The sequence below is a fragment of the Muntiacus reevesi genome, chromosome 2 (assembly GCF_963930625.1).
Source record: "Muntiacus reevesi chromosome 2, mMunRee1.1, whole genome shotgun sequence".
Classification (NCBI taxonomy): domain Eukaryota; kingdom Metazoa; phylum Chordata; class Mammalia; order Artiodactyla; family Cervidae; genus Muntiacus; species Muntiacus reevesi.
Genome location: NC_089250.1, coordinates 5163045 through 5451402, shown reverse-complemented (window position 1 = coordinate 5451402; position 288358 = coordinate 5163045). Strand labels below are relative to the sequence as shown.

General features: G+C 41.0%; 2 pseudogenes; both read right to left on the bottom strand.

The window, feature by feature from the left end:
- Window positions 1-84830: 84830 nt before the first annotated feature.
- LOC136161694 (large ribosomal subunit protein eL33 pseudogene) lies at window positions 84831-85483 on the bottom strand (annotated as a pseudogene).
- Window positions 85484-238173: 152690 nt separating this feature from the next.
- LOC136162229 (small nucleolar RNA SNORA70) lies at window positions 238174-238324 on the bottom strand (annotated as a pseudogene).
- Between the last annotated feature and the right edge of the window lie 50034 nt (window positions 238325-288358).

Sequence of the window (288358 nt, the reverse complement as noted above, 5' to 3'; positions counted from 1 at the left end):
CTAGTTTATATTTTTCTAAAATGTTGTTGATTTCCTCTAGGTTATCTAATTTATTGGCATACAATTTTCATAGTGTTCCCTTATAATCCTTTTTATTTTTGTAAAGTCAGTAATGTCATATCTTTCAGTCATGATTTTAGTCTAGAACCAGTAAATCTCATCTTCGTTACAGAGCTCTGTGTGTGCATGAGGAAACACTTTCAGTACTCAACAGGTATTTGACAATTCTGCCTTACCCTTCATTTCCTGCTTGCAAAAAAATCTCAGGTCAGCCACAGGTTAGGTCTTTCCCAAGCATACAGACACCGCTGTGCTTACACATAGCCTTTTAGATCCTTGTAAGTGTGCAAACTTTTCAAAACCCATGTGGATGTCTCATTTCCCTTTTCAAGATGTTTTGTTATCCTACTGTTTTCTCAAACTGTTATCCACTACTTCAGAGTCACAAAAGTGGGTAGTCACTTCTAATTGTTTTGACAAACACTCCAGATTAAAGGCTAGGTGAGGGTCAAGACAAATAAAGATAATCTTATGAGTTGGGCCTTCTGAAAAGCCCCTAGACAGGTGAATAATTGCCATCTATGGGAATGAGGTTTGAAGGAGCTTCAGCCCTGTTCCTCTCTAGTTGCTGTTTGGCTGCTGTGTTTAACTCTGAGACTAGACTCCAGGTTTCCAAAGCTACCAGAGAGATGAAGGGTGAGGTAATGAGAATGGAACAAGTCAATACACTAAGAATAATGCTCATTGATTTTACTGACATTCATCCACTGTTATTGAGTAAACACTTCCTCTATGATAGTAAGTCTTTGGTTAATTTCTGGAGGTATGAAAATATTGATTCTGTATTTCTGCCAATTTTCTTGCAAATTTTATAAGGAAGAGCGTTTTCAAAGAGCTGCAGATGCTTACTTTGCCATTTTACTGACATCCACTGTATTAATTATTTTAAAGTAAAGATATAAAAGATATAAAATATTGGTCTGAGGGAAAATTAGTAATTTCCTCTTGTTTTACTGTTCAGTCCTCACTGTGAGGAAACAATATGCTATGTGTGTGATATTCTAGCTTTATAAACATTGTGCATATTCACTTTACTGAGAATATTGTAAAGGTATTAAAACAGTCTGTATTGCCCTAAACACAAATAAAGAGGAGGGTATTTTTTGAAGATATATATTTCTCAGGATAGTAGCTAGACCTTGATGACATAGACTACATTTCTAGGAGAAATAAGTTAAGTCTGGACTTAGAATTCAAGAAGTAGTAAAAGAATCCTTGATTTAGGTGTTTTGTGTTCAAGACAGGGCCTCTAACTCAAAGCACCGAAGGAACTAAGGACAAAATTAAGGAATGGTAATCCATAGATGGGGAAACAATGGAAACAGTGAGAGATTTTATTTTGGGGGGCTCCAAAATCACTGCAGATGATGACTGAAGCCATGAAATACCTTGGAAGAAAAACTATGACCAACCCAGAGAGCATATTAAAAAGCAGAGATACTACTTTGTCAACAAAGGTCTGTCTAGTCAAAGCTATGGCTTTTTCAGTGGTCGTGTATGGATGTGAGAATTGGGCCATAAAGAAAGCTGAGCACCGAAGAATTGATGCTTTTGAACTGTGGTGTTGGAGAAGACTCTTGAGAGTTCCCTGGAATGCAAGGAGATCCAACCAATCAATTCTAAAGGAAATCAGTCCTGAATATTCACTGGAAGGACTGATGCTGAAACTGAAACTCTAATACTTTGGCCACCTGATTGGAAGAACCAACTCATTGGAAAAGCCCCTGATGATGGGAAGAAGGCAGGAGGAGAAGGGAACAACAGAGGACGAGATAGTTGGTTGACATCACCAATGCAACGGACTTGAGTTTGAGTAGGCTCCAGGAGTAGGTGATGGACAGGGAAGCCTGTTCATGCTGCAGTCCATGGGGTTGCAAGGAGTCGTACATGACTGAGTGACTGAACTGAACTGAACCCAAAGAGGAAGGAAGCTAGGGTGCAATCAATCTATTTTTTGTAATAAACCAGACTTCTTATGATCCTGGTATTGACTCTGTTTATTTTCTTCCTGCTACCATTTAAGATGATATACCCTTCTACAAACTAGATAAGGATATTTATTCAGGAGAAGTGTAGCCTTAGTCTGTTCCTATAGAAAATTAATTTATCAACAGTCAGCATTTCTCCTATTTCAGATCATGTCCAACATCATTGCATATCCTTAGAGTCAGAGCTTATCATCTGGGGCAAAGAGGATAATTCAGCTTAGACTGTATAGTCATGAAGGGCCTTAGTGTTAGACTTTCAATCTTACCTTTAGAGTATATCATCTCTATGGCTACAAAGAGGCAAAAAGCACTGTACCCCTGAAAGAAAATGCAAGACCTTGCTTCTGTACTTAAATTATAGTCTATGGACAATTCATGTTACAATCTTATGAGAGATGTTCATATACAGAAAATCTAAAGCATCACCCTAGACCTACTGAACCAGAATATACATTTAAACAAGAGCTCCTGGTGATTCGTGTGCACATTAAAGTTTGAGAAGCTCTGCCATAGACAATCTGGTCATGGGTTGTTGAAATTTGATTGTATACACTCCATTAAACAAAGCCTTGGGGAATTTCAGAGGTTGTTTTAGGTTTTTCTGGGTATTCTCCTGCCTTCAATTGCAAAAGCAATAGGGCAGCAAAAATATTCTAACCTCAAAGTGGCCTCTTATAAATTATTAGCTGAGCTATATTAAATATCTTTCTATATAATGTTGCAGTAAAAAATTTTATGGCAAGAAACAGAAAAGTCATGCTTTTTCCCCCAAGAAAGTTGATTTATGCTTTGTAGAGAAATTCCATAGTGACATCAGTCGGTGTGCTAAACAGAGTCCACACCTTCTAAAGCTGCTTCTTGAAAGAGATGCCATTCTTAGATTTTTAATAGGGAGAAGGAAACATGAAAATAATGACTTCAGGTGCAGATATCACCTTATTTCATAAGTAAAATTTCTAAAATGTATCACATATATGAATTGGCACATTATGTGAGAAATGCAGTAATAAGCAGTCTAGGGGTCTTGGGAGAAAAGACCCTGGAAGAAAAGAAAGATCAGTGGATGGGGACTTCCCCAGTGGTCAAGTGGTTAAGAATTCACCTTCCAATGCAGGGGATGTGGGTTCAAGCCCTGGCTGGGAAACTAAGATTCCACATGCCATGGAGCAGCTAAGCCTGCGCATCACAGCTAGAGAGCCCACGGGCCCCAAATCCTAAGCTCCTGCTGCAATGAAAGATCTCACATGACACCACAAAGACCCCACTTGCTGCAACTAAGACCTAACATGGCCAAGTAAATAATCGTTTTTTTAAAAAGAAAGATCAGTGTATATAGAGTTGTCTTAAACTCAGTTTGCTAAAAGCAGAGCCTGAAATAGGGATTCAGATGCGTGATATACTGCAGAGGGGGGGCTCTCAGACAGTGGGGGGTAAGGGAAGCAGGATGGGGCAGGGAGAGCAGACAAGCAGCATGGTGTGAGCTCACATCACATCTAGCTTCAGCCTGAGCCCCCAAGGAACTCCAGGGTAGGAATGCCACCACAAAGCCTGCTTGGAGGCAAGAAGACCAGCTCACTGTGGGCCCAAGTCAGTCAGTTATTGACCATCTCTGGAGGGTAGACATGCCCTCCCTGGTGAGACAGCTCCCCTTGGCAGAGGGCAGTTCTCCAGGAAGGGGTCTCTGTGACAGTCAACAGAATGTGTGTGGGGCAGGGGAGATCCATCAGCTAGGAAAGGAAGTCCAGGTGGGGCCCCAACAGATCTGCAACAGACCTATATCAGGGGTGAACAGTGACTCTGACTCATCCATATTATTAATTACAAATACAAAGCTTAGTAAAGCCTGACAGCCTCAGGGGAGACAAAAGCAGACCCTGATATAGGGTATATTTTCCATTGATCTATATTTATATGAAGTGTATAACTTTAGTCTTGTGATGTGCATAGCTCTAAGCTGGACACTGTATTGGTTTTTAGGTATTTCAGTATAAGGTGTCTTGCTTTGTGCATGTGTGCATGCTCAGCCATGCCCAACTCTTTGTGACCTCCTGGACTGTAATCCTGCTAAGCTCCTCTAGCCATGAAATTTTCCAGGCAGGAATACTGGAGTGGATGGCCATGTCCAAGGGATCTTCCCAACCCAGGGATCAAACCAACATCTCTTGTGTCTCCTGCATTGGGAGGCAGATTCTTATCCACTGCAGTATCAGGGAAGTCTCACTTTGGGTTCTCTTAAATGCAAATCCTGAAATAAGGACTTGGATGCAGGCCACATATCTGGGAGGTAACTCCAGGAAGGACAAGGCAGGGTAGGAGAAGGGAGAGTGAGACAGGGAAAGGAGAAAAGGTTTACTCCAAAAGACATTGCAAACTGTCCATGGTAATAGCCAGTAGAGTAGGTCACCATTTTGGGCAAGGAGGGCTCAGTCCCACACATGAATTTTTTGAGAATGCCCCCATAACTGTGTCACAGATCCCCATGACTTGTATAAGTCTCACTCCCTGGGTCAGGAAGATCCCCTGGAGAAAGGAATGGCTACCCACTCCAATATTCTTGCCTGGAGAATTCCATGGACAGAGGAGCCTGGCTAGCTACAGTAGTAAGGGTTGCAAAGAATGACTTTGCTATGACTGAGCGACTAACACTTACACACACTGGGGATATTAAAGCTATGGCTTTTCCTGTGGTCATGTATGGATGTGAGAGTTGGACCATAAAGAAGGATGAGCACCAAAGAATTGACGCCTTCGGATCATGCTGCTGGAGAAGACTCTTGAGAGTCTCTTGGACTACAAGGAGATCAAACCAGTCCATCCTAAAGGAAATCAACCCTGAATATTCATTGGAAGGACTGATGCTGAAGCTGAAACTCCAATATTTTGGCTACCTGATGCAAAGAGCCGCCTCGTTGGAAAGTCCCTGATGCTCGGAAAGATGGAAGGCAAAAGGAAAAGGAGAGTGCAGAGGATGAGATGATTAGATAACATCACTAACTTAATGGACATGAATTTGAGCAAACTGTGGGAGAAAGTGAAGGACAGGAAAGCCTGGTGTGCTACAGTCCATGGGGTTGCAAAGAGTTAGACATGACTTAGCAACTGAACAACAGAAATTAATTTTGTAGCACATCCTGGCTACTCTGGTTGTGAGCTTCATCAGAGAAAAGAGATAAGTTTAGGTTAATTAAAGAAGATTTCATATAGAATATTAGAATACAGGGCTTGAAAGATTGTTCCATCAATGATAATTGATGGGTTAAGAGATGTGACACTACACCAAGGTGAAGGAAGGGAGTTTGAACTTGACCCTGGAAGAAATGAGATGCTATGAAGATTATGTGTTTACAGGTGTGTTATATAATAAAATCAATGATTTATTAAAATCAATATGGCAGAAGAGAGGCTTCCCTGGTAGGTCAGACAGTAAAGAATCTGCCTGCAATGCAGGAGACCCAGGTTCAATCCCTGGGTCAGGAAGATCCCCTGGAGAAGGAAATGGCAACCCATTCCAGTATTCTTGCCTGGATAATTCCATGGAGAGAGGCTACAGTCCATGGGGTTCCAAAGAGACGGATGTGACTGAAAAGAATGAGCAAGCACGCAGTCATTCAACAAATATTAACTAAATACCAACAGTACACCCAATGCCTGCAGCATCAGGACCAGAGAAAGAGACTTTCAGAACCTATCAATTGCAGTCCCCTAGCCTGTGTTACAGAGAAGGCGATGGCACCCCCTCTCCAGTACTCTTGCCTGGAAAATTCCATGGACAGAGGAGCCTGGTAGGCTGCAGTCCATGGGGTCGTGAAGAGTCGGACATGACTGAGTGACTTCACTTTCACTTTTCACTTTTATGCATTGGAGAAGGAAATGGCAACCCACCCCAGTGTTCTTGCCTGGAGAATCCCAGGGATGGGGTCACACAGTGTCAGACACGACTGAAGTGACTGAGCAGCAGCAGCCTGAGTTAAGTCAGAACTGAGCTAATATTCCCCTGGCAGCAAGTACTAGCCCTTCCCCATGGTTCACATGTCGTCTACTCTACAGAGTCAGGGAACTTCCCCTCCTCACCCCCCACACCCACCAAGCTGATTTGAGTTGAGCCTGTTGGATTCCTGGACACATCTGAGGGAATTATCAAACATGAGGCGGCTGGGGGGCTACGAATTCAAAAGCCAGGTGGGTCTTCTAGTTCACGCTCTTCCAATAAGGCATTCCACAAGCTTTCTCTTCTCTGAAACTCCATTCTTTTCCCCCTAAATGTAAGGAGACTGGACTTGTCTACAGCCTTACTCTCTGGATTCTGTTCTGACAAAACTCCAAACCATGTTGGATGGAACTAGTCCCTGGTGAATTTCTCACTTCCCCAATAATGTCACTCATTCAACATGTTCTTCCAGAAAAGTCTGGGAATGCTTTGCATGCATGCATGCTAAGTCATTCAGTTGTGACTGGCTCTTTGTGACCCCACAGGCTGAAGTTCTCCAGGCTCCTCTGTCCATGGGATTCTCCAGGCAAGAATACTGGAGTGGGTTGGCGTTTCCTCCTCCAGGGGATTTTCCCAACCCAAGATCAAACCTGTGTCTCCTGCATTGCAGGTGGATTCTTTACCACTGAGCCACCTGGGAAGGCCAGGAATGCTTTGATCCTGCCTTAAATCAGGGTAGCAAAGTCGTTCCCCACATTAAAGATCATTTATCCATTTGCAAGGTCCATAAGTCAACCACATTCTTTTTTATTTGTTTCAAATTAGCCATCTTGTATTTCAGTTAAATAAAAATCTAATGGAAATTCTTCACCTCATCAATTTTCATGACTCACACCCAATTCAGATACATCTACCCTCTGTGCAAAAAGTTCTTCTACACTGTGTCTTGGCTTTCAATCTACATGAACAAATATCTTTAAATAAATTTACCAAAAAAAGTATTATTTCCCATTGTGTAATATTTTAAAAGAAAAATATCATACTTATGAGAAAGTGAGCCAATGGGTAACAGAATAGACCATGCCTGTGGAAAGCCTTTTCATTCAGCATACAGACCCACCACAAGGCCAGGGAGCTGGGTGCTTCCGGAAACCTTTCTCATATAATCCAGGAATAAATAAAATACCATTCCAAATCTATAAAATGACACTAAATGTCAGTGCATATAAGCATTCCCAGAAACACACAGTCAACAGTAGAAATCTAAAGAGGTTTCCCAGTCTGGACAGAGATTCAACCTCCCAGTCTAGACAGAGATCTGATCTCTGCTTCTCTGAATAAATCCATCCGAGAGAATCGATAACACATGTTATCCTTGAGTTTGGAGTCAGCTGGCAAATGCAAGTTCAATCAAAGGCGATAATGTAACAAGTGTTCCACGTGTAATAATAATAAATTTCAATAGCCACATTAAAAGGACATGCAAGACCCAAAACCTAGGTGGCAATTAAAGCTGATCTTTTAAATGGGAAAAATCAAGCTGTGTGGAAAAGAGGCATATAATTGGTCACACGTGCTGAAAGGTCTAGATTCCCAAGGACAGGGGCATGTTTTAACTCCACTTAAAATAAGCATTCATGGCTAATGTTGCAGCACTAAATTGCACTAAGTGAAAGTTTTGGTTGCTATTTTTTATAAACTATTTCTCAATGTTCAGTGAGAGCTGGATTCCAGGGGATCAAATCATAACTGTCATGTGTTTAAAAGAATTTGAGGGAAAGAAACAGTATATCTGTCAGCCTTAGACATGGAGTAATGATGCCTCAAATTTTATGCATATAACAACTTTGGAAAACATTTTTGTTTTGCTCTTTGCAATTAGAAAGCATAGGTAAAAAAAATACATATTTGCATTCTCTAGTTGTTCAAAATCTGAAGTTTCATTTAAAAGATGAACTTGGAAAGGACTTTAAAAGCCATTTAGTCCAACTTTCTATCCATACAAGAATTCCAGACAGGTATTCATTCTTGGCTTGCATACTCGCTGGGGAAAGGGTAGACAGGTCACTTGTCAAAAGCTCACCCTCTTCCAAGCCAGGATTGTATTTCCTCCATCCCTCTCTCTCTCCATCCCTCCCTCCTTCCCACAACTTCTCCCTTATCTCATGTTCTTCCCCCTTCTCTCCTTTTCATCACCTGTCCTCACCATCTTCCCTCCTTCCCTTCATTCTCTCTCTCTCCTTCTCTCCATCATCACTGTCTATAATTCCTTCCCTCTTTCTATCCCTACCTTCCTTTCTTAAAAAAATATCTTTGTTGGAACTTCCCTGGTGGTCCAGTGATTAAGACTCTATGCTTCCAAAGTAGGGAACGTGGGCTCAATCCCTGGTTGGGGGACTAAAATCATATATGCTGCCTGGCAGAGCCAATATTTTTTTAATTAGAAAGAATCTTTGTCAATGAAAAATTTAATCAACTATAGAGCTAAAGCTCCATTCCCTCCAAACCTCCCCATTTGTGTGCAGTTCTCAGCCTCAGGGCCCATCAAGATGAGTCTCTGGTTTCTGGCTTACCTTCCTTCTAAATCCCACCAAAGCCTCACACCTCTCCTTTCTCAGCTTCCAAATCTCTCCCCACACTCACACACATGGTTTACAAACTGGAAATCAGCGTCCAAAATTAGAAAAGGAGAATTGTTCTGGATGTTTGTATATTAGTCACATTTTACTGACTTTGTTGGAGGAGGAGCTGGCCAGTAATAACACAGTAGAACAATCTACAAATATGTATCATGTGCCAGATAAGGTACAAGTACTTACAGGGACTATCTCACTGAGTTCTGAGTACCTGCATGAAAGCTACTTGTAGCCTTTTTGTGCTGAGTGTTTAAGAAACATGCCCAGAGAAAGCCAACTTAGAAAAGACCCTGTCGGGTGTTGAGCCTTTATTAATCTCTGGATCTAGAGCTCTCATCCACTACCCAGACTTCCCTTTACCTGTGTGCAGAGTTTAATGTCCCAAAATGGCCCTGGACCTAAACTCTCATTCCAGCCAGTTTCGTAGCTAGAATCCCCAGGAGCACCAGAAGCTGTATTCATGTTTCTGAGCTCCCCACCACCACAGGAATGGTGGGCTATCTCGCACCTGTTGTCATGTGACATCTGCACCCATGCTTTCGGACCTATGTGTGTCCAGCTCGCCCCATCACAGTACCTAGAGATCACCTCCTGCCCCCAACCAGACCTCTCATTCCACACTTACCTCTCATTCCACACTTACCTCTTATTCCACGCTTACCAAGAAACATGCCGGTCTCTGAAGTTCTGCTGCGGGAGCCTCTTCATATCCATTAGATTATGAGAGCTTGAAAGGCAGAATTCAGACCCTACACAGCGGTTTGCAAACAGGCCCTCAACTCACGTATTATTATTATTTTAATATTGAAGTATAATTGATTTACAATGTTCTGTTAGATTTAGGCGTGCAGTGGTTCAATTATACTGAATGGTAGCTGGTGATTTAGTTGTTAAATCATGTCTGACTCACCATGCTCCTTTGTCTATGGGGTTTCCCAAGCAAGATTACTGGAATGAGTTGCCATTTCCTTCTCTAGGGGATCTTCCTGACCCGATGATCAAACCTGGGGCCCCTGTAGGCAGTCTCTTGCATTGCAGGCAGATGCTTTACCAACTGAGCCACCAGGGAAGCCCATATATATCTACTCATATTCAGATTCAACTCTTGTATTTTGGAAATGTTGATCAGCATTTCTTTTCTAGCAGCTCCACTGAAGGCTCAAGATGCTTTCCTTTCTCTGATCTTCACTCACAGCTCTGATTTCTTCAAAAAGCATGAGCATACCTCAGTTCCCAAATCCTTTTTAAGCTTGCTCCTTCTTGTTTATAGGGCCACCCAAACCTGGAGTTTCTCCCAGCAGCCTGCAGAAACAGAGGGGATTTAGAAAGCAGTCAACAGTATATTTCTCATTCACAAGCCACCAAAAAAGAAAATGATACTCTAGGCACCCTTAGAGTCTCAGCTTCCAAAGGAAATGTTAGAAGGAGATTTCCTCTGACCCTGGAGAGGAGCCTGGGCTTCCCACAGCTCGTGTAATGGTAAGCAAAAGTTTCCCAAAGTGTTTGGGCATAAGTTTGCCTCTTAATGAAAGATTAATTCCAAAGTAAAAGGCTGTATGGGGATCATCGTTACTAGGGAGGGGGGCCGTTCCATCTCCCAGTGCCACTCTGACTTGCTCTGGGAAGCTTTATAATGTTCTGAGGGAGTCCTTCCAGAGATGGAGGGATGCAGATGAAACCAAGAAGGACGCTGCACAGACCTGGGTGAAGATGCCAAAGTTCTGATCTTGGGTCTAACATTCCTGTTTTCATCAGCTGATATTCCATTCCCATGTGTCAAACCATCTTACAGAAGCTTTCTCCCTCGGCCTCTGTGTGGCCTCATCTGCACACATATAAACTCACAACCACATGCTCTTCCTTCTGCCTGGGAGCACACTGCCTTACTTTTGTTGTTGTTTAGTCGCTCAGTCGTGTCCTACTCTTTGCAACCCCATGGACTGTGTCATAGCAGGCTTCCCTGTCCTTCACTTTCTCCCACAGTTTGCTCAAACTCATGTCCATTGAGTCGGCAATGCCATCCAACATCTCATCCTCTGTTGTCCCCTTCTCCTCCCGCCTTCAATCTTTCCCACCATCAGGGTCTTATCTAATGAATCGATGCTTCACATCAGGTGGCCAAATTATTGGAGCTTCAGCTTCAGCATCTGTCCTTCCAATGAATATTCAGGGTTGACTTCCTTTAGGATTGACAGGTTTGATCTCCTTTCAGTCCAAGGGACTTGAAAGAGTCTTCTCCAACACTACACTGTAAGGGCATCAATTCTTGGCACTCAGCCTTTTTTATTGTCCAGCTCTCACATCCGTGCATGAGTACTAGAAAAACCATAGCTTTTACCTTACTTTAGGGTCTGGTGAACTCGGGGTGGTGGGAGCAGCTGCTTTCTACTTCTTGAACGCTTCCTAGTACTCAGGCCCTCTGTTTGGCATATTGGTTCGAGTTATGTCTTTTAATGCTCATAAATCCTGAGGTAAGATGCTTATATTATTATTGTAAATCTATAATTAATAATACTATATGTTACAAATCTGTGTAATTAGGCATGTGAAATTAAATAATGATAATCCCCATTTTGCAACTTCATTTAGAAAGATCATCCTGTGACCCTCAGCTGATAAGAAATGAACGTTGCATTCAAATCTAGGCTTTTCTGACTCAAGTTCTTACATTTAACTACTCTGGCATGCCACCTGTCTGTTCCTCTTTCAAGGCCAAGGTCAAATGTTAGCCCCTACACAGAGAGCCTTCCTTGGTGACAGGAAAGCTAATTGGGTGACTTTTTACAGCTCCCTATAACACTTGGACATATATAACTGAGTAAATCTGTGTTTTATCAAGGTTGATCTCAACATACTGCCAAAATCAGAAGAAATATCAGTCCCAGATCCAGAAACTGTAGAAAAGTAGCTAAAACCTTTTTTTCAGGTTCTTAAAAGGTAGATAAGTAGATTGTATTCATTAAGTTTAATGCATAATATTTTAACACAAGTAGATTTTTACATAAAGCAGTAAGCGAAACAGTTGCTCGGTCATGTCCAGCTCTTTGGGAGTCTAAAACCACATGTGTGTGTGTGTGTGTGTGTGTGTGTGTGTGTGTGTGTGTGTACATATACACAAAAGGGTTCCCTGGGGGCTCATATAGTAAGGAATCTGTCTGCAAAGCAGGAGACCCACGTTCGATCCCTGGATTGGAAAGCTCCCCTGGAGAAGGAAATGGCAATCCACTCCAGTATTCTTGCCTGGGAAATTTCATGGACAGAGGAGCCTGGCGGGCTATAGTCCCTGGGGTCCCAAAGAGTTGGTCATGACTGAGCAGCTAACACACACGCACACACACATATATACACACACACACACACACACACACACACACATATATATATATATATATACATATATGAAGAAAGAGATCTATTTAGGTATGGATACACACATTTGTATATATATGCAAACAAATAACAAACATTAAATGAAAAGCATAACTCATAGCAAGAGTGGGTTAATCATAAAAGGAAATTTATTTTCTCTTCTATTTTCTTTTATGATCTATTCAGTGTTGGTTCTTCCCTTGCCCATGGATGAAAAACCTTAGCCAGCACCATGACATATCTGGTCACAATTATATAATAAAATGTCCCATGACTTTAAATCAAAATGCAAATTAAAATGACCAGTCCCATAACTGTCAGAGGCTGTTGCCAGGGCCTACTGCAGGTAGAGGTCTGTGTGAGGAAGCAGGAGTGAGGGAGTGGAGGAGGGGGATATATTTTATACTTTCAGTCAATTTTATACCTGATTAAAACTCTTGTAAGCTGCTTTTGTACCTTCTGATAACAAACCAATGCACACTATAGCATTATACCATAAAAGCGTAGCAAATATTTTTTAAAAGCCAAAACAGAACAAGGGACAAAATAGAAGCCATCCATAACACCATCAACCCCCAAATGACTTGGTCAACATTTGGGTGAATCCCGCTGATATTTCATCCTCATTTGTAGATTACATGCTGCATATGCATATTTATGGGAGTTTTTTTCTTCTCCATTGTCTTTTTCAAACCTTAGCAATGAAGCTTCACTGTCATATATGTCTTGAGTGCAATAAATAAAAAGAAATCATATATCATCTGTTGAAAATAGCTACAACTTCTTCACCTTTTACAAATGTGCCCCCAAAATGGCATAGTGTACAGATCAAGACTCTAGACTCTCAGCTAGACTCTTGGGGTCATTACAATATTCCCCTACTTATTAACTAAGTACCCTGTGGTAAATAAAATCAATCAATGCTCTATGTCTCAGGTTTCTAATCTGTAAAATGGGGATAATCATAGTTACTTTCCTTGTGGGGTTATCATAAAATATAAAACACGTAAGTGAATACCTATGTTTAACATTCTTAGAGGAGTACCCAGCAGATGGTAAATTCTACATAAGGGTGAGCTACAGAGATGAGGATGATGACCTTGATGATGATAGAATCACACAGTTGGAAGCACAATTCTCAAGAAGCTTGTAATTTACTTTGTGAGAGACATGAATGTAAACCAAACAATTAGAGAAGCTTTCAGAACTAACCTAATCCTTTTCATTCTTAAAAACAAGGTCATAATAGATTTTAATAAGCAAGGTAGAGCTTGGGAGAATTTAAGTTCTTTTGAGTATGATGTTTGGGAAATATATACCTATGTGTTTTTTAGTTTCAACATTAGTCTGGATCTTTTTCATACATCCTAAGATCCAAGTAGTTTTCTGGGGTGAAGTGAGGAGAGTAAGCTTCCCTATCTTCATAAATAAACAAAGTACATCCTCCCCCTGTGAGCAAAGGCACATGGGAACCCCACTGGTGCTGTCAGCTGTCAGGACTGAAGCCCCCTGCTTCCTCACTAGGTTTGTCTGATCAGAGCAGATGAGAACAAAATGATGAAGTTGAAGAACTGGCATTATTCCCTCTTCCTCAGTCACCCACCAGTGGATTCCCAGAAACTGGTGTGATTGTAGCATCTCTTCTAAAAGTAAGAGGCCCAAAAAGGATTGCAGTGAATGGGGCCCAACCTAAGACTTAAGCAGCTGGGTTTTTCAGGTATAGGCTATCAGGATGTGGGGGCAGCTAGTGATCATAAGTCCAGGTATTTTGATAATGTCAGGCTAAATGTTTGCAGACTTTTTCTTTCCCTTGATTATTTCCTTTTGTTTACTGGGCCTGGGTTTTGAACCCTGAATAAGAGCTTTTCAAAGAGAAAACAAGTGAGAGCATTCCATGCAGAAGTATTTTCTCTGCAACGAAATGAAATAGGCAGGGCCTTACAAGTGGTTCTTGGAGGCCACATGTGGCTCCTCTAAGTCAGTGATTCTCACTCCATGCTGCTGAGTTAGAACTATTTGGGAAGTTTTTAAGAAACCCAATGCCTAGGCTGCACCAAGACCACTTTCAATCAGGAATGGAGAAGGCAGGATCAAGCATCAGCATTTGATAAAAGTTCCCTGGGTTATTTCACTGGGCAGTCAAGCTGGAGAACCATGCTGTAGACAATAAAGAGTCCAGCTTGTGGCTCAGCTGGTAAAGAATCTGCCTGCAATGCGGGAGACCTGAGTTCAATTCCTGGGTTGGGAAAAGACCCTGGAGAAGTGAAAGGCTACCCACTCCATTATCTTGGCCTGGAGAATTTCATGGACTGTATAGTCCATGGGGTCTCAAAGAGTCATACACAACTGAGCAACTTTCACTTTTCACTTTATCCAGACAGGTGTGTTCCTTCTCTTAGTACTGAACCCTCATATCTCAGCATAACTCTTTGATCACAAGAGCTCAGTGAGGTCTGCAGGACCACAGCATGGTGGAGGAGAAGAGGTCTGGTTTATGGCCTGAAAGTTCTGGATTCATGTCCCAGCTCTGTCACCAACTTCTTAGCTTCATGGATTTGCTTTTTGTTTGCTTTGTGTTTTATATTTATGTATTTGGCTGAGCTGAGTCTTCATTGCTGTGTGCAGGCTTTCTCTAGTTGCAGTCCATGGGCTCCTCATTGAGGTGGCTTCTCTCATCATGGAGCATGGGCTCTAGGGTGCATGGGCTTCAGTAATAATGGTGCATGGGCTTAGTTGCTCCACGGCATATGGGACCTTCCTGGGCTAGGGACTGAACTCACCCCCTGCACTGGCAGACAGATTCTTAACCACTGGATCACAAGGGCTGCATGGATTTGGATCTGTTTTTAAGCCTCATCTTCCTTGTTCACTCCATGGAGATAATAATATCAACTTGGCAAGAGTTGTGTAAAATTAGAGGGATGAAATGAAAAGTGCTTTGCACAGTACCTAAAACATGATCAGGGTTTGAGAACTGGTAGGTGTTGTGGTTATTATTTGTTAAAACCTATAATGTTAGAAATAATCAAGTGTGTGCTATTAACAGGGACAAAATAATACTATAGTCACATACACAGGAGAGGTCATTTTAAGTGAATATATGTTCACACTACTGATTTCTTTAATGTTAACACGTGTCTCTAAATTCATAAGTGTTCATAATTATGGATATTAACTTTCTAAATGGAGGAGGTATTTCCCATGCAGGATGTGATGCAGAAAGCAGATTGAAATTCAATAGATGCATTCAGTGTCTCTGTTGAAGACCTCTACGTGACATGGAGACATTATTGCACCAATCTTGGCAGGAAACCAGTGGAATAGATAAGAATAGGTGCTATCATCCAAGGACAGATCAACTAAGTGGCCTGAGAACTCCCAGAGTCACAAAATCATAAAATGTTTAACTTGAAAGAGATCATCTAGCTTAATGATTGTAAAATATATATATTCTCTTGGCAATAGAACACTTCTCTCAATAGAAATCTTGACTGTTAATGCTCAGTATTTACATGTGAAATTCTTGTAGCTGAAGTGAGGCTTCACCATGTTCCCTGAAGGGTTGTTTAGAGTTCCAGAGATTCAAAAGAACACACTTTGAAAATCAATGATTGGGACTTCCCTGCTGGTCCAGTGGTTAAGAATCTCCTTTTCAAGGTAGGGGACTTGGGTTCAATTCCTGGTCTGGGAACTACATACCACCAGACAACTAAGCCTGCATGCTGAAACTACTGGGCCCACAGACTCTAGAGACCAACCCCAAATAGAGAGAAGTCTGTGCCTCAATGAATGGTCTTACGTGATGAAACTCAGACCCAATGCAGGTAAATAAATAAATAAAATCAATGGTTGAGTTAGAACCACTTGGAATAGAATAACCACTTCGATTATATTCAGTGATACTCATGTCCTGCTATTCCCACTATTGTGTATTTTCATCAGCATGGATTGCCTTGACCATGTGATTTGCCATCACCAATGGGACATTAATAAACACAGTACAAGTAGGTATGGTCTTGTTTCTGGATATCACTCTTTTAACCAGTTCCCATGCTGTAATAAAGCCTGGGCTAGGCTGCTGGATGATGAGACCAGGTGAAAAAGAACATCGAGAAGAGTGGCACGGAAGGACCAGATTTCTGAGTGAAGTCCTTCTGCATCGTCCAGACCCAGTTTAGCCTCCAAACCACTGTACCCTTATGGAGATTTCAAGGGAGGCCAGGAGGAGTACATCCCAGCAACGCCCAGCCCAGATTCCAGAATTATGAGGAAATAAAACTAAAATGGACTGCAATGGGTGAATTTAACTCAGATAACTATTATACATATTACTGTGGGCAAGAATCCCTAAGAAGAAATGGAGTAGCCATCATAGTCAACAAAAGATTGTTGTACTTGAATTGCAGTACTTGAATGCAATCTCAAAAATGATAGAATGATCTCTGTTCATTTCCAAAGCAAACCATTCAATATGACAGTAATCCAAGTCTATGCCCCGACCAGCAATATTGAAGAAGCTGAAGTTGAATGGTTCTATGAAGACCTACAAGACCTTCCAGAACCAATATACAAAAAAGATATCCTTTTCATTATAGGGGACTGGAATACAAAAGTAGGAAGTCAAGAAATACCTGGAGTAACAGGGGAACTTGGCTTTGGAGTACAGAATGAAGCAAGGCAAAAAGCTAAGAAAGTTTTGCCAGGAGAAAGCACTGGTCATAAAAAACACCCGCTTCCAGCAACACAAGACAAGACTGCACACATGGACATCACCAGATAGTCAATACCGAATTCAGATTGGCTATATCATTTGCAGCCAGAGATAAAGAAGCTCTATACAGTCAGCAAAAACAAGACCAGGAGCTGACTGTGGCTCAGATCATGAACTCCTTATTACCAAGTTCAGACTTAAATTGAAGAAAGTAGGGAAAACCACTAGATCATTCAGGTATGACCTAAATCAAATCTCTTATGATTACACAGTGGAAGTGACAAATAGTTTCAAGGAGTTAGATCTGATAGACAGAGTGCCTGAATAACTATGGACAGAAGTTCATGACATTGTACAGGAGGCAGGGATCAAGACCATCCCCAAGAAAAAGAAATGCAAAAAGGCAAATTAGTTGCCGCAGAATGCCTTACAAATAGCTGTGAAAAGAAGAGAAGCAAAGGGCAAAGGAGAAAAGGAAAGATATACCCATTTGAATGCAGAGTTCCAGAGAATAGCAAGGAGAGATAAGAAAGCCTTCCTCAGGGATCAGTGCAAAGAAATAGAAGAAAGCAATAGAATGGGAAAGACTAGAGATCTCTTCAAGAAAATTAGAGATACCAAGGAAATATTTCATGCAAAGATGGGCACAATAAAGGACAGAAATGGTATGGACCTAACAGAAGTGGAAGATATTAGGAAGAGGTGGCAAGAATACACAGAAGAACTATAGAAAAAAGGTCTTCATGACTCAGATAATCACGATGGTATTATTACTCCCCTAGAGCCAGACATCCTGGAATGTGAAGTCAGGTGGGCCTTAGGAAGCATCACTACTAACAAAGCTAGTAGAGGTGATGGAATTCCATTTGAGCTATTTCAAATTCTAAAAGATGAGACTGTGAAAGTGTTGCACTCAATATGCCAGCAAATTTAGAAAACTCAGCAGTGGCCACAGGACTGGAAAAGGTCAGTTTTCATTCCAATCCTAAAGAAAGGCAATGCCAAAGAATGCTTAAAGAATGCACAATTGCACTCATCTCACACACTAGTAAAATAATGCTGAAAGTTCTCCAAGCCAGGCTTGAACAGTATGTGAACTGTGAACTTCCAGATGTTCAAGCTGGATTTAAAAAAGGCAGAGGAAACAGACCAAACTGCCAACATCTGTTGGATAATCAAAAAAGCAAGAGTTCCAGAAAAACATCTACATCCAATTTACTGACTATGCCAAAGCCTTTGACTGTGTGGATCACAACAAAGTGTGGAAAATTCTTAAAGAGATCAGAATACCAGACTACCTGACCTGCCTCTTGAGAAATCTGTATGCAGGTGAGGAAGCAACAGTTAGAACTGGACATGGAACAACAGATTGGTTCCAAATCGGGAAAGGAGTACGTCAAGGCTGTATAATGTCATCCTGTTTATTGAATTTCTATGCAGAGTACATCATGAGAAACACTGGGGTGGATGAAGCATAAGCTGAAATCAAGATTGCCGGGAGAAATATCAATAATCTCAGCTATGCAGATGACATCACCCTTATGGCAGAAAGTGAAGAAGTACTAAAGAGCCTCTTGATGAAAGTGAAAGAGGAGATTGAAATGGTTGGCTTAAAACTCAACCCTCAGAAGACTAAGATCATGGCATCTGGTCCCATCACTTAATGGCAAATAGTTGGGGAAACAGTGAAAACAGTGACAGATTTTATTTTGGGGGGCTCCAAAGTCACTGCATATGGTGACTGCAGCCATAAAATTAAAAGATGCTTGCTCCTTGAAAGAAAACATAGACAACATATTAAAAAGCAGAGACATTACTTTGCCAACAAAGATCTGACTAGTCAAGGCTATGGTTTTTCCAGTAGTCATGTATGGATGTGAGACTTAGACTATAAAGAAAGCTGAGTGCTACAAAGGAAACTATAAATAAGGTGAAAAGACAGCCCTCAGATTGGGAGAAAATAATAGCAAATGAGGAAACAGACAAAGGATTAATCTCAAAAATATACAAGCAACTCCTGAAGCTCAATCCCAGAAAAATAAATGACCCAATCAAAAAATGGGCCAAAGAACTAAACAGACATTTCTCCAAAGACATACAGATGGCTAACAAACACATGAAAAGATGCTTCACATCACTCATTATTAGAGAAATGCAAATCAAAACCACAATGAGGTACCATTACACGCCAGTCAGGATGGCTGCTATCCAAAAGTCTACAAGCAATAAATGCTGGACAGGGTGTGGAGAAAAGGGAACCCTTTTACACTGTTGGTAGGAATGCAAACTAGTACAGCCACTATGGAAAACAGTGTGGAGATTTCTTAAAAAACTGGAAACAGAACTACCATATGATCCAGCAATACCACTTCTGGGCATACACACTGAGGAATCCAGATCTGAAAGAGACACGTGCACCCCAATGTTCATCGCAGCACTGTTTATAATAGCCAGGACATGGAAGCAACCTAGATGCCCATCAGCAGATGAATGGATAAGGAAGCTGTGGTACATATACACCATGGAATATTACTCAGCCGTTAAAAAGAATTCATTTGAATCAGTTCTAATGAGATGGATGAAACTGGAGACCATTATACAGAGTGAAGTAAGCCAGAAAGATAAAGAACATCACAGTATACTAACACATATATACGGAATTTAGAAAGATGGTAATGATGGCCCTATATGCAGGGCAGAAGAAGAGACGCAGAAGTACAGAACAGACTTTTGAACTCTGTGGGAGAAGGTGAGGGTGGGATGTTTCAAAAGAACAGCATGTATATTATCTGTGGTGAAACAGACCACCAGCCCAGGTGGGAAGCATGAGTCAAGTGTTCGGGCCTGGTGGGCTGGGAAGACCCAGAGGAATCGGGTGGAGAGGGAGGTGGGATGGGGGACCAGGATGGGGAATTCGTGTAACTCTATGGCTGATTTATATCAGTGTATGACAAAACCCACTGAAAAATAAAAATATATATATATAAATTAAAAAATAAATAAATAAAAAAAAGAAAAGAAAGCTGAGTGCTGAATAATTGATGCTTTTGAACTGTGGGGTTGGAGAATACTCTTGACAATCTCTTGGACTACAAGGAGATCAAACCAGCCAATCCTAAAAGAAATCAGTCCTGAATATTCACTGGGAGGACTGATGCTGAAGCTGAAACTCCAGTACTTTGGCCACATGATGTGAAGAACTGACTCATTGAAAAAGACACTGATGTTGGGAGAGATTGAAGGCAGGAGGAGAAGGGGACGACAGAGGATGAGATGGTTGTATGGCATCACTGACTCAATGGACACAAGTTTGAGTAAACTGCAAGTGTTGGTGATGGACAGGGAGGCCTGGTGTGTTGCAGTCCATGGGGTCGCAAAGACTTGAACATGACTGAGCAACTGAACTGAGCTGAGGACAGTCATTGCTTTAAGCCACCAAGTTTTGGGATGAATGGATATATGACAGATAACTGAAAATTCATTTTCTAACCCATCTTATATCTCTAGCATATCATTGTAGCTTGCATTTTAAAAATTCATTAATAATAAGCTTTGAACTAACCTGATTAATCAATAAGTAGATGAACTAAAAATATAACCAAAGTCTTCTTGTTCTGAATTCAGCTTCTGTGCTATAATTCATATGATTCCGTATTAATGGGTAAAAAAATCCTTTAAATTCTAGATATTCCATCTAGATTTCTTAACATTAGATATATTTTAAGATAGAACTATTTTGTTCCTTAAATCCTTAAGTCTTAGCTAAGAAAACAATTAAGAACAAGAGGCTTTTAAGCAATGAAATAAGATGTTACAACATTCAAGGACTTCTGTTAGAAAATAGAATCTCTCTCAAAATCTACATGCCCTTATTCTAGACAAAATTCTACTTTAACACCATTTTCTGGATTCTGCATATGTGGGAACCACATACATATCTTTGAATCTATATGTGTGTATACAAGGGATAATGGATAGATTAAGTATAATAAAGGACACATACATTTATACATAAATTTACTAGACAGATTTATATTTCATCAGATTATATTGCATATGTCAAGAACCAGGTCAAGTCACACTTGAATGCCATGCAAGGATTCTGTTAGAATTCTACCATATCAGTGAGCACTCAGTCTGAGACATTTCTCAGGGAAGCATTTTGACATGGGCTCTGACCTGTGTGCTTTGCTCACACAATGAATGACTCTAGTCTCACCGTTTCACCACTGCTACCATCCGTGCCAAACCTGGTAGTTAAGTATCATTCTTTCAATCCTACAGACTATAGATCAAGCTGTTATAAGTGCACAAAAAGAAGTTGGAAGGCTACTGGTAGATTTGTATCCTTTCTTCTCCATCAAAAGAACATAGCAAGGAAATTTATTTCCTCTCAGAATTTGAGAGGATCATGGAGGCTGTGAATTATACCCCAAAATATTGGGTAAAAAATTCACTTTGCTTTATTTCTCAGAATCAAATACTAAGCTCAATTCTCCTGCTTGGTTGATGAAAAATTCCATGCTATTGTTAAAGTGTAGCTTTCAAAAGATAATAATGCACAGGCAAATATAAAATGAACACATGTCAGAGATTTGTTCAACTCATTAATTACTGAGAGAAACAGTGAGGTGTTAAAAACAACCCAAAGAATATTTGAGAAGATAAGTATTTATAGGTAAGTTAATAAAGGCAGATGAGGATAGGATTTCAATGATACATGTAACACTGCTTAATGTCAAAGAAAGTGACAATTGCTCAGTTGTGTCTGACTCTTTGCAACCTCATAGATTATATGGAATTCTCCAAGCCAGAATACTGGAGTGGATAACCTTTCTCTTCTCCAGGGTATCTTTGCAACCGAGGGATTGAACCCAGGTCTACCACATTGCAGACAAGTTCTTTACCAGCTGAGCCACAAGGATTCTTTACCAGTTGAGCCATAAAGGAAACTACCGAACAAATGCACTCATCTCGCATGATAGCAAAGAATTGCTCAAAATTCTCCAAGTCAGGCTTCAACAGTATATGAACAGGGAAATTCCAGATGTTCAAGCTGGATTTAGAAAAGGCAGAGGAACCAGAGATCAAATTGCCAACATTCATTGGATCATAGAAAAAGCAAGAGAGTTCCAGAAAAGCATCTACTTCTGCTTTATTGATTACGCCAAAGCCTTTAGTTGTGTGGATCACAACAAACTATGAAAAGTTCTTCAAGAGATGGGAATCCCAGAGCACCTTACTTGCCTCCTGAGAAATCTGTATGCAGGTCGAGAAGCAGCAGTTAGAACTGGACATGGAACAACAGACTGGTTCCAAATTGGGAAAGGAGTATTTCAAGGCTGCACATTGTCACCCTATTTATTTAACTTATATGCAGAGTACATCATGCAAAATGCCAGGCTGGATGAAGCACAAGCAGGAATCAGGATTGCCAGGAGAAATATCAATAACCTCAGATATGCAAATGACACCACCCTTATGGCAGAAAGTGAAGAGGAACTAAAGAACTACTTGAAAAGGGTGAAAAATGACAATGAAAAAGCTGGCTTAAAACTCAACATTCAAAAAACTAAAAACATGGCATCCACTCCCATCACTTCATGGCAAATAGATGGAAAATAATGGAAACAGTGACAGACTTTATTTTCTTGGGCTCCAAAGTCACTGCACATGGTGACTGCAGCCATGAAACTAAAAGCACTTTCTCCTTGGAAGAAAAGCTATGGCCAACATAGACAGCATATTAAAAAGCAGAGACATTACTTTACCAGCAAATGTCTGTCTAGTCAAAGCTATGTTTTTCTCCAGTAGTCATGTATGGCAGGGAGTGCTGGACTTATAAAGAAAGCTGGGCATCAAAGAGTTGATGCTTTTGAACTGTGGTGTTAGAGGAGACTCTTGAGAGTTCCCTGGACTGCAAGGAGATCAAACCAGTCCATCCTAAAGGAAATCATTCCTGAATATTCACTGCAAGGACTGATGCTGAAGCTGCAACTCTAATACTTTGGCCACGTGATGTGGCCACGTGATGTGAACTGACTCATTGGAAAAGACCCTGATACCGAGAAAGATTGAAGGCAGGAAGAGAAGGTGATGACAGAGGATGAGGTGGTTAGATGGCATAACTGATTTAATGGACATGAGTTTGAGCAATCTTCAGGAGCTGGTGATGAGCAGGGAATCCTGGCGTGCTGCAGTCCATGAGGTCACAAAGAGTCGAACACAGTTTAGTGACTCAACTGAATTGAATGTCTAAGAGGGTGATAAACCATAACTTTTGAGGTGACCTGTTAAAGTTATCAGAAAGAATTTCCATCTCAACTGAATACAATTCTGCAAGATAGTACGTAGCTTAAGTCTGGGACCTCTAATCAATAGCAAGATGTTGCAGTTTCATCAAGTAAGTTGTGTCCGACTCTTTGCAACCCTATGGACTATTGCCCCCTGAAGCTCCTCTGTCCAACCATGAGTTAAAAACAAGCAGTTGCACAATCCCTGGGTGGGCATGCATCTCCATATAGCACTGAAGAATCAAGCCACTCCCAACCTTTTGCTTTTGTCCAAATTTTGAGTAATTTTTATTAATACTCATAATTACTGCATCTCTCTCTGCTTGTCAGTGGGTTCATGAAAGAATAATGGGCCTTTTCAAAGCTAAAAAACAGGAAAAGAGCCGGACTTTTTGCCCACTATGCCATCATCTTGATGACATTCAAACCTCTACCACAATCCCTTCAGTTTGGGGGGACAGACCCAGAAACAACCTCCAATAACCATCACCTTCTGATATCCTGGCCTCTGTATAACTCCCTCTCCTCGTTTGTGGATGGGATCGGTCTCTTGCCTCTAGCTAATGAATATTGCAAAGGTGAAGTGGTCTTACAGATATAATTTAAATCCTAAATCAATCGATTCTGTAAAAGATTTTTCCAGAGTGTACCTAAATTAATCATGTAGGTTTAGATTAATCAAAGCCCTTAAAAGGGAGGCTGAGCCAGCCCTGAGCCAAGATATTATTATTCTGCTGGCCTTGAAGAAGTAATCTGCTAAGTTCAGAAAGTCAAATGGCAAAGAGCAGTAGGTGATACCTAGGATGAAAGTGAACCCAAGTGATGTAGCAAGGCTACCTCAGTCCTACAACCACAAGTGTACTAAAAAGCAGAGATCCATATTGTCAAAGTAATGGTTTTTACAGTAGTCACATATGGATGTGAAAGTTGGACCATGAAGAAGGCTGAACACTAAAGGACTGATGCTTTTAAACTGTGGTGTTAGAGAAGACTTTTGAGAGTCACTTGGACTTCAAGGAGATCAAACCAATCAACCCTAAAGGAAATCAGTTCTGAATATTCACAAGAAGGACTGATGCTGAAGCTGAAACTTTGGCCACCTGATTCGAGGAGCTGACTCAATGGAAAAAAACCTTGAGGTTAGGAAAGACTGAGGGCAGGAGGAGAAAAGGGAAACAGAGGATGAGATGGTTGGAAAGTATCACTGACTCAATGGACATGAGTTTGAGCAAACTTTAGGAGTGAACAACAAGGAAAACCTGGCATGCTGCACTCCATAAGGTCCCAAAGAGTCAGATATGATCAACAACAACTGATCAACAACAAGAGAAAACCCACAAGAAACAGAATTCTGCCAACAACCATGTATGTTTGGAAGAAGACCACAAGCTCCAATATTGAACAAGCCAAAATGACACCTTGATTACAGCATTGTGAGACCCTAAGCAGAAAGTCCAGCTAAGCTCTAACTGGATTCCTGAGCCAAACAAACTGTGTGTTGCTTTAAGCCACTAAGCTTGTGGCAATTTGTTATGCATCAATATGTAACTAATACACTCAGGGCACACCACACAGAGCTTAACTCCCCTGATGTGCTCTCTGAATCCCCTACCAATGCCCTCAAGGCCTCAGTGCCTGCTTTCAGTCAGCTTTAGACCCAGTGGCAATTCCTCTGTCTAGGGCATGGAGTAAAGCCAGCCTAGTCACAGTAACCTGTCAAGATTCCATTTTTATCTTAGACCTTGAGATGTACTCTCGCCTTATCCCTTTTCCAAAATTATCTCTTGTTTTTAAGTTAGTCTCCTAAAAGCTTATAGATCTGAATTATTACTCTGTATGGGTTCCTCTTTGGAATCCCCAAGTGAATGATTCTGCTTGAGCCTGAAATTCCAATCTCTATGCTTCCTGATTTTTGTAAGAGAGAAAGAGAGAGAGAAAATATTACAAGGAAAGCTTCAGCCTTTAGAAAATCCGGTGTTGACCTCTTTTAATTGGAATGAAAATGGGGAAAGGAGACTCTAACACCATTTCAGTGCTGTGTGTGGGGGGGGGGTTGTTGTTAGTAACTTGTCTTTTTAAGCAGACTTACTGCAATGTACACTATGTGACCGAGCTGCAATAAAGTCGTTTAGGGGCAGAATTACAAAATGAATGTGGGTTCTTAGTACTTTCTTGATAATCCACTTTGCCTTTCTTAAGATCATAAAAAAGAAAATGAACCAGAGGCAAACACATGTGCTCAGTAGTAATGAGTCAGAGGACATGGGCGCAGGAGAGAATGGGCCCATTTCAGCTCAGGAGAAACTGCTGAGAGGACTTTGCAGAGGTGAGTTTGGGGATCAGTCCATTGGTGAGGCTCTGGAGCTTTCTGGTTACTATATTTGCACCTGCACTTCTCAAACTTGCCTGCACAGTCAACACACTTGAGGAGCATAGTATTCTGACTTCTAAGCCCTAGGGCTTTCTTGGACTCCATTATCCTTCTCTGCCTACACAGGGTACACTGTATCAGAGAAGTAATGCTCATATGTCCCTGGGAGAAGCCCTCAACAAAAGTAACTGGTAGGAATCTGTGTGTAAACTCCCTGGCTCTCCCGCCTATCCAGCGGGATAATTTTCAGATGCGTTCTATACCATTCTAAGAGTTCCCTAGTGGGACTGAGCTCCAGTTGTCCGTAATGGTAACTCATTTGTTTCATATCCTTTATTCCTTGCTTTCCTTTCCCTGGCTTCCTCCCCTAAACCACTACCTGTGTTACCTCACATAAACTGCCAAATAAACGACTTACTCTTATAACCTGGTCTCAGGATCTGCTTCTAGAAGGGTTCAAATCAAAGCAGTCTCTGTCTAGAGTAAGGTTAGCGATGGAGGGGATTGTGCCAGGCGGTAGAGTGGGAAACCGAGGGATGCCAAGAAAGGCACAGAGCAGATTTGTCACTGGCCAAAGGGACTGGTGCATATTCAAACAATATAACATTTGGGACTGTCAAGGAGCTTTCCATGTATCATTTTGGATCCCCTCTGTCATGGACTGGGCTCTCAGGCCACTAAACTATTTCCTAAAAACACACAAATCAATCAAAACCTGTTTTCTTTTCTCATATTCACATACATAATTGATCTTACCCTGGGTTCATCAGATGGCAGAGGGTGAGATGAAGGCTTATATTATTTTATTCGGGTATATAATGCCAGGGAAGAGGAACGAGAAACAGGAAGAGTCTAGAAGGGAAGGAAGGAGCCTGAGGAGGCTGCATTATGCAAGTGGCTGCCCCTAGGGAACTTGGCTACTCAATAATGGACCACTGAGCCTTTGAGGATCCATACACGCTATATCCCAAGACTGAAGGATTCTGGGTGTAGTGAGGGAGGAGAAATCAAGTAACCACTGGTTCCCAGTGTAACAAGGAAGAGCAAAAACTGACTCCTTATTGGACTTGTTTCTTTAACTTTTGCTTTTCATTGCCGTTATTATAATCATACATAATAACCCGCCTCAAGGAACCCTGACCCTCTGCCTGAATGTTAAAGTGCCTTTGTTCAGCTCACAGGGAGACAATCAAATCATACCCACCTATGAACAGCTGCAGAAAAGAAGAAATTAAGGCATCCCCTTCCTGATGCTGGCCGAGTCAGACAGAATAATGTTCTTTCTACTTTACTTCCTCTTCTGTTCTCTCTCTCTCTGTTCTATAAAAGAAATTGGCATCCAGAATTAAAGGTTTTTTGGAGACACTAGTCTACTGGCCTTCCAAATAAGGTTATTATTCCTTGCCTTAGCACCTTATCTCCAGATTTATTGACCTTCATGCAGCAAACAGAGTGAGCTTGGGCTCAGTAACACCAACACCAGTGGCCCAAGACAAGTTTCCAGGGGATGGTTGGTGGAAAGGAGCTCAGAATCCATGCTTCCCATGGTTGATCCTCCTCCCAACCTCTACAATGGAGACACAGAAGAAGAATGTGTGGCCTTCACTCTCTCCTTCCTTTTTTGAGATGTTGGGTGTCCCATCTTTCCAGAGACTGACTGTGAGATATTTCCTATCTAGCCCAATTCTCTGTAAAAATTTAGTAGCTCTCTTATCTTAGAAACAAAGAAAAGGAATAGGAAAGTCAGCACTTTTCCTGACTTTTCAAAATAACAGAGCTGAGCTGAGACTCTCTGACCCTATTCTCCCAAGACACTGGAGCCTCCATGAAACTCTATAACAGGATCTAGGGTGATCAATGAGCTCTGATCTGCCCCAAAGAGGGTGTAAGGAAAAGCACAATCTTCCTTCCAGAAAGAAATTCGATACAGACTAGGAATACAAGGCAGTTCAATTACATTATAATCGACTCTAATTGGCCTTCCCACGGGCTGTTAAATTCTTTATCTGCAGCCTGGTAGCCCATTAGAAAGTTGTAACACCTCTATCCTCCCCTGAAGAACACAATAGAAAATGTTTTTAAAAAAAAAATCCAGCAAGCCACTGAGCTTGGAAAAAGAGAGCTCTGCCGAGGTCAATAAATTGGAGGCATTTTTAGGAAGAGTGTGAGGGATGTTGCCAAAACCAGTACTCAGGAAACCAAGCACCACACTGGGAGAGTTGGAGAGCTCAGGTTTATTACACGGGCGAGCCCAGAGGAGTTAACACTGCAAGCTCTGAGCCCGAACAAAGGGGTTACAGAGTTTTCATAGACAGACTGTAGTGGGCAACACTACCTGCTAATAGGCTGGTTTAAACTAAGGGGTTTCGAGTGCATGGGAACCGTGGTCAAGATGGGGAGGGGGAACATCTGATCTTTACATGGACAGGCGTGATTAAGCAGGTTTGCAGAGGCTGGGCGATTGCAAAGAGCAGGACAAGGGTGAGTGAGATCATCTCCAGTTCCTAGTATTGCAAGTCCCCACTTTCTGAGACTACGTGACCTATGTGACCCAGACATTGCAAGGAGCAAGCTGAGTTACAGAGGCAGAAGGAGCAGGAGGCTATGTAAAATTTTAACTTTTCCTCTTCATTCCCCCCTCTTGATGTTCCTATCACTCATTGTAGAAAGCATCATCTCATGTTTTGGTAGCACATTCAGAGAGGCCCCATCGTTTAGTGGCTATATTGCGCTATTACCATTCATATATTATGGATTCAATCTGAGAGGTTATGAATTGGGTAACTGCATTGAGAATACAAGAGCCAGACAAGAGCGCCACAAAGAGCGTGAAGAGAGGCCCTGCTAAAAGGAGAAGCCATGACACCCATCTCCAGATATGGCTCCAGTTACCCCAGAAATAAGCTAATTCCTCTCTCCTTCTTAGGACTTGTTCCCTTAGCTGTTGGGCCGTGTAGTTGGCTATTCCTGATTGGCTTACATGAAAGCAGCATTCTTCATTTAAGAAGAGGCAGAACCCTCCCCTTTCAGCTGTCATAGGTCTAGCCCTCTCCTAGTCTGTAAAACCACCTCAGCCGGGGAGTCTAGTTGGCCCTGTAATGAAGAACTCAGTAATAACACTGATTAGGGAAAGAGGCCAGGGTTGACAATGAAAATTCATTGGTATTCTGGTAGCCAGATCCTTAAGCTTCCACCGTGTGTTGACCAGCCAGCTGCCGGGGTGTGGCTGGAGCCAGGCTGAAGAATCCTCAAGCTTCTGCTGTGCATTGAATAGTTAGCTTCTGGAGTGACTGGAGCAGGACTCAGTGTCCTTCGTGGGTGAGGGCTGTTGTCTTTGTAACCAGACCTTGAGGAGGTTTTGGGGTCCTCAACTGCTCTCCAGGTGTCCTCATCACAGGAAGTCCCTGCCTTCTTGACTCTGGTGTGGTGGATCCTAGGGATGACGCCTGTAACTTTAACAGCAGTAGGGGTTGCCAGAATGACCATGTGAGGGCCTGCCCAGACTGGCTGAAGTGACTCCTTTTTCCAGTCTATAACCCATATCTCATCTCCTAGGTGATAGGGATGATCCAATTGCCCAAAAGAATGGGTGTCCTTTCCAAGGTTCCTCAGGCAACATGGCAGAAGACTTTCCCAGGGCCTGGAGGTGTCAGGACAGCTCCAGGTCAGCTAGTTGTTGGTGGTCTCCCTTGAGCTTTTTTGTCACTGGGGGTGGTCTCCCATATAAGATCTCAAAGGGAGAATAGCCTGAGGACCCCGGGATGCATTTACAGAGGGAGATGAGAGTCCACAGAATGATAAGGCAGCTTGTTCCAGCACTATCTCGGTGTTGCCCGGGGGATACTCTTGTTGTACTACTACTTGGAGAAAAGAACTTAACAAGAAAGTTAAAGATAAATGGCCCAAAGATTAATAGACGTAGGAAAGCTACTGAGGGGCCAGCCAGGAGAGCCAGATCCAGACATTGACTCGTGACATTAGTGTTTCTCTAGGTGCGAGTGGATGCAAGACTTTGGACTCATAAAAATCTTTACCTGAAAACATCTGACTATCTGAAGGACTGTTTGTTTTTTGTTTGTTTCCCCCAGAGCACAGAGTGCCTTATTTTTTGTCTCCACCCTGAACTCCTTTCAAGGGAGTGTTGAAGATCAGAATCTTGTAGTGGTCATGATTTAATCTTTGTAGAGACAGCTGGGAAGGGACAACTTTCAGTCAGCAGGGCCCCTTCATAGCCACATATCTGACCAAGTTCTGGGGCCATTTCAAGGTCTCTGTATCCCATGGTGCTGGGAAGGCTCATTCCCAGGTCTAACAAAGATTCCATTGACAGGCCACTCAATGTGTGTTGTCACTAGACCAGGCCTTGTAAGTAGCAAAAGTCTCTGGACTATATCTGTCTTACTAGCCTCTTGGTCCAGGAAAATATTTCCTCTTGTTGCTTCTTCCCATATCTAGAGTTACACTATTACAATAATTGATCTCATATCAACATTTTATCACAAGCTCAGTCACACATTTGGTAACATAAGAAAAAATCTTCTGAAACAAGCTACATAGAAAATAATATAGTTAGCAGTTATTAGCAAGGTCACAAGCAAAAATTTAAGTCAAGAACTTTCATTGGGTATAGCCTGGTATACCCCAGGTCATCTGTCTCAGTTAAATAATTATAGCCAAGTGTTCATCTCCTGGTTGTACATCATGGAGCATCTGACCTTTATCCAAAGAATGGTTACTGAGATAAGCTTTAGAAACAATCTTAGAGTGTACTTTTAATAACTTGATTAAAATATTTAGCAATATAACATAACAAGGAACTATCTCAGAAGTGAGTCTTAGTAAGCACAGACCTTAACAAACAAAACCAGCACTTAATATTCAGTGAAACATTTTTTTTTTTTTTTTTTTTTGAGAACTCATTGTGAGGAAATTAACACTGTAGACAGGGAAGGCTTTAACCCATCAAATAAAAATGAGGTCTGTCAGGGAGTTGGGAAAAGTCACACAACTGTCTTGGATTTCCCATAGCCCTGGATCTTTGATTCTCAGCTGTTATTTATCCATTTTTAATTTCCTGAATTAGGAGCAGACTATTGCCATGTTTTAAGGACATCAGGATAGCAAAAGTCTTACTGTGAGGGGTTATTTTTTGGAGAAACAGAATGAGCTTTGTCTATATGTACCATAATCTTAAATAATGCTTATTTACTTTATCCAAGTAACAAAAAGATTTTAAAAACAAACATAAATCATTTAAAGGCAAAGAAATTTAATCTGTTATCAAAAGCTGCATTTTAAGAAAACTTTGTTCTCTAAACACAGAGAAGACCAAATTCCAGTCTGGTACCAGCTTACTGTTAATAACAAAATTTGTTTACCTGCTTAATCTTAGAAAGTCTTTTCCATAAACCTTGAAGAACTAGCAGTATTTTTCTAAAGGCATGAGAGTAGAACCATAGAAGACATGTTTAAAACCTGATTCTCTTGCAATTGACAAAGAAACCTGGTCATAACACTTTAATATGACAACTAGAATTATAATTGACCATATTTTATCAGGGTGTATCAGATCTATATGAATTTTACACAATTTTAGAATATCTATATTAGTAAAATCAACCATACAGTATAACCTGAAAAGATTTGTCACCCCTTCAACAGTACTTCCCATGTAACTTAACATGTCCAGTGAACCCAGGTAGTTAATAGCTCTTTGGGATGTCTCATGGACCCTCTGAGCATCTCAAAGTTAACTAGAAGTCAAGTTATTTAGGAAGTTTTGTCAATAAATATCAAAAGGGTTTATAACACTCAGTCACAGAGGATCATATAAGTCACTGTGAAATAATAGTTATTTACTTAGCCAAAGTTAACAAAAGATTTCAAAGGTAAATATAGAACAGATCAATTAAGAGGTAAAGAAACTTAAATATATTATTAAAAGCAGTTCAACATCTGAAGAAAGTATGTCTCTTAAAGGGGTAAAAGGCAGAATGTAAGTTTTTGCACTAGCTTACTTTAAACTCACTTGGGTAAACTTAATTAAATTCATTTTAAGCTTATTCAGGCTTCAGTTCAATTCAGTTGCTCAGTTGTGTCCAACTCTTTGCAACTCCATAAATTGCAGCACACTAGGCCTCCCTGTCCATCACCAACTCCCGGAGTTCACTCAAACTCATGTCCATTGAGTCAGTGATACCATCCAGCCATCTCATCCTCTGTTATCCCCTTCTCCTCCTGCCCCCAATCCCTCCCAGCATCAGGGTCTTTTCCAATGAGTCAGCTCTTTGCATCAGGTGGCCAAAGTATTGGAGTTTCAGCTTCAGCATCAGTCCTTCCAATGAACACCCAGGACTGATCTCCTGTAGGATGGACTGGTTGGATCTCCTTGCAGTCCAAGGGACTCTCAAGAGTCTTCTCCAACACCACAGTTCAAAAGCATCAGTTGTTCGGCACTCAGCTTTCTTCATAGTCCAATTCTCACATCCATACATGACCACTGGAAAAACCATAGCCTTGATTAGATGGACCTTTGTTGGCAAAGTAATGTCTCTGCTTTTTAATATGCTATCTAGGTTGGTCATAACTTTCCTTCCAAGGAGTAAGCATCTTTTAATTTCACGGCTGCAGTCACCATCTGCTTAACCATGTACAAAACTTTTCTCAGGTTCTACTTTCCACAAACCTTTTAATCACTCTCTGTAACAGCCACCTGTAAGTCAGACCTACTTTCTTTTTCCTTCATAAAATGTAATTTCATTCCTTATATCTTCTTTATTGAAAACATACATCCTACTTTCCCTAAGCAACTAGGAACTAGCCTTTATATTAGCATTTTATAGATTGGTGAACATAAATACCAGTGATAATTTAAAAAACATTTGTTTAATGTTAATGACTCTTAGAAATGCCTATATTAGATTAGCAAACAAACATTAATACTAGATATTTAATATTTCCCAATTCACATGAATCTGAAATTCATTTAGGTTAATTTTTCTTATATTTAGAATTGTTTGATGTGTAGTGCTTACTTTTTTAGGCCAATTAAATTAGAGCTCATTTGTAACTTTAAAAATATTATCAGAAAAAAAACAAAAGACATACATAAATACAGACAGACAGAGATCTTATAGTTTTCTGTTTGAGATTTAGAATATCTCTTTGATCCCCCCCCCCTTTTTTTTTCTTTGCTTGAATTTCTAATTTGCCCAAGGCTGAGGTCTTGGGCAAAGTTGGCTGTGTATTTCAAGGACATGGAAAGGGTTAACTTCAAGCTTTTCCCTAGGCAGGCCTTTTAACAAGCTAGTTGTTTCTAATTGCAATGCAAAAAAGAATTGGTTTTGCAGTTTCCAAAAAAAATTTCTCTCACCTTGTTCAATCAGCAATAACACACTCACAATCATTTAGAGGCTATCACAGTGCCTCCCTTCTCCTGAGTCTCCAGGTTTCCGTAACTGTTGCTCCCTTCCTGGGAGTTCCAAGGAGGTGATCATTCTCCTCTTCTCTCTTTTGGGGTAGGGCCTGACTGGGGACTGGACCTGGGACCTTACCTTATCCTGTGGCCTTTCCTGGTGAGTTGGCCTGTCCTTCCAATGAGTCCGGTAGGGGTTTGGCTGTCTGGAGAGTCAGAACACCAGTCGGAAAGAGAACCCAAAATATCCTCAGGTGGCATGCCTCCTCATTCCTCTTGGGGTTCCTTCACTCCAACCCGGCCGAGCCACTAGTCTGGCGGCTCAAGGGGCCAGAGTGGTTGAAATCTGCAACAGAAATGTTGCAGAAACCAGCACTCGGGAAACCAAGGACCACACTCAGAGAGTTGGAGAACTCAGGTTTATTACACAGGCGGGCCCAGAGGGGTTAACATTTCAAGCTCTGAGCCCTAAACAAAGGGGTTACAGAGCTTTTATAGACAGATTGTAGTGGGCAACACCAGCTGCTAATAGGCTGGTTTAAGCTAAGGGGTTTCTCATGCATGGGAACAGTAGTGAAGATGAGCAGAGGATGCCTGACCTGGACAGGTATGATTAAGCAGGTTGACAGGGACTGGGCAATTGCAAAGAGCATAACGAGGATGAGTGAGATAATCTCCAGTTCCTAGTACTGTAAGTCCCCACTTTCCGAGACTATGTGACCTATGTGATCCAGACTTTGCAAGAAGCAAGCTGAGTTACAGAGGCAGAAGGAGCAGGAGGCTATGTAAAATTTTTACTTTTTCTCTTCAAGGATATCTCAGGGGGAATGTGATACTTCTGACTTGCAACTGTAGACAGAGAAGAAAAAAGTTCCTGGTGAGTTATCATTAATACACTAAGATAGTTTCTTAAATGGATATATCTTCCAAGAAGCATTTCTGCTTTCCTTCATTTGTTCAGTCTGTATAGATTCCATCATGTCAGGGCTGGAGATAAGAGTGAAGATCATTGTGAACGGGGCCCTGTGGGGCTCCTGGGCACAAGGTCTTTCTGTGTTCTCCATGTCTTCAATTACAGGAAACAACCTTCATTCAGCCTCCATGACCTTCCCTGAGTTCCAATAGGCAAATTCAAATGGTGGTTAATTGGGAAAGGGAAGGGATGCGAGATCATGGAGAAACAGTCAAGAGCAGCCTTGGGGCAAGGTCTTATTTCCCCATCAATGGATACACAGAACAATGTCTTAGAGCTATTTTTCAGATGGGAACAGTTAATGGTTAATGATGGAATGCTGCCCACAAGCATGATAGATTTTCTTATCCTACCATACTCCCCTTCATCCCACCCCCTCACTCCAGGTTCTATGGAGCTGTGTTCACTGATCTCTACACTGGCAAGCCTCGGAGATATTTCTAGACCACCTAAATACAGCAGATATTGCAATAAACAGTCACATGCTTTATATGCACTGGCTTCCCATATGGCATATAAAATCTATGTTCACACTATACTGTAGTCTATTAAGTGTGCAATAGCACATGTCTCAAAAAAAAAAAAAAAAACACATTGTATAGCGTAGCCCTTAATTTAAAAAATGCTCTTGGAAAAATGGTGCAGATAGACTTGCCACAAACTTTCAATTTGTAAAAAATGTTCTATCTGTGAAGCCCAATAAAGAAAAGTGCAGTAAAACTAAGTGTGCTTGTAAAAGAAAAGATCTTTTTGCTTAACCCTTGAGCTGCTCACAGATCTATGGACAGAGCATTCTTCCTATTACAATGGTCCTTCTCCCTCTAATAATCCTTTAGAAAAAAGTCTCCTCTTACTAAGTCCTGATTTGTTTTTTATTTAACATAACCAAGCATGTGTACCAGCTATTTGTAAAATTGAGAGTAGTTTCTTTCTTTCTTTATTTTTGAGGTGTGTGTGTTTGTGTGTGTGCATATTCAGTCACTTAGTTGTGTCCAACTCTTTGTGACCTCATGGACTAGAGCTTGCCGGGCTCCTCTGTCCATGGTATTTCCCAGGCAAGAATACTGGAGTGGGTTGCCATTTCCTCTTCCAGGGATTTTCCCAACCCAGGTCAAATCCACATCTCCTGAGTCTACTGCGTTGGCAGATGGATTCTTTACCACTGTGCCACCTTTGAAGCCCCAACACAGTCTTAGGATTCCCCTCTTTCTCTGACAATTACAGGAGACTTAACTTCCTCTCCCCTGTTATATGACAACATGGAGAACACTGTTATTTCTTAGTAATTTTTGCCAGTTTTTCATAAGGAATATGATACCAATTCTAATGTCCATGTGTGTGTGTTGGGGGAAGCTGGAGCAAGGGTGGTTCTCTAAGCCACCAGGAAATTCTCAGACACTAGCTGGGTATCCTACAATTCAACTTAATTCTGACACTATCTACCTGCAGATGGCATCAGATTCCATAGGCTAAGGACTCAGTCCAAGCCTGTCCCCAACCCCCTGCAAATTTAGACTCTAATCACAAATCAGGTTGTTACCTATGGTGTTGAGCAACCAACTGAAAATCAGAGGGTCCCACCACCCCCTCCTTAAATGCAATTACTTTGCTGGAAAGACTCACAGAACTCAGGAAACCTGTTTGCTCAGTAGATTACTGGTTTATATTAAAAGGTATGTTCAACAGCCAGTTGAAGAGATACACAAAGTGAAGTCCCAAACAAAGGAGCCTCTGATCTGAAATTTAGGACCCATTATAGTAGCACTTGGAGGTGTCCTGGCCTCCAGCCTGAAATCTCTCCAAACCTCTCGTTTTGGGGGTTTTTAATGGGGCCTTTATTACAAAAACATGAATGATGAACTAATTGGTCATTAGCTACTGATTCAACTTCCAGCCTCTCCATCTTCTCTAGAGGTCTAGCAATGAAATGGAAAGTTCCAACCCTATCGTCACCTGGTTGACTCTATTGGCAACCAGTCTCCACCCTTAAATTTGGCTCAGAAGTCACCTTCACTAATATAACAAAAAAACATCTTATCACTCTCATCACTCAGGAAGTTGTAGCGGTTTTAATAGCTCATACATATATATACAAAAATGGAGAAGGCAATGGCACCCCACTCCAGTACTCTTGCCTGGAAAATCCCATGGATGGAGGAGTCTGATATGCTGCAGTCCATGGGATCGCTAAGAGTCGGACACAATTGAGCGACTTCAATTTCCCTTTTCACTTTCCTGCATTGGAGAAGGAAATAGCAACCCACTCCAGTGTTCTTGCCTGGAGAATCCCAGGGACGGGGGAGCCTGGTGGGCTGCCGTCTATGGGGTCGCACAGAGTCGGACACGACTGAAGCAACATAGCAGCGTATACATAAATACATTATATATACACAAATATAAATATATGTGTATATATATATATATATAAATTCAACTCAGATTATCAATATATAAATATATATATATATAATTTTACTTTTTTTATTTATTGGCCATATCACATGTGGGATCTTAGTTTCCTAACCAAGGACCCAACCTGCCTGCCTGCATTGGAAGCACAGAATCTTAACAACAAGACCACGACGGAAGTCCCAGATATATTTCTTACTACAAATCATAATATCACATCCTATCTAATGCTTATTTTTATGGGAAAAGCATTGGACAAAATCAACAATATCAATATTAATTTGTCAGTGTTTGTTTCTAAGATATAGAAAGTAAGTAGATGACAAACATTAGGAATGTCTTTGCACTTTGCTCCTTTCTACCACCATCATTGAACAAACAGAAAAGTGAGAGATGATGGGTTGGCCCAAGGATAAGACACTGGTCAACCAGCCTGAGCCCAGCACAGAAAGGAGGGAGCCACGCTTCCCAACAGTGCTCTGTTGACTGTATTGACATTTTTAGAGGAAATGAAATGTAGTGCTGTGTCCCAGGAATCATGTGTCATATGGTTGTGCATATTTATATAGAGACTGCTTTATTTTAAGTTGGTGGAAGATGGGTTTTTCTCTGTTTCTATGGTAAATGACTTATGCAGTCTGCATTTGTATGCTTAAAGTATTAACACCGAATTGACCAATTTGCCCAAGTAGGAAATGGCACCCCATTGCTCAATTTTAAAATACATGTATCCTTGTAAAACAGAACCATGCTAATGGAAAAAATGAAATATATATATTTTTAGTTTGCCATCCTTGAAACGTAGAAGGACCCTGTGGGTCCCTCCCAGGTACAAATCCTTCATTTCCTGTTTGCAGGAAATGTGCTTCATTCAGCCTCCGCGACCTTCCAAACATTGAATCTGTTCCTAAGGGCAGATTCAAAGAGTTGCTAATCAGAGAAGGGAGGCTTACGGAAACAAAGGGAGGAGCAGTCAAGAAATAATAGTGCAGCCCTCAGGCAAGGGCCTGGTTCCTCCTCAAGGAATATGCAGAACAAAATGTTGATACCTTTGAGTTCTTCTGCAGGAACTAAGGCCCAAGATTTCTGGAGCCACCAGCCATTTACCGTCAGCCCCCTACATCTGAAGGAATCCCATTTCAAGAGTGCATCCCTGAGTCCAATTTGTTCTTTAAGTCTAACAAAGTTAGCATAGATACTCAACTCACACAATCAGCTATAGAGCACTGTACTGTGATAGGTTTGTAATACTTTTCACACAAGAATATATAACAAAGAAAAAAATTTAAAAAAATGTTTTTAATCTTACAGAACAGTACCTTGAAAAGCTGTCATACAGGGGCTGATAACAAGTGAACAGGCAAGAAGGGCTGCTGACTGGAGGAGGGAGAGAAGGCGGGAGATGGTAAAGCTAAAGATCATCAGCAGTAGGAGGCCGAGGGCGAGCTGCAGCTTCACTCAAGTCTGAGGCTGATGGTGTTATAGCCATGCTTACCAGGAAACAAACTCACTCAGAAGGACAATGCAGATAGTGGAGTGCAGTTTATTACACTGGCGGGCACAAGGCAGAGTCTCCTCTTAGCCAAGGACCCCGACCAGCATTTGTGAAAATCTTTTATACCCCATGTGTACGTGTCCAAACCCATCACTCCAATTTCCTTGAGACTTACATAAACAAAGGAAGGGTAAATATAACTACATTAACCCCATCATTCACGTGTTATGTGTTCAAATAGTTAATAATCAATAAGCCCGCAGTTACATTCCAAACAGTTAATAATCAATAAACCTGTGATTACATCCCGATAGATATGGAAAAAAATTTATGACCTGTCCGGAGGCAGGGATGATTATGGTATGTTACCTCTTAGGCAATGAGTAACCTGAATGTGAATGTCAAGATTCCCCTGCCCAGAGGGGGTCTTAACCTTCCATTGTCATTCCCATAGGTGCTAAGCACAGAGTTCAGAGTCCACTGGAGAGGCAAAGGAGCATGATCAGCACAGATAGGCCTGAGATGAAGTCCTGGCCCTATGAATTCCTTCTTCAATGGCATGGGTTCTGGTTCCTTTCTGGATTCAATTCTGCCCACCCTCTTGAGAAAATGATCCAGTGATGTCTGGGTACGAGCTCTGGTTTTTTTTTTTTTTCCCCTCCTTGTCATAGATGCCATGGTAGCACTGGATTGCCTTCTGAATGGCTACTCCAAACTTCATGTACCATGTACTCTGTTTGGGTCTTATGCTTCAAAAACGAACAGTGCCTCCTCGAATAAAGAAAATCCTCTTGCCTCTTCCTGTGCTGTGAATCTCTTCAGTTCTTCAGTTACTTCTTCTTCCTCTTGTCTCTTTTTGTCCTTTCTCTGGATTTCTAGTTCCACCAGGTCTTAACTAGTAAGCATCTCATGTTGCTCACCAAGATCATCATTATCACTTGGCACTTTTTAGAAGTACCAGCTACATCAATACAGCTTTCAGACACCCTGGGCTTGAAATAAAGAAACTGTTCTACTGTTCTCTACATAGTAAAGTACACAAAAGCAAAACCACTTGTAGAGAATGCATGCACATGACAATGTACTCCAGACACGTGAACTAATTCATGTGATTGTACATCTGAATGCACATTCATATCTTTGAAACGTCAAAACTTGCAAATTGAAGGTTCATATGTAGGGAACTTACAGCAGAAGACAGCCTGCACACAGTGGAAGATAGCAAAGACTCTGACCCCACCCCCAAATGATGCACTCTTTAAGATTTTTCATGGTTGAGCAGAATCTTCAGAGTTGGTTTTGAACATGAGTCTGTATTCTCCCCAGGTTTCAGGCCCCTCTGTTCCTACTGGCATTCATCTCTTGAGTACTAGTATTCAAGCAGTGAGCAGTCAAAGCTGAGTTTGGTAGCATCTTCAGACATGAAGTTAAAGTCCCTGATTCTACTTGTCTCCAAAGACAGCATTGTGGAGTGGCGGTCTGCTCCCACTCAGCTTAGGGGGATGGGGCAGAGGACTCTCCCTTACCACCAGGCTTAGCTTACTGTGTACTGTGGGACCCATGAGTCACATGTGGTTCCTGGGCACTTGAAATGGGTAAATCCAAATGGAGATGTGTTGTGTCAGATGCGTACTAGATTTGGAAGAATGTAAAATGTCTTTATGTTAATTACAAGTGGAATGATAATAATACTTTGTCATATGGTATGTATGTGCTTAATCACAGAGTCATGTCCAACTTTTTGCAACACTTTGGACTGTAACCTTCCAGGCTCCTCCATCCATGGGATTTTTCAGGCAAGAATACTGGAGTGGGTTGCCATTTCTTCCTCCAGAGGATCTTCCTAACCTAGGGATCGAAACTGTGTCTCCTGCATTGCAGGAGGATTCTTTACCCACTGAGACATCAGGGAAGACTTTGATTTATGCAGTGGAATAAAATATGTTACTAAGCAAATGTTTCCACTGCATGTGAGTTTGCTAGAGTTGTCATTTACAAAGGACCACAGACTGAGCAGTTTTGACCACAGAGCTAGATTACCTTACAACTCTAGAGGCTAGAAGTCCAAGATCAAGGTGTCAGCATAACTGGTTCCTTTGGAGGCTGTGAAGGAAAGGGCTGTCCAGGCCTTTCTGCTTGACTTGCAGACAACTGTCTTCTCCCTAAGGTTCCTCACATCCTCTTCCTACTACGCATGTCTATCTGTTGGCGACATGGCCTTTTTCATGATACGGCTGACAGTAATGCTGGATTGTGCTCAGTCACTCAGCCATGTCTAGAGCCCACCTCAGTGACCTCATTTTAACCCGATCACCTCTGTAAAGGCCCCATCTCCAAATCATGTCACATTCTGAGGTACTAGGTGTTAAGTACCTCCAACATATTTTTTTTCAGACTGGACACTATTCAACCTTCAATACACTATTAATTGTTTCTTGGTTTAAAAGTGGCCACTAGAAGTGTAAACTTATATATGTTCACATTAGTCTTCTATTGAGTCACACTGGTCTAGAATTAACTTCTATCCCATAGTCAGGTGGTGGGTGGAGACTCTGGAGGAAGGAGACCTATATTTTCCTAGGAATCCAATAATCTGAAAATTTGCCAGCCTAATGAATGGCATGGTCCTGGTTCCCATCATTCTTAGAGAAGCCTGGAACTAAATCAAGCTGAGAAGACCACCACACTGAGGGTAAATGGAATTTCCTTAATTACTTTTATTTGGTGGGAGTTGGCTGCAGAGAGAGTGGAGCCTGTCAACTTAAAATGTAGTCACAACCTAGAAGTTGAGAGTTATGTCTTATTTGGTGGGAATTTTTAGGACTTCAGGTCCAAGTGACAGCATCTCAAATACCCTGAGAGAATTGTTCTGAGGAGGCAGGAGGGAGTCAAGTTATACAGACACTTGCAAAAGGGGACAAGTAGTCTGAACATCAAAAGATGATTGCTAATTAAGGAAAAGAAGATATCTCAAGATAAGGAATTCAGCGATTTTCTGTGTATGTGAAGATGCAAGAGTCTGGGCTCACTGAAATCATTGCTTTCATGTGTATCTGAGATTTGACTTTTCGCATCCTCAGTTCCTTGTCCACCATGGGGAGCAGCAGCAGCTCAATGGATGCCAGAGAGCAAGCACTGTTCTTCCTGGGCTCAGAAATTCACACCTGGAGGGTTGGTATCCTTGATGGCTGTGGCATCCTTGTTTATCGATATGGCAGGAGATACACCATTTCACAAGCCCATGTTATTCATTTACTCATTCATCCATTCATTCATTCAGTCATTCACTCTTTATATTCTATCTCATTGTTTTGGAAACCTACTGAAGCAGAGAGCATGGTGATGCTGTAAACCAAAAAACTGGGCTCACCTCCTTGTGGGTGTCAAGATAAAAGACACAACCAAGTCAAAGATCAGGAGAAGGAAGGATTTATTTCTTGCAGCAAGTAAGGAGAACACTGGGGAACTTTCACAAGCAGTGTCTCCCTGAATAGCAAAATTGGGGAACATGGGGTACATTTTAAGCTAAAGGTACATGCATACACATAAAGAAGTTTGGGTAGCCTAACTTTAATTGATTGAAGTCAGGGGAGTCAGAAAAGGTCAACATCAGCATCCCTGAGGTTCCAGCTGATCTGGTGGTTGAGTGCTTCATGCTAATCCTTACCATGGAAAGGGAACTGGGACTGGTAATTACTTTTGCTATTGTTACTTCACTTGCCTGATAACATTGTTCCCTGAAGATCATTAATTATTGGGATCTGTTCGAGGGCAAACATGTGCCCAGCCTTAGATCACAAAATGGCTTAAGCTAAAACTGGCTTCTCTTATGTCAAGAAAGCCATGCCTAGTTCTCTTTTGTGGTGGTGATTTACTCGCTAAGTCATCTCCAACTCTTGCAGCCCCCTGGAATGTAGCCTGCCAGGATCCTCTGAACATGGGATTGTCCAGGCAAGAATGCTGGAGTAGGTTGCCATTTCCAGAAGGCCCTGGAGAACCAGGGAATCTTCACAACCCAGGGATAGAACCTGGGTCTCCTGCATTGCACACAGACTCTTTACCAAATGAACTACAAGGGAGCACCTCTCTTTTGTGGGGTAACACTAAATTATCAGCTTACAGTGGGAGCTGAGGAAGATAGGCTTTAATAGGTCAGACAATATTCTAAACAATGCAGAGAAATACAGAAAAGAGATCAGAGAAGATAGAGGAGAGATGTAGAAGAGCCAAGAGATCAGACTGTCAGTTCAGTCACTCAGTCCTGTCCAACCCTTTCTGACTCCATGGACTGCAGCACCCCAGGCTACCCTGTCCATCACAACTCTCAGAGTCTACTCAAACTCATGTCCATTGATTCCATGATGCCATCCAACCATCTCATACTCTGTCATCCCCTTCTCCTCCTCCCTTCAATCTTTTCCAGAATTTGGGTCTTTTCCAGTGAGTCAATTCTTCATATCAGTGGCCAAAGTATTGGTGTTTCAGTTTCAGCATCAGTCATTCACATGAATATTCATGACTGATTTCCTTTAGGATTGGGTGGTTAGATACCCTTGCAGTCCAAGGGACTCTCAAGAGTCTTCTCCAAAAACAAAACTTTTCAAGAGCATATTCTTCTGCACGCAGCTTCTTTTATAGTCCAGTCCTCACATCCATAGATGACTACTGAAAAAACCATAGCTTTGACTAGATGGAACTTTGTTGGCAAAGTAATGTTTCTGCTTTTTTAAAAGGCTGTGTAGGTTGGTCATAGCTTTCCCTCCAGGAGCAAGCATCTTTTAATTTCATGGATGCAGTCACCATCTGCAATGATTTTGGAGCCTAAAAAAATTAACTCTGTCACTGTATCCACTGTTTCCCAATCTATTTGCCATGAAGTGATGGGACCGGAAGCCATGATCTTAGTTTTCTGAATGTTGATTTAAGCCAACTTTTTTAATCTCCACTTTCACTTTAATCAAGATGCTCTTCTTCCTTTAATTTCTACCCTAAGGGTGGTGTCATCTGCATATCTGAGGTTATTGCTATTTCTTCAGGCAATCTTGATTCCAGCTAGTGTTTCATCAAGCCCAGCATTTCTCATGATGTACTCTGTATATAAGTTAAATAAGCAGGGTGACAATATACAATCTTGATGCGCTCCCTTCCCTATTTAGAACCAGTCTGTTGTTCCATGTCCAGTTCTAACTGTAGCTTCTTGACCTGCATACAGATTTCTCAGGAAGCAGGTCAGGTGGTCTGGCATTCCCATCTCTTTAAGAATTTTCCACAATTTGTTGTGATCCGCACAGTCAAATGTTTTGGTGTAGTCAATAAAGCAGAAGTAGATGTTATTCTGGAACTATCTTGCTTTTTTGATAATCCAATAGATGTTTCTAATTTGATCTCTGGTTCCTCTGGCTTTTTAAAATCCAGCTTGAACACGTGGAAGTTCACAGAGCACATACTGTTGAAGCCTTGCTTGAAGAATTTTGAGCATTACTTTCCTAGTGTGTGAGATGAGTGCAATTGTGCAGTAGTCTGAACATTCTTAGGCATTGCCTTTCTTTGGGATTGGAATGAAAACAGACATTTTCCAGTCATGTGGCCACTGCTGAGTTTTCCAAATTTGATGGCATATTGAGTGTAGCACTTTCATAGCATCATCTTCTGGGATTTGAAATAGGTCAACTGGAATTCCATCACCTCCACTAGCTTTGTTCATAGTGATGGTTCCTAATGCCTACTTGACTTTGTATTCCAGGATGTCTGGCTCTAGGTGAGTGATCACACCATTATGGTTATCTGGGTCATGAAAAATTTTTTGTACAGTTCTTCTGTGTATTCTTGTCACCTTTTCTTAATATCTTCTGCTTCTCTTAGGTTCATACCATTTCTGTCCTTTATTGTGCCAATCTTTGCATGAAGTATTCCTTTGGTATCACTAATTTTCTTGAAGGGATCTCTGTCTTTCCCACTCTATTGTTTTCCTCTATTTCTTTGCATTGATCACTGAGGAACTCTTTCTTATCCCTCCTTTCTATTCTTTGGAACTCTGCATTCAAATGGGTGTATCTTTCCTTTTCTCCTTTGCATTTCACTTCTCTTCTATTCTCAACTATTTGTGAGGCTTCCTTAGGCAGTTGTTTGCCTTTTTGCATTTTTTTTCCTTGGGGATGGTCTTGATCACTGCATCCTGTACAATGTCATGAACAATGTCCATACAATGTACATAATTCTTCAGGCTCTCTGTCTATCAGATCTAATCCCTTGAATTGATTTGTCACTTCCACTGTATAATTGTAAGGGATTTGATTTAGGTCATACCTAAATGGTCTAGGGGTTTTCCCTATTTTTTTCAACTTAAGTCTGAAATTTGCAATAAAGAGTTTATGGTCTGAGCCCACACAGTCAGCTCCTGGTCTTGTTTCTGCTGACTGTATAGAGCTTCTCCATCTTTGGCTGCAACATGATCTTGGTTTTGGCCATCTGGTGATGTCCATGTGTAGTCTTCTCTTGTGTTGTTGGAAGAGGGTGCTTGCTATGACCAGTGCATTCTCTTGGCAAAACTCTGTTAGATTTTGCCCTACTTCATTCTGTACTCCAAAGCCAAATTTGCCTGTACTCCAGGTATCTCTTGATTTTCTTCTTTTCATTCCAGTCCCTTATAATGAAAAGCACATCTTATTCAGTGCTGGTTCCAAAAGGTCTTGTAGGTCTTCATAGAACTGTTCAACTTCAGCTTCTTCAGCACTACTGGTTGGGGCATAGGGTTGGATTACTGTGATATTGAATGGTTTGCCTTGGAAACAAACAGAGATCATTCTGTCAGTTTTGAGATTGCACCCAAGTACTGCATTTCAGACTCTGTTTTGACTATGAGGGCTACTCCATTTCTTCTTAGGGATTCTTGTGCACAGTAGTAGATATAATGGTCATCTGTGTTAAATTCACCCATTCCAGTCCATTTTAGCTCACTGATTCCTCAATGCTCAATATTACCCTCTCCTGTTTGACCTCTTCTAATTTACCTTGATTCATGGACCTAATATTCTATTTTCATATGAAATATTTTTCTTTACACCATAGGAATTTACTTCTATCAAAAGTCACATCCACAATTGGGTGTTGTGTTTGCTTTGGCTCCATTTCTGCATTCTTTCTGGTGTTATTTCTCCACTCTTCTCCAGTAGCATATTGGGCACCTTCTGACCTGAGAATTTCATTTTCCAGTGTCATATCTTTTTCCTTTTCATAGTGTCCATGGGGTTTCAAGGCAAAAATACTGAAGTGGTTTGCCATTGCCTTCTCCAGTGGATTATGTTTTGTCAGAACTATCCACCATGACCAGTCTGTCTTGGGTGGCCCTACTAGTTTCACTGAGTTAGACAAGGCTGTGGTCCATGTGATCAGTTTGATTAGCTTCCTGTGATTGTGGTTTCCATTCTTTCTGGCCTCTGATGGAGAAGGATAAGAGGCTTATGAAAGCTTCCTGAAGGGAGAGACTGACTGAAGGGGAAACTGGGTCTTGTTCTGTTGGGCAGGGCCATGCTCAGTAAATTTGTAATCCAATTTTCTCTTAATGGGTGAGGTTGTGTTCCCTCCCTGTTGCTTTATCTGAGACCAAACTATGGTGGAGGTAATGAAGATAATAGTGACCTCCTTGAAAAGGTCCCATGCACTGCCACACTCGGTGCCCCGACCCTGCAGTAGGCCACCACCAACCCATGACCAACATTCAGGTTCTAACCACGAGCTCCCTCCTCCTTCTTATGCAAGTAGCACAGGAAGGTTTTTTGTTTTTCTGCTTTTTTAAGGAAAGTTTTCCCAGAAGCTAGATGTGAATTCTTCTCACTGCACACTGTTCCTGCCACACTTCTTGGCACATCATGAGCATTCAAGGCCTGTGGGAATTATTCCTTTGCTACTGACTGCAAATGCTCAGCCTCTGAGCAAATGTGCCAAATCACACCAGTTAGAGACAGAGTTTTGGGTGAAATGGAAAAGAACAGCTTTATTGTTTTGCTTGGCTAATGTGGATACAGTGGGCTCTTGCCCCACAAAATTGTTATGTGTCAAAATTCAGGAGGATTTGACTAGGAATTTTATAGCAATGGTTCAAGGGTGAGGTTGTTGATAAGATTAGGGTGTGTGCAGGGCCTCCACACCTCTAATCTGGTCTCAGGTATACTTCTTGATGAGCTTCTTGGATTCTTTAATGTAGCCTCATGTGGTCTTTCACTGGTATGAAGAATGCTGACATCTTACAGAATTTGAAGACATTGTAATATGTATCCCTTGAGCAGGGACCAAGGATCTGCCCTAAGGTGGTACTATTGCTTCCTGATTGCTCCTCCATTGTCTCTACATCACTTCTAAGTTCAGTCTCTCAGTTGTGTCCAACTCCTTGTGACCTCATGGACTGCAGCACCCCAGGATTCCCTGTCGAACACCAACTCCCAGAGCCTACTCAAACTTGTGTCCATCTAGTCAGTGATGCCATCAAATGATCTCATTCTCTGTCATCCCCTTCTCCTCCTGCTTTCAATCTTCCCAGCATCAGGGTCTTCTCCAGTGTGTCACTTCTTTGCATCACGTGGCCAAAGTATTGGAGTTTCAGTTTCAGCATCAGTTCTTCCAGTGAATATTCAGGTCTAATTTGCTTTAGGATTGACTGGTTTGATCCCCTTGCTGAAGAGACAGTCAAGAGTTTTCTCCAACACCACAGTTCAAAAGCATCACTTCTTCAACACTTAGCTTTCTTTATGGTCCAACCCTCATATCCATACACGAGTACTGGAAAAACCATAGCTTTGACTAGACACACCTTTGTTGGTAAAGTAATGTCTCTGCTTTTTAATATGCCATCTAGGTTGGCCATAGTTTTTCTTCCAAGGAGCAAGTGTCTTTTAATTTCATGGCTGCAGTCACCATCTGCAGTGATTATGGAACTCAAGAAAATAAAGTCTGTCACTGTTTCCATTGTTTTCCAATCTATTTTCCATGAAGTGATGGGACCAGTGATCAGTTGTCTGAGGAGGCCTTACAAATAGCTGTAAAAAGAAGAGAAGCAAAAAGCAAAGGAGAAAAAGAAAGATATACACATTTGAATGCAGAGTTCCAAAGAATAGCAAGAAAAGATAAGAAAGTCTTCCTCAGGGATCAGTACAAACAAATAGAGTAAAACAATAGAATGGGAAAGACTAGAGATCTCTTCAAGAAAATTAGAGATACCAAGGGAACATTGCATGTAAAGATGGGCTCAATAAAGGACAGAAATGGTATAAACCTAAAAGAAGCAGAAGATATTAAGAAGAGGTGGCAAGAATACACAGAAGAACTGTACAAAAAAGATCTTCATGACCCAGATAATCACAATGGTAAATCACTCACCTAGAGCCAGACATCCTGGAATGTGAAGTCAAGTGGGCCTTTGGAAGCATCGCTATGAACAAAACTAGTGGAGGTGATGGAATTCCAGTTGAGCTATTTCAAATCCTAAAAACGGTGCTGAGAAAGTGCTCCAGTCAATATGCCAGCAAATTTCAAAAGCTCAGCAGTGGTCACAGGACTGGAAAACGTCAGTTTTCATTCCAATCCCAAAGAAAAGCAATGCCAAAGAATGCTCAAACTACCACACAATTGCACTTATCTCACACACTAGAAAAGTAATGCTCAAAATTCTGTAAGCCAGGTTTAGCAATACATGAACCATGAACTTCCATGTGTTCAACCTGGATTTTGAAAAGGCAGAGGAACCAGAGGTCAAATTGCCAACATCTGCTGGATGAGCAAAAAAGCAAGAGAGTTACAGAATAACATCTACTTCTGCTTTATTGACTATGCCAAAGCCTTTAACTGTGTGGATCACAAGTAACTGTGGAAAATTCTGAAAGAGATGGGAATACCAGACTGCCTGACCTGCCTCTTGAGAAATCTGTATGAAGGTCAAGAAACAACAGTTAGAACTGGACGTGGAACAACAGACTGGTTCCATATTGGGAAAGGAGTACATCAAGGTTGTATATTGTCACCTTGCTTATTTAACTTATATGCAGAGTGCATAATGAGAAACACTGTGCTAGATGAAGCACAGGCTGGAATTAAGATTGCTGGGAGAAATATCAGTAACCTCAGATATGCAGACAATACCACCCTTATGGCAGAAAGTGAAGAACTAAAGAGCTTCTTGATGAAAGTGAAAGAGGAGAGTGAAAAAGTTGGCTTAAAACCCAACATTCAGAAGACTAAGACCATGGCATTTGGTCCCATCACTTCATGGCAAATAGATGGGGAAAGAGTGGAAACAGTGTCAGACTTTATTTTTCCAGGTTCCAAAATCAGTGCAGATGGTGACTGCATTCATGAGATTAAAAGATGCTTGCTCCTTGGGGGAAAAGCTATGACCCAACCTAGACAACATATTAAAAAAAAACAGAGACATTACTTTGCTGACAAAGGTCGGTCTAGTCAATGCTGTTTTTTCCAGTAGTCATGTATGGATGTGAGAGTTGAACTGTAAAGAAAGCTGAGTGCTGAAGAATTGCTGCTTTTGAACTGTGGTGTTGGGGAAGACTCTGAGAGTCCCTTGGACTGCAAGGAGGTCAAACCAGTTCATCTTAAAGGAAATCAGTCCTGATTATTCATTGGAATAAATAATGCTGAAGCTGAAACTCAAATACTTTAGCTACCTGATGTGAAGAACTGACTCTTTGGAAAAGACCCTGATGCTGGGAAAGGTTGAAGGTGAAGGAAAAGGGGATGGCAGAGGATGAGGTGGTTTGATGGCATCACTGACTCGATGGACATGAGTTTGAGTAAGCTCCAGGAGTTGGTGATGGACAGGGAGGCTTGGTGTGCTGTAGGTCATAGGATCTCAAAGAGCAGGACACAACTGAGTGACTGAACTGAACTGAACAGATGGGACCAGATGCCATGATCATAATTTTTTGAATGTTGAGTTTTAAGCTGGCTTTTTCACTCTCCTCTTTCTCTTTCATCAAGGGGCTTTTTAGTTCTTTGTTTTCTGCCATAAGAGTGTTGTATTCTGCATATCTGATCGTATTGGTATTTCTCCAGGCAACCTGGTCCCAGCTTGTACTTCATCCAGCTTAGGATTTTGCATGATACACTCTGCATATAAGTCAAATAAGCAAGGTGACAATATACAGCCTTGATGTACTCCTTTCCAAATTTGGAACCAGTCTGTTGTTCCATGTTTGGTTCTAACTGTTGTTTCTTGACCTGCAAACAGATTTTTCTGGAGGTACGTTAGGTATTCCCATCTCTTCAAGAATTATCCAGTTTGTTGTGAAACATCCCTTCTAACAACTTTTGAATCTGCCTTTTGGAACTTAGGGAAGGTCATGGAGGCTGGACAAGAAACAAGAGACAGAAAGGCTTCCTTGCCTGGAATGCCATAGAGGCCTGCTTGGTTTCAGCACCAAAAAAATAATAATAATAATAAAATTAAATGCTAGGAAGTAATTGTTACCATTTTCCTGTTCCTTTTTTACTAACTTATGGAGCAAAATTATTCTTTGGCATGGAAGATGAGCTAGTGATGGGACCCAGGCTGTGTTACCTCAAACTATGGCACTTTAGCACATGGCATATTTGTAGCTGAAGGTGTTTTTAAAAAAACAACAAAAGCAGGAATTTCTGACCTTCCCTCTCCCCTTCACTTCTAAAATAGGTCATAAAACCTTCCTATATAGGTGCCCTTGCTATACCTGGAGGCAAGAAGCATCTTTGTCTCTAACGACAAAGAGATACTGTGAAGACTGAATACACACAGTCCTTGCCAAGTCCCCCCACTTTACTTTGCTTACCTCACACTCTTTGACCCATCATACTTCTCCTGACTGTCCACATTGCATCAGACTTAGCATTAAAATATACAGGTTCAACTGTTTCCCTTGGTCTTCATTTCCTTATGAAGCCTCTCAGGTCATAGAAAACTTATATTACATGAACTCATATGCTTTCTCCTGCTAATCTGTTCTCGTCAGTTAAATTTACAGACCCAGCCAGAGACCCTGAGAGAGTCAAAGGAAACATTTTCTTTCCCGATGATAGTTTTTCAAAAAATAGAGAAATTTGATTTTCTTTTGGGTCCAACTGGGACTAAGTTCCCTCCTGTGTAAAAATCACGTGCATATCCTGTCCCTTGACATGCATGATGAAGTCTTTTTAACAAGGTTCTTTAGATTTGCTTGCATCTATCAGAAGAACCCCTTAGAGGCTGAGTTGCTCAGAACTAAAATTAACTGCAGCCTCTCACTTCCCAGATTCATCATAACCCAGAGCAGCACAGGGAGATGTCAGTAGGCATCCTAATCTCCCTCAATTGACCTCTTTACCATCTCCTTATCACTACAGCAAAGAACACTTCCTTCCCAGGGAGGAGATTTAAAACCATTCCAAGTGGGCAGAATTGCCCAGAGGAGATAAGAGGGCACTGCATTAACCTTCTCACCCAATATGCTCCTGGTTCCAAGAGGAGAAAAAAACCAGACTGAAGTTAATTGGGGTTATTACTGACACACTTCAGGCAGGTGACAGATCTGACTCTTTCTCCCAGGTCTGGACATCCCCAGAAAAGCTTTCTCTGGGATACAGGAGCAGGTGAGTCATGTAGCCTATTTATGACTAGCTCAAAGGGTTCCCTGGTGGCTCAGAGGTTAAAGCACTTGACTGCAATGCAGGAGACCTGGGTTTGATCCCTGGGTCAGGAAGATTCCCTGGAGAAGGAAATGGCAATCCACTCCAGTATTCTTACCTGGAAAATCCCATGGATGGAGGAGCCTGGTGGTCTGCAGTCCATGGGGTCCCAAAGAGTCAGACAGGACTGAGCAACTTAACTTTCACTTTCACTTTCAGACGGTAAAGCGTCTGCCTACAATGCAGGAGACCTGGGTTCAATCCCTGGATCGGGAAGATCTCCTGGAGAAGGGAATGGCAACCCACTCAAGTATTCTTGCCCCCCACCCCAAAAAGGGGCTCAAAGAAATATGGGCTTCCCTGGTGGCTCAGATGGTAAAGCGTCTGCCTGGAATGCGGGAGACCTGGGTTCGATCCCTGGGTTGGGAAGATCCCCTGAAGAAGGAAATGGCAGCCCACTCCAGTACTCTGGCCTGGAAAATTCCATGGACTGAGGAGCTTGGTAGGCTGCAGTCCATGGGGTCGCGAAGAGTCAGACACGACTGAGCAACTTTACTATTTATTTATAAGATTTAAGAGACAAATGCATCTTGCAGTATCTGCCAGCTACACAGCTTTCTCGAATGCTGTCTCAAAAGCACTTAAAAGGCAAGTAGGATGGGAGGTCTGAAGTACACTGTGGACAAAGGACTTGGCAGAGATAATTGGTCAATATGCCACACTGGTACCCAGTAAAGTTGAACTGGCCATAAATCAGCCGGGCAATCATAAATTTAGCTTTTGTTAAGTGTGTTAACAATGTTGCAGGGAAAGGTCAATTCTGACTCCAAGACATATCTATTTCTTTGACTTTAACCTTCATTCTTTTGTTATTATAATCATATAAAATGATTTGCCTCAGGGAAACCTGCCCCTCTGTTTGAAGAGATTAACACATCCCCTTCTTGAGACTGGCCATTCCAGGAGACGTCTGCAAGATAATTATCTTTATTTCCTCAACTCCTCCCCATCTCTGTCCTAGAACCTGGCATCCAGACCCTGAAGAGATGGTTATTTTGAGACATTAGTCTGCCATCTTCTCACTCAGCCAATTTTCCAAATAAAATCTCATTCCTTGCCTCGACACCGCCTCTCTCAGTTAATTGCCCTGTCATATGGCAAGCAAACAGAGCTTGGACTTGGTAGCAGTAGGAGAGAAGACATGTTATTTCCCAAACCAGACATGAGAAAATACAATGTGTGCCTTATGCCTTTCCCTACATTATCATAATCTGACCAGCGTATTAGAAAGCCATGAACTTATCCACTTTATACTAGTGCTTATCATCTGTCACTGCAGTTCACTGAGATCCATCTCTTTGAGCTATCCCTGTTCCAAGATTTCAATTTTCAATGAGGATTGTATTTCTTCAGTTTAATTTCCTGTCAATTCCTGTTTAAAATCAGTGTGGTTGCTTGATATTTAATTTAATTAGCTGAAATGCAATTTAACTGATAAATGCTGTCTTTGCATTCATAGTCTGTTCTGGAACTTTTGAGCCCCTCACATTCTGAGCTCAGCCATGTGACTTAGGCCAATATGAAGTTAGCAAAGGGGGAAAAGCAAAGGCAGGGAAAGCGCTTGCATATTTCTGCTTCCTCTATTGGTTCTCTTGAATCCACTGGGATAAGAGTCACACATGAGCTAACTTAGTGGAGCAATAGGAGAGATGCCTCAATAGAGGCCAGTTCAAACTGGTCAGTTCCAGTCTCAGAAAATGAGCTGGCCCAGACCAGACCAGAAAGTCTCCCAGTCAACCCACAGTTCTGTGAGGAATTATTTAAAATAATAATAATGTTTTAAGACACTGATTTTGGAGTGATTGCTATGTAACATTATTGTGACAATTGCTAAGAAAAAGGAAAGGTGATGTGAATAATTTAATTTATGGCTGTTGAATAAGAACTATAATAAGTCTTGCCAAATGAGTGAGAATACATCTTATCATTGATGAAATAATTTGCTATTTGGCCATCTTATGCCTTATGACAAAATCTGACTGTCCCTAAAAATTGACTTGGGGGCCAGGGATATTGCAGAAGCTGCCCTGCTCCTCCCCTGAGCTCTGGGATTGTCCAACAGTGAGCCTGTCTGCTGGGGTGGAACAGCATATTTTCTTCCCACCTGAAGAAAGCAGTGTGCTCTCTCCTGGATTTCTGGCAGTCCTGCCTCAAGCTAATCCCACATGGGCTCTAAGACATCAAGTTTGTATGCTTGATATGATAGTAATTGTTTTTCTTTTAGCTATAATAAATTTGCCTTTCTCTTTCTTGGAGAGAAAGTGTATTTGTGAAACTTTTAAGCTGAATGAATGCTGAGAATCACCTAGTCAAACAATTTTCTTATTTGCATAAGGACCTTTCTTTCTCAAGAGGAAATATCTGGACACTGCTAATTAATTTTTTTTTTAAGTTAAAAACCAGAATTTCCTATTGGACACAGGTCAAAGGAAACACAGTGAAGAGAACCCCTCTTCTCTGGACCTTCTCTTTCCCTCTCCCACAGAGCCCCCAGAGCCCTGGATCAGTGCTTCTCAAACTTTACCAACTGTAGGAATCACATAAAATCTTGTTAAAATCCAGAGTCAGAATCCTTGGATGGGGACCTGAGATTCTGTATTTCTCACAAGCTCTAGGGTGATATAACACAACTGGTGCAGGAGCATACTTTGAGTGAGAAGGCTCCAGAACATTTCAGAACAACCCAAACAACACTGACTTTTCCCAGTCTCTCCTTTTAATAAACAAGGGGCCTGACTTCTGGAAGGTGACATTCAAGTTCAGGCAGAGACTCCCCACACACCTCAGTGTCCTCTCTTCTCATCACTTTCTCTGACCCAAATCCTTGGAGATTCATATCCAATAATAAAAATACTACTTAATAAAAATGCTGACCTAGGTTTATACACAATTTTTCTTTCAATCTATCTTTCTAAGATATTTTCACTCACCAAAAGAATCTATGGTTTTAAAATCAACTAGTTCCAAGAAGTTTTGCAGGATAAAAATACATGCAAAGACATCAAGAGTTTTAAATAGCATCTCTTAAAATACCCTATATGCCAATAAAACACACATAAATACACAGAAGGCAAAATAAACAAAATGATCACATGACCACAAAATGAAGGGTGCCAAGTAACCTAACTCCAGAATTTAGAAGGAATGTCCTCTCTCTGTAATGTCAATGAGAGGGAGTTGTTTGTGTTTTGCTTTCTGATACAAAGCAGTTTTAGTTGCTAGGAAAAAAGAAGAGAAAAATGTTTCTCACTAGTTTCTGATCCTGATTACTAGAATCTTGGCATCTAACCCCCCAGCAAAGCCACATTTAAGTGACAGACCACATGGGGGGAGACACAGCCAGGTCAGCAACTTCACAGTGGATGAAATCCACACATCTAGACTGGTAGCTGCACACAGCATTAGGTTTCAGCCTGGACCTGAGGAAGACCTTCCCCATCACCTTCCCCATCACTCAACAGCATGCCGAGCTTAGGCCAATCTGTAGGCTCTGTGCCCTACTCCAGTTCCAGAGAAAAACACCCCTCAAAGATAAACACAAAGCTCCTTCATGTGATCTCCTTAAAAATCCTGCAGACTGAAAGAAAGAGTATTTGGGGCTTCTCTGTTGGCTCAGCAGTAAAGAATCTGCCTGCCAATGAGGGAGACACTGGTTCATTCCCTTGTCCGAAACGATCCGACATGCCATGGAGCAACTAAGCCTGTGCCCCACAAATACTGAGCCTATGCTCGGAGCCCCAGAGCCCCAACTACTGCGGCCAGAGCACCCTAGAGCCTGCGCTCAGCAGCAAGCCCAGCCACCACGATGAGAAGCCCCTGCCCACTGCAACTAGAGGAAAGCTCATGCAGCGACAAAGGCCCGGCACAGCCAAAAATAAAAATAAATGAAATTATTTTAAAAATAGAGAAAGAGGATTTTATCCTAAATATTCAGATGATGAGTAACTGGAAGGAGCTGAATCTTGCACCTCCTGTATACACTTTGCCTATCAGACTCTCAGCCCACTCCTCCATCACTAGTTTATTCTTGCTCCTCATTCAGGTTTTAGTTTCAATGCTACCTTTCCAAGGAGTCTGTTTCTTACTCTAGATTGCATACTCTCAAGGGACCCTGTGATTTTGTCAGGATACAATTATTTGTGTGATTATTTTGTTTAACGTCTGATGAAGATGCTACTGAGCATGATAGCTGTTTGGGAAATAATTGTTGAATGAATGACTGAATACCTATTGAAACAAAACTTGTATTTTTTCTGTTTATTTATTTATTTTTGACTGTACAATGCAGCTTTCAGGATCTTAGTTCCTTAACCAAGGATGAAACCTGGGCCCTGGCAGTGAAAATGCCAAGTCCTAACCACTGACCACCAGGAAATTCCCAAAAGCCATGTCTTAATCAGTATAAAATGGAAAGAGAAAATCAAAACAACAGCAGCAAACAAGATGAAATATAGAACCTCAGACTAGAGTACCAAATATGAGTGAGGAGATAGAAAAGGCTTTTAAGGACACTGGTTCTGGAAAATCCAATTCAAATCCTTACTCAATAGAAGAGAACAGATCCAACATCATTGAGAATTTAATCCATGATGAAGCAGAGACTGCAAAGGATAGAATTGAGATTTTTTTTCTCTCAGAATTTAAAGAAAAAAGATAAAGAAATGAAAACAATATGGTAGAAAATCTTATGCAAGGACTTAAAAAATAAAAATCTAGTTTTAGAGTTATAAACATATCTGGTGGCGTGAAACAAAAGAAAATCAGAAATAAATGCTGTAAAGACTAAGTTTAAATGAGAAGAGGTCAATAAATCACTGAAGGATGATGATTTAAAACTTCAATTCCAAGAAAAACAGTAAAAAAAAAAAAAGAAAGAAAGAAAAGAAAACCCACAAATAGACACATGCTAGTTGCATTTTTGAATGAATAGAACATAAAAATTAAAAACAAAAAATCCAACAAAACAATGTGAGACACAGAAATTACCTCAAATGAAAGGAAAATGAGTGCCGGTAAATAATGATGGAGACTCTAGAAAGACAAGGTTGGTAAACCAGTAATTGCATGCACAGATTAAATCACTACTTGTAGGAAGGAACAAAAATAAGATAGTAAGCCTGCAAGACTTCAGAAATTATATCAATCCTGTATCCTTTCTGAATAATATTAATAATAAACTACCAAAAGCTTACATTACTGCTGAATGAAAGATGATTCAAATTAAAGTGTCATGTTTTATTGTTCAAATATACACTTGCTATATAAATTTAGCAGTCATAAAAGGGTATGCATAAAGTAACAGTTCACCCAATGTATAAATTAAAAACTCTAAAATGAAATGGGCAGAATTACAACTAATGGAGAAGACTTTAAACAAGGTGCTTTAGATTTTGTTAAATGAAGAACACAGAAGCAGATGAAGAGGTAAATAACTGCATGAAGAATTTAAATAATATAAAATAAAATGTGCAAGGAAGGACTGAAAGATATAATCTGTAAACAACCAAAAAAATGCACCTCTTTCCCAACTTGCTTTGAAACAGTTACAAAAATTGATCATGTATTAAACAACATCAACAACACTTTGCAACTTGTAATTAACAAAAATTATGTTTGTCACATTTTCTAGCACAGATGTTTTACAACTAGAAATTGCCAGTAAAATTTTAAACAGGATAAAAATAAATCAGCCTTTTGAAAAGTGGGAATTTTGTCATAACTTTGGTTGAGCCTTATATAGGAGTGTGAGTTTTCACCTTAAATTGTGTGGCCTGAAGCTTAAGATACTTGAGTACAAATAGAGAATAGATAGCGAAGGGAAAGTTGCTCAGTCGTGCCTGACTCTTTGTGACCCCATGGACTGCACAGTCCCTGGAATTCTCCAGGCAAGAATACTGGAGTGGGTAGCCTTCCCTTCTCCAGGGGATCTTCCCAACCCAGGGATCCAACCCAGGATTCCCGCATTGCAGGTGGATTTTTTACCCGCTGAGCCACAAGGGAAGTCCAAAGAATAGATACATGTATGCATAATACTCCCAGGGGTCGCGCGCTGGCTGCGACGGACCGCGCAGAAGCGTGGCTGTGAGTAGCTACCCCTCGCCCAAGGTCAGGGGTAGCAACAAAGGGCGCCAGGCTGAGACAGCGCGGGAGCTGCGGCCGAGAGGAGCTTCCCCACATCCGAGGTAAGGGGCGGCGGCCAAGAGGAACTACCCCACCCCGGAGGTCAGGGGCCCCTCCCGAGAGGAGCTACCCCACCGCCAAGGAGTGGCTGCTTCGGGGGCGCAGGAGGGCAGAGAGGAGCTACTCCACGCTGGAGGTCAGGAGGGACGGCCATGAGAAGATACCCCTCCTCCAAGGTAAGGAGCAGGGGCTGCGAGCTTTAAGGTAAGGAGCACGGCTGGAGCAGCTGTGAAGAGATAGCCCACGTCCAAGGTAAGAGAAACCCAAGTAAGCCGGTAGGTGTTGCGAGAGGGCATCAGAGGGCAGACACAATGAAACCATAATCACAGAAAACTAGCCAATCTGATCACAGGACCATAGCTGTGTCTAACTCAGTGAAACTAAGCCATGCCGTGTAGGGCCACCCAAGATGGTCGGGTCATGGTGGAGAGGTCTGACAGCATCTGGTCCAATGGAGAAGGGAATGGCAAACCACTTCAGTATTCTTGCCTTGAGAACCTCATGAACAGTATGAGAAAGCAAAATAACAGGATACTGAAAGAGGAACTCCCCAGAGTCGGTAGGTGCACAATATGCTACTGGAGATCAGTGGAGAAATAACTCCAGAAAGAATGAAGGGATGAGCCAAAGCAAAAACAATACCAGTTGTGGATGGGACTGGTGATGGAAGCAAGGTCCAATGCTGTAAAGGGCAATATTGCATATGAACTTGGAATGTTAGGTCCATGAATCAAGGCAAATTGGAAGTGGTCAAACAGGAGATGGCAAGAGTGAATGTCGGCATTCTAGGAATCAGCGAACTAAAATGGACTGGAATGGGTAAATTTAACTCAGATGACCATTATATCTACTACTGTGGGCAGGAATCCCTTAGAAGAAATGGAGTAGCCATCATGATTAACAAGAGAGACTGAAATGCAGTACTTGGATGCAATCTCAAAAATGACAGAATGACCTCTGTTCGTTTCCAAGGCAAACCATTCAATATCACAGTAATCCAAGCCTATGCCCCAACCAATAACACTGAAGAAGCTGACGTTGAACAGTTCTATGAAGACCTACAAGGCCTTTTAGAATTAACACCCAAAAGAGATGTCCTTTTCATTATAGGGGACTGGAATGCAAAAGTAGGAAGTCAAGAAACACCTGGAGTAACAGGCAAATTTGGCCGTGGAGTATAGAATGAACCAGGGCAAAGGCTAATAGAATTTTGCCAAGAGAATGCACTGATTATAGCAAACACCCTCTTCCAACAACACAAGAGAAGACTCTACACATGGACATCACCAGATGGTCAACACTGAAATCAGATTGGTTATATTCTTTGCAGCCAAAGATGGAGAAGCTCTATACAGTCAGCAAACACAACACCAGCTGACTGTGGCTCAGATCATGAACTCTTTATTGCCAAATTCAGACTTAAACTGAAGAAAGTAGGGAAAATCACTAGACCATTCAGGTATGACCTAAGTCAAATTCCTTATGATTACACAGTGGAAGTGAGAAATATTTTAGGGGATTAGATCTGATAGACAGAGTGGGATTTTCCAAGGCAAGAATTCTGAAGTGGATTGCCATTCCTTCTCCTGGGGATCTTCATGACCTGGATAAAGAACCTACAGGCAGAGATTTGTGACATTGTACAGGAGGCAGTGGTCAAGATCATTCTCCAGGAAAAAGAAATGCAAAAGGGCAAAATGGTTGTCTGAGGAGGCCTTACAAATTAGCTCAGAAAAGAAGAGAAGCTAAAGGCAAAGGAGAAAAGGAAATATACCCATCTGAATGCAGAGTTCCAAAGAATAGCAAGGAGAGGTAAGAAAGCCTTTCTTAGTGATCAGTGCAAAGAAATAGCAGAAAACAATAGAATCGGAAAGACTAGACATCTCCTCTAGAGAATTAGACATACCAAGGGAACATTGCAGGCAAAGACAGGCACAATAAAGGACAGAAATAGTATGGACCTAACAGAAGCAGAAGATATTAAGAAGAGGTGGCAAGTGTACACAGAAGAACTATACATAAAAGACCTTCATGACCCAGGTAACCACGATGGTGTGATCACTCACCTAGAGCCAGACATCCTGGAATGCAAAGCCAGGTGGTTCGTAGGAAGCATCACTATGAACAAAGCTAGTGGAGGTGATGGAATTCCAGTTGAGCTATTTCAAATCCTAAAAGATGATGCTGTTCAAGTGCTGCACTCAATATGCCAGCAAATTTGGAAGACTCAGCAGTGACCAGAGGACTAGCAAAGGTCTGATTTCATGCCAATCCCAAAGAAAGGCAATGCTGAAAAATGTTCAGATTACCACAAAATGCACTCATCTCACATGCTAGCAAAGTAATGCTTAAAATTCTCCAAGTCAGGCTTCAACAGTACATGAACTATGAACTTCTAGATGTTCAAGCTGGATTTAGAAAAAGCAGAGGAACCAGAGATCAAATTGCAAACATCTGTTGGATCATCAAAAAAGCGAGAGAGTTTCAGAAAAACATCTAATTCTGCTTTATTGACTATACCAAAGCCCTTGACTGTGTGGATCACAATAAACTGAAATACTCTTTTTAAAGAGATGGGAATACCAGACCACCTTACCTGCCTCCTGAGAAATCTGTATGCAGATCAAGAAGCAACAGTTAGAACCAGACACGGAACAACAGACTGGTTCCAAATTGGGAAAGGAGCACATCAAGGCTGTATATTTTCACCCTGCTTATTTAGCTTTTATTCAGAGTACATCATGAGAAATGCTGAACTGGATGAAGAACAAGCTGGAATCAAGATTGTTGGGAGAAATATCAATAACCTCAGATATGCAGATAATACAACCCTTATGGCAGAAAGCAAAGAACTAAAAAGTCTCTTGATGAAAGTAAAAGAGGAGAGTGAAAAAGTTGACTTAAAACTCAACATTCAGAAAACTAAGATCACGGCATCCAGTCCCATCACTTCATGGCAAATAAATGGGGAGACAGTGGAAACAGTGACGGACTTCAGAGAAATTACTTTGCCAACAAAGTTCTGTGCAGTCAAATCTATGGTTTTTCCAGTAATCAGGTATGGATGTGAGAGTTGGACCATAAAGAAAGCTGAGCACCAAAGAATTGATGCTTTTGAACTGTGGTGTTAGAGAAAACTTTTGGGAGTCCCTTGGACTGCAAGGAGGTCAAATAAGTCAATCCTAAAGGAAATCAGTCCTGAATATTCATTGGAAGCACTAATGCTGAAGCTGAAACTCCAATACTTTGGACATCTGATGGGAAGAATTGGCTCATTGGAAAAGACCCTGATGCTGGGAAAGTTGAGGTGGGAGGAGAAGGGGATGCCAGAGGATGAGATGGTTGGATGACATCTCTGACTAATTGGACATGAATTTGAGCAAACTCCAGGAGCTGGTGGTGGACAGAGAGGCCTGGTATGCTGCACTCAATGGGGTTGCAAGGAGTTGGACACAACTGAGGGAGAGAACTAAACTGACAACTTGCTGCCTTTGTGTTAGTTGGGTATTGTATGGAAATTACTATTAAATCACCAGAAAGTAGACACATAGCTTTTATTGAGCCCAGGGCAGAGTTGTGTGGAGTCTGAAGTCTGCCTGCCAATCAATGTCTGTAGGTGAAGTAGAGCTAACTAGTTCTGAGACTTGGCTTCATTGCAACCTTTTAGTGGGTTCTCCACTATGTTGGCTGCTGAAAGTCCCCCTAACGAATAAACTGGCTGAGTTTGACCTCGTCAGTTTATGCCAGCCTTGTTTCAAATATGGCAAATTAATATGTTGACTTATTATAGGAACTTCTAAGTATAATAACACAATTTTTCACCTCACTGATTTAGAGTAAAATATTAGCGACAGTAATCAGTATACTGCTAGATATTAATACATAAAATGTGGCTATTAGAGTTAAGAAACTCATTTTCCAATTTTATCTCATAAGTTAAATAGAAACTAAGTAGCCACATATGGCTTTGGGCCACCATATTGGACCTCATAGATATAGGAGATTTATATTAACACTGAAAATTCTATGGGGGTGACACCAGAGTCAAGAAGGTGACAGTATGACTCTCCTGACATATTGGTTTTCGTGATTCTGTTCATCTTCTTGTTTAGTTGCTCAGTTGTGTCTGACTCTTTTCCAGACCTGCCTGTCCATCACCAACTCCCGGAGTTTACTCCAACTCATGTCCATCGAGTCGGTGATGCCATCCAACCACCTCGTCCTCTGTCGTCCCCTTCTCCGGCCTTCAATCTTTCCCAACATCAGAGTCTTTTCTAACGAGAGTCAGCTCTTTGCATCAGGTGGCCAAAGTATTGGAGCTTCAGCTTCAACATCAATCCTTCCAATGAATATTCAGGTTTGATTTCCTTTATAAGGGACTGGTTCAATTGGCCCATGAAAGGATATGTGACACAAGTAGAAACTTTCTACTCTTGGTTTTCTGCAAACATCATGAGGACATGTCCACGCTGACCGACTGAAAAGATTTGAGAAACATATGGAAAAGACCTATGTTGTCCCAAGTGAATTCAACCTAGATCAGTGAGTCTTCAGCTGACCCTCTAGCTGACCACAGGCAGATGAGTAAGTGGGCCCAGTCAAGATCAGCAGAACCACCCAGTTGATTTACAGACTCACAAGAGACAATGAAAAGTTATGGTTTTAAACCACTAAGTCTTGGAGTGGCTTGTTATAACTGTCCTGAAGAATCAGTTATGCTCAATCTCAACTATTGACCTAGCTATTAAATTCAGTTACATAAGAGGAAATAAAAGTCTGGGGAAGTCTGGGCAGATGAAGGATGGTATTGTGGACTGCAAGTTTATTTTCTCCCCTATTTCACCTGCTGAAGTCCAAATATTAAGTTTGAAATTATTTGGAATTGGGGCATTTAGCAGATAATTAGATTATGAGGCTAGAGTCCCAAAAATGGCACAGTTCAGTTCAGTTCAGTTCAGTTGTTCAGTCGTGTCTGACTCTTTGTGACCCCATGGACTGCAGCACGCCAGGCCTCCCTGTCCATCAACAGCTCCTGGAGTTTGCTCAAACTCATGTTCAACAAGTCAGAGATATCACTCAACCATCTCATACTCTGTTGCCCCCTTCTCCTCCTGCCCTCAATCTTTCTTAGCATCAGGGTCTTTTCCAATGAGTCAGTTCTGTGAATCAGGTGGCCAAAGCTTTGGAGTTCCAGCTTCAGCATCAGTCCTTCCAATAAATATTCAGTATTGATTTCCTTTAGGATTGACTGGTTTGACCTCTTTGCAATCCAAGGGACTCTCCAGAGACTTCTCCAACACCACAGTTCAAAATCATCAGTTCTTTGGCACTAAACTTTATAGCCGAACTCTCACATCCATACATGACAATTGGAAAACCATAGCTTTGACTAGATGAAACTTTGTTGGCAAAGTGATGTCTCTGCTTTTTAATATGCTATTTAGGTTGGTCATAACTTTTCTTTCAAGAAGCAAATGTCTCTTACTTTCATGACTGCAGTCACCATCTGCAGTGATTTTGGAGCCTCCCAAAATAAAGTCTGTAACTGTTTCCACTGTTTCCCCATCTATTTGCCATGAAGTAATGGGATCAGATGCCACGATCTTAGTTTTTTGAATGCTGAGATTTAAGTCAACGTTTTTACTCTCCTCCTCCACTTTCATCAAGAGTCTCTTTAGTTCTTCTTCACTTTCTGCCATAAGGGTGGTGTCATCAGCATGTCTGAGGTTATTGATATTTCTCCCAGCAATCTTGATTCCACTTTGTGCTTCATCCAGCCAGGCATTTTGCATGATGTACTCTGCATATAAATTAAATAAACAGGGTGACAACATACAGCCTTTAGGTACACTTTTCCCTATTTGGAACCAGTCTTGTTCCATGTTCAGTTCTAACTGCTGCTTCTTGATTTGCATATAGATTTCTCAGGAGGCAGGTAAGGTGATCTGGTATTCCCATCTCTTGAAGAGTTTTCCACAGTTTGTTGTGATCCACACAGTCAAAGGCTTTGGCAGAGTCAATACAACAAAAGTAGATGTTTTTCTGGAACTCTCTTGTTTTTTCTATGATCCAATGGTTGATGGCAATTTGATCTCTGGTTCCTCTTCCTTTTCTAAATCCAGCTTAAACATCTGGAAGTTCACAGTTCATGTACTGTTAAAGTCTGGCTTGGAAAATTTTCAGCATTACCTTGCTAGAGTGTGAGATGAGTGCAATATTGCGGTAGTCTGAACATTTTTCAGCATTGTTTTTCTTTGGGATTGAAATGAAAACTGACCTTTTCCAATCATGTGACCACTGCTGAATTTTCCAAGTTTACTGGCATATTGAGTGCAGCACTTTCACAGTATCATCATTTAGGATTTGAAACATGTCAAATGGAATTCCATCACTTCCACTAGCTTTGTTCACAATGATGCTTCCTAAGGCTCACGTAAGTTCACATTCCAAGATGTCTGGCTCTAGGCGAATGATCACACCATCATGGTTATCTGGGTTATGAAGATCATTTTGGATAGTTATTCTGTGTACACTTGCCACCGCTTCTTAATATTTTCTGCTTCCTTTAGGTCCATACCATTTCTGTCCTTCATTGTGTCAATCTTTGCATTAATGTGCCCTTGGTATCTCTAATTTTTTTGAGGAGATCTCTAGTCTTTCCCACCCTATTGTTTTCCTATATTTCTTTGCACTGATCACTAAGGAAGGCTTTCTTACCTCTTCTTGCTATTCTTTGGAAATCTGCATTCAGATGGGTATATCTTTCCTCTTCTCCTTTGCCTTTAGCTTCTCTTCTTTTTTTCAGCTATTTGTAAGGCCTCCTAAACAACCACTTTGCCTTTTTACAGTTCTTTTTCTTGGGGATGGTCTTGATCACTGCCTCCTGTAGAATATCATGAATATGTCCATAGTTCTTCAGACACTCTGTTTATCACAGAGTGATAGAATCCCTTGAATCGATTTGTCACTTCCACTGTATAATTGTAAAATATTTGATTTAGGTCATACCTGAATGGTCTAGTGGTTTTCCCTACTTTCTTCAACTTAAATCTGAATTTTGCAATAAAGAGTTCATGATCTGAGCAACAGTCATTTCCCAGTCTTGTTTTTGCTGACTGTATAGAGCTTCTCCATCTTTGGCTGCAAAGATATAATTATTCTGATTTTGGTTTTGACCGTCTGGTGATGTCCATATTTAGAGTTCTCTCTTGTGTTGATGGAAGACAGTGTTTGCAATGACCAATGCGTTCTCTTGACAAAACTTGGTTAGCATTTGCCCTGCTTCATTTTGTTTTCCAAGTCCAAACTTGCCTGTTTCTACTGGTGTCAGTTGACTTCCTACTTTTTTATTCCAATCCCCTGTAATGAAAAAGACATCTTTTTTGGGTGTTCCTTCTAGAAGGTCTTGTAAGTCTTCAGCTTATTTAGCATTACTGGTTGGGACTTGACTTGGATTACTGTGATATTTAATGGTTTGCCTTGGAAATGAACAGAAGTCATTCTGTCATTTTGAGGTTGCCTTCAAGTACTGCATTTCAGACTCTTTTGTTGACTGTGGTGGCTACTCCTTTTCTTGTAAAGGATTCTTGCCCATAGTAGTAGATATAATGGTCATCTGAATTAAATTTGCCCATTCCAGTCCATTTTAGTTCACTGATTCCTAACATGTTGATGTTTATTCTTGCCATCTCCTGTTTGACCACTTCCAATTTCCCTTGATTCATGGACCCAACATTCCAGATTCATATGCGATATTGGTCTTTATAGCATCGGACTTTACTTCCATTACCAGTCACATCCACAACCCGGCATTGTTTTCACTTTGGCACTGTCTCTTCACTCTTTCTGGAGCTATTTCTGCACTCTTCTCCAGTAGCATATTAGGCACCTTCCGACCTGGGGAGTTCATTTCAGTGTGATATCTTTTTCCTTTTCATACTGTTCATGGGGTTTTCAAGGCAAGAATACTGAAGTAGTTTGTCATTCCCTTCTCAGGGGACCACATTTTTTCAGAAGGTTGGCCCTACATGACATGGTTCATAGTTTCATTGAGCTAGACAAGGCTGTTGTCCATGTGATCATTTGATTAGTTTTCTGTGATTGTGGCTTTCATTCTTTCTGGCCACTGATGGATAAGGATAAGAGGCTTATGGAAGCCTTCAGATGGAAAGATTGACTGTGGGGGAAATTGCTCTTGTTCTGATGGGCGGGGCTGTGCTCAGTAAATCTTAAATCCAATTTTCTGTTGATTGGTGGGCTGTGTTCCCTCCCTCTTGTTTGACCTGATACCAGACTCAGTTCAGTTCAGTTCAGTCGCTCCATCCTGTCTGACTCTTTGCGACCCCATGAATTGCAGCATGCCAGGCCTCCCTGTCCATCACCAACTCCCAGGGTTTACTCAAACTCATGTCCATCAAGTCAGTGATGCCATCCAGCCATCTCATCCTCTGTCGCTCCCTTCTCCTCCTGCCCCCAATCTCTCCCAGCAAAAGGGTCTTTTCCAATGAGTCAGCTCTTTGCATGAGATGGCCAAAGTATTGGAGTTTCAGCTTCAGCATCAGTCCTTCCAATGAACACCCAGAACTGATCTCCATTAGGATGGACTAGTTGGACCTCCTTGCAGTCCAAGGGACTCTCAAGAGTCTTCTCCAGCACCACAGTTCAAAAGCATCAACTCTTCGGTGCTCAGCTTTCTTTATAGTCCAACTGTCACATCCATACATGACCACTGGAAAAACCATAGCCTTGACCAGATAGACATTTGTTGGCAAAGTAATGTCTCTGCTTTTTAATATGCTATCTGGGTTGGTCATAACTTTCCTTCCAAGGAGTAAGCATCTTTTAATTTCATGGCTGCAATCACCATCTGCAGTGATTTTGGAGCCCCCAAAAGTAACATCTGACACTGTTTCCATTGTTTCTCCATCTATTTGCCATGAAGTGATGGGACCAGATGCCATGATCTTAGTTTTCTGAATGTTGAGCTTTAACCCAACTTTTTCACTCTCCTCTTTCACTTTCATCAAGAGGCTAAAAAGTTCCTCTTCACTTTCTGCCATAAGGGTGGTTTCATCTGCATATCTGAGGCTATTGATATTTCTCCCGGCAATCTTGATTCCAGCTTGTGCTTCTTCCAGCCCAGCATTTCTTATGATGTACTCTGCATAGAAGTTAAATAAGCCAGGTGACCATATACAGCCTTGGCATACTCCTTTTCCTATTTGGAACCAGTTTGTTGTTCCATGTTTGGTTCTAACTGTTGCTTCCTGACCTGCATATAGGTTTCTCAAGAGGTGGGTCAGGTGGTATGGTATTCCCATCTCCTTCAGAAGTTTCCACAGTTTCTTGAGATCCACATAGTCAAAGGCTTTGGCATAGTCAATAAAGCAGAAATGGATGGTTTTTCTGGAGCTCTCTTGCTTTTTTGATGATCCAGCAGATGTTGGCAATTTGATCTCTGGTTCCTCTGTCTTTTCTAAAACCAGCTTAAACATCTGGAAGTTCACGGTTCACGTATTGCTGAAGCCTGGCTTGGAAAATTTTGAGCGTTACTTTACCAGCATGTGAGATGAGTGCAATCGTTCAGTAGTTTGAGCATTCTTTGGGATTGCCTTTCTTTGGGATTGGAATGAAAACTGACCTTTTCCAGTCCTGTGGCCACTGCTGAGTTTTCCAAATTTGCTGACATATTGAGTGCAGCACCTTCACAGAATCATCTTTCAGGATTTGAAATAGCTCAACTGGAATGCCATCACCTCCAATAGCTTTGTTCGTAGTGATGTTTTTAAAGTCAACCTGACTTCACATTCTAGGATGTCTGGCTTTAGGTGAGTGATCACACCATCGTGATAATCTGGATCGTGAAGATCTTTTTTGTACAGTCCTTCTGTGTATTCTTGCCACCTCTTCTTAATATCTTCTGCTTCTGTTAGGTCCATAACATTTCTGTCCTTTATCGAACCCATCTTTGCATGAACTGTTCCCTTGGTATCTCTAATTTTCTTGAAGAGATGTCTAGTCTTCCCCATTCTGTTGTTTTCCTCTATTTCTTTGCATTGATCACTGAGGAAGGCTTTCTTATCTCTCCTTGCTATTCTTTGGAACTCTGCATTCAGATGGGTGTATCTTTCCTTTTTTCCTTTGCTTTTTGCTTCTCTTCGTTTCACAGCTATTTGTAAGGCCTCCTCAGGCAACCATTTTTCCTTTTTGCATTTCTTTTCCATGGGGATGGTCTTGATCCTTGTCTCCTGTACAATGTCATGAACCTCTGTCCATAGTTCATCAGGCACTCTGTCTATCAGATATCAGTCCCTTATATCTATTTCTCACTTCCACTGTATAGTCATAAGGGATTTGATTTAGGTCATACCTGAATGGTCTAGTGGTTTTCCCGACCTTCTTCATGCCTGAATTTGGCAATAAGGAGTTCAATAAGGAGTTCACAGTCAGATCACAGACTGTGATCTGTGCCACAGTCAGCTCCCGGTCTTGCTTTTGCTGACTGTATAGAGCTTCTCCATCTTTGGCTGCAAAGAATATAATCAATCTGATTTTGGTGTTGACCATCTGGTGATGTCCATGTGTAGAGTCTTCTCTTGTGTTGTTGGAAGAGGGTGTTTGCTATGACCAGTGCGTTCTCTTGGCAAAACTCTATTAGCCTTTGCCCTGCTTCGTTCCATACTCCAAGGCCAAATTTGCTGTTACTCCAGGTGTTTCTTGACTTCCCACTTTTGCATTCCAGTTCCCTATAATGAAAAGATGTCTCTAATGGAGGTAATGAAGATACCAATGACTTCCTTCAAAGGTTCCATGCATTGCCACACTCAGTGCCTCCTACCTGGCAGCTGGTCACTGCTGATCTGCACCTCTGCCAGACTCTTGGACACAAGTTTGTGTCAGTTTCTTGTGGGATCACTACTCCTTTTTCCTGAGTCCTGATGCATGGAATGTTTTGTTTGTGCCTTCCAAGAATCTGTTTCCCAATCCTGTGTAAGTTCTGTAATTAAAACCCACTGGCCTCCAAAGTCAAATTTCCTGGGAGTTCTCAGTTCATCGGGAGATCCCCAGGTTGGGAAATCTGTGGTGCATCCTAGAACTTACTTAATAGTGCAATAATTTATTTGGTATGACTATTCTGCAGTTTGTGGGTCATCTGCTCTGCAGCTCTGTGGTGTGGTTAATGGTGACCTTTTTAAAGAGGATTTATGTCACATGTTGTGTGACCCAGGTCTTTTGCACCCAAAGCCCCTCCCCTGCAACAATTTTGCAACAGGCCACTGCTGACCCATACTTCCACAAGAGATACTCAAACACTCAAAGACAGGTCTGACTCAGTCTCTGTGGGGTCTCTGGATCCTGGCGCACACAAGATTTTGTTTGATCCCTCCGAGTGCCTCTGGTGGGTATGGGATTTGATTCTAAATGCAGTCTTTTCCCTCCTACTGTCTTGCTGGGGCTTCTCCTTTGCTCTTGGACATAGGGTGTCTTTTTTGGTGGGATCCAACATTCTCCTGTTGATGGTTGTTCAGCAAGTTGTAATCTTGGAGTTCTTGCAGGAGATGAGTGCACGTCCTTCTTCTCTGCCATCCTGCCAGAAGTGTGAAAGGATGGTGCTAGTGCCCTTATATTAATACCTTAAGAGACCTGAGATAGTCAGTCGATCAGTCTGGTTTGTCTCCCCTCACTCCTTCTCCATCAGTGTCCCTCCACCTCCTACCATGTGAAGAAACCAGAAAGAGGACCTTCTCCAAGAGTCCAACCATGCTGGCACCTTGACTTCACACTTTTTGCCTCTGGAAATAGGAGAACTGAATGTTGCCCAAGTCACTCAATCTCTGGTAGTCTGTTATGGTAGCCAGAACTGGCCAGGACCAATAGTGTAACCCTGTTCCTCAGGTAGTTATTTTGGCCCTCTTCCTCCTCCTCATGCAGGAGAATGCCTGCAAAGGGGGTTCTTGTTCCTCTCTCTTCAATTATTTACTCCTCCCACAGAAGCATGAGTTAATAATCAGATGGACCACAGTATGAAACTCTTATTGGATTGGGTACTGTAGGCAAGGGGATCCTGTTTATAAAAGGCAGTGTCTGAGGCCCCACCTCTTTCACTTACTGTTCCACATGCAGAAGTTACTGCTTACTCTCAGCATGGTCTAAGCACACAAGGGAAGATTATAGACCTGCTTTCAAGCCCCCATGTGATCAACTGGAAAAGAGCTGTCAGAGTCACTTCATTGTAGCAACATGATTTAGATTCTGAATAGGACATGGGTGACAAAACACTTTGGCTCCAGAACTAAGATCAGCTCAGCTGTAATTTGAATATTGGATTTAAGCTGTCTGACACTCGAGTGCCATAAATTAACAACATTGTTCTTTGCTTCTGTTTTGTCTACTGAGCCTTGTGTACATTTTTTGCATGGTCAAGTCCTACCAGGAAAAGAAGAATAAGACAAAGCCAACCCCTTACAGCTTGTTTAAAAACAATCTAAATTGATTTGACTCAATCATGGCTGCCTTCCCTTATTCAATGTGTCCCACTCCTTAAATAAATGTCCAACAGGAAAAATTTCATACATTTTGATTAAATCAGCTTAGAGAATTGTCAGAGACATGTTGGGAAAAGATGAGAACAAATTTTCTATTCTTGGACAGTACACACTTATAAAATCAGTAGCTCAGGTTGAGAAAGTGATTAATATGAAAAAAAAATCACTTTAAAATATTGGTATCATGACAACAAGATGAACAAAGGCACAGAGGTGGAGAAAATATCACCTTAAATGAAAAACTTGATATAGAGTTTGTACCTTTAAATAAACTCAGGCTGCCTACATTCAAAAGAAAAGGCAAGAGGAAATCAGTTGAAATCCTATACGAAATGATAGTGATCCAAAGGGTGCAATATATCAGACATTAATGGAGGAAATCAAAGAGTTGGATTTTTGTTCCTTATTCAAATGTGATTATGTAAATTTGGAGCAAAGGTTTTGAGAGAAAACATTCTGCTTTATAGCTCAAAAGTTATCAGAAAATGTTACTCTTACTGACCAATCAGACCTGGGATAGGAGGGGTATGGAGAGTTTGAACAAATGCAGAAATAGAGTGCCTATCAGCAGATTTCAACTCAGTTTCGGAGCAATTGCTTCTTCAAATTTCCCTCAAATAAATGAGGGCCAGTCTAAGAAAAATTTGACTCAGAGTGCATCTCCATTCTTGCCCCCAAATCCCAAAGCTTGCTTTCCAATCAACTTCACTTTGTCTCAATCCACTTATATCACCATTCTAGTCAATCTCGGACTACTCTATGTTTTGATGCTTAATACTCAGCATAGTCATAAAGGAAAGCTTCTAAGATGCTAACATCTCTCCCTACCTTGAGTGCTCCTCACATGTAATACCCAGGACCTGCGTCAAATAAACAGACGCTCCCACAACTGGATGCAACCAGGTACCCCCACAGCACAGTAGGTGTTAGTCACTTACTGCTGTGTCACAGACCACTCATTAAGTTAGTGGCTTAAAACCATGGTCATCGTCTATTATCTGTTATATTCCTGTGGGTCAGGAGTTTGGGGTTGACTCGGTCAGATGGTTCTGGCCTAGGGTCTGTCATAAAGCTGCAGTCAGGTGGTGGTGGAGACTAGAGTCACCTTTAAGCCTTCTTCATGCACTTGTCTGGTGACAGGACTGCAGAGACTTAAATAACTGGTGACTTGAGTATCTGGTGTTCCTCAGGCTATAGTCCCTACCTCCATGTGGCCTTTCCATGTGATTTCTTCAGAATGATGGCCTTGAGGTAGCTGAATTTTTCACACATCAGCTCATAGTCCCAAGGTGCATGTCTCAATAAAGAACCAGGCAGTCACAGTGTGATCATCTCTAATTTAGCTTTAGAAGTCATGTAGAGTTATTTCTACCCTACTGTATTGGTTGAGGCAGTTGAAGACTTGTCTAGGTTCAGGGAGGCACAGCAGCATCACAGTATAAGAAGAGCTTGTACATGTGTTGGTGTAGCTGTTTCTGGAATATGCAACCTCTCTTGGTAACCCACAGAGCTCTTCAATTTGTCCTGTCTGATTAAACATTATAATGAACATAAATGAAGTCAAATGAAAGAGTTTATCAAAGTGAGTAGAGAATGTTAATGCAAGATGCATCAAAATCAATATTCAAAATTATCTCTTGACAGCCTTGGACTGTTGCATTGAAAATAACAAGATGAAGCTTATAAAGAGCCGTGTGTGAAATTTAAAAATAATTTCATGAATACACAATAGGGACCTCCTGGGTTGGCAGGAGTTCTGAAGAAAAAGAGCTGGAAATTTTTGTGGATCGTAAGCATATGTATAAGAATGGGATGTGATTGCTTAAACAAATGAGAAGCTGAGCTACACTTGAGTTGTATTTATGATATATAGCATTCATATTATGAAAAGTAAAAGCCCAACATCCCCTGCATTCATTTAACAATTCATTAATTCCATCAGTGTATATTGAATGCCTATTATGTGCAAGGCCTGCCCTAGGTGCCCGCAATACAGCAATGAACAAGCACTCACAAAAACCTCCCCTCTTAAAACCTGAATTCGAATGGAAAGGACATATAATGAGCCTTACGAAAACGCTAGAGAAAAAATTAAGAGGACGGAAAGAAGGAAGGAATGGAAAAAGGAAAGAAGGAAGGAAGGGAGGAATAAAGGCAAGAAAGGAGGCAGAGAAGAAAGAAAGGAAGGAAGAGGTGAAGAAAGAAGGGAAATAAATGTTGGGAGTGAGAGGGTTACAATTGGATAGTGAAGATAAATCAGGTAGGGAAGTCTTCACTGAGGAGGGTTATTCGAGAAAACGTGAAGGACAAGAGTGAGTAAGCCGTGCACACCTCAGGAAGGAAAATTCCAGAAAGAAGTAATATCTGGGGTATAGGCCCTGAATCAGTGATGTCTGGTGGTGAGAACCCTGGGGGAGCTGGAATTAAGTGAGAACATGGGAGAGTGAAAATGAAAGTCTCTCCGTCTTTCTGACCCCATGGACTATACAGCTACACAGCCCATGGAATTCTCCAGGCCAGATTACTGGAGTGGGTAGCCTTTCCCTTCTCCAGAGGATCTTCCCAACTCAGGGATTGAACCAGGTCTCCCGCATTGCAGGCAGATTCTTCACCAGCTGAACTACCAGGGAAGCCCTGATTGAAGAGTAATGAGATGCAATCACAGACATGATGAAGAGCTTCTTCCAGGCCCTCATGGGTGTGGTGGCTTAAACTATGGTAACAATGAAGGGTCTGAGAGGTTGTCAAACTGAGGACATATTTTGAAGGAAGCATAATATCTTGTTTTTTTGTTTTTGTTTTTAAATCACATACAGTTTATGAAACAGAGGATTCAATAATAACACTAAGAGTATGGGCTTGAGCATTTGTTGAGGTGAAGAAGATTGCAAATGAGCAAGTTTGGAGTCAATTAATGGGAACCCAGCTTTGGATGTACTTATTTTAAATATCTATGAGACAACATATTGGATATAGCAAGAGGGGTTGGTTAAAAGAGTCTATAGTTGAGGAGAGAGGTCCAGGCTGATAAAATAAATTTGGTAGGTATCAATAAATATTTATTATTTATTTATTTATTTACTTATTTTTAAGATATTTAAAACCATATCTCTGGTTGAAACAACCAATGCAGAGACTAGAAAAAGTTCCAAGGACTAAGTTCCTATATCCCCCAACTTTTAGAAACTGGGAAGATGAAAATAACTGGAAAAATAGTGGAAAGCAAAGGAGGAGAAAATCAGGCAAATATGATCCTTGGAAAGCCAAATGGAAAAGGCATTTCAAGTAAGAGAGGAGTTTATCATCTGCTCAGATAAAGAAATAAAAGGAGTTAGACTGAACATATGATGACATTTGTAAATGTAGAAATCACCTGAGGCCTTGATGGAAACAGGTTTAATGGTATAATGAGGGCAGAACTTGATGGAGTGAGTTCAAGAAAGAATGGAAGACTGAGCAACTAACACCCTTTTGAGGATTTACTGTAAAGAGGATAGAAGTGAGTAATGGCTGGATAGACAGAACTATTGTTAGGAATGAAAAAAGTAACCATGTGCTTCCAAGTGTGAAAATTTCAGTAAAGCAAAAATATTATGAAAGGGAAAGAAAAAGAATTTTTGGATTGATGACCTTGACAACTTGAGAAACGGATGGGAGCTAGTGGGCAAATGGAGGTATTCTTTTAGCTCGGAGCATAGGGCTTCAGACATCCAAATAGGAGAAAAGTTAAATAAAAAGGCAGGATGCATATTAGTGTTGATGGGAGAGCACAGGAGTATTTTTCTGAAAGTTTCCATTTTCCTTATGATATGGAAAGTATGGCCATCATCTGAGAGTAACAATGAGGAGATTGGTGTAGAAGCTTAGAGATGAGAGGGTACAGAATGCTTTTCTAGAACGTTGAGAGCATAAATGAATGGGATAAATATAAGCGACACATCGTGGTAAGATGCACTTGACGCTGATGACCATGAATGAATGTGAGACCTATCTGTATGGCTGCATATTTTTCTCCAGCCACATTCAGCTATAGGTGAGAAGGTACAGGGGAGGATGCTCTAGAATGTCATATAAATGGAATCATGTAGCATGAACTCTTTTTTTATCTGGCTTCTTTCCACAAAATACTCCACAGAATATCTATGAGATTCATCTATGTTGGTGCATGCATCATTTTTGTGACCTTTCTTTAATTCTGGTCTTTCAGTTCTTAGCAAGAGCTCAAGTTCATTGTCAATGTGTAAATTAAACAATTATACAGATACAAGGACTGAAGGACAAGTTAAAGGTGAGAAATTTCAAAGAGGTTGAAACTCAACTAGGGTAAACCTTGCCATGAGAAAAGAAGGAATCCGTCAAAGTAAACCCCAGCAGAATCTCCAGGGGTGAATCAGAGCAGTGCTTCACACCAATACCACCAACCCCACCAAGAAATCTAAATTTTTTCAAAACAATCTTCATGAAATGCGCATATGCTAATGTTTGAGAACCATTGCTCTGAACTTTAAAAAGACTCTAGATAAGGCACTTTTATTAATGGAGTTGCCCACAGGCTGCTTAACAAAAGCTCAGGTTTTGAAACTTGGCTACAGGGATTACCACCTGGAAGGTCTGAGTTTGAAGTAACAGTGAGTTTAAGTCAGCGCTTTTTCCCCCTCTTAATTGAAAGCTGTCTGCCCTAGGGTAAAAACTTTTTTGCATATGACTTAAGAGAGCATTTTTAACCTGAAGGAATAAAGAAAAAGATGGGCCAAACAAGAACAGTACTGATTTCTTTTCAAGCATAAGGTCAAAGCTGATTATCAAAGCCACTCTCAGGGGTTCCAGGGAGGATAGCCTTCAACAAAGCCACTGGAGCCCTCTGTTAGCCTCTGTGGTCTGCTATGCTTCAACCACAGAGGCCAACAGATACACCCACGGCAGAACCACTAGGCTCTCCTGAGCCCTCTGACAACAAAAGAACAGGAGTCTCAAATACAGTTTCAAAATTCTTTGTGAAACACTATGGCCGCCCTTCCCTGGGTTAGTCTGTATTTATTATCTAACACAGTTTTCATGTGCTAAGTTTCAAGCAAATAAAACAGTTAATCAATGTGTTATACTAATCATAGAATTGCATGGGTTTCTGGTTGCTGCCCCTTAACTTTATTGCACTGTGGTCTTCTGAGGTAGGGTTGAACACAGGAAAACAAGTATTACAGAACTCACAGCATCATAGACCCTCCAAAAATGTCCCACTGGGCAAACGTTTTATTAGAACGTTCAGTGACACTGACAACTGCCACTGGTAACTATGGCTCACAAACCTCTTAATATAATGGATTTTATTTGATTTCCCAGCAGAATCTTGTGAGATAGAAAATGCTCTACTCATCTTGAGGCAGGAATAGATGGGCTCCAAGTTAGACATTTACAACTGGCCTCCTGTTTGCACTTCATGGGGCACAGAGGCTTCAGGCTGGAGACTTACAACTGTTAGCATTGCTCAAGACAAGAGATAGATGGGCTCTAGTTAAAGCATTTACAATCAGCCTTCTGTTTGGCCTCTGAAATGGAAGTAACAACAGAGACAGGGTAAACAGCCAGTCTTTGTCTCTTGTAAACGCCTTAAGGTAATACTCAAGGCAATGGTCAAGGTAACATTCAAAGCAAGGACAAACAGAGGCAAAACCCTGTTTGGGTAAAGGGTTAAGGCATCTGCACTCCCCCCATTTTGGGGACAAAGGAGATACTACACAAGTGCAGAAAGGCTCTTTGGGGGTCAAAAGTCAGGGGACAACACCAGACCATAATGAATCTTGCTCCTCACAGAAGTCTTCACTTCAAGATCCATCTTCACTGAGGAGACCTGTGCACTCAGAGGAGGGTCCCAGGGTAGGTCAAATGTGGAAAAAGAAATGGGGATAGTTGCCTACCTATAAACGAAGGTCCGGGAAAACTGACCTACATAAGTGACTTAACTGCCTCTTTACTGCACTTCTCCTCACTAGGAGGATGCTCACACCCTTTCTCTCTGGGTGTGCATCTCTTCCTTGCTTCTATCTTAACTAAACAAACCATTTCTCTGTGTCTTCTCCCACTTGCTGTTATTCTATGTCTCTAATAATAAACTTTGTACCTGCATTTACAGTTTCAGCCTCCAGGATAAGTATGTTTCTCACTGGGGGCAAAGGTCCAGGGAAAAAATAGTTTCTAGCCTCTAATCTTGCCTGGTTTGGTGGCTAGGATTCCTGGTTTTCATTCAGGCTACCCAGGTTCAACTCCTGAGCAGGGAATTAAGATCTTGTTTCATGCCATGGCTCACTGCTGACTCAACAAGATCAATTTCACTGATGAATAAACCAAGTTTAAGCAGTCGCTTTGCCTGAAGCTTTTCAGTAAGTAGGCACAGGGTTCATTATGCAAATTAATGGTTTCTGGCACCAAGTAACATGTGGTTTTATTCTTTATTTTTCTCTGATAAAATGCTTCTGTTAAGAATAAATCAGGAAAAAGTCATATTCCTAGAAACAGAGAGTACAGAAGTGGTTCCCAAGGTGAGAGGGTTGGAAGATTTGGAAGAGGCTGATAAAATGGTACAAACTTTTAGCTATAAGATGAAAATAGGGTTCAAGGACTTAATGTAAAACATGGTGACTATAGTTGATAAAACTGAATAGCAAAATTGAAATTTTCTAAGAGTAGAACTTAAATATTCTCACCAAAAATAAATGAATGAATAAATAAATAAATAAGGAAGTAAATAAGGAGATGGATGTGTTGATTAACCAGATTGGCTGGGGGGGGGAGGGGGGGATTCTTTCACACTGTGTACATATACCAAAGCTCCACAATATATATTTTATATATCTTACAATTTTGTATGTAAATTTACCTCAATAAAGCTGAAGAAGGAAAGGGAAATATCAAGTTCTTAAAAGAATACATTTCAAAGCATCAGAGGACATTTTGCTTTGTTCTCATGTTAATATCGAAATTGCATTTGCAGAGTCCACAGTCCACAGACACAGTCAGCGCCAACACGTGTGCCCTGGAATGGACATCAGGAGTCCAGGTATCTGATCGTGCTCTACCAAAACTCTGTGTGTGGTTTAAAATCACTCTTACCTCTCCCAGGCACTAGTAGACATCATGAAATAAGCCTCTTGTCCCTATACCATCTTTAAGGATCTCCTCCAGCTTTAGCTGTGATAAATGGAACATTGCCTGTCATAGCAGTAAGCAGAGGATGTCACAGTCATCAGTAGTTGCAGCCACCACTGATGGTAAACTGGTGAGCCCTGAGGGAACTCAGGAAAGAAAAGAAAACTTGCCACTTAGCAGCCATCAGACTGCAGCCACTAGCTACTGTGAGCCCTGAGGAAACTCAGGATGTGAAATACAAGATACTGGTCCCAGGTGGCTGAGATGCATTATCAAAGGAATGTTTTCAGTGAGCCCAAACTCTTCCATCTCCCCATCCATAGAAAAGTGCTAAATTTTTTAACCTGACATATCTGGTTTTCCTTTAATTAACAATAATCTTTTGACATTCAGACTACCTGCCCCTTGTTGCAGAACACCTGGCTTCCCCCTCACCTCCACAGAGCAGTTCTCTCAGGAGTACTTGAGACGCTGCCTCCCAGGCTTGAAGTCCTAAAAATTCCTGAAGAATAAAATATAACTCTCAATTGTTAGGTTCTGAATAATTTTTTAGTTGACAGCTGGATTTCTTTAGGGTGGAAAGAACAATTACAAGCAGAAATATGAGTGTGCTATAGACAACACTTCCAGTGCCTTGCACCTATAATTTCAGCCTGCCTGGTTTTTGTACAACTAGGGGTAAGATACAGGGAGTGAACAACAGCATCTCAGAGATAAAAGGTGGCCAGACCACATGACCCCAAAGCCCAGGGTGTTAATGTTCCTGGGGGCAGCTTTCAAACATAGGTTGGAAGGAGCCATTGGTTAATTATTCCCAAGTCTCCATCCTCCTGTGGAACCGGTCAGGGGCACTCTCCACACAACTCACCAGAATCTCATCAGGACTGGACCCATCTCCCAGCATAGTACAGTTCATTAACAGACCTTTGTTGGCTTTCTCACTCCCAATAAACTATTTGCACTGGTATCCTTGTCTCAGGCTCTGCTTTTTTTTTTTTTTTTTTAATTTTATTTTATTAGTTGGAGGCTAATTACTTCACAACATTTCAGTGGGTTTTGTCATACATCGACATGAATCAGCCATAGAGTTACACGAATTCCCCATACCGATCCCCGCTCCCACCTCCCTTTCCACCCGATTCCTCTGGGTCTTCCCAGTGCACCAGGCCCGAGCACTTGTCTCATGCATCCCACCTGGGCTGGTGATCTGTTTCACCATAGATAATATACATGCTGTTCTTTTGAAACATCCCACCCTCACCTTCTCCCACAGAGTCCAAAAGTCTGTTCTGTACTTGTGTGTCTCTTTTTCTGTTTTGCATATAGGGTTATCATTACCATCTTTCTAAATTCCGTATATATGTATTAGTATGCTGTGATGTTCTTTATCTTTCTGGCTTACTTCACTCTGTATAATGGGCTCCAGTTTCATCCATCTCATTAGAACTGATTCAAATGAATTCTTTTTAACGGCTGAGTAATATTCCATGGTATATATGTACCACAGCTTCCTTATCCATTCATCTGCTGATGGGCATCTAGGTTGCTTCCATATCCTGGCTATTATAAACAGTGCTGCGATGAACAGAACCCAAAGTAAGGCTTAGGCTTTAGAGAGGTGTTACTATATGAATACAGAATTGGGTGGTACACAACAGATTAGCAATTAATGTATACGCAATTAGGCCCTTTCAATTGTTTCCTTACAATTTACTGTGATACGTTCTAAGTAACTCTTTATGTGTACTTTCAAAGTTTAGATAGAGAGATGAGGCTCTGATATAATTATTGTGTGATAAGGCCATTTCTATATAGGGGAATCCCCATGAAGCCTCTTTTTTTTTAATAGAGACTATTGCATACATCCCCTTTGCATTTACTACAATTATAATTCATTGATTAATGTCCCAAATCATATCCTTGCTTAACTAATTGATTTGGGGGTGAGGTGTTAAGGTGAAACTCTCCACCAAATTTCTCATTAGGTGATTTGACCACAAGAGTTTCCTACCTTCTTAGTCAGGACAATTTTGATTGTCAGTTTTAGAAACCCTCCTTAGAGGTTCAAAGGTGATCAACTATCCTGATTTTGGGGGGATTATCCTGATTTTAGCCCTGAAAATCTTACTTCCTTGGAAACACCTAAGTCACGGAACAGTTGGTTTCAGTACCAAGTTCCCCCATCTTTCTCCTTACCATTTAACCACCATTCTGTTTAGCCCTTCTTGGTTGCTTTTGTTGTTCAATCAGCTTTTTGTGATCCCATGAACTGTAGCACACCAGGCTTCCCTGTCCTTCACCATCTACCAGAGTTTCTCAAATCCACGTCTATTGAGTCAGCAATGCCATTCTTGGTAGTACACTCCATCCTCTTAGGGGATTCAGTGTTGCCCATATCTATAGGAACCACTTGATGGGAATCCAGGGGAAGAAGAGTTATCCAGATGAGGGGGATGATACTGAGTTTTCCAAAAGAACTGGTATAGATCAGGGTGGGGGGAGAGGGAGGAGACTTGAATGGAGACAAATATATGTAAAATATGATGTACCCTCTACTCTTTCACTCCAGAGGCCTCATCATCAATGCAGGCAAACCTCAGAGATACTGTAGGTTCAGTTCCAGACTGCAATAAAGTGAATCTCACAATAAAACAAGTCACACACATGTTTCAGTTTCTCAGCCCATGTGAAAGTTATGTCTACACTCTACTGTAGTCTACTACTAAGTGCACAATAGCATGATACCTAAGAAAGGTACATGCATGCCTTAATTAAAAAAAGATTTGTCAAAAAATGCTAACCATCGTCTAATCTTTCTGTGAGTCACTGTAGTATATCAAAGTTCACTGATCATGGATCATTGCAGCAGATATAATACTAATTAAAAAGTGTGAAATATTGCAAGAATTACCAAAACATGACACAAAATGAGCAAACTCTGTTGGGGAAATGGCACTAGTAAAGTTGCTTGACTTGTTGCCATGAAACCAATTTGTAAAAACTGCAGTATCTGTGAAACATAATAAAGTGCAATAAAGCAGGGTAAGTCGGTGTTATTTATGTTACTTTTGCTCCTCTTTTTTCCCTCTATCTCCTACGTGAGTCTTCCTCATTTATATTCTGGTCCCAACCTCTCATTTTCTTAGCACCCCTAGGGATTCACACTTCCCTCCATCTTCACACTTCCCTCCACCATCTGCACCACCAGGTCCAAGTAAAAATATGCTGCAAAAAAATATGTTACTCTGAGAAAGAAATGTATAGATGCATTACAAACTAAACATAAAAATATGTTATAAAAATTTTAAATGTATACCTTCTTCCTTTAGGCTCATTGCTTTGGTTAAAGTTATTTTCTCTAGAAATTTTAAATGCCCTTCTCTTAATTCATATAAAGCTTTTTGCTTACAAAAATTGTGGCCAGAAAGCAGGCATTTTGAGTAGTCACTAGAGCCCTGTTTAGTGTCTAAAGTAGTAACTCACCACAGGCTTAAAATCCCACCAGATATACTGTTAAAGATGCTGACTAGCCAACTATTGAACTTGAGGTTTAATTTCCATGTTTAAGGTGGAAGTGGCAAAGCACAGGAACTCAGAAAGACCATTTTGACCAAAAAGGTCTTAACAGTCTCTTCATCTTGCGCAAACCCTACAAGGGCTTCTTCCAGACTCTAATTCAGAAGACTTTCCTTTTTTGGAGCACCAACTTTAGGAACTTGTAATTGCTTTCTCTGCCTTTTGATATGTAAATCTTTTCTTAAATAGCCCCTTACCAGTTTTCCAACCCAGAAATGTCTTTCTCAGGAATCTGGGAACCACTTCTTTTTTTTTTTTTTTTTGCATTGAAGCATAATTTACAATGTTAGTTGTATAGCAAAGTGAATCAGTTATACAGATAGATACAGATGTATAGATATACACATATTCTTTACCATTATAGTTTATTACAAGACCTTTATTACAAGGAAATATGGTTTCCTGTCCTATACAATAAAATCTTATTGTTTATCTGCTTTATATACAGAAGTTTGTGTATGTTAATCCCAAACTCCAGTTTATCCTTCTCCCATTTCACTCGGACATGACTGAAGTGTCTTAGCAGCAGCAACAGCAGCATTTCACCTTTGGTAACTGTAAGTTCATTTTCTATCTCTATGAGTCTTTTTCTGTTTTGTAAATAAGTTCACTTGTATCATGTTTTGTTAGGTTCCAGAAGCAAGCAATACCATGTGGTATTTGTCTTTTTCTTTCTGACTTACTTCACTTAATATGATAATCTCTAGGTTCATCCATGTTGCCACAAATAGCATTATTTCATTCTTTTTTACGGCTGAGTGGCATTATTGATTGTATACACACCACATCTTTATCCATTCACCTATCGATGTACATTTAGGTTGCTTCCATGTCTTAGCTATTATAAATAGTACTGCTACAAACACTGGGGTGCGTGTGTCTTTTCAAATTATAGTGTTCTCCAGATAGATGACCAGGAGTGGGTTGCTAGATCCTATGATAACTCTCTTTTTAGTTTTTCAGGAGCCTCCATAGTGGCTGCACTGATTTACATTCCTAGCAGAGGAGCAGGAGGAGGGGGCCATCTCCTTTAATCACCTAGAAGACAGCGTCCCTGTCTCCCAGTCTCTGTGGGAAGAGATCCCTGCCTTCCAAGTTGTAAAGTGACCTCTATCGTGAAGACATAACAAAGATTACTTTTATTTCAGATAAAGCCCAGTTAGTAACCATGGTGAGCTATGATCTTCTCACCTCAACTCTTAGAAACCTTACTCTCTTCTGTATCATCAGAGTTGAATTCAGAGTCAGCTCTGGTGTTTCTCCTACTGCAATTGCCTTGAATAAAGTCTTTCTTACCTATTTAACTTTCTCCAGGGACACATTTGCTCTGACAGTCTACAGAGATGCCGTCAGTTAATAAATAAACTGTAATTGCTATCAAGAACAATATCAGGCAAAATGGTATATTAAGGAAAGTCTTTGTCCAGGACACCTCATTCTCCCACTCCTATCTGCTCACGTTCACATATAGAAACATACTCACTGCACCACATTGCTAAAATTGACCTGAAAACAGAGACTAACATTTATATGGAGGAAGCTTAACATATACCAAGCCCTGCTCTAAACATCTTCCATAAATTAATTTACTGAATCCTCAAACAACCCTGTGATGTAAGCAAAAATTTTATCTCAATTTTTTTACTTGAGAAAGCTGAGGTTCTGAAAGGTTAAATGTCTTTTAATCAAAATCACGCAGTCAGGAAATTTCAGAGATGGGAATGGAATCTAGGCAGTTGTAGATGTGGAGTCCTGTGTTCACACCTTTGAATGAATACACCAATTATAGATATCGCTGGCCTGAAGAGTCCCAATTCCTCACATGTTCTCCTAGCCATAACCTTTGGTAATGTCCTCCCATGCTGACTCTGCACTTGACCATGTGACTTGCATTGCTCCATGATTATAACCAGCGTCTTTATGAAGTACCTGTGCATTGTGGTGTTCTTTCTTACGTCCCTTGGGGCTTCCCAGGTGGCTTGGTGGTAAAGAATCCACCTGCCAATGCAGGAGAAACAGGAGGCATGGGTTTGATCCCTGGGTTGGAAAGATCACCTGGAGGAGGAAATGGCAACCCACTCCACTATTCTTGCCTTGAAAACTCCATGAACAGAGGAGCCTGGTGGGCTACAGTCCATGGGGTTGAAAAGAGTTGGACATGACTGAGCACTCACACACACATACACACAAACATTACTGTCGCTTGCTACCAATATGTGAATAATCCCAGGCTACCATGCAGGAAAATTTTAGAAACAAAGATCAGAGACAATTTCCCCTAGCTGAGGTCATCCAACTAACCTATCAGCTGAATGCAGATGCATGAGAGAATCTAACCAAGATCAGCTAAGCCTGAACCATAATAGCAAAACTCTTCTGTAAAAATTAATAAGCAGTTGTTACATTTCAGGTTTGTTTGCTACACAACAACAGCTAACTAATTTAACTGTTTGCTTAAAATTCCAAGTCTTCAAAACTTTGGTGTCAACGTCTTGCCACAGTCCTAACTTTTATCTCAAGAGTATTCTATATCATGTTGGGTCATTCTAAGGAATGAGTCCTATGCAGCACCAGCACTCTACTATCTTATCAAAATCTTGATGAACCCTTCAAGGTTTTGGAGCCCTGGCATCTCTTATATGGAGATTCTCAAGATCAATATCACCAGAATTGTTGTATTACTGCTCCTAATTCCTATGGCATCTATGTTCTTGATCTGTCCTCATTTATTCAAGGTTTTCCCCTCCTGCTATGATGCAAAAGAGTGCTTTAGAGCAGGGCCATATCTCATCCATCTTTGGATTACCTAGGATCAGCCCGGTGCCTTGCATTGACTCAGAACTGCTTGATGTAGCAGAACCTAATGCAGCATTGTAGAGCAACCATGTTGCTGTTGCTGTTCAGGTGCTCAGTCTTGACCAAATCTTTGCAACCCCATGGACTGCAGCATGCCAGGCTTCTCTGTCCTTCACTATCTCCCAGAGTTTGCTCAAAGTCATGTCCATTGAGTTGGTGATGTAATCTAATCATCTCATCCTCTACTGCCCTCTTCTCCTTTTACCTTCAAACTTTCCCAGCATCAGGGTCTTTTCCAAAGCAACTATACGCTGATAAAAATTAATAATAAAAAAAAGAACATTGCAGAGATTTTAAATACATGTGGACATTTAATTCACTTTAATAGTATAAAAAAACTGCTTGATACAGTTTGGTCAATGATTTTGTGTATTGGTTGGGATGGACTCACTGCTAAAGCAAACAATCCCCAAATTTCATCCAGGGACTAAAATGTTTATTCCTTGCTCCTGATACAGCCCAATGGGGGTGACTGGTGGTTGAGTTGGGAAGGAGGAGTTATCCCATACAGTCACCCAGTGATCCAGGATCCCTCCATTTTGTTCACTGATCTTTCTCTATTTCCTCTGAGTCCTCATCACTTGATCAGCCGATACAGGAAGAGAACACTGATGGCCACCTGAGTGTTTGTCTATGAGGCAGCCTGGAAGTGATGCTTCTAGGTACATCACATCACATCCCAGGACTGAGCCACATGCTTCGTCCAGCCACAAGGGAGGTTAGAAAATATAAAATCTCAGTGATTGAGAATCCTTTGTCTTATTGTTCCAAGTTAGTGTTTGAATATCGTGTATCACTTCATGGGAAATAGATGGGGAAACAGTGGAAACAGAGTCAGACTTTATTTTGGGGGCTCCAAAATCACTGCAGATGGTGATTGCAGCCATGAAATTAAACAACTCTTACTCCTTGGAAGGAAAGTTATGACCAACCTACATAGCATATTTAAAAGCAGAGACATTACTTCTCCAACAAAGGTCCATCTAGTCAAGGCTATGGTTTTATCAGTGGTCATGTATGGATGTGAGAGTTGGATGGTGAAGAAAGCTGAGAGCCAAAGAATTGATGCTTTTGAACTGTGGTGTTGGAGAAGACTCTTGAGAGTCCCATGGACTGCAAGGAGATCCAACCAGTCCATCCTAAAGGAGATCAGTCCTGGGTGTTCATTGGAAGGAGTGATGCTGAAGCTGAATCTCCAGTACTTTGGCCACCTCATGCGAAGAGCTGACTCATTGGAAAAGACCCTGATGCTGGGAGGGATTGGGGGCAGGAGGAGAAGGGGACGACAGAGGATGAGACGGCTGGATGGCATCACCGACTCGATGGACATGAGTTTAAGTAAATTCCGGGAGTTGGTGATGGACAGGAAGGCCTAGCGTGCTGCAATTCATGGGGTCGCAAAGAGTCAGACATGACTGAGCGACTGAACTGAACTGAACCGATCGTGCCTCTCCAAAACTGCAGATGTGGACTAGAAAGTGGACTCAAGTTAGAGTCAGGAGAAAAATAGTCTGTTTGGGCTCTGCCCCTAATTTTGTGGGCATGGTGATTTCCTTGGTTATGATTTCTTCATCTTCAAATGGTCATTGGGTTGGATGGTGTTTAGTCTTATGAATTTCTTTTCTGATCTATAATTCTATGGGCCTCTCATCTCTGCCTTGGTTGCTCTCACAACTTTTGTTCTCAGACTATTTTTGGTCTGAACATTTTACTGTTTTTCAATTCAAGAATTTCAGGGTCTCTGAGTCAGTGTCACTCTAATGTCATTTGAGTGACAATTTTAATTCTAGCAAATGTCATTCTGATGACAATTAGGGCATTACCACCTATAACAAACACTGTTTTTCTCTGCTCATGTTCTCTACCCCCATCCTACAGCTTCTGCTTGCCTTGCGACTGGGTTTCAGAAATCAACCATTGGGCTATTGGAATTGCTTCACCAATCTTCACACAGAACTAGAAAGTTCTGTTAGATCGTATCCCTGGCATAGCCAATGACCTACTCGGGGAGTAGGAATCTTAGATTGTTTGCCTGTGTGCATAACTTCTTTTGAGATGCAATTTCCATTCCAGAGTTCTCCAATGGGATTAAGTTGAGACTGGGATTTTGCCTGAAAGTGAGTTTGTTTGTTTAACCAATAGAAAAAATCCACACTTTCATTTATTTACTTTTCAGTTAGTTTAAATCCTTGAACGGTACCTCATCGCACAGATACTGTGCCCAGTGGCCCTAATAGGACAGTTGCTTTGGAATTTGGCCCACACCGTGTCACTCCTTCCATGAGCCTGAGTTATCTTCCCCCAGATTACTCTGGTTTTGTAAGATTTTCCACCAGTAGTTACTGTGTTCTTCTTTGTTTTGTGCACACAAGCACATCTCTTGCTTAGATAGAGTTCAGTTTCATCTCGAGCACACACACCTTCAGTTTTCAGAAGAGCTGAGTGCTCCCTCTGGTTCCATAGACCCTGCTCATAGCCAGCAAAAATCGCCTTGGACCACAGCCTTCTATATGTCCTTTTAGAAACCCTGTTCCCAGCAGGCCTCCACAGGGTCCAAGATGGCTGAAAGGCTAAAATGAGCTATTGATTGACCTCTTTCCCTTCTCTGTCTTCTTTCATCCACCTAACTTCTCCTGAGGGTGTTTCCTTAATAAACCACTTGCATCTGGATCCCTGACTCAGGATCTGCTTTTGTGGAATTTGTCCTAAGATGCCATCTTCTGTAATAATTTTGATGTTTTATCAAGCTTCTTAACTTGTCAGGCTCACTAGCATCATGCTGACTTTCCCATCCTTATTTCTTACCTCTCTTTCCAGCTTCTCCAGTGCTTCATCCTGAGCTAACTGTTATTTGTTCAAGTTTCTGCTCTTCCATCTATTAATATGTTCTTCTCATTGCCCCATCCACCCATCCTTTAAGACTCATCTAAAATATGACCAGTGCTGGAGAACTTCCACAAGTTCTCTTCCTTCCTTCAAACTCCAGGAAGAGCTTCTTGCTTCCTTTGTAAAAATAAAAACAGCTCAAACATAATTCTTTAAAAATATACAATAAAGTGATTTAGAAGCCTGACCTCAGCAGAGGAGATGATGGGCAAGTTTAAATAACTTTCCAAGGCTCCAGCTTATTTACTGATGAGGAAGATACGATCCCATTTTCTTTACAAATGAATATAAGGTGCTTGGCAGAGTATGTGAAACATAGTATGTGCTAAATTTATCATCGATGAGAGAATTATATTTGTTTCTCTGAAACGTAATTGGATTTCAAATTTGTAAATACTAAATCTTGTTTATCTCTGTATAACAAATGGACAGTGTCTGGCATGGTAGATACCCAATAAATAGTTGATGAATAAATAAATGATATGCAGGCATTGAGTATTGAGGCCATTTTCTCTTATTTTTCTGTCTTAGAATATAGCTCTTCTACACACATACAACCAAGAAACAAACACTGGAAATCTGCTTCAAAATTCAAACAGGAGAATGTAAAAGTAAACATTCTGGTATTTGTGATATTTTCATTCTCTTTATCTTTTATTCTCTCTCTATCTTACTTTCACTCTCAAACAGTGAAAGTTTTCCCTTTTTTATTTGAAAAAAAAATGGTCTAACATATATGAATACAAGGTCTTTTTCAAGCTCACTAATATTTATTAGTATGTGTGTTCTCTCTCTTTCATTCGCTCTCTTCCTCTCTCTCTCTTCTTCCTTCCCTCCCTCTTCCCATTCCTCCCTCTGTGTTTCAGAAATCTAGAGATGAGATGTGACTTAATATTCTACTTTCTCCCTTTTTATTTTTGATGACTTTTGAAAACCTGTGACCCTGAAAACCTTAACTGCTCAAAATGAGATTCTTCATTTTCAAAAGATACTAGAAAAAGCATTATTTTAATATATGGACTTCATCAAAATGACTCTTCCCTGGGACTTTGTAGAGATTTCAGAAGAGAGTTTTCCATTTAGTGAGTTATTCTAATGTTCTTGGAAGTGAAGTGAAAGTCATTCAGTCATGTCTGACTCTTTGCGACCCCATGGACTATACAGTCCATGGAATTCTCCAGGCCAGAATACTGGAGTGGGTAGCCTTTCCCTTCTCCAGGAGTTCTTCCCAACCCAGGGATCACATCCAGGTCTCCCGCATTGTAGGTGGATTCTTTACCAGCTGAGCCACAAGGGAAGCCCAACAATACTGGAGTGGGTAGCCCATCCCTTCTCTAGTGGATCTTCCCAATCCAGAAATTGAACCAGGGTCTCCTGCATTGCAGGCAGATTATCAACTGAGCTATCTGGGAAGCTTGGAAGCTTTCTTTAAAAAGTTTTTAGATTCTCAAAGAGTTTGGGGAAAATTTCTAGTACTGAAAATTACTAGAAGATGATTGATTGCAGTATGTAAAGAGATTAACTCATGAAATCATAGCCCTGTTTGTCCCTATTTAATGTGTAGAATTTTTCAGTAATATCTGTAATGATGTAGATGATGATGGCAGATACATGCTGAATTTTCCTGTAGCAGTCACTGTAGCTGAAGATGATTTTTCTCTTCCTAATCCCTGTGGTGTTTCATGTTTGTCACTTGCACCCTGATGTAATCCTATTTGTATCTTTGTTCCTTCATAAGATCATAAGGTTTCACCAAAGTCTAACACTGAATCATGGGTACAGTAGGAGTTTTAAAATATTGGCTGAATGATTGAAAATGACTGGGAGGCGCCTTGTAAATTTATTGATAAATCAGTGAAATACTCTGGACAGCACAGCTTTCATCATTATAAGATAACATATAGATTCATGTGACTCACACAAGCATATTGATCATATTAATGACCAAGAGCATTGAGCTTCCCTTCTCTAAATATATTCAATTTTGTCTTCCAAAGAATTTAAAACCTGTAACCAATTTTCTTCACATACTCACATCTCTATGAAATCAGACAATGGAAAGGAGAGAGCACAGGGCATGCCACACAAAACACATCTAAACGCAGCTCGTATCTACAGCTCTCTCCTGACTGAGGGAACAAAACCAGCTTTGGCTGTAATACTCTACACAAGTGAATGAAACTTCACCCTTCAGTCAGGTCCTTAGGGGAATATACTCATTTCCTTTCTTCTCATTTCCTAATTAGAATCTCTTGTCCAGTCACTCTGCCACCAGAATTCCACGTCTGACTCAGTATGAAGTGTCTAGTTACGCTTTTTGCATCTACATATTAATTTCCTCTGGGCATCTGGCTGATATTACAGAGAACATTCCCTGCTAGTTCATTCCCCTGTTGAGCCTGAAATCAATTTTATGACAATCCCAAACCACTCTACCTTCTATGGTTCCTCGATTCTATTCACTGGGGTAGCAGTAAAATTAATCTTAAGGTAAAGATACTTTACTAGATTGAAGATTCTTCTTTTCGGTGGTTTGACCATGTCAGTGAAATTTAGAGTAATTTAAGATTCTGTAGGATTCAGTAAACATCTTACTTTCACACAGTGAATAGTTTCCACCCTCTATAAAGATTAGCTTTATAAAATTTTCAGTAGAAGATACCTAAGTTTTACCAATTCATTTTAAAAATCGGGAACTAGAATGGCCAAGATGGTATAGTAGGAAGACTCTGGGCTTACTTTCTCAAGTGGGCATTTCGAAAGAAAAACTACAGAGCAACTATTGATGAGAAAACTAACAGAAAATGTCTACAACTGAAGACATGAAGAACCACAATGAGACGGGTAGGAAGTACAGAAATGGGATATAATCAAGACCCACACCCCCCAAAGAGTGGCCACAAACAAAAGGATAATTACAAGTCAGAGGTTCTGACTTGAAATGGGTTTAAGTCTCACATTAGGCTCCCCAGCCTGGGGTTTCTGCACTGAGACGTTGAGCCCCCAGAATGTTTGGCTCTGAAGGTCAATGAGGTTTTCTTTTGGGAGAGCCAGAGGACCAGAGGAAATAGACTCCACTCTTAAAGAGTGTACACAAAGTCTCACCTCTCCTGGACCTAGGGCAGAAGCAGTCATCTGAAAGGAGCCTGGTCAGACCCACCTGCGGGCATTCCAGTAGCCCCCCTTGGAGGTCACACAGCTCTGGAGGAAAGGTACTGACTGCAGGCAGGTTCCCACTCAAGACTCGACATCTATGTCTCTGTATGGTGTTGTTCTTTGTTTGTCTTTGTTTTGTTTTTTCTGGTGTAGAAGCCATTTCAGCTAATGGATAAAACTTCAATTAACCAAGAATAGGAAGAGGCAAACAAACTTTCCTTTTTCTTCCCCTCTTGGGGGAACAGTTATAAAGTATATTTTATAAAGTATCCCAGAACATCTCAACAGAGTTAAATCCCAGTTGCACAAGACAGGAGCTCAACAATCAATGTTCCCATTACTGACTTTCTTCTTTCCTTGTCTCACTTCTCTGAGATCACATACCAAATAAGGTGCCTCCACTTACAATGCTTGTCTTAGTGTTTGTTTTAGGTCACTCTTCAAATCAAGGCACTTTTTAAGGGGATACTGTCTTAATATAATAGAATATATATTTAATGATCATTCTTTTTTTATTACTTTTTACTAAACTATATTTTGAAGCATAAAGCTACCAATCAAACTTTCCTCACTGTACAGTCTAAAAATATTCAATAGACCATGCCCCTCAAAGAACCATTTTATAAACACTTAATTTTAAACGATCATTTTTTAAAGATGGAAGTACTGGTTAAACATAGATCCATCCTCCTACTAGAAGCATGAGGGGATTTTTCTCATGCTTCTGAGAATCTGAGATGATGGGAATCTGGTAGGGCTCCTGGAGATAAAACTCATAAGTGTTCTATACTTCCCCACTCACCATGACTGGGTCCCCCTGGAGTTTTTAACTCTTAGGCCTGCCCCCACTAAACCAATTCATCAATTATAATTGTGGGTTTTCTGTCCCAGTTCAGGTTCTTACAAAGACTTTTGCTTATAACTTTTGTTATAGTTAATTATAGCTTAATTATCTGATAAGTTGTGATTCACTGTATCTGCCTGTCCATCTCCAATTTTGGGGCAGTGGTTTATCCTCATGATCTCAATTTTCAGACAGAGCTAAGAAGAATTGTTGATTTTCAGTTTGTTCAGCTTTTTACTTATTGCTATAATGGAGTGATCACTTCCAAGCTCCATACATGCTGGGCCAGAAACCAAAAGTTCACTTATTTTTTTTTTTTCCTTAATGAGTTGTGTTTCTTTTATGAGTTTCATGAGCTGCTCCTTTCTCTCCCCTGCCTCTTTATTTCTCTTTTTCCACTCTAAATTTTCTTAGCCAAAGCTGTTTTTACTGTTCTGATTAAAAGTGGCTTCTTTCACTGTTTTCTTCCTGTGATTATGGTTATTAACCTTCTCTACCCCAAGTCCATTGGGCCTAAAACTCATTATTACATCTCAAATGTTCTCTTTACCCTACTTATAAAGAAAGCTGTCACAGTGACTCAGTCATTAGGAATTCTTTCTTTATACAGTGACACACCACATAATCATTTCAAACACTTACAGGGCATATGTGGCAATTAAAGGATGCGAAAAGCAGTGAGTGAATTGTGGTGGCCATTTAAGGCTTTTTTGAAGACTTTTCTCTGTTCATCAGAAGAAGAAATAAAACCCAAGTAGAGGTGCCATGTTATCTGCAATTTGTAGCCTTGTACTGGATAGCATGAACAAGGGCCTTCCCAGGTGGCACTAGTGGTGAAGAATCTGCCTGAAAATTCAGGAGACAAAAGAGATGCAGGTTCAATCCCTAGGTCAGGAAAATCCCACATAGGAAATGCAACCCATTCCAGTACTCTTGCCTGGAAGATTTCAAGGACAGAGGAGCCTGATGGGCAACAAACAGTCCATGGGGTTGTAAAGAACTGGACATGACTAAGCAACTGAACTCACACACACACTGGATACTATAAGTACTTTGGATTCCTAAGGAACAGTCTGACTGATTAGGGAATTTCAATTTCCCATATTTTGGCTTTCATATCAATATATGAATAGATAAAATATATTTTCATCTTGCCCCATCCTAGACATTTTTACAGACTTGTCAGCTTTGAGCAAACAGATTACAGTAAATTCAGGGTTATCCCACTAGGCCAGGGAATAATCTTGTCTAGTTAATCATGTTACCTTATTAATTGAGACACACAGATTTTCAAATAATTAAGAAATATATCTCACGCAGGTTCTGTGTTAAATGCAATCTAATTTTCTTTGATGATTCAGAGGGCATTTTTACCCTTATGTCACTTAATCATCATTATTAGGAAAATCATTTGCCAGTTAGTTAAGCAGAATTTCCAGTCAATAATATGCAGATTAAACAGTTTTTAGAACCTAATATACCAAGCTCCATTCTTTCAGAAGTTTTTCATATTCTCTGCTATTTAAATCAAAGATCACATTTCTAAAGTTATATGTCTTCCTCCCATGATCTCCCCAGACGACACAGATTTCTTCAAAGTTGTCTTTTCTTCTGTAAACCAAGGGCCAGGAATAATGTATAACACATATTAACAGCTCAAACAGTATGTGTTGAATGGAGGAATGAATGATTATGTTCATAAAATATGTTTTGAGGCATCCTCCTTACTCAAGGGAGAACCATTAACTCGACCTGAGGCTTTCAGTTTTGCATGCTGCCATTCCTGCTGAACCATCCAGAGGATTCTTAGAAAACACCCATTGCTCATTTTCTTCAGACTGTTTAAGGATCAAACCTCAGAATGGTATAGAATTACTATGTTGTCTCTCTATAAAGTCCCCTCATGTCAAGTTATGAATATCATCTCAATATCAAATATTATCTCATGTAAGTAGTCCTTTCTGCCAACCAATGCCACTAACGGTAGCCCTTGCAGAAGCAATGCTGATCACGTGAGATCTCCCACCTGTCCTCAGGAGGCTCTTCCACCCAATAGTCAGAGCCACCTCAGAGAAGCCTGAATTCCATTTCTTAAACATTTACTTAACCAACTGTACTGGGTTTTAGTTGTGGCATGCAGTGTCTTTAGTTGCAGCATGTGGGGTCAAACTCTGGCTCCCTGTACTGATAGCACCGAAGTCTTATCCACTGGACCACCAGCAAAGTCCCCGGAATCCATTTAACGGGGAAAAGCCTGTTTGTTCTTTCACTCTTCCAGCAGAAGAGGGTTTAGATTCCAAGCCCCAAGCAGGTAAGAACAATGGCTTATATTCTTCCTAAGGTGGATTTCTGAGAGTAGATTTGAGACAGGTGAAGGTAAGTAGATTCACAAAGAGCTCTGAAGCCAGAGACTTTAGATCTTAGGCCTGGGGGCCTAAGAGTCAGGAGAGGATGAGAGAAAGCAAGACAAATGCAGCCTTATCTACCCATCTGGGGGTAATTTGAATATACAATAGCTTTTACACAGAGTTGAAAGTTTGTTCTTTAAACCTTTGGTTACCACCTGCTTCCAAACTGTCTTACAAAATGGAAGATGCTTTTTCCAAAGGAAAGATGCTTTTGTTTTCAAAATTTACATTCTCACTTGGAAAAAGTAGAACGACTAAGAAAAATTTCTATTAAATTCATGAATGTACTGCCTAACTCATACTTTGCATCTCTTAACGTTTTTGTCTGAGATTCCTTTTCATTCTTATCTATTGATCACAGTCTGCACATATTAAGCAAGACAAAGTGGACCTCTGGTATTTCCATAAGTGCCTCTATTTTCTCTTCCTTCTCAAACTTTGCTCCCTAACTTTCATCACATTTGTCTTAAACATGATGATTACATCCAATCTAGTTTCAAAAAGCTGTGACCGTTTCGGCCTGTGAGTCTCAAATAGTAACAACTCACTAAGTCACACGTAGCATTTTCCTCTCACACTGAATATTCGTTCCCTATGTCCATGCTTTCTTAGAATTTTACCTTAAAAATATAACAAATAGTCGATGTTATGCATCAATTTTGATTTTTTTAAAATACTGTCTATTGTTCCACTCTTGCAGCAAAATAAAGTTTAAATGCAAGGCCCAGGTAAGGGAGAGCAATGCGTGAAGTTTCAAATAAGTAAAATCAGAAGTGAAAAAGAGAACATTACAACCTATGCTACAGAAATAAAAAGAACTATAAGAAAATACTCCAAACTCTTAAAACTCAACATGCAAGAGGTTTCACAAATAAGTGAAGAACATAGGATCTTTAGAAGAGCAAAGTTATTTTGAATGACATCATAATGATGGCTACAAGTCATTACACATTTGTCTAAACCCATGAGTAAGCTGTAATACAAACTTCAGACTTTGGGTGATTATGATGTGTCATGTAGGCTCACCCTTGGTAACAAATGCACCACTCTGGAAGGGGATATTGATAATGGAGCACAGTATGTATGTGTAGGGGCTAGAGATCTCTGGGAAATCTCTATTCCTTCTCAGTTTTGCTGAGAACCTTAAATTGCTCTAAATAAAATAAATAATTAAACCAATTCTCCAAAACTCTTCAAAAAAAAAAAAAAGAAAATGAAGAGGATGGAATACTTCCAGCTAATTGCATGAGGGCACTATTACCCTGATATCAAAGCCAGACAAAGATATTATGAAAAAGGAAACTACAGGCCAATATTCTTGATTAATATTTGTGGAAATTCCTTAAATTACTCTCAAGTCAAATTCAACAGCATGAAAATGATGATGCACCATGACCCAGTGTGATCTACTCATAGAATGCAAAGATGGTTCAACATAAAAAAACCAATGCAATACACGACGTTTACAGAATGAAAGACAAAAGCCACATGATCATCTTACGTGATGTGGAAACAGCATTTGACAAGATTCAATGCTCTTTCATGATTAAAGAAAAAAAGAAGGAAATAAAGAAACTAGGAATAGAAGGAAACTATCTTACCTGTCTCCTGAGAAACATCTATGTGGATCAAGAAGCAACAGCTAGAAAGAATCCTGTATGGAACAGGTGATTGGTTTGGAACTGAGAAAGCAGTATGACAGGGCTGTCTGTTGTTAACCTGTTTATTTAGCCTATATGCTGAGCACAGCATGAGAAATGCCAGGCTGGGTGAGTTACAAGCTGGAATCAAGGTAGGTGGGAGAAATATTAACAACTTCAGATATGTGATGATACCACTCTATGGTAGAAAGCAAAGAGGAAATGAAGAACCATTTGATGAAGTTGAAAGAGGAGGGTGAAAAATTTGACTTAAAACTAAATATTAAAAAATACTAAGATCATGGCATCTGGCCCCAGTGCTTCGGGGGAAAAGTGGAAATAGCGATGGATTTCCTCTTCCTGGGCTCTAAAATCACTGCAGATGGTGACTGCAGCTGTGAAATCAGAAAATCTCTTCTTGGCAGGAAGGCTATGACAAACCTAGACAGTATGTTGAAAAGCAGAGACTTTACTCTGCCAACAAAGATTCGTACTGTCCAGGCTATGGTCTTGCCAGTGGTCAGGTACAGTTGCGAGACCTGGACTATAACGAAGACAGAGTGCAGAAGAACTGATACCTTCTAACTGTGGTGCTGGAGAAGACTCCTGAGAGTCCCTTGGACAGCAAGGAGATCAAACTAGTCAATCTTAAAGGAAATTAACCCTGAATATTCCTTGGAAGGACTCAAGCTGAAGCTGAAGCTCCAGTATCTTGGTCACTTGAGGTGAATAGTCAACTCATTAGAAAAGACCCTGATGCTGAGAAAGATTAAGGGCAGAGGAGAAGAGGGCACCAGGGGGTGAGATGGATGGATGGCATCATCGATGCAATGGACATGAACTTAGGAGATGGGGAGGGACAGGTAGGCCTGCTGTGCTGCAGTCCATGGGGTTGCAAAACAAAAACAACCTCAACATAATAAAGAGACATTTATGAAAAGTTCACAGATAACATCACACTTAATATGAAAGACTGAAAGCCTTTCATCTAAGATCAGGAACAAGGCAAGGAAGGCCACTTTTGTCACTTCTATTCAACATGTTATTAGAAGTTCTAGCCAGAGAAATTACACAAGAAAAAAAAATAAAAGTTAACCAACCAAAAAAAAAGAGGTAAAATTACTCTGTTCATAGACAACATCACAGGAAGAAAATTCTCCATATTCAATATAACAAAGAAGAAAAGACAGAGAACTTTTCAAACTAATCATCAAATTCAGCAAAGATGCAGGAAATCAGGTTGAAAAATCATTACAAAAAATTAGTGTGTCCTATACATAAACAATCTGAAAGGAAATTAAGTCAACAACTCCATTTATGATAGATTGAGATACTATTATAAAAGACATGGGAATAAAACTGGCCCAGGAAAACTATCCTTAAAATTACAAAACATGACTTAAAGTAATTTCAGAAGGCACAGATATGGAAATACATCTTGTGTTCATGGATTAAGATTCCACATTATTAACATGTCTGTGCTACCCAATGGGACCTACAAACTCAGAGCAATCCCTGTTAAAAGCCCAAGAGCAACTTTGACACAAATTGAAAACTTTATCTTAAAACTTATATGGAATCTCAGGGGACACCAAGTAATTAAGACAAGTTTGAAAAAGAAAAACAAAATCAAGGAACTCACTTTTCCTGATTTCACAACATTGAAAAGTTTCAGTAATCAAAATTGTGCTGTTAGTTTCTCAGTCAAGTCTGACTCTTTGCAACCCCATGGACTGCAGCACACCAGTCTTCCCAGTCCTTCACCATCTCCTAGAGCTTGCTCAAACACATGTCCATTGAGGCGGTGATTCCTTCCAACCATCTTGTCCTCTCCCCTTCCCTTCTCCTCCTGCCCTCAATCTTTACCAGCATCAGGGTTTTTTCCAGTGAGTCAGTTCTTTGCATCAGGTGGCCAAAGTATGGGAGTTTCAGGTTCAGCATCAGTCATTATAAAGAATATTCAGGATGAATTTCCATTAGGATTGACTGGTTTGATCTCCTTGAAGTCCAGGGGACTCTCAAAGGTCTTCTCCAACACCACAATTCAAAAGCATCAATTCTTTGATACTAAACCTGCTTTATGGTACAATCCTCAAGTTCATACATGACTACTGAAAAAACCATTATTTGACTATATGGATCATTGCTGGCAAAGTAATGCCTCTGCTTTTAATACACTGTCGAGGATTGTCAAAGTTTTTCTTCCAAGGAGTAAACGTCTTTCAATTTCATGGTTGCAGGCATCATCTGCAGTGATTTTGGAGCACCCCAAGATAAAGTTTGTCACTATATCCAATACTTCACCAGATATTTGCCATGAAGTGATGGGACAAGATGCCATGATCTTAGTTTTCTGAATGTTGAGCTTTAAGCCAGGTTTTTCACTCTCCTCTTTCACTTTCATCAAGAGGCTCTTTAGTTCTTCTTCACTTTCTGCCATAAGGGTGATGTCATCTGCATATCTGAGGTTATTGATATTTCTCCTGGCAATCTTGATTCATTCAGCCTGGCATTTCTCATGATGTACTCTGCATGTAAGTTGAATAAGCAGGGTGACAATATATAGCCTTGACTCCTTTCCTGATTTGGAACCAGTCTGTTCTCTCATGTCCAGTTCTAACTGTTGATTCTTGACCTGCATATAGATATCTCAGGAGGCAGGTAAGGTGGCCTGCTATTCCCATCTCTTTTAGAATTTTCCACAGCTTGTTGTGACCCACACAGTCAAAGGTTTTGGAATAGTCAATAAAGCAGAAGTAGATGTTTTTCTCCAATTCTCTTGCTTTTCTGATGATCCAGTGGATGTTGGCAATTTGATCTCTGGTTCCTCTGTCTTTTCTAAATGCAGCTTGAACATCTGGAATTTCACAGTTCATGTACTATTGAAGCCTGACTTGGAGAATTTTCAGCATTACTTTGCTAGCATGTGAAATGAGTGCAATTGTGAAGTAGTATGAACATTCTTTGGCATTGCCTTTCTGTGGGATTGGACTTATACTGACCTTTTCCAGTCCTGTGGCCACTGCTGAGTTTTCCAAATTTGCTGGCATATTGGGTGCAGCACTTTCACAGCATCATCTTTTAGGATTTGAAATAGCTTAGCTGGAATTTCATCACCTCCACCAGCATTGTTCATAGTGATGCTTCCTAAGGCCCACTTGACTTTGTACTCTAAGATGTCTGGATCTAGGTGAGTGATTATACCATCGTAGTTGTCTAGATCATGAAGATTTTTTTATACAGTTCTTCTGTGTATTCTTGTCACCTCTTCTTAATATCCTCTGCTTCTTTTAGGTCCATATCATTCTATCTTTTATTATCCCCATCTTTGCATGAAATGTTCTCTTGGTATCTCTAATTTTCTTGAAGAGAACTCTAGTCTTCTCCATTCTATCATTTTCCCCTATTTCTTTGCATTGATCACTGAGAAAGGCTTTCTTATCTCTCCTGACTATTCTTTGGAACTCTGCATTCACATGGATATATCTTTTCTTTTCTCCTTTGCCTTTTGCTTGTCTTCTTTTCTCAGCTATTTATAAGTAGTGTTAGCATAAAGATAGAAAAATTGACCAATGAGAGCATGAAGAAAAAACACCCTCATGTATATAATCAAATGGAGAAAGAATAGTCTCTCAAATAGTATTGGGAAAACAGGATGTCCACATGCAAAAAAAATTAAGTTGAAATTTTATCTTTCAATGTGTACAGGAATTACCTCAAAGTGAATTAAAAGCCCAAATATATGACACAAAGCTATTAAACTCCTAGGGGGAAAAAAACACTTGGAAAAGCTTCATGACACTCGAGTTGGTGAAGATTTCTTACATCTGACACCACCAAAATAACAGGCTTACAAAAGAAAAGCCAGAAAGATGGGATTATATTAAACGCAAAAACTTTTATGCATCAAAATACACAATCAATAGAGGAAAAAGTAAACCTACAGAATGGGAGAAAATATTCTTAATTACATATCTGATAAGGGGTTAACATAGGGAATATATAAAGAACTCTTACAATTTGACAAGGAAAAAGATTAAATAACCTGATTACAAAATGGGCAAATAACTTAAATAGACTTTTCTCCAAATATGGTATGTAAGTGGTCATAGTCAACAAGCATATGAAAAGATGCTCAACATTATTAATCATCCAGGAAATGTAAACCAAACTATAATGTGACACCACCTCATAGCCATTCAGATTACTATTACTGAAAAGAAAAGCAGATAATAACAGTTGTTGGCAAGAATATGAGAAAGCAGAATCCTTGTGCACTGTTTGTAGAATTGTAAAATGGTGCAATCTCTTTGGAAAACAGTACAGATATTTCTCAGAAAATTAAAAATAGAAGTACTGTGTAATCTAGCAATCTTACTTTAGGCTATACATCCAAAAGATTTTTAAATAAGTTTTCAAAGAGATACTTGCCCACTCATGTCCATGGCAGCATGATTTACAACAGCCAGGAGGAAGAAGCAACACAAATGTCCATCAATGGATGAATAGAAAAAGTACATTTGGCATACAATGAATGAAAAAGTATATTTTGTATGCAATGAACTTTTATTCAGTCTTATGAAAAGAAGGAAACCAGGTTACATACTCAATATGAATGAACTGAGAACATTTTACTAAGTGAAATAAGTTAGCCACAAAAGTACAAATACTACATGATTCCACTAGTATGAGATACCTAAAGTATTCAAATGCATAGAAACAAGGAAGCAGAATTTTTTTTTATTACCAAAAATGACAAAAGTGGAATTGTTGTTCACTGGGTATAGAGTTCCACATTTGCAAGATAAAAAACTTCTGTAGAGCTGTTTCATAGCACTGTTTATAAAATTAGTGCCAAAAAACTCACTGGCGAGCCATTCAATATCACAGTAATCCAAGTCTATGCCCAAACCAGTAATGCTGAAGAAGCTGAAGTTGAATGGTTTTATGAAGACCTACAAGAACTTCTAGAACAAAACCCAACAAAGATGTCCTTTCCATCATAGGGGACTGGGATGAAAAAGTAGGAAATCAAGAGATACCTGAAGTAACAGGCAAATTTGGGCTTGGAGTGGAGTACAAAATGAGGCAGGGCAAAAGCTAACAGAGTTTTGCCAGGGGAATGCACTGGTCATAGCAAACAACTTCTTCCAATAACACAAGAAAAGACTCTACACATGGACATCACCAGATGGTCAATACCGAAATCAGATTGATTATGTTCTTTGCAGCCAAAGATTGAGAAGCTCTATACAGTCAGCAAAAGCAAGACCAGGAGCTGACTGTGGCTCAGATCATGAACTCCTTATTGCAAATTTCAGATTTAAATTGAACAAAGTAGGGAAAACCACTAGACCGCTCAGGTATGACCAGATCAAATCCCTTACAATTATACAGTGGAAGTGACAAATCAATTCAAAAGATTAGAGCTGATGGACAGAGTGCCTGAAGAACTATGAACAGAGGTTCCTGACTTTGTACAGGAGGCAGTGATCAAGACCATTCCCAAGAAAAAGAAATTCAAAAACGCAAAATGGCTGCCTGAGAAGGCCTTACAAATAGCTGAGAGAAGAAGAGAAGCTAAAGGCAAAGGAGAAAAGGAAAGATAAACCCATTTGAATGCGGAGTTCCAGCGAAAAGCAAGGAGAGATAAGAAAGCCTTCTCAGTGATCAGTGCAAAGAAATAGAGGAAAACAATAGAAGGGAAAGACTAGAGATCTCTTCGAGAAAATTAGAGATACCAAGAGAACATTTCATGCAAAGATGGGCACAATAAAGGACAGAAATAGTATGGACCTACAGAAGCAGAAGATATTAAGAAGAGGTGGCAAGAATACACAGAAGAACTATACAAAAAAGATCCTCATGACCCAAATAATAATGATGGTGTGATCACTTACCTAGAGCCAGACATCCTGGAATGCGAAGTTAAGTGGGCCTTAGGAAGCATCACTAGTGGAGGTGACGGAATTCCAGTTAAGCTATTTCAAATCCTAAAAGATGATGCTGTGAAAGTGTTGCACTCAATATGCCAGCAAATTTGGAAAACTCAGCAGTGACCACAGGACTGGAAAAGGTCAGTTTTCATTCCAATCCTAAAGAAAAACAATGCCAAAGAATGCTCAAAGTACTGCACAATTGCACTCATCTCACACACTAGCAAAGTAATGCTGAAAATTCTCCAAGCCAGGCTTCAACAGTACATGAACTGTGAACTTCCAGATGTTCAAGCTGGATTTAGAACAGGCAGAGGAACCAGATATCAAATTACCAACATCCACTGGATCATCAGAAAAGCAAGAGAACTGGAGAAAAACATCTACTTCTGCTTTATTGACTATTCCAAAACCTTTGACTGTGTGGATCACATTAAACTGTGGACAGTTTTCAAGAGATGGGAATACCAGACCACCTGACCTGCCTCTTGAGATATCTGTATCCTGGTCAAGAAGCAACAGTTAGAAGCAGACATGGAAAAACGGACTGGTTCCAAATGGAAAAGGAGTATGTCAAGGGTGTATATTGTCACCCTGCTTATTCAATTTATATGCAGTGTAAATCATGCAAAATGCCTGGCTGGATGGAGCACAAGCTGGAATCAAGATTGCCGGGAGAAATATCAATAACCTCAGATATGCAGATGATACCACACTTATGGCAGAAAGCAAATAGAAACTAAAGAGTTTCTTGATGAAAGTGAAAGAGGAGAGTGAAAAAGTTGGCTTAAAACTCAACATTCAAATAATTAAGATCATGGCATCTGGTCCCATCACTTCATGGTAAATAGATGGGGAAACAAGGGAAATAGTGAGAGACTTTATTTTATGGGGCTCCAAAACCAATGCCAATGGTGACTGCAGCCATGAAAGTTAGATGCTTGCTCCTTGGAAGAAAATCTATGGCCAACCTAGATAGCATATTAAAAAGCAGAGACATTAGTTTGTTGACAAAGGTCCATTTGTCAAAGCTATGGTTTTACTTGTAGTCATGTATGGATGTGAGAGTTGGATTATAAAGAAAGCTTAGTGCCAAAGAACTGATGCTTTGAAGTGTGGTGTTGGATAAGTCTCTTGAGAGTCTCTTGGACTGCAAGGAGATCAAACCAGTCAATCCTGGAGGAAATCAGTCCTGAATATTTATTGGAAGGACAGAGGCCAAAGCTGAAACCGCAATACTTTGGCCACCTGATGTGAAGAACTGACTCATTGGAAAAGACAGTGATTCTGGGAAAGATTGAAGGCAGAAGGAGAAGAGGACAACAGAAGATGAGATGGTTGGATGGCATTACTGACTCGATGGACATGAGTTAGAGCAAGCCCCAGGAGTTGGTGATGGACAGGGAAGCCTGTTGTGCTGCAGTCCATGGGGTTGCAAAGAATCAGACATGACTGAGCCACTGAAATAAACTGATCTGAACGCTAGATTTAAAAATGACTAAGATGGTAAATTTTACATTGTATGTTTTTACCACAATAAAAATATTGCACTAAATATTATTTGTCTTTATTATTGAGCTTTTACTGGCATCCACTTAAATTTTGCACTTTAGATGAGGGCCTTATCCTAGTCCCAACTCTTTACTCCCCTACTAACCAAACATTATAACAGAAGTGGTGGGAAGGAAATTGAAATAAAAATATTCTGGTGGTGCATGTATGCATGTCTAGTCATGTGTGACTGTTTGCAGCCCCATGGGCTGTAACCTGCCAGGCTCCTCTGTCCATGAGATTCTCCAGGCAAGAATACTTCTGGAGTGGGTTGCCATTTCCTTCTCCAGGGATCTTCCCAACCCAGGATCCAACCAGTGTCTCCTGCAACTCCTGCCTTAGGAGGCAAATTCTTTTACCACTGAGCTACCTGGATAGCTCATATCCTAGGGGTGAAACAGGCTAAATTTCTCCAAATTCCTTTCATTTCTCTATATATCAAGAAACACACATATCTGGTCCTTAATAAGAAAGATACCAGGAAAGATATAAACTCCATTGAATACCTCAAAGATCCTGATATCATGTCCTGATCCCAAAACCATTCAAACAGTAGAGGAATCCTATTATTCATTCGGCACCACACACAGTCTCCCCAAATGGCCAGAGATCTCAGATGGCCTGAAAAAACATCCAAACTGGTTTGTGAAATGACTAGTAATGCAATTCATAGAAATTGTAGCTTACAGCCCAGATATTATAGATATTCGAACACACAATTCTGAAACAGCTAATTTCTCTATAAGAAGCATACTCTCTACAAAAACAAAACAATCAGAATGCAAAAGAATGGGGAAGATAATTAGTATTTAATAAGACTTGTTCCACTTCAGTGAAAAGAAGTAAAGTTAATAAACCTAAAAGTAGGTTAATCTTCTATTTTATCCGATAGGCCTGCCATTTTTAAAGTATTTATTGTACTCCAAAATGCACTTAGAAATGTCCATCAACAAGATATTTTGGAATATTTGTTCAAACACATTCAGTAGGTATTTGAACACTCTCTCTTATGAACACCTAGGATACAGCTGTGGGGGAAAAAAGCAACAAAAAAACTCCGATTTCTTGAATAAGAAAACACACTAGAAATCTTACTTTCTCTCCTGATTTTCACACATTGAAGAGAGATTTGGGAAACTTGAAAAGGGAATGAAATCCCGCATTTCTAAATCAAATGTCCCCAAATTGTTTACTGCAGACCTCAATTTTACTGTGGTCAGCCCCCGTGAAGCTTCATTCTTTGTGGCCTTCAGCCACCTTTACTATGTCAAGCTCTCTAGCAGCAGTAACCTAGAAGTAGTTTTTTTGTTTGTTTGTTTGGGCTTTTTGTTGCTGTTGTTTGATTTTGGAGGGTTAGATGGACAGGGAGGCCTGGCATTCTGTGATTCATGGGGTCGCAAAGAGTCGGATATGACTGAGCGACTGAACTGAACTGAAAGGCTTTTAAAATTTTTAGTTTATATTTGTGTATAGTTGATTGACAATGTTATGTTAGTTCCAAGTGCAATTGGAACTAGTGACTCAGGTACACATAAACATGTATGCATTCTTTTTCAAATTCTTTCCCATTTAGGTTATTACATAGCATTGAGCAGGGTTCTCTGTGTTATAAGTAGGTCCTTGTTGCGTATCTATTTTAAATATATCAGTGTGCGCATGTCAATCCCAAACTCCCTAATTATCCCTCCCCCCCACCCAGTAACTAAAGTTTGTTCTCTAAGTCTGTGAGTCTGTTTCTGTTTTGTAAGTACGTTCATTTGTATCATTTTTAAAACATTTTTCAAGAGTGATATTATATTTGTCATTTTCTGATTTAATTCATTTAGTGTAATAATCTCCAGGCCTACCCATGTTGCTACAAATGACATTATTTTAGTCTTTTTAATGGCTGAGTAATATTCCATTGTATATATGTACTATATCTTCTTTATCCATTCATTTGTTTTTTTAATCCATTCATTCATTGATAGACATTTAGGTTGCTTACATGTCTTGGCTGTTGCAATGAGCACTGGGGGGTGCATGCATCCTTCTGAAAAATGTTTTTCTCTGGATATATGCCCAGTAGTGAGATGGCTGGATCATATGGTAGCTCTATTTGTAGTTTCTTCAGGAACCTTCATACGACTCTTCATAGTGGCTGTACCAGCTTACATTCCCACCAAAGGAGCAGGAGGATTCTCTTTTCTCCATGTCCTCTCCAGCAGGTATTGTTTCTGGACATTCTGACTGGCATGAGGTGGTATCTCATTCTAGTTTTGATCTGTATTCACCTAGGAGTGCTAGAGTTTAGTTGCTCAGTCAATTCTGACGCTGCAACCCCATGTAGCCTGCCAGGCTCCTCTGTTCATGGGATTTTCCAGGCAATAATACTGGAGTGGGTTGGCATTTCCTTCTCCAGGGGATCTTTCTGACCCAGGAATTGAACCTGGGTCTCTTGCATTGTAGGCAGATTCTTTACCAGCTGAGCCACCAAGGAAGACTGTACCTAGGAGTAACTTTGCAACTGATTTGCTGACATAGCGCTGCCAAGAGAAACCAGTAAGGGAGAGCAGGAAGTGGGATGGAGCAGGGGAAAGGAGCTGACAAGAATGTGGTCTCAGCTGACGTCTAGACACAGCATAGGCTTGAACAATCCAACATCTTTCAGCCATCAGCCATGGTTCCCACTGACTTATGGTGGGTGGGTTCTGGACACTAGGGGAGAAGCATTAGGTATCTTCACAGTTGAGGCTCTCGTCAGCTAAGGACCACTGGAGGGTGGATGCCCAAGTCCAGGAAAGGAAATCTGGGCCTGACGGTAACAGCAAGTACTCTGGCATAAAAAGTCCAAGTTTTTCAGGGAAGCAGCACAAAGTGACAGAGTTTGGAAAGCTAAAGGATGAAAATATTCCTTCTCCTACAGGAATGTTCTGAAATGTTTCTCAGTGACGCCCACAGCCTTCTCCAGTCAACCATGTTTTCTTTGATATGTGGCCTGTCCCCATCCATTCTCATATCCCAAGAAATCTGGAGCACAATTATTCAGTGGGTAGTAGAGAAAGCTCTCCAGGAATTGTGTTAGGCCCAACTTTAGAGATCTGATCCAACAGATTTCAGACATTTGCATCCAAGAACTCTCACCTGAAATCCTGTGGAAACTCAATATAAAGATCCCATGAAAGGGGACTCTCCTTGGGCGGAGGGTGGAGGATGGAAATCAAACCCTCACAGATTATGGTGGATCCCATTTTTCCCTGGTGGCTCAGTGGTAAAGAATTCAGCTGCCAGTGCAGGAGACGCAGGTTTGATCCCTGGGTCAGGAAGATCCTCTGGAGAAGGAAATGGCAACCCACTCCAGTATTTTTGCTTGGGAAATCCCACGGACAGAGGAACCTGGCAGGCTACAGTCCATGGGGACGCAAAGAGTAGACACAATTGAGCAAATAACAATAACATCACTGGGCTACAAGGAATGCACTTCCCTTCAACTATTAGCATGTGCCTTTGTCTCCAACTATTAGTTTCTACGTCAGATTCCAGAGAAGCAAAGTCTCATGGTGGGGTTCTTGCAAGTGATAAATTGATGCAGTGGTCTCAGGAGAAATCTGTAAGGGGAGGGGGAGAACAATAAGGTGAGGAAAGAACTAGAAAACAAACAAGAACAAGGAATGATCTGGCCAACTTAGCTCCTGCATAGCAGCACTCCTGAGAGGTCCAGACACTCACCCACAGCCCTGCAGCTCCCCAGTTATGGACCAGGTCTTGAAGGTGGGTGCATGTTGTGTGTGTGCTAAGTCGTTTCAGTCGTGTTTGACTCTTTGCAACCTATGGACTGTAGCTTGCCCTGCTCCTCAGTCCACGGGATTCTCCAGGCAAGAATACTGGAGTGGGTGGCCATGCCCTCCTCGAGATCTTCCTGACTCAGGGATCGAAGCCATGTCTCTTAGGTCTCCTGCACTGGCAGGGGGGTTCATTACCACTAGCACCACCTTGAAGGTGGGCAAGCTCATACCTATGCCAGAGCTATTCTCCTGGAGTCTGTTTTGGAATAGGCTCCCTAGAAGCTGAGCCTGATAAGAAGAGTATTTTGCAAGTGTATTATTGAGAGGATGATCTCAGGAAAAAGAAAAAAAAAAAAATTCTAAGAAAGTGAGGGAAATGGAGCAGAGGGAGAAGCCGAGCAAGGATATCGTCTCCTTTGGTGTCTGGCTTAAAGTTGAGTCCTTGGAGAAGCTTGAAGGGAACCAGAGTTATGCTAAATTGAGTGTAGGGGCCAGGATTTTGTCCCGCAGTATCAATCCGCCGTGGGCTTGGGGCTGTAAGGACGTCAGAGCTTCCCCGGCACTTGCTAAGAGCGCTACCTCGGATCAAGGGTAGGGCAGGGCTCTGAGTAGGAAGCAGCTGTGAGTCATTCGCTTTCCACTTTCCCTGCAGCTGGCGCAGGGGCTGCGCAGTGGGGCACGGGCAGGCCCTGATAGCTTCGCAAATCCGCACGGGCCGCCTTGACGTTTCAGTGACTGAATGTGACTGTCAGCGTGGTAAGAGCCTAAACCCCGAGGAGCCGCTGGAAAAGGCGCAATCACAGCTCCCGCCCACAGCTTCCATTTGGTCTTTGGGCTTTTGGTTTTGGTTTTTTTTGTTTTGTTTTTATCCCCTGGAGTGTTAAGTTTTATCAAACATTTTGTTTTTTAAATATGCTTCTACTTAAGTCATTCCTAAAAGGAGCCAACTTTGGAATCCAAAAGGAAGTTGCCAAAAATATAGATAAACCTCTATGTTCATAGAGGAGATTGGAGGCTTCTGATCGGCTGCTCATTTTCAGGCTCAGTGGTGGATCTGGGGGGGGAGAGCCCCCCACCCAGCACAGCTCTGCCCTCAACACCCCAGTCCTTCCTCCTCCAGTTTGGCGTCATCATTCCCTGGGTGTGTTACTTGGAGTAGCATCCCCTGGGTGTGTTACTATGGCTACCCTCTTCTGAATAGTCCGTGTGGGTTTTAAATAGCTTTCCAATCAGCTGTGGGTTTTTTGCATTTTGTTGTGTTTTTCAGCCCCCACCAGTCTTTTTTTCTTGGCTCTTATTACTATAAAGTCTAATTGCTAGATTTTTTCTCCCATGAGGTTTTGAAAGATCTTGTTTTGGTTTTGTTTTCAAGAGGAGAGGAAGCAGAGAAGGTATTTGTAGAAGGCAGTTTAGTATGAAGATGTCAATAAGAGACCAGAGCTGGCGACATCCTTAAAGATCTAAATGGTACATTTTCAGACTGTAGTCTGGGGAGGCCCTGCATTCCTCAGAGGTGGCTTTGGGCTAATTTTTCAGACCACCAAAACTAAGAGAATGCTGGGCTCAAGCACACACTCACCATCACAGAAGTCACAGTTGCTCCACTTTTTCCGGTTTTACATGCTGTTTCATATTCCATAAAGGGATTTGAGCAGCTAGACAAAAAAAAAATAATAATAATAATCTCGAAACTCAGGATTGAGCCTGGCACACGCGTTGCAAGGCACAATCAACATTCGTTGAGCTACCATTTCCACACGTATCACTGACGTTTTCCTCTGGTTGCAAGAGTCCCCTCTGCTACACAGGCTCACGGCAGTAGAGGTATAAATGCCCCAGCTCCCTCACCTCATAGGTGGGCACCATATACGGTCCTCCTGCCTCTCTGGCCCCAGCAGGGTTAAGCCCCAGGTGCCTGCAGCTGATACAGCTTGGTACTACACCCTCCTGTTAGCTACTTTCTCTCCCCTACTCACATCCTTCCAGTGTTTCCTGGGCTCCCCTCCAGGTTAACCCCCTGCACGCCAATCCTTATCTCTGCATCAGCTTCTGGGCCAACCCAAACCAAGACATTGCCCAATGACATTGAACGCACTGATCAGAATTAAATATTCAAAGGAAAAAATGTTATAATTTTTTCTAAATTTTATGTTCTTTTCATCTCTTTAAAGATAAAATTAAACCGAATGCCTTTTCATGATTGAATGATGAAGGAATGACTTCCTACTAAGGCCATAGGGAATTCCAGGCAATGTATTAAAAGCAACATTCCTGTGCTAGACACTCCTCCAGGTAACGAGCAAGTAAATTGTTGTTCAAAGAATTTAGGCAAGGAACTCAAGGGACATCAGCAAAGCTTGGATTCAAAAACTATGTTGCTTCCCCAATTCAGTATCAGTACAACATAGCCATTGATTTCTTTTTATTAACCTGTGATCTTCAGTTGATTCTCTTCTTTTAGAGAAGAGAAAGTGAAAGTGAAGTGAAAGTGAAAACTGCTCAGTCCTGTCCGACTCTTTGAGACCCTGTGGACTGTAGCCTGCCAGGCTCCTCTGTCCATGGGATTCTCCAGGCAAGAATATTGGAGAGGGTAGCCTTTCCCTTCTCCAGGATATCTTCAGGGATCGAACCCAGGGATTGAACCCAGGTCTCCTGCATTGCAGGCAGATTCTTTACGAGCTGAGCTACCAGCGAAACCCCACTTACAGAGTAGGGGTCCTCAATAAAATATACAGTCTCTCTGTATATATTCAAGTTAGTTACAAGAAAATTAACCCTGTTTTAAATTACATCAAATGCATATGACTTAATGTACAGTTTACATATTATGGCTTTGTATTTCTTACCAAATATATTAATATGACATTTTGTCAATATTATATAGTTTAGCTCTTTAGTTCTATAAACTGAAAGATCATACTAATTCTCTAACTTTCTGAATAAAGAGATAAAGGTGGACTAGACTGGAAAAGGTCAGTTTTCATTCCAATCCCTAAGAAAGGCAATCCCAAAGAATGCCCAAACTATCATACAATTGCACTCATCTCACACGCTAGTAAAGTAATGTTCAAAATTCTCCAAGCCAGGCTTCAACAATACATGAGCCGTGAACTTCGAGATGTTTAAGCTGGTTTTAGAAAAGGCAGAGAAGCTAGAGATCAAATTGCCAACATATGCTGGATCATCAAAAAAGCAAGAGAATTCCAGAAAAACATCTACTTCTGCTTTATTGACTATGCCAAAGCCTTTGACTGTGTGGATCACAATAAACTGTGGAAAATTCTGAAAGACATAGGGTTACAGACCACCTGATCTGCCTCTTGAGAAATCTGTATGCAGGTCAGGAAGCAACAGCTAGAATTAGACAAGGGATAACAGACTGGTTCCAAAGAGGAAAAGCAATACTTCAAGGCTGTATATTGTCACCATGCTTATTTAACTTATATGCAGAGTATATCATGAGAAATGCTGGACTGGAGGAAGCACATGCTGGAATCAAGATTGTCAGGAGAAATATCAATAACCTCAGATATGCAGATGACAGTACCTTTATGGCAGAAAGTGAAGAAGGACTAAAGAGCCTCTTGATGAAAGTAAAAGAGGAGAGTGAAAAAGTTGGGTTAAAGCTCAATATTCAGAAAACAAAGATTATAGCATCTGGTTCCATCACTTCATGGCAGATGGAGAAACAGTGGAAACAGTGGCTGATTTATTTTGGGGGGTTCCAAAATCACTGCAGATGGTGACTACAGCCATGAAATAAAAAGACGCTTACTCCTTGGAAGGAAAGCTATGACCAACCTAGAGAGCATATTGAAAAGCAGAGACATTACTTTGCCAACAAAGGTCTGTCTAGTCAAGGCTCTGTTGTTTCCAGTAGTCATGTATGGATTTGAGAGTTGGACTATAAAGAAAACTGAGCACTTAAGAATTGATGCTTTTGAACTGTGGTGTTGGAGAAGACTCTTGAGAGTCTCTTGGACTGCAAGGAGATCCAACCAGTCCATCCTAAAGGAAATCAGTCCTGAATGTTCATTGGAAGTACTGATGTTGAAGCTGCAACTCCAATACTTTGGTCACCTAATGCAAAGAACTGACTCATTGGAAAAGACCCTGATGCTGGGAAAGATTGAAGGCAGGAGGAGAAGGTGACAACAGAAGATGAGATGGTTGGATGGCATCACTGACTCAATGGACATGAGTTTGAGTAAACTCTTGGAGTTGGTGATTGACAGGGAGGCCTGGCGTGCTGCAGTCCATGGGGTTGCAAAGAGTCAGACAGGACTGAGCACCTGAACTGAACTGAGAAAGGTTAAAATTTTTTTTAAAAAGTTTTGTTTTCATATTAAATTTCCTTTTGTTCTCAAAATTTCCTTTTTGTTCTCATAAAAAAATTCCCCTTCTTTTTAACAATGGATCCCCCTTGTCTCAGTATCACATTTCTCTGCTTAAATCATGTGTGGAATGATAAGGTCTCTCTACCCTCTGTGATACAGGTTCTTTCCAGAAGAGTCTTTTCCTGGCTTCAACTATCAATCTTTGAAATGTATGAGGAGAGGCTGGGGGCTTACAAGGAGAAATAACAAGGCCAAGCCAGGACCCTACAAATGCTGACCACTTGAAAGAGAACAACAATGTTCCAGTTACTGCCTCTGCCCATTTTCATAAAGAAGTGACCCTCAGAGAATTTGCAAGACTGTTTCCATTGATAGTCCCAATTAATGGCTTTCCTGTATCCATGTTCATTCCTCTGTAACTATGCCCACCTACTGTGACTCTGCTCTACCATGAGATTCACACTGGCCAATAAAATTCATCAGAAGTGATGCTGCACAGTAGCAAACTTAGGCCATGGGAGCTGGTGTATACTTGCTACTGACCCGCCTCTGGCAGGAGAACATGCTCTTTCCACGAGAGACCACATGCAAGAGAACCAAGGTGCCGAAACCAACACCCATCCACCCCTGGAGCCAGAGCTGACGAGCTGAGCAGAAAACAAACCCAGAATCATTAAGGAGCCTGCCTGAGACCTAAAGGGTCTCTCAGCCAATCCCAGCCCAAACTTCCATTCTACACGATCAGGAACTAAATGAATACTTGTCTTAATGCACTAAGTTTTGGGGTCATTTGTTATGCAGCAATAGCTAGCTAGTACTACTTTCTGATTCTGAAAGAAACTTGGGAAAACATATTTAATGTCCAGTGGGCTTATGATGCCTATGGGACCAAGTTATAGCACCTTAGTTTTACACAAGAGGAATTTCCCTCTCATCTTCTAATTATCTTTTAGAGTTTCACACTCACCTCTGTATGTAAGTGATAATAAACCTGTCCTTGTGAACTTTTCTCTTTCTCTGATAACGTTCCCCTACTTTGTCCCATGGGATTAATAATAACAATATAACAGCAACATTTATTTAAAGTATGTCATAAACTAGGAATTGTTTTAAAAATTCTACAATTACTGTTTTATTTAATTTTCATCTTACTTTTAAGAGAAAATCCTATCATTATTCCAAGTTTAAGAATACGGAAACTGAAGCAGAAAGAATTTAAGTTCTGATAGCTTGCCCATGGTCATGCAGCAGTGAAGCAGGGATTCAGTCCTAGAATACCTGCCTCCAGAGGCCCAGGGCTTGCTTAAATCTTACCCTCCTGGGCTCTGTGCCTGGGACACTTGGCCTCTTTAGCTCTCCTAACAGTCTCCCTTACATGGAACCGACTGTGTTCTAGGCAGCATTCAGAGACCTTTACACACTGGAGTATTAATCCTCTCAATAGCCCCTATCTATTTGATTGTTCATTATTATCTCCATTTTACAGAAGAAACTAAGTCACACACATGTCAGGTCACTCACTCGGTGACACAGCACATTAGGGACAGAACCGTGATTCAAGCAGAAGTCATCTGGTTCCAGAATTAAACTCTATAACATCATATAATATTGCTGTCATGTCTCCTGCTCACATCAGCCACAGCCTTCTGGTATCCCCAGGGAGAGCTACTCCTTCCTTCCATCAGCATCTCATGCCTTCTTATGCAGACCACTGTTCAAACTTGTATTTATGCCAAAACAAAACTTTCCGACTGCCCATCTCCCCCTGAAAGAATTTGGTCTACAAAATTAAGAGTTGTAGACATTATAAGTTTCCCTTTGGAAAGAGAATCCTCCCATCAGTCTTGTCTGGTGGGGAGCCATTGATCACACATTAAAGCTAAGGGCTGCAGTGGACACTGGGCAGTTGCTCGGGGCCCTTCCTGGGTTGGCGCACCCATGCCCCAGCTTCGGGAGTGCTGGCCGGGCTTGGTTCACAGCTGTTCTCTCTACAGGCTTTCCCGGACTCAGTAAGAGCCTGCCACCCTAGACGTGCCTGGGAGGGCCCTCTAGCCAGAGACTGACTAATAGAGAGGCTCAAGAAACCGACGAGATTTACACTGTAGAGCTCTCTGCAGAATCAAGCTTAAGTTAGCATCCGGCTGAGTCTGCATATTTTGGCTCTTTCCTCTTCCCTATTTTGCTTCCCTCAGTGCTTTATATGTTTCTCTTGAGAGTCCTCATCCAGTGAAAGGCAAGAGAATCCCCAACCTTGACTTTGCTTTTAGGAAATCCAACCTAAGACCAGAGCCTTACAATGTAAGAAGCAATTTCATTGTGGATAAAAGTTATGTTTATTCAGGGAAAGTGATATGTATTTTTTTTTATTTTTTCATGGCTAGGTGGTTGTTACTGACACCTAAGGCTAAAAAAATATTTCCAAGAAAAATTAAGTCTGTATCTGCTTTAATGCAAGTTAGAGTTATAACAGCTGCTGTAACAAGCATATCTCAAAAAGCATTGAGTCAAATGAAGTGGAATCTTTCAGGTGGACTTTCAGGTTATCGGACCACTTGACTACACACAGTCTTAAAAGACTTGGGCTCCTTCTCACATTTTCCCACCATGCCCTACTTAGGGTGGCATTCTTTCCTGCATCCTGAAGGCCGTGGTACAGAAGGCAACTTGCATCAAAGAACAAGGAGTTTGAAGGAAGCATATGAGCCCATTGAAAGGCCCTGTTCAGAAGTGATGTCGCTTCTGTCTGCACTCCACTGGTGAGAAGCAAATCACCACACCCAGCTCTACGGGAGGGTAGGCAAATGGTGTAGATGGTCAGCCAGGTACCATTATATTCTTACATTAAAAAAAAAAAAGATGATAATAGATTTTGGTGAAGAGTCAGTAATACCCACCATAGTCCATACTAATAGTTTTGCATTGGGTCGCTATCTTTTCCAACATTCAATATAAAGAAAATGAGGACATAGGACATGACAACTTCTTAAGTTAACTGCAAAGCCTGTCTTTTTGTAACTTCAAAGTTTGTAAAGCCTGTTTTAGAACATTTCTTGTCATCATAAATGGGCCCATTATAGAAAAACAGTGTTAACTCATAAATTGTGCCTGATGTTACTCAAACTATAAATGAAGTTTATAGTTCAAACTATTATGAACTATATATATATATATATATATATATATATATATATAAACACTAGTTTCTTTCATTCCATCTTCTGTATTAGAGCTGATCGATAGAATTTTCTGTAATGATAGAAATGTCCTCTGTGCTAGCCAATACAGTAGTCCCTAGACACATGCGACTTACTGAATATTTATAATAAAACTAAGATGACTGACAAAGTGAGCTTTAAATATTATTTAATTTTAATTCATTTAAACTTGAAGAACTATACATGGCAAATGGCTACCATATTGGACAGAACAGCTCTGTATACTACATCAAAATTCTGATGAGAGAGAAAGCAGTTCAGTTTGCTCATCTTGAAGCCCCCGCTTTTACCAAATGTGTATTGATGGTTCCTCAAACAGCTTCTGATCCAAACAAAAGGTAAAGCTCTGTTCCTGCAAAGTCCATTACCCTTGCTGCTATCTTTTCAGCACCAGGCAGGGCTGCAGGCACATTGTAGGCTTTTAATAAATATTCACTGAGTAAATAAATGAATTAATGGTATGGGCTCTTCCCAGCTGGGCTAGACCTGCCAAAGCGACTAGGGGCTTTGACCTAGCCCCTAGTTCAGAGCATTTTGCAGTGCAAGTAACCAAAAGTGAAACAATAATTCATAGAAATTATACACCAGCGTGATTTAGTTTCTTAGAAGGGCACAATGATTGGACCAACTATATCATGGCTATAGAGTCCTCTGGCTAGATATTAGCAATGGTACAAAGAACTTATACTCTAAATAAATTCTTCATGTCCCAGATATGTTTCGTCTCTCCCGTACATGAAACACAGCATCATTCAGCTGATAGCTGTAAGCAGCCTTACTGGAGCAGCAATACAGTCAAGTACCACAAGTCATAAGCGCATCTGCCATCTGGATTCAAGATGAATGTAATTTCTCCATGTCTGGGTTAATCAGAATTTAAACTCAGTCAACTGATGGACCAGACATGAAGAGCCATCATTTCATAAACGTGGGCCAAGTCAGCTGCAGAGCTATTAGCACATGTATATTTGACATTTGGCTCACTTCTGTCTAGAGTAGAGCCTCCTGAGCTCTGCATGATTTTTACATGCTTGCTGAATATCATGAAATAAGTCATCTTTCCAAAGATGGGCTGATTTAGAAAGAAATTCCTAGTTATGGAAATGGAGCTAGAGGCAGGTTTTTTCCTTGCCCAAACTGATAGGGCTTTACACAAAAGTATACACTCACAGACATGATTAAAACAAGCTTCCTAGTCACATCCCATTTCCCCTATATCCAGCATTGAAAAAAGGGAGAGCCCTTAACCAAAGCATGAAATAAAAGGATATAGATTATCATCACAATGGACAAAGCATAAAATGGAGAAAAAGATGAGAAGGACCAAGGAAAGAGGTGAGAAGGATTTGAATTGATGTTTCTCCAAAGAAGATATAAATAGTCAATAAAAATGTTCAGCATCATTAGCCTTTAAGAAACTGCAAATTAAAACCCCAGTGAGATTCCACTTTGTATCAATCGGAATGACTTTAAGAAAAGAAACCTGACAATACCAAGCTCTGGAAAGAAGGCAGAGGCAACTAGATCTCTTATCCATTTGCTGGTGGGAGCATGAAGTGGAACAGACACTTTGGAAAGGGTTTGGTCAAACATATACTTGCTAGATGAACCAGAAATCCCACTCCTAGTTATGCACCCAAGAATAATGGAAACAAGTCCACAAAAAAATCTGTGCAAGGATATTTAAAAGAGTTTTATTCAAGATACAAACCTGAAATTAACTCAATCCCTTTGGAAACAGATACAGAAGTGGGATAATACCAGTCAGAAAAAAATGAAATACTGATACATGTATCAACATAGACGAATTTCAAAAACACCAAGCTAAGCAAAGAAATCCAGACTCTAAAGGCTTCCCAGGTGACTCAGTGGTAAAGAGTCCACCTGCAATGCAGTAGACGCAGGTTCGATTCCTAGCTTGGGAAATCACCTGAAGAAGGAAACAGCAATCCATTCAGCATTCTTGCCTGGGAAATCACATGGAAAGAAGAGCCTGGTGGGCCACAGTCCATGGGGTTGCAAAAGAGTCAGACATGATTTAGTGACTAAACAACAACAAAGGCTACACACTAATAACAAAAAAGATGCATATGATCCAGCAATCCCACTACTGCGTATATACTCCGAGAAAATAATAATTCAAAAAGACGTGTACCCCAATGTTCATTGCATCACTATTTATGATAGCAAATCATACCCTGTTTCCATCTAGGAAGCAACCTAAATGTCTATCGACAAATGAATGGATAAAGAAGATGTGGTGCATACATATAATGGAATATTAGCCATAAAAAGGAACAAAACTGGGTCATTTGTAGAGATGTAGATGGACCTATGCAAAAATTTATACAAAAAATATCTTCATGACCCAGATAACCGTGATGGTGTGATCACTCACCTAGAACCAGACATCCTGGAATGTGAAGTCAAATGGGCCTCAGGAAGCATTACTACAAAGCTAGTAGAGGTGATGGAATTACAGTTGAGCTATTTCAAATCCTAAAAGATGATGCTACTAAAGTGCTTCACTCAATATGTCAGCAAATTTGGTAAGCTCAGCAGTGGCAACAGGACTGGAAAATGTCAATTTTTATTCCAATCACAAAGAAAGGCAATGCCAAAGAATGTTCAAACCACTGCACAATTGCTGTCATCTCACATGCTGCGAAGTGATGCTCAAAATTCTCCAAGCCAGGTTTCAACAGTAAGTAAACTGTGAAAATCCAGATATTCAAACTGGCTTTAGAAAAGGCAGAGGAACAGGAGATCAAATTGCCAGCATACACTGGATCATTGTAAAAGCAAGAGAGTTCCAGAAAAATGTCTACTTTGGCTTTTTTGACTATGCCAAAGGCTTTGACTGTGTGGATCACAACAAACTGTAGAAAATTCTTAAAGAGATGGGAATACCAGACCACCTGACCTGCCTCCTGAGAAATCTGTATGCCAGTCAAGAAGCAACCATTAGAACTGGACTTGGAACAACAGACTGGTTCCAAATAGGAAAAGGAGTATGTCAAGGCTGTATATTGTCACCCTGCTTATTTAACTTATCTGCAGAGTTTATCATGAAAAAAACTGGGCTGGAAGAAGCACAAGTTAGAATCAAGATTGCCAGGAGAAATATCAATAATGTCATATATGCAGAGCAATATCAATAATCTCAGATATGCAGATATGCAGAAATATCAATAACCTCATATATACAGTAACCTCAGATACACCATCCTTATGGCTGAAAGCAAAGAAGAACTAAAGCGCCTCTTGAAAAAAGTAAAAGAGGCAAGTGAAAATATTGGCTTAAAACTTAACACTCAGAAAACTAAGATCATGGCATCTGGTACCATTGGTTCATGGCAAATAAATGGGGAGACAATGGAAACAGTGACAGACTTCATTTTGGGGGGGCTCAAAAATCACTGCAGACGGTGACTTCAGCCATGAAATTAAATGACACTTGCTCCTTGGAAGAAAAGTTATGACCAACCTACACAACATATTAAAAAGCAGAGACATTACTTTGCCAACAAAGGTCTGTCTAGTCAAAGCTATGGTCTTTTCGGTAGTCATGTATGGATGTGCGAGTTGGACTATAAAGAAAGCTGGGTGATGAAGAATTGATGCTTTTGAACTGTGATGCTGGAGAAGACACTTGAGAGTTCCTTAGACTGCAAGAAGATCCAACCAGTCCATCCTAAAGGAGATCAATCCTGAATATTCATTGGAAGGACTAATGCTGAAGCTGAAACTTCAACACTTTGGCCACCTGATGAGAAGAACTGACTCATTTGAAAAGACCCTGATGCTGGGAAAGATTGAAGGTGGGAGGAGAAGTGATGAGATGGTTGGATGGCCACTGACTCAATGGACATGAGTTTGAGTAAGCTCCTGGAGTTGGTGATGGACAGGGAGGCCTGGCGTGCTGCAGCCCTTGGGGTCACAAAGAGTTGGGCACGACTGAGTGACTGAACTGAACTGAGATGGATCTAGTGTCTATCATACAGAGTGAAGTAAGTCAGAAAAACAACTATTGTATATTAATATATACATGTGGAATATATGGAATCTAAAACATAGCACGGAAGACCCTACATTTGCAGGGCAGGAGTAGAGACACATGGAGAGAACACGCGTGAGGACGCGGGGTGGGATGGATGGGGAGATCAGGACTGATACGCCCACTATCGTGTGAAATGGACGGGGAGTGGGAGGTGATGTGTAACACAGGGAGCTCGGCTCAGCGCTCTGCGATCAGCTGGAGGGGTGGGGCGGGGGGGCCAGGGGAGGGCCAGGGCTGACACAGGGCTGGTTCACTCTGCTTGTCGGCAGACACTAACACAGCATCGTGAAGCAGTTATAACTTAATAAAAGAAGAAGCAGCAGCAGCAGCAGACTCAAGACAGGGAGAACAATCTGGTGGTTACCAGTGGGGAGTTACCGGGAGACGGCGTTCAGGCAGGGCACCAAGAGAGTCACACTATTAGATACAGAGTAGGCTACATGGATATATTGTACAATGCAGGGAATACAGCCCATGCTGCTGCTAAGCTGCTTCAGTTGTGTCCGACTCTGTGCGACCCCATGGGTGGCAGCCCACCAGGCTCCTCTGTCCCTGCGATTCTCCAGGCGAAAATACCGGAGTGGGTTGCCATTTCCTCCTCCCAATATAGCCAACATGTTAACATAATTATAAGCAGTGTATAACCTTTAAAATTGTGAATCACTATATTGTACACCTGTATTTTATACATAAACTCTGCTGCTGCTGCTGCTAAGTCACTTCAGTCGTGTCCGACCCTGTGTGACCCCATAGACAGAAGCCCACCAGGCTCCTCCATCCCTGGGATTCTCCAGGCAAGAACACTGGAGTGGGTTGCCATTTCCTTCTCCAATATAAAAGACCACACTCTGTATGATTCTACTTACATGACATTCTGGAAAAGGCAAAATTATAAGAACAGAAATTACAGCAACGATAGGGAGGGGTGTTGATTGTAAAGAAGTATAAGACTTTTAGGGTGATGGTGTAGGAAATATTCTTTATGTGATTATGGTGGTCATATCACTACTTGCATGCCAAAACTCTAATAACTATATTCCTATATAATGTGAATTTTACTCCATGTAAATTATGCCCCAATATTCCTAAAAAAAGAAATGTGCCCCAGGAACTCAGTACCAATTGTTCTTATATCAGTTCATTAACTATTCATATTTTCAGCTTTTTTTCTCTTCTGGCACATAGAGGAAAAAAATGGGGGTAGGGGAGAGGAGTGCTCTCAGAGGGGCTCTTCTTTAAATCTCATCTCAGCAAAAATAAGCCGGGATAAATGGCACACTGGCGCTCTGGCGGCACAGAGAAGAGACAGGCAGACAAAATAAAATAACATGATTTCATTTGTTGAGATGTATGAGGCCGTGTATTTGTAATGATTACAGCTGCACAGACAGCCATCCCGGGGTGCACAGATACACCCTCTGCTGGGTGCCCTGGTTCCCTGTCTGAGGATGCGGACCTGGGGGCTTGCGGGCACGCAAAAAGTCTGAAGGAACACAGGCCTTCAGGACAGACTCAGCCAGCACCAAGCACGTTGCTTGGTAGATGATCAAAGTCGAGCCTGATCTCCACTCAGAACTATAACTCTAGATGCAATTAATATATAGCAAAACTTGGATTGTTTACAGCTTATATGCCTGTCAGAAATTGTCAATATTTCTTAGTGTTTCCAATTACTGGGTGGGGGTGGGGGGATAAAGCTAGGAAGATGGTCGGTGTTTTCCAGCATACACTATTTTCTTCCAATCTCATCAGCCTATAATAGAGATTTATGGACTCCGTTTAGTATAATAATAAACAAATTATCTTTAAATCAAGGATCAGCCGTTCGTCTTTAACAGACAACATCTGCTGTGAACCTTAGAGGAAGCAGCCCTGATGGAGAGTTGCACACACACTCCTTGCTCTTCCTGAGCCTGCTGGGGGCTGCCAGGTCGCTCCTGCAGTTTGGATGCCAATCAACACCATGTGCTGAATTGGGGTGTGAGGGGGGAAGAGGGTCTTAGCAGGCAGTTTACTGGCATTGAAGCTAAGAATCCACCACATTCATACTCTTGAATCAGTTACCATCTTTCACTTTAGAATATATTGACAACCTGTGATAAGAAAAGAAAAGCAAGTTGGGGGTAAGAGCTATTTAATTGTAAGCTAACTGTTCAATAAGCATGTCAGATCACCTCAAACCTCTAATAAGCAATCTTCTGCAATCTGCTGGCCTCATATCTAACATCCTTCCATCAGAAAGATCTGAGAAGTCTACAACACAGATCTTTTTGCTCTCCTCATTATTAAGGAGGAGATCAAAACCGAATAAAGATTGGTTTTGAAAAAAAAATACATTGTTGACATAAGATTTGTATAATTTCTTTTTTTACCTGGATCATTTAGTTGTTCCATGATATATTTATTCATACCCCAAATACAAAGTTACTGTGACTTGTGATCAGATGAATGTCTAGTCCATTCATCCATTTAACTCATGTTGGCTGACACCTCCCATGCTGATGGGAGATAGGACAGTCAACAAGACAGGAAAATTCTAGGGCCCTCGTGGAACTTAATTTTCTATGGGCCAATAGGAAAATGAGAGCAAATAGAGGAGATAATTACAGAGGGTGATGACTAAATGAAAGGACTAGGTGACTGAAGGGACTTCCCTGGCAGTCCAGTGGTTAAGACTTGCCTTCCAGAGCAGGGGGTTCCAATTCCATCCCTGGTTGGGGAGCCTTATAAGATCCCACACTGCAGGGTGTGGTAAAAACAAAGCAAAACATAAAATAGAAGCAACATTGTAACAGATTCAATAAAGACTTGAAAAAATATAAGTAACGAGGTAGAAAAAATCATTGCACAAAATCTAAGAAGAATTGGGGTGGGGAGGCCTTTCCATCTCTCAGTGGCTGATGTCTGATGCTCCAGCATGAAGTGATTTTACAGCTGAAAGGGAGTTGATTGCAGACTACATAAAATGACACTTTTAAATACAAAAAAGCAGATTCTAATAGAAAAGTCAAACTAGACCACAGAAAAAAGGTTTGGATGAATACTGATGCCTAGAGCCCACTGCAAATATTGAATAGAATTAGGGGTCATCAGGATCCTAGCTGTGGATCTTTGAGACGCCTCACTCAGCCCCACCCCCAGCCCCACACTCCCAACTTCTTTCAATTTTCTCTGCCAGATCTGAGATAACTGGTGTTAGAGCCGAGCTCACTGTGGACCTGGAGCAGTCTTCGGGACCAGGCTGTTAGCCTTGTATAACCACCTCCATTCTGGAATTCTCCAAGTGGTCCCTGGAGGCCCAAAGAAACAGCATCTCGCATGACTGCACTTGCTGAGACTGACGTAATACCACCCGAGACGCAAAACCTGCGAGTGGACGATCCCACACTCAGTTCCTGCAAAAGGGCCCTGTAGGTGTTGTTCTTTCCACCTTAGAAAAGAGGGGTCAGGCCTAGGAGACCATGGCACCTGTCCCAGTTCATGTAGCTTGTTCTATTAACAAATGACAGACCTTTGGCTCAGGTCCACACAGAGTGACTGACTGCACTGCTTTGCTCAGGACTGAGGGTTTCAAAGGTAAAACCAGGACACAGCCAACCAAACCACCCGTTTAAACTTGACACCAGATCCTGGCTTCCCAGGTGGCCCAGAGGTAAAGAATCCTCCACCTGCCAATGCAGCAGATGCAGGTTTAATCCCTGGGTCAGGGAGAGCCTTGGAGAAGGAAACGGCACCCCACTCCCGTACTCTTGCCTGGGAAATCCCATGGACAGAGGAGCCTGGCAGGCTGCAGTCCACGGGGCCCCAAAAGAGTCAGACATGACTTAGCAACAAAACAGCAACACCAGGTCCACATTTTTGTAATGGCAAGTATGCTCAGCGTCAAATGAAAGCCAGAGCAGGACTTTGAGGGTTTGTTCTTTCTCGGGGCCCTAAGGCAAGTCATCCTCATTAACCTGTGCCCTGAAGATGTAATGAATCACTCTTGTCACCCCCACCAGCCTCCAGGAACTGTGGATATCATATTATAGTAACTCACAGCTGGGTGGCCTGGCTTTGAAATATAAACCTAGGAGAGGACAATACACCCCTTAGACTATCAGAGCATTTCCAAGCACTTCGGTACCACCCACTCCACAGCAACTTCTAGCCTCTTCTTACCTAATGGGAGCATTGGTTGGAGAAGAGGAAGGGAGTTATTTCAGAAGTTTTGCATACAACTTATCAGCGTGTTTGGCAATGCCACTCTCATGCTGGGTTAATCACTGCCGTGGGTGTCTTGAGAATGACAGTGAGCAATTTTATGAAAACTTTATAGTCAGTAACATCACTCCCATGGCATGGCAGGAAGGGGAGGAAGGGAAAGTCAAAGCAATCCTCACTGTCACTTGAGCTTGAAGGAAATGACAAATATCAAACCGAAAGACAGAAAGAAATTTCCTTTTGCAACAACTTACTGGAAGTAGGAAAAGAAGTTTGCAAAGAAGTTAGAAAAACAACCAGAAGAGGTATTCCAGACAAAAAAAAATCATGTAAGTTTTAAGTTGAGAATAACTTTTAAAATATTCAAGAAAAAAGTCTGGATCTTTTAATAAGAGGAACATATATTGAGTGCTTACAACTTGTCAGATACTTCCTCAGCATTTTACTCTGTTGAATTACTTACAATAACTGTATTAAACCATCACAATACCCATATGTTGTGGGTACTTTATTCCCCAGACAGCTGAGGAAACACTACACAGAATGATTAGAAAACCAGAGCTATCAGGATTTGAATCCACAGCATCACACAACACTGCTTTTCCTTGGCACCAAGGAAAGAATTTCTGTCCACCAAGACTGGTACCAAGGTCTCCAGATGTTCAGAAGTATAAATAAACTCTGAGCAGAATGATACAGTGTTGCTAAGAGAAGATGTGAAGTACAGCTCTTTGACAGGAGGGTAAAGGGTGGTTTAGCTTCCTTGAAGTTTCAGTTCAGTTCAGTTCAGTTCAGTCTCTCAGTCGTGTCCGACTCTTTGCAACCCCATGAATCACTGAATCACAGCACGCCAGGTCTCCCTGTCCATCACCAACTCCCGGAGTTTACTCAAACTCGTGCCCATTGAGTCGGTGATGCCATCCAGCCATCTCATCCTCTGTCGTCCCCTTCTCCTCCTGCCCCCAATCACTCCCAGTATCAGGGTCTTTTCCAATGAGGCAACTCTTCACATGAGGTGGCCAAAGTATTGGAGTTTCAGCTTCAGCATCAGTCCTTCCAATGAACACCCTCGAAGTTTAGTTGTGGTGAAATTCAATCAAGGAGGGGCCCTTATAAATGCTACTGCTTGTACGACATTAACATTTTCTGCCTGAGGAGTTTAGAATAGTTTTGCTCAGTCCTGAGGATACATATACATGATTGCAGGATAAATGGAGTCAGCCACACATTCTCTCTACTTTTATAAGCACATCCAAATGTGTAAACCAGTTAAAGTAGAAGATGGAAAATGACAATAATGACGCAAGCACAAGTTATAAGCAGATGACACCAAGAGGGAGAGGAGCTGCTCCTGACTGCAGTGACAGAGGATTGGATGAGGAGCTTTATTCTTAGACTGCAGGATTCTTCCTCTGCACTCAGAACAAATTCAAAACAGGCCCTGAGAAAGCACAGGAAGACAGATTCTTCCTCCTTCCAGTACGACAACCTGGATGAAAGAGCTGCATCCCTCAGAAAGACGGGCAGCCAAGATCCAGAAGCTCAGAAATCATGTCCTGAGCCGTCCTGGGGTCTTCCTTCCACCTCTGGCCCCAAGCGTTCTCTTTTTTCTTTTTCTTTTTTTTGCACGCTTCTGAGACTACAGTTCCCAACATATGCTGAACAAAAGGCTGAGTGGGAGATTCAGAGATGAGTGTGTCCTGAACTGTTTATTTATAGGAGGATAAGCTTTGAAAGACAGGATGGTAAGGTGAGGCCCTTCAGGATAAGCCTGGGCATGGGGGTAGGAGAAAGTAAGTTGGGAGATAGAGAAGTGTCTGAGTCAATCTCCGACTGTATTTTATGGAAGGGGACTGTAGCCCACCAGGCTCCTCTGTCCGTAGGAGTTCCTAGGCGAGAATACTGGAGAAGGTTGCCACTTCCTTTTCCAAGGGATCTTCTCTCTCTACCCAGATATCAAACCTGTGTCTCCTGCACTGGCAGGTGGATTCTTCACTGCTGAATCACCAGGAAAGCCATATATATGTACATATATATGGAAGCCCAATATATAAGCAATATAAATATACATATATATATATAATATTCATTTCTTTTCAAGAAGAAAGCTAGTATCAATAAATCAGAACGAAGAAAATAAGTACAAAAAAGGAGTTAAAAAGAGATCTAAGAAAGACTGATTGAAATAAAATTTAAAACTAAATGAAAATGGAAAATTCAATTCACACAACTAAAATGGAAAGCAATAAAGGACATTATAGTCGCTATGAAAATTCAAAGGATCAAGTTAAAGAGCCTGTCTCAGAATGAAGAGGAAAAGCAAATAAAGATAGAAATAGGAAAGAAAAAATGAATACATGTAGAGAAAACAAATTCAAGTAAATAATTATATGGCTCTTCCTAAGATAGAAAACAGAGCATCAGACCAAATGAAATAATCTCAGCTAAAAAGGGAGAGTTCATTTTTTTTTCCTGACATAAAGCAAGCCTGAAAACTTCAAACATGTAGAAAGAGCTCTTTGAATTCTAGGGGAATTCAAAAGAAACTACATCTAGACCAACCCCAGAGGCTTATTTTCTAGAATGAAGAGGTGGGGAAAATCTGGAACACTCAGGCAGGCCAAAATCAACAAATACAATCAAGCAGGTTGGTATTACTCATCTCGACAATGTTGCCTATATCAGATTAGTAAAACAGCATCTGTATGTTTCCAAAGGCAAAGCTCATAGGCTTTGTATTCCATACTCCACCAAATTGTATCACTAAAGCAGGATCAGGGAGACATTTTCAGTTCTGTATAACAAAGAAAACATAATAGGTATGAACCCTTCCTCAAAAGTATTACTAAGAAAACTCATGAATCAAACTCCAGGATACAAGTTATAATAAATGTTGAAATAATTTAAATATATTACTTCAATGAAATTGTAAATAATGTTTCAAAATTGAATATAGAAGCCAAACAATTTCTGAAAATGAAGGCTTTTTTGGTCAAAAGTGAAGTGAAGTGAAATTTGCTCAGTCGTGTCTGACTCTCTGTATAGTCCATGGAATTCTCCAGGCCAGAATACTGGAGTGGGTAGCCTTTCCTTTCTCCAGGGGATCTTCCCAACCCAGGGATTGAACCAAGGTCTCACACATTGCAGGTGGATTCTTTACCAGCTGAGCCACAAGGGAAGCCCCAGAATACTGGAGTGGGTAGCCTATCCCTTCTCTAGCAGATCTTCCCGACCCAGGAATCAAACTGGGGTCTCCTGCATTGCAGGCGGATTCTTTACCAACTGAAATTGGTAATTATTTAGCAATAGTCTTCAACATTTTTTAAAAAGATAGGTGGAGGAGAGAAAGTTAAAAGGTGTGTCGTATTCTCCTTTTTTCCACATATAGATAAAAGAGTCAGCCTTCAGAAGATATTTTATAAGGTTAAAGTTATCCACATGTGTAATTTAAAACAAATGTCTATTTTTAAAATAAGCACTAAATGAAAGTATAAATAAAATGTAGCCAAAAGACAATCACAAAAAAAAAAAGGCAAGTTCAACAATAGCTACAAAATTTGAGCCAAGTATTTGTTTTCCTTAGCAATATAAAGAGGTTAATTTTCCCGTCTGAAAAGGGACCATTTTTAGAGTTAGTGAAAAATTTGACCATACCCAATATCATACCCAAGACCACAAAATCTATTTAAATAAACAAAACACAATAGAAAATTGAAATCAGATTCAAAAAGAAAAGTGTAAATCATGTTGTTTTACCATTATTCAGTAAAACTAGAAATTGTTAAAGAAAGGAGAAAGAAAAGCTCAATTCTTTGACATTTAATAATCCTCTATATACTTCTAAATGATGATTGGTTCAAGGACATGGCATTTAGATTATAGAAAACATGAGAGTATTTCAGATGCAAATATATGGAATACTGCAGCTTGTATTCAGTTGTACTGTCAACCTTTTACTGGTTGTGATGTTAAAGAAGAAAGCAAAATAAGGGAGATACTTAATAAAAATGAAAGCATGATGAAAAGCAGAAGGAAAGAAATAACAGAAAAGAGCATTTAACAGATTTGAAACGAAAAAGGAGAATTAATACATACATTCAAGAGCTAGATTGTGTGTGTGTGTGAATGTTGGTTCAAAACTGGCCACGGAACATGGAGGGCAAGCAGAGACTCAGGGAAGAGGTCGAGGGCCACAGACGTGCAGGGGGCAGGGCTAGTGTGCAGCCGAGCTCACACACCTGGCGGGGTTTGCCTTGGGCATCCATCGCAAGATGAGTGACCCTTGGCACCTGTTTCCAGAATCATAGAAGTTTATACAGAGGCCTTAATGGGGTTAAGCCATGTATTCAGTCCGGATGGTCCCCCAAACACATGCTCTATCAAGGATGGCTCCTCGACCATGGCTCCCAGGGTGGGAACAGTGGGCTGGATGTACGTTTCAAGGACAGGCAAGGGGTGAGGCGCCTCTGATTAACAGTCCTGGGCGGGAGAAGAAGGTGATGACTCCTCAATAATGGGAAATACAAAGCTTATAAATTTGAGATACAAAATGGTCCCTAAATTCACACATTTCTAGTTGCGAATCTTGGGTCTCTCACTTACATAGCTGTGTGACTGACAAGTTGCTTAACTGCCCTGATCCTCAGATTCTTCATCTCAAAAATGGCAATAATGATAGTATCTCTTTCACAGGAAGATATATTGTGTGACATTCAATTAGCATTTTGTGCCTGGCATAGTGTAAGTACCCAATATATTCAGTAGTTGTTCTATCTAATATAATACTTAAAATATGAGAAATATACAATTAAATACAATTTGACATAAAAAGAGCATTGTAACAGTAGCATGATACCAAAATCTAATACTGTATGAGTATGATAATACAAAGAAGCTTCTTCAAGTATCTTAAAATTTTCTGGAAAGAAATGTAAACTGCCAGGATTGACTAGAAACTTGGTCATATATTTCTAAATTAAGGAAACATAATTTTTCATGTAATCTGTATTGCAAAAAGACTATACATTTCTTTCTTTTTTAATGAACAAGCCTAAGTAACCTTTATATCAATACCTTATATAGACAACAATTTGAGCCAACATATTTCAAAAGGATGTGTCCTATTTGCCTTAGAGCTATGGAATACTAATAAGTTTAAGCTTCAAGAGCTTTGGAGAATCCTACCTTAAGTACTCCCATCCCTACGCACATACGCACCCCAATCATGGGTAGGAAATTCTGTCCTCCCACAGCACCCCAACATCCCTTATCATAACATCTATCAAAATGTATCATACTTGCCTATGCATTTGTCTATATCCTCTACCGAATTGTTTCCACATTACTTAGTGCAAGCACCGCACCTGTCTTTTCTGTCATTATAGTCCCAACTGTGTTACTCTGTTAATACTTATTTGAACAAAACTATCACAGACAAAAAATATCTTCCAACAGTTTTGGAAAACACCAAGTTACAAAAAACAGTCAGAATTCTGTTCTACAAAATTGTTCATTTTGGATCTCTAGCAGACTATATATATATATATATATATATATATATATATATACACACACACACATATATATATATATATATCTTCATTAGAATTACTTGACCACAGAAATATTCTTTTCAAAAAAGATCCACTCAGTACTTGTTGCCACATAACACCAAATGAGGAAATACTCATCAACAAATTTCACTCATGAATATTGCAAAATTCTGAATAAAATATTAGCTGATTAATATTATATTTTAAAAATCTTTTTCCACAATAAACTAGAGTTTATTTCAAGAATATGAGAACTGTTGTTGTTGTGCTCAATCGTGTTTGATCTTTATGACCCCATTGGACTGTAGCCCACCAGGCTCCTCCGTCCATGGAATTTTCCAGACAAGAATACAGGAGTGGGCAGTCATTTCCTCCTCCAGGATAGGATCTTCCTCACCCAGGGATTAAGTCCATGTCTCTTGCATGTACTACATAGGCAAGCAGATTCTTCACCACTACACCACCTGGGAAATCCTAAGAATATGAGGATGACTTGTTAATAAGAAATTTATTCATGAAATATAGCAATAGGTCAGAGAAGTTTAAAAATGTATATTATCAACTTAACATATTAGCTGAAAAGTTGGCTCAAAATTCAACATTCACAAAACTAAGACCATGGCATTAGGTCCCATCACTTCATGGCAGCTAAATGTGGAAACAATGGAAACTGACAGACTTTATTTTGGGGGGCTCCAAAATCACTGCAGATAGTGACTGCAGCCATGAAATTAAAAGATGTTTGCTCCTTGGAAGAAAAGCTATGACTGACCAAGGCAGCATATTAAAAAGCAGAGACATAACTTTGTCCACAAAGGTCCATCTATTCAAAGCTATGGTTTTTCCAGTAATTATGTATGGATGTGAGAGCTGAACCATAAAGAAAGCTGAGTGCTGAAGAATCAATGCTTTTGAAGTGTGGTGTTGGAGAAGGCTCTGTAGAGTCCCTTGGATGCAAGGAGATCCAACCAGTTCATCCTAAAGGAAATCATTCCTGAATATTCATTGGAAGGACTGATGCTGAAGCTGAAACTCCAATACTTTGGCTACTTGATGCAAAGAGCTGACTCATTTGAAAAGACCCTGAAGCTGGGAAAGTTTGAAGGCAGGAGAAGAAGGGGATGGCAGAGGATGGGATGATTGGATGGCATTGCCGACTTGATGGTCATGAGTTTGAGCAGACTCCAGGAGTTGGTGATGGACAGGAAGGGCTGGCTGCAGTCCATGGGGTCACAGAGTCAGACATGACTGAGCGACTCAACTGAACTGACCTGAACTGAACACATAAGCCCTCCTTTAGGCTGGAAGCTTTTAGGAATTATTGGTAAAAAAAAAAAAAAAAAAAAAAAACATCTTTCTTGATATAGAAAAATACCTATCTTCTAACCAATAATCATAGATAACTCAAGCCTTCCCCTCTCTTGTCCATCCTGGTCGCCTAAATTTCCTCTTTCTCAAATTAAAGCAAATTCCTTAACTCAGACCATGTGACAAGCAGGAGTTCATCCTGAAGTTTCATGCAGGGTGGGTAGTAAACATGAAGGGCTTTACTTTATATGTGAAAATTATGTTTAAAAGTCATAAACAAAATTAAAAACCAAATAATCTTAGGAAATGTTTACAAGCATATAAAAAAAGAGAGAGTATCCTTAATATACTAAAAGTACTTATACATCAATAAGAAAAACAAACTATAGGAAAGTGAGCAAAAGATATGAACAAAAATATAAAGATAAAATAATTTATCCCTTTATATTCTATTTATATTTATTTATTACATTTATAATATATATTCTATGTATCTGCTTACTTTTTTATTCTACTCTGGCTTATATTTTTAATACAAGGATATTTAATACAAGGATACTTAAGAACCCTACCAACTCTTATTTATCATTTCAATCCCAGTCTTTCCTCACCTAAATAAATGCTATATACTCCATGAAATTAACTGTCAAAATGCAAAACACAAAGTTCTTTTTATTCTTTTTTTGGCCTTGCTGCATGGCTTTTGGGATCCTAGTTTTTCCAGCAGGGATCAAACCTGGGCCCTTGGCAGTGAAAGCACACTTTTTTAATCACGGGGCCTCCAGAAAATTCCCTAAAAGTAAATTTCTGATTACTTTCTTAAATATCAGTGACTAAGGACTCTCAAATATATTATCCAAATTGATAATAAATATAATTTTATCCAAGGCAGTTTTTACATTGAAGGAAAACATCTTGTATGCATGTGGACTCAGAAGAGTATCTGAACTCCTATGGAATCAACCAAGTATTTCATCCAAAATGCCAGGCTGCATTAACCACAAGCTGGAATCAAGATTGCCTGGAGAAATATGAACAACCTTAGATATACAGATGATACCACTCTAATGGCAGAAAGTGAAAAGGAACTAAAGAGCCTTTTGATGAGGGTGAAAGAGGACAGTGAAAAAGCTAGGTTAAAATTCAACATTCAAAAAACTAAGATCCTGGCAACTGGTCGCATCTCTTCATAGCAAATAGAAGGAGAAAAGGTGGAAACAGTGGCAGATTTTAATTTCTTGGGCATCAAAATCACTGTGAATGATGACTATTATGAAATTTAAAGACACTTGAGCCTTAGAAGGAAAGGTGTGCCAAACCTGGACAGTGTATTAAAAAGCAGAGACATCACTTTGCTGACAAAGGTCCATATAGTCAATACTATGGTTTTTCCAATAATCGTGTATGGATGTGAGGGTTGGACTGTAAAGAAGGCTGAGCGCTGAAGAACTGATGTTTTCAAACTGTGGTGTTGGAGAAGACTCTTGAGATTCCCTTGGACTGCAAAGAGATCAAACCCATTAACCCTAAAGGAAATCAACCCTGAATATTCATTGGAAGGACTGATGCTAAAGCAGAAGCTCTAATACTTTGGTCACCTGACATGAAGAGCCAATTTATTGGGAAAGACCCTGATGCTGGGAAAGATTGAGGACAAAAGGAGAAGGGGGTGGTAGAGGATGAAATGGTTAGATAGTGTCACCAACTCAACAACATGGAGTTGAGCGTACTTCAGGAGCCAGTGGAGGACAGGGGAGACTGTGTGCTATAGTCCCTGGAGTGGCAAAGAGTCAGACACAAATTAACAGTAGCAATAAAGCCAGCCTCCCTGAGCCGGCAGTTCATTCTCTCATCACATTTGTGTTAAGCCTCCAGTGATACAGTATCGCCGCAGGTCACAGGGGCCCAAAGATGAATAAGACCAAGTTCTCACCCCTAAAGGTCTCAAAGGCCAGAGAAACCAAGCAAGAAAACAGGGTCAATGTACACTGAGCTAAGGGTTACTCAGAATTACTTGGCCCCATTCACAGAAAGCTCAAGAAACAAAAAGAGACATACTTGATTCAGTCTGTCTTCCTGGAGGACGGTACACTCAAGCTACAACTTACAGGCTGAGTAAGGGTCCCTCAGAAAGGGGGAAAAGGGACAGAGCATGCCTAGAAGAACTGATGATATAAATAAAGTTGGGAAGACAAGAAGTAGGGTTTTATATGTGAGGCAGATTTCTAGATCAGGAGTGGTAAAAGATGAGACATTAAATGATATGTAAGACAGGCCATGGGAGTCCTTTGGTAAGTTTCCTAGAATTTGACATGTAATAAACTATAAGCTCATTGAGAGTAGGAAGTGGTGCATCTTCCTTATAGTCTTAACACATCACCCTCTCTGAATTGTCAGCTGGAAAATTGCATACTCATCGCTTAGAATCCAGTGATCGGCCTCTTCTATGTCCTTGCATTTCCAAATCAGTCAGAAGAAGGTAAATGCCAAGCCTGTCACAGAACCCTTGTCTCAAGTCACAAATTTATGTTTCTAGGACAACGCTTCTCGATAGCTCAGAATGCACAAACTTCATTTCTCTGGGGCTCTTTCTCACTCTAGTCACTTACATATAACTTCATGGATGTGTTTTGCTAGGATATGAAGCAGATATAACCAGAGGGAGAATGTGTTTGAACTCCAGGTTCAATTCAGTTCCAGACCAAGGCTCCAGTGTGTGCATTATTTATCAATAGCATTTAAGTGGTTGCGGTGAGCCAGCCGTGATTTGGCTCTATAAATAAACTATGTCACACTTCATCCTGTCCTCTGAGTCCTCACACCCTTAAGAGGAAAATGGGGAGCATATATACAGTTTGCATCCAGATAATTATGACTAAGTGATGCTTAGCTAATCAGCCAACTGTGACAATAAGCCATTTAAACCTGTGGGGTAAGGAGTACTGTGGGAACCTTAAGCCCTTTTTGCATGTTTTTTTTTTTTCTTTTCTTCTTTTCTTTTTTAAAGCTTTTGCTTCTACCTGTTCTGCTTCCACCCAGCTGAGAAAAGGCCATTCTCTGAGTAAGGAAGTCTTTGATGATTGAGCAGAAGGCCTCTTGCTGTGCTAACATCTGACAGAGGATCACTGAATCTCAAGAATGAAAAGGAGCTCAGTGGTGCTGCTGGTCCCCATTTATGTCCCTTACAAAACAGGTTTATTTTTAGTGGTAAGAGAGAACCAGGAAAGAAAACACGTAGGCCCTCAGACCAATATCTGGAGATCCTCAGTAATACTTGCTGAGATGGAAGCAAGATATGGAGTAAAGGGTCTGCATTACATTCAGTGGCCAAGTGCAGTGGGGCCGCCTGAACATCACAGAAAAGCCCAGGGTCAGGTGTAGTTCCAACAAAGAAAGGAGGGAAAGGGATTCCGTGCATGGCAGGGATGTAAGAATTTGGCAGAGATGGTACCAATGGAGAAGGAATAGAAGAGGACAGATGTTGAAAAGAAAATCCCTATTAAATGAGGAGGAAAGACCAAGGATAGAGTTTGGAGATGAACTAGTGGCTGAGAATCCTCCTCACTCAGAGAATGATGCTGGTAGGAGGTATGAGTGTGGAGTTGTGGGAGCCCCCGAAATAAATAGCCATTTGAGATAAACAGCCAAGATGAGGCCACAGAGAAAGTATAAACATTACTGGGTAAGGGGAAGGACGGTGTGAGGATGGGTACAAAAATGAATGCCAGATGCAAAATCAAAGGCTTTGAAGATGCAGGGAAGATCCCAAGGTAACAAATTTGCATTGAGTTGCTTTTGATAGACTGAAAATATGAAGGGACAATGATCGGACCACAGCAAAAAATAGAACTCTGACCCACAACCCACAGCAACCAGTCCAGAAAGCCAAACCACAACCACTATAGCTATCGGCCCCAAACATCCAGGATCTCATCGATTACCGACAGCTTCCCTGATCTTTGCCCCTAATCTTTGCCACTTCCAAGGTGGGAGCAAGTGGAGAGAGCCAAGTATGTCCCCGCATCCTATCCCGTAGGACGATGCTCAGCGGCTCATCTCTGGCTTCCCCACGCCAACAGCCTCCGTCAGTTCAGCTGATGCTTTCCTGGGCTTCCTCTTCCCACTGTCAAGCTTCCCTCTCTTCTGCCTGCCTTGGAGTCTCTGCCAAACACAAGTGACAGAGCCTGACACCATTGCTCTGATGAGCTCTGGACTGACAGCCTCTGCTTATCCTCATTTGGAGGCTCTTTGTTTCCATCCTTCTATGTACCCAGCACTGTTCTGGGTTCTAGGAATCATGCTGAACATGGCAAGAAGAGAGCTCTGCCTTTATGAGACTCACATTCTTTTGGGACAGACAGACAGGAAGCAAAGAGAAAAATTAAGTTAGCATCATGGTGATAAATTATTTCAAAGGAAACAAGACAGGATGATGTAATGTGGATGGAGAATGTTATCCTGAAGAGTGAAGAAAGCCCTCCTTGAGGAGGTGACATTTCAACCGAAAACTAAGGGGTGAAGAAGATCCAGTCTTGTGAATTTCTGGGGAAAGAGACTCCAGACAGTGAGAACAGCAAACACAAACTGCACTGGGTCAGACCACCCTTGGTTTTATTTGGAAGACATGGAGTAGCAGAGCTGTGATGAGTGAGAGGGAGGTGGGGTCTGAAACACAGGGTTGAGGCTGGAGGGACAGCCTCGGGAGGTTTCAGGCAGGAACACATAATATCCTAAGACAAGTGTAAATATACAAGCAGAGACAGTTTCCAATGTTCCTTTCCAGTCAATTACCACTATCAAATCAGGGCAGTTCATCCTAAAGATTTCAAGTGTTCACAGTGATAACTGAAGTGCTGCTGGGATAATAGTACTTCAGAGTAATTAAGCACCTCTGCCCTTCCATCACGAAGATGCAACAAGCATCCAGCTTTTCTCTGCAATCCCATGCACAGCTGACAATGGACAATCCATCAATATCTTCTTCCTGCCACTCTAGGACTGTTTGATGAGAATGCTGAGAGCTTTAATAAACCGCTTAGATAATTTCTTTATGAGACAGGGAATTAGTAGAGCTGAGCATGAAGTAGTTTAGGGTCTGTCAACAAAGAGGGCATCATTGTTTTTATGACTTCGCCCATGGTCCCTGGGTGGAAAACTCTCATTAGCTGGAATATTGATAACATAGGTGGCTGCATCGATCTGCTCTGTAAATAGCAGCTGTCTCTTTGCTCAGACCTGCTGTCATCATGCCTGCTCCATTACGGCAAACGGGACCCTCGGAAGGCTGAGCTCACTCATTTCTCCCAATTGCTAGAGTCGCAGGTCTCACACTAATTCTCAAGTCCCCAAAGAAAAACAGAAGTGTCCATACAGGGATGATGCTTGTAGTTTCTGCTGCAATTTAATTTATAATACAGAGCAGTTCAGTACTGGTGCAATCTTACTCCTTGTTTTCTACAATGTGCTCCAGACAAAGAGCTGTGTGTATCGATGCAGCGAAAAATGGGTCATCTGATCATCCTCACCTTGCTGGTGACCATGCTGTCAGCAAGGATGTCCTCATTAGCATCAGTCATCACTGGAGAAGACCTCTGAGAGATTTCCCAGTGTGTCCCTGTGTAAACCTCCAACAAGCAAGTATAAAAGAGATAAGAAGGGAAATGCAGCTAGCTGGTGGGCTGGAATGCAGCTAGCATTTCATCAGATGTTTGCTGTTTGTCCCAGGCACACAGCTAGACTACTTCCCCAGGCCTCCTGGCCCACAGGTGCAGCCATATGCTGGAGTCTTAGCTGACTGAAAGAGTGGGCATGATGCTTATCATGTCCAACCCCACCAACCCCACCACCATCTCCATCCTCTCTTTCTCTTCCCTTGACTTGATGCCAAAGAAAACACATTCTTAGAATCTACACTGGAAGTAAAAGAATCTCAAGGTGGGAAGGGTCTAGGTCCCTGAAGACCATCTGAGGGAGACCCACCTACCAATGAGGAGTATCTGTTGTAGACTTAGAACAATAGAAAATACACTTGTATTCCTTTAAATTGCTAAGATATTGGAATGTATCTCTTTCAGCTACTAGCCTTAGCCAACCTAACAGAGTGGATCTCTGAATACTAGAATCAGATTCTCAGAGAATTCACATCAAAGTGTTTTTGTGATATATTCATCACCTTAGAGTTTCTACCATGACCTACCAAGTGAGAAAAAAGTAACATTTTTAATAGCTTTATTGAGGTTTAACTTACATATCCTACTCATTGTAAGTATATAGTCTGATGGGTTTTAGTACATTTATACAATTATGTAAGAACACTTCTCTCAACCCCCAAATTCCCTCCTTCTTATATGCAATCAATCCATGCTCTCAGTCCTAAGTGAAGTCGCTTAGTCGTGTCCAACTCTTTGCGACCCCATGGACTGTAGCCTACCAGGCTCCTCTGTCCATAGGATTTTCCAGGCAAGAATACTGGAGTGGGTTGCCATTTCCTTCTCAGCCCTAGGCAAACACAAATATTCGTGCAATATTTCTGGCATTTATCATTTGGCATAATGATTTTGAAGTTCACCTGTGTTGTTAAGGTGACTTTACTTTGTTCTTGTTGACAACTGCATAGTACTCAGTGGTGTGCATATACTAGCTGGTGTTTTTCCATTCCCCACTTTATGGGCATTTGAATTGTTTTCAGTTTGGTATCATTATTTCTGATGATGCTATATAGAAGTCCTTGCTTGTACATGTTTTCCTTTCTCTTAGGTAGATGCTAGGAGCTTAATTGCTGGGTTGTATTAACTACCATTTTATACTTTATGGAAGCTCTCTCTGACTCCCTTTGAGTCTGTTCCTCGGCATTCCTCACTTTGTTTATAACTGAAATGCTATATTTATCACATTGAATTCATTGAATTTTTGTTTCTAGTCACACCTCTCTCTGCTAACTAGACCATGAGCTACTTAGAGGTCAAAACCATGTTTTATATGATATGCTAATGCCTAGAATAGTGAGGAGTACCCAGGACATGTTTATTGAAATACTAAGTAGCCAGAGAGCTTGAAGTGAATGAGTTACTGTAGAGTCAGAGGGGCTGGATTACGTAATGTTGGCAGCCATGTTTCCAAGAATTCCAAGAATTCTGTCTCTGCTTGCCCTCAGTTAGGGCTAGCCAAAGAAGAACTTGCCTGAGACTTGGAAGGAGGAAATGAAAGAGAAGTCCTTACTTGCCAAATGCCAGGCTGGAGGGACACAGCCATGGCAGAGGCAGATGGTCTGGCAGCTCTGGCTCGGTGCTTCAGACACTGGCCCAGCTCTCCTCCTCACTGCAGCCCAGGCCCCCACCAGCTGCTTGGATGTAGAGGTGAGGTCTACACAGAAGCAACCGCTGCCATAGCCTTCTACAGGCCCCTTCTTTCAGGGTCTATGCCCTGAATGTTGGCTACAGAATGTCCCTTCCAGCTCTAATGGCATCCACACCAGAGCTGCAGTCAGACATGCTAACAGCTGATGCTCGGATATTGCACTGACACAGCCTTGCTGCATTTTTTGGCACCAGGTCTATTTCCCATAATAAAGCCCTCATTTCATATTACTCATAGTAGCTCTGTTTTCCTGGTGAAACCCTACCTGCTAGGGTCCTCCAGCCATGGATCATATACAAACCATTCTTCCGAGAGCCCAGTGGTGTGGCCTGGAGCCTCTGAGAAGATGCCTGGTCTGCTCTAAGCAGGCAAGCCCTCCCCGTCCTATGTGACATTTATTTAAAAAGGTCTCTCTATGCACAAAGCATTACCCATGAGATCTGGGAAGAGTTTTGTTTCCAGCATTAAAATGTCACTGAAGATTTTTAAGTGATATTTTCTTTTTCTTTGGTTGGAATTTAAATTTATCCTGATAACATTCTAATTGCTGGTAGAACTCCCAGGTAACTGACATCCCTTAAATTTCTGTTACAGGTGTTAATTGCTATCATGAATCTTGGGGAAGATAGAGAATTTAAAAGTAAACATAGGGGAAGAGACAGAACTAGAGTAAATTGAGAGACAAAGAGAAATCTAGGAAGTAATTAGGGGCAATGCCATCTTATTTTCTTCTTTTTGGCTTTCTTTCCATCATTGCACCTCAATTGTTTATTTTAAAGAAAAATTACCTTACTGGGTACAATTAACATTTTCTATCCTTTACCCTTTCCAAGGAGCAGAGCTAGGGCTTTCAATACTCCTGCCTGTTAGTGGGTTGTCTTCTGATATCTTGTCATTGGTAATTGGAAGGTATTGCGGATCAGAGGCTGAAGGAATGTCACCACTAATGGTCTTTACGGCCAGTTATTACAGAGGGATGCTCCCCTGCCAAGGAGGCACTTGTCTGGCCATGATCTGTGGCAAAAGCAACGCTCTAGGAGTCATGAGATAATTGATGATGCTGTCCTACTTAGGGGTGCTAATGAGTCCAATTTCTGAGAGCTTAACTATGAATTGGATGCAGCTTTTTGTTGAATTTTGTTTTAACTGAGAGAGACAGACTTTCTTCAACCTGCAGAGGCTCCCTTGGGCTCTTTCTTGCATTGTACCTTTCCAGGGTCAGTATGGGACCCATTTTCCTGGAAACAGGATGAACGGGAATCTACTGTTTTTTAGAAGCTTGGCCAAAGGTGCCGTACTCATAGCCAAGATGGTCACAGCAGAGGAAATGGCTTTACTTAAGTAAAAGAAAAGACTAAGACCCAAGCTCAGCTCCTTGAGATGCACACGTGAAGAAATCCATTCCTCACAGACCAGTTAAGTGGAAGGTGATGGTAGCAAATCTCCACCAAAGAATCTGTTTTTCAGAAAAAGGGATTCATTCTATGTTGGAGAGCCAAGCTCAAAAACAGGGTGCAGGTGTTAGGTGATTGTGGAGAGGGGAAAAGGGGTTGAACACACCCTGTGTCTGCCCTTCTAAAATATATCTTGATAGCAGCTCACAGATGCCAATGCCGTTCTGAGCAGGGACTCAGAACAGCAACTCTGATGAGGCCAGGTGGCTAAGTCAGAAGTCCCACTGCCTGAGTTCCAAGGCTTAGAAGATCCGTGACTGTGGGAAAGCGAAATAAGGGTTTCATGTCTCCGCTTCCTCTTCTGTAAAGTGGCTATAACAGCATCTACATCACAGACTTCGAAACATTAAGGGAGCTAATGTATGTAAAGTACTTTAACAATGGCTGGACCAAGAGTTGCTGTGCCGTTTCCTCACAAAACCTGCATGTGAGGACGTGGTTACAGAGATGCTGTTGCAGCCCTCCCACCTTCCATAATCGCAATTCCACCTTGGTTTGGAGCTCCACCAACACACAGGTTCAGGTACACACACTCACATGCACACACACAGGCATGCGCATGCACACACACACGCACACACACACACGTACACACACACAAACACACACGCATGCACATGCACACACACACACACATACACACACGTGCACACACACACACACTTTGCCGCCGTCATGGCCACTTAGTCCATGAAAGACTTGTTCCTTGTCAACAAGCTACCTAATGGGAGCCTCTGGCCCACTTCCTGTCTCTAAGGCGCATGTTCACAGTGGTTTGGGGTGCCTCCGGCTTCTCCCCCACCCCGGTGGACTGACAGGAGCACCAGCCTCAGGAACTGAACCCCACTGTCAGAGTGGTTGCAGATAACAACCTGTGCTCCTACCTCACCACCATGTACTTAGTTCTGGATGAATCCGGGACCCACTACCCAAATCACCTCTCTCTTCCACCTCAGCATATTCACTAAGCCAGTTAGGTATGCTGCATCGGGACTGGAGCAATTTTGGGCTACCTGAGACATGCAGGGAGCTTAATACTGTAACATTTCCCCATTTTTACTCACAGTGAGTATTGGCTTCTACCATCAAAGCTGATGCTCAAGAGGTTTTCCCACTTGGATGTCAACATGGTTTTTTCCTAAATCAATTGACTCTCTTTTTATCTCGTGAGAAAAGAAAATTTTTCTAGACCACACTTCCCACTATTTCCTTGAAAATCTAATACATTTCTGGCTCACAATATCCCTGAGATTTTCCACAAGTCGCCAACTAGATTCCATTTCAATAACTTCAATAGCTATAGGTTTACGTATCATCCAGCTTATGAAATATTTTGGCCTCTGGTAAGTCTTTATCTCATCACTGTGACTTTAAAGATTGGTATTTCATCATATGAATGTCGATGAATTAATTTATGCATTCACTTATCCCCTGTGTGGTTTCATAAAAACAACTTGAAGTAATGAAAATAAGAGCATAAGTGATTCGATAAAATATTGAACAGTACGCCCAAATGTTTCCGGTTCTGCAAAATTACTTAAACTGTGTTACAGAATCAATCCTGAGTTTCCCAGTGGCAAAGTCAAGAAGGAAACACACTCACTGGTAGGTAACATGAGAACATCTGTGAACTCTGGCCCTAGATTTTTTGGAGATACGCACAGGTTTACCTGTCACTAATGTGTCACACCCATCATGAGACTGGTATGGCAGCTCTGTTCCATTTCACTAAATCCCCAGATTCCATCATACACATGCCTCTCTCACTGCCAACCAGCAGGGCTGTGTCAACATCTGCATTTCAGACCAAAAGTTCTGCTGCTGGATTTTAGAACAACAGTCTGGACCCTGATCAGTTCCTGATGAACCCCAGAAGACTACATTTTCTCTGTCTATTTTAATTTATATCACACAATATGCTATTAATCTTCATTGATCCTCACATTCTGCTTGTCCCTTCTGTTTTCTAGGAAGCAGAATTCATTTTTCTATGCAGGCAAACTGTTCAGCCTTCAGGTGGTTTAGGAGTTCTGTGTGGGCATCACGGTCACATTACTGAAAGTAATGAATGGTTGCACATAGGAATGCATTAAAACACTGGACAGAGTCCTCATTAAAATGAGAAAAATTGTTGCAATGGTGTCAGAGACATTTTTCTTTTTATTTTCTTCTGTTTTATTAAAATCAAATTAGTAGTCAATATGACATGTATAATCAACTAATAAGTTTGAGCATATATTAATAAAGTTTAGATCTGAAATCAAACTAAACTTCAATTAAGTCAATCTTGCAAGTATAATAATTTATACAGTTATTTCTTTGCAGAGTGGTAATGAGGTATACATGACACACAGTACACAAATAGTTATAACCTGCATTATAACATAATCACAATAAGCATTAATTTTATAAACTAGAATGAAACAAAATAAAACTGGAGAAGTTCTGTAGCTGTTCCTTTAAATGTCCTTGAGCCTGAAGTAAAGGAGTCCCAAGCTTAATATTCTCGTAAAGAGCCTTGATAAGTAAGTATTGTAGAAGATAAAGCTCACAGATTTTTCTTCTTTCTTAAGGAATATTTTCTATACAAGTTAATAAAAATTGTCCAAATTGTAAAATTTCCACCTGGAAAGATATAAGTGAATATTTTCTAACCCTGGAACTAAGATGTAAATTGCTTACAAATCCTGTTCTGTACCCAGGCTATTTACACATGAAAATATAAAATTTTAAGCTGGTAACATTATAGATAATATGCATGTTAGATGATGTACTAGATAATGGAGAACCGATGTAAAATTTTTCAGTCAGCCAGTTCAGTCACTCAGTCATGTCTGACTCTTTGTGACCCCATGGACTGCAGCATGCTGGGCCTCCCTGTCCATCACCAACTCCCAGAGCTTACCCAAACTAATATCCATTGAGTCAGTGATGCCATCCAACCATCTTATCCTCTGTCGTCCCCTCTCTTCCTGCCCTCAATCTTTCCCAGCATCAGGGTCTTTTCAAATAAGTCAGTGCTTCTCATCAGGTGGCCAAAGTACTGGAGCTTCGGCTTCAACATCAGTCCTTTCAATGAATATTCAGGACTGATTTCCTTTAGGATGGACTGGCTGGATCTTCTTGCAGTCCAAGGGACTCTCAAGAGTCTTCTCCAACACCACAGTTCAAAAGCATCAATTCTTTGGTGCCCCGCTTTCTTTATAGTCCAACTCTCACATGACTACTGGAAAAATCAAAGCTTTGATTAGACAGACTTTTGTTGCCAAAGTAATGTCCCTGCTTTTTAATATGCTGTCTAAGTTGGTCATAACTTTCCTTCCAAGGAGTAAGTGTCTTTTAATTTCATGGCTGCAATCACCATCTGCAGTGATTTTGGAGCCCAAAAAAATAAAGTCTGTCACTGTTTCCACTGTTTTCTCATCTATTTCCCATGAAGTGATGGGACCAGATGCCATGATCTTAGTTTTCTTAATGTTGAGCTTTAAGCCAACTTTTTCATTCTCCTCTTTCACTTTCATCAAGAGGCTCTTTAGTTCCTCTTCACTTTCTGTCATAAGGGTGGTGTCATCTGCATATCTGAGGTTATTGATATTTCTCCTGGCAATCTTGATTCCAGCTTTTGCTTCCTCCAACCCAGCATTTCTCATGATACATCATGAGATGTACATCTCTGCATAGAAGTTAAATAAGCAGGGTAACAACATACAGCCTTGACATACTCCTTTCCCTATTTGGAGCCAGTTATAATGCTATTCACTATTTGGAACCAGTTATAATGTTAGTTCTGTTCATTAATATATTACTTGTAGCACCTATAGTTCTCTAAAGCAGAGGTAGGAATACTGTCCCCTGCACACTTTCAGTTAGTTGGGGTCCTCCAGACATGAGCAAAAATGCTATGCATTGTTTTAAGAAGAAGTTTTATGAGTCCAGACATGGTTTTCTATGCTCCTTCGGTTCTGCCATGACAACCAGGAATTCACCAGCTATTCTGTCAGCCTGAGTCCCTCGGTGAGCATGACATGGAGAAGAGTCTCAGGTCAACCCATAATGTACATATAGTGTACGGTTTGGGGCTACATAGTATCATTATGGGGCTGTGTGTTATAGCAGCAAACTTAACCAACCCTGACTAACTGGGTTATTCTAGCAGCTAGATTAAGATAGGCTATTTGTTGATGCAACAAAAATAAGTAATTCAACCTCTCAAGGGCTTAAATCAAGTAAGATTTACTTTTCACTCATCCTATATGCCCCCCATGGATTGTCCAAGGAATCTGCTCCACATAGTCAGTCAGAGACTCAGATGATAACCCTATACTATGATGCAGAAGGGATGTGGGACATGGCAAGTTGTTCACTGCCTCTTAAAACATCTGCCTGGAAGACATACAATCCCTTTTACTCACACGTGCAAGTCACCTGACCACACCCACCTTCAGATACATGGGGAAATTCAGTCCATTTAATATGCCCCAAAGGAATTTTTTTTAAATTGTCTGTAATATTCGAGGAGAAGGCAATGGCACCCCACTCCAGTACTCTGGCCTGGAAAATCCCATGGACGGAAGAGCCTGGTAGGCTGAGGTCTATGGGATCACAAAGAGTTGGACACGACTGAACGACTTCACTTTCACTTTTCACTTTAATGCTTTGGAGAAGGAAATGGCAGCCCACTCCAGTGTTCTTGCCTGGAGAATCCCAGGTACGGCGGAGCCTGGTGGGCTGCCATCTATGGAGTCGCACAGAGTCAGCCACCACTGAAGTGACTTAGCAGTAGCAGCAGCAATATTCCTTAAAGATCACAAAGCAAATATGTTGCCCATTTTCCAGATGAGATGGCCAATTGAGACAGGCTTAGTAACTGGCTTAAACTCAGAGTTAGGAAATGAAAGGGAAAAAAAATGTCTGAACACTAGCAGCCTGACTTCCAGGTCCCAGACCCTTAAAAGCTATAAAATCACAGTAATACTCTGCTAGTGATAATAATAGTATACATTTGGAGGTGGGACAGAATAGTGTTGCGGAGTGTTGGCAGCAGGGAGTATTATTGTTAACCAACAGCAATAACAATTAAAACAACAACCAATTAGTTGAAGAATGTACATTTATATTATTTGGAAACTCTCAACTGTGCATCTAGAAAATGAAATTATATCAAGTGAGTTGAAAATAGGTTCCAGTGTAGGCCCTTCATTAATTACTCCTTACAATTTTGTGGGAAGTGGGGGAAGCCACATGATTCCCCTCTGCCCTCGTGCCTGGCACTAAAAAAGGAAATGAGGCCCACAGATAGGGACGTTCACAGAGCAGGACTATCGCATCAGGTCAGCTCTTAGATATGAAGCTTGCAGACCTCTTTATTTGAAGACTCTTCTGCATCTTTACAGAGCATTGTTGCCTCATGTTAATTAAGTTTAAATGGGCTGTTGGCTGAGAACATCAAAGCCGGGAACACCAGGCTTCTATCACCCTTCTGGTCAAGACTTAGAAGACAGCCTTCAATACTTTTGTCCTGTTTAATCTTTGAAAATGTGCTTCTGCATTGGATTAATCCCTCTTTATCTGATGCTGGCTTATTGGAAATAAATTTTAATAAGAATCAAAAGAATCATGCCTGCCAAATTAATTTTGTCCTCAACTCCCAAAGAGTCAGCAATACGAAAAGGATTTGCGAAGGAAAGGTTGTTTTGGAAACAAGGAAGAAACAACTTGCTGCGAAACTTGGTGAATAAGAGGTTTCCCAAGACTGAGAAAACAGGAACCTGCAGAGGGGGAGGCGGCCAGCTGGGATCCCACGGCATCAGCGGCTAAGTCAGCAAACACCTCATCGCGGGTCAACGGCAAGAAACTGATGCAGAATCAAGCTTATTAATGAGATAAAAAGTGCAGAGTCTGAGAAGACACCAGCACCCCAAGGCCACACGCCTCCATTGAGGATTCTTTGATTGGTTACATCTTTACTGTCCTGCTGGTCATACCATCGTCCATGGAATCACCACTTACCTTCATGCATTTGTGTTAAAGAAGCAATATTAAGCAAAATACAAATTAACTATGAGATGTAGATACACCATACAGATACACATAAATGCACATATACTGCATTTGAAGTATTAGCAGATTATAAAGTAACATTTAAAAATATTATCATTTACTAACTGACATACGTTAGATTAATATCAAAGATACATCATGATTAGTTTTGCTAATGACTATATCTGTTTATTTGCCATTAAGAAGCATGCCAGCGGCTGCAAAGGACAGTGCAGAAGCGTGGCCAAGGAGCTACCCCACGTCACAGGAGGGCCGAGAGGAGCTACTCAACGCTCAAGGTCAGGAGGGGCGGCTGTGAGGAGATACCCCTCGTCCAAGGTAAAGAGCAGCAGCTGCTCTCTGCCAGAGCAGCCGTGAAGAGATAGCCCACGTCCAAGGTAAGAGAAACCCAAGTAAGACGGTAGGTGTTGCGAGAGGGCATCAGAGGGCAGACACATGGAAAACATAATCACAGAAAACCAGCCAATCTGATCACAGGACCACAGCCTTGTCTAACTCAACAAAACTAAGCCATGCCATATGGGGCCACCCAAGACAGTCGGGTCATAGTGGAGAGGTCTGACAGATTGTGGTCCACTGGAGAAGGGAATGGTAAACCACTTCAGTATTCTTGCCTTGAGAACTGCATGAACAGTACAAAAAGGCAAAATGATACGACACTGAAAGAGGAACTCCCCAAGTCAGTAGGTGCCCAACATGCTGCTGGAGATCAGTGGAGAAATAGCTCCAGAAAGAACGAAGGGATGAGTCAAAGCAAAAACAATACCCAGTTGTGGATGTGACTGGTGATAGAAGCAAGGTCTGATGCTGTAAAGAGCAATATTGCAGAGGAACCTGAAATGTTCCATCCATGAATCAAGGCAAACAAGAAACGGTCTAACAGGAGATGGCAAGAGGGAATGTCAGCAATCTAGGAATCAGCGAACTAAAATGGACTGGAATGGGTGAATTTAACTCAGATGACCATTATATCTACTACTGTGAGCAGGAATCCCTTAGAATAAACGGAGTAGCCATCATGGTCAACAAAAGATTCCGAAATACAGTACTTGGATGCAATCTTAAAAATGACAGAATGATTTCTGTTCGTTTCCAAGGCAAAACATTCAATATCATGGTAATGCAAGCTTATGCCCCAACCAGTAATGCTAAAGAAGCTGAAGTTGAACGGTTCTATGAAGGCCTACAAGAACTTTTAGAACTAACACCCAAAAATGATGTCCTTTTCATTATAGGGGACTGGAATGCAAAAGTAGGAAATTAAGAAACACCTAAGTAACAGGCAAATTTGGCCTTGGAGTATGGAATGAAGCAGGGAAAATGTTAATGGAGTTTTGCCAAGAGAACGCACTGGCCAAAGCAAACACTCTCTTCCAACAACACAAGAGAAGACTCTACACATGGACATCACCAGATGGTCAACACCAAAATCAGATTGATTATATTCTTTGCTGCCAAAGATGGAGAAGCTCTATACAGTCAGCAAAAACAAGACTGGGAGCTGACTGTGGCACAGATCATGAACTCCTCATTGCCAAATTCAGACTTAAATTGAAGAAAATAGGGAAAACCACTAGACCATTCAGGTTTGATCTAAATCAAATTCCTTATGATTATACAGTGGAAATGAGAAATAGACTTAAGGGACTAGATCTGATAGAGTGTCTGTTGAACTATGGATGGAGGTTCGTGACATTGTACAGGAGACAGGGGTCAAGACAATTCCCATGGAAAAGAAATGCAAAAAAGCGAAATGGCTGTCTGAGGAGGCCTTACAAATAGTTGTGAAAAGAAGAGAAGCAAAGCAAAAAGGAAAGGAGAAAAGGAAAGATATTCGCATTTGAATGCCGAGTTCCAAAGAATAACAAGGAGAGATAAGAAAGACTTCCTCAGTGATCAATGCAAAGAAATAGAGGAAAACAACAGAATGGGAAAGACTAGAGATCTCTTCAAGAAAATTAGAGATACCAAGGGAACATTTCATGCAAAGACGGGCTCGATAAAGGACAGAAATATTATAAACCTAACAGAAGCAGAAGATATTAAGAAGAGGTGGCAAGAATACACAGAAGAACTGTACAAAAAGATCTTCACGACCCAGATAATCACGATAGTGTGATCACTCACCTAGAGCCAGGAATCCTGAAATGTGAAGTCAAGTGGGCCTTAGAAAGCATCACTATGAACAAAGATAGTGAAGGTGAGAGAAGTCCAGTTGAGCTATTTCAAGTCCTAAAAGATGATGCTGTGAAAGTGCTGCACTCAATATGCCAGCAAATTTGGAAAACTCAGCAGTGGCCACAGGACTGGAAAAGGTCAGTTTTCATTCCAATCCCAAAGAATGCTCAAACTACCGCACAATTGACTCATCTCAAACACTAGTAAGATAATGCTCAAAAAGCCAGGCCTCAGCAATATGTGAACTGTGAACTTCCAGATGTTCAAGCTGGTTTTAGAAAAGGCAGAGGAACCAGAGATCAAATTGCCAACATCCGCTGGATTATCGAAAAAGCAAGAGAGTTCCAGAGAAACATCTGTTTCTGCTTTATTGACTATGCCAAAGCCTTTGACTGTGTGGATCACAATAAACTGTGGAAAATTCTGAAAGACATGGGAATACCAGATCACCTGACCTGCCTCTTGAGAAACCTGTATGCAGGTCAGGAAGCAACAGTTAGAACTGGACATGGTATAACAGACTGGTTCCAAACAAGGAAAGGAGCACGTCAGGCTGTTTATTGTCACCCTGCTTATTTAACTTCTATACAGAGTACATCATGAGAAACACTGGGCTGGAAGAAGCACAAACTGGAATAAAGATTGCCTGGAGAAATACCAATAACCTCAGATATACAGATGATACCACCCTTATGGCAGAAAGTGAAGAGGCATTAAAGAGCCTCTTGATGAAAGTGAAAGAGGAGAGTGAAAAAGTTGACTTAAAGCTCAATACTCAGAAAACTAAGATGGGGAAACAGTGGAAACAGTTTCAGGCTTTATTTTGGGGGGCTCCAAAATCACTGCAGACAGTGATTGCAGCCATGAAATTAAAAGACTCTTACTCCTTAGAAGGAAAGTTATGACCAACCTAGGTAGCATATTAAAAAGCAGACACATTACTTTGCCAACAAAGGTCCGTCTAGTCAAGGCTATGGTTTTTCCAGTGGTCATGGATGGATGTAAGAGTTGGACTGTGAAGAAAGCCGAGCAACAAAAAATTGATGCTTTTGAACTGTGATGTTGGAGAAGATTCTTGAGAGTCCCTTGGGCTGCAAGGAGATCCATCCAGTTCATTCTAAAGGAGATCAGTCCTGGGTGTTCATTGGAAGGACTGATGCTGAAGCTGAATCTCCAGTACTTTGACCACCTCATGCGAAGAGTTAACTCATTGGAAAAGACCTTGATGCTGGGAGGGATTGGGGGCAGGAGGAGAAGGGAATGACAGAGAATGAGATGGCTGGATGGCATCGCCGACTCGAAGGACATGAATTTGAGTGAACTCCTGGAGTTGGTGATGGACAGGAAGGTTTGGCGTGCTGCGATTCATGGGGTCGCAAAGAGTCATACACGAATGAGCAACTCAACTCAATGACTATATCTAAAACCGTACTTTGAAATATAATTTCACATCAAAGAATTCAATATAGAAACCACTAAATTTGAATCCATGTCATCTGTATTGTGTTTCTTGCATTTTGAATAACAAGTTTAATGGTTTATGTTTACAATTTTTGTGTTATGCCTCAAAATCAGTAAATATGAGAGGAGGTTTCTGACATATTTAGGCAAATTTCTTTCTAAAATATACTGTGGAAGTAGAATCAGTCTTTATTTCTATAAATAATATGTCATATATCATCTTGAATATAATAAGCATCGCTATATTTTTCCTTCTTAGCATTTGCTCCTGAAGGTCCATGGAAAGTTCCCCTGCTATATTAGAAAGAGTTAACATGAGTCATTGCTACAGATCTGGCAAAGACAATCTTAACAGGATTTTAGGTGTCTCTCAACCTTTTCCTAAACAGTATTTCTCTCTCCTTCCCTCTAAACACCATTCTCACTGGACAAGAATTAAACCATATATGACTAAAAGTGAAAACATGTAAACCTGACAATGGTCTAAACCACCATGATGACTGGAGGGTTCCTGTAAATAGGAAACAGGGGGCTCAGGGCCCTACAAATTCCTCTGCTCCTTACTAACAGCAGCACAGGCTCACTTGATATGCATTCGAATCTCTCAGCTAAATTTAAACAACAGCTAAATAATTATCACCGTATCAATAATTGGGGGGGGGGGGATTTGATTAAGGTCATCAGCTCCTTCAAGCCCCCAGAATACCAAAGAGTTGGGTAATATTGATCAGCCCTATGACAGAAACAGCCTAGCTGCCTAACTACTGTGTTTTCTTATCTCTCTCTTCCTAATATATACAGATCAAGAAGCAAAGTTAGAACCAAACCTAGAACAGACTGGTTCCAAATTGGGAAATGTGTACGTCAAGGCTTTATACTGTCACCCTGCTTATTTAACTTCTATACAGAGTACATCATCCAAAATGCCAGGTAGGATGAAGCACAAGCTGGAATCAAGATTGCATGGAGAGATGTCAATAACCTCAGATATGCAGGTGATACCACCCTTATGGCAGAAAGTGAAGAGGAACTAAAGAGCCTCTTGATGAAAGTGAAAGAGGGGAGTGAAAAAGTTGGCTTAAAACTCAGCATTCAAAAAAATCAAAGATCATAGCATCCAGTCCCATGATGTCATAAAAATATATGGGGAAACAAAGGAAACAGGGACAAATTTATTTTCTTGGGTTCTAAAATTGCTGCAGATAGTGACTGCAGCGATGGAATGAAAAGATACTTGCTCCTTGTAAGAAAAGCTATGACAAACTTCAGTTCACTTCAGTCATTCAGTCATGTGACCAATGAACTGAAACACACCAGGCTCCCCTGTCTATCACGAATTCCCGGAGCTTGCTCAAACTCATGTCTATCGAGTCAGTGATGCCATCCAACAATCTCATTCTTTATCATCCCCTTCTCCTCCTGCCTTCAATCTTTCCCAGCATCAGGATCTTTTCAAGTGAGTCAGTACTTTGCATCAGGTGGCCAAAGAATTGGAGTTTCAGCTTCAGCATCAGTCCCTCCAATAAATACTCAGGACTGATGTCCTTTAGGATTGACTGGTTTGATCTCCCTGAAGACCAAGGGGCTCTCAAGAGTCTTCTTCAACACTACAGTTCAAATGCATCAATTTTTCAGTACTCATCTTTCTTTATGGTCCAGCTATCACATCCATTACATGACTACTGAAAAAACCAAAGCTGGGACTAGATGGACATTTGTCAGCAAAGGAATGTCTCTGCTTTTTAATATGCTGTCTAAGTTGGGCAAAAATTTTCTTCTAAGAAGCAAGCCTCTTTTCATTTCATGGCTGCAGTCTCCATCTGCAGTGATTTTGGAGTCTAAGAAAATAAAGTCTATCAGTGTTTCCATCATTTCCCCAACTATTTGCCATGAAGTGATGAGACTGGATGTCATGATCTTCATTTTTTGAATGTTGAATTTTAAGCCAGCTTTTTCATTCTCTTCTTTCACTTTCATCAAGAGGCTCTTATATCCTCTTCACTTTCTGCCATAAGGGTGGTGTCATCTGCATATCTGAGGTTACTGATATTTCTCCTAGCAATCTTGATTCCAGCTTGTGCTTCATCCAGCCCAGCATTTCTCATGATGTACTCTGCATATAAGTTAAATAAGCAGAGTGACAATATATGGCCTTAATGTACTCCTTTCCTCATTTGGAACCAGTTTGTTGTTCCATGTCCAGTTCTAACTGTTGCTTCTTGGCCTACATACAGATTTCTCAGGAGGTAGATAAGGTGGTCTGGTATCCCCATTGCTTTAAGAATGTTCTATACTTTGTGGGGATGCACACAGTCAAAGACTTTGGCATAGTCAATAAAGCAGAAGTAATAGATCTGTTTTTCTGGAATTCTTTTGCTTTCTCTATGATCCAATAGATATTGACAATTTGACCTCTGATTCCTCTTCCTTTTTTGAATCCAGGTTGAACATCTGGAAGTTCTCGGTTCATGTACTGTTGAAGACTTGCTTGGAGAATTTTAAGCATTACTTTGCTAGCATGTGAGATGAGTGCAATTATGTGGTAGTTTGAACATTCTTTGGTATTGTCTTTCTTTGGGATTTCAATGAAAACTGACCATTTCCAGTCCTGTGGCCACTGCTGAGTTTTCCAAATTTCCTGGCATATTGAGTGCAGCATTATAAGAGCATTATCTTTTAGAATTTGAAATAGTTCAGCTGGAATCCAATCACTTCCACTAGATTTGCTCATAGTGATGCTTCCAAAGGCCCACTTGCCTTCACATTCCAGGATGTCTGGCTCTAGGTGAGTGATCACACCATTGTGATTATCTGGGTTGTGAAGTTCTTTTTTGTATAGTTTTTCTGTTTATTCTTGCTGCCTCTTCTTAACATCTTCTACCTCTGCTAGGTCCATACCATTTTTGTCTTTAGTGTGCCCATCTTTACATTAAATGTTCCCTTAGTATCTCTAACTTTCTTTGACAGATCTCTAGTCTTTCCCATTCTATTGTTTTCCGCTATTTCTTTGCATTGATCACTGAGGAAGGCTTTCTTATTTCTCCTTGCTATTCTTTGGAACTCTGCATTCAGATGGATATATGTTCCCTTTTCTCCTTTGCTTTTTACTTTTCTTTTCTTTTCACAACTATTTGTAAGGCCTCCTTAGGCAACCATGTTGTCTTTTTGAATTTCTTTTTCTTGTGAATGTTCCTGATCACCGCCTCCTATACATTGTCACGAACCTCCATCTGTAGTTCTTCAGGCAGTCTATCAAAGCTAATCCCTTAAATCAACTTGTCACTCCCACTGTATAATTGTAAGGGATTTGATTTAGGTCATACCTGAATGGTCTAGTGGTGTTCCCTACTTTCTTTGGTTTAAGTCTAAATTTTGCAGAAAGGAGTTTATGATCTGAGCCACAGTCAGCTCCTGGCCTTATTTTTGCTGACTGTATAGAACTTGTCCATCTTGGGCTGCAAAGTATATAATCAGTCTGATTTTGGTGTTGACCATCTGCTGATGTCCATCTGTAGAGTCATATCTTGTGCTGTTGAAAGAGGGTGTTTGCTATGACCAGTGCATTCTCTTGGCCAAACTGTTAGCCTTTGACCTGCTTCATTTTGTACTCCAAAGTCAAACTTGCCTGTTACTCCAGATATCTCTTGACTTCCTACCTTTTGTATTCCTATCCCCTATGATGAAAAGAATATAATATGTGTGTGTGTGTATATATATATATATGTATGTATATAGGTGTTAGTTCTAGAAGGTCTTGCAGGTCTTCATAGAACCATGCAACTTCTGCTTCTTTAGCATTAGTGGTTGGGGAATAGACTTGGATTACTGTGATATTGAATGGTTTGCCTTGGAAATGAACAGAGATCATTCTGGTTTTTTTTTGAGATTGTACTCAAATATCGTCTTAGACTCTTGTTGACTATGAGGGCTACTCCATTTCTTCTAAGGGGTTCTTGTCCACAGTAGTAGATATAATGGTCATCTGAAATAAATTCACCAATTTTGGTCCATTTTAGTTCACTGATTCCTAAAATGTTGATGATCATTCTTGCCATCTCCTGTTTGACCACTTCCAATTTGCCTTAATTCATGGACCTAATATTCCTAATATTGTTCTTTAAAGCATCAGACTTTACTTCCATCACCAGTTACATTCACAACTGGGCATTGTTTTTGCTTTGGCTCTGTCTCTTTATTCTTTCCAGAGCTATTTCTCCACTTTTGTCCAGTAAGGTATTTGGCACCTACCAGCCTGGGGACTTCATCTTTCAGTATCATATCATTTTGCCTTTTCATACTATTCCTGAGGTTCTCAGGGCAAGAATACTGAAGTAGTTTCCCATTCCCTTCTCCAGAGACCACATTTTGTCAGAACTCTCCACCATGACCCATCCATCTTCAGTGGCCATACACAGCATGGCTCATAGTTTCATTTAGTAAGACAAGGCTATGATACATGTGATCAATTTGGATAGTTTTCTGTGATTGTACTTTTGATTCTGTCTGGCCTCTGATGGAGGTATTTCTCCACTGATCTCCAGTAGCATATTGAAGATCAGGGGAGAAATAACTCCAGAAAGAATGAAGGGATGTAGCCAAAGCAAAAACAATACACAGTTGTAGATGTGACTGGTGATAGAAGCAAGGTCTAATGCTGTAAAGAGCAATATTGCAGAGTAACCTGGAATGTTAGGTCCATAAATCAAGGCAAATTGGAAGTGGTCAAACAAGAGATGGCAAGAGTGAATGTTGACATTCTAGGAATCAGTGAACTAACATGGACAGGAATGGGTGAATTTAACTCAGGTGACCATTTTATCTACTACTATGGGCAGGAATCCCTTAGAATAAATGGAGTAGCCATCATGGTCAACAAAAGATTCCGAAATGCAGTACTTAGATGCAATCTCAAAAATGACAGAATGAGTCTATTTGTTTCCAAGGCAAACCATTCAATATCATGGTAATCCAAGCTATGCCCCAACCAGTAATGCTGAACAAGCTGAAGTTGAACGGTTCTATGAAGACCTACAAGACCTTTTAGAACTAACACCCCAAAATGATGTCATTTTCATTATAGGGGACTGGAATGCAAAAGGAGGAAGTCAAGAAACACCTGGAGTAACAGGCAAATTTGGCCTTGGAGTACAGAATGAAGCAGGGGAAAGGCTAATAGAGTTTTGCCAAGAGAACACACTGGTCATAGCAAACACCCTCTTCCAACAACACAAGAGAAGACTCTACACATGGACATCACCAGATGGTCAACACTGAAATCATATTGATTATATTCTTTCCAGCCAAAGATGGAGAAGCTCTATACAGTCAGCAAAAACAAGACTGGGAGCTGACTGTGGCACAGACCATGAACTCCTTATTGCCAAATTCAGACTTAAACTGAAGAAAGTAAGGAAAACCACTAGACCATTCAGGTATGACCTAAATCAAATCCCTATGATTATACAGTGGAAGTGAGAAATAGATTTAAGGGACTAGATCTGATAGACAGAGTGCCTGATGAACTATGGATGGAGGTTCGTGATATTGTACAGGAGACAGGGATCAAGACCATCCATATGGAAAAGAAAAGCAAAAGGGAAAAATGGTTGTCTGAGGAGGCCTTACAAATAGCTAAGAAAAGAAGTGAAGCAAAAAGCAAGGAGAAAAGGAAAGCTATTCCCATTTGAATGTCGAGTTCCAAAGAATAGCAAGGAGAGACAAGAAAGCCTTCTTCAGTGATCAATGCAAAGAAATAGAGGAAAACAACAGAATGGGAAAGACTAGAGATCTCTTTAAGAAAATTAGAGATACCAAGGGAACTTTTCATGCAAAGATGGGTTCGATAAAGGACAGAAATGGTATGGACCTAACAGAAGCAGAAGATATTAGGAAGAGGTGGCAAGAATATACAGAAGAACTGCACAAAAAAAGATCTTCATGACCCAGATAATCACGATGGTGTAATCACTCACCGAGAGCCAGACATCCTGGAATGTAAAGTCAGGTGGGCCTTAGAAAGCATCACTACGAACAAAGCTAGTGGAGGTGATGGAATTTGCAGGTGAGCTATTTCAAATCCTAAAAGATGATGCTGTGAAAGTGCTGTACTTAATATTGCTCACAAATTTGGGAAACTCAACAGTGGCCACAGGACTGGAAAAGGTGAGTTTTCATTCCAATCCCAAAGAATGTCCAAACTGCCGCACAATTGCACTCATCTCACATGCTGGTAAAGTAATGCTCAAAATTCTCCAAGCCAGGCTTCAGCAATACGTGAACCGTGAACTTCCACACGTTCAAGCTGGTTTTAGAAAAGGCAGAGGAATCAGAGATCAAATTGCCAATATCCTCTGGATCATTGAAAAAGCAAGAGAATTCCAGAAAAACATCTATTTCTGCTTTATTGACTATGCCAAAGCCTTCGACTGTGTGCATCACAATAAACTGTGGAAAATTCTGAAAGAGATAGGAATACCAGACCACCTTACCCACCTCTTGAGAAACCTATATGCAGATCAGGAAGCAACAGTTAGAACTGGATGTGGAAGAACAGACTGGTTTCAGACAGGAAAAGGAGTACATCAAGGCTATATATTGTCACCCTGCTTATTTAACTTCTATGCAGAGTACATCATGAGAAATGCTGGGCTGGAAGAAGCACAAGCTGGAATCCAGATTGCCTGGAGAAATACCAATAACCTCAGATATACAGATGACAGGACCCTTATGGCAGAAAGTGAAGAGGAACTAAAGAGCCTCTTGATGAAAGTGAAAGAGGAGAGTGAAAAAGTTGGCTTAAAGCTCAACATTCAGAAAACTAAAATCATGGCATTTTAAACATTTTAAACATTTCTCACTTTCACTGTATTATTACAAGGGATTTGATTTAGGTCATAACTGAATGGTCTAGAGGTTTTCCCTACTTTTTTCAATTTAAGTCTGAATTTGGCAATAAGGAGTTCATGATCTGAGCCACAGTTAGCTCCAGGTCTTGTTTTTGCTGACTGTATAGAGCTTCTCCATCTTTGGCTGCAAAGAATATAATCAATCTGATTTCGGTGTCAACCATATGATGTTGTCCATGTGTAGAGTCTTCTCTTGTGTTGTTGGAAGAGGGTATTTGCTATGACCAGTGTGTTCTCTTGGCAAAACTTCATTAACTTTTTCCCTGCTTCATTCTGTACTCCAAGGCCAGTACAATGCTATAAAGAGCAATATCACATAATTTTTAGGTCGATGAATCAAGGTATCTTGGACATGGTCAAGCAGGAGATAACAAGACTGAACATCGATATTTTAGGTATCGGTGAATTAAAATGGACAAGAACATACAAATTTAATTCAGATGACCATTACATCTACTACTGTGGGTGAGAATCCCTTAGAAGAAATAGAGTAGCCCTCATAGACAAAAGAATCCAAAATACAGTACTTTGTTGCAATCTCAAAAATGATAGAATGATTTCTGTTCATTTCCAAGTCCAACCATTCAATATCATAGTAATGCAAGTCTATGCCCCAACCACTGATGCTGAAATTGAGTGGTTCTATGAAGACCTACAAGACCTTCTAGAACTAACACCAAAAAAACATGTCCTTTTCCTCATAAGCAATTGGAAAGCAAAAGTAGGAAGTCAAGATACACCCAGAGTAACAGGCAAGTTTGGCCTTGGAGTACAAAACAAAGCAGGCCAAGGTCTAACCATTTTGTCAAGACAACCTGCTAGTTGCAACAAACACCGTTTAATAACAGTGTAAGAGACGATTCTACACATAGACACCACCAGATGGTCAGTACCAAAATCAGACTGGTTATGTTCTTTGCAGCCAAAGAAGGAGAGGCTCTATATAATTAGTACAATTAAGACTTGGAGCTGACCATTGCTTAGATCTTGAGCTCCTTGTTGCAAAATTTAGGGTTAATTTGAAGAAAGTAGGAAAAACCACTAGGCTATTCAGGTATGAACCAAATCACATCCTTATGATTATACAGTAGAGGTGACAAATAAATTCAAGGGATTAGATCTGGTTTACAGAGAGCATGAACAACTGTGGACACAGAGGTTCATAACACTATACAGGAGGCAGTGACCAAAACCATTCTAAAGAAAAAGAAAAGCAGGAAAACAAATTGGTAGCCTGCAGAGGCTTTACAAATAGCTGAGAAAGGAAGAGAAGTGAAAGGCAAAGGACAAAGGGAGAGATATACCCAAGTAAATGCGGAGTTTCAGAGACTAGCAAGGAGAGATGAAGAATCCTTTTTAAACAAACAGTGTAAAGAAACAAAGGAAAACAAGAGAATGGTAAAGACTAGAGATCTCTTCAAGAAAATTGGAGATATCGAGGGAATATTTTGTGCAAGGAGGAACATGATAAAGGACAGAAATGATAAGGACCTAACAGAAGCTGAAGAGATTAAGAAGCAGTGGCAAGGATATCCAGAAGAACTATATAAGAAAAGTCTTAATGACTGGGATAGTCACAGTGATGTGGTCACACCTGTAGAGCCAGACATCCTGGAGTTGAAGTCAAGTGGACCTTAGGAAACATCACTATGAACAAAGCTGGTGGAGGTGATAGAATTCCAGCTGAGTTATTTCAAATCTCAAAGAAAGATACTGTTAAAGTGCTACTCTAAATATGCCAGCAAATTTGGAAAACCCAGCAGTGTTCAAAGGACTGGAAAATGTCAGTTTTCATTACAATCCCAAAGAGGGGCAATGCCAAAGAATGGTCAAACTGCCATAAAATCATGCTCATTTTGCATGCTAGCAAGATTATGCTCAAAATCCTTCAAGTTAGGCTTCATCGTGAACCGAGAACTTCCAGATGTACAAATTGGGTTTTGAAGAGGCAGAGAAACCAGAGATCAAATTGCCAACATTCACTGCATCATAAAGAAGGTAAGGGGGTTTCAGAAAAATATCTACTTCTGTTTCATTGACTATGCTAAAGCTTTTGATTTTGTGGATCACTATAAACTGTGGGAAATTCTTAGGTTTGGGAATACCAGACCACCTTACCTGTCTCTGAGAAACTTATATGCATGTCAAGAATGAAGAGTTAGAACCAGGCATGGAACAACTGACTGGCTTCAAATTGGGAAAGGAGTACCTCAAGGCTGCATATTGTTACCGTGATTATTTAACTCATATACAGAGTACATCATGCAAAATGCTGAACTGAATGAATCACAAGCTGGAATCAAGATTTCCAGGAGAAATATCAACAACCTTAAATATGTAAATGTTATTACGTTAATGGTAGAATGTGAAGAGGAACTAAAAGAGCCACTTGATGAGGGTGAAAGAGGAGAGTGAAAAGTTGTCTGAATCTCAGTATCAAAAAAATTAAGATCATAGCATCTGGCCCCATTTCTTGATGGCAAATAGAAGGTGAAAAATTTGAAGCAGTGATAGATTTTATTTTGTTGGGCTCCAAAATCACTGTAGGCAGTGATTGCAGCCATGAAATTAAAAGACACTTGCTCCTTGAAAAAAAAAGCTATGACAAAACCAGATAGCATACTAAGAAGCAGAGACATCACTTTGTCAACAAAGGGCCAACAAGTCAAACTCTGATTTTTCCAATAGTCATATATGGATGTGAGAGTTGGACCATACAGAAGGCTGAGTACTGAAGAACTGGTGCTTTCAAATTGTGGTTCTGGAGAGGATTCTTGAGAGCATCTTAGACTGCAAGGAGATCAAACCAGTCAATCTTAAAGGAAATCAGTCGTAAATATTCATTGGAAGGACTGATGCTGAAGCTGAATCTCCAATACTTTGGCCACCTGATGCAAAGAGCCAATTCAATAGAAAAGACTCTGATGCAGAGAAACTATTGATTAAGTCAGTATGAGAAGGAGGTGACACATTTCTAACAATAAGAGATGGTTAGGTAGTATTACCAACTCAACGGACATGAATTTGAGCAAACTCCAGAAGACAGTGGGGGACAGAGAAGCCTGACATGCTACAGTCCCCAGTGTTGCAAAAAGTCCAACGTGACTAAGTGGCTGAAAAATGAGCCTACTCTAGAGGACAGCTCAGCATGGGACAGACATCATTTCAAAAGTTGTATACCTAGAACAATATTTGGTACCATGGAGAAAAGGCTTAAAAAATGTACACAGAACAGAAACTAAAATGAGAAATCCTGCAGACAGATTTTCCCTAGGAATATAGAGAAAATCCATAATATTGGAGAACTGACAGCATTTATGTGTTGGGGTCTTTGGAAATTCATTAATCCATTCAATAAATATTAATCAAATTCCTTGATAACTGGTTCATAATGATTCTTTTCTAAATTTAAAGAATGCTCCCTTACTTCACAGGATACTGAAGGGCTGTCAGATACAGAAACTTTGAAGGAGATGGAAATATCATCTTTCCTTTTCCCTCCCCTTCTCTCCTGCCCTCTTTTATCCACGCTTTCTCTTCTCTAACTTTCCCTTTCCTTCCATTCCTTTCCCTATCTTTCAAGAAAATAAGTTATGGAGAAGACATTCATTAAAATTCCTTTTCCTTCTTTAGGTCTGTGGTTCTCAAACAATGGAACAAGTGATACCAATGTTATACAAGGAAGCTTTAGATGCAACACAGACATGGCATTATTAACAGTGTCGAGATACATGGCAAGAAGGGTTTTTATTTCCCATTTTCTTTCTTTATCTCTTTGCCTTCAACTTTTAAAAGTTTTAATAAATAGTAATGAAAGGACTGTAAAAATAATAATACAAAAATAGTCCCTTACCTTCACAAGTTTCCTCAGAGACAATCACTATCTCTTCATTTTGTTGCTGTTGTTGTTTTGTTTTGTTTCGTTGCAAGTCTTGTCTAATTTTTGCAATCCCATGAGCTGTAGCCTGCCAAACTCCTCTGTCCATGGGATTTCCCAGGCATTCCAACTACTGGAATGAGTTGCCATTTCCTCCTCCAAGGGATCTTCTCGACTCAGGGATCAAACTCATATCTCCTCACTGGCAGGCAGATTCTTTACCACTAAGCCACCAGGGAAGTCTTTCTTTCTTTTAACTATTTTTAATAGTACTGAACTTCATGTTATAATAAAAAATATTTTAATACAGCATACTCTTTTGGTTCAGTTATAGTTTATCTTTGGACACTTTATAATTGATAAAACTGTTACATGAACTTTCAAAAAAATATGTCTATAGAGTCTCTAATACTGCTTGACTTAATCTTCCCCCTCTTGAATATGGGCTGGAATTTGTAACTCACTTCTAACAAATGGAATAAACCAGAAGTGACAGTGTTCAGCTTTGGAGATCAGGCCATAGAAAGGTCCTGTGGGCTCCATCATGATCTTTCTCTCTCTTGTCTGGCTCAGTCTGTCTGTCTCTCAGATCACTGGCACTAAGAGAAACTGGTCGCCATGGTGTCCTATATGGTGAGAAACCAAGGTTTCCTGACAGCTGCCATGTGACTGAGCTTGAAGTGGTTCCTTCACCCCAGCCAGATCTGCAGATGACTGTAAACCCAGCCAGCATCTGGACTATAACCTCATGAGAGACCAGGAGCCAGAGCCATCTGTCTAAGCTGCTCACAAATTCTTGATCCATGGGATGTGTGAGGAGATTAAATATTGGGTAGGCCAGAAAGTTTGTTCAAGATTTTCCATAAGATGTTATGGAAAGAACTAAATGAACTTTTTGGCCAACCCAATATGTATTGTTTTAAGATGCAAAATTTGGGGGTAATTTGTTATTCCAGCAATAGATAATAAAGCACTTTAAAACCATTTTCCCCATACTCCTAATACAGTTACCTGACATTTACAGTTAATCAATGATATCTCTTTATTTCATTATTCCTATTAGATATAATTCACTAAGCCAATTATTGTATTATAAATAAATATCCTTCCTTTTATAACTTTTGTTTTTCCTGGAATAAATAATTGCCATTATTCTACCAGACATAGTTACCTATGTATTTATCCTCATTACTTTTCCAAATATTTTATCAGATCTACCACATACCTTCCAGAAGTTTCGTTTGCTCCAAGTGGCATATCACAATAGATCATCTAACAATCATGTATTTTTGCCTCCACACAGTCTTTTCTCCCAAAGTTATTGTCTTCTTGCTCCAAAACAGATAGCCTTTCTCTAGGCCTGTCATCCTGGGTTGTGTCCTTCTTTCATTCCAGGCTTTTGTTCACTGCTCTTGTGCATCACGGTACCTTCTTCTTGGATCTTATCTCCCTTGTCTGGGTGTCATTACTTCTTTTACAAGAGAACATTATGTAATAACCTCCAAAGTACAGTTGCATGGGTGAAAATTATGTGGATTTAGATGTATAAAAATATTGAATTTACCTAAGATTCTTAATTAGAGTCACTTGGACTGCAAGAAGATCCAACCAGTCCATCCTAAAGGACTGAATATTCAGTCCTGAATATTCGTTGGAAGAACTGATGCTGAAGCTGAAACTCCAATACTTTGGCCACCTGATGCAAAGAAATGCCTCATTGGAAAAGACTCTGATGCTGGGAAAGTTTGAAGGCGGGAGGAGAAGGGGACAACAGAGGTTGAGATGTTTGGATGGCATCACCAACTCAATGGACATGAGTTTGAGCAAACTCTGGGAGTTGGTGATGGACAGGGAGGCCTGGTGTGCTGCAATTATTGTATTATAAATAAATAAGAGGTCACAAAGAGTCAGACACAACTGAGCGACTGAACTGAACTGAACTGAATTGATAAATTAGGAGAAGACATTTCACCTGAAGATTTCTTTTAATTATTGAAATTTGTTTCTTCCAGATTTCTCTTATTTTTTTTTACAGTTTAGTTTTCCTCAGTCAGAAATCATATCTAATATACAAAGATGTGAATGGACAATATATATTTAATGTATTGTAAAAAGATTTTAATTTCAGAAGAAATGTGGGTATGAGCCTATTTCAGTCTTAAAGCTTCTATTCTCACTTCTAAATGCTCACAATCCTTCTTTATGTATTTCTTTCAGTATTCATTCACCTGCCAATCTCCATTAAAATGTGAACTCATTACTAATCTTCAGTTGATGCTATTTCATGAAGTCTAATTTACAAGTGAAAATTAATGGTTTAGCAATTGTTATGACTACCTTTATTTCTGTTCAAGATGTCTGCACTGGAAGTTCTTTGCTGGGGAAGATGGAACCCAGTTCCAAATCAAGTGACTTAAAACAAGCTAACCCAACTTTGTGCACCTCAGTGTCTTTATGTCAACAACGACATGTTTCTTGGATGATCTGGAAAATGAGGGACTTCTCAAGTCTAATGTCCAAATGGGAATGGTAGACATTAAGTCCCAACTTTCCCTTCTCTGATCTTAGAGGTTATCATTATTCAGAAAATATTGGGGATGAGAACTCAGGTTTTCTAGCATGCATTGCTGCCCTTGAGGCTCATAATTCTCATGCTCCATGTAAATCACTTATTTTCTTCATTTATGAGACATTTTAGCTTCCTTCCTTATATATTAAGGGCAGTAACTACTTGCCACTGTGGTGTGAAACACGAGTTACTATGGAAATAAAGCAAAAAATATAAACTATCATGTCAGTGTAAATAGCTAAGTAAGTCAGTCATCATTGCTATTAGCTATTTCTGTTCTACATGCTGTAAGAGAAGAATTCAGAACCACACAAGTTAAGTTGGTGGTCCCAACACGAAGTCCCTGCAGGAACGAGAATGCTGGTCCCGCCCCACTGTCTCTCCATCCTCTGTCACACACACTGCACTTCTCTCACTGACTCCCCACCGGCCTATACCTCAAGCTCCTAACCTCCCAGACAAAAGCATGGCTGTTTTCAGTGACTGATAGGGGCCTAAATCTCCTGGCTCATCTTTAACAACTTCATCTGTCTGCCTTCATCTCCTGTGACTTACTCTCCCTTTCATTCTCAGTCGCATCAGAATCCTTTGCACTGGCTGTTCCATCTTCCTGGAAGGCGCTTTCCCAAGGTACCTCCTTCAGGTCTTCAGAGAGAACTCACCTTCACTATGGGACTGCCCCTGGCCAGTTGCGCAAGGCTTTAGTCCTCTGTCCTGAGTCTGGACATGCCCCTTCCTGCATTCTTTTCCTTCTTTAGCATGCTTTAGCATACTACATGTTTTATCTTATATGGTGTGTATATTATTCTCACCAAAATATAAGCTTCAGAAAGTGAGGGTTTCTGTATGCTTTATTAATACTGTATACTCTAGGGATTCTGATGAATGTCTTCTGTAATTGTCCAAATAGTAAATATTTTAGACTTGGTGGGCCATATGGTCTGTCTATGGCCTAATCAATTCTGCCTTTGTGCTGCTAAAAAAGTCATACAATATGTAAATGAATAAATGATATGGCTGGATTCCAACAAATATTATGAATACCAAAATTTAAATTTCATCTAATTTTCAAGTATCATGTATATTATTCTTCTTTTGATTTCTTTTTCAACTACTTAAAGTATTAAAACATTCTTAGCTAGTAAGTTGTTCAGAAGCTGACAGCAAGCCAGATTTGGCCTATGGTTCAGAGTATGCAGACCACTACTTTCAAAGACTTCTCAATGCTGTTCAGTTTAGTTCAGTCACTCTGTGATGTCCAGCTCTTTGAGATCCCATGGACTGCAGCATGCCAGGCTTCCCTGTCCATCACCAACTCCCAGAGCTTACTCAAACTCATGTTTATTGAGTTGGTGATGCCATCCAACCATCTCATCCTCTGTCATCCCCTTCTCCTCTTGCCTTCAATCTTTCCCATCATCAGGGTTTTTTCAAATGAGTCAGTTCTTCACTTCAGGTGGCCAGTGTATTGGAACTTCAGCTTCAGCATCAGTCCTTCAATGAATATTAAGGACTGTCTTCATTTAGGATTGATTGACTATTTTGATCTCCTTGCAGTGCAAGGGACTCTCAAGAGTCTTCTCCAACACCACAGTTCAAAAGTATCAGCATGTTGTAGGTATAAAGTAAATTTTAGTTGAAAAAGTGAGTGTGCATACTCAGTCACTCAGTCTTGTTGGACACTTAGCGACCCCATGGCTATAACCCATTAAGTGCTTCTGTCCATGGGATTCTCCAGGCAAGAATATCAGAGTGAGTTGCCATTTCCTAACCCAGGGGATCTTCCTGACCCAGGGATCGAACCCGCATCTCTCGTGTCTCCTGCACTGGTAGGCTGGTTCTTACCAGCTGAGACACTGGGGAAGCCCCAGTGAATGTAAAGATAGGAGCAATGTTTACAAATGAATATTTAATAACAAAAACAAATAATGAACTATATTAGATGAGAATTGAAATTAACCTAAGAAATACTTATAATAATACATTTATTTATCATGTGCACTATTGCACTTGTCTCACACACTTTCAAAGTAATGCTCAAAATTCTCCAAGCCAGGCTTCAGCAGTAGGTGAACCGTGAACATCCAGATGTTCAAGCTGGATTTAGAAAAGACAGAGAAACCAGAGATCAAATAGCCAACATCCACTGGATTATCGAAAGAGCAAGAGAGTTCCAGAAAAACATCTATTTCTACATTATTTACTACGCCAAAGCCTTTGACTGTGTGGAGAACAACAAACTGTAGAAAATTCTTAGAGATGGGAATACCAGACCACCTGGCCTGCCTCCTGAGAAATCTGTATGCAGGTCAAGAAGCAACAGTTAGAACCAGACATGGAACAACAGACTGGTTCCAAATCGGGAAAGGAGTACATCAAAGCTGTATATTGTCACCCTGCTTATTTAACTTAAAGACAGAGTAAATCATGAGAAACACTGGGCTAGAAGAAGCATAAGCTGGAATCAAGATTGCCAGGAGAAATATCAATAACCTCAGACATGCAGATGACACCAACCTTATGGCAGAAAGTGAAGAAGAACTAAAGATCCTCCTGATGAAAGTAAAAGAGGAGATGAAAAAATTGGCTTAAATCTCAACATTCAGAAAACTAAGATCATGGCATCCAGTCCCATCACTTCATGACAAATAGATGGGGAAACTGGCTGACTTTATTTTTCTGGGCTCCAAAATCACTGCAGATGGTGACTGCAGCCATGAAATTAAAAGACGCTTGTTCCTTGGAAGAAAAGGTATGACCAAGCTAGATAGCATATTAAAAAGCAGAGACATTACTTTACCAAAAAAGGTCCATCTAGTCAAAACTGTGGTTTTTCCAGTAGCCATGTATGGATGTGAGAGTTGGATGGTGAAGAAAGCTGAGCGCCAAAGAATTGATGCTTTTGAACTGTGGTGTTGGAGAAGACTGTTGAGAGTCCCTTGGACTGCAAGGAGATCCAACCAGTCCATCCTAAAGGAAATCAGTCCTGAACATTCATTGGAAGGACTGGTGCTGAAGCTGAAACTCCAATACTCTGGCTATGTGATGCAAAGAACTGACTCATTTGAAAATACCCTGATGCTGGGAAAGATTGAAGACAGGATGAGAAGGGGATGACAGAGGATGAGATGGTTGGATGGTATCACGGATGCAATGGAGGTGAGTTTGAGTAGGCTCCAGGAGTTGGTGATAGACAGGGAGGCCTGGTGTGCTGCGGTCCATGGGGTTGCAAAGAGTCAGACACGTGTGAGCGACTGAACTCACTGACTGACTCTATCATTATTAATCTGACAGATGAAACTATATCAATGTTTGATGAAAATATATCAGTGAGTCTATCAATAAAATAAATTGAACAATAGAGATTACAGGCATTTGCTGATTTTATATGCTACACCAGGAAATCAAAACTTTGCAAGTATTCAAAGAATGTCTATGAAGTTTTGTCATTTTTTTTTTTTCAAACAGGTACACATTTGTTGTCATTCTTCATACTGAAGTAGTGTCCATGTCCACTCAGTTTGAATCTGGGTGGCCTTGTAACTGCTCTAACTACTAAATAAAAGTGATGCTGGGTGACTTCTGAGACTAGCCCAGTAAGGCCATGCAGTTTCCCCCATCACCTCGGTGCTCACTCTTTAAATGCTTCCATTTGGAAAGCACATCTGAGATTCCAGTCACCATGCTGTGAAGAAGCTCAAGCCATTTGGAGAAGTGATGTGTGAGTGCTCAAGTTGACAGTCCCACCGGAGCTGAGTCTTCAGTTTATCCCAACCTGAGTTCCAGCAGCCCCCGGGGGTGACCAACCCTTCACACTGCCCCAGACACAGTTTCCCTGGCTAAGGCCCCAGACATCAGGAAGCACAGACAAGTCATTCTCACTGTGTTCTGACTGAATGCCTGGCCACAGAAATCCACACACAGAATAAAATGGTAGCTGTTGACTGACTCCTTACTGTGGGTGGTTTTTTATTTAGCTATAGTTCCTAGAAAAAATTAATCTTGATATCAGGCCAAAAAGAAAATTACAATATAATTCAATAAAATCAAGGAAAAAAATTTAGATAACTCATGAAAATGACTAGAAGTTAGAGCACAGATAAAATACAAAATCTAAATTTACTTTAGCAATAATGCCTTGAAAAGTAATTCAGTGAAGCACATGAGACTAGGTTCGATAGTTTCCTTAAATATAAATAAATTGAAGTTTTAGAGAGTACCAATGAGCACAATAATGGAATACAGAGAAGAAAAGGAAATTCTGAAAAAGCCTCTGGCTCAGAACCACACATTTTGTTTGATTATTTCCATGACCAACCATTGTGAAATTCTGTAACTTTTACCAGTATTTCCATTATTTCTTCCTTTAAAGTGCCACAGACAGACTGAATTCATCTTTCTCAGCTTCTTGGCTTCATTAATTGAATAACTTCTCTATGATTTCAAGCCTCTTATTCTTCAAAACAGTTCTCCCTCTGCATCCAGAGGCTTTTATTTTAAGCATAAGTATATAGGCTGCATCATATCAGTTCCCTCTTCCAAAAACTTTAACTAGATCCTTTGTGTATAAATAAGTATAAAAACCTTTAACATGGCAATCAAGGTCTTCAAAGGCTACCCACAAAATACTTATCCAATCTCATTCCCTGTTAAGACACCCACCTTGTATTCACATAGTATATTTGCTGTTGATAATGTGGGTATTTGAGTTGAGCTGAGTTGAGTACATCATTCACTCACATTACCTTAGCCAAAGGTGTTCATAATAGAGAGAAAGAGAGAAGAATCTGGAAATTTATAGTTCTAGAAAGGATTGTTTTGTAGGCAATTCATAGAATGCAAATCAAATGATCTTATTTTTTTTAAAATGGACTTGATTGGCCATGTGGATGAAAAGCTGAGACATATCTGGCTTTAGGTGGGGTGTTGTCTAGGGATTCACGCAATGTCCCCAGTCTCTCTCCACCTTTCCAACTCTTGGTATAGCCTTCCTCTGTGTGGGCTTCACACTCAGGTAACCTCTCTGCAAGTACTGATTTCTAGAAGTTCTGGGATTACATCTCAACATCTTCACTTGGCAACACCAGTAGTAAGCCTCTTTTTCCCCTAATAGTTGCAACAGAAGGCCTGGAGATGATTTCTATTGGCCTAGGTTGAGTTGCAGTTACATCCCTACAATTAGGGAGGAGGAATTCACTGCTTCATCAGACTGAGAAAAATGGATCTAGTGGTAGAGTCAACACAACTGGAACATGTAGAATAGATGGGGACAAGCATAGTTACCCCAATATGATGTCACTTCAGGAAGAGAGATGAATGCAAGTCCCATGTGGACAGCATCAGCTATTGCACACTTATCAAAACTTGTTGAAATAACATACTTTTGAGTGTAGAAAAGAAACTATTTTAAAAAGCATCCTCAGGAGCTATCTTTGAACACTTACTCATGAAACATAAGAGGGAATTACTTGGTCGTTGCAGCTGTGGGGGGTTAATGGGCTCAGGACTAGTGAGTGGCAGTGATGAGAGAGAACTTTTTGTTTTTTCCAAAAAATAGGACAAGCTGACCATCAATAGAGTGTGTGAATGGAGCAGAATCCAGGAGAATTAGCAGAGTTAGCAGAAACACTCAGCTTTATCAAAGGCTCTAGGGTCTTGAGTAGGGTTTCAGCCGGCACTTGCATAGCTGGCTTGATATGTCTAGAATGCAGTGGACACATTCAGTTGTCCCAGGAAATTTACCTTTATCTATTCACACATCAATTTCCAGGGTTTTGAGTTAACCAGAAAGTACATCCATGTCAATCCTTGTCTAGGCCAGTCACTAGTAAAGCAATCAATAGCACAGGCCTACAGTGCAATTGTTAAACATAGGATTCAGCACACGACTTAGACTTGAGTCCTCACTATACATTTAACTTTGCCCAAACAACCTACTGAATAATTCCGAGACTCCTTTTCTTCACCTGTAATGAGAAATAATAATATATCCATACCATTGACAATGCTTAACGGCCAAGCAAGGATGCTTAATCTAATGCAGGATTAAAGTGGCTAGTAGTATTATTATGCATTCTGGGTTTTTCCGATAATTTGGATAAGAGACTGGTTTATTCTTACTTGACTTTGAAAACTTTACAATGTAGGAAGGGAAAAAAATCAGCAAACAAATTAGATGTTAACCTAAATACATAATAATATCAATTTGAACTCAATCTGATAACTTATTATAGTTTTAAATCAATCTTATTTTAGTCTAGAAATAATAATTTGATTTCAGTTCTCTCTCACCACCCACTCCCTACCCCCTCCCCATAAACTATTTTTATTAAATATTATCAATTTGTCTGATGAGTTTCTAATGCAAAACAAAAGTTTCTCTCATTTCTTGTCTTAGTGTTTGCTTAAGAAATGACTCTGTGCAGAGTTTAGAGCAAAAAAAGAAAGTTACTAGAATATTAAAGCAACACAGTTGATTAAAATATCACACCTTGCCTGTTTCTTTGGCAAGCTCAGTGAAGAAGCAAAAATGAAATATTAGCATGTGTTTTTCACATGAATGTGGCTGGGAAAAAAAGAACTTAAAAAACATTTTAATTTTTTTTTCACTTACATTTGATATTTTTTAAATCTTCAAAATGTATCTTGATGTTTCTCCTAAATAATAGCTTGAACAACCCAGTATAGACTACTTCATAAATGGGGTTCAGAAAAGTATAACATTATCTTGACAAAGCAAGGAAAACCAAATACTTCTCCTAGTGTTCAGGAAGTCTGTCCTGACTTGAAAGATTTGAGTTGTACACATCTATCTTTTGAAGAAATACAGACTCAAAATTAGAGATTCCTCCAATGTTTCTTAAATATCAAAACCTCTCAAATTCATTTTTATTTGGTGAAGAACTTTATGGTTTGGGTAGTTTATCCACATGAGGTCAAGTCATATATTTTTAAAAAATAACAGTTTCATTGAAATATCATTCATATACCATACAATTCACAAAATTAAACATTTCAGTGGATTTAAGTATATTCACAGAGTTGTGCAACCATCAACACAATCTCCTGTTGGAATATCTTCATCATCCCCCAAAGAAACCTCATTCCCGCCTCCCACCAGCCGCTGGAAATCCACTAATCTGTCTTCTGTCTCTGTGACTTTGCCTCTTCTGGACATTGCATATAAATGAAATTCTACAAAACACGGTCTTCTGTGGCTGGCTTGTTTCACTTAATATGTCTTCAAGGTTTATTCCTATTACGTGAAGACACACAGATGGCCAACAGACAAATGAAAAAAATGCTCAACATCACTAATCATCAGAGAAATGCAAATCAAAACCACAATGGGATTTCACCTCACACCTGTCAAAATGGCTACTGTCAAAAAGTCCATATATAATAAATGTTGACAAGGATGTGCAGGAAAGGGAATCCTATTACACTGTTAGAGTATAAATTGGTTCAGCCACTATGAAAAATAGTACAGAGGTTTCTCAAAAAATTAGAACCAAACTACCGCATGATCCAACAATTCTACCGCTGGGTGTATATCCAAAGAAAACAAAAGCACTAATGCGAAAAGAAACACGTGCTCCAGCGTTCGTGAGAGTGCGCTAAGTCACTTCAGTCACGTCCAGCTCTTTGTGACCCTACAGACTATAACCCCCAGACTCCTCTGTCCACGGGATTCTCCAGGCAAAAATACTGGAGTGGGTTGCCATGCCCTCCTCTAGGGGATCTTCCCCATCCAGGGATCCAACCCCTGCATTTCTTACACCTCCTGCATTGGCAAGCAGGTTCTTTACCACTACACACACACACACACACACACACACACACGTAATGAAATATTCCTCAACCATAAAAAAGAATGAATTTCTGCCATGTGTATGGACTTGGAGGGTATTTTGCTCAGTGAATTGTCAGACAGAGAAAGAAAAATACTGGATAGAGTCAATTACATGTGGAATCTTAAAAATGAAACAAATAAATGAATATAACAAAACAGAAACAGACTCACAGGTATAAAAACAAAGTCACAGTTTCCAGAAAGGAGAGTGAAGAGGGGCAGAGCAAGATGAGAATAGGGGATTATGAGTTACAAAGTACTAAGTGTAAAATAAACTACTAGGATATATCATAGAGCACAGGGAATATAGTAAATGTTTTCTAATAACTTTAAATGGAATATAATTTATGCAAATATTGAATCATTATGTTGTACACCTGAAACTAATATAATACTGTAAATCAACTATACTTCAAAAGAAATGAAAACAAAAAAGTTTTAAATTTTAATGAAATCTCATTCATCTTTCTTTTCTTTTGACACTTGTACTTTTGGTATCATATCTGAGAAGACCTTGCCTAATCCAAAGTCTCAGAGATTTTACTACTATATTTTCTTCCAAGAGTTTAATAGTTTTAGCTCTTACATTTAGGCCTGTAATCCATTTTTAATTAAATTTTTGTGTATGATGTAAAAAGTGGCTCCAAGCTCATTCTATTGCATGTGATATCCAGTTGTCTAGGCTCTATTTATATGAACAGACTATTATTTCCCCAATGAATGGTCTTGGCACCATCCTGAAATGTTTCATCCTTGAACTAGTTGTGTTAAATCTAAATAACCTAATCTAGTTGTTTTGAACTGTGGTAAATCTTGATTGTTAAACTTTTCCTTTTGAGTTTTTTTTCCTAATTTGATATACTTTTTAAAAACAAAGATAATTCCTCAATCCTGAACTTCAACTGGACTTCTGAATTATTTCCTAAAGAAAACTAATTTTCACTATCTCTGAAAGTATTTGGAAATGTCCATTGAGTTTCTTGAATAATGCTGAGCAAATCTTTGTCTCTATTAGTTGGAGAGCTGAAAATCCTAACTAATGCTCCCTCATGAATTTTATAGTTGACAAAATCTGACAAAACCTTCACAGTTCAGTCTTTAATCTCAGTTTAATAGCCCAGTTCTTTTTGTTCTGGTGGTATCTCAAGGCAGGTTTGATGTACAGAGCATTGCAAAGCATAACCTAGGTAAATATGTGTGAATATAAATAGATGCAAGTATTTTAGCAAGAATGTTTTTAGTACAAGACATGGAACAATGAAGAGAGTCACCAGAAATTCTGTAAACTGAAAAGCTCATCATGTATTGAAAGACATATTTATTAAACATGCACTATTAATTAAATAGTTTCTAGCAAACAGAATCCAACAACATATTAAAAAAATCATACACCATGACCAAGTGGGCTTTATCCCAGGAATGCAAGGATTCTTTAATATCCGCAAGTCAATCAATGTAATTCACCACATTAACAAATTGAAAGATAAAAACCATATGATTATCTCAATAGATGCAGAGAAAGCCTTTGACAAAATTCAACACCCATTTATGATTAAAACTCTCCAGAAAGCAGGAATAGAGGGAACATACCTCAACATAATAAAAGCTATATATGACAAACCCACAGCAAGCATCACCCTCAATGGTGAAAAATTGAAAGCATTTCCCCTGAAATCAGGAACAAGACAGGGGTGCCCACTCTCACCACTACTATTCAACATAGTCTTGGAAGTTTTGGCCACAGCAATCAGAGCAGAAAAAGAAGTAAAAGGAATCCAGATAGGAAAAGAAGAAGTGAAACTCTCGTTGTTTGCAGATGACATGATCCTCTACATAGCAAACCCTAAAGATTCTACCAGAAAATTACTAGAGCTAATCAACGAATATAGTAAAGTTGCAGGATATAAAATTAATACACAGAAATCCCTTGCATTTCTATACACTAACAATGAGAAAACAGAAAGAGAAATTAAGGAAACAATACCATTCACCATTGCAACAAAAAGAATAAAATACTTAGGAGTATATCTTCCTAAAGAAACAAAAGACCTGTACATAGAAAACTATAAAACACTGATAAAAGAAATCAAAGAGGACACAAACAGATGGAGAAACATACCGTGTTCATGGATTGGAAGAATCAATATTGTCAAAATGGCTATTCTACCCAAAGCAATCTATAGATTCAATGCAATCCCTATCAAGCTACCAACGGTATTTTTCACAGAACTAGAACAAATAATTTCACAATTTGTATGGAAATACAGAAAACCACGAATAGCCAAAGTAATCTTGAGAAAGAAGAATGGAACTGGAGGAATCACCCTCCCTGACTTCAGACTCTACTACAAAGCCACAGTCATCAAGACAGTATGGTACTGGCACAAAGACAGAAATATAGATCAATGGAACAGAATAGAAAGCCCAGAGATAAATCCACGAACCTATGGACACCTTATCTTTGACAAAGGAGGCAAGGATATACAATGGAAAAAAGACAACCTCTTTAACAAGTGGTGCTGGGAAAACTGGTTAACCACTTGTAAAAGAATAAAACTAGAACACTTTCTAACACCATACACAAAAATAAACTCAAAATGGATTAAAGATCTAAATGTAAGACCAGAAACTATAAAACTCCTAGAGGAGAACATAGGCAAAACACTCTCTGACATAAATCTCAGCAGGATCCTCTATGACCCACCTCCCAGAATATTGGAAATAAAAGCAAAACTAAACAAATGGGACCTAATGAAACTTAAAAGCTTTTGCACTACAAAGGAAACTATAAGTAAGGTGAAAAGACAGCCCTCAGATTGGGAGAAAATAATAGCAAATGAAGAAACAGACAAAGGACTAATCTCAAAAATATACAAGCAACTCCTGCAGCTCAATTCCAGAAAAATAAATGACCCAATCAAAAAATGGGCCAAAGAACTAAACAGACATTTCTCCAAAGAAGACATACAGATGGCTAACAAACACATGAAAAGATGCTCAACATCACTCATTATTAGAGAAATGCAAATCAAAACCACAATGAGATACCATTACACGCCAGTCAGGATGGCTGCTATCCAAAAGTCTACAAGCAATAAATGCTGGAGAGGGTGTGGAGAAAAGGGAACCCTCTTACACTGTTGGTGGGAATGCAAACTAGTACAGCCACTATGGAAAACAGTGTGGAGATTTCTTAAAAAACTGGAAATAGAACTGCCATATGACCCAGCAATACCACTTCTGGGCATACACACCGAGGAAACCAGATCTGAAAGAGACACGTGCACCCCAATGTTCATCGCAGCACTGTTTATAATAGCCAGGACATGGAAGCAGCCTAGATGCCCATCCGCAGATGAATGGATAAGGAAGCTGTGGTACATATACACCAAGGAATATTACTCAGCCGTTAAAAAGAATTCATTTGAATCAGTTCTAATGAGATGGACGAAACTGGAGCCCATTATACAGAGTGAAGTAAGCCAGAAAGATAAAGAACATTACAGCATACTAACACATATATACGGAATTTAGAAAGATGGTAACGATAACCCTATATGCAAAACAGAAAAAGAAACACAGAAGTACAGAACAGACTTTTGAACTCCGTGGGAGAAGGTGAGGGTGGGATGTTTCAAAAGAACAGCATGTATATTATCTATGGTGAATCAGATCACTAGCCCAGGTGGGATGCATGAGACGAGTGCTCGGGCCTGGTGCACTGGGAGGACCCAGAGGAGTCGGGTGGAGAGGGAGGTGGGAGGGGGGATCGGGATGGGGAATACGTGTAACTCAATGGCTGATTCGTGTCAATGTATGACAAAACCCACTGAAATGTTGTGAAGTAATTGGCCTCCAACTAATAAAATAAAATTTAAAAAAAAAAAAAAAAATTAAATAGTTTCTGTTCATGTCTCAATGATTTTATCCACTTTGATCTTGTTAGTATTCACAGACTTCCTATGAGATGTTAGGTAAAATGCCCCTATTTATAGAAAGTGTTATTCTTTGGTCTTTAATAGATAACTAAAATCCAAAACATAAAACAATGACCACTCATTTAGCTCAGTGTTCTATGATTTGACTGGATAGTGCATCTGACCTTAGATTGTTTAACTGGTCTTGGCCAGGGTCACTCAGGAATCTATGGCCAGTAAGCAGGTCAGCTGGTGGCTAGATCTTCCCGCAGAGCCTCACTCGTATCCTAGATATTGAGCATCTCTTGGGGACCATCATTCAGCAGTCTGCTCAGATTTCTTCAGAGAGAAATCTCAGATTCCGGGCTTGCTTGGTGGCTCAGTGGTAAGGAAGCCACCTGCCAATGCAGGAGACACAGGTTCAATTCCTGATCCAGGAAGATTCCACATGTCTCAGAGTAACTAAGACCCTGCGCCGCTACTACTGGGCCTGTGCTCTGGAACCAGGGAACCACGACTGCTGAGCCTCCGTGGCCGAGAGCCCGTGCTCAGCGAGAGAGGTCACCCCAGTGAGAAGCCCATGCGCCGCAGCTAGAAAGTAGCTCCCAACTGCTGCAACTAGAGAAAAGCCCTGCAACAACAAAGACCCAGCACAGCCCAAAATAAAGAAAATTAAATATATATATACACACATATATATATGTATATATATGTGTGTGTATATAAAAGAAATCTCAGGTTCCAAGAGCAGCAAGTGTAAGCCCCAATTTACAAGTAATTTTCAAGGCTCTTGAATCATATTTTCTACTATTCCACTAGTCCCAGCAAGTCACAGGGCCTGCTAAACTCCGGGGGATGAGAAAAATCAACCTCTAAAAGAAAAGAGCTGCAAAGCATGAGGCTAACGGCAATCTACACAGAAAGCAAAACAAGGTTATTTCATAGGGGCACCAAAACAAGGCCTTTAGCATGGGACTTCTAATGGTGAGTTTTGTGTATGGGCTACTACTCAAGCCTTTCTGCTGGTTGGTAATTTAACAATGATTTTTGTCTTAATCGAGAATTTGCTATATTTTAGTTACTATTTTTATAGATGTAATGCAAAGAAAGAAAGAAAGCATGCAGAAAGAAAGCATAAGGAATAAGAGGCACAAAATGAAAAGGAAGATACTCCCTAACATCCTTCTCATTTCCTCACTCTTCAGAAGAAACAATTTTTGTTTATTCTACCTTTAGGCCTTTGTATGTAATACTAAGTAAAATGATTGTGCCTTGGTGTCTGGATTTATCAACACTAAACAGTGTCTGTTCTACCTTTATAGTGACACAAGAAATATTTATTTTCTCTGTATCTCCTCCATCTACATTCTCTTTCTCCTTCCATGCTTGCTAATTACATTAAAAAACATTTAAATCACATGCTAAGCTCTCTATTTTAGACACATCGGCTTTAAGCTGTAGCTCTCAATTTCTCACCAAGGAAGATGGGGCATTAATGTTCTTTGCACTTGGTTCTCACAGCTCCCACCATCACTACCACTTGTCAGAATCCGCCAAGCATTGCCTCACTTTGACAATACAATAAAGTAATTATACTCTGATCTCTATTCATAATAAGGTTTTGCATCCAGAGTTTGGTTCTGAAAATCATGACCCAGAGTTAAAAAATATGATGATTATGCACAAATCAGTGATGTGATTGAATTCACAAAGAAGTAATCCTATGCCCCTTAACCTGAATCACTTGAAGGGAAATGTTTCAATCAAAGTCTGAAGTATCCTATTACACTCCATCATCTGTTCAATATAAAGACACATCATTTTGCTCCGAATTTGTAACATAATTTTCTTCTACAACTTTATAAGTCCCTTGGAATTTTGCTGCATTTCTTTTTTCTTGTCAGAAAGAATTTTTGTTTTATCACATTACTTAAAACATCCACTTGCCTTATTGTGCTACTTATAGGATGATATAAAATGCTTCTAGGTCAAAAGCACAGCTCTCTTCTTATTATTTCTTTTTATTGTTCTCCTGAGGTAGCTCTATTGTTTCCTAAGCCCTTTGAATTTCTCCTGGATTCTTTTAAGAGTGGTATGTAAGAGGTGAATTTAATGAATCCTTACATGAATGAATATATCTTTTATTTCCTAGAATTCTGTTCCTCTGTTTTTTTCCCTCAAAATTTTGAAGACATAATTACACCATATTTCAAGATACAAGGCTGCTGATGTGAGAATTTTAATGCCAATCCAATTCCTTAGTATGTAATTCAGTTCTTGTTTATTTAAAAAATTTTAATTAGGTATAATATGCATATAGAAAAGAAGACAAATTACAGCTTGATGAATTATCTCAAAAATGATCCCAAAAGTAAAATCACAACACTAGTCAAAAAATAAAACACTAGCTCTGCCTCAGAAGCCCCTGTGTGCCCCTGTCTCAATCACCACCCTCTCCCTCTCATAAGGCATCATTATCCTGATTTCCATGGTCTTGCCTGTTTTAGAAACTTACATCCATAGAAACACAATCCTACATATTCTTTCCTGGCTGACTCCCATCCCTCAAAATTAGGTTTGTGAGATTTATCCACGCTGTTGCTTATAAAAGTGACTTATTTATTTTAATTTCTGAATAGTATTTAATTTCATTGTTGTTCAGTTGCTCAGTCACGTCTGACCCTTTGAGACCCCATGCACTGCAGCATGCCAGGCCTCCCTGTCCTTCACCATCTCCCAGAGCTTGCTCAAACTCATGTCCATCAAGTCGGTGATGCCATCCAATCACCTCATCCTCTGTCATCCCTTCTCCTGCCATCAGTCTTTCCCAGCATCGGGGTCTTTTCCAATGACTCGCCTTCTTGCATCAGGTGCCAAAGTATTGGAGCTTCAGCTTCAGCATCAGTCCTTCCAATGAACCTTCAGGGCTGATTTCCTTTAGGATGGACTGGTTGGATCTCCTTGCAGTCCAAGGGATTCTCAAGAGTCTTCTCCAACACCACAGTTCAAAAATATCAATCAGCCATATGTGTACATATGTCCCCTCCCTCTTGAATCTTCCTCCTTGGATTTTTAAATGTTGAGTTTTAAGCCAGCTTTTTTACTCTCCTCCTCCACTTTCATCAAGAGATTCTTTAGTTCTTCTTCACTTTCTGCCATAAGAATGGTGTCATCTGCATATCTGAGGTTACTGATATTTCTCCCGGGAATCTTGATTCCAGCTTGTGCTTCATCCAGCCCAGCGTTTCTCATGATGTACTCTGCATATAAGTTAAATAAGCAGGGTGACAGTATACAGTTTTCATGTATTCCTTTCCCAATTTTGAACCAGTCCATTGTTCCACGTCTAGTTCTAACCATTGCTTCTTGCCTGCATACAGGTTTCTCAGGAGGCAGGTAAGGTGGTCTGGTACTCCCATCTCTTGAAGAATTTTCCACAGCTTGTTGTGATCCACACTGTCAAAGGCTATCACGTAGTTAATGAAGCAGAATTAGATGTTTTTCTGGAATTCTCTTCCTTTTACGATGATCCAACAGATGTTGACAATTTGATCTCTGTTTCCTCTGCCTTTTCTAAATTCAGCTTGTACATCTGGAATTTCTCAGTTCACATACTGTTGAAGCTTAACTTGAAGGATTTTGAGTATTACCTTGCTAGCATGTAAAATGAATGCAATTGTGTGGTAGTTTGAACATTCTTTGGTATTGCCTTTTTTGGGGATTGGAATGAAAACTGACATTTTTCAGTTCCATGACCACTGTTGAGTTTTCCAAATTTGCTGGCATATTGAGTGCAGCACTTTCACAGCATTATCTTTTAGGATTTGAAGTAGTTAAGCTGGAATTTCATCACCTCCACTAGCTTTGCTTGTAGTGATACTTCTTAAGGCCCACTTGACTTCACACTCCAGGATGTCTGACTCTAGGTGACTGACCACACCATCATGGTTATCTGTGTCATCAAGATCTTTTATGTATAGTTCTGTGTATTCTTGCCACTTCTTCTTAATTTAATTTTATGAATATTCAAAAATTTATCCTTACTAATATTTAAACACATTTGGGCTTTTTCCCAGTCTTTGGCTATCATAAATAAAGTATTAACAACATTTTTTGGTACACATATATTCACATCTCTAGTGTTTTCTATTTTATTGCATCTAGGGCATAGAATGTGGTTATATTGTTTTAGAAGATATTATCAACCATTTTCAAAGTGCTTGCACCAATATTGCTCCTACGAGCAACATAGGAAAATTCTAGTTACTCTAAACCTTCAACTCTTGGTATTGCAGTCTATTTAACTGTGGTTATTCTGACTACTGTGTAGTGGTATTTTGTTTTCCAAGTTTTAATTGAGAATCTTTTTAATATCTGGATTGGCTGCTCATTATATGGTTGATCAAGTCTTTTGGTCATTTTCCCTGTTGGGTTGATGCCCTTTTATTTTGTAGGAGTTCTTGGCATATCTGGATAGGACACCCCACTTGGTCAAATGTGCAGCAATTATCTTCCCCCATTCTTTGGCTTGCCTTTTACATTTTTTTAATGATGCTTGGAGAAATTGAGGGCAAGAGGAGAAGGGGATGGCAGAGGATGAGATGGTTGGATGGCATCACTGATTCAATGGACATGAGTTTGAGCAAACTCCAGGAGATGGTGAAGGACAGGGAAGCCTAGTGTGCTGCAGTCAATGGGGTTGGAAAGAGTCAGACATGATTTAGCACTTGAACAAGAAAATGATACATTTTAATGAATGTTAATGCTTTTCATGTGCTCTTTAAGTTCCTTACACTTAGGTCAAGAAGATATTTTGTTTATGGTCTTGAAGTTTTGCTCTTTAGCCATTAACATTCTGATCCATAGTCACCTGGAATTGATTTTAATGAAAGCAGGAGTCAAGATTCAAATTTTCCATACTGATATCAAATTAACCCTGTGCCATTTATTCAAAGGAAATATGTCCTTTGCCTCTGGGTTAAAAGCTTCCTTTGTCATAATCAAGAAACCACTAGTACATGAGTCTGTTTCTGGACTCTGTTTTCTTCCATATGAATGAGACCTGACACCACGCTACCCATTCTTAATTTATGGTAGCTTTAAACTGATATGGCAGGTATATTTAGTAGTGTAGGTCTTCCAACTCAGTATTTTTACACATTGTTTTTATTATTCTTGACCCCCTTCACATTTCTATATATATTTTAGAATCAATTTGCCAATTCCTACAAAATAACCTTCTATGGTTTTGATTGACATTTTATTTAAAATATGTCTTTGAGAAGAATTGATCCCTTAGCAATATTAATTCTTCCTGTTCATGAACATAGTATCATTATACATTCTTGTTGTTCAGTCACTAAGTCCTGTCTGACTGTGATCCCATGGATTGTAACACACCAGGCCCCCCTGTCCTTCACTTTCTCCCAGAGTTTGTTCAAATTTGTTTCCATGGAGTGGGTGATATTATCTAATCATCTCATCCTCTGTTGGCCTTTCTCCTCCTGCTGTCAATCTTTCCCAGCATCAGGGTCTTCTCCAATGAGTTGGCTCTTCACATCAGGTGGACAAAGTATTGGAGCCTCAGCTTCAGCATCAGTCCTTCAAGTGGGTATTCAGGGTTGATTTCCTTTAAGATTGACTGGTTTGATCTCCTTGCTGTCCAAGGGACTCTTAAGAGTCTTCTCCATCACAAAAGCATTAATGCTTTGGTGCTCAGCCTTCTTTATGGTCCAACTCTCACATCCATACATGACTACTGGAAAGTATGCTTTGACTATATGAACCTTTGTTGGAAAAGTAACATCTCTGCTTTTTAATATGCAGTCTAGGTTTTCCAAAGCTTTCCTTCCAAGGAGCAAGGGTCTTCTAGCAATAATGTCATAATTTTCTATTCAGAGGTCCTATACATTTTTAATTAAACTTTATCTATGCATTTGACATTTTTGATGCTATAATAAATAGTATTATGCATTTTAGTTTTATGTTATGAATATTTGCTACTGCTTTACATGACACAATGATTTTAATGGTCACCCTAAACCCACTAATCAAATTAAATGCTATTGCTGAAGATTCTTTCACATTTTCTATGTAAACAAAATAATCAAGTCATGTTATCCCCAACTAATGACAATTTTATTTCTTACTTTCTCAATTTTAATAATAGCTTTATGTTTTTGCCTTATTGCAGGAGATAGAAACTCTTTTTTTAAAAAAATGAGAAAAATATATGGTGATATCATTCTTGTCTCAATTCTGACTTTTTTTTTCTCCTAGACACTCAGATTTATTTATTTTTTATTTTATTTTATTAGTTGGAAGCTAATTACTTCACAACATTTCAGTGGGTTTTGTCATACATTGACATGAATCAGCCATAGAGTTACACGTATTCCCCATCCCGATCCCACCTCCCACCTCCCTTTCCACCCGATTCCCCTGGGTCTTCCCAGTGCACCAGGCCCGAGCACTTGTCTCATGTATCCCACCTGGGCTGGTGATCTGTTTCACCATAGATAATATACATGCTGTTCTTTCGAAACATCCCACCCTCACCTTCTCCCACAGAGTTCAAAAGTCTGTTCTGTACTTCTGCGTCTCTTCTTCTGTTTTGCATATAGGGTTATCGTTACCATCTTTCTAAATTCCGTATATATGTGTTAGTATGCTGTAATGATCTTTATCTTTCTGGCTTACTTCACTCTGTATAATGGGCTCCAGTTTCATCCATCTCATTAGAACTGATTCAAATGAATTCTTTTTAACGGCTGAGTAATATTCCATGGTGTATATGTACCACAGCTTCCTCATCCATTCGTCTGCTGATGGGCATCTAGGTTGCTTCCATGTCCTGGCTATTATAAACAGTGCTGCAATGAACATTGGGGTGCACGTGTCTCTTTCAGATCTGGTTTCCTCGGTGTGTATGCCCAGAAGTGGTATTGCTGGGTCATATGGCAGTTCTATTTCCAGTTTTTTAAGAAATCTCCACACTGTTTTCCATAGTGGCTGTACTAGTTTGCATTCCCACCAACAGTAGACACTCAGATTTAGATTAAGAGATCTTCTTCTCATTCCTAGTTTACTAAGGATTTTTAAATCATAAATAATAAAATGAATGAATTTCACAAAATGCTTTTTCTGCTTCTATTGAAATGATTAGTTTTCCTCTTAGACTCTGTTAATGAGATAAAATACTTTGATTTTTTAATATTTAATCAGCTTTGCACTCCCCAAATAAACTTAACTTAATCATGATTCATTTTATGTATTGGTATATATTGTTTGCTGAGTTTTAGAAAACCCTTCACCTATTTTCACATAAGATATTGATTTGCTATTTTTAGTTTCTTAGAATATAATTGCCAGGTTTTGTTCTCAAAGTTACACTGGCTTAATAAATGAGTTTCAAAATTTTTCTTTTATTACTTTTGGAAGAGTCTATAAAATATGTATTATTTCTTTCTGATATATTGGGAGACATATTCTGAAGAGGATATATTTTCCTGATAGATGTTTTTCCCTTTTTCTTTAACTATTTTCCTAACAGATTGGATTTATTCAATTCTGAATTCAATTTATGCTGTTTCTCTCTTGTATGTGTGCAACAAGCACCTCAATTACTTCTGAGGACCTTAAGAGTTTGCATCTCTTTCCCTACATTTTTAAATGTATTCCCTTGAGTCCATTTTTGCTTATCTTGTTCTTTCTCTTTTGCATTGTCAGTTTTCTTCAAATACTTAGAAATATTTGGTCATCCAGTGATTTCTTGTTTGTCTTTTAAGTTTCATTATTTATCTATTTATTTTGGGGGGGGTCCTTTTTTTTTTTTTAATTTTTAGTTTTTTATTTTTCAGTGGGATTTGTCATACATTGATATGAATCAGCCATAGAGTTACACGTATTCCCCATCCCAGTCCCCCATCCCACCTCCCTCTCCACCCGATTCCTCTTTTTAATCATTGTTTTTTAAAACGTATTCGTGCTGAGTCTTTGTCGCTGCGTGGGACCTTTCTCTAGCTGTGGAGAGCTGGAGCGACCCTTCGGCTCGTCTTTGCTGAGGGGCCTGCGGGCGGCTCCTACTGTCCCGGGGCACAGGCTCTAGAGAGGCAGGCTCGGCAGATGCAGCTCACGGGTTTAGTCGTCCGCTGCATGTGTCTTCCCGGATCAGGCAGATTCTTAACTGCCTGAACCAGAGGGAAGTCCTATCCAGTGACTGAGTGCTGACGGACGAGGTTAATAGCATCAGAGCTGTGCTCGGCCCTCACCTACATCACAGGAGAAGCTCCGCTGTAAATCTGTGTGTGTGATGAGAGGGCGTCATCTGGCAGCCTCTCCTTCACTCCCTGCTAAGGGAGCAATCGCGAGGCCATGCCTTTCTCCCAAATGGCATCGGAAAACAGGCCCTGACTTAGAGCGCTAACCCTTGTTCTGGGAGCTTAAGCTCTGCTCCACAGATGCTTAAATTTCTGTCTCTTTAGAGAGCATTTCTCTGGATTATACTGGGAAGGAGTCCTGCAGCTGCCCTCCAGGGATAGTGAAGGAGTTATAAGGCCTTTAGTGAAGAAGTCAGCTCCCACTATTTCCTGTCCCTGCTCTCAGCTCTGTCCTCCGTATCATCTGATTTCACCGGTCACTGAATGAAGGACCCATACTCAACTAATAACTTCCGAGCGCATTCAAATCACCTGTTGGCATGATTACAACTACCTTCTGCCTTCGGAAATTTGGCAGTACCTTCATTCTGCTGATGCTCCTTTCCCTATCATTTCAATGTCTTACTTTTTGTTTTGCTTTGTTTTTAAAATTTATTTTATGCTAATTTTAGGAAGAGACAAGGTTAATTGGTTTAGTGAGGCAGGATTTTTGAATTTAAATATTATTAATAATTTTTAAATTTAAATATCAATTATTACTTATTAATATTACATCAGGTTTCGTGCAACTAGGGAATTTTAAGGTGCTAGTAGAATATTTTTAAGATTACTCTTATAACATTTGAGAGATACAAACACACATGAATATGGAGAAAGAAAGTGAAAACAAGAAAGAGAAAAAAGGTATAAAATTTAGACCAATATCCAGGCAGCTGCTTAGGTGTTCTTTTTAAATTTTATTTTAATGAAAAAGAATTACAAAAGCGCTGGAAGAAGCTTTCAAATTTGCATATACTATAAATCTCTGAATAAATTAGAAATTAGCAAACACTCTCAAATTCCTGGTATGCTTAAAATACTATTTTATCTTCATTTTACTATACATATCAAATAGATTATGCATACTTTGTGTGAGATATATGACCTAAGAATGTCCTAATTTATCAATAGAACTACTCATTCTACTAACATGATAACTTTGTGCTCATACTATTTTTAGGGCATGAATATTATTGAACTTGAAAATAAAAATATACCTCCTCAACTTCCCTTTCTCGGCCTCCTCCCCCAGTGCACACCGCATTTCCCTACAGCTAACCTACAGGGAATTGGAAAAGTTAAAAATAAAATAAGGAGGCAACACTGGCCCAGGGTTGATGAGTCAGTGATTCAATTGTCAGTCTCCACCTGTTCGGAAACCACTCTGGTAAATTATAAGGCATAAAGTATGCCCATGTTATGCCTCTTCTGAATCTTCAAAATTTATTCCCTCAACCTGAAAAAAATGCATGAGTTCCAAGGTGTGATGGTTATTCTCATTTTGCCTATGCAGTTCTGTCTCCCGTTCTCTGCCCTGCTTGGTACCCCCAGGAGGTCTTTCCCTCTGGACAACCGCTCCCACCCACTCGGCAGCTGGCTTTCCCTTGAGCTGGGCCACTAGGAAGTTCTGGCAGGAGATGAGAGGACCACAGATGATAAAGGTCCGAGGACTTCCGCCTCCCCCTTTCCTGCTTGTATACTTGGTCTCCTCCATCTACAGCCTCTCTCCAGCTCCCCATGGACTTCAGGACACCTAAGACCCACAGGTGGTAATGACCTCCCACTGTTGGTGCTCTTATTCGCATCTCTATCCCTCTATTGTTCCCTGAGTCCCATTTACATCTCTGCAATTAATCTTCCCACCAATGGCCCTTTGGTTGAACTATTCGGGTGAGTTGTTACGGGGTGGGACCTTGACAGATACAATAGATTTCAGAAGGGGTGTAGTTTAAATCCTATAGGCAGTGCTTTTTTCAGATGATATTTCTACTGTGAGTCCTTCTACCCCACAGTTAGATAGTCTATTGATGTCCCTTAATTAGTGAGATTTTCCAATGACTCAGTTCAGTTCAGTTGCTCAGTCCTGTCCCATTCCTTGCGACCCCATGGACTGCAGCACTCCAGACTTCCCTGTCCATCACCAACTTCCTTGCTCAAACCTTGCTCAAACTCATGTCCATCGAGTCGATGATGCCAACTCTTTCTGATGACTAGAAGATACATTTATTTTAAAGTTACTGTGGCTAAAGTTCACTTTTACACTGCCCTTAAAATATGATAGATTTAATCAAGTAGTTCTCACTTTCAGCTGGGTAGTTATTTAATACCAATGATGGTAAGCAAAATTCTAAGATGGTCCTAAGATTTTCTGGACCCTCAATCCTAGTTTACATACTCTGCATAATCTCTAGGACTGTGAGTTTGATGGCTTTCATTTTTATGATTACTTTTTATAACCACAGTTGACTTTAAAGAAGGGAGATAATCTATTAGTTATGCTACAGTGCCAGGCATGTGGCAGTATAAAGGTATCAAATCAGTATGCTCTACACCTTGAATGTTATATGTACCATATTTCAATTTAAAAAATGAAAAAAAAACACATAAAAAGGAAGAAAGCAAGATTATCCGGATAGACCTCTGCTAATCACACAAGCCCTTTAAAAACAAAGAATCAAGATCTGAAGAGCAAACTCCAGCCCTAGCCAACAAATTGACTTCAGCTTGATGAGATCCTGAGCTGAGAATCCAGCGATCATACACCCAAAGTTCCAACCTACAGAAACTGTGATATAATGAATTGGCTATTTTAAGCTGCTCAGTTAATCTGGCAATTAAGCATGTAATGTGTTAATTGTAACAGAAAACTAATACACCAATGCCCCAATCTCCAAGAATCTGGGTTTTTTGGTTAGAGTCTGGGTTCGGGGGTGGGATCTAGCAACCTCCCATCTTAGGTGATGCTAATATTCACTCAGGAATAAGAATCACTGCCTTTTCTCCCTTAATTGAATTGGGACCAGCTGAAAAACAGTCTTGGAATAGTTTTCTTCTTTCCTGTTTATCCATTCAACACATAGTTATTGAATGTTTATTGGGTACCAGGTGCTTGGCCTTGAGGATTTATTTAATGTAAACAAAATCAGATATAGTCACTTCCCTTAGGGAGCTCACAGTCAAAAGCGGGAGATAACACATCTTTTAAACACCATATGTTTTCCTGCTCATAAGGCAGGGTTCATTTTCACAGAAATTATCTGGCAGGAAATAAGCACTTGCTTAGGTCTTGGATCCTTGGGCTGCCTCTCATATTTCAAGGTGCCTTCTCAGTGGCCTTAGTTTGAACCACAAAGTCCTGTTTGGGAAAGAGAAACTTGCCAGAAATGACCTGGAACGGCACTAGGTTGGTATGCTTACAGAGGGCATTTGATTAATTCAGAAAAATAAAGCAGAAGAATTTAACTCAGACCCAGTCATCAGTCTTGTTCATCATGAAGACATCAGGAGTAAGAGGAAGAAGGCATTCCCTGGTGGTCTAATGGTTAGGACTCAAGAGTTTCTATTGCTGAGGGTGTGGATTCAATCCCTGGTTGTGGAACTAAGATCCTGCAAGCCGTGTGGCACAGTCAAAAATAAACAAATAAATAAAATAATAATTAAGTAAAAAGATGGAGAGGAAATACATTAAACAAATAAATATTACACGGTAATGTATGCAGTTGGCCAAAAAGTTTGTTAGGGCTTTTCAGTAAGCTGGTACGGAAAACACTGAAGGAAATTTTGGCCAACCCAATAACCTAACTACCATGATAAGAGTTTCCAGGGGGGAGGTGGAGGCCCCAAGAAGGATATGACTTAGGGCTGGGTCAGGGAAATGCCAGGAGGTGTGTCTCTGGAGGATCATTAAGCAAGGAAGGCAAAGAGGAGCAGGTGTTACACAGGCTGGGAGGCAGGCTGAGAAACAGAAAGCTGGGAAAGGGGATCTCAGGCTGGGGTGCTCTTTGGAATCCCCTGGGGAACATCAAAAGTCACTGATGCCTGGACCCCGCCCTGAGATCCTGATTTAATGGGTCTGAGATGTGGCCTGGGCACCTCCAGGTCATCCCAGTGTACATCCAAGCAGACAGAGCACGCACAAAGCCCCTGTGGTAGCAGAGCCATGACAGATTCCAGAAGCTGAAAGAAGGCTCAGCTGAAGGAAGTCACAGCCCCCAGAGACTCCCAACAACGGCAGACACTTTATGACGCAGACGTGCCCTCTCCCGGTTACTACCGCCCCAAGTACTTCCAAACGTTTTACCTTGCACTGAAAAGTACTCTAGGGATTCAACAGATGAAGGAAGAGCGTTCACCAAAACTCAGAGGATCATCCCAGGTTAAAATAAAGGAGCTGATGATTCATTTTTACACCCCCCTACTCCCACTGTTTCCTGAGCCTTGGCCCAGGCGGAATTATGTTTCTAAATTCCAACAAAATGATGGCAGACGAGTAAGGGTGCTTTCCTGATAGAGGGGAGGGAGGCAACGTTTAACGGCACTGGCATTTTCTTCCTGGCTTGCCCAACTGTGCAGGCAACTTTACATCCCAGACAGCGAATGAAGAGTTCATCATTACTGACAGGAGAGCAAGCTGTCCCCTGACTGGCATTTTGGTTTCAGCTGCATAATTTGCATAGAGCATAGGAAATGAAGTTGATTGATTTGGGATAATGCTCCAAAATCTCTTTTGGCATCAAAAGAGCTGATTGCTCTCAAATTGCCAAATCAAATAGGTTTACATAATTTACCTCAGCTAATCTCCTCTCTTGCTCAGCTTTGGCCAAGTTAGCCTGACTGTTATTTCTCTAAAACCCAGCATGTTCCTGCCTCAGGGCCTTTGCACTCTCTGCTCCCTCTGCAAATCAATATTATACCATTTTTTATTTTTTCTGTCTCTCTCCCCAACTCCAACTCATCTTGTAAGTCTCAGGAGATTAGTAGCTTTATTAGCTTGTTACTAATTTATCCTTAAGACCTAGAATGGTGGCTGGGACATATTAATATAGGAATATCAATAGTAACATTAGAGAACAAAGAAAGTGTTTTAACAAATGCACCCTCTTCTGAAGAGACTGAGACTGAGAGATACAGATAGACACAAAAATGAAAACTAAAACATGTTTCACAGCTGTTTTCTGGACTTGGTGATTACATTTTACAGAATTTCAAAGTTCATTGAAAACTGCTCTTCAATAAATGTGACCACTAGCATAAAACTTAAATTAGTTCTCTATGGCATTCCATTATATTCCACAGGCATTTTGTTTCATAAAGGTAAATAAAAATATGACTTGAAGCCGACCAGTTCATCCTTCTGTTAGAAATCTCTGTGGAATAGACAGTGATGTGTTTGTTATATATCAAAAGAGAGCTTTATAATTTTTTAAATCAAAAAGCAATATACAAGGTAGAAAGATGCTCAAAATGTGGAAAACAAAAAGTGTGAATAAATATATTTTTCAGTTCTCAACTTTGTTTGGTATTGTACTTAGATGGCTAGTATAAAATAAACATATTTCAGGGAAATAAGAGTTGAAATTCCTGCTTTATCTTTCCCATTTGCCATCACAGTCTCATGGAAAATTCATGTAAACATTTTTCAGTAAGATTAGAGTGTTTGCTTTGATGCAATTAAGTATTTAAAAAGAAGTTGTGGCCATGTTTTTCAAAGTTGGCTGTGCACTAGAGTCAACTGGAGGGCTGGTTAAAAGAGAGATTCTGGGCTCCACCAAGATACCAAGCTTCCCAGGTATCTTGACTCAGAAGGTCTGGGGCAGGGCCTGAGACTTTTCATTTCTCTCAAGCTCCAAGATGATGCCTATGTTCCTGGTTCATGGACCATTCTCGGAGTACATCTGGACAAGTTGGTTCTGAGGGTTCCATTTTCTCCTCCCATCCCTAACCTATTTCAGGACCACTCCGTGACATGATTGAGTTACGGATATGCACATAGTTGCACATGAAACTTTTTTATTGCCATTGTTGTCTGGGTGACAATACCTCTACCAACATTTTCTTACACTCCGTTTATCTGTAAGTGGACCCACTCTTGGTTTTGACTGATAGAGGCTGGTCTGCATTGACAATTTGCTTGAATACTGAGCAGACGTCTCCTTGATCCAGTTCAGTCGTGACCCATGTTTACATCACCAGCCCTGCTCTCATGCCATCCCAAGGAAATGTCAGTTTATTTGCACTGGTCCATTTAGTAACTAGTAAATAGACTTTTTTCTTAGATGGGTAATAAGAGTTTTCACATTGTCCTAGATAAACTCTCTGGGTGTTACATGTGTACAGAGTATTTCCCTTAGGATTTTTTAATATTATGAATTATTTCAAAATTAAGAAGAGTAACCCAGGCCTATCGTTCTACCACCAATTTCTTAAAGACGTAATTCAGGAACAAAGGAATCCAGCCCTTTCCTCCCTTCCTTTCTGCTTCTCTTCCTCTCTCCCACCTTCTCAGAGAGAACCACATAAGTTGATATTTTACTGCATGTGTTTCCATAAACAAAGAATCACTTTCATGCTGTATTTCTGTTATTTTAATTTTCCTAAATAAAATTATTCTCCCCATATCCTTCTTTGATTTGCCTTCTTTTACTTAATATTTGGTTTTGAAGATTCATGTCTTGTGCAAGCTATAGATCTAATATACTCATTATCACTCCATCATGGTATCTGTTGTATGACTATCAAATTTTTAACTCTTGGTGAATATGTAGGTCCTTTCTAATTTCTTTTTATAATTACAAATGATATCACAATCAGTCCACCTGTATATGTCACCTTGAATACATAGATCAGAGATTTTATGAATGGAATTGTTGGGTCTTAGGTTATGTGAGTCTTCCATGCAACCTAATGAGTCAGACAGATTAGAAAAATGACCCTATTTAATGGAATCCCCCCATCTACACACTTTTTCCTAGAATAGTGTAACCCTGAGCTTGGCCATGTACTTTGCTTTGGCCAAATGGATAATAATGAATGCGACACAAACATAGGCTTGAAAGGTGACCGTGCATACTTGTATCCTTGCATGATTAAACTTGCTCATTCTGTCTTCTCTGAGACATCTAGGAGAATGTGCCTAGCCTGCTAGAGAGTTAGAACAGTCATATATGAGACAGATGGAGGAGAGAGCCCAGGCCTATCAACAGTCATCCTAGACCAGGTTTCAGCCAGTCCAAAACCTACTATGTGACTTGATGAGACTTATTAGACTTTTCTAGCTGACCTACTACTGACCACAGATGTCTGTGAGAGCCCATCAAAACAGTAAATGGTTCTTGCTTCAAAATACTCAAGTCTTGGGGTATTTGTTGCACATTATTATTTGTTTCACAGTATTTGTTACACAGTAGTATTGTAATGAGAGATAACTGATACACTTGATATTGCTAAATGTTTCCCCTTGATATCACTAAATATTTCTCCAAAGTAGTTAAACCAATTTATAAGCACATGAACAAAGGTTTCCCACATCCCCCCAAACAGTTGATATTATCAGACTTACTGTCTTCACCAATAAAATGGTTGTGAAACTATACCTTACTATATAATACCATGTATGTGTGTTAGTCACTCAGTCTTGTCCGACTCTTTGCAACCCCATGGACTGCAGCCCTCCTGGATCCTCTGTCATACCATATAATAAACTATAGTTTTAATTTTATCCCCATAATTACTAGTGAACATCAGCATATTTTCACATCCTTTTTGGTCATACATTCCCTTATATTTTGTACTTTTCTTTACCTAAGCATAAATTGACAAGTTAAAATTGCTCTAAGATCTTTAAAGATTAGATTTCCTGATAAACGAATGGAACTATGATCAATAGGAATCACTTTCCCAAAGATCTGATGGATCATATTAATTACTCTGACTAGTAGTAATAGGAATTGTGTGTGTGTTGTATGTGTGTGTGTGTGTATGTATAAGACAGATGCCATTATGATATCTAAGAACTGAGTAATATTGCTAGATTTGCCATAAACATGCCAGCAATAATATTCCCAGTTTTTACTGAAGGCAGACAATTGCAGGCTGATTCTGTTTATTCTAACATTCTTATTTGTAATCGCAAGAATTAAGGTATATGCCCAGTTAGTGTACAAAAGAGTCAAATCTTCTGCCTCGAGGACAAGAGGCCTTTTCACTGTGAAAAGACACCTTCATCTGCTCTTTAATTGGCTAATCATAATAATGCTATATAAAGAATCATCCAGATACACACTGATCACTTAGTTAAACATCATCATTTTCTGTTTTGCACTTGCTGTATTAAAGGAAATGTTTTTAAATTATATGTACATCATTGCTTTGGGGGTACAAATATTTTTAATCATATTTTCCAGATATCCCAGGGACCCTTTTCTTCATGAACATTACCCTGAAATTTCTTCAGAGACTCTGAAAGTATTTAGACATTTTGTTCCCTCACTGGAACCATAAAGCACTGTTCCTTCATTTCCTTTCTATGACACATATCTTGTACAGTGCCTGACATTTATTGGATGGTAAAAAAAAAAAAAAAAAAATGGCAATAAAAGTCCTAATAGCATTAGAAGTAATAGTAGGAGAAGGTGGATGAAGGAAAACATAATATCACTTGTAATCTCATTTTACAACATTTCTTTCTCCTGAACAATAGCTGTCATTTCTATTTTCTGTCACCTATACCTTCTAAGGAAAGGCCTTGGTGTGCCTTCATTTTTCTGTTAGAACAGCACACATGTATTTTAGGATATCCCTTTGTTCTGAAAGCTTCACACTTCCTACCCTACTGCTGGCTAAGAACTCAGGAAGTTTGTTGTGCCGTGAAATGGAGAGGTTGTGCATTTCAATGAGGCAAACATTGTTCAGTGGGAGCCAAAAATAACAAGGAAATGCCAGGAGGAAGAGCATGACACAGATCATGGTAAATAGCTCAAGACAAATAGCAAACTCTTCAATTTGTGGTAGGTAGTTTTCTAAGAGCTGTGCATGAAATAGCTCATTTAATCTTCACCAAAATAAATAATGAAAATAAGAACCACTATTATCTCCATTTTACAGACAGGAAAATGAAAACAGTGTTAAAAGACTGGCCAAGTTCACAAAGGGCAGGACCCATGTGGGCCTAGTCACAGCTTCTCCCTTCACAGCACTTCCTAATCCTTTAGTCCATGGAGTTGACCAGATGTCCCTAAGACCCCAAGGACTCCTGCCCAGGGGTTTGTCCTGGGGGTTTCAAGAGGGTGCTGTGATGAATAAATCATTTTGCTGGCACTCAGAACAGCAAAATTTCTTTTGCGAGACTGCATGAATTTGGGCCACTAAAACAGTGCTGAATTGCTAAATTTGGGTGACTCTCACTCATATCAGACGTGATACAAGATCAGGGCTCCTGGCTGCCAACAATCGATGGCCACCCTGAGGCTTGGTCAGCGCTCATCTATTTGCATTCTTCTCAGGGGGACTCTGTGGCTGAAGCATCTGAAGGCAGTGGGGGTGGCACAGCCATCCTCCACCCGGTGAGCCTTCTGCAGCTGGTCCCCAGAGTGGACACCTGCTCCTCCCTCAGACTCAGGCTCTGTTGAGTAAAAGGTTGGCCGCACCTCTTCTCCACAAGGTTTGCTGACCATCAGGTCTCCACTGTAACGGACCTTCAATCCATGTGGGGGAGTGACGCTTTCTGGGGAAGCCTTAAGTCACGCCTCGCAAGGGGTGGATTGTTTTGCTCTTGGGACCACACTATGTGCTCCACCTCTGGGCCCCTCACCCAGCCTTCCTGCTGGTGTTGTTGAAGGGAAAGTAGGAGATCCCATTCTAGAAATACAGTGACTATAGCCTCAAGAGTTTAAGAGAAGAAATGCTTGGAAGATATGCTGTTCTATTTTTAATCTATAATATGCCCAATTATAAATTCAACAGTATCAGAAAACAATTATCATGCATATGTCCCTGCAAATTCTAAGCAGGACTTACAGTTGAGGTTGTCCTTGATGAAGCATGGCAATGACCTTTGAAAGACTCCAGTACTTATAGTGGCATGACGAATGATGGACCATGATGATGGACAGATGATAAATCACCATCAGTGAATACATGGTATTAGCGATCTGCAGAGTTAAAAAGTGTCTATATTGTTTCCAAATGCTATTACCCAAACTGATTATGAAAAATCTGGTTCTTCATGGTGCTCTGAGTAATAACAGAGTTTTCACTTTTTTTCTTATTTTGTAGTGAGAAATACAAAATTATCCCAGAATAGTGTATCTAACAATAAGAACATGAAGAGATAATTCCTCGACCTGAACAGAAGGAGATGATACCTAAACTATGCAGAATCTCCCCAAGCATTGATTGGACAACAACCAAACACATAAGCACCTCTTCTCCACCTAGTACTGTAAATCTTCATCAATATATCACTATATATCATCAATACATCACTATGCATGTCTGATGGGCATATTCATTTTGTAAAATCTTTTAAAATCAAATGGTCTATATAGATAGGGATCCTGTAAAAATTAGCAGGAGTCCCACATACCCTCAACACATCTCTTAACCATTATTTTAGTGGCCAAAGAAAAGCACGTGGTTTAGTCATGGGACTCCCACAATGGAGAGTGTACCGCAGTCAACGGCAGAAGGAATGGACACATGCAGGGAAGCAGAACAGGGATACTACTGCAGTCTCGTACATCCTATACATCTCCAGTCTATTTGCTTCCTTCCTGGTTACCCAATATCTTCAAACCTTTGCTTCTCCAAGTTGCCTCCCTTGTCTTTCTGTATTTCCTCACTGTGTAGTGGGTGTAGAGTGGTTGTCACAGTACCAAACCTCTGGGGTACTTGTTTCAGAAGTACCCCCTCCCTTCACTCTCCTCCCCTTCTCGCTTACCCCTGACTCTCCTCTCATATCTGTTTCTAATTTCAATATTTATTAGGTGCCTACATGTGCCAACACTGCAGTGATGAGACCAGACACAGCTGCAACTCCTGCCTAGCACAGAAGAAAGGCATTTAAAAGGTAATTATAATTCTCCCAGGGATTACATTAGCCCTCTATTACTAGCCCCTACCAGAAGTCATAGCTCTAGTTTGGTGCTTTACAGGAAGTGCTTTGAAACTAAAGTGAAAGCATAACCCATATGTTTACACTGCCAGTTTCAAGGTTTAGATTGATTCCTGTCCTTATTCTGTACCAAGAGCCACATTTCCTCATTCTCATTCTCTCCATAGTAAAGAACCCACACACGTTAAAAAAAGAAAAAGAATAAATTTAATTATGAATCTGAACATACTGTCACATTCATTTCAATCTTATGGAAAAGCTTGTTAAACCTCCCAAAGGATCCCTGTCTGTGTCACAACATCATCTTCCTTGTGACAGATTTCACATTTCTTTTATATCACAGGGTAATGACTAAATTGCTGCTCAGGGAAATGGTATTTGGCTAAAGGGAAAAATATTGGTGCAGGGGGAGAGATTTGTGCTGCCTGAATGCCTAGGCCAATTTCTGATCTGAAGAAAAGAATACAAATTATGTAATGAATCAATATATCCCCCACACCACAGTAGGAAAAATGGGTGGGTGGGCTATTCCCAAATGAGATATACTGTAGAGTAGAATATGGTACCCATTCATAGCCATTTTCTATTATATGCATGCCATGCAATTTTTTTTTTTAAAGAAAGAGGAAAAGAGAAAAGTGCCTTTTATGCCAAACATATATCAGATAATGACATATAATGAAATGCACATATCTTCTGGGAGAAAAAGAGAAGCTATTATATTCCTTTGAGTGGCATAATGTATCAAAGAACTAAAAGGCTCCCTTCAACACCATAATTTTCTTCAAAAACTTTCTGGAAGCATTTCACCACTGTAACATATGCCCATAAAGACTAATATTATCTATAATAATTTGGAAGACTATAGATTGAACATTAATACAATCCTTCATATCTAGTCCCTTGCATACTGATAAGAGAAAACAACGAATTCTGCAAACCAGAACACCCACTGCCAGAACCTCATAATAGCTCCACATTTCTCTACAGACACTTCACAACTGGTACTTCTTTTCATCCATCCATTCCTATTCAGCAAATATATATGAAACACCTACTCTGTGCCAAGCCTTCTTCTAGGATTGAAGAGAAAATGGTAACAAGAAGGATGAAATCTCAGGCTTTTGTGGAGCTTCTATGGGCAGAGAGATAAAACTTGGAAATAAATAAATTTATGGAGCAAAAAGTACACCAAAGAAAATAAAGCAGGGGGGAGAGGTGGGGAGTGATGCTGAAGACCTACATTAGACAGGTGGTCATGGAAGGGAGCCGAGACACGGAGGATGCCTGAGGCAGCCAAGTGGAGACATGGAGAAGGAGTGTCTGATGGAAGACATGGAAGACCAGGTTGCTAGGAAAGTTTGAGACCCTGCCCCACTCCCATGCCTTTATTTTGGAAAGTCATGAGAGAACCTGTCCAGCTTCCATGCCTTTTATTTTTATCTGCAGCACACACCGGTCTTTGGCACCCTTCCCTTCTAACACCCTGGACCTGCAGCTTCTCTCAGAGGTCTTTTCTTGGGCTCCTGGAACCCCTTTAGGCACAAAAAATTAGAATTCTATGTCTCCTGAGACAAACTGAAGACAGTGACTGATTAAGAGATGTGAAAGCCCAGCTCTGTGATCCTGAGCAGGGAGGTCTCTGCAGTGTGATTTCTGCACTTCTGAGGTCCCTGCTGGACCAGGGCAGGCAAACCTGTGCCTGGGGTCATACCTTGCTTGGCTCCTTTCACTTCCCTGGACTCACTTCTTCTTTGCACTCCCTGGTTTCTCCTGGGAGCACTGTTCAATGGCCCACCTTCATTTAAAACCTTACTGTCTAGTCTATTTCTGGGGAAGTAGCCCTAAGTCATCCTCCAAGCTATCATGAACTCTTGAACATACGTCATGGTACATGTATCTCTGAGAGCAAGTTGTGGGGAAAAACACTGAAGATGATGATAATGGTCATAATGATGAGGAGGAGGAAGAGGAGGATGGCTTCTGGTCCCAGCTTTTCCACCATGTAATTTTGTGACCCTAAGCAAAGTCACAGCTCTGGGCTTCAGTTCCTTATCTATAAAATGGAGAGACTGAATGCATGGTGACCTCCAGGGAACTTTTCCTAGTACAAAATAATATGTTACATATGTGTGTTGGTAGGAATGATGTACTGATACACAACTGCATACATTGCACACACCTGGAGAGTTAATGGCATTATACCAAATGGGAGGTGGAGGGATTAGTGAGTGACCAGTCCAGTAAGCAGTGTCTGCTCAGTCCTGTGAGCAGTGATGAAGAACAGCTGGTTAAACCCAAGGGGGTGATCAAGGCAGGTTTACTGGGAGTCAGGAGGGTTTTGGGTGCAATCATGGCAGCTCTACCTTAGACTTGAGTAATACTGGAAGACAGGTAACCCAATCAAGGAAAGGAAAGATGAAGGATCCAAAGCAGAACACACTTAAACACCCCCTGGATGGGAGAAGCAGAGGCAAGAGGAGCCATAAATAAAACAGTCAAATGATAACCCCTACTGAGTCACTGGAAGGGCATGTGCCCAGTAAGTCCTGCTACAGCTGGCTAGAAAGTATCTTTCACAGCTATCAAAATGGGAAAGACTGAGAACAAGCAGGAAACATCTCAACCTGACACTAAGCAAAGGAAATAACTCTTCACATAACAAGTTATCCAGAACTTCTTATTGATCATTACCATAACAACCATTTTGTTGTTGTTCAGTCGCCCAGTCGTATCCGACTGTTTGAGACCCCATGGACAGCAGCATGTCAGGCCTCCCTGTCCCTCACCATCTCCCTGGAGTTTGCCAAGTTCATGTCCATTGCATTAGTGATGCTGTCCAGCCATCTCATCCTCTGATGCCCTCTTCTCCTTCTGCTTCAATCTTTCCCAGCATCAGGGACTTTTCCAATCAGTCATCTGTTCACATCAGATGACCAAAATACTGGAGCTTCAGCATCAGTCCTTCCAGTGAATATTCAGGGTTGATCTCCCTTAAGATTGACTGGTTTGATATTTGTGCTGTCCAAGGGACTTTCAGGAGTCTTCTCCAGCACCACAGTCCAGCTCTCATGGGACCATATGTGACCACTGGGAAGACCATACCCTTGACTATACGGGCCTTTGTCATCTGCTTTTCAGCACACTGTCTAGGTTTGTCATTGCTTTCCTGCCAAGAAGCAATCATCTTCTAATTTCATGGCTGCAGTCACAGTCCGTAATGATTTTAGAGCCCAAGAAGAGGAAATCTGTCAGTACGTTCACCTTTTTCCCTTCTATTTGCCATGAAGTGATTGGGCCAGTTGCCATGATCTTAGTCTTTTATATTTAATATATATATAAAGATATATTAAATATATATATATTTGATAAATATATATAATATATAAAGATATATTAAAATATCTTTTAGTATTTAGTCTTAAGCTGGCTCTTTCACTCTCCTCCTTCATCCTCATCAAGAGGCTCTTTAGTTCCTCTTCGCTTTCTGCCATTAGAGTGGTGTCATCTGCATATCTGAGGTTGTTGATGTTTTCCTGCCTATCTTGATTCCAGTTTATAACTCATCCAGCAGCATTTCTCATGATGTGCTCAGTGTATAAGTTAAACAAACGGGGTGACAGCAGACAACCCTGTCATACTCCTTTCTTGATTTTGAACCAATCAATTGTTCCATACAGGGTTCTAACTGTTGCTTCTTGACCCACATACAGATTTCTCAAGAGACAGGTAAAATGATCTGGTATTCCCATCTCTCTAAGAGCTTTCCACAGTTGGTCATAATCTCCACAGTCAAAGGCTTTAGCATAGTCAATGAAACAGATAGATGTTTTACTGAAATTCCCTTGCTTTCTCAACAATCCAGCGAATGCTGGCAATTTGATCTCTAGCTCCTTTTTCGTTTCTAAACTCAGCTTGGACATCTGGAAGTTCTTGTTTCACATAATGCTGAAGCCTAGCATGCAAAATTTTAAGCATGACCTTACTAGCACGGGAAATGAGTGTAACTGTCCAATGGTTAGCACATTTCTTGGTACTATCCTTCTTGGGAACTGGGATGAAGATTGACATTTTCCAGTCCTGTGGCCACTGATGGGTCTTCCAGATTTTCTGACATAATGAATGCAAAACCTTGATGGCATCATCCTTTGGGGATTTGAATAGTTCTACTGGAATTTCATCATATCCACGAGCTTTATTAACAGCAGTGCTTCTTAAGGCCCACTTGACTTTGCACTCCAGAATGTCTGGCTCTGGGTAACTAACCACACCATCATAGTAATCTGGTTCATTAAGATCTTCTTTATACAGTTCTTCTGTGTATTCTTTCCATCTCTTCTTGATCTCTTCAGCGTCTATGCTGTCTCTATGATTTTTATCTTTTATTGTGCCCATCTTTGGTCAGAATGCTCCCTTGATATTTCCAACTTTCCTGACGAGATCTCTAGTCTTTTCGCTTTTGTTGTTTTCTTCTATTATTAAGCACTGATCATTGAAGAAGGCCTTCTTGTCTCTTCTAACTGTTCTTTGGAACTTATGCACAGCATGGCTCATAGCTTCATTGAGTTATGCAAGCCCCTTCTCCATGACAAGACAGTGATCCTTGAGTGGGTAACAACTATTACAGTTAGAAAAAATAGATCTAAAACTAGCTGTGTGGTATCAGTGACATTACTGAGTCTTAGCTTTCCAGCTCTGTAAAATGGGGAAGCTATCTGCGTTTCAAAGGGACAGAGTCGGGTTACAGAGCTGAATAGTTGGCAGGGATTGGGAAGGGTGTGAGGAAAGGGGAAGCAAAGCATGTAATGAATGGGTCAGAATTAGCCCTATTTAAGCCCTAGCTCCCTTTGCTAGCTATGTGACCTCAGGCTAGTCACCCAACCTTGAGTCTAGTTTCCTCTACTTGAATATGAGACATCAATTGTGCATACTTCACAAAATGATTACATGTGAGGCATTTCTGCCCAACTCATAATGTATGTGCTCAATACAGACCATTCCCTCTGGCCACGTCTGTCAACCAAACTTTTTCTGGAATACATAAAAGATGTCAACAGATACCTCTTCTGGCACAGACAGCTCTTTTCCATGGCGATGTCTCCTCCCTTCCCACCTCATGACTGGTTCTGTCCTCACCACGAACTTGGTGGGTGACTGTTGCCTCTGTGATAAACTACCAACTGTGGACTTGGTTTTCCGGTTTATTTTTTGCCTTGTTCCTTGGAGCACAGACTCCATCACTCACTCTCTGTTCAACACACAGTGGTTGTGGATGCAAGACCCATCCCCGCCCCCACCACCGCACACTGTGCCGGGCTGCAGCCTTAGGACCCCAGAGCCAGACCACTCTGAAGAGGGGACAGCAGGTCCCCAGCCTTGCCCTGACTTCAGTGTAAGTGAAAAGCATGACATACTTTACTCTCCTGTGCTTCCTGCAGGCTTTTTCATATAATTTGATCTTGTAAGGGGGAAAAAAAATCACATCTTTACATCCTCAGGCATTTTATGTCCTTATCTAAAATTAGCACAGTTTCTGCTTTGCTATTTTAGGAAATGCAGGACAACCATCACTCTTCAGACCTATTGGCTTAGCCAGCTTTATGCAACAGAAATGGTGGAGTGTGTGTGTGTGTGTTCAGTCCCTGAGTCACATCCAACCCTTTGCAACCCCATGGACTGACCCACACCAGGCTCCTCTGTCCTCATTGTCTCCTGGAATTTGCTCAAATTCTTGTCCATCAAATTTATGATGCTATCTAACCTTCTCATCCTCTGCCATCCCCTTCTCCTTTTGCCTTCAGTCTTCCCCAGAATCAGGGTCTTTTCCAATGAGGTTCACTCAAAACCTGAAGCTGCCAGACTGCTCATTCTCCTCCATTTACCAACAGTTAGCAAGCATGTGATTATTGGGTGCAGAGGTCAGTAGAAAGGACTCATGAGATAAGGAAATGAAGTTGTGACTAAGAGAGGGAAGATGATGCCTGAGGCCAGAGTCCCCAGAGCAGTGTGAGATGGGGATTCTCGGTAAGAGAGAGAGTGCTCAGGAGGACCTGGTCAGGAAGGAAGAGATGCAGGAGAGAGCAGGGGAGGAAGGCAAGAAAAGGAGTGTTTTACGTGAAGCCTACTCTCAGCCTGACCCCATGGGGAGTTCCGACGTGTGTGGCACCCAGATCAGTCTGTCACTGGCTGAAAGCTGCCCCCAGAGACAAATCTATCCATGAAACGGGGTCACAAACATGGACAACAGACCGGGGCTTGCCAACAGAGAGGGGCTTAAGTGAGGGACGTAGTTGGAGGGAGGTTAGCAGATGCAAGCTTTATATACAGGATGGATAGACAACAAGGCTCCACTGTATAGCCGGAGAATTAGATTTAATATCCTATGATAAACCATCAAGGAAAAACTACAAAACAGAATATAAATAACATAAATGTAAACCATACTGGAAAAGAAGAGATAAATAACTGAATCATTTTGCTGCACAGCAGAAATTAACACATTGTAAATCAACTATACCACAATAAAAGTATTAAAATTGAAAATTAAAACCAGAGAAGAGCATAACCTTCAGACATTTCTAACTGGTGCAGCTCCTGGAAACCGAAGGCAAGTCTCTCAGAAGAAGGGGTGTCTGGGAGCCAATTACAGCCAACACCCCCTGCAGCCAGGAGAAGCGGCCTCACACAGGTCAAGGATGGCAAAAATAACAGAAACATCAGCACAGTTTTTAAAAAGCCAAAGAATCTTTAAGTTCAAGGGTGAGATCTTATACATGTATTAAAATCTCCAACACCAATATTTGTCCTTATGTGAGACAGATACTCAGATATAGGTACTCAGGGATTAAACCAAATAGCAATGTATTGGGGATAGAGTGAACTGGGAGAAGATCTATTTCTTAATCTGAGTGGGGACATCACAGTTAATAGGACATTTGGTGTTGTTCAGTCAGTCATGTCTGACTCTTTGTGATCCCATGGACATAGAGCTTTTTATTTCAAGAAAAATGAAAACTTACACCTAATCAAATATTAGGATTCTGTCTCATTTTACTTTTTCTGATCTCTGCCAGTAGATAAATTGTGTGGAAAGGAGGAAAATTATTGGAGTTGGTGTTAAAAAGAGGGGATTTCTCGTTTCAGCTTGGTCACCTACTGAGCTGTGTCTCTGTAGATGAGTGTCAGATGAACAGAAACTCAGTAAATTTCCAAAACAGAAATTGTATTAACTAATGCCTGACCTCCGGTGTGCTTGTGAGGTTCAAATGAGCAATAATGCACCGGAAGACACAGCTGACAGGCCCCGAGTGCACGGGCCTGGGGGAGGAGTGGACCGTGCTCCGCCATTATCAGAACGCCATTTTGGAGCGGGGTGGTCTGGCCACAGCGGCCGGCACCACTCACTTCAGACCATGGGACTCGCTTTCTCTGTCTCTCATCTCCCTTCCCCTCCTGCTGTCAACTCTGTGCTCATGATCTGGACTGCCTTTCCCAATGACAGCACACAGCCTTGACGTTTACCAGTGGAGAGAGAGGGATCTCCTTCCTCTGGTTCGTTGTTGCTGTTGCTCAGTTGTCTGTGACTCTTTGTGACCCCATGGACTGTACCACGCCAGGCTTTCCTGTCCTTCACTATCTCCCAGACTTCACTTAAACTCATGCCCATTGAGTCAGTAATGCCATCCAACCCTCTCATCCTCTGGCACCCTCTTCTCCTTTTGCCTTCAATCTTTCCCAGCATCAGGGTCTCTTCTCTTCACGTCAGGTGGCCAAAGTATTGGAGCTTCAGCTTCAGCATCAGTCCTTCCATAAATATTCAGAGTTTGTTTCCTTTAGGATTGACTCTTTGATCTCCTTGCAGTCCAAGGGACTCTCAAGAGTCTTCTCCAGCTCCACAATTCAGAGGCATCAATTCTTTGGCGCTAAGCCTCCTTTATGGTCCAACTCTTACATCCATACATGATTACTAGAAAAACCACAGCTTTGACTAGACGGACCTTTATCAGAAAAGTGGCGTCTCTTCTTTTTATTGTGCTGTCCCTTGGTTCTTGCTGCCTAGCACTGTTTTGATTGCAAACACCCTAAACCCTGTGAAAGAGACAGCAGTGGGGGCCAGTGTTTGGCAGCTATTCTACAATGTTCACTTGAAATTGAGAAAGAAATAGCTTCCCAAAGGGAGGCATGGTCCCAAAAGAAAACAGAACTTCAGGGAGACCAAAGAGGAATATCCACTGAGATGCCAGGTGTGGTGTCAGAACATAAGTGCTCAAGTGTCTTTTTTAATGGATTGTGTCCTTGTGCACATCGACAAATCTATCAGAACATCTTCTTCAAGGACCAAATGGCACACTGCGATATATTTCACCAGGATGGTTGAGGATTAAAAGAGACAGTTTATGGGTAAAGACGTTTTGTAAGATGTAATGTGCCTTCAAAAATTATAATAAAGTATTATTATGAATTATTGTGCATTAAATATAGAGCACTTCCAAGGCACACTTGTATATATGCCTTTTAGATCAGTTTTTAGAATAATTTTTTTTAAAGAAAATGTTTAGTGTCTGTCATCTCAAAGTTTGCAGCTGATGCCAACACTCCGTAAGAAGATAAAGACAGACACTCCTAGGAAACAGCCTTGACTAAAGGTGGCGCACCTTTAATCCCTCGTCTCTGTAGGGATTGACACTGGGAACCATTCAGAGAAGTGTCAGTTCTACAGTTTTCTCCTTTCATTCTGAGAAATCGAAAGTGAGCCCAGCATAAAGCATTTGCAGCTGTGTTGGGAAAATGAGCTAGTCACGCCTCGGCAATTTATGACCAATTTTCCATTAATAAGAGAGAATAGAGTGTGGTTCAATCACTTTACAATCCAAACACTTGTTCTTAAGAATGGGAGAGAGAGAGTACAATAGTTTTGTTCTGTCGCTGAAAGACATTAATTCAATATTGTGTATCTTTGAAGAAAAACATTTAGACGGCATTAAGTGGTGGGAAGGTAAGCTTTGCCGGAAAATACTTATCAGTACATGCATTAGAAAGACTGCCCAGAGTCCACAGGTGAGAAAGGGGCAGGAGGCCAGGACCGGAGTAGAGGTAAGAAGGAAAATGGGGAGGAAAAGAGAGTTGGAAGCGGGCCTGGGAGTTTCAGGACAGAAGTCCAAGACCAGGTCTCGGCTAAGTGGTAAATTCCTGTAGTCAGGAGCCCAGAAGAACCACAGGTAAACTGAAGTCTGGAGGAGCACACCTAAGAATCAGGTTGGAAAACTGAAACCAGGACACATGATACTAAAAGCTCAAGATGGCCAAATTGTAAAGGTCAAGGCAAATGAAGAAGTAAAGAGAGAAGACCAGGGGTCAGGGGACTGAGATAAATCCCACCCAGCTGTGTTCCAGCCAGAAACTTGGAACAGATCCCCCAAGACACATCCTCTTCAGGCCAACAAGGAGGTCAAAACTGGCTGGAGGGAAGCACCATGTGTGTAGAAAATAAGGGCAGAAATTGCTTCACAGTCTGAGGAGGGAGAGACCAAGTCAGATTTCCCAGCTGCAGGGATGCTTTTCGCATGGCTTCCATTGAATCCACTCACCTGATCGTGCCCCTGCATCCTCCCCATGCAGCATCCTGAGTGGTGCTTGTCGTGGGTTTGATTCCCTCCAAAGAGGACCGAGAGTCAAGAATGTGGGTCCCAGTTGTTTATTCAGGAGGTGAAGCGAGGGAGACCCATGAGGGATGAGGAAGGGAAGCCAGAAGGGGAAGGAGTTAATTAAGAGGCTTTTAGTGAGCAGGTGAGCTCCATGGGCCCCCAGTGAGGAAAATCTCAGGGAAAGGTGGCGTGCTTCTCCATCAACTCCCAACCTCGTGAATTTCTTCCCTCATGAGCAGCACTCTGGCACTTCCGCTCCCAGACTCTCCTTAGCTAAAGAGACACCGCACAAGAGGGAGGAAAATGCCAAAGCTAGAGATGACATCCAAGTGGACCAAGGAGTCCAGGGCAGGGCAGAGTCCAGCACCCACCACAAAGCCCTAAGCATCCGTAAGTCCTCATTCAAAGACTTCTCTCTAGTAAATTCCAACTTGATAACTTAGCACTGCTTACCAAGAATCATGTGGGTTTTTTTCCCAAAGATGTTAGAGTTATCATTGTTATTGTTATTACATAAGCAAATGAAGCTTACGTAAATTAAATGTATACAACCCATGAAATATGAGTACAGAAGGAGAGAGATGAGTCAGTGAAAGATAAATCAAATTCTTCAGAACTGCTTGATGAACACGAGCCTGTAAAAGTTCATGCAAACCGTTGGATTAGTGTGGCTGAGAGAACTGTGAAGGACTTGGGGGGAAATTATAACAATTGAGAAAGATTATTCAATCAGATTTCTTTGCAAGTCACTTTATTTCTTGCTCCAATGTAAAGAAACTGGAGTTGCAAACCTTAGGGGATGCATTAAGGGTGTAATTTATTAAGAGAGACCTCATATAGTGCCAATTAAGAGAAAAGATCTTAGCTTTACATCAAAGATTGGCAAATGAATGTCAATTTATATGTTTTACATTAAAATAAAAATGCTTAAGGCATATAGGAATCATTTTTTTATGACCTCTTGCTTTCTGTGATTTTGTTTGCAGTGAATCAAGCAACTACTAGCCTAGCCTAGCACGTGTTGCAGGACACGCACCTCAAATCCAATCCCAGGAAAATGCTCTGAGACTAAGCCTCCATTTCTTTCATAAAGGCGGCTTCTGGGCATGTTTAAAGGGTCCCCCACTCCACCAAAGTGCAATGTACCAGGAACAAGTGCTTCCTCAGTGGCGCAGAAATTGAGATTAAGTGTCCAAAAGGCTAAGATTTCACTCTGGGACCTGTTTTGTGTGTGTTCAGTCCCTCTGCTATGTCTGACTCTTTGTGACTCAATGGACTGCAGCCCACCAAGCTCCTCTACCCATGGAATTTTCCAGGGGAGAACACTGGAGTGGGTTGCCATTTCCTACTCCAGGGGATCTTCCTGACCCAGGGATCGAACCTGTATTTCTTGCATCTCCTGCATTGTCAGGAGAGTTTTTTACCACTGTGCCACCTGAGAATCTGCCTAGTCCAATCACAAAGAGTAAAGAAGAGAAAGACTAATGAAGTCAAGTGAAAGCTAAAGAAGAAGAATCTTTGAGTTTAGCTACTGTGCCTCAGTCAGCCTTGTAGTTACAAGGGGCACAGCAGCATCATGTCAAGGATTAAAGGGGAGCACCAGGCAAATCTTTAATTTTCAGAATAAGAAAGGCATCACATTCTTGAAAAACGTAAGATGCAGATGTGTAAACTCCAGACACAGCCTGGAATTCTGTCTTCTGATTACTTAACAATAAAATCAGTTTGGCTTCTATAACCTCGAGCAAAGAAAGTCTTGACTGATGTTGACCTGAAACAAATAGGCAGCCAGATATTTCCCTGAGAGAGACGGGTCTAGTGGGGTTCAGCAGAGAATTGCAATTTAGAGTCTGCAGTGACGGCCAGTCACAGTACAAGTCCCTCCATTGCAAGAAAAAAGCACTCTTTCATAGAGGGAAAAAGGAAGGTGGGGACACAGAACACAAAGTCTCCACGGCGTCTCACTGGTTGAGTTCTTGCCGGGAGAGGTCTTTCTTCTTCTGGTTGGGCTCTGCTATTGTCACAGGTTGAAAGAGCCCCCACTTCTGGTCTCCTAACTCTATTTAATTGAGGTCTCTGTTAATTGTTTTACACTCAGTTCAGTTCAGTTCAGTTCAGTCACTCAGTTGTGTCCAACTCTTGGTGACCCCATAGACTGCAGCACGCCAGGCCTCCCTGTCCATCACCAACTCCAAGAGTTGACTCAAACTCATGTCCATTGAGTTGGTGATGCCATCCAACCATTTCATCCTCTGTCATCCCCTTCTCCTCCTACCTTCAATCTTTCTCAGCATCAGAGTCTTTTCCAATGAGTCAGTTCTTTGCATCAGGGGGCCAAAGTATTGGAGTTTCAGCTTCAGCGTCAGTCCTTCCAATGAACATTCAGGACTGATTTCATTTAGGATGGACTGGTTGGATCTCCTTGCAGTCCAAGGGACTCTCAACAGTCTTCTCCAACACCACAGTTCAAAAGCATCAGTTCTTCAGTGCTCAGCTTTCCAACTCTCACATCCATACATGACCACTGGAAAAACCATAGCCTTGACTAGATGGACCTTTGTTGGCAAAGTAATGTCTCTGCTTTTTAATATGCCATCTAGGTTGGTCATAGCTTTTCTTCCAAGGAGCAAGCATCTTTTAATTTCATGGCTGCAGTCACCATTTGCAGTGATTTTGGATCCCAAAAAACTAAAGTCTGACACTGTTTCCTTTGTTTCCCTATTTATTTGCCATGAAGTGATGGGACCAGATGCCATGATCTTAGTTTTCTGAATGTCAAGTTTTAAGCCAACTTTTTCACTCTCCTCTTTCACTTTTATCAAGAGGCTTTTTTGTTCTTCTTTGCTTTCTGCCATAAGGATGGTGTCATCAGCGTATCAGGTTATTGATACTTCTCCTGGCAATCTTGATTCCAGTTTGTGCTTCCTCCAGCCCAGCATTTCTCATAATGCAATCTGCTTAGAAGTTAAATAAGCAGGTGACAATATACAGTCTTGACATTAAGAAGTTCCTAACAACAGCATCCCCTGTGTAATTTATTCCTTCTCTGCATTCACTCTCATTCCTTGGGATATTGTTAGGTGTCTACATGGGAGATACCATTCTCAGAACCATAAAAGAAAACAATTTTTAAAGGTTTTTAATTTTTCTCCAATTCCAGTGTCTGTTGATATTATCATCTAGGAGACAGTCTCTCTCAGTGACCATGGTGGAGAATCCCAGCACTTGCATGTCCCTCCCTTCACCTAACTTGACAGTCTGATCTAGCCTACTCTTAGGAGTCTGAGAAGGAATTACATGTGCATGCTCCAAAGATGCATTATCAATATTTGTTTATGATGATGGAAAGATCATTGCCATGGTTATATATACTACCTGAGAACATTCTTTGGGAACACTAGGGATTTTCAGGGGAAAGATATTTTGCCAAAACAATTCCTATTGGTGAGGTTGAGTATCATCTTACTAGAAATGGTTTCCCAATAAGAAACCAAAAATCCTGCTGGAAACAAGATACCCTTGCTGGTGGGAAAATTTGGGCAAAAGGTAGAAAAAGGGTTTATTATTTTGCACCAGGGAATTTGTTGGTAACAGAACCAAGAGAACAAGGGTCAAAACAACTTTCCATTAACATCAGAATTTGATACAAATTCCCAGAGAGTGTACTGGGAAGGCCAGAACCCTCTCTTAGGAATTAAAATGTCCACTTGGTCCTAATCCGCCCCTGCATTTTTAGCAGACACAAGGAAAAGGGCCCCCTTTTTTTCCTCCCATCCTGTTTCCAAGAGCAGCCTGTAGAGTCTTTATCTGGGGCTATTTTTTTGGTTCTATCTAAAATACAGTATGAAAGAACCCCTTTCTATAGAACTCCCTTTCAAGTCTATTCAGAGTTTAGGTTAGTTGGAAACAGCTTTTAAAAATGTGCTACATAGTAACAAAATTACAAACTATTTCCTTGCTATTAAAAATGAATATTGTCTGAGTCCTTTACTTGCCATCTGAATGGAAACAAGTCAGAATAAATCATCGCTCAATGTTCACCCCAGTGACATTAATGTCTGGAAATAAAAACTAGGTGAAAATAACTGAAGGTGTTCGGCCTGACCTAGTAATAAGGTAGTAGAAAACTGTTCACTTTACTCAATCTATGCAATAGTGGACAACAACACAGTTTAAATTAGGTAAAATCCAGGGTTGCCATTAGTCAGACCCATTCAACTATAACCTGCTTGTCTAGTAAGTAGAAAATTATAACCTGCCTTTGTTCTTGCAAAACTGCTATCCTAATTCATGTAGCTTAGACAATAAATCACAAGACCCCTTCACTGCCCCTATAAATGGCACCTCTGATAGAACAGTACGATGTTTGCCCAATTTGTTTTTAAGGAACTTGGACTCAGCTGGTCATCTAGTTCAGATTGATCACTGACCCTTCAGCTGAGCATGTCTGATTGTCTGATGGGCGACCTTCTGACATCAGTGGGCTCAAAACTCCACCCTTGGAGTTTTACAGCCTTGTTTTGAACAGACATCCTACAAAGAAGCAGGAAGTTCAGCTGCCCCCATGCAGAACATGGGTGCAGCACCCATCACCTTGCCTTTCCCTGCCTCCAAACACCTTCCCTGCATCTCTGGCCATCCTCTACTCTTCGCCCATAAGCATCCCAACCCCTCATCCCAGCCCTTCGGGGAGGGGGATTTGAGACCCGACCTCCTATCTCTTCACTTGACTGCCTTGAATAAGCCTTTTCTCTGCTGCCAACCTTAGCGTCTCAGCATTTGGCTTGCTATGTACCGGGCAAAACAAACTTGGTTGAGTGGCTTCCCAGGTGGCTCAGAGGTAAAGAATTTGCCAGCTAATGTAGGAGACGTGGGAGACGTGGGTTTGATCCCTGGGTTGGAAAGCTCCCCTGCAGGAGGAAATAGCAACCCATTCCAGTCTTCTTGCCTGGGAAAATCGCACGGACAGGGGAGCCTGGCAGGCTACGGTTCATAGAGTTGCAAAGAGTCAGACATGACTGATGAACACACACACACACAAAGAGAGGGTATTGAGAATTGTGTGTGTGTGTGTGTGTGTGTGCGCGCGCGCGCACGTGCGCGCCTGTGTGTCTCAGCATGTCTTACATATTAAACAAACCAGGAGTTTTCTGATGAGGACAGGAGGAAATGATTTACAGCACAAACAACAAGAATTGATCATACCAGGCATATTTACCAACGAAAGAACGTGAAGGAAGGTAAGGTCAAGGGTTTTACTCCAGTGAACTAGGAAGATCAGGCTGAGATGAGAATCCAGGGCCATTAAAGTCGGTAGACCTCCTGAGGGAGCTGGAAATGAAAAGCAAGCCCGTAGCACAGACCCTGATGTGTGACACTGACTTCCCCCTGCAAGGTGCTGAAGAGAGCAATGTTTCAGCCCAGAGGCAGGCGGGCAGTCTCCCTCACTCAGGCCATTGGCTGTTCCTTGCTGTTCTTGAGGCTGTTGATTACCTAATGAGCCCTTCCCTATGCATCACGGCTCTCCAACCAGGAGAGGGGTACTCACTTGCTCTAGTAGCTATTTGAAACTGACAAGTCCTCTATAGCCTCAAATTTAAAAACCTTTCAGAGTCAGAGATATAACCAAAGTACAAATACTGCAGTGCTGGCCATATGTGAAGCATCCTAGGAGGCAATAGAAGGGGATAAAATATAGACTGCATATGCCTAATCCCAAGGAATTTATGGCCTATTATAGTCAAGCTAAGGAGAAAAAAAAGAAAACTTCAGTGGCTAGGTGATAGTTGAAACTCTCAACATATGGCTGTCTCTCACTTTATTGTCCTTCCTTTCTCCCATTCAAGTATTCATCCAAAGATACTGGGTTGACTGTAACATAAATATTCATTTATGGTTTTCTCCACTTTAGATTCCCCCGTTCACTTCTCTCATTCAGGCTCTTCCAGTGTAAGCTGGAGGAGAGAAGGCCAGTGCCAAGGACATGTTCTCATGTTCATGGACTCCATCCTGCCAGGGACATTTTCCTGGTGGAGAGGCATTTATCAGCTCTGTGTGTGCATGTGTGTGTGTGTGTGTGTGTGTGTGTGCGCTGATGGGGGCTGTCTTACATGAGAAATCCACATATGTTGTCTGAATGACATCCTGGCTTTTGTCCCCACAGACCTAAATCCCATGACAGGAATGGGATTTTAAAAAAAAAAAGAGGCTCAGAGAGAGACGAGCATGTACCAGGGGCTTGGGGTGCTGAACCCTTCATAGATTTGGGGAAAGGTCTATGAGACCATCAGGGAAATAGAGGGTATTCTAGCCAGATGCTTCGCCAACAGCATCAAAGCAAGAGCTTCAAAAAAGTTGGGTTTTGGGAGAAACTGGGAGAAGATTTAGGGCACTAGCCTAAAACTGGCTCCACGTTCTGGCCCTGAGGGGCAAACAGCCTCAGCCCGATGGGCACACATCCTTGCATGGCTTTCCCATCATCTCCTTTCCCCGGGCCCCAGTCCCCACTTCTGTTGGGGCGCCGCATCACACGGTGACCTGGCTAAACTCACACACTTTCCTCGAGCTCTGTTTAGGGAGGGGACTGGGTGGACCCTGACCAGGACAGCAGCGCGTGTGAGCAGAACGTGAGACGCTTCAGATCCGTGTTGAAGACTTTTGTTCCCGTGCAGACTCCATCCCCACAAGTCATCCTCTGCTTCTGCTCCAGTGAGGGTCTGGAGAATGCCCTCCCGCACGGCGAGCTCAGCTCCCTCCTGTCATTTACCTTCTGCAAATGCTTTACAATCCCGGGAATGAAGACTTGTTCACTCCTTGAAGCGTGGGTCTCCTTGGCTTTTGAGGGGTTGTGTATACCATGTTCTTCCCTGCCTTTCTGAAACTGCCTGCTCTGACTCGTTTCCTGCTCCCATTAGCCTCGAGAATATTCTTGAACCTAACATTTCTCTGACCGTCTCCATTCACATAAGTGTCTTGAAACCCACCACTGCGTCTTTCTGAGTGGTTTTCAAATTTCAATTTCCTGGCGAACCCTGAGATTTCCTCTGAATTCCAACCCCATGCTCACACCCATCTGATGAAAACTGCATCCTGAATATTATATATAAGGTCAATATATCCAAAATTGGACCAAAAATTCATTCCAAACTGGAAATGCAATGATTAATAACAACAGAAGATGATGGATATAAGGAAAGAAAAAAAAAAAAAAAAAAAGACAGAAAGACATGACACATCCAAAAGTTTAATCTTAAAGAAGTACAAGACAAAAGACAGGGATATAGAAACAATCATAAGCAGAATGTTCCAGTCTGGTGAACCAGAGAATGGTGACGTTTTTGGAGAGGGTTAGGGAAGCTGAGAAAAAAAAATCAGTTTTAGGATGAAAGGAAAAGTGAAGAATTCTGTTTGGATTGTGTTATTTTTCTGTGCTGAGTACTTTTTCTGCTCAGTTTTAAATGAATCCACAGACCTGGGGTCCCTTCCTATTTTTCTCACTAATTTTGGCCATAAGATTAGTGGCCTTTGATCAGGACTTTCTTCAGTCTCATAGGGACTTCTTGAGGAAAATGTCAACAACTTCCAATGAAGTATTTCTTTTAATTCTCTCTTGAAGCCAAACTTGTTACTTTTATGAAGAAAATAGGAAAAAATATGTATTTGTTATAACGTGTAAATAGAACCAAAAATAACAATAATAAATACTATATAACGTGTAAAAATAACCACTCAAACTCCCATCTGGAATCTTAAGGCAATCAAATTGGACAAATGCACTCCTCACTTCTCGAAAATGACTTAAAAGTTTTTACTCCTTGAGATGCACTGGAAAATATCATTCTTTAAAGCTTTCAACCAGACAATGTAAGTCCTGAGACTGGAGCAGGTGTAAAAATTCACAGAAGACACGAATGGCATAGAATTTGGTGGATTTTATTTTATATTTAAATCCTTCAACCTCCTACTCTGCTTCAAGGCCTGACAGCAGCCACCTTCCTAAGAGCCTGTTGTACCTGTCACCCACCTTTGCGCCATTAGAAACCTGCTAATTGCTGTCTTGGTAACAAAGGAAAACAACACCACTGTACTACTAATGGAAAAAAAAAAAAAAACCTGTGTGAACTGCGTCCCCTCCAACACGCAATGATTTTAATTGACTTCCTCTTTCTTCCAAGAGGAAAAAGAGATACACCATCATGGTGAGATCTGCTCTCATTAATGGAATGTGTACTAAACCTCTTCAGCCGTGTCCAATTCTGTGCAACCCTCTAGACTGTAGCCAACCATGCTCCTCTGTCCATGGGATTCTCCAGGCAAGAATACTGGGTTGCCATGCCTTCCTCTAGGGGATCCTCCCAACCCAGGGATCGAACCCATGTCTCTTATATCTCCTGAATTGTCAGGCAGGTTCTTTACCACTAGTGCCACCTGGGAAGCCCCATTAATAGAGACACATCACTACTTAAGATGTAGGTTGAAGGCTGGTAAATATTCATCTTGCAGCTCACCAGCCTTCTGCAACATACACAGAAACTGGCATGTAAGCTTCTCTATTCCTCTTCCCTCTCATCTTTCTCCTCCTGGAACCCAATAAAGGACTTGGGAGCAGGTAAAAAGCTGCACATTATTTCTGTACCTTTATCCCAGCTGCACTTTGGAAAACAGATTTGCAGGCTCTGAATCAACAGGCAATAAGTCACTCAGTCCATTTTCTTAGGATTACATTGCAACATTACTGTTCACTTCCCAGTAATTCTATAACCATGGATGGTAACAAAATATATAGAGAATTTTCTTCTCTGTGCTTCAGAAAGCTGCCTCCTCATGAATATCTCTTCCTCAGCCATTTTCTAATTCAACTTTTTCAATCAGAGCTAAGAATTTCTGTGACAGGGAACTTGGTACATTTCCATATGGCCAGGACCAGCCGTATCCACAAAGATTCTAGGCAGCTCTGACTAATTGCTTCTTAGGATATGTCTGTGACAATTAGAGGGATTCTTAGGTCCAAAAGTGGTCATATTAATGAGAGCCCCAGATTATAAAAGAAAGTTGAGGGACCAAATACTGAATGGGAAGTGTTAGGCATCTCTCTGTTTTATGCTGTTGGAAGAGTTAGGTGATAAAAATTTCATCCGCTCACCCAGTGTTTATGGTGCACCAAATTTGTATGGAGCCCCTGCTATGCTACATGGGGATACAGCTGTGAACATGATCCCTAATGTTACTGCTTTCCTGAAAAGCATATACTAGGCAGGAAGTGAGATTAAAATTATGCAGTTTAACAAATGCATTCACAGAGAAAGCCCAGGTAATGGTGCTATGAGGAAGATCAGAGTGGTATCATGATAGACAGTGATTTGAGGAGCGGACAAGGCTACTTAAGAGAAGACGGCCTGCAAGACTTCTTTGAGGAAATGACCTTCAAGCTGATGTGGTAGTCTTGAAATGCAGCCTCCAAATTCTTGCATATTCTTCCCATCAAAAGGGGGACTCTATGTCCCCGCCCATTGTCCCTTGAATCCAGGCTCTCTGCTGACAAACAGCACAAAGAAGAAGTGACCCCATGACGCTTCCAGGGCTGAGGTCTGAAGGAAACTGCCAGCTTCTACTTCCTGTCTCTGTGGGGGATGCTTGCTCTCGTTACAGGCCCATGCAGCACGCCTTGAGCCTCCTGCCTTAGAGAGACAGATCTACATTGTGGTCTCCTCCCACAGGTCACTTCCAAAAGTAGAGAGCACTTCTGTTGTTGATCTAAAGCCCCTTCCTAACTCTGACTCCCACTTGGCAGGAGTCTGTAGAAATTTAGCTACTGAGATATCATTCTGACCTCCAGGCCATTTGCTCTGTATGTGGTATCTATAGGTCAAAATATTTATGGTCCATATAAATGCATTATTCCTTGCATAGAAAAGGACGCCATAAACCTGCCACCACTGGGTGTAAACCTTGAGTGGCAGGCCAGTTACAGGTCAGCATAAGAAATACCTTGGGGTCTGACAGCGTGTGGGCAGCCTTCAGATGGCACCTTGATGGCATCTGTGTCTTTTCCTACAATTCATCCATGCTCCTCCCTGGGGTAAGGCAAGAAGAAGTCAAACCCAGCTGCCTCTCCTTTTTGAAATGTCAGAAGTTCAGTGCTCCATCAGGATTTTAAATGGTGACTCCAGATTCCTTTTCAGCTACTGTAGGATGAGCTGATAAAGTCATATTACTTCATAAGCAATGAAGGGCTTAGGGTTGATTTTCCTCCTGGCTACAGCTAATTTTGGTGAAATGACATCATGAAAATATTGATGAACAATAGCAATATTAATTCATCAGACATTACTTATTAGTGATGGGCTATGTAACAAATACAAGTCATAAATTTAAGGAAAGGCACTGTCATTAATCACTCACTATTTACAACAGGGGCCCACCGAACTTCATCTGAACAATCTCTTCTCACAATCTGCTTATTACAAACTCAGCTCTGGCTGCCTTTTCAATCCTGTGACAAATCCTCTTTCCTTCTTTCCTTCCTAATTGCTAATCCTCCTTTACAATTCTAAGGAAAGTAACTCTTCTCTCTATTGGTTGCTATGGCTTTTCCCAGCCTAAAGCAAATTCTCTCTTCTTTTATGGTGAGAGTAACCTGATTTTTTTTTTTTTTTAATTTTCAGGCAGCAAAGTGCCCAGCTGCCAGAGGACAAATCATAATTGGCCTAAGCCAATCAAAGAAACCATTCTGTTTCACCTGCCATTTGTCTAGAAATAGGCATAGTTGGTCCTCCATATCCATTGGTTCCACATCCATGGATTCAAGCAACCTCAAATGAAAATTATCAGGGAAAAAGAATATTCCAGAAAGTTCCCAAAAGGAAACCTCGAATGTGCCACCTGCCATCAACTATTTAAATAGCATTTACATTTTATTAGGTATTATAAGTAATCTAGAGATGATTGGAAGTATATGGGAGGATAAGCCTACACAGTATGCAAATACTACCCCATTTTTTACATAAGGGACTTGAGCATCTGGAGACTTTGGTATCTGAGGGAGGTCCTGGAAACAATATCCTGCATATACCGAAGATATACTGGATAACTTGTCCCATTATCTGAAAGTAGAATTTCAGATAATGGGTACCTTTCACAAGTCAAAATGGCATGAAGTGAAGAATAAATTAGCTTAGAACATATCTTGGTGGTGGATGCAAAAATTAAATCAAGATAAAGCACAGGTGCTCACAGACTCAGTTCAAAGCTATGGCAGCTTGATGCTGAGATGCTGAGTGTAGTTCCGGGGGAAGGAGCTTGGTGGTGCCTGCCAGGTAGCACAGATGGTAAAGAATCTGCCTTCAATGCAAGAGACCCTGGTTCAATTCCTAAGTTGGGAATTCTGCTGGAGAAGGGACAGTTTACCCACTGCAGTATTCATGGGTTTACCTGGTGGCTCAGATGGTGAAGAATCTGCCTGTAATGCCAGAGACCTGGGTTTGATCCCTGGGTTGGGAATATCCCCTGGAGGAAGGCATAGCCGCCCACTCTAGTATTCTTGCCTGGAGAATCCCCATAGTCAGAGTGCATAGGGTCACAAAGAGTCAGACATGACTGAGTGACTAAGCACACTCGCTGCCCAGGACGCCTCTATACCAGCCCACTGCAAAGCAAACTGCCTGAAAGCAAATAATGGCCATTTGGAAAGACATTTTAGGGCCCTGGGTACCTGAAGAATAATCTAGAAAAAAGCCTTGGTCTCAGGAACACTGCAGGAATGAGGCCCTCCTAAGCTCATGGCTTAGAGTGGGAGCCCCTCCTGGCTGGATCTGGGGAGGTACTTAGGAGCAGCTGGTTAAGGGATGATGTTCACCAAAATACGACAGGGAGATGGTCTGGAATGCTAAGGCCCAATCAAGATGCTAGTCCCCAAGCACCAAAAATAATTCTTTCATTTTTCCCTTTATTTTATTTGTAAGATCAGAACTTCAGTGACTTTCAGCAAATGAAAAGTAGTTGTTCTTAGGTGGAAATACACAGAAATGGATTTATCATGAAGCCAGTGGAACTGAAGCTCCAAGCCCCTCACTTGCACAGGTTCAGAGAAAGAAGCTTTGGCAATACATTCACAGGATGGCAATGCTCCATCTCATGAGTAAGAGGCAGACATCACTACAGACTGAAGCTAACAGAATAAAAAAAAATTTTGTAATATGTGTAGAGGTAAGATATTATAAAAAATTTTGACTTTAAAAGGGCCCACAGAAACTAAAATGGTGTAGCAATTGCAGAGAACATTTTGGCACTTCCTTAAGTTAAACAGAATTACCATGTAATCCAGAAATCCCCAAGAGAATGGAAAACTGGGACTCTAATAGGTACTTATATACCAGTGTCCACAGCAGGCTATCCACAATAGTCAAAAGGTAGAAGCAACCCAAGTGTCCATCAATAAATGAATGGATAAACAAAATGAGGTCTATACATACAACGGAATGGTATCCAGCCTTTATAATGAATGACATCCAGATACAAGCTTCCACATGGATGGACCTTGAAAACATTATGCTAAGTCAAATAATGCAGACAAAAAAAGGAAAATATTGCATGACTGTACTCATATGAGTTACCTAAGATAAGCAAATTCAGAGATAGAAAATAGGCTAAAGGTGGCCAAGGGCTGGGGAAGGGAGGCTGAGGAATTACAGAGTTTCTACTTGAGGTGATGAAAAAGTTCTGGAAATAGATGGTGTATTAGTCAGAGTTCTCCAGAGAAACAGAACAGATATAGAGAGATATATAAGAGGAGATTTATTATAGGAATTGGCTCACACCGTTCTGAAGGCCAAGTCCTACAATCTGCCGACTACAAGCTGCTGGTACAATTGAGCTCAAGTCTCAAGGCCTGAGATGCAGGAGTCCCTGGACCTCAGCCTTTCAGTTCTGGGTGCTGTCATGGTCCGACTTGGAGAAGGGTGGTCCAGCAGTGAGGGCATTACCCGGGGGCTTCGGAGCAGCATAGAAGCCCAGGCCCCAGTCAGACTCACAGGCTCAGAATCTGTGGGATTGAAGCCTGCCCTCTGGGTTTTGAAGCCCTCCCAGCCCCCAAGCACATGAAAATACCGGTCCAGAACCTGAGCTTCTCCTGTGTATATTAGAAAAAGCTTCATTTCCCCCTTCTCTGCCATGAAAGACTGAGGGAAGGGAAGACATTTTTTGATCAATCAGATCACCATCACTGAATACAAAGGCCAGGAACATTTCAGGGACCCTGGGGATTCTCTGCATTCATATCAGATGAGTGAGCTTATGCATGCAATGGGGTAGGGGGTAGGAGGACAGGGTCTTCCAAACCCTCATAGTGAAGGAGGAAACAGACAGAACAGGCTCCATCTTGAAAGCAGGACTCCATCTTGGGCTGGACTGTGGACTCTGAGCTCTATGACCAATATCTATGGGAACGACATACCAACTGGAAAACCAGGCCCCTGGAAGGAAGAGCCCCAGGGCTCGTACCTAGACTCTCTGTCGCCTAAAAGAATACCTAATTATCTGTGTAACTGAATAGAATCATAAATTCTATTATGCTTATTGGGGTGTGACCACAGACCTATTGATAATTGTCCACTGTTAACTACCTAGGCTTAAGGCGTATGAATCATGGGTTAACTTTGATTGTATCTTTCTTTTCCTTTGTTCAGACTAGTTTCAGGGAATTTGGGAGGTGGGTTTGGGCACGTACACTTAGGGTATACAAGGTTTTCACAAAAACTGGTCGGAGTCCTTGGCTAAGAGGAGACTCTGCCTTGGGCCCACTGGTGTAATAAACTGCTTTCCGCTCTCTGCATTGTCCTTCTGAGTGAGTTTGTTTCCCGGAATGTGTGGCTACAACAGTAGCCTGGAAACTGTGCCCCTTGGTCCCACAAAATGAGGTAAAGAAAGGGACTAGTGACCTGGGAACAAGGAGCCCTCACTCAGCACAGCAGGGAAAGAATTGTCCTGGGGATACACAGGACATGTAGGAAGGGTCCTCTATTTTCTTTTTTAGTGACTTTTCTATGATTGCAAAAGCAATACTTTATTGTCATAGAATATTTAGGAAATACAGAAAGACATGAAGGAAATAATCAAAATTCCCATTATCCAGATCAAGTCACTTTATCCTTTTGATATTTTGGTGTATCTTCTATATCCTATCTAGCTATATACACATGCTCACTACTATATATGTGAGAAACATTTTTAAAATATAAATATACATTTATATACATATTCACATATGTTATATATAAAAATGTAAATATGCCTATGCATTTATGGCATATGTTATATATGAACATATACAGATACTATATATGATACTTATACATATAATAAATACATATATTAAAAATCAAATCCCTTATAATTATACAGTGGATATGATTAATAGATTCAAGGGATTAGGTCTGGTAGATAGAGTACTTGAACTTTGGATGGAGGTTTGTGACACTGTTCAGGAGGCAGTGACCAAAATCACCTCCAAGAAAAACAAATGCAAGAAATCAAAGTGGTTGTCAAGAGGCCTTACAAATAGCTAAGAGAAGAGAAGGTAAAGGTGAAGAGAAAGGGAAAATATACCGACCTGAATGCAGAGTTCCAGAGAACAGCAGAGAGATAAGAAGGCATTCTTCAATGAACAATGCAAAATATAGAGGAAATCAAAAGAATGGGAAAGACTACAGATCTCTTCAAGAAAATTGGAGATATCAAGGAAACATTTCATGCAAGAATGGGCACAATAAAAGACAGAAATTGTAAGGACCTAACAGAAGCAGAAGATATTAAGAAGAGGTGGCAAAAATACACAGAAGAACTATCCAAAAAAGACCTTAATGACCCAGATAACCATGATGGTGTGATCACTCACCTAGAGCCAGACATCCTAGAGTGCAAAGTCAAGTGGGCCTTCGGAAGCATCTCTACGAACAAAGATAGTAGAGGGGATGGAATTCTAGCTGAGCTATTTCAAGTCCTAAAGATGATGCTGTGATTTATGTCAGCAAAGTTCAAAAACTCAGCAGTGGCCATAGGACTGGAAAAGGTCAGTTTTCATTCCAATCACAGAGAAGTTCATTGCCAAAGTATGTTCAAACTACCTTACAATTGCGCTCATTCTGCATGCTAGTAAAGTTATATTCAAAATCCTTCAATCTAGGAGTCAGTACTACATGATTCAAGAACTTCTAGTTGTGCAAGCTGGGTTTCAAACAGGCAGAGGAACCAGAGATGAAATTGCCAACATTCATTGCATCATGGAGAAAGCAAGTGAATTCCAGAGAAACAACTACTTCTGCCTCATTGACTATGTTTTGACTGTGTGGATCACAACAAACTGTGGAAAATTCTTAAAGATATGGGAATACCAGACCACCTTACCTGTTTCATAAGAAACCTGAATATGAGTCAAGAGGCAACAGTTAGAACCAGACAAGGAACAATGGACTGGTTCCAAATTGGAAAAGGAGTCCATCAAGGCTGTATATTGTCGCCTTACTTACTTTACTTACATGCAGAGTACATCATGCAAAATGCCAGGCTGGGTGAATCCCAATTTGGAATCAAGATTGCCAGGAGAAATATCAATAACCTCAGATATACAGATAACACTACACTAATGGTAGAAAGTAAAGAGGAACTAAGGAGCCTTTTGATGGGGGTGAAAGAGGAGAGTGAAAAAGCTGGCTTAAAACTCAGCACTCAGAAAACTAAGATTATGGCATCTGGTCCCATCACTCCATTGCAAATCAAAGAGGAAAAAGTGGAAGCAGTGACAAATTTTCCTTTCTTGGACTCCAAATCACTGCAGACAGTGACTACAGCCATGAAACTAAAAGACACTTGCTCCGTGGAAGAAAAGCTATGACAAACCTAGACAGCATATTAAAAAGCAGAGATATCCCTTTGCCAACAAAGGTTTGTATTGTCAAAGCTATGGTTTTTCCAGTAGTCATGTATGGATGTGAGATTTGGACTATAAAGAAAGCTGAGTCCTGAAGAATTGACACTTTTGAATTGTGGTGCTAGAGAACACTCTGCAAGGAGATCCAACCAGTCAATCAGAAAGGAACTCAACCCTGAATATTCATTGGAAAGACTGATGATGAAGCTGAAGCTCCAGTACTTTGGCCACATGATATAAAAGTAGACTCATTGGAAAAGACCCTGATGCTGGGAAAGACTGAAGGCAAAAGGAGAAGAGGATGCCAGAAAATGAGATGGTTGGATGGCATCACCAAATCAAAGAGCATGAGTCTGTGCAAACTCCAGGAGATAGTGAAGGATAGGGAAACCTGACATGTTCTAGTCCGTGGGGTTGCAAAGAGTTGAACATGACTTAGTGACTGAACAATAACAAAAAATTTAAAACTTTTAAAATATTAATATATAATTATGTATATACTTATATATGTAATTGGCATGAGTATAAATGCATATATAAATATATAGAATGTATAAGAACATAACAGAAATAGATAATATAAAGTTTTTCTAAATAAAAATATACACGCACAATTTTGTACCCTACATTTTTATACTTAGCTTTGTATTGCGTTTTGCTCATTTATACAGGACAGTTACACAGCGCAAATTTTAAATTCCCCAGGTGTCCCTCACTGACCTCGCCTCCCTTCCCCCCCACCCCCCACCCCCGGCCGCCAATAGCCACCATCCAACTAGAGGCTCTAAAACTGTGCAGATTACATGAAGACTATGTGGCAAGTGAGGAGGTAAACATCGCCTCTCCTTCCTGTGAGAACCATGAACCAGGCAGTTACAGGGGGAACCGGCCCCCTTCACAAGGCTCTGGGCCACTCCCTCCATGCGGACGCCCACGGGTGTGACCCTGTAAGTTCAACCGCCCCAACTCTGCAGGACCACAGAGAGAATACAAATCCACAGCGAATGGAAATTATGTTTTGAGTTCTGTGTGTTAGCAGGTGGGATTTCAGACCATCTTTGTGCTAACGAGGGTTGATCCACTGCAGAGTCCTAAACGTGCCCACAATCATATCATAAAGCCACGCCCGGGCAGACCCACAGGACGGTCAGACTACCTACAAACCTAAGCCCTCCCTTACCGTTCATCTTTATCAAGAGTCTATCCAGGCAGAGTCAAAAAATTTAAACAAAATGATGCAGGCTCTCATTTAAATAGTTTCAAAAGATATGATTTCACAGAGCTCATTTCCATGCTTATTCTATTGATTCAATTTAAAACAAACTGCAACATGGAGCTCATAATAAGCCCAAACAGTTGAGGGATTATTTTCATTTTTGGAATAATAACTCTTCCTTTTTTCCCCCTTTACTGCTGCAATTAGGAGAGAAAAGAAAATTGGATTTTAATTAATCAGCAAGCACTCCTCTCTTGCAATCACTGGGAATTTCAAGGCAGTAGAAACTATAGTGTAGGGAGGTTACATGGCTCCAAAAATAGCTGGAAAAAAAAATATGACTCCTTGGCCTGGTGAGTTTTTTTTTTTTTTTTCCAAAATTCAAAGGCAATTTAATGAAACATTGGAAAACTCATGCAAAGGCCAGCCAGGGTTTCTCTGAGCAGGAATGTTTTGCTATGGATGGAAGCTAGCTGCAGCACCCATGTCCCTTCCTAAGGCCTCGGAGGGGCAGTGAGCTGCTCTCCCCATTAGAAGAGCTCAAACCAGCAGACTTACTACCCACAGACACCTGCTTCTGCCACCAGGAGCCAGCTTGATATGTGATGCACCTCTCTTCTCTCCTTCCCCAGCTGCCCGACCATCTCTTTTGTCTCAGGTACTGGCATTATAAGCCTTATTAATTATAGATCAATCTCTAATTTGAAGGTATGAGCCAAGACTGTAGGGGGTCTCATTAACATAAGATTCAAAGCTGACTCAGAGCCTAATTGTACAGTAACCAAAAAAAAAAAAAAAAAAAAATCAGGTTGGATTTAGGTTTGAACAAAGCTGTTTCTCAGCAATGAACACATTTGTAAAGGTATTTTAAGATACACATGCCATTTTGGCAGTCTTTCTGTTACTCTGGTTTAATGTTTTCCTCGCTAATGGTTACATGTTCATAAATGTGCTTATAGAGAAACATGTGTCAAGACCCAGTAGGCAGGAGCAGTTAATGGACTGTTCAAAGGAATGTCTACAGGAAAGTGTTAACTAAACTTGGAGGACTGCTGTGAGCCCGAAAGATAGAGTCAAGTTCAAACATACTTATGAAGCACTAAATGAGCTTCGCTTATTAATGATTACTGATATAAGCCAAACAGAGATTATTCAATAAATATCTTTTTTCTCTGATCTATAACTTATGAAGGGGATAATGTCCTGTCAAATCTCTACTAGCAGCTGCTAAATGTTGGTCCGAAGATGTCTGCAGACCCAGAGAACCAGATTTAATTACTTCTTTAAGTTCCTTATTTTCAAATATAATTATATCCTGAGGTTCTGAGATTAGAACTTCAACATATGAATTAGCAAAGTCAATTTATCCCATAACAGTAGATTTGGGGCAAAGTTTGAAGTTCTGCATTTCTAACAAGCACCCAGGGGAGGGCAACACTATTGATCCACAGGCCATCCTTTGGATAATCCTGGTCTAGGAGACTGCAGCTGCCACCCCTGTAACTGCTTTTCCAAATCATTGTTACTAAGGGAAGAGGGTCATATTCCTCAGGTGTGTTGAAGCTGAATAAATTTCTACTGTTCTAGAGAAGATATTTTCCAACTTTAATGTGCATCAGAGTCACCTGGGTGATTTATCAAAAAATATAAGTTCCTAATCCCACCACCAAAGATTCCAATTAAGTAAGTCTGTCTTGGACTTTCCTGGAGGTGCAGGGGGTAAGAATCTGCCTGCCAATACAAGGGACACAGGTTCAGTCTCTGGGCCAGGAAGATTTCACGCGCTGTGACGCAACTAAGCGCATGAGCCACAGTTGCTGAATGCATGCTTTACAGCTGATGGGCCACGACTACCGAGCCTGGACACTGCACCTACTGATGCCCATGAGCCTAGAGCCTATGTTCCTCAATGAGAGAAGACCCTTCTCTCTGGAACCAGAGAAAGCCCAAGCAAAGCAACAAAGACTCAGCACAGGCAAAAAATTAACTCATTCCTGTTTTAAAAGTAAGTCTGTATTTTACCAAATGTTGAAGGTCACTCAAATACATTCTGTTCACCAGACCACACTTTGAGAAGTGTTGGAACACCGACATTTTAGGAATCAGCTAATGAAAATGGACTGGAATGGGTGAATTTAACTCAGATGACCATTATAGCTACTACTGGGGGCAAGAATCCCTTAGAAGAAATGGAGTGGCCATTATAGTCAATAAACAGTCCCAAATGCAGTACTTGGATGCAACCTCAAAAACGACAGAAAGATCTCTGTTCACTAGCAAGGCAAATCATTCAATATCACAGTAATGCAAGTCTATGCCCCGACCAGTAATACTGAAGAAGCTGAAGTTGAATGGTTCTATGAAGACCTACAACACCTTTTAGAACTAACACCCAAAAAAGATGTCCTTTTCATTATAGGGGACTGGAAAGCAAAAGTAGGAAGTCAAGAAACACCTAGAGTGACAGGCAATTTTGGCCTTGGAGTACAGAATGAAGCAGGACAAAGGATAATAGAGGTTTGACAAGAGAACGCACTGGTCATAGCAAACACCCTCTTCCAACAACAAAAGAGCTGACTCTACACATGGACATCACCAGGTGGCCATAACTGAAATCAGATTGATCGTATTCTCTGCAGCCAAAGATTGAGAGGCTCTATACAGTCAGCAAAAATAAGACTGGGATCTGACTGTGGCTCAAATCATGAACTCCTTAATGCCAAATTCAGACTTAAATTGAAGAAAGGAGGGAAAACCACTAGACCATTCAGGTATGACTCAAATCAAATCCCTAATGATTATACAATGGAAGAAACAGATTTAAGGGACTAGATCTGATAGACAGAGTGCCTCATGAACTATGGATGAAGGTTCATGACATTGTACAGGAGACAGGGATCAAGACCATCCCCAAGAAAAAGAAAAGCAAAAAAACAAAATGGTTGTCCGAGGAGGCCTTAGAAATAACTTTGAAAAGAAGAGAGCAAAAAGCAAAGGAGAAAAGGAAAGACATACCCATTTGAATGCAGAGTCCAAAGAATAGCAAGGAGCAATAATAAAGCCTTCCTCAACAATCAGTGCAAAGAAATAGAGGAAAACAGTAGAATGGGAAAGACTAGAGACCTCTTCAAGAAAATTAGAGATTCCACGGGAATATTTCATGCAAAGATGGGCTCAATAAAGGACAGAAATGGAATGGACCTAACAGAAGCAGAAGATATTAAGAAGACATGGCAAGAATACACAGAAAAACTGTACCAAAAAGATCTTCACAACCCAGATAATCATGATTGTGGGATCATTCACCTAGAGCCCGACATTTTTGAATGTGAAGTCAAGGGGGCCTTAGGAAGCATCACTTCAAACAAAGCTAGTGGAGGTGATGGAATTCCAGTTGAGCTATTTCAAATCATAAAAGATAATGCTGTGAAAGTGCTGCACTCAATATGCCAGCAAATTTGGAAAACTCAGCAGTGGCCACAGGACTGGAAAAGATCCATTTTCATTCCAATCCCTAAGAAATGCAATGCCAAAGAATGTTCAAACTACCACACAGTTGCTCTCATCTCACACGATAGTAAAGGAATGGTCAAAATTCTCCAAACTAGGATTCAATAATATGTGAACCGTGAAATTTCAGATGTTCAATCTGGCTTTTGAAAAGGCAGAGGACCCAGAGATAAAATTGCCAACATCTGCTGGATCATCAAAAAAGCAAGAGAGTTCCAGAGAAACATCTATTTCTGGTTTATTGACTATGCCAAAGCCTTTGACTGTGTGGATCACAATAAACTCTGGAAAATTCTTCAAGATAGGGGAATACCAGACCACCTGACTTGCTTCTTGAGAAATCTGTATGTGGTTCAGGAAGCAATAGTTAGAACTGGACATGGAACAACAGACTGGATCCAAATAGGAAAAGGAGTATGTCAAGGCGGTATATTGTCACCCTGCTTATTTAACTTATATTCGGAGTACATCATGAGAAACACTGGGCTGGATGAAGCACAAGCTGGAATCAAGATTTCTGGGAGAAACATCAATAACCTCAGATATGCAGATGACACCACCCTTATGGAAGAAAATGAAGAAAAACTAAAGAGCCTCTTGATGAAAGTGAAAGAGGAGAGTGAAAAAGTTGGCTTAAAGCTCAGCATTCAGAAAACAAACATCATGACATCCGGTCCCATCACATCATGACAAATAGATGGAGAAGAGTGGAAACAGCGGCAGACTTTATTTTGGGGAGCTACAAAATCACTGCAGATGTTGACTGTTCAGTTCAGTCGCTCAGTCATGTCCGACTCTTTGCGATCCCATGAAACGCAGCAAGTCAGGCATCCCTGTCCATCACCAACTACTGGAGTTTACCCAAACCCATGTCCATTGAGTCGGGGATGCCAGCCAACCATCTCATCCTCTGTTGTCCCCTTCTCCTCCTGCCCCCAATCTTTCCCAGCATCAGGAACTTTTCAAATGAGTCAGCTCTTTGCATGAGGTAGCCAAAGTATTGGAGTTTCAGCTTCAACATCAGTCCCTTCAATGGACAATCAGGGCTGATCTGCTTTAGGATGGACTGGTTGGATCTCCTTGCAGTCCAAGGGAGTCTCAAGAGTCTTCTCCAACACCACAGTTCAAAAACATCAATTCTTTGGCGCTCAGCTTTTTTTATAGTCCAACTCTCACATCCATACATGACTACTGGAAAAAACATAGCGTTGACGAGATGGACCTTTGTAGACAAGGAAATGTCTCTGCTTTTTAATATGTTGTCTAGGTTGGTCATAACTTTCCTTCCAAGGAGTAAGCGTCTTTTAATTTCATGATGGCAATCACCATATGCAGTGATTTTGGAGCCCCCAAAAATAAAGTCTGCCACTGTTTCCACTTTTCTCCATCTATTTCCCATGAAGTGATGGGACCGGATGCCATGATCTTAGCTTTCTTAATGTTGAGCTTTAAGCCAACTCTTTCACTCTCCTGTTTCACTTTCATCAAGAGGCTCTTTAGTTCTTCCTCACTTTCTGCCTTAAGCGTGGTGTCATCTGCATATCTGAGGTTATTGATATTTCTCCTGGAAATCTTGACTCCAGCTTGTTCTTCCTGCAGCCCAGCATTTCTCATGATGTACTCTGAATATGTTAAATAAGCAGGGTGACAATATACCGCCTTGACATACTCCTTTTCCTACTTGGAACCAGTCTGTTGCTCCATGTGTAGTTCTAACTGTTGCTTTCTGACCTGCATACAGGTTTCTCAAGAGGCAGGTCAGGTGCTCTTATTCCCATCTCCTTCAGAATTTTCCAGAGTTTATTGTGAACCACACAGTCAAAGACTTTGGCATAGCCAATAAAGCAGATATAGATGTTTTTCTGAAACTCTCTTGGTTTCTCGATTATCCAGCAGATGTTAGCAATTTGATCTCTGGTTCCTCTGACTTTTCTAAAACCAGCTTGAATATCTGGAAGTTCACGGTTCACATATTGCTGAAGCCTGGCTTGGAGAATTTTGAGCATTACTTTAGTAGTATGTGAAATGAGTGCAACTGTGAGGTAATTTGAGCATTCTTTGGCACTGCCTTTCTTAGGGATTAGAATAAAAACTGACCTTTTCCAGTCCTGTGGCCACTGCTGAATTTTCCAAATTTGCTGGCATATTGAGTGCAGCACTTTCACAGCATCATCTTTTATGATTTGAAACAGCTCAACTGGAATTTCATCACCTCCACTAGCTTTGTCATAGTGATGACTATAGCCATGAAATTAAAAGACACTTGCTCCTTGGAAGAAAAGTTATGAACAACCTAGAAAGCATATTAAAAAAGCAGAGACATTACTTTGCCAACAAATGTCCATCTCGTTAAGGCTATGGTTTCTCCAGCAGTCATGTATGGATGTGAGAGTTGGATTATAAGGAAAGCTGAGTGCTGAAGAATTGATGCTTTTGAACTGTGGTGTTGGAGAAGACTCTTGAGAGTCCCTTGGACTGCAAGGAGATCCAACCAGTTCATCCTAAAGGAGATCAGTCCTGAATATTCGTTGGAATGACCAATGTTTAAGCTGGAACTCCAATACTTCAGCCACCTCATGTGAAGAGTTGACTCATTGGAAATGACCCTGATGCTGGGAAAGACTGAAGGCAAGAGGAGAAGGGGGTGACAGAGGATGAGATGGTTGACTGGCATCACCACCTCAATGGACATGAGTTTGAGTAATCTTGGGAGTTGGTGATGGACAAGGAGGCCTGGCGTGCTGCAGTCTGTGGAGTCGCAAAGAGTCAGACATGACTGAGTGACTGAACTGAACTGATCTGCCAAATTCAACCAGCTTACTTGGTGAGTTCTTCAAGCTAGGGGCTGTGTCTACATTATGTCTCAAAATTTAATATGCATGTGCTTCACCTAGAGAACCTGCAAAAAAGTAATTTCAGATTCTGTAGGTCTGGAATGGAGTCAGAGATGCCGTGTTTCTGACCAGCTCTCAGGTAATGCCAATGCTGCTGGTCTGTGAAGCACACTTTGAGTGACAGTAACAAGATTCCACATCTCACATGATGTCTGGACAAGGACTGATCCTCCTGTCTCGCTGAAGGAGCTCTGTATAATTCATGCACTGACCATTTATCTTTCATACATCTTTGCACCTTAATGTAGCACATAATATAGTAAACCTTCCATTATCTGATCTTCTCCAAATTGATTCCTCCTGGAGTTCATACAATTCTTAATTCAGTTGTCCTGAGGACTCTCCTTGAGTAATAGGTATTAGAATGTTGGGTTGCAGGATCAGAATTCTAAGTAACTTTGACAAATTGGAGAAATGTTACATTATAAATGAACAGGATAAAGTCCAACAGGGAGAGGTGCTAGACAGTGCCCTTAGGCATGAAAAATAAAGGATACACCATGAGGAGACCTGTACAGTACATGTGAAGTGAAAATCCAGAATCTCATCATTCAAGGTGAAAAATTACACTAAAAATAAGCATCCAGGCAAGGAACTGCAGAAGAACAAGACTGTGAATGCCTCTCTCAAAATACAGAGCCCCAAGTGAAGAAGAAATGTATTACTAGGCATTAAAATTACTCAGCATGTGACTAAGTTTTAAATATTAGACTTGTGATAATTATGTTTGCATGGCTCCTAAACTGATTTTGACATTGTTTTCTACCCTGGTTATACCTACTGTATACTTAATTCCTCTAATAGTTATGAAAATCAATAAATCAGTCCTGGCACATTGGAACCACCTGGGTTCCATACTATCCATACCCAAGACCATTTGTATTAATTTCCTCAGGCTGCTGTTACAAAGTACCAGAAACTGATTGGCTGAGAATAACAGAAATTTATTGTCTTATGGTCCCAGAGACTAGAAATCTGAAAGTTAGGCGCTCCCTTTGAAACCTGTAGGAGAAGGACCCTTTCTTGCCTCTTGCAGCTTCTGGCAGTCCCAGACATTCCTTGTGGCCACCATAACTACAATCTAATTGAGTCAGATATGATTTAACAACTCAACAGCAACAAATCTTACCGTAGTGATCTCTTTACATCTCTTCACATAATCCCTCCTGCATGTCTTCCTTGTATTCAAATTTCCCCTTTTTATAAAGACACTAGTCATTTCAGATTAGGGTCCACCCTGAAGATCTTCTAATTAGCTTGATTACCTCTTTAAGGATGCCATTTCCAAATTAGGTCATATTAAGAGGTACTGAGGATTAGCACTTCAACATACATTTTTGGGGAGACACAACTGAAGCCATGGGCCATCCCAGGCCAATTACATCAAAGTCTCTGGAGTGAGGCCCAGCACCAGTGTGTTGTAAGTGCCCCCAGGTGAGTCTACAGCTGGCATTGGGAATGACTGCTCTGAGGGAAGGTTTGCAAGGGCCTCCATTGTCCTGGGACCTGCTAATACTGATGGTGATGAACATTCAGGGAGACTTTGTTTGTTGCCTAAAGCACCAAAGCTGAAGGAATAGGAGATAAAGCTGTGGTGGTTCTCAATCTTGAACATACATGATATAACCTAGGAGCTTTAAAAACACTGATTCCTGAGTACTTTCAGACTTTCCGATGTAAGCTCTCTGAATGAGACTTGGGCATAGAGGATTTTTAAAGCTCCCACAGGTCATTATCTTACTGTGCAATCAAGATGAAGACCACTCTCTACAAAGAAAGATCTGTTGTGAAGTGGCCAAGCTGGTCCTCAAGACTGGAAGTACTGGGACAAGGGCCCCAGGCTCCTATTCACACACTTTGCTGCTTCCTCTCACCTTCTTATCTTTTATTTATTTACTTATTTTGAGAATAGAGGTAATTTTGTTTATATTTTTTAAAATTTTATTTCTTTTAACACAAAACATTTTGTATTGAGGTATAGCCAATTAACAATGTTGTGAGTCCCTTCACTATTCAACCAAAACTTCTTACCTTTTAAAACAGATTATTTTCCAACATCAAGCTGAGGGATCTTTCCATTCCTCATATAAATGCAAGCAAGTCTTTCTCATTGTTGACTTCAAGAATATTCACAACCTAAAAGTTGAGAGTTATGCTTTATTTGGCGGGAATTTTTAGAACTTCAAGCCTGGGAGTTAGCATCTCACAAAATCCTGAGAAAACTGTTCCAAGGAGACAGAGGGCAGCGACAGATTATACAGATGTTTACAGCAAGTAGCAGGTAGTCCCAAACCTCAAAAGATTAAAGGAAAATCAGATGTCAAGTTGAGGTATTTAGAGCTTTTCTATATATGGGAAGATGCAAGAGTCTGGGCTCATGGAAATCATTCCTTTGATATACATCTCAGCTAAAGTCATGCACACTTATCTCACCTGAACTTTACTATATAATCTTCAAGACCTTTGCCCCTTCCCTCCCTCTCCTATGCTCCTCTTTTGGCTTCCACGGAGTCATTCTTTCCAGTTTCCTATGAGGGCTCCTCCTGTTCACCCGCCAGTTAATTAAATTTTTGTGTCCATTTTAGGCCTAGTTTTGTCTCATTTTGGGTTAGGCTGAAGTATACAAAATGATGCTCTTCGCAACCACAAGTAGATAAATAAAGGTCAATCATACAGTTTAAGCTAATGCCCTATCCCAGTGACATGTTAACCATACCACCTGGCTTTAGCTTTTCCTGTGTATATGGTTGCTACTCAGACCAGTTGCCAAAATATTGCAATATTTCCTGCCAATTGGTTCATTGCCCACTGCCCTCCACCACAAGTGCCCTCCCACTAACCAGACTGCCCTGCCTCCTTTCCTGAGACTCCTGATACCTCCCAATGATCCAATAACTAAAAGGAAAATGCTTAGCCTAACAGGGGACCCGGAGATTTTGCTTTAAAGCTATGGCAACAATCTGTCCTGATTGGATGGTGTCCATGTTGTACTGATTGTGGAATATTTTCATGTACCCCTATGTATTCATGATTTCCAAATATATCCATCCATTGATAAGAAACTATCTTGTCTTAGCCTCAGACCCATATTACCACCTAACTCTCCCAACTTTGACATCAAATGGACACATCAGAGTCAACACGACCAAGATGGAATGTCAAATTTCCCATTCGAGACAGACTTTAATTTTGGTGACCCCAATAAACTAAAGATCTCCAGGCACCCATGCCCTAGTGTAGACGCCTCTCACACTGACCCTGGGTTTGGCCATGGACTTGCCTTGGTCAGTGGGATGCTATTAAACAGGGTGGAAGCAGAGGCTTAAGAAGTGCTTGTCCCCTTAGAAGACTCTGGTGGGGGGGGGGGGGGGCCACCTGCCAACCTCTAAAGAAGCTCAGACTAGACTTTTGGGTAATGAGGGCAGGTAGCGGGAGAGGCCAAGGGGGCACTGAGGCCCCTGATGTTACTGAGAATTCCCCCTGCATCCTGTCCAAATGTGTCACCTACAGAATCCTGAGATGTAAAATGGCTGCTGCTTTAAGCTTTTGCATTCTTAGACAGGGTTCTCCGGACAAACAGAACCACCAACAGGATGTGTGTGTATGTATAAAGTAATTTTTTCCTTACTTATTTACTAGTTTATGTAAAAAATTAGCTCAAGCAATTATGGAAACTGAAAAGTCCCAAGATTTACAAGGTGAGTCAGCCAGCTGCAGACACAGGAAAGGTGGTGGGTAGTTCCAGTCTGAGTCCAATGGCCAGAAAACCAGGAGTTCTGACAGGGTAGTTCAAGTCCAAGGGCCAGGAAACTCAAGACTCAGAAAGATCAATGTTTCCATGTCAGTCTGAAGGTAAGAAAATGCCCAAGTCCCAGTTTCAAGGTGGTTAGACAGAAGGAATTCCCTCTAACTCAGGGAAAGGCAGACTTTTTGTTCTACCCAGGCTTTCAGCTGATAGAATGAAGTCAACACACATGAGGGAGGAAGTTTACTTTACTCAGGCTACCAATAAAATGTTAGTTTATCCAAAAACACCCTCACAGAAACACTCAGAAAAGCATTTGACTGAATACCTAGGCACACCCTGACTCAGTTCAGTTCAGTTCACTCAGTCATGTTCAGCTCATTGCAAACTCATGGACTGCAGCACGCCAGGCCTCCCTGTCCATCACCAACTCCCAGAGTTTACTCAAACTCACGTCCATTGAGTCGGTGACGCCATCCAACCATCTAATCCTCTGTCATCCCCTTCTGCCTTCAATCTTTCCCAGCATCTGGGTCTTTTCCAATGAGTCAGTTTTACACATCAGGTGGCCAAAGGATTGGAGTTTCAGCTTCAACATCAGTCATTCCAATGAATGTTCAGGACTGATCTCCTTTAGGATGGACTGGTTGGATCTCCTTGCAGTCCAAGGGACTCTCAAGAGTCTTCTCCAACACCACACTTCAAAAGCATCAATTCTTCAGCACTCAGCTTTCCTTATAGTTCAAATGTCATATCCATACATGACTACTGGAGAAACCATAGCCTTAACTAGATGGACATTTGTTGGCAAAGTAATGTCTCTGCTTTTTTAATATGCTTTCTAGGTTGGTCATAACTTTTCTTCCAAGGAGCAAGCGTCTTTTAATTTCATGGTTGCAGTCACCATCTGCAGTGATTTTGGAGCCCCCCAAAATAAAGTCTGTCACTGTTTCCCCCATCTATTTGCCCTGAAATGATATGACCAAATGCCATGATTTCAGTTTTCTGAATGTTAAGTTTTAAGCCAACTTATTCACTCACCTCTTTCACTTTCATCAAGAGGCTCTTTAGTTCATCTTCACTTTCTGCCATAAGGATGGTGCCATCTGCATATCTGAGGTTATTGATATTTCTCCCGGCAATCTTGATTCCAGCTTGTGCTTCCTCCAGCCCAGCATTTCTCATGATGTACTCTGCATATAAGTTAAATAAGCTGGGTGACATATACAAACTTGATGTACTCCTTTCCCAATTTGGAACCAGTCTGTTGTTCCATGGCCAGTTCTAACTGTTGCTTCCTGACTTGCCTACATATTTCTCAAGAGGCAGGTTAGGTGGTCTAGTATTCCCATCTCTTTAAGAATTTTCCACAGTTTGTTGTGGTCCACATACTCAAAGGCTTTGGCATAGTCAATAAAGCAGAACTAGACATTTATCTGGAAGTCTCTTGATTTTTCAATGATCCAACAGATGTTGACAATTTGATCTCTGGTTCTTCTGCCTTTTCTAAATCCAGGTTGAACATCTGGAAGTTCATGGTTCACATACTGTTGAAGTCTGGCTTGGAGAATTTTGAGCATTACATTATTAGCTTATGAGATGAGTGCAATTGTGTGGTAGTTTGAGCATTCTTTGGCATTGCCTTTCTTTGTGTTTAGAATGAAAACTAACCTTTTCCAGTCCTGTGGCTACTGCTGAGTTTTCCAAATTTGCTGGCATATTGAGTGCAGCACTTTCACAGCATCATCATTTAGGATTTGAAATAGCTCAACTGGAATTCTATCACATCCACTAGCTTTGTTCCTAGTGAGGCTTCCTAAGGCCCATTTGACTTAGCATTCCAGGGTGTCTGGCTCTAGGTGAGTGATCACATCATCATGATTATCTGAATCATGAAGATCTTTTTGTATAGTTCTTCTGTGTATTCTTGCCACCTCTTCTTAATATCTTCAGCTTCTGTTAGGTTCATACCATTTCTGTCCTTTATTGTACCCATCTTTGCACGAAATGTTTATTTGGTTTCTCTAATTTTCTTGAAGAGATCTCTAGACTTTCCCATTCTATTGTTTCCCTCTATTTCTTTGCAATGATCACTGAGGAAGGCTTTCTCATCTCTCCTTGCTATTCTTTGGAACTCTGCATTCAAATGAGTATATCTTTTCTTTTCTCCTTTGCCTTTCACTTCTCTTCTATTCACAGCTATTTGTAAGGCCTAGTCAGACAACCATTTTGCCTTTTTGCATTTCTTTTCCTTGGGGATGATCTTCTTCCCTACCTCTTGTACAATGTCACAAACCTCCATTCATAGTTCTTCAGGCACTCTCTCTGTCAGATCTAATCCCTTTAATCTATTTGTCACTTCCACTGTATAATTGTAAGGTTATACCTAAATGGTCTAATGGTTTTTACTACTTTCTTTAATTGAAGTCTGAATTTGACAATAAGGAGTTCATGGTCTGTACCACAGTCTGCTCCTGGTCTTGTTTTTGCTGACTGTATAGAACTTCTCCATCGTTGGCTGCAAAGAATAAAATCAATCTGATTTCAGTATTGACCATTTGGTGATGTCCATGTGTATAGTCTTCTCTTGTGTTGGAAGAGGATCTTTGCTATGAGCAGTGCGTTCTTTTGGCAAAACTCTAGTAGCCTTTGCCTTGCTTCATTCTGTACTCCAAGGCCAAATTTGCTTCTTACTCCAGGTGTTTCTTGACTCCCCACTTTTGCATTCTAGTCCCCTATAATGAAAAGGACAGCTTTTTGGGGTGTTAGTTCTAGAAGGTCTTGTAGGTCTTCATAGAGCCATTCAGCTTCAGCTTCTTCAGCATTACTGGTCAGGGCATAGACTTGGATTACCGTGATACTGAATGGTTTGCCTTGGAAATGAATAGACTCACTCAAGTTGGTGCATAAAATTAACTATCACAACTTCTAATCTTTGAGTGGTTTGTTGGGCCTCAATAGATGACAGAAAAGCTGGTCCTCCTTACCTGATATGATACAGGACTGATCTATATATTCTAATAATATAGACTCAAATAAACTTCTTATACAGTATGACCCACTTTAAGAAATGACATTACCATTAAGGGAAATAATCCAAAAGCTAGGCTTATTTTAGAATAATATTTTCCCTCATTTACACTTGATTATTAATATGTGATCATTCTACCTCATCAATTTCACAAGGCTGTTTAACCTCACCGCCACAGCCCTTGGTAGCACAAGAGTGGCATATACATGGGACTATGCTGTCTCTGCTCCCTTCAAGGGCAAACCCATCAAGCCTCAGTGTTCAGCTGGCCCAGGAAAGGGGCCACATAACTCTCCTCAGCATTCCACTACAGGCATGAAAATTGGTCACATGGTGTGTAGCTTGCTTGCTCTCCCTGTTCTAGAGCCTCCTGATTTACCACCTCTATTAAAGCAAAAGCCACTTTGCAGGTTACACTAACCTCTCCTCCCACTACCCAAATCAATTTATCTTCTGCCTTTTAGAAAGATTGCCAAATTCATCTTCCTAACATGCATTTGAAGTTGTCTGGGTTGCCAACCATGCTCACCCCAGAGCTCCCAGGTTTTCGGGTGTGTTAGATTGTTTGCAAAGATGGCTCCAGTTCTCTGCACTTTCCAAATCCATGTCCCTTGTGACGTGATGTTTCAGCTCCTCCCATCAAGAAATAAAGTCTGTTTCTCCATCTGTGAATCTTAGGGGCCTGGTGACTTCCTCGGAACAGGAGAGGTGATGTGGTGGAGATTCTTAACATTGGCCTCATGACGTTTTGTGCATGTGCCCTCCCTTGGATCCCTGCCACTGGCCTGGGAATGAACCTGGGCTAGACTGCTGTGGAGGAAATAACATGGAATGGAGCCACATCCTCCAGCTAAGCAACCCCCGACATGTCAAAGAGCACAGCCAAGTCAGCTAAGCCACCTGGCTACTCACAGCTGAGCAGAAGTAGATCATTACAGCAGTAGTCCCCAATCATTTTGGTACCAGGGACCAGGTTTAATGGAAGAAAAGCTTTCCACGGACCAGGGGTAGGGGGATTGTTTCAGGATGATTCAAACACATCACATTTATTGTGCACTTTATTTCTAATTATTACATCAGCTCTGCCTTAGATCATCAGCCATTGGATCCTGGAGGTTGGGGAGCCCTGTTATAGAGCGAGCCACAGCCACTTATGTGACCCAAAGACTGGTGAGATTTTGTGGATTGTTCTTATACAGCATCTCATGGCCATAGATCATTGATTCAAGATGTATATGAAGGACCTGTGAAGCAAGTCCATCACAGCCCTATTTGTATGATAAAACAGAAACTATGGTAAAAGAACTCATCCAACTTCATCAAGGAAGCAAATATAAGAGCCAGCAAACCTGCTGGTGGCTATCGAAGGAGAAGCTTTATTAACAAGTCTGCAAGAACACAAGGGGGCACCCGCCAAGCCAATGATGCTGGTGCTAGCACTTGCATCATGAGTTGGAGACAAAGCCTGCATCAGCACCACAGTGTCTGCAGAATCTTCAAAGGCCATGTGGCAGCATCAGAGGCCTCGGCAGCTGACATCCCTGCAGGGAACTGAAGCAGGCAAAACGGCAGACACCCCGTGGTAGCTCAGAGGACTGTGACTGTGAGAACATTGCAGACAAGGCTGGGAGACTGTCAGCAATGAAAGAAGGCACCTGGAAAGGTCCTGCCAAAGAAAGAATGCTTTGAGATGATGTTTTTGACTCTATCTTACTCCACCACCTGGTGTGGACTTGAAAATAATGATTTATAAAAGTCAGAAATTGTTCAATAATTCTCCTTTGCTCTCTCTCAAAAAAAAAAAACAAAAACTGGTTAACCCTGAAGGACAAGTTCATTCATCTCTCACCTCATATGGATGCAAGACAATACACTCACACACAAAATGTCCACCTGCATCCTCTCTACCTCCCCCTTACTCTCCCACACCTCTTAGAGCACATGGTTTTTCATTCCCTGCCATGGCAACTGGAGAAGTGAATTTCTTTCTGAAAGATCATCTCATAAGCCTCATAGTTCCCCTCCCTCTGGGACACAGGATTTTATGCAAAGAGTAGAATCTAAAGCTTCTACTACAGCTTCAAGCTACAGTATAAGCAGGCGTATGGTGTTCCCTTCCCTTTAGCAGCAGCAAAAATTAAACTTTTTGCTGCAAAAAGAAAAAATGGCCATAAATTCATTGGATTTCTCAGGAGGCACTAGTGGTAAAGAACCCACCTGTCAATGCAGGAGACATAAGAGTCTGAGGTTCAATCCTTGGGTCAGGAAGATCCCCTGGAAGAGGGCATGGCAACCCACTCCAGTATTCCTGCCTGGAGAATCCCAAGGACAGAGGAGCCTGGAAGCCTGTGGTTCACAAGGTCACAAAGAGTTGGACATGACTGAAGTGACTTAGTGCGCGCGCACATGCGCGCGCGCACACACACACACACAGATGCACAAATTCACTGTAGATCCTACCATTAAAAGAGAAGTCTGTTTCTTCCCTCCTTGAAGCTGGGTTTGGTCATGTGACTTGTTTTGGCCAACAGGACATAAGCAAATGCCATGCAAAACAAATAGCAGGTTGAAGGAGTCCAAGCTAGCCTGCCAGAGAAGCCATGTTGGGGAAAACCAAAGCACCCGACCTTCAGTCCACCACCTTCCAGATACGTGAGTGAGGTCATCCTTACCCACCCAGTTGTCAGGGTCAGTTGCCACATGAGTGAAGCTTAGGCAAGAAAGGCTGAAGAATGGCACAGTCTAGCCCAGTTCAAACTGCCAACCCACAAAATTGTGAGCAAATAAATGATTGTTGGCATAAGCCACTAAGTTTTGGAACAGCTTATTTATGCAGCAAACGCTAATGGACACACCACTAAAAATAAGGTATCTGATGTCAGAGGTGAATGGTGCAGTGAGGAGCCATTACATCTCCTCATATAAGATGAGCTTCCCAAACCACAGAAAATCGTAAAGGGGATAGGGTGGGAGGATTTATTTCTGTCTCTGTCATCAGAATCTTATTTTTTAAAAGCCTACAGGGATTCATGTTAATGTATGACAAAACCCACTGAAATGTTGTGAAGTAATTGGCCTCCAACTAATAAAATTAAAAAAAAAAAAAGAAAAAAAGAAAAATAAAAGCCTACAGGGAAAGGAAGATAAAACAAACAACAACAAAAAATACAAAGTGAAATCAAAATAATAGCTCCTCTCAAATCTTAGAAAATGAAACAGGTGTATTTTTCTGCAGAGTAGTTCTGCTTATGTAAATGATGTGGCTGGCCATGATTTTCTTCCTCCTCTTTGGTTTAAAAAAAAAAAAATCAGAATCAAGTTTAAGTCCTACTTCTAAGAAATGACTAGGACTTCCCAGAATTCAATGTACTGGTCATTTACTTATTTGGGTGTGGGGCTTATTTTCCACACATGGTACAAATTTTTACTTCTATTCCACCTCATTTTCACCTTTTTCCGAAATATATTTGCCTTTAAAACATTCCAAGTGCCTTTTGAATGAAGACTTGACATATGTAACATTTACTTATTGAATTATTTCTATTTTGAATCAGAGGCACACCTTAAATTGAGGTGACCACAATATCCATTCTTTGTTTTCTCTTTCTATTTTTTCCCACGAAGTGATGGAACAAGTCATGGGAACGGAGGAGGAAGTGGGAAATAGAGGTGGTAAAACATTTTGCAATTTTCCAAGTGCTAGATGTAATCTAAGAGATGTGCATTTTCCATTGAAATAGTTTTCTCCATAACAGTGCACACTCTTATTAGAACCGTATTTTTGCTGACAGAGCCCAGAGTTGCTTCACTCAGCATCCTGCATGTAGAAGAGTGCGTGCGCACACACGCGCGCGCGCACACACACAAACACCACATTCATCACTATGCTTTGATTTGTCCAGTCTCTTATTTATTTATTTTTTTGAGATCGATAGCCTTCCTTGTGGCTATCAACATTTCCAAATGATTCTGGGACTGACTGCACTTGCGCGAAGTTATTTGAATTTTGATCTGTATCTTTAATCAGGCACATTGCTTTGAATACATTCATTTGAGTAGTGGAGTCAAATGGCTATTGTTTTTTTTTTTTTTGGTTTTTTTTTTTTTCTGTAATGTGAGTAAAGAAATTAATAGGATTTAGAGATTAACTTGAATGTCTTCTTTTATGTGACCTAGATAATACAGTGTCTTATTATGATTGCATTCCTGACAATAAAGTATACAGTGTTTTCCAATGAGTTAAAACAATAGCTATATAAATAAAAAACATATTACTCATGTCTGTTGTGTATCTAGTCGTCCACTATTAATATTAATCATCTTTGCTTTCTTCCAGGGAGCTTAAAGTCCCATGTATTTTACAATCAAAACTGTCAAGAATTATAACATTACTCTATGTGATCTCTATAAAATGAGATATAAATGCCAATCAAAGGGGCCATTGGTTGCTTCATTTATATTCAAAGTGCTCCTGCCCATAAATTACATTAATAGTTTGTATTCTCCTTACCTTGTCTCAGACGGAGCTCAAGGCATGTTTGACCCTTTCATTCTTATAACCTCTGCTTGGGGAGAAAGCCACCCTGGCAGGCCCTGGGCTCCCCTTTGCCTCGTGAACACCCAACAAGGAAGACAGGGCCCTCTCTGCCTCTTTCCTGTACATTCCCAGATTCAAGATCCTGATTCAAGAGGGAGCGACAGAGACCCTGTGTGACTCTGGGGACACATCTAGGTCACCACCACAATCTTCTCCACCAAATCAGAGCTCTTTGGGGCCATATTTATTGCTTCCCTTTTCTTTGGCAGAGAAGGAAAAAATGATAAACACAACATCCATTGAAATGTCATCATCAACCCATCTCAGAGCGGACTCCTTTTGAACTCCTGGAATAATATACCAGATGATGGAGTCCAGGGTATTGCAGCCTAATACCAACTTGTATTCTTTAGTGAATACTATTTGAGTGAAATTATTTGAATCAATTCTAATGAGGTGGATGAAACTGGAGCCTATTATACATAGTGAAGTAAGCCATAAAGAAAAACATCAATATAATATTCAGTTCAGTTCAGTCACTCAGTTGTGTCCAACTCTCTGCAACCCCATGAACCACAGCACGCCAGGCCTCCCTGTTCATCACCAACTCCCGAAGTCCACCCAAACCCATGTCCATCGAGTTAGTGATGCCATCCAACCATCTCAACCTCTGTAGTTCCCTTCTCCTCCACCCTCAATCTTTCCCAGCATCAGGGTCTTTTCAAATGAGTCAGCTCTTCACATTAGGTGGCCAAAGTATTGGAGTTTCACCTTCAACATCAGTCCTATCAATGAACACCCAGGACTGATCTCCTTTAGGATGGACTGGTTGGATCTCCTTGCAGTCCAAGGGACTCTCAAGAGTCTTCTCCAACACCACACTTCAAAAGCATCAATTCTTTGGCACTCAGCTGTCTTCTCAGTCCAGCTGTCATATCCATACATGACTACTGGAAAAACCATAGTCTTGACTAGACGGACCTTTGTTGGCAAAGTAATGTCTCTGCTTTTTAATATGCTGTCTAGGTTGGTCATAACTTTCCTTCCAAGGAGTAAGCGTCTTTTAACTTCATGGCTGTAATCACCATCTGCAGTGATTTTGGAGCCAAGAAAAATAAAGTTAGCCATTGTTTCCACTGTCTCCCCATCTATTTGCCATGAAGTGATGGGACCAGATGCCATGATCTTAGTTTTCTGAATGTTGAGCTTTAAGCCAACTTTTTCACTGTCCTCTTTCACCTTCATCAAGAGGCTCTTTAGTTCTTCTTCACTTTCTGCCATAAGGGTGGTGTCATCTGCATATCTGAGGTTATTGATATTCCTCCCAGCAATCTTGATTCCAGCTTGTGCTTACTAATGCATATATATGGAATTTAGAAAGATAGTAATGATAATCTGATATGCAAGACAGCAAAAGAGACACAGACGTATAGAACAGTCTTTTGGACTCTATGGGAGAAGGCAAGGGTGGGATGGTTTGAGAGAATGGCATTGAAACATGTATATTATCATATGTGAAACAGATCGCCAGTCCAAGTTCGATGCATAAGACAAGTGCTCGGGGCTGGTGCACTGGGATGACCCTGAGGGATGGGAGGGGGAGGGAGGTGGGAGGGGGGTTCAGGATGGGGAAAACATGTACACCCATGGCGAATTCATGTCAATGTATGGCAAAACAAATATAATATTTAAAGTAATTAGCCCCCAATTAAAATAAATACATTTATATATTAAAAAAAAGAATATATTCAACTTAGAGCATCCTTTACTAATTCATTTTGAAATGTCACTATTCTAAGTACCTCCAGAGAATGCACTAACAAGCACAAGGCAGTGAAATGAGAGGTCATTCCTCAAAGACAGCGAAAGTGCCCGATCGACTGCCTGATCATACATGAAGTAAGTATCTTCTTGCTTTTTTCCCATTTCCTAAGACATCTATTATCTGAATTGTGAACACTGAACCAGGTTGGGGGAAAGCCACCTTCTACCCGACCTATAGGTCAATCCCTACAGATGACAAACGACAGAGGGAAGATCAGGCCAATGCTCAGAGGCTCACTGTCAGAGCCCTATCGATTCTCCTGGGCATACTCCTCCATTTCTCCTCTTTCTCTTCTGATAACTCCCTAGCTCTAATTGGAGGCAGGAGCAGCACTGTTAGTACAGAATTTAATATCAATACTGGCTGGCACTGTTCCTTTGTAGATGAGGAGAGGGGAGTAAATGACTATGTATGAAGGCTGCTGGTTTATTGTTGATTTTTTCAAATTGAGAAATACCATATTTATTTAATTTGTTCACTAATTAAATTATCATAAAGTGTCTATATTCCTGGCACTGCACTCGAGACCAAAGAAAATGAGAAGAAATAATCACTACTGCCTTGTCTTACATTTTATGAGGGTAGTTGTTCACTAATTTACTCAAACAAACATTTACTGAGTCCACACTATGTGCCAGGCACTCTTCCAGTTTGGGAAAAAGAGCAATGAATAAAACAGACAGAAACCCTTCCCTTAATGGAAGTTTAAAATCTAAGGAGAGGAACAGTACAAAACAGAATACATAAGTAAAACATACATATAGTACTTAAATGGTGTTGTGTTCTGTTGAGAAAAAGAAAGCAGGGGATGGATTAGGACATGGGTTTTCATTGGCACAGGGCTCTCGGGGAAGACCATGCATTGGAGACAATATTTGTGTCAAGCACCCAAGTCGTTGATGAAGTGAGGCATTGCTCATCCAGGGGAAGAGCATTATATTAATAAACAGAAAGCAAACGCCAAGCGCTGAGACTGAACACGTCTGGCGTGGTGCAGGAACAGCCCAGACTTGGTGGTCCTCAGTAAGGCAGGGACACCACCAAGCCTCTGAGGATGCAGGGCCAGCCATTTGTCCGGAGGGGCCACGATTAGGGATGTATATGACTCCACAGTCATCCGGGATGAACCACTCTGCCACCATGTTTTCAAATTCTTTCACGTTAAACTCAATAAACCCCCACTTCTTGGAAATGTGGCTCTTCTGGGGGCCAGGGAACTTGAACTTGACCCTGCAGAGGGACTCAATCACATGCTCCTTGTTCGGCAGCTTGGTGCGGATGGATATTACTAACCAACCACTGTGGACCCTGGGGCTTTCCAAAGGCACTGCACAAACCCGTCTCCAGGATAGAATGGAGACAGCATGCCAGTCGCAGGCCAGTCATGAATGTCCACTGGAAAGAACCATCTCCGAGGTTCCTCAGGGCAGCCTGCACAGGCAACAGGCTACATACACCACCGAGGAGGTGCTGTTTGCAGCCATTGCACACAGGGTCCCCACAGCCCAGGTCTGATATTCGAAAGATGACCACCTTGATAGTCCCCTCCCGCAGGAACTTCCAGAGCCTGCCATTTCTGTCCTCTGTTAAGAGTCTGTGTCTCCTCCCCTTGAACCTGAATGAGCTTTTGTGATTGCCCTGACTTGTAGCTTACGGCTTGTCTGATAGAAGTGATGCTAGGAAACTTCCAGGCTTGGGCATAAAAGGCAGAACAGCTTCTGCTGGGCTCTCTTTCTTGGATGCTGGAAACAATTCCAGCCACCATGTTGTGAGGAAGCCCGGCCACCGGAAACCCTGCCAACGGAAGCTGAGCGTCCAGCAGGCAGCACAGCCGGATGAGGAGCGGAAGCAGCTTCTCCAGACCCAGGGCTGAGCCCCTCACCTGATGCTGTGAACAGCAGCGCTGAACCTTCTCCAAGGACCCCAGAGCAAACCGCAGGACTGTGAGCAAAATGAATGATTGCTGTCATTTTCAACCATTCTGTTTTGGGGTAGTCAGGGGGCTGGGTGATCAAAACAAGTGAAGTAGGCAGTGGATTAGGATACAGTTAGGGGAGGGAATGGGCCTGTCTTTGGGAGCTTTATAACACACCACGGCAAATACATTGCCTTTCACTCTAACGGGAACGCCACCAGGCTGACACACAGATGCTGGTCACTGTCTCTGTCCTCGATGTCATCAAGAAGACAACATCCAGTGGGTACACTGCTCCTTGTTTCAGACGGAGAGTCTTTCCAAGAAAAGAAGCCTTCCTTTTGCAGGCAATATTTTGCACTCACAGTGACAAATTCACTCAGAGATGGATCTGACCTTCCCGTTTCCTGTCACAAAATTGCAATAGTTGCCTCTATGGTAAGCACCAACCCTCCGTGTCACTGGGAGACTTCAACTTCAAAACCCATTTATGTTTTAGCCAATTTAGACCCATAGATGTCCAAACGGGCTGAGACAAAGGGTGCTTCCCACTGTGGCTTCTGGAGGTTGTTCTCCCTCTGGCTCAATAAGCCTCTCCGTCGGCTGACTTTGGGGGACTGCAGAATGGCCCACGTGGCATGGAGACATTTGCTTCATCATGTGGGAGGGCAGGTAAGTGCAGTCCCAGCAACAGAGTATTTTTCAATGCTGAAAGGCTCATAAAAATGAACACTGAAAGAAACCATCCTTCTTTTAAAAAACTGAAGTATAATTGATTTACAATATTGTGTTAGTTTCATAAAAGAATCCATCCTTGCTGACATCTTTGGCAGGTTAATGCACCCATGTGAGGTGCAGTATGTGCTGTCTTTGGGGCTGACTTTATAAGTTTTCTCAGTTTGGTAAGTTTGTAAAATTGACCAGCCTCCCCAAAATGGGGCAGGTGAGACCCTGGGATGATGACAGCCACAATGAGTCTGGAGGCAGAGTGCCTACTGTTCCTGAGTCACACAGGGGCTAGGATCCTGGCTGGCCGAGCCTGGGACAATGCTGAGGATTCTTTATTGAGGTCCAGAATGAGCCAACATAAACTCTCTTCTACTGAGTTGTAGAGTTTGAGGCAACTGCTAAGAGTGTTCAATTTCCACAAATTACATTCTGTTCCTGGGCAGATTCAAAGGGAACATTTGGGTAGGTGGATGAGCAACAAGATTCAACAAAAACACCCTTAAGATTAGGCTAGTCAGGAAGAAATAACTTCTGTTCTTGTCATTTTATTTCGTGTTAACCAATTCATCCAATGGTAGTTTGTGAGATGCTGAATAGTATTTTGGATAAATGTCTTAGAGAGTTGCCTTGAGAACCTTAATATTCTCAACCACACTGACATGAAGGAAGGTTGTGCTGCCTCTGAAAGGCATGCCAGACAATTAGAAGAATGATGACACACATTTCAGCTTGGGATTTGTTCCCATAAATTTGAGGTCATATCATTTCATCAGAGGGATGTTAAAGCCTTTCTTAAGACAATCAGTCAAAGAAAGTGAGAACTAGAGGGTCCCTTCCAGATGTCCTCCTCATTTCACAGGTGAGAATCCTGAGTCCCAGAACAGACATATGCCTTAGTTAAGGTCCTTAGCTGTTTGGAGGTCAATACTCATACAGTTTAAGTCCTAGGGTTTGGGCCCTTTAACATTACTGCAGTTGCTGATAGCAGAAGCCAGTTACCCCAACATCATGCAGCATCAGCACCTGGTATACAAAAGGCAACACATAATGGTGCCCTCCCCACTTAAGGCTGTGAGATCTTTGATGGCAGAGTTAGGTCTTGTTTATGCTCAACTCCCCAGTGCCTTCCCATGATAGGGCATCATTTGTAATAGAAAAGTGGACAGACATTGGATTCCTGACACACTCAAAATGTTAATTTTTTTGTTGTTTCTTATTGCTGGAATACCAGTTTATTAAGTATTTATTGACTGCCCATTCTTCCTCATTCATTCAGTAGATGTGGTTGAGCATCTTCTATGTGCTCAGTGAGGTGGATACAGGAATGAGCAAAGCAGATGGAACCCCTGGTCTTGTGGAGTTGACACTTCTATGACTGTGTCCAGCGATAGCTGGGCAGTCAAAATGGTCAACCTGCCTTGACACACCAGATTCACAGTCAATCAGCTGGGCCAGCTTAGATACTTTAAAAAGTCAGACAGCTATTCAAGACAGAATGGTGTCAGTGGGTTCAGATAATAAGTTTTATGGCTGTTCAAAGGATGGAAGTATTCATGTAGCCAAAACAGTTTTAGGAGACCCCCCCAAGGACAGTTTAGAGTAGTTTCTTGAGAATATGGTAGGATTCAAAAGATCAGGGAGAAGAGGAAGTGGATGGCATGCCAGGGAGGTGAAAGAAGAGACAAGAACAACATGAGTGTGATTAATGGGCCAAGGATGATTCTAGTCCAGCCAGATTCTAGATCAGAGAAAGTAAAACTAAGTGAAAAATGTCAGGCCAGATGGTGAAGGCACCAGTCTTAGAAAAACCCAAAGAGAAAACAACTTCTTTAATATGCACTTTGAAAACTGGCTGGGGAGTGAATGACAGGTCTTCTGCAGGTGTATAATCTACTTCACTGTGTTTCTATCCTGGTTGAAGGTATACAGGAAATTACTCTTCCATTATCTTTCCATCCTCTTCAGAGCAACACCTCTTCAGGTAAGGACACCCACAAAGCTACAGTAATTAGAATGGATTGTCAAAACATAAGAGATCAAATGTCCACTTTCTTAGAACATACCCCAGATATTCATACTTCATAATTAATACTCCACAGCTAATACTTTAGTAAATAGATTTCAAGTATGTGCTTTCACTTGTCCATCTATTTGTGGATCTACTGCCTGAAATTCAAATTCAGAGCACAAATATAATAGAAGTGAATTAGACATTTAAAAGTAGAGATAGGTACATATTTTATGTAAATATATATATGCCATGGCTATAGGCCAAACTTCAAATACTATAATGAAGAGGTGTAGAATGAGATGGGGGGGGGTGGGCAATGGACAGATCTGTGATGAAATATCAAACTCTTAAATTAACCACTTTGACAAATCAGTTGTCCTCCCATAAAGTTATGGGTTCGATCTAATTAATACATCCAGTGCACCCTTGGCCTCAATTATTGGCTTCCTTACAAGGAAGCATGCATGGCCCTCGAACCTTTGGGTCTCCTGCTCTGACTCCAGGCCAGCTCTGTGACTCGTGTTGGCCAACAGAATGTGTTAGCATGAAGTGCTATTAGTTCTGAGCCTGGAACTTGAGAGATTTGTGTTTCTGCTCTGTTTCTTGGATCTCTGTCAAGCCATGATCTGAACACACCAGAGGGGGAGAAACCCCGTGGAGCAGAGCTCAACCATTCAGCCTTGGCTCCCTTAGATCCGTCAGCAGCCTGCAGACCCTCAGCCACGTGAGAATCTGGCCAAGATTATCAGAACCACTTCAAGACACAGCTGGCCCCCAGATGCATGAGTAAGCCCAGCCTGTATCAGAAATACCATCCAGCTGATCCTCAGACTCAGAAGGTCTAGTAACAAAAGTCTTGTTTTAGTCCACTGAGCTTTAAGTGGACTGTTGAGTAGTAATAACTCTCTGATGAAGACTAGTTCCTGGCTGTACATTAGAGCCTCCCGAGAGTTTTAAAATATACCAATGACTTCTCTTTATGCTGAGATTCTGTTTAATCCACCTAGATATCCTTTTATTTTATTCTATTTAAGTTTCTCGGGTTTCTAACATGCAGCCAGAGTCAAAATGACCCGGCTAGAAATTTGCTTCCTCCGACTTCTCCAAATATTAAAAATCTAGGTGAGTGGGTCTTTCTTGTCTTGGGTCTGGATGATACTAGAGTGTCTTGCACATGGTATCACTGAGAACAAGGCAGACATGTCTTCCTACATGCAGAGTGGTCCTCTACATGTCCATCAGTCTGTACAGGCAAGAAGACAGTGATTTTTGTCCAGTATCCAGTACTATCACTTATGGGATGGTTGAGACAATTTATCCCCCAGAGGCAGCCCCTACCTTCCCTCTAGAAACTGGTTTAAACAGATATAAACATTTTTGCCATTGTACCTAATATTTAGATCAGACTGTGAATCTGGCAAAATGAGGTGCAAAGGGAAGGTAACAGCTGTAGATCAGTAGGGAGTATGGGAGGGACTGTTAGACAGTTTTTATGTTCTAATTAAGGATGCCTCAGAGAGTTGCTTTGTGACATTATGTGACCAACCGGGAGGAGGGAGCTTGATAGAGAGCATTTTATTTGAGTAAGATGGCATCATCGACTCAGTGGACATGAGTTTCTCAGAGCAAACTCTGGGAGATAGTGAAGGACAGGGGACCCTGGTGTGCTGCAGTCTATGGAGTTGCAGAGTCGGACAACACTGAGTGACTTAACAACAACAAGATCCACGTGGCAGATCCCTTGGTGCCTCTGTTTCCTGAGCGGGCATGCCCCTCCCCAGCTGTGGCACTGTTGGCTGCCGGTGACTCACACCTGCCCCCTTTGGCAGAGACTGGCCGGCACCAGCCAGAAGCCACCTGCCCGAAAATACCTGAGAGGTTGTACCCGCTCCCTTCTGACCCTGGGGCAACCCACCGCTGGCTAATGACACAGAATCCAGAAGATTCTTCAGGCAGAACAGCCCTTATGGGCTGTTCACTTTCTGGAACTCCCCTTGGGTCAGCTGAGGCTCAGTCTTCACGGAAAGCCTGTATCAATGACTTCTCTTGCCCTATCCTTCCTTTCTCCCATTGTTCTTTCTCCCTCAACAAGTCACCTGTCACATAATCCTTGTCTCAGCTCAGCTTCTAGGGATCCCAGCCGAAGAACATCTTGTTGAGTGGCTCAGTCATGTCAGACTCTTTGTGACTCCATGAACTGCACTTCGCCAGGCTTCCTGGTCCGTCACTGTCTCCCTGAGTTTGCTCAAACTCATGTCCATTAAGTCAGTGTTGTCATCTCATCCTCTGTCATCCCCTTCTCCTCCTGTCTTCAATCTTCCCCAGCATCAGGGTCTTTTCCAGTGAGTCAACTTTTCACATCAGGTGGTCAAAATATTGGAGCTTCAGCTTCAGCATCAGTCCTTCCAACGAATATTCAGTTTGATTTCCTTTAGGATTGACTAGTTTGATCTCCTTGCAGTCCAAGGGACTCTCAAAAGTCTTCTCCAATGCCACCGTTCAAAAGTACATCTGCTTCCCTGAAAAGTCTCTAGCTGCCCATCAGAAGGGCTATCAGTATCCATCTAGCCCTCTTCCCTCCCACTGACTCCAAGTATCTACACTCTAAACATCAGCTTCTCAAGTCACGTATCTCTCTGTAAACACTAGCTTCTCAAGTCACAGGGATGGTGCTGCATGGTCATTTTCTTCAGCACCCTAAAAGATCTCTTTTTCTACTAACCCTTCTCTGACTTCATGCATCCCAGGGAACCTCCATCTCGGGCAGGACTCTGGTGAAACATCTCTGCCTTTTTTTTTTTTTTTTTTTTTTTTTAACATCTCTGCCTTATTGTTCCACATTTTTCTAGAAAGCACTCAAGGTTAAAATGGAGTTCTATTTCCTCCAGGAAAACTTCTCCCCAACTCCAGCCCACATGGATCTCTTTTTCATCTTTTTATCTACTTAAAATCTGTGCAGGCCATTTCACTCCTGAAAGAACTCCTTATGTGCTGGCTTTAAGCACAAAATGTGCCTTCCTCATTTGTTATTTATTCATTTATTTATTTGTCATAAAATAACAAATTCCTCATTTATTCATTTGTATTGTCTTTCCAGCAAAATGGAAGGTCCTCACTTACAGGGAATGTATCTTTCTTATAATTTCATATACCATAGTACCTTCTTTTGCAGATATATATTAACTGATTAGCTAAAAAGGAAAAATCTACAATTACACTTCTGTTCCATAGTGCAAGGTGTGCATCTAACCTTACTATCAGAGTATAGAAAAGCAACTACATAGTTGGGAGCTGCCATTTCAGAATGTCACATCTTTAACAATTATATTCTATACAGTAAGAGCCCAATAGTCGGAAATGCCAAAATGCCAATTTCCTAGTTAATTGTGAGGATAGATACATTTTTTTTTTCTCCCTTGTGAAAGTTGCCGCTGTTTCACATAATGACTTTAACTGTAATGGAAATGAGGCTGGACAAATCAATTTTTAGCCCTTAGCATGTTAAGTTTGTCAATACAGAATGTAAACAGCAATAAAGATTGGTAGTTAACACTATCATTTTAATCCAATTTATAATAACTCTCCTTTCTCTTTCCCAATTAAATTCAAAATCTTTTTTAATTAAGACGATTTATACCACTAGAGTAAAGGCCATTTTTAGACCATTTTAGAAGGTTTAGACTCTAAACCTTCATTATGCAAAATGATTTAAAATTTCAATTTAAATTTTGCAAGTAATAAAATATACAAATGGAGCCCACATATCAAATGGGAGCTTTAAATTCTTGCCCAAATTTTCATGCTATAGATTTTAAATCATGGCAATACATTATAGTGAGCATCTTAACCTTAAACATAAGTGCATTTATTAGAAATGAAGACATGTTACAAGAGTGAAAGAGTAAAAATGTAACTGAGTTGTACTCATCTGAAGGTCAGTCTTCCACCTGAAATCTCAGCTATTTGGAAACCAGAAGGTACAGTGAGCAACCCAAAGTCAGTTTACAAAAAGGGAGAAGTTGAGAGAGAGAGGAAACGAGGAAAGCAGGGGAAGGAAGGATGGAGGCAGGGAAGAAGGGAGGGATGAAAGACGAAATGAATTAAAGACAGAGAGGCAGGAAAGAGGGGAAAATAAGTAAAGATGGAGTCACTCTGGGTTGTTGAAACAACTATGATAAAGTACAAATACTGAAAGTCATGATTTAACAGCTGGGTCCTCAGTTCACCCTGAGCCTATTGACATATATTGCATAGGCTTGTTCCTTCCTTGGTTATCTAATTTACCAGCCTCTGCAGATTAAAATCAGCACTTTGTTAAGGGAAGAGAGCTGCAGGAGGCTAGCTACCTATAAAGTCATAACCAGAAACCAGAGAAAAGAGAAAAACACAGCAGGATACAGAAAGTGGTATTTGTTACGGCAGTTGTGAATCATCAAGAAAAAACAAGTTTAGTTCTGGGTTTTTGTGTTGAAAGGCACAGAAATGAATAATATGTTTTTTGCAAGACTTTCAACAAACATTTCAAAAATCTGTCATGCCCTATAAGGAAAGGCTGTGAAAATCTGAAATATTCATGAATGTTTAGAGCTACCTTGAATCTATGGGTCAGTTTCCAGTTCAGGTACTCTGACCTAAGTTTCTCATAAACTGAAAAAGTGTCCCCCAAATAGACTTCCTATTAGAGGTAAGGAAGTTTACTTGGGGACTTCTGTGGCAGTCCAGTGGTGAAAGCTTTGTCTTCCAATGCAGGCAGTGAGAGTTTCATCCCTGGTCGGGGAGCCAGGATCCCACATACCTCAGGGCCACAGAACCAAAACATAAAACAGAAGGAATATTGTAACAAATTCAGTAAAGACTAAAAATAGTCCACATCAGAAAATCTTTTTTTAAAAAGTTTTCTTTTTGCTTGGAAGATAGGGTGACCATAATTATTAAGAATAACACATTACTCAAGGTGGAAGGGCAGCAAAAGGGACAATATGAGGAAAACTCAGGTCACCAAGAGAAGGAAATGGCACCCCACTCCAGTACTCTTGCCTGGAAAATTTAATGGATGGAAGAGCCTGGTAGGCTACAGTCCACAGGGTCGCAAAGAGTCAGACATGACTGAGTGACTTCACGTTCACTTTTCACTCTTTCAAGGTCACCAAGAAAGATATGGTTGCATCTTCGGTCAGTCAGTGTGAGTGACGTGAGGACCTCAGAAGCAGGTGGGTTGAGCTGAGAAAAATAGAAGAAGAAATAGATTCTTACCCCAACTTACCCCAAGAACTATCTATCTAAATTAAATTAGTTTGTCTTAGGTCTCCCTAATCTGAATGATCATCGTCTCTAAAATAATAGAACCCTGCTCTCCATCCATCCATGACCCGCCAACTGTAGCCATGCCACAGGTGGAAAAGAAGGAAACAGTGGCTACAACCTGAGCAGAAAGCACTTTTAAAGACACAGAGGCAGTGGTGTGCTCGGTAAGGGTGTAGCTAAGTGGGGGAGTACAAGCAGGGCAGGTAAGAGCTACAGGTGTATGTGCCATGGTGTGGCCACGAGGGTCACTAAGCAGATAGGTTCTGCTGGATTTGGTACCCGATGGAACAGAAGCCAAAGGATGAGAGACGAGAGCAAGTGGCCACTGAGCCTCCAGCTTGGCTGCCTGGGATAAATGCACTGTTAGTAGACACAGGAAGGGAAGAAGATGGGGTGGCCATGCTGCAAGCAGTCTACACAGGAGACTCTGGCAGGTGTATTCAGGAGAACCCTCCAGAAGGGAGTTTGAAAAATCAGTGTCAAGCTCTTGGGAAAGGCCTCGAACTGGGTATTGTTGCCTAGATGTGATCAAAGAGTCCCAGTGCAGGGTGACTTCAAGAACGGCCAACAGACCAGAAGCAGCATCTGGAAGAATAGAAGAAGTGTACTTTTTCTCTCTTTTATTGAAATATAGTTGATTTACAGTGTGGTGTTAGTTTTAGGTATGTAGCAAAGTGATTCAGTTATATGTCCATGTATAAATATACATACATACACACACACACACACACACACACACACACACACAGAGGTCTCCTTTTTCAGACTACTTTCCATTATAAGTTACAAGATATTGAGTATAGTTCCGTGTGCTTTACAGTAGGTCCTTGTTGTTTACTTATTTTATCTTACATATACTAGTATATATATATTAGCCCCAAACTCGTAATTTATCTCTTGCCCCTCTCCAGAAATGCACTTTCTTAAGCTGTACTCAGGTCCACTGAGTCAGAATCTCTGAGACGTATTTTAGCAAACTTTGCAGATTTTGCATGCACTGAAATTTGAAAAGTGCTGGATGAGATCACGGAAAGAGAAAGTATGTGCCTGAAAGCCAAGAAGGTTTGCACACTGGACAGTTCCTTTAAGGGGCTGAAAAGCAGGAAAAAACAAGCAGAAGACCACTCCTCCCCTAAGAAAAACACCATAGAAAGACTTTCAAAGGAACATGAGAAAAATTATGGTGCATTTCAATGTGAATATCAAAAAAAGATAAAATGATATGTGCACTTATTTTTGGCCCTCTGATAAACTGTTAAACTCTGAGTGATGGGACCGGTTAGGGGTATGATCATATCTAGAGTCAGTAGCTCCTAGAATAATCTATTTATTGTTGACAAATCAAGCCTGCCCTATACTAAATAGGGCTGTGGTCACTTTTGGATAAAATACACTCACTGATGGTATTTATAGCACTACGAATGGTGACATTCTAGCGGGCTAGGAGATCTTTCAGCTGCATTTGGCTTTTCTGCCAAGAACATGTGTCTTTAATCCCACGCTCAAATAGACAAATCATTCATCTAAGAAGCTGTAGCACAGTAAACACAGGAAATTTGCAGTGGGTCCCTGGAGGAAGAAACAAAAGAGCTCACTGATCTTGCTCACCTGCAATTTATCAATTTTATGATTTCTCACACAAATATTGAATTAGAGCATTTTAATAACTTTCCTTGAGCAAATGAATTTCTCTCCAATGTTGACTCATAACAGGCACAGAACAAGTACTCTGTGGTCCCTGATGCTGAAAGAAAATTACTTCCAGCAATTATAGCTCAGTTAATGATAGCATTTAGCGGACACGCCATCATCCGAGCAATGACAAAGCCATCCAGAAAGTACTTGTTTCACAGAGCTCTGGGCTAGACTCAGCTCCTAACTCTGGAGTGAAGGTGTCTGGCTTTTGTACAAGTCTGTGGCTGGCATCCCTGAGGCCAACAATGGCTTCCCTAAACTGATGTGGTTACAGGACATGTCAGTAGGGTGGGTGGCCAAGCCCAGTTTATTTTTACTTCACTAAGACACTTTTCATTGCCACTCAATGGCTGAAGAGGTCTTTGTTCACTGAATGAATCCTTTCTAGTAGCGCCTGTGCTCACTGGCTTCATGTCATAATTAGACATACTGTGGTTGGTAAAAGCCTTGTTTAAGTAGACAGCATGCTCATGCTAATAATATACACACAAAAAAGAGAGATATACTGACAGACAAATTCAAATTCAACATTCACTGTGTGACCTTGGCTAAGTCACTTATCTAGAGAAGCCTCAGTTTCTTGATCTGAAAAATGGGAATAAAAATTCCATCTCCAAACAAGAGTGTTTTATGGATTAAATGAGATGTATATATAATGTTTAGTATTCAATAAAGGATAGACTGATATTTCTAGTACAGAGTCCATATGTTACTATGCAAATGGCATAATTGGAAATATAGCTCTGGATCCAAATTCTGTCTCTTCCACTTGTGGGTCAGGATTTCTTGGTTAAGTTTCTTGACTCTCTGGTTTCCCTCCTATTCACTGGCAAAATGAAGGGGATGAGTTGTAATATTTTAAAATTCCTTTTATCTCACAAATTTCATACACCTAGGCCCTGGTGGCTCAGATTGTAAAGAATCTGCCTGCAAAGCAAGAGACTGGGGTTCAACCCCTGGGTCGGGAAGATCCCCTGGAGAAGGAAATGGCAGCCCACTCCAGTACTCTTGCCTGGAGAATCCCATGGATGGAGGAGCCTGGTGGGCTACAGTCCATGGGGTCACAGAGTCGGACACGACTGGGTGACTTCACTTTCACTTTCAGGCACTTTCACCAATTGCCCTGAGACATTCCTACGTTCAAAATTAATAATAAAATGGGTTCTAATGGACAAAGCACATAAAAGAGAGTTTATAGATATGTCTCCATTTCTCTGAATTTCCAAAGTAAGCTATTTGAGTGAAATAATACATTCAAACAGAAAAATGACAAATTAAAAATTTCACAGAATGTAACCTGTGTTATTACCAACCAAATCAAGGACTAGAACTTGACCTGCACCCCAGAGCCTCAGACCAGTATATTCTGTGAAAGAATATCTATGAACTACATACAAGGAATAGTATGTAGCCTAACAGAGGTTAGGCTTCTAATGAAAACAATAACAATGCCAACCACCATCAAAATTAAGTTTAAAAAAGAGTCAGGTGGATGTATAAAGCATTTGGGATGAGAACAATTAAAAGATGAATCAAGATAAGTAATCTCAACATGAAAATCTAACACTAACTTCTAGAATCTTAATTATGTCCATATGAACTTGGTCAGTAAAAAAAAATCCAAATGGAATATGCTATTCAGAAGCAGCCAGATTTCTTTAGATGATCATTCCCAGCCCTGGTTTCTGAGGTCTCTCCCATGAGCCTTCTGGGGCTCTAGCCAACTGCTTGAATTTTTACAGTTTGCTTCTCAGATTTGCAGTGCTTTTCCCTGGCTGTTGGTGGAGAGAGTTTCAATACAGGCAGACCTGTGTACATTGGAAATGGCAGTCAGCATGCTGAAATGTAGCTTCCCTCTGGCTGCATCATTAAACATGCCTATCTACTGAGTTCCAGAGAATAATTCTCAATGCATGCACACTTTTCCTACTACCATATACTAGCTTTAAACATCAATAGGCTCCATTAAAGTCACAATAATATTCTCCCAAGCTTGACATCTAAAGCCATGTGTAAGAGAAATTATTTCATAGGAAGTGCAAACTCCCTTGCTTTTTACTTTTGCTTTAGCTTAAATTTTTTTTTTAAAAGAGAGAGAAACTTGCAGATGCTATTGACAATTTGAAAATGATTATGGGTTCTCTGAGAATTGCCATTTCTTTGAATTTTGGACAGAAAAGATGAAATACATTTGATTTTATTTATTATGCTCAATCACATTGGTCCTGCTGCCAGAGCTATAATAACTCAAGGAACTCAGAACAGAGGAAGAGAGGAAGGAAGAGGAGAAAGGGGAGAAAGGGGAGGAAGAATTCAAATAGGGATGTTTGCAGGGGCCAGTGCAGGCCTTCATGGGCCCAGGGAGTGCTCTGGCGCCATCATTTGAATTATTATCCAATATATTTTCATTCCCAGTGACTCTCACGCCCCCTCCTGCCAACTTCCCTCCCACTGATGCTCTGAGGCTTTCATTGCTTGGGGTGGAGGGGAGTCCAGGGAAGAATAAAGAACTCAGTCCTCAGGTTTGGATGCCAAAGTTGGCTCAGAAAGCCCATTTCAGAGACAAAAAAAGATTAGTTATTAAAACCAAAGCTTTCATTTGCAAACCCAGAGAAGTTATGTGTGTGTGTGTGTGTGTGTGTGTGTGTAGGAAAGCCTGGCAGACTCAAGGAGAAAAGGCAGTATTTTTACTTTTATTTGTTTTGCTAACCAAAAGCTAGAGAATTGGGAGGATTCGGAATTGGGTGTGACTTGGGGCATTTCCTGGACCACAGGACTGAAAGGTTCCTTCCTGGGCTGGGGGAGCGGGGACCCAGAGGCAGCCTGTCGGCAGAGGAGAGGTGCCTGGGTCCCCATCTGCCTAGGATGAGGCTTTCCTTGGGGCCCCACAATTTGCAGGGCAGCCTCAGGGATGACAGGCAAGCCCTGTTCAGGCAGAAAGATCAAGAGTTCCCAGTTCAACCTACAGTCCACTCCCCCTATACATGGCACAATTCTGAGAGGTGGAATAGGATCCCAGCCCCCAACAAAGCGAACAAGGCAGTCGCCCCCCTGGAGAAGTGCCCGGGATGGACAGAAGCAGGGGCCCCGGAGCCGGGCTGTGGGGCGGAGGTGGGGACAGACGGCGGGCACTCGAAGAGATGCACGGACTACATCCCTTCTTCCAGATGCACAGCCGTCTCAAAACGAAGCAAGGAATGAGCCCTGCAGAGCAGACAACAGCCTTGCTGAGAAAGGCGTGCTCCTCAAGAGTCAGAATCACCTACATATTTGCCTCACCAACGTTACATGTGAAGCCTGAGGGCCAGAGTCATCTTAGACGCGGGTGGGGGCGCGCTGGTGAGCGAGCTGACCAATTACAGATAAAAGGTTGTGCTTCCGCGTTTCCGCCCCGTGTGTCCACCTCACAGCGACTTCAGGAGCCTGTTCCGTTCCAGGGGAGACTTGCTGCTTCGTATCTCTGCCTTCCTGGCATAGGCCCCCCTGTGAGGTAAGAAGGTTCCATGTTGGTAACTAAGCAGTGGGTAGGCTACTCCGCCCTTCAGGAAGGGGGCGGGGGCCAGTTCCGACTTCAACAGGGGAGCATCCTTACAGCCTGGAAACCAGCAGGCCTGTCACCCACCCTCTCCTGCTGACAGCTGAAGATGTTCAGGAAGGCCCGCTCGTGACGCCCCTGCACCCCAGTATCCTGTAGTGTCTCCAGTGCACCTCTGCAGGCTGAATGGGGAAGAAATGATGTCTCCCTCCCCTTGGTTGGTCCACCCTTGCACCTTTCCTCAGCAAAGCTTGAGCCCAGGGAAATGATGTAGGAGAAGTTTTGCTCTGAAGCCATCTCTATAGTCTGTGGAGAAGCTCCCAGTCAAGTGTTCTTTCGCTAGTTTTTCAAAGAGTCCTTCCCAAAGCATAGCCAAGACCAGCAGCATCACTTAGAAGCTGGTTAGGATGCAAATTTTTGAGGCTCCACCCAAAACCGACTGACAGAAAACTCTGGGGTAGGAATCTGTTTGAACAACTGCCCACTCCCATCCCCAGCCTTTGCAAGTTCACTCTGAAATGCACTGTCTTCAGAGACTTAAGTGGTCCCTCTGTGTTGAACTACACTAAAGAGTGAAGGCAATTCCTGATATAAACCTGAAGGTACTCTGGAGCGCCAACCTCCAACAGTATCTCAGGAAGCCATCATCAGTCCTCCAGCAGGAATATCAGTTCATTGACAGAAATTGAACTTCTGAAAATGAAAGAGGAGAGTGAAAAGTGGGCTTAAAACTCAACATTCAGAAAACTAAGATCATGGCATCTGGTCCCATCATTTCATGGCAAATAGATGGGGAGACAAGGGAAACAGTGACAGACTTTATTATCGGGGGCTCCAAAATCACTGCAGATGGTGACTGCAGCCATGAAATTAAAAGACACTTACTCCTTCGAAGGAAAGTTATGACCAACCTAGACAGCATAGTAAAAAGCAGAGACATTATTTTGCCAACAAAGGTCCATCTAGCCAAAGCTTCAGTTTTACCAGTAGTCATGTATGGATGTGAGAATTGGACCATAAAGAAAGCTGAGCGCTGAAGAATTGATGTTTTTGAACTGTGGTGTTGGAGAAGACTCTTGAGAGTCCCTTGGACTGCAAGGAGATCCAACCAGTCCATCGTAAAGGAAATCATTCCTGAATATTCATTGGAAGGACTGATGCTGAAACTGAAACTCCAATACTTTGGCCACCTCATGCAAACAGCTGACTCATTTGAAAAGACCCTGATGCTGGGAAAGATTGAAGGCGGGAGAAGAAGGGGATGACAGAGGATGAGATGGTTGAATGGCATCACCAACTCGATGGACATGAGTTTGAGTAAGCTCCAGGAGTTGGTGATGGACAGGGAGACCTGGCATGCTGCAGTTCATGGGGTTGCAAAGAGTTGGATATGACTGAGCGACTGAACTGAACTGAACCATGCTTGTAATTCTAAATTCTCTGTGTGTGGCCCCAAACCTCACTGCTATGGCTTAATAATAAGAGGACATGGAGGAGGCAAAATTTGTGAGCCATTTCAATGCAGCCCACTGCCTAAACTTTCAATCTAGATAAGAAGTCACCTACCAGAGATTAGGAACATTGTCCAGCTGCCCCTGCTTTAATGCAAAAATATTCCTGTCCACAAGGTAATCTTATCTTGAAGTTCCTCTTATTTCTTGGGCCAGCTGTGGCCCAGACTAAATACTAGAATAACCTGAGAATCTATTGCAAAAGAACTAGTATGCCACAAAGATCCTTATTTAACTCATCTGGGGTGAGTCCTGGGCTCAGTATTTTTCTAAATTTGCCCAGTGATTCTAATATGTAGCTTGAGCTGCACCTAGGGTCTTGGCTAAACCAACAGACCCAGAAATGTCAAGTCTCCCTGGTTGAAACTTTGTAGATTGTTTAAAGGTATAAAGGAGGAGGAAAGGCAGATGGATGTGTCAGGCACATTACAAATATTAGCTCATTGGACTTTACAAATAACACTGAGAAGGTGTTGTCAGTAGACTCTTAACCAATGATGGAAACTAAGCAAGTGTGGAGCCAGGATTTAAAGGTCTTAGTTGAAAACCTGTATCTTATTTGCTAAATGTGAAAACTAAGTGATACAAAATGACTATATACATATATATATATGTACAGCGGAATATCGTGAGCTAAACCAAGATGTTTAGCTTGAGACATCACAGTACACAGATTCCATATTGGTTCATACTGTAATCAACACACAAAATACCAGACTAAAGGGGATTCCTTGGGCTCTTCTTAACCAGCTTTGCAAGATGTACATTTTTCTCCCCAACCCGTCTTCTCTAGGGGGTGCCTACCCAGTGCTGTGTGTGTCAACCTGCAGTGCCACTTGTAGGCTTGCAGTACCACTGTAGAGCAATCTCGTGAAATGAAAACTGAGGGGTAGGGTAGAGCACTTCTCTATGCAGCTGGGTGATATGACACCCATGTCAACTTCTTCAACCCTGGGTGCCCCGGGACAATGAGAAGGCAGTACTGTTCTCAAAAAGAACATACACTCTCCGTCAACCTGCCTGGTGTCCCAAGCCAGGGACTTTGGACAGACATTTAACTTCCCCATGCCTCAGATAAAATGAAAGTGAAAGTGTTAGTTGTTCAGTTGTGTCCAACTCTTTGTGGCCCCATGGACTGTATGTAGTCCACCAGGTTCCTCTGTCCATCGAATTCTCCAGGCAAGGATACTGGGGTAAGTGGTCATTTCTTTCTCCTGGGGTCTTCCCAAGTCAGGGATTGAACCTGGGTCTCCTTCATTGCAGTCAGATTCTTTACCGTCTAAGCCACCAGGGAAGTCTCACGACTCAGATAACCAATCTGTAAAATGGGGAAAGCACCTTGAGATGCCACCTCCTTGCTTGGCTGTTATCAAGACTGTAATGATGTACACAAAGCATGGAACACAATGCTGATGGTATAACTTATTATTGTTTCATGACTTAAAACAGTCTTCTGCCCTCTTCCTCCTTTACTAACATTGAAACCTACATCCATCACCATGCACACTTCCTGATAACCCCTCTTCCACGCAAAGCTCCAGGAGCCATGCTCACCACTAGTATAACATGGAACATGTTACTGAAACAGCCCAATAAACTGAAGCGAGCACAGCTGTCAAAGAGCTGCCTTAGTCACTTTGAATACAAGCTCCCTGAGGACAGGGACTATCTTGGCACCCATTAAATTCTCAGCATGTTACCCAATGTCTGCTCAAAAAAGCTTCTCAATGAATATTTGTACAATCAATGAACAAAGCATAAATATTCAGGCATGGCCACTCTAGAAATGGTTGGTGTTTTCCTCAAACCCCCAAAATCTCACTGTTGGGTCTCTGGCTGGAATAGAGGTATCACTGCTCTTCATTTTCTCTGCAGCTCCTTATCCATCCTGGACTCATCAATTTGGACCCCTGTATGGATGTTTCCTACAATAACTAAGATAAGGCAAACTCTCAGCTCCTATAACCCACCATGTTCAGTTCAGTCTCTCAGTCGTGTCTGACTCTGCCACCCCATGGACTGCAGCATGCCAGGCTTCCCTGCCCATCACCAACTCCCAGAGCTTGCTCAAACTCAGGGCCATTGAATCAGTGATGGCATCCAGCCATCTCATCCTCTGTCATCCCCTTCTCCCCCTGCCTTCAATCTTTACCAACATCAGGGTCTTTTCCAATGAGTTCTTCATATCAGGTGGTCAAAGTATTAGCTTCAACTTCAATATCAGTCCTTCCAATAAATATTCAGGACTGATTTTCTTTAGGACTGACTGGTTTGATCTCCTTGCAGTCCAAGGGACTCTCAAGAGTCTTCTGCAACACCACAGTTCAAAAGTATCAATTCTTCAGCTCTCAGCTTTCTTTATGGTCCAACTCTCACATTCATACATGACTACTAGAAAAACTATAGCTTTTGACTAGATGGACCTTTGTCAGTAAAGTAATGTCTCTGTTTTTTTAATATGCTGTCTAGGTTTGTCATAGATTTTCTTCCAAGGAAAAAGTGTCTTTTAATTTCATGGCTACAGTCACAAGCTGCAGTGATTTTGGAGCCCAAGAAAATAAAGTCTCTCACTGTTTCTATTTCCCCCCCACCAATTTGCCATGAAGTCATGGGACTGGATGCCATGATCTTCATTTTTTGAATGTTGAGTTTTACGCCAACTCTTTCACTCTCCTCTTTCACTTTCATCAAGAGGCTCTTTAGTTCCTTCTCACTTTCTGCTGTTAGGGTAGTGTCTATCTAGAGTGCATAGCTGAGGTTATTGATATTTCTCCTGGCAATCTTGATTCAAGCTTGTGCTTCATACAGTCTGGCATTTCACATGATGTACTCTGCACATAAGTTAAATAAGCAGGGTGACAATATACGGCCTTGACGTACTCCTTTCCCAATTTGGAACCAGTCTGTTGTTCCATGTTCAGTTCTAACTGTTGCTTCTTGACCTGCATACAGATTTTTCAGGCGGCAGGTAACATGGTCTGATATTCTCATCTCTTTCAGAAGTTTTCACAGTTTGTTGTGATCCACACAGTCAAAGTCTTTAGTGTAGTCAATGAAGCAGTAGTGGATGTTTTTCTGGAACTCTCTTGCTTTTTTGATGATCCAACAGATGTTGACAATTTGATCTCTGGCTCCTCTGCCTTTTCTAAATGCAGGTTGAACATCTGGAAGTTCATGGTTCACATATTGTTGAAGCCTAGCCTGGAGAATTTTGAGCATTACTTTACTAGCGTGAGAGATGAGTGCGATTGTGCAATAGTTTGAGCATTCTTTAGCATTGCTTTTCTTTGGGATTGGAATGAAAACTGACCTTTTCTAGTCCTGTGGCCACTGCTGAGTTTTCCAAATTTGCTGGCATATTGAACACAGTGCTTTCAGAGCATCATCTTTCAGGATTTGAAATAGTTCAGCTGAAATTCCACCACCTCCACTAGCTTTGTTTGTAGTGATGCTTCCTAAGGCCCACTTTACTTTGCATTCCAGGATGTCTGACTCTAGGTGAGTAATCACATCATTGTGGTTATCTAGGTCATGAAGATCATTTTTGTATAGTTCTTCTGTGTATTCTTGCCACCTCTTAATATCTTCTGCTTCTTTTAGGTCCATTCCTTTTCTTTCCTTTATTGTGCCCATCTTTGCATGAAATGTTCCCTTGGTATCTCTAATTTTCTTGAAGAGATCTGTCAGGAGGCATTTAACAGGAGGCTTCCCATGTGCTGTTATGGATCTGTCAGGAAACCTTTGGCCCTTATTAATTCCTGAATAGTCAGGAATTAAGAGGAGAGGCACGCCTTTCCCAGGACTGAGGAATCCAGGCATTTCCTGTGTTAGTTTTTCATTATGGTGATAAGTATCCTCTTCTCTCTTTAATAGGGATCGCCTTGTGTTTTGTAAATCTGGAATTTTAATCTTTATTTTTGCTGAGAACATGTCCACGCCATGTTGATTAAAACACCTTTGCTCCATCAGAGCTTTGGTCCCCGTGTCTTTCTTTCTTTCTCTTCCTCTCTTTCTCTTTATCTCTCTATTTCTGGCTGATTCCCTGGAACGCGAAAGCCGGCTGCGTAACCCAGGGAATATTAGCCTCTTTCCTTCTTTCACTTTCTCATAGTCAACTCCAGACCACCAGGTTCCGGTCCATTAAAGGACCAACAGAGATCTCTAGTCTTTCCCATTCTATTGTTTTCCTCTATTTCTTTGCATTGATCACTGAGGAAGGCTTTCTTATCGCTCCTTGCTATTCTTTGAAACTCTACATTCAGATGGATTTATCTTCCTTTTCTCCTTTGCCTTTCACTTCTCTTCTTTTCTCAGCTATTTGTAAGACCTCTTCAGACAACCATTTTGCCTTTTTGCATTTCTTTCTCTTGAGGATGGTTTTGATCACAGCCTCCTGTAAGATGTTACGAACCTTTGTCCATAGTTCCTTACACACTCTGTCAGATGTAATCCCTTGAATCTATCTGTTACTTCCACTTTATAATCATAAGGGATTTGATTTAGGTCATACCTGAATGTTCTAGTGGTTTTTCCCTACTTTCTTAAATTTAAGTCTGAATTTGGTAATAAAGAGTTCATGATCTGAGCCACAGTCAGCTCCTGGTCTTGTTTTTGCTGACTGTATTGAGCTTCTCTATCTTAAGCTGCAAAGAATATAACCCCCCAAACTCCCCCACAAAGACCTTGGGCAAGGTAATTCCCACATAATGCAATGGAAGAACATCTGGGGGAGGGATTAGAAATAGTGACGACTTTTTCACCTCAATAAAAAGAGCTGCAAGGAAGAAACACTATTTTTCTTCACTATTTTTTTCTGTTGGCTATGGTCATGGCTACATGTGATGCCTGGAACAGTAGCAGCCATCTTGCAACCATGAAGAGAGAGAGCTAATGAACCAGTCTAATATGGCGAAAGTGGGAAGCAGAAAGAAAGATCCTTGATGAAACCACTGAGCCACTGTTCCAACCCTTGAACCCCCTTTTGTTATGCTTTTTGCTATGTGGGATAATAAACATTGTTCAAGTTACTTTTAGGTGGGTGTTAAATGTTACTTGCAGCTGAACTGTCCTATTTGACACACCAAGAAATAAGACGTGAGAAGCTAATTACCAAAAAGAACACATTGCAATTAGCAAAAGAAAGGAACTAATAGTAGATGCAAGTAACATTATTAACCCATCATGAGCAACACACTCTATTAATAGCATTATATGAAATATACCACTTAACCCTCACCAAAACCTTATAAGAATATTATGGATAGCCTCTTTCATAAAAGAAAACTCAAAAGAGGTTAAGTAATTTAAAGTCAAGTGGAAAGTGACAATTTTGGAATTTCAACCCAATTGTCATGACTCCAGTGACAGGAAGGGTCTGCCATGCCATATGCATGAAGAATTAGTTACAATTAGCTCATCCTTTTGTATGACTGTGTTCCTCAGGCCTTTCCCTGTGAAATTATTTTGATAGGGAAAATGTGAGGCATCAGGCTAGGCTATGTTGCTGTCAGCAGGATATGGAGAGTGTGGAGTGAAGGGGTGAGAGTAGGCCACAGAAAGCTCCCTGGGACGACCTCACATTGCACACAGAGCAGCCCCAGAGGAACACTGCTCTCTGGTTGAAAAAACACACGTATGTATAGACACATTTCAGTATTTTGCAGGGGCTTCCCAGGTGGCAGGCAGTCTCTATTAAATATAAAGCATTCAATATATTTATGGCATTATTAAGGAAAATGTTCACAAATGAATTGGCTCTGTTTTCAGCTGGATAACAGTATATCTATTTACTTTTGTTAGACTTCAGAAATTTCAATACACTGTAATTGTATTTCTAATGATAGAAGATTCATCTCAGCTCATAGTGTATACATCTCATTATTCACCACACACTTATATTCTAGTAAATGAACTTGTTCATTATATTATGTAATCTTTTGTTGCATGATGTTTCTATTTTTGAAAGCCATGTAATCACTTCATTGTGGTGTTGGCAATTGTCATTATATAATATATATAATTTCAAAAGGATGCAATTTAAGGATTTTGATCTTGCAGCATAAATATATGCATGACACGTAGTACAAATAAACTTACTCCAGATGGTTGCTTAAAACAGATAAATCAAATTTCCCAGTAGTCACAAACTAAATTTTCAACCAAATATAGTTTTTCCGCTGATTAAAATGGTTAAACATTCAAGTCACTCCAAACATAATAAATATGACAATGTTAGGTAGGTTGTGATACAGCAAAATTAGATTTTCTGGCTATTTTAAGAGTTCTTTGGGGACTACTCAAAATGAGGATCCGCTCACCTGAAAAAGTCCAGGTTTTCAGTTCAGTTCTGCCATATTTCAAAAGACGTACAAGGTCAGCATGCTTGGGTTTCAGGGGAAAAGAAGTGAATGTAGCACATTTAATCCACCAGGATGAATTTGGCAATACCTTGTCCTTCCATGGCACCTTCAAGCTGTATTTACAAGCCTTTCAAACTAAGGCAAAAACAGAACACTACAGAAAATGTTAATTAGAAAAAACATATTGGTGCAGTAAAACAAATAACCCTCAAAGGCAGAGAAGAGCGTGTGGATGGTCTCCCCCACAGAGCAGGTAACCCAGCCTTGCATTGTTACAATATGGCCCCTGGGCGTTAACAAACCGCTTAGCTCTCTGTGCTGTTGCTAGCAACCTTCCCGCTTTCAGCAGCTAGTAAAATTAAACCTCTTCCAAATAAGTCTCATGTGCGCAGACTGTACAGTACATGTAAATTAAAGTAATACATTACCCCAAACTTCAGCTTCTTTAGACAGCTGCCCGATAGCCCCACCTTTACAAATATTCTTCCCTGGCTTTGTAGGTGAACCCTTATTTGGGGTTCACAGAAACCCACCTTTTCATCCCATCACCCATTACACAACTGACTTATCTGGCCATGCAGTTTGTGCACAGTCCTGAGTTCCCTCCATGCCAATGTTCATTGACATGGTTCAAGGCTCAATAAACTGGATGTATAAAATCTTTCTGATCAATGAGAAAGAATGACAAAAATACCAATGGATTAAAAAAAAATACTTAATGTTCATAAATAGACGAGAAAGGGAGAGAAAGAAGTGGGTACCCAATAAACATAAGAAAAAAAAAACATATTTCAGCAGTGATTAAATGAATGCAAATAAAAATAAATAGTTGTGATTTTTAAGAGGTATGAGATGGACTGAGGTTTTTTTTTTTTTTTAAATACTGTTACACTTTGGAAATGATACAGAGAAATGGATGAATGTCTTCAACTATGGCTGCTTATGCTAGTGTGAATTGGTATCACAATTGAAAATGAGGCACTCACCAACTAAGCCAAGAGCTCCCCTTCTATAACTAACCCTCTGCAACTAACGCATGATGGAATTACATGCCATGAACACCCACCCTAAGTCACAGGGTCCCATTAGTGCAAAAGCCCTGGCTAAATTTTGATCATTAATCAATTAGTCCAAACCAGAAACACTGGGGACATTAAAAATTCTCAGTTTACCAGTAACTTTAGTCAATGCCAAATTACACCATCTGGTACTTAATATATTCATTAATCCTCATATAGGATTCTAGTACAAGGAGCATATTCAATCAATTTCTCACATCATACCTAATAGGTATTGTAATAGCATGAATATTCTGCATAGGAGGGGTTTAATCCCCCACTGACGCCTGACAAATGTTTGCCTATGACTTTCATTCATGCCTAACAAGGTCACTTTTCATCTCAAACACACGAGGAAAGAAGACTAGAATCCTCTGACTTTCTGTGCAGATAGCTAAAGCAAATTCACAGTGTACCCATCACTAAGGTAGGATATAAATACTCATTAGGTAATCCCCTCTAACAAGCCCAGAAGTAAATATGATCAGTGTATCACATCCAAAACACCTGCAGAGGTCCACCAACCTCGGCCCAGTTCCACTAAGGAAACACCATCATTTGCAATATATTATTCCCTTTCACTGGCATCTCTGTCTAGGTGAGTCCTTTAAATTGAATAGAAGCAGGATGTGTGAGTTGCTTGGTTACAGGAAATCAGACTGCACAGAGCCCCACCTGACGTCTGGCTGGGACTCATCACCACCTTTTAGGAAACTTGTCATTTTTCAAGAAAAGGGAGCTGCGATTGCTGGGCAGCCATGACTGTTATCTGCACTGCAGGTCGCTGGCTGAACTGAGTTTCTGCTAATTAAATTCACTGTGGGAGATGCCTAACATGTGTCTCCATGGGAAATGGATCTGAAAATCTGGATGATGCCCCTAATTGCTTCAGGTAACAAGGTTATGAGATGTGGGTGTCATAGCGAGAGAAAGCAGAGTGTGGAGAAGTGGGGCTCCTCTCACGGACCATATGGACTTCTTCAACCTACAGCTGGAAAAGCTAAAATCCAGCTCAGCTGCAATCGGGCCCTTCCTGAACAGGGCCTGTCACTTTGCACTTTTCAATTATTTACCTGGAAATGCAGCAAGCAGACAATTGTGAAGCAGCTCTGTGAGAAAGGAGCAGATGCTGTTTGCCAGCCGTGTGCTGGGATCAGCTCTGGCCTGGTCAACGGCAGGGCTACTGAAAGTGGCGTCCTGATCAGTAGCATCAACGTCACCTGGGAGCTCATTAGAACGCAAACTCTCAGCCCTGCTGAATCAGAACACTTGAGGGTGAAGCGCCGGAATCTAAGCCTTAGCAGCTTCCCCAAACTACCATTCGTGAAGCCCTGGTCTCAGACCCACTAGACTGAATCAGTTGAGGAACATGGCTATCCTCCAGCCTCTGTCCCATGCTGTGCTTGTCCTTGGGGAGCTCACTCAGCCTCTGTGACCCCAGTTTCTTCGCTGTTCTGATTGTCAATGGCAGTGTGACTCACCACTCCAAAACCTAGAGGCTCAAAGCAACAATGATTCTGTGAGTTGGCTAAAAAGTGAAAGTGTCAGTCGTTCATTTGTGTCCAACTCTTTGTGACCCCATCGACAATAGTCCTTCAGTCTCCTCTGTCCATGGAATTCTCCAGGCAAGAACACTGGAGTGGATAGTCCTTCCCTTCTCCAGGGGATCTTCCCAACCCAGGGATCTAACCCATATCTCCTGCATTTCGGGTGGATTCTTTACCATCTGGGCCACCAGGGAAGCCCATGAGTTGGCCAGACTCCCTGTCAAATTTTCACCTGGGGTCTCTTGTGTGGTTGGAGGCTTCCCCCAGAGTGTGTGTTCTAAGAAAACCAAAGCAGAAGCTGCCAGGTTTAATTTGCCGCTGGCTCAGTGTGACATCTGCCACATTCTCTGAGCTAAACCCAGGTCAGTGGGCCAGCCCAGACTCAAGGAGAGAGAGGATCTTACATAAGAGTGGGGTTAGGATTCTATAAGATCTGAAAGCGGGGCATCTTTAAAGAAGACTTGCCACTCACTTGTTAAATGAAGGAGGTGGCCCACATCCCTAAAGATCTTTGTGGTTTTTATAGCCCACAATGCTCTATACCCATATTTCTTAGCTTTCATTACATCTATCTCAAGGAGGCCCATTTCTCCAAAATATCACTGCCACTCATTTAGCACTGAGCACATGCAGTCTTGCAGTATGATTTACCTTATAGATGTAGTTACTCTGACCTCCCAACTCGATTATAAGATTCTCAAGGCCTTTATACCTCCTCAAAACTCCATTACCCAGTGTTGTGACCTATCCATCATATTAGCTTTCAATGAAGATGTGATAATGATGATGATGGTGGTGGTGGTGACGCTGATAGAATCACTGCTGCTAAATGATCCTGTCCACTTGAATGAGTACAAAGCAACTATTTCCACAGTTGAAAAATAATGCCACGTGCCTTTTGTAATTTTTTACAGGTCTTTTTAAGGTAGACGTAGAGCTGTGAATATTATTTCCATTAAGCTATAGCTTATTTTAAATGCATAGTCTCTCTTTTTCCAATTTTCCAGGGCAGAAAGAACAATGTTCCGTGGTTATGAAAACACATCATTTCCCTCTTAGCCATAAAGGAAGGCCACATTTCTTAGCCCCCTAGAACTTCAGAAGGGTCATGAAACTGAGTTATGGTTTATAATCCTAAACAGCCACACCCCAGAAAAGGAGACAGAAAGAGTTTCATATGGGGACTATCCTGGCCTCTGCCTGCTGCTAGCAATCTTGAAGCTATAAGGTGGTACAGTCACAAGATAGAAACAATTTGGCCCCTAATTCACTGCCTGGAACAAAGCCACTCAGTCAAGAATATCCTCATTTCATTAAGCATGAACAACACTTAAACTTTTATTGGGTCGAGACATTGGATTTGAGAGGTATTTGTTACAGCTATTCTGACAAATACATCTAGTTCATTCCCAGAATAAACCCTGTGAGATTTTGTCCTACATCAATACTTGTAATTGATGTTGACCATTTCTATCAAAAATACATTTCTACAACACCATATTTAATGGAAACCTATTCACGCACTTGTTTAGATAGCTGACATTTTGTCCTATCAAATTTACAATGTTGTACATTTAAAGAAATTTTACTACAAACATAAAGCTTTATTTTTTACTACAAAAATAAACCCTTCAATCTGTGTATGCAATGTATTCTCCACCATCTCCCCAACAAGATCTCACAAGCAAGCTGTGTGTATTTGACTCTCTGCGTTTGTTACTCTTGCTCAGTCCATCCTTCACCTCATGTGATCATGTATTCAAAAACTCTTTACGGGCACCTGCTACATGCCAGACATTACGTATCTCCCAAGGATGCCAAGATAAACAGAACGTGGTTGGGGAAGACAATCACAGGGACACAGTGAGCTCTAGAAGAGGGGGTGGACAACATTCACCAAGAATATAGAAGCTGGTTCTCTAATTACAGAGAAAGGACAGAGGCATCTTTACAAAGGTGGTGACTGTACGGTGAAAGCAGAGAAAAAGAGGGCAAGCCGGGCAGTCAGGCAAGAAAAGGAAGTTTATTAGAGGGAAAAGAGAGGGTGACTGGCCCTTAAGGAGAACCAGCATCCTCCCTTTCTGACAGAGTCCTTCTTATTCCCCACCAATGAAAAACTCTCTGAAAGGATGGTCACTTAGCTGGAGATCTGGAATCTGGTGGTCTTGCAGCTTTGAGAAGGCAAGCGCCAGTGAAATAACAACTGTGGGCAACTCACTCCAGTATTGTTTCCTGAAAAATCCCCATGGGCAGAGGAGCCTAGCAGGCTACAGTACCTGGGATCGCAAAGAGTCGGACATGACTGAGTACATGATAAAAAGAGATTCAGAAAAACAAATCTTTCTGACATTAAAGGCAAATGTTATAAGGTAACCCATCTAGAACTCTTGCAAAAATGTGCACAGATACTTGACTAAAGGCAGGGGTATAACATTCTAAGATATTGAGTGAGTAGCAGAAATTTTTTTATTATTTTAAGTTTAGAGAGGGGGGAGTCTGGGTTGAACTCAGGGTTTATTGTCATGATGCATCACATTTGCCAAAATTAGGATTAAAACCTGGAAAAAAGGAAAAAGGTGGGAGTGAGGAAGGTGATGAGTTTAAGTTCAGTATGTTAAGTATGAACATCCCCTAGGATTTAAAAGGTGAAAATTGTTGCCAGTTGTAAATGTGGGTTAGAATTCAAAAGTCACATCTTGGTAGGAGAAATGCATTCAGGAATCATAAGTGTACAGATGGTAATCAAAAATTCTGAGCGTTGGTTGAACCAACAGCTACCAAGCATGATGAGAAGTCATCCAAGTACAGAATCCTCAGGAAAAGGAGCATTAACGGATCAGTGGGGACTTCCCCGTGGTCCATTGGTCCAGCCAATGCAGGGGACGTGGGCTTGGTCCCAGATCTAGAAAGTCCTACAAGCCATGGAGCAACTAAGCCAGAGTGCCTCAGCCGCTGAAGCCCGTGTGCCCGAGAGCCCATGCTCCAGGACAAGAGAAGCCACAGCAATGAGAAGCAGGTGAAATGCAACAGAAAGTAACTGCTGCTCTCCACAACTAAAGAAAAGCCTACATGTGGCAACAAAGATCAGCACAACCAAGGATAAATAAATAAAACACATTTGTTTACAGTATCTATGGAGAGAGACGACATTCAACAGAGACTAGGGATGTTGAGTTGAGGAAGGAAAATATACTCACACCAGGGCCCTTTCTGGCATTCCAGATCCTCACCGCCCTTCAAGATCTAGCTGAAAGGCTGAATCCGCAGTGTGAAGCCTTCACAGACCCTCCTCATTCACAAGAAGGTCTCTTGTCAAACCTAGCCTGGCACTGTTGTCTCCCCTCACCAGCTCTTGCAGGAGAGAGACATGTCTCATGTATGAGTGAAGAGAAGTGAAGTGAAGTTGCTCCATCGTGTCTGACTCTTTGTGACCCCATGGACTGTAGCCCACCAGGATCCTTCGTCCATGGACTTTCCCAGGCAACAATACTGGAGTGGGCTTCCATTTCCTTCTCCAGGAGATCTTCCCAACCCAGGGATCGAACCCAGGTCTCCACATTGCAGGTAGATGCTTTACCGTCTGAGCCACCAGGGAAGTTGTCTCATTCAGTAGTAATCAACAAATAACTCAAAATGGCTTAAAGAAAGTGAAGAACTGGCTAAGCGTGGAGTCTGCCCTGAGACGTGGCAATCCAAGGGTTCAAAGTGTGCCTCTCTCCATCTCCTGACTCCAACTTTCCCTGAGGGAGCTCCATTCTCAGTCCATGGGTGGACACGCGCAGTTCCGGGCTTGCCGTTTCCTTCCTCAGCGGCCCAGGTGGGAAAGAGGGTGTTAGTCACGGTCATTCTCAGCTCTGATTGGTTCTCATCAGACCACGTGACAATCTTCCGCCAATCACAGGGGCAGGGGGAGGCTAGGTTCCAATTGGCCAGGTTGGCTCACTTGATGAGGAAGGGAGAGCAGAATCGCTTTCACCTCGGGAGGACACTGACATGAACCAAGTTACACGAAACACGAACAAAGAAGGATTACTGGAAAAAATGGAAAAGGATGCTCGGTAAGCAAATGAGAATTGAGTGTAGAGAGGATGCTGCATGCAATGCCAGTCAACAAATGAGTCTTGACAATTGGTCACAAGCCAAAATTGTCCACCTGCTCTCATCATTGAAAGACAGGAAATTGCGTGATTATCAAGAGAAGTGATTTTTTTTTTTTTTTTTTAATGTGTTCTTTTGTGTTAAGGAGGAATCAGGAAGAAAAAGCAGCAGTTCTAACTACTGGCATCCTGACCAATGGAGTTCAAAATCACAGTAGGCAAGAAAGAGGCAGAAGCTGAACTGCTAAAAGGGAGGAAGACATGTCTCTTTAGGAGGCTGTGGGCATCTGAGGCCAGTGCTGAAACTTGGTTTGAAAGCTGCCCAAGGCTGAGACTTTTAGGTAGTGAGATTAACAAGCTTGGCTGTATAAATCAAACCTACATTATTAGAAAAGTTTGACATTTGCTAAATTACCTATGAAAACTTACCCAGGTTGTTAAGAAGAACCCAAAAAAGTGTATTCATTTCCAAGCTAAATGTCAAGCTCCCTTAAAGATCTAACGCCTACAGATGAGGAAAAGGGGCAGGGGAGGAAATGCCATCAAATTAAAGGCAATAAACTTTCCAGACGTCTTCATCTCCATAACTGCTCAGAGATGTCTCCTGGCATTTCTTACTGGGTAATTCTGTCTTTGTATTATGTCTGTCTATGGGAAACTCATTTTTTTAAAGGTATGCTCACAGAGCAGCATTTAAAAGTTAAATTCAAGCCCTGGAAGACAGACGTTACAAAAGTGACTAAGAGTTATTTTATTTACAGACGTAGCCCAGAGGTATGTTAGCAGGGAAGGCCACCAAAGCAATGATTCCAAAATACTAAACCAGCAGTTCTAGAATTGTGAGACTTGGGCAAATAGCCCAAACAACTTTTTACAAAACTAGAATGAAGAAGCCCTCACCCCTATATGCTTCAATGAATCAATTATTCATTACCAAACTGTACCATTTATTAGGATGAATATGGGAAAAGCAAACATACTTGAAATACATCACTGAATTACATCAGGCAATATTTCCAAGTCTTATGATAATCTGTAAGAAAATTTTACCTTCCAAAATACATCAAATAAAAGTATATCAGTTTTACATAAGAATGATTATTCATGGACATTTATAAATGACAGCTATACTGTTTATTTACAGCTACAAAATGCATGCATGTGTAATGATGTACATGCACATACACATACAGGAGTCTGTTTTATGCAAATGTATGAAAAGGTGCCTCAAAATACAACCAATTTTGGCACCAACCTTAGACTTACATGAGAGCCTCACTTATTCCCTAATGTATGAGCTAAGGTAGTGAGAACCTTGGGTTGACTAGGGAGGGAGTGGAGATCCTGATGGCTCAGAAAAGGGAAGAGGAGACCGGGTACCTCCAAGAAGTGACTCAGTGCCTCCAGATACACTTTCTCAACTACATTATGTGTTAGATCCTTAATGGTTCTTGGGCATTGTTCAAAATTTTGTCTTTGAAATATTCATAACTTAGATTCTGGATAGGATGGAACCAATTATACACACATCTATACCCACAAACATACCTACATCTCCTTTACAATTATACTCCTCCTTCTTGGAAACTATATTGTCCAAGAAGAGAATATGAGTGCCTTCTATGGGGAGAGGTGTGGCACAGAGATATTTGCAGAGAGACCCCAGGAAAAGGGTAGCATAAGAACCCCCGAGGGAAGGCCTCACCCACCATGGGGGCATCCAGAGTGATTGTGGAGGAATTCACATGATTCCATTGCCTCTACTTAGATTCACCTGACCATCCAAGTTGTCTTTATTAAGATGGTGATTCTTAACAGCAGAGTGAGAGTGCCTTCCACCCCCTCCCAACCAAAGGACGTTGGTTAAAGGGGAAAGAGAGAATGACACTAGGGTTCAGGGCAAGGTCTCCTGTCCACATGGTGATGTGGTTCTGGAGGCTTCCAGTGGGAACACAGGGACTTCCTGCCCCCATGATCCATCTGCCCACACTCTCTGTCATATCCTTGCTACCTTCCTGGCATCTGAAGGGTCTAGGAGTCTGAATACCATTAGGTAATTGATCATCCCAGCCCCCAAAAACAATGGTCTCTGATAAACAACCAAGGCTCTATGAGAATCTTGATTGAGCCAGCACAGTTAACAAAAGGCCAGAGAAGCCTGGAGAGGAGCTCACCTTCTTCCCTTTCCTAATCATTGTCTCTCTGGCTTTTAGCTCCTAAGCTATCTCCACTGGGGGCATTCCAAAAATAGCTGGATGGTCATTGAATGTGATGACTTTTTCTCTGGGGGTATTGTGTGGAGGGCTAGAAAGGCTGGGGAAAGAAATCCACTTTACTTTTTTACTTTTATGATTGATGAAACACTGACCCACTCCCTTCAGTCAGAGCACCGTGAGTCAGAGAAATACAGTCACAATAAAGTGGCTGTGTCATTTCGAAAGTAGACCACGCTCCAGTTCACGAATGATGGCCAATTAAAATAAGTTATTCCTGTCTGGTGGGGCCGTGTGAGATGAACTATCACCCGCAATGAATTAAAGCCCAGGTTTGGAAGACTTCCTATTGACTAACCTGCAGTATAATTTATAATTATTTCTGTTTACGCACAAGGTGGGGCAGAGATGCCAAGAGGAAAACTGGCCTGGAGCTCACCTGAATGTGAGTAAGAGCAAAGAAAAGAGCACTGCTCATTAATGTTTTGATCCATAAATATTTTTTAGTCACCATACTGTCAGGCATCTACGTGGATACAGACATAGAAGAGAATCTCAGGGGAGAGCTCATAACCAAAACACCCCACACGTTGGCTTGCTTGGAAGTCCTGTCACCTGCACCCAGCAGGTGGGGAACTGGGATCCTGGGAACTGGGCTCCATCATGATGCATTTTCTGTGTTTTTGAACTTCAATAATTGTATTATTTCATAATGACAGGACTCTCTTTTTTAAAGAGTACCTCTTCTCTACTTTGAAGATGATGGTCTTCTTTTTTAATCTTAACTTTTCTAAACCTTCTAAGATCTAACAGAAAACAGACCTAAAGAGTTTTCACTATTGATAAGAACCACCTCATCCTCAATCATGCCAACTATTGTAAATAACTGGGGAAAAGAAATTCCAACAGGCCTATCGTTGACTCTTTCTATTACCTTTGTTTCTCTTGCTCTCTTTCTGTGCCTATATATCTCGGTATCTCTGTATCACACTGTCTGCCATATATCTGTGTACCTCTAAGTGTAAGTGTTTCTCTGATGCCTCCTTCTATGTATTCAACCTCAAATTATCTTTTAAAGGCACACACACACACACAAACACACACACACATGCACACATACCACCTAAGATTTGGAGGCACAAACTTCCACACCAGTGCTCCTTTTCTGTCTGCACCCTTAAACATGGTCCTGAAATGGGAGTTTTCCCAGAGTCAGTTGAATCAAGGAAAGTGGCTTCTATACCTTTCAGATCTATTTAGCTAAGACCTTTCATGACTACCTCCAAACCAGTCCCAGATCACAGCCCTGTGTCTGCCCAGTAGGAAAGTAAAGCCCATGGGCCTGAAGATGGACCTTTCAATATCAAACCATCCTAGCAGCAAATTCTTTATTGTTATTATTGAAAGAACACTTAACAAGAGATCTGTCCTCTTAACAAAATTTGATGTGCACAATAGAGCATTGTGAACTGTGGGCACAGAGAACTTATTCATCTTTTGTCGTTGAAATTTTACATCCCTTGAACAGCAACTTCTCGTTCCCCATGCCAGCCCCTAGCAACCACTGTGTGACTCTCTGTTTCTATGCACTTGACTATTTTAGATTCCTACTATAAGTGAGATCATACAGTGTTTGTTTTTATGTGTTTGGCTTATCTCATTTAGCATAACGTTCTCTAGGTTCATCCACGTTTTTGCACATAGCAGGGTTTCCCTTTTCAAGGCTAAATAATATTTCATTGTGGGTATATGCCACATTTTCTTGACCCATTCATTTGTTGATGGCCATCTAGTTTGTTTCCACATCTTAGCTGTTAGAAATTAAGTTTCAGTGAACATGGGGGTGCAGATATCTCGTTGAGATCCTGATTTCTATTCTTCCGGATAAATACCCAGAATCTCAACCTATTAGATTAGAACTCATGCCTGCTTCCAAAAACCTCCTTGCTTATACGTGGAACCAGAAGTGATACAATGTCCCTGCTCTACTAGTAGCATCACTGTCTTATTCCCTGACCACCCCCCACCACATCCTAATTTATTGTGCAGTTCCTGCAGAACCTCATCCATTTATTCATTCATCCTATCAGTAAATATACATTGAGCATCAACTATGGGCTGGACTGTGGGCTAAGCTTGGAGGTGGTGTCAGGGAGTTAAACAGTAAAAACATCCATTCTCCTTGAAGTTATCATCTAACTCAGGAACTCAGGTTCTACCTCCAGCCCAGACCACAGTCCCTGGGGATCCCTCCCTCCTCCCAGCCTCTCTGGTCCTACCTGGCTTTGACTCAGTTCACTGCTTCTTCTGATAGGAACCTTGATGACCCCTGTGACCATCCTATCCTCCAAGTCTGTCCAGTTCTCAGACCCACGCCCGCCTCACCTGGACCAGCTCTCCTTCGAAAGGACACTGACACATAACAGAGGCGGAGGGTTACATTTTCCCAGCATAAAAGTCGCTGCTTTCTCTTAGAAAATACAATTTTGCTTCCTGAATCTGATTATAAACGAGGAAACCCCATCACCATGGATGCACCGCGGCGGCTCCCTCTACAGAGTGGAGAGCCCTGTAGCAGATTTTCTTCACATGTCATAACAGGGACAAAAGGGCTCCAAGCTCAGCAGTGAAAAGAGATGCTGCCCTTAATCCCCAAAGTCTCATGAAAAACTGGGTGACAGTCTCAGAGTCCCGGCTCCCTGCTAGGCCTCCTGAATAACATTTCTTCTCATTCTGCCAAGATGGCAGCACTTATCTTACTGAAGTTCAGATGATGTGCCTGTGTGTGTTTAACCATTTGAAAACTGAAATCTTTACTTGTCCGATGTCATTTTATGTCCCTAATACAGGTCATTAGGAGCCTTGGGATTCACATCATTTCTCTCACCCTCTGCTGTGACACCTTTCCCGTGAGGCTTTCTATAGCCGCCTTATAGAGCAATAGCAAAGGATTTCCAGCTCCCCTGGGAAGCTTATGATGAAATCATATTCATAAATCTGTTCACTCTTTCCACCACTTCGCTTTTATCAGAATTTTTGCAAGTGTGCTCTCTTCATCTTACAGTTAATAAATTAAATGAAGAAGAAACAAAGGAAAAATGCTGGATCTCAGAGCACATCTCAGAGGCTTATGGGTGTGATAGTTGTAGAAGGGAACTTGAGCCAGCCACCGCCAGAGTCTGGGGTCTGGCTGCAGCATCTCTGGGGATGGACGAGGTGTCAGAAGGGGCTCTACCCACCCCAGAGGTCTTTAATCCCTGGGCAATGGCTTCCAGCAAAACAAGGGAACATTAAGTGTCAGTTACTAAGTCTGTGGTTAATGTTTCATACAGTCCAACTCAAGGCAAATAAATATTTCAGCAAAAAGAACAGCCCTGTGATATATGTGAGTGTCACTGATTTAAGAAAGCTACTAAATTCACTGCAGTTACAGAGAAGTGGGAGGAAAGGACAAACGGAAGAGGCTGATTCATTCCCTCCTCGGCTCTTCCGAAAGCTCTGCTCTCCTCTCCTTTCTTGCCTCTTGCGTTTCTCCACACCTCCCCACTAATGTTTTCCTTGATTTCATTATCATTACTCTTATTTTCCTTACAGTCTCCTGAAATAGAAATAAGAGTAATGTGAGTATGAATCTGTGCACGCCTCTTTCCAGGGGAAAACCTGAGCACTGAACAATAAACATTCATTTCTCCCCCCCTCTTTCAGATGCCCTTTCACCACCACCAGCCCCCCAACTCCCACCACTGACGGGTTTCAAATGCTTCTGGGAATGCAGAAAGCCTCAGCTTATTTAAGCAGAGACAGTCAGGGCACTGTGACTAGAAATTGGTAGTAAATTCCACAATTAGGGAGCAGAGCTGCTAAAAGCTCTGCTTTTAGGGACCCAAAAGGACCCAAGATGATACTGTGAACAAATGAAATCACCTGCTGCTTCCACTGTCTCCAGGTGACTGGAGACATATGGTGACAAAATATTGAGCAAAGATATTCAGTCTAGTTCCTGGTTAAAAAGTAAAAACAAACAAACAAACAAAAAAACCCAGTTAACTAAATTTAGAATCCAATATTGAATTTTTTTTAAACTGCAATTCCCATCAGTGGAGGAAGGGGAGTCTTTCTCTTTTTTTTCTTTTTAGCCTTGCCACATGGCATGCAGGATTTCAGTTCTTGGACCAGGGTTTGAACCCATGCTCCCTGCAGTGAAAGAGCAGAGCCTTAACCACTGGACCACCAGGTAAGTCTCAGGGAGTCTTGACATCTAATACTTTCTCAGAACATGGAAACCTGTTCTTGGGTCACCTGCGATGATCCAGCACTCCTGAAAGCAGAAAGTCATAGCCCTCTCACCTCCAAGTAACTAAAGCACAGATTAATCTCTCAAAATCTCCCCCAAGAGGCAACCTTCTTAACTGGCAGTATTTCATAAATGATCAAAAGTTTGAGTAAGAGGGCCAAGAGAAACACATTCATTCAAGGACCAGATAACAATGGGACACCAAAGGTGCTCTACTTGAAGATGCTCTCCAGACACTTTAATCATGTTGAATTGCCAACAAGGACTCAGGCCAAGAAACAAAATTCCCACATCATCAAATTAGGTGATCTTTATGCAGGAAATTCACAGGCTAAAAGGGAGCCTAGATTGAAATTCAACCATTTAATTAAGGAATTACATCACCTTTGCCTGGATAGCAGCAGCAAACTCCAGTATTACCCTTACCCAGCACAACTGCCCAAGGAAATCTGCCAAAACGCAGTGTCACGTGGATTTGTCAAGGTCACACAATGACTTAGTCGGAATACAGCTGCACAGACTAATTGGACCAGCACAAGGCTTTAAGTTGGTCAATTCATAGTAATGGATGAAAATTTAACAGTAATTTAGCCTCTAGGCACTGAAGGATACCTCCCTCCATCAGCCTACAGACCACAAATTCCTAAGGTCACAGAGGCTGGCTCCCTTTCTGTTACAATCTACTCTGCCCCATAGGATGTCTTTCCAGGGCCCAGCATGAAAGATGGTTTCTCCAGAAGACTCCTACTCTCACCCTATCAAGAATCTTATGTACTTAACTTCTGATAAATTGCGGCAGAGAAAACAGGGAGGGCACCCCAGCAGATTAAATAATGAACAATGTCTAGTTTTAAAATCCTGTCACCCTTGTCTCTAAAGCAATCCTGACTCCCTCCTTAGTTGCTCTTCCAAAAGATTCTTTGACTTCTCATTCCCCTTTGCTATTTACAAGGTCTTTGACCAGCATCCCTTCACACACATCGTTTGTGGGCAGTCATAGCAGTCATCACTTTTTCTGGCTCAAACAGGACCTGGTCCCAAGAGTGCCTCTTCCAGGGAAAAGGCTGAATATGCAATCAAGACATCAAAATAAGGATTCATTGATGTCCTGGGCTCCTCTCTTGCCCAAGGGTGTAATTCTATTGGGGTGAGGTCGCGGGCTGAATATACTCCTTAAAATGGCCTCTGGATGACATCCTCACATGCCAAAAAAGCAAAATATACCTCGGGTTACTGAACAACGTGTTGGTTTGAGACAGAAATGGCTGGGATACTATATATAGGTAAAATTCACTGTAAATTTTAGGAGTGCTTTTTGGAAATTATTACATTTCATCATGAAACCTTAAGGAAAAAGTCCTAAATCATAAAAATGATGTGAATTTACACATAGACCTTTTCGATGATCCAGCAATTTCACTCTGAGGTTTTATTCAATAGGAATGAAAACATATGTCCACAAAAGTCTTGTACAGGAATATTTATAGCAGCCTTATTCATACTAGCCAAAAACTGGAAATAATCCAAATATCCATCAACAAGAGATTTGAGAAAGACCTTATTGTATATTCATACAATAGAACTCTATTCAGCAATAAAAAGAAACAAACTTGATTTATACAACTATGAGGATGAATTTCAAAAACCAAACATAAGATGAAAGAAACTAGATACCAAGAAGTGCATCCTATACGATTCTAGTTACATGAAATTCAAGAACAAGCAAAACTGTTCTATACTGATAGGAAGCTTCACGTGTGATTGAAGGTGGGGGAGCTGATTGCAAACAGTTACAAGGAAGTTTCTGACGTGATGAAAATGTTCAGTGTCTTGACTGGGGTGTATGTTACATGAGTATATGCACTCACTGATCCATGTACTTAATAGCTATGCATTTCACTCTATGGAAAGTATGCCTCAATTATCAAAAAGATTTAATTAAAATATAATACTGGCATATCTGGAAAACATAACACAAATGGAATATATATTCAATATAAATGTCTACCTTGTTAAACACTAAATTCATCACTAATTCAGTGACCTTGATTGCCCCTGTCACCTCTAGTTAAACTCACATCCCAACATCTTGGCAGTAGATACTATAATCAGGAGCCAGGCCAACTTAGGAGATACCTCAGGCCCCTCCCAGCTATGCACAGAGGCAGAAAACACAACCAATCAAATCAACTGCTGGGAAGAGGAAGGGTGGGGCTTTGTTTCTGGACCTACCAAGTATCTCCATAGCATGGAGTGCATTTGATACATTCCCCAAATTCACCATCTAAAATCTGAAAGCAAGAAAGAGCTGGAGTTGGCAGCATTTAAAAATCATTAAATACTATCAGCATAGTTTTCTGCTTGAGATGAGCATGAAACCTTGATTGAAATTTCTTCAATAAATCAAATGGAGCAAGGTGATTTTGTAATTACCCATAAATAACACTTCCACCCTTACATCTTAGACAGAAAACTAGGATTTAAGACCTGCTGGCAATGAGACAAGCCTCAGATGGCTTTGTGACGCGCATGTGCCAGCCTTAATAGTAAAAGAGCAAGTCTAGATTTGAAGAAAATCATCAAATTTTAAAAAGAGAGAAAGAAAAGTATGTCATTGTAAGGGAATATTCTGACACAAAGCAGAACTAGATTGATTTTAATGCCTCCATTCTTGGGTCTAGCCCCTAGAAAGGTAAGAAGCACAGAGAAAGGAAGAGAGAAAAATCTAGAGAAGCACACACCCAAGAGAGTTTTTCTGACCCCCTGGCCAGATTTTGTGAACAGGATAACTATGGTGGTTTTCAGTCCCAATGCAAATGCACTGAACGTTTTAATGTATATGTCTCTGTCAGCTCTAATTGCTCATCAGTTTAAAAAATGAATGTTTCTGGGAGCCTCATTGCCTGTTAATGAGATTGTAGGGGCTAAAATGTCACAATTGAAGTGAACTGCATGGATCTTTAGCTTCTAGGTCAGGACCCAGCCACTCCCAATACAGGTAATAGCAAAAAAAGATTTAGAATCTTAATTTTAAAATATAATTTTCCTTTATATTAGAGCAAAAAACTCAAATGCCCACTAGTGAATGAATTTACTGTTTGCACTTTTCCTAAGAATATAGACTAAATTATCTTTATAAGGCCAAGTTAGAAGCCCTAACCTATTTATGAAATAAAGTTGTTGAAAATTAAGATGTGAACTCTCTTTCAAGGTCATTGTAGCAGAAGGGTTAGTGCTCAAGTAAAGGTGGCCAGCTGCACACAGCTGCCAGCTCCCTGTCTGAAGGCTTGTTCTCTGTTCCCCCTACAGGGCTGGTCACATGAGCTAGGGAGTCAACCCCCTGAAGCTGGCCTTAGCCAATGAGCAGATGAGAGGTGAGAGATGTTGGGTAACTACCCTTACCTCTGGCCATGTAGTCAGGACAACTCTTGGAGTGGGTTCTACACTGCCCCTACTGGCCTCCAGTGGCATTGAGCTACTATTGCCCTGTCCTAATCTCTCATTAACACGTGTCATTAACACACACCATGTTTCTTTCCATTCCCTATCTCAACTTCACTACCCTGTAAGTTCAGTTCAGTTCAGTTCAATCGCTCACTTGTGTCCGACTCTTTTCAATCCCATGAACCGCAGCACACCAGGCCTCCCTGTCCATCACCAACTCCTGGAGTCCACCCAAACCCATGTCCATTGTGTCGGTGACGCCATCCAACCATCTCATCCTCTGTCGTTCCCTTCTCCTCCTGCCTTCAATCTTTCCCAGCATCAGGGAGGGTCTTTTCAAATGAGTCAGCTCTTCACATCAGGTGGTCAAAGTATTGGAGTTTCAGCTTCAACATTAGTCCTTCCAATGAACACCCAGGACTGATCTCCTTTAGGATGGACTGGTTGGATCTCCTTGCAGTCCAAGGGGCTCTCAAGAGTCTTAACACCACAGTTCAAAAGCATCAATTCTTCGGTGCTCAGCTTTCTTCACAGTCCAACTCTCACATCCATACATGACCACTGGGAAAACCATAGCCTTGACTAGACTGACCTTTGTTGACAAAGTAACATCTCTGCTTTTTAGTATGCTGTCTAGGTTGGTCATAACTTTCCTTTCAAGGAGCAAGCATCTTTTAATTTCATGGCTGTAATCACCATCTGCAGTGAATTTGGAGCCCAGAAAAATAAAGTCAGCCACTGTTTCCACTGTTTCCCCATCTATTTGCCATGAAGTGATAGGACCAGATGCCACGATCTTAGTTTTCTGAATGTTGAGCTTTAAGCCAACTTTTTCACTCTCTTCTTTCACTTTCATCAAGAGGCTCTTTAGTTCTTCTTCACTTTCTGCCATAAGAGTGGTGTCATCTGCATATCTGAGGTTATTGATATTTCTCCCGGCAATCTTGATTCCAGCTTGTGCTTCCTCCAGCCCAGCATTTCTCATGATGTACTCTGCATATAAGTTAAATAAACAGGGTGACAGTATAAGCGTTGATGTACTCCTTTACCTATTTGGAACCAGTCTGTTGTTCCATGTCCAGTTCTAACTATTGCTTCCTTATCTGCATACGGGTTTCTCAAGAGGCAGGTCAGGTGGTCTGGTATGCCCATCTCTTTCAAAATTTTCCACAGTTTATTGTGATCCACACAGTCAAAGGCGTTGGCATAATCAGTAAAGTAGAAATAGATGTTTTTCTGGAACTCTCTTGCTTTTTCAATGATCCAGCGGATGTTGGCAATTTCATCTCTAGTTCCTCTGCCTTTTCTAAAACCAGCTTGAACATCTGGAAGTTCACAGTTCACGTATTGCTGAAGCCTGGCTTGGAGAATTTTGAGTACCTTCTGCACAACCCACATGACTTGCACCCCAACCCTAGCCTCAGGTGTCCACGGAAAGGGAAAGACATCTACTGGCAATCTGGTTAGAGTGGGGGATGATCCAGTTGTCTGATATTAAGTTCAGAAAGATTACAGAGACTATTTTCCCTCTACTATGTGTACAAAGAAAAATGTCCCCACAGTGGTAACCCTACTTAGGAACAGGTGTATGGCATGCCAGTATGAACTCAGTTATTTGTCCCATCTCTCTTGGGATATATTCTCCCATTCCTGTCCCTGTTAGCCTGCCTATCAGGTCTCTGTGCCCGTTTAATCATCCATCAGTGTAGTCAGTGGATTCCTACCTAAAGTCTTTTATTGGCATTTGGGAGTATTTGGAACTCTTTGTGGTCCATGGAATTCAGACTGAAAAGAATCACAGTAGGGTGTTGGAGGTGGATAATGCAGTTCTCGTCACCTTCAGAGAAGAAAAGAGTAACCATTCAAGACCCCAAGAGGTAGGGACAATAGACCATTTGGGGGAACCCATCCTCACAGTCTTTGGGGGAACCCATCCTCACAGTCTTTGGGCAGGGCTGGGTGTGGGCAGGGGACACTGGGCTGGGAGTTTAGAGATGTTTGTGTTATCCCACCTGATCTATGTGACACTGGAAGGTCAATTGGATCATTCCTTGGCATCGGTTCCTTCTTCTCTGAGATGAAAGTAAGTAAACTAGAGAATTCCTCAACTCTTTAATTCCATTCTCTAATTTTCAGTCGCGTCCAACTCTTTGCAACTCCATGACTGTAGCCTACCAGGAATCCCCTGGAGAAGGGAATGGCAACCCATTACAGTATTCTGGGTTGCCATTCCCTTCTCCAGGGGATTTTCCAGACCCAGGGATCGAACCAGGTCTGGAAAATCTTTATTATCTGAGCCACCAAGGAAGCCCCTATTCTCTCAGAGTGATGGTAATTTATTATTCAAGTGTGTGTGTGATTAGTCACTCAGTCATGTCCAACTCTTTGCAACCCCATGGATTGTACCCTGCCAGGCTTCTCTGTTCATGGGATTCTCCAAGCAAGAATACTGGAGTGGGTAGCCATTCTCTTCTCCAGGGCCTCTTCCTGACTCAGGGATCAAATCCAGGTCTCCTGTGGATTCTTTACCATCTGAGCCAAAAGTGATGGCACTTGTTAAAAAAAAAAAAAAAAAAAAAAAAAAAACAGGAAGTTGTAGTTTAGTCACTATGCCATGTCTAGCTCTTGCAACCCCGTGGACCATTGCCTGCCAGGCTACTCTAGCCATGGGATTTCCCAGGCAAACATACCAGAGTGGATTATTTCCTTCTCCAGGGGATATTGCTGATCCAGGGATTGAACCAGGGTCTCCTGTATTGCAGGCAGATTCTTTACCCAGTGAACCACCAGGGAAGTGGGAAGTGATAATCTCCTAGATTTGAATGTGTCCTAACTGATGATGCATATTGATTTGCAAAAATGTGATTTTTGTAATTCAAAGGCCTCTTAACCTAACTAAACATTTAAAAAATTCCCACAATAGTTTTACTGATGTAACTCAAAAAAAAAAACCTCTTTCAGCAAGATAAATCCAGAAATTAGGAACGTAAATGTAAAGAAAAAAAAAATTCATGACTTTAGAAAAGATTGGAAGATAAATGATAAAGTTAGAAATATGTATTTTGAAAGAAACTGTTTTCTGTTCATCGTGTCAGTTGAGAATAGATGTAACTAATGATTTTTGTTTGGGGTAGATCCTTATTCTTTGCTCCCCACCCCCACTTCCCTCCCCCATTCTCTAATGTGGATACAAACATTATCAGATCTCTTAATTGTAAGTAAATTGACTTTCAAGTCAGCTATAAAAAATACACCATAGCCTTTACCACTACACCATTCACGTATTGATATACTTGGAACTTATTTTTATATGGTAATGAAATAGAGATCTCGTTTTATTTTTATCTATAGATATCCAATCATCAAATAAAGCATCTTTTGCAGTGACTTGAAACATCCTACCCTTTGCCCTATGTATCACTCCCCTTTGTACATGGTTCTACTTCTTGACCATTCGGTCCACTGGTCTGTTGGTGTCTTCTCACAGCCATAGGTTTGATTTGAATGGATATAGTAGCTTGGAAAATGGCTTTCCAAAAGATAGCCATGACTTAATCCCTGAAACTTGTAAATGTCACCTGTTTGGGGGAAAGGGGTCTTTGCTAGTGTGATTCAGCTAAGAATTCTGAGAGGAGGAAATCTCCTTGGATTGTCAGGATGAACCCTACGTGCCATCACTGGTGTCCTTAGAAGGCAAAAGAGGAGGACACATGACCGTGGAGACGGAGACGGGGAGGCGCTGTCAGGAGTGGGCGTGCGGCCGCCACCAGGCGCCCTGGAGCTGCGCGGGGCAGGGTCCTGGGCCACCGGGACTTCAGACTCGGAGCTGTGACCGGACACACGTCTGCCGTTTGAGGCTACCAAGTGTGGAGTCATGTGTTATGGCACCAGTAAGACACTGACAGAGTCACTTTGTATATTTACATGGTAAGTTGGCTCCCTAATTATTGCTCTTTTTTCAAAAACTTCTTGGCTTTTTCTAAATCATTTAGTTTTCCAATGGAATTTTAGTTAGTCTGACCAGATTCAGCTCATATTGAAATTTCATTAAATTTATACTTTAAATGAGAATGAATCAGTATTTTTATGAAGTGTATCCTCCTACCCAGGAGTATGATCATTTTCTCAATTGGTTTGAAAGATTTCATAGTTTTCTTCATTTCTAATGTATATTTTCTCATTTATTCCTGAACATGTTTTTTCATTATTACAAATAATAATTTCCAAGTTGATATTTCAGTATGGAGACAGGCTATACATTGATTGTGTGCTTTTATCCAATCCCTCTCCCATCCAAATTTCATGTTCTCTTAAATAATTTAATAGCTGTTTTAGTGGAGTCTCTTTGAATTTTTTAAGGACACAATAATTGATTATTTTATTTACCAGTTTTATTACATCAATTAGCACTTGCTAAACAGTGTTCAGTTATAATAGTAATAGAAGTTATCCATAACTTTTCTATATTTTAATGGGATTCATTTCAGAGTTTTACTATTTTTTCTCACTTTTTTTGGCAAGACTGTGCAGCTTTGGGTTATTAATTCCTGGACCCGGAATTGAACCTGGGTCCCCTGCAGTGAAAGTGCTGAGTTCTAACCACAGGACTGTCAGGAAATTTTCAACTATTCATTTTCATGTTTTTTATTAAATATATCTTTATCCTACTTCCTTCTATTTAATTTTTTTTCCTTCTATTTAAATTTAACCTAGAATTTTTAAGGAGAATGAATGCTGAATTTATAAAGCACTTCAGTTTCTTATGGTATAATCATATGGCTTTTCCTCTCTTTAATTTATTGAGGTAAGGAAGTAGGTTGATATATTTCAAAATTTGAAATTTCCTTGAATTCTTTGAATAAGATTTCTTTGAATGCCACATTTGAGTGTGGCATTGTTATTCTATTTGACTGAAATTTTTGGCTGACACTTTAGAAAATTGACTCAGAGCTTTATTTTTTATATAAACCTTATTAGATTTTGTATTGAGTTTATATAATTTTAATAAAACAAATATATATCTTTCTGCATTTACATGCCATCTCCAATCACTTCAATTGCTGAGAAATTCCTATATTTTTACAAGTTAGATTAAATTGACTACCAACTATCTGAGCTTAGTGATTTTTTTAAAATGGTAGATATGTAATTATTTTAATATCAACTTACTGGTTATTGCCTAACCAGATATTTTAATTCTTGTTGAGCCCATTTTACTTGATTATACTTATCAAAGTAATAAAATTTTTATACTATATCTATATATACAATTTTCAAATAAAAATTTAAGTCTCTCATGGTTCTGCAGTTTTTCTTCTTCATGCAACACACTGAACATTTCTGCCTTTTTTTCACCAGTCATGCTTGTCACTCAATCTCATTCATCTCTTCAATGAAATTGCTTTGTTTGATGTTTCCTTCCTATTGTGCTTTTTCTAATTCTTTTTTTTTTTTTGAGAATTTACAATTGCATCTTTCCTTTTTTTTGATTCACCATATTTGTCCTAATATCTTCATTTGAAAAATGAAGTTCGTGTTTTATAGTCTTTTATACATAGTAAAACAATAAAGACATATTTTTGCATAATATATTCTTAGTTACATCCCATAATTTTTGTACAAAGTGTTCTTTTTATTTCACTCTCTCCCTAGTATTTTAAATACTGTGTGAATTTAGTTGAATTTTCTCATGGATATAATAATTATTTAGAAGAATGCTTTGAGGTTTCATGTAGCTAATGTCCTTTCTGGCCTTCTTACTGCTGATTTCTAGCTTAACTGAGTCTAATCAGAGAATGTGGTCTATAAAAATCTCTCCTTGGATTATTTTAATACGATTTTCAATGTGGCTAAGTACATGATCAATACTACTAGTTGCTCCATCAAAACAGGGAAAAATGTATACTTTCTAGTTTACAAAGAGAAAGGCCTTATCCATTTGGTAACATGTTTCTAGAAAGTTGAGTTTAATGATCCTGTTCTTCAGTAAATTGTTTATTTGTTATTTATTTGATATTTGGAATTCAGAAAGCTACTTATCAATTATCAACAGCTATATTAGTACTTTTCCAAAGTTTCCTTAAACTTATAGTGTGCTTTTTGTTTTCATTTATTTTTTTATTTGTATATGGCAGATGAGATATTTAATTCATACAATTCTGTGACTATTATATCTTCTTTGTTGAATAAAACTTTCACCATTATTTATTCTTCCTTTACCTGTTTGATATTTTGCTCTTGTATGTCATTTTGTCTGGGGTTAATAGTCTCAATTTTGCTTCATTTTGATTTGATTCCCTGGTATATGTTTGATAAACTGTTTATGATGCATATTTTACCATCACTTCAATCTGATCATCTACTCTGAAAGAAGAATTCAGCTGATTTATGTTTATTTTAATAACTGATGTATGGGTGTGTCCAGACTACTTTATGTTTGCCCTCTGTTATGCTGTTTTCCTTTTCCCTTGTGATTATAAATACAGAAAAGCAGGAGCCATTACTGGTCTTGCACTTCTGTACTTTGCACATTCCCTATCTTGAGATCCATGTTGTGAATCAATTCTAATTTGTTAAACTGTGTCCTTGAATACTTCCCTCAAGGTTCAGAAAGTTTTATTCTCTAGATATACTCTCTGAGTCTTTGGAACTCTGAAAATTGATGCTATTTCCAGTCCTGGAATATGATATTACGGCTGGGTATAGGGTTGAAGAACCCTCCAAATTGCTTATTAATGAGACGTGCAGTGCTGACCTATCCAAGTGCACTTGCTAATCCTTTCACACATGAGGTCCAGTAGCAGGTCAGCCCACTGGTGCTTCTTTTCTAGGCTTACAAGGGTCACACGTTCAGAGAATCCCTCTAAGGGGCACAGTCCCGGATAAGTAGGTGCCTCCTTCTCCAAGGCCCTCATGGATGAGCCTACCTGGGTAGCAGCAAAACCTATAGACTTCAGTCTAGGCCTCCAGAAGAAGCCAGCCAGTTCTGTTTGGGTCCCTTAGCTTCTGCTGCCACTGGCTCCCCTGTAAAGCTCAGAAACAATGTGTCCTCAGGGATTTTCCTCTGACTCTCAGCCTATTTTGTTTTTACAAAAAGGAAGCAGAAGGGGTGGAAGTACAGAGAGGCAGTCTGGCACATGGCCCCAGGATACCATATTGCCTATGTATTGGGTTGGCCAGAAAATTTGTTTGGATTCTGCTGTAAGATAATGTTACAGAAAAACCCAAACAAACTTTTTGGCCAGTCCAATACTTCATATTTCTAAGACTTGTACACATTTTCTCATTTTATCTTCCCAACAACCTGCAATATAGAGAGGGGGTGGACTGGGATCCCAATTTACAGAGGAGAACACAGAGGCTTAGGAAGTGGTCTGCTTCTCCAAGGTCACATGGCTAGTGAGTTACTAGGACAAAACAGAACAAGGGTTCAAGTATTCTGACATCTACTCCAGTAATTTTCTTACCCTAAGAGTTTTTTTAAAATGCAGCTTGCTTTTGCTTGGTTCCAAAATGCATTAAACAGGATATACCACCTGACATGGGGTGGGGGTGGGGATCTCTCTCCTGTTACCTTAGCAGCCAAAAAGCTAAAAGAATTCTCAGGTATTCAGCAGTTGTTCCTCTTTTTAGTCCACTTTTTATGTTTTTAGTCGTCTTTTTACATTTTTTCTTCATATTCTATGTTCCTACTCAGACAGGTGTTCAGTTATGGGTGCAAACCAAGGAAGGGTTTCAGAGTCCACAGGATTCTCTTTGAATCATGGCTGATTTCTGGATCAAAGAGGGTTATGGACAATGATCTCCTGGCACCAGTGGTAAAGAACCTGCCTACCAATTCAGGAGATGCAAGAGACGCAGGTTCTATCCCTGGGCCAGGAAGATTCCCTGGAGAAGGAATGGCTACCCACTCCAGTATTCTTGCCTGGAAAATTCCATGGACAGAGGAGCTTGGCAGGCTATAGTCCATGGGGTTGCAAAGAGTTGGACACGACTGAGCATGCACCTTTTTGTCACTCACAGTTATCATTCACAAGATTTGTCTCAAAACTTACTCTTTCATAAGAATCACAAGGAAGGGGAGCATCGCAGCACACAAGAGAGAGCTGGCCTTACTTCACAATCTAAGCTTTCAGCACAAACATTGTAAGGATGTTGAGGAATAGGTACACACTCACTAAATTCTCCCTATGCCAGAGGACATCTAATATTTTATAAAATCCAAATTCTTGATACTTATGTAGAAAAGTTGAAGAAAAGTGGGTCTGAACCAGTGCACGTGTGCTAAGTCACTTGAGTCATGTCCAACTCTTGCGACCCTATGGACTGTAGCCCACCAGCCTCCTCTATCCATGGGCTTCTCCAGGAAAGCATACTGGGGTGGGTTGCCATGCCCTCCTCCAGGGGATCTTCCCTATTCAAGGATCGAACCTGCCTCTCCTTCAGCTCCTGCCCTGTGTCAGATTCCTTACCACTGAGTCACCAGGGGAGATCTCAAATCAGTGGGTTAGAGCTTCTCAAACTTGCTTGTGATTTAGGATTCCCTGGGGGCTTGCTGACACATAGATTTCTGGACCCCATTCCCAGAGATTAAACCCCTCTGGAGCTGCTTGAGGTTCTGTACTTTGGGTGAAAATCCAAAGTGGTGTTGATGCTGCCACTAGACTGACCATCCTGTGAGGACTACCAGCCAGCCTGGAGTGGGGTGTGAATGACTGAAGTTCATCTTCCAAGGCCATTCTTTCATAGCCCTGTTCTGTCCCATCTCCAAGCCCTGAAATATTTCTAGTGTTTTCTAGCCCTTAACAATTCCTGGCTGAAGTCAGAGTTGCTAAATGTAACTCCATTTTTTCAGAGTGATTTCTTTTAACAGGGTAGAGGAATTCCAAAAACCTCATAAACCAACACAAGAGACTCTAGAGAAACGTTGGCATACATGGTCGTTTGCAAATGTTGGTCACTCATACTCAGGGCAACCCAAATTGCTTGGTGAAGGTAGCTACACAGCTCCAACTGAGTCCTGTTTGTTTCAGGAGGCCTCAGCATACTTGGGGACAGCAAGCGGGGTGTGTGTGCATGTGTGTGTGTGTGTCTGTGTGTGTGCGCTCAGCCACTCAGTTGTGTCTGACTCTTTGCAACCCCATGGACTGCCAGACTCCTCTGTCCATGGTATTGTCCAGGCAAGAATACTGGAGTGGGTTGCCATTTCCTTCTCCAGGGACTCTTCCCATCCCAGGGATTGCATCCATGTCTCTTGTGCCTTCTGCATTGGCAGGTGGATTCTTTACCACTGAGCCACCTAGGAAGCCCAGAAAGGCAGATGGAGGGGGATAATTTTTTTTTTTAAAGCTGGATCTTCTTGGAAGCACACTTTCAGGTGTTGTCAGTGATAGAATTGATCATGCATGTTTCATAAAAATAGAAAAGAAACTATTTCGGTGTGGGGATGGGGATAAGGGTTGGAGAGGAAAATAGGAAAGCACAAATATTAGAAAGAACACTCAATGCATTGCCCGCAAAATGCTGCAAAAAAAATCCAAACAGACTCTACGAAGCATCTGTAGAAACCTCAGCAGGATATCTCTTCTTTTTCCATAGAGTGAAGGGGCTGAAAAAGTTGAGATATTTGATGGGAGTAACAAAAATAACCAAAATCACAACAACCCTGAAGGAGTCAAACATTGGCTTGATCTTTTAGCAGGCAGAGATAGCAAGTCTTAAAATGCAAAGCTCTGTAAAAGCCAGCTGCATCATTTACATTGAATGACCCAGAGAAAAGCTACAGAGCCAAGATCCCTTGGGATACACCTGGGTTTGATTTCGACAGTCAAGAACTCCCAAAAGAGGTCAAGGCTCAGAGGTAGTTTAGGAGATATGTGGCCCCATTTATTCATAATCAGAACTCTTTTTTGTTTATGTTTACTTGTATCATTTCTTTTTAGATTTCACCCATTATTTAAAAATCTAATTCTAGAAACTAAATCATACTAATAGAAGCAAAAGTAATAAATACTCAAAACTCATCTACTTCTTTAAGGACATTTTCAAATCTCTACCTTTTTGAGGTTATTGGCAGCAATGGGATCTGTGTGGTGGATCTCAGCTCTCGGCTCCTTGACCTCAGGCTGGTAGCTTGAAATCAGTCATGGTGGGAGTATTTATACCAGGATATTCAGCAAATGCTACAAATCAAGGCCTTTTCCCCCAGAGAGCCAGTTGTTAAATACTGGCCAGCACAGCGTTGGGATAAAGTTTTTCTCCCAGATAATTGCAAGCAGCGTAATTTTAACCACAGGCCCAAAGCAAACACAGGCCTGGACACAGCTGGGAAAAGCCTTGCAGAGCAGACAGATCAGCCAAGACAACTTGAGGATGACGACAAGGCCAGCGGGGCTGGACGTCACTCGGAGCAACCTCTTCACCCACGCTGGCCAGACGGCCCACAGGCCCTGTGACTGATCCCTTTGAAGGGGAGGGATTCGGTCCTCAGAGCTTGCTCGGCCTCCCAAAGACACACAACCCAGAGCAGCCTGCAGCAGCCCCTCAGCACTGGTCACTAGGGGAGAAAGAAGTCCAGATGATCATTAAGGGAAATAAACCAGCATTAAATTTCTGTTAGATTTCTGCAAAACCCAGTCTCCTCACAACCTCACCACCACAGTCAGCATCTGGAGAAACTGGCCTCCTGAGGTGGGCTGGGAGGCAACTGAGAGGGTTCGTCTCTCCTAGCATCTGTCAGGAGTTCCTCAGCCCCTGGAGGCATCTGGTCTCACCCATGAGTCCGTCTTGACCAACACAGGCAGAAAATCACATCCTTCAGCTGGTCTAATCACACGCTCTCTCCAGGACTTGCTCAGCTGCATCTCCACCTGACCCTTGCCATGTTTACTCTGACTTGACATCAAGTGCTCCTAGTTCCCCTGGCTTTCACTGTGTCTCTGCATCCCTGTTGGGTCTGGAGCATTGAGCAGTGGCCTGCCATGTATGGCCCTGATGATGTATCATGCTCAGCTTCCTCCATCCACCTGCACAGACATAACACCCGGAGATTTGCAGCAGCACGGCCTGCTCACCAGATGCAAAACCCCTTGGGTTCCAAGGCCACCCAGCCTGTATTTGGTATCCCCATTTGGACAAGATAAATTGGACCTTAGGTCACCCTTCCAGAAGAAGAGAGGCAGCTCCTTGCAGGGCTTTTCTTGGCCAGGGTGATAGAGCTGGCTCCAGAGAGACTGTCTGCATATTTATCCTGGAGAGAACCTCCATGTTAGACTTAAATTTCTGAGACTAAGTGAAGTTTATTTCTAAGCGTAAAAACCAGACTCCCAGAACAAATAAGGCTATATTCATTTTAATTCAGTTATGAGAGTTGGCAATTTTGGTTGGTTTGGAACTTATTTTTTGAAGACCTGGTCTCTTTGTGTCTTTGTTTATTTCTCTGCAGTCACTTATATTAAGGTGTAAATTACATACAATAAAATGTACCTTTTTGGCATACAGTTCTATGAGTATTAACAAATACATACAATCCTGTAACTACCACCACAATCAAGATAAAGAGCAGCTTCATCTCAACAAACATGTCCCCACGTCCCTTGTAATCAAGCCCTACACTACTCACAGGAAACCATCAATCCAGTTTCTATCCCTATGGTTCTGCCTTTTCCAGAATATCATATAAATGGAAACATATAGTACCTTTCCTTCTTAGTCTGACATCTCTCACTTGCAACAACGCGTGTAAGAGTGAAATTTTCCATTTCACTTTTTCATAGTCTAGCTAACAACTCCAGGGCACTGTGTCAAGGCTGTTCTAAGGTATGTTCCGGAAACGATGGGGACAAGCACAAACATTGACAACAGGTCACAGGAGTCTT